General features: G+C 67.2%; 8 protein-coding genes and 1 non-coding gene across 16 annotated transcripts in view; 6 read left to right on the top strand and 3 right to left on the bottom strand.

Annotated features, from left to right (window-relative positions):
- Positions 1 to 647: 647 nt before the first annotated feature.
- KDM5B (lysine demethylase 5B) lies at positions 648 to 48364 on the top strand. The gene is made up of 27 exons (XM_054576511.1): positions 648 to 948; positions 12369 to 12446; positions 13914 to 14036; positions 14745 to 14915; positions 19973 to 20107; positions 21694 to 21790; positions 23029 to 23138; positions 23456 to 23614; positions 24008 to 24127; positions 25585 to 25743; positions 26863 to 27044; positions 28144 to 28306; positions 30285 to 30404; positions 31453 to 31647; positions 33837 to 34018; positions 34123 to 34247; positions 35001 to 35151; positions 35284 to 35398; positions 35732 to 36087; positions 37033 to 37171; positions 39891 to 40070; positions 40605 to 40763; positions 43325 to 43810; positions 44961 to 45072; positions 45746 to 45900; positions 46892 to 47212; positions 47699 to 48364. Exons 1-27 carry the CDS (start codon positions 745 to 747, stop codon positions 47834 to 47836), a joined length of 4635 nt encoding a protein of 1544 aa, XP_054432486.1. The 5' UTR covers positions 648 to 744; the 3' UTR covers positions 47837 to 48364.
- Positions 19340 to 19467, top strand: LOC129073100 (small nucleolar RNA SNORA11). Its single transcript, XR_008529409.1, has one exon. It is a non-coding gene; the product is annotated as a small nucleolar RNA SNORA11 (small nucleolar RNA).
- Positions 48365 to 55332: 6968 nt separating the features above from the next.
- Positions 55333 to 89659, top strand: SYT2 (synaptotagmin 2). 3 transcript variants are annotated; one of them, XM_054576526.1, is made up of 9 exons: positions 55333 to 55372; positions 84380 to 84592; positions 85175 to 85341; positions 86190 to 86309; positions 86538 to 86705; positions 87014 to 87181; positions 87495 to 87612; positions 88318 to 88451; positions 88809 to 89659. In XM_054576526.1, exons 2-9 carry the CDS (start codon positions 84397 to 84399, stop codon positions 89013 to 89015), a joined length of 1278 nt encoding a protein of 425 aa, XP_054432501.1. In that variant the 5' UTR covers positions 55333 to 55372; positions 84380 to 84396; the 3' UTR covers positions 89016 to 89659. The 3 variants fall into 3 exon arrangements, with proteins under 3 accessions (XP_054432501.1, XP_054432499.1, XP_054432500.1); XM_054576524.1 differs by lacking the exon at positions 55333 to 55372 and adding an exon at positions 56315 to 56451; XM_054576525.1 differs by lacking the exon at positions 55333 to 55372 and adding an exon at positions 80921 to 81019.
- A 6870-nt stretch (positions 89660 to 96529) lies between these two features.
- PPP1R12B (protein phosphatase 1 regulatory subunit 12B) lies at positions 96530 to 168202 on the bottom strand. 6 transcript variants are annotated; one of them, XM_054576517.1, is made up of 25 exons: positions 167782 to 168202; positions 150759 to 150889; positions 148927 to 149045; positions 148196 to 148355; positions 147353 to 147497; positions 146186 to 146260; positions 145758 to 145837; positions 145046 to 145182; positions 143689 to 143798; positions 142915 to 143040; positions 142098 to 142180; positions 141193 to 141318; positions 135557 to 135736; positions 127083 to 127173; positions 126465 to 126671; positions 124980 to 125148; positions 124773 to 124885; positions 123821 to 123862; positions 107797 to 107813; positions 105174 to 105318; positions 104737 to 104841; positions 103968 to 104018; positions 103425 to 103478; positions 100174 to 100334; positions 97062 to 97167 (listed from the first exon to the last, which is right to left on the bottom strand). In XM_054576517.1, exons 1-24 carry the CDS (start codon positions 168055 to 168057, stop codon positions 100200 to 100202), a joined length of 2877 nt encoding a protein of 958 aa, XP_054432492.1. In that variant the 5' UTR covers positions 168058 to 168202; the 3' UTR covers positions 97062 to 97167; positions 100174 to 100199. The 6 variants fall into 6 exon arrangements, with proteins under 6 accessions (XP_054432491.1, XP_054432492.1, XP_054432490.1 ...); XM_054576515.1 differs by having other exon boundaries at positions 103425 to 103475; positions 142915 to 143115; XM_054576514.1 differs by having other exon boundaries at positions 142915 to 143115.
- A 5045-nt stretch (positions 168203 to 173247) lies between these two features.
- UBE2T (ubiquitin conjugating enzyme E2 T) lies at positions 173248 to 175532 on the top strand. The gene is made up of 6 exons (XM_054576529.1): positions 173248 to 173353; positions 173847 to 173916; positions 174233 to 174338; positions 174437 to 174535; positions 174642 to 174725; positions 175407 to 175532. The coding sequence occupies exons 1-6, from the start codon at positions 173248 to 173250 to the stop codon at positions 175530 to 175532; spliced, it is 591 nt and encodes a 196-aa protein (XP_054432504.1).
- A 6472-nt stretch (positions 175533 to 182004) lies between these two features.
- On the bottom strand, positions 182005 to 239017 carry LGR6 (leucine rich repeat containing G protein-coupled receptor 6). Its single transcript, XM_054576521.1, has 18 exons — positions 238815 to 239017; positions 221300 to 221371; positions 220199 to 220270; positions 216410 to 216481; positions 206644 to 206859; positions 203430 to 203501; positions 195542 to 195610; positions 194264 to 194335; positions 194027 to 194098; positions 193028 to 193096; positions 192261 to 192332; positions 191203 to 191268; positions 190301 to 190372; positions 189876 to 189947; positions 188976 to 189101; positions 188281 to 188444; positions 185083 to 185163; positions 182005 to 183344 (listed from the first exon to the last, which is right to left on the bottom strand). The coding sequence occupies exons 1-18, from the start codon at positions 239015 to 239017 to the stop codon at positions 182098 to 182100; spliced, it is 2889 nt and encodes a 962-aa protein (XP_054432496.1). The 3' UTR covers positions 182005 to 182097.
- A 7834-nt stretch (positions 239018 to 246851) lies between these two features.
- Positions 246852 to 253006, top strand: PTPN7 (protein tyrosine phosphatase non-receptor type 7). The gene is made up of 9 exons (XM_054576536.1): positions 246852 to 246988; positions 247450 to 247633; positions 247914 to 247998; positions 249052 to 249128; positions 249895 to 250032; positions 250327 to 250437; positions 251002 to 251159; positions 252014 to 252127; positions 252913 to 253006. The coding sequence occupies exons 1-9, from the start codon at positions 246867 to 246869 to the stop codon at positions 253004 to 253006; spliced, it is 1083 nt and encodes a 360-aa protein (XP_054432511.1). The 5' UTR covers positions 246852 to 246866.
- A 2085-nt stretch (positions 253007 to 255091) lies between these two features.
- ARL8A (ADP ribosylation factor like GTPase 8A) lies at positions 255092 to 261971 on the top strand. The gene is made up of 7 exons (XM_054576533.1): positions 255092 to 255409; positions 260081 to 260161; positions 260305 to 260378; positions 260909 to 261002; positions 261117 to 261184; positions 261360 to 261430; positions 261706 to 261971. The coding sequence occupies exons 1-7, from the start codon at positions 255287 to 255289 to the stop codon at positions 261753 to 261755; spliced, it is 561 nt and encodes a 186-aa protein (XP_054432508.1). The 5' UTR covers positions 255092 to 255286; the 3' UTR covers positions 261756 to 261971.
- Positions 261972 to 265958: 3987 nt separating this feature from the next.
- Positions 265959 to 269307, bottom strand: part of GPR37L1 (G protein-coupled receptor 37 like 1) — a 3816-nt gene continuing 467 nt past the window's right edge. The window contains exons 1-2 of the mRNA XM_054576523.1: positions 269083 to 269307; positions 265959 to 266773 (exon numbers count right to left, since the gene is read on the bottom strand). The exon at positions 269083 to 269307 is cut by the window's right edge and continues 467 nt beyond it. Of these exons, the coding sequence (XP_054432498.1) occupies positions 265961 to 266773; positions 269083 to 269307 (1038 nt within the window). The 3' untranslated portion in view covers positions 265959 to 265960. The remainder of the gene's footprint in view (positions 266774 to 269082) is intronic.

Here is a 269307-nt window from a genome sequence, read left to right on the forward strand (position 1 = left end):
CTCCCTTCCCCTAAGGAATGACGGCCCCGCGGCCTTGCTTTAGGGTCTCCCCCTCACGTGGCTGGGGGACCCCCTTGCCCTGCAACGCCCCTGCCTTGCGTCGTAGAGGCTGCATCTCTAGCGCGTTAGTCGGGCCTGTGGTTCCTTCGCCCTGTGCCTGGAGAGCCTTCTCTGTGACATGGTCACAGGGGGACGTGCTTCGCGTGGCCTGCGCAGCAGCCCCAAGATTAACCATGGACGCTTAGGTAGGTGCCCAGGACAGGCCAGTGCTCCGCCGTGGCTGCGCCCGCACGTCCCACGACCGCTTTCTCGCCTCGGTGCTGCAGCCACGGGGAGCCGGTGCCTTCTCGGCCCTGGGGACCCCTGGGGGTGCGCTGCCCCCGCGGGGACGTAGGACTGCGCGCGCGACACCCCGGGCGGAGTGCGACCCGGGTCCCCTCGGACCTGGGGCTGGGAGTAAACGGCCCGGGCTGGCCGGCTCGCGGGGCCGCAGGGTCGAGTCCAGCCCCGCGCAGGCCCGCCCTCCGGTTCGGGGGCGGCGGGTGGGGGCGGGGCGGGACTCCTTTTCCTGCCGCGGCGGCGGAGGCACACGGCGTGGCTGCGCAGACGCCGTCGTCGCCGTCCGCGGAGGAGGAGGAGGAGGAGGAGGAGGAAGGCTGAGGCGCCCGAGGAAGGCTGAGGAGCCCGGGTGCTGTCGCTGCCTGCAGCCCGGAGCGCCGTCCTCGTCCCCGCCCGAGCCCGGCGATGGATCCGGTCGCCGCGCCGCCTCCCGGCCCGCGCCCCGCGCCGCCGCTCGGGGGCCCCGGCCCGCTGGGCGAGTTCCTGCCGCCGCCCGAGTGTCCGGTGTTCGAGCCCAGTTGGGAGGAGTTCGCCGACCCGTTCGCTTTCATCCACAAGATCCGGCCCATCGCCGAGCAGACGGGCATCTGTAAGGTGCGGCCGCCCCCGGTGAGTCAAGCGGGCGCGGGGCCGCGGGGTCGGAACGGGCGGTGGCGGGGTCCGTCCGGCCCGGCGGCGCGGAGGGGCCGGGCCGGCGCGGCGGGGCCGGGCGGGCGGCTGCGGGGCGGTCGCGGCGCGGGTGCGGGACGGCGGCCGGGCGGGCGGCCGGAGTTGTCGTGCGCGCAGCAAAGTTTCAATATGGCGGCGGCGCCGGGTCCTTTGTGTGGCGGGGCCGGGCGGCCTCACCTGGGCGCCGCGCGCTGCGGGCCGGGCCCGGCGGGGCGGCGGGGCGGCCGGGGGCGGCAGCGGGAGCGGGAGGCGCGGGCTGGGCGGCGGTGGGCGGGGGCGACGTCCGGCGGGACGACCTCGGAGGCGGGGGCCCGGGGCCGCGGCGCCGTCGCCCCCCGCGGGCGGCGTGGGGGCGGGGTGGGGGCTCCCGAAACGGTCCCCAACGGCTCCAACGTCCGCGGAGGAAAGCGCCCGCCGGGCCGTGCCCGGCCACCTGCGGGCGGGGGAGACGCGTCGGCCTGACGGCAGTTGGACGGCCGGGACCGTTGGGACGGCGTTTAACTGCCGCTGCGACCGCCGCCGACGCGTCGTCCCCGCCCCCGGCCCCGCGCGGCCCCCCGCGCCCCCCTCTGGGGCGCCTCTGCCGCGACCTTCGTGGCGGCGGGGATTCCCTGAGGCGAGCCTCCGCCTCGGGGGAGCCGTTTTGCGGGGCTTCCTCAGCGAGAGCCCGCGCCCCGCGCCCACAGCGCCGACGCTGGGCTGAGTTTGGCCGGACAAGTTTGACAACGGCCGTGACACGCGCTCAGGAAGTCGGCGGCCGGCAGGATAGGGGCTCGGAAGTGGGCCGCGGAGGCGCGTCGTCTCGGGGACCCGCACGCGCCGGCCGGGCTGTGCCGGTCTCCGGCCGAGGACGGCGCCGTGGGTCGGACGTTCGGTTCGGCCCGGGCGCGCGGTACCGGCTCCCTTGTAGATGTCGGTCTCCGCGGGCGGCGGCGGATTCCTGCGAGGGAGCAGCCCCGCGGCCCGCACGGCCGCTGCCGGGCTCGCCGCCTCCTTTGTCCGCGGACTCCGGGGCCCAGGGGACGGGAAGCGGCCGCTGAAGTCGCAGCTCCGCGGGGAGAAGGGTCTTCTCGGAACAAAGGCGCCGGCGGCGGGTGGGAGCCGCTCCCCCGGGGGCGGTGGCGAACAAGTGGTGCGGGTCCCGTCCGCGGGTCCGGGCGGCGCGGGGCGGAGGGGGCGTGTGCGGGGGCTTCTGCCCTTTTGTTCTTCGCGTCTTTCCGGCGCCCACACAGCAGCCGCTCCTGCGGGACCGGCCGCGCCGCCTGTGCGACCTGCGGGCGAGGTAGGTCCTAGGATGCGGGGCTAGAGCTGGAGCTCGAGGCAGGGGGACCCTTTGTTCGGAGCCGCCCGCCGGGCACGGTGGCCTGGCTGTGTCCCGAGCTGCTCTTTTCCTTCTCCGTCTGCGTTCTCGTTTTGTTGCCTTTAAAATACAAATGTTCGCTTCCTCCTGGAAGTACTTGGGTGTCCCTGTCGCTCTGTGGTACTTGAAGACGGTTAATTTCTCGGACGTAAAATTTTAGGCAGAAGAGAGTTGGCTGCAGAGTTGGTTATGAGCACCTCCCACGTGGACTGGAGGGGACTTCACGGCCTCGACGGCTCCGTGGCCTGCAAAGGCTTCATGTCGCTCCACAGAGCGCGGGGGTGGAGGGGGATGCGCGTGTCTTCCCGGTGCATCTGGGGCCAGGGTCAGGGTGAGACCCCAGCCAGACGGTCCCTTCTCGGGTCTGCAGTTGGACCCTTTGGTCTCTCTTCGGCCAAAGAGCAAACCCCCCGCGGAGGCGGCGCCGGTCGTCGCGGGGGCGGGGGGTGGGGTGGGGGTGGGTGGCCGCTGGTCACGCTCCCTCCTCTGGTCTGGCCCAGCGGGATGCCCGGTGTTTGCCCCACGTTTTTCTCTGGTGGCGATTCTCTGACCAACTTAAATCCTTAGCGTTTGGAGAAAAACTTAGCAGGAACACTCTCGAACGAAGGAAGAGCCTGTCGTTACTTTTTAAGCAGCAGCAGCGTTGAGCTGCGTAACTCTCATGTGCCGTACAGTCGGTCGGCTTTTCAGAGTCGGGCGACCGTTGTCACAGGCAGAGAAGCCCCGCGTCCCCCTGTAAGCGCCTCTGGAAGAGGAGCCAGCGTAGGACGACGCAGCTCAGGAGGAGCTGCACCCCCTCCCCTCCCCGTGCTCTGTGGGCGGCTGGCGTGAGCCCCCGTACCGGCTGGAAGGTGGCCGCCCTCGCTGTGGCCTTCGAGTGGGTGTTCACTTAAACTCGACTTGGTTGGGGTCCGCGGCGGCCGCAGGTGTGTTGCCGGGCTGTGCCCCTGTGGACAACTGGCCAACGGAGCAGGCACACACCCCGGCCGGGAGTCGAACCGCGGCCTTGTGGTCCGTGGGCCGCGCTCGGTCCTCTGAGCCACACCAGCCAGGGCTGGTGTTTTTTTTTTTTCTTTTTTCTTTTTTTTTCTTTTTTTTTTTTTTTTCTCAGAATGAGATGTTCTTTGTAGGTGGTGCTGATACTCCTGTCCTAAGTGGCAAAGGTCGTGGTCAACCTCACAAGGTTGGAACCAATGCTGCCAGTCTGCTCCTTTCAGAAACTCCCGCTGAGTGGTACCACTTGAAGAGGAACCCCCGGAGGCACAGGAGGGAGCCCCTGGGCTGAGCTGCGGACCCCCATTGCCCTTAGGTTCCTGAAACTTTGAGAAACTGGTAACTATTTTAGAACCTTGAGTTGTGAGAAGCTTGTTTTAGACCCAACAGTTGTGGGCGGCCAAACAAAGATTTCTCAAGCATTTTATTAACGGCTGTTTCCTAATACGGGGTTAGAGAGGAAAATGAGGTGCTACCTTTGTGCACTCCTAAAATGTTTCTTTTTCTGTCATTATTAGACGAGTTCTATGGTGAGTTTGCTTTTTTATACTTCCAAGTTTATGCACCAGGCCAATGAGGAAAAGCTGTTTCTGGGGCAGTAAGTCTTTTATGCTCTGTAATTACGTTGGGAACAAAGCAGGGGGACTTGATTTAATGCATTCTTGTAAGTCCTGTTTTCAAAAACATTCAAATCTCTAATTGTAGACCCTTTCTCTTTTTTAAATTTATTTTTATTTTAAGAGAGGGAAAGGGAGGAACACCAATGTGTGAGAGACGTGGTTGCCTCTCGCACACCCCCAAACCGGGACCCTGGGGAACCCCAGGCTGCGGCCCCAGCCAGCGTGGAACCTGGAACGGGCACCCTCCCTGCCTGCAGGCCGGCCCTCAGGCTGCTGACAACCCCGCCAGCAGCGGGCCCCTACCTTCAGGCGTGGCCTGGAATCCTGGAATCCTCCATAGGATCATCGGCTTTGTTTATTTTTTCAACATTTGAGCTGCTTTTGTGGATTGTAAGAGTAGTTAACTTTGTTTTGTCAAAGCCGTCACTTCCAGGGTGTGTAGTAAAACATATTTTATTATGAAAATACTGAAGCAGGCACATAAAGAATACAGTCTCTCGGGCCGTTTTCCTGGACAGGAGAGGAGAGAGCGGAGCAGCAACACTGACGTGGGGAGCGGAGAGGGCAGCCTTGCCGCCGCCTCTCGGGGTGAGGCGCCCATCCTTCAGCAGGGCCCGTCGGAGGAGGCCGGGTTCGCGCCTCCCAGTCTCGCTGAGTGGCCGTGGTGCGCAGCGGGCGGAGCCTGTGGGGGCCGCAGTGTCTTCAGGCTGGGCGCTGCGTGCGGAGCCGGTGGGCAGGCGGAGGGCCTTCTCCATCCTCCGCTATTACTGGTCCCTTTTCCTCTCTGCCAGACTGTCTCAGCGGGGCAGAGCCGGGAGCCAGGGGTAACCAAGAAACAGAATGAGGTCCGTTTCTGGACAAGGCCTTAGACGGGGGTCAGGTCCTTAGGGTCACTTGTCCGTGCAAACCGGTGGTTTGACCTTCAGTCCGGAGGGCGCAGTTTCTGCTTCAGCAGAATTGCCCTTTCACGTATTTGTGGGATCGAATGCTCAAAATGCGCCATTTGAAAGCCAGGTCATTGACAAATATCTTCTGTCAACAACCCCTTAAAAATCTAAGAGCCCTTTCCCCAAAATAACAGCTTTGTTTCTCAGATGGGAGGCCCGTTCTGTGCTGCCAGGCAGAGGCTCACAAACAGACCGCTTTTTAGAACTTGTTGATTACATTTCACTGGGTAATCTGTTATTTTACAACAGATGTAAAATTTCAGGACTATTTTGCAGGGATAAAAAATAAGCTTTATCGAGGAGATAGTGTGTGAATTTTCATGTATTTTTAAAAGTCAGCTTCTCTTATGTAGAAGAAGGAGTTACTGTTTCTAGATGTAAAAAAAAAGTGGGTAGAATCTTGAATCTAATTCCATCATGACCTTGGACAAGTGAGCCTTCTCCTCCGCTATCAGGGCATCTGACACGGGCCTCGGACTGCTGTCCAGAGTAGTTAATTGATGGCTTGCAAGGAGCTTAGACCCCAAAGCTCATTTGTTTGCAGGTCAGAAGAGTCGGGACAGACGGAGTGAGGCAGGGGTTAGTGGCAGGGGTCGGTGTCACGTACGTGTCCCTCACTTTCCCCTTTAGTGAATGGGTTTGTAGAAAGAGGCAGTTGAAAAATCAAAAGGCCACCCAGCATCAAAACTAGAATATACAGAAGGTAATTCTTCACTTCGTTTAGGTGAAGCTTTTCCATAGCTGGGTGTTTTTTAAAACTAGTGGGATAGAACGTGTTTTCCAGGCAGAGCTGCTGTAAATTTCAGGAAACTCGCAGGTCCACATCTGTTGCGCGTGTTCTGCGCAGGGCGTGTGTACAGGCAGGTTCCCGTCGTCCCCATTCTTGCCCGGCAGGCAGGTCAATCGATTGCGCTTTCATTATTTCCCTTGTAAAATGGGAGAAAGTGGAAGAGGCAGTATGGGAGATGTTTACTTTGACCCCCAGGACAGAGCCCGGTTATATTCTTGGCTGACAAACTTTAAAAATAATAGATTTCATTAGAACTCCCATGTGATCGTACACATCTGGATTCTCCGGTGTTTTGTTCAAATATGTCCTCGGTTATTGGAGCTCCTAACATTGCCTCACAGGTGGTGGGCCCTGTGCAGATGTATCTCTAGAGTGTGGTTTTTGCTTTTGTCCTGATCGCGCAGTGCTGCGTTCCAGGTGTATTAAAGCACCCGTCCAGGGGTGTGCTCGCCGAGTTTTAGGTACTGGATGCTGTGCTCTCCGGGCAGGGAGGTGCCCTGATGAGGAAGGCGGTTTTCCCGGGGCGGCGAGGCCCGCGCGCTGTGCTCTGGGGGTGCCGGCCCCTGCGATTTCCCGGAGCGTGGGAGACCTGGCTGCGCGATTTGTGGTCGTGGGGACTGCGTTCACGCTCTTCCCCTAAAAAAGAAAACACACACACACACACACACACACACCCCACCCCCACCCACCCCCCCTTTGAATGTTCAGTATTTTAGTTGGGAATCTGCAGCCAGGTGAAGCTCTTGTCTTCCCAGCCACGTATGCTTTGTGTGTGGCTGCAGGTAGACTTTTGTGTTAACTCTTGCCATTTCACCAGCTTGACCAAACTGTAACATTCAGAGAACTAAAATTTAAAAACCGAGTGTGTTCTGAGCACGGGGTCAGAGGTTTTCTTAAGCACGTGTCCCTGCGAGGCCTGTGGGCTGCAGGCTGCAGGTGCCAGAGCGTTGCCGTTTCACTGTCCTCTCCGGACTCCAGAAGCGGAGAACAGATCCCGGCCGAGGCTGCAGAGCTACAAGGCCTTTCAGTCGGGACCCTCCAGTTTTCTGTGTGGTTGTACCCGCGCATCGTTGGGCAGCCTTTAAACCCAGAGGTACCGTCTGGTCCCTGCCAGTGCCGCCTGGAGGGAAGCGATGGGGAGCAGGGTCTCCTGGGATTGGTGCCGGTGGTCTCTCCTCACGCGTGGTCAAGGGTGAGGGGGTGGGGGAGCTCTGCCGAGAGAGTGTTTGGGATATAACTTTGGTTCCGTGACATTCCGGGAGTTCCAAGCTTTCCTGCCTCCCAGCGCGGCTCTTACCCAGCATCAGGGTGCGTTCTGGACACATGGAGAACAGCCCGCAGACCCCCCGGGGAGGCTGGCATCAGGGATCTGTGCAGGGTGCGGGTTGCGGGCTTTAGGAAATGGGACTTGGTGGCAGCCCAGTCTTCTGGGTTCTGCGTCTGCTTTGTTTCACTGCTAACTCTGTGGCTTTTTCCAGGTTCCATTTGCCAAATACGCCTTTCTGTTATATGATAGGCGATTGCACATCAAGATTCTTTGAGGGGGACAGGGTCTAGGATTTGAGTTAGGATCCAACGTAATTTGGTTTTGGAGGTGGATTGGTATTAGAGAATAGAGACTTCATGGAAAGAACAGAAGGGTAGGAATCAAAACATTTGGCTTCTGGCGCATGTCCTTTTTCCCCACTAAAGCATGACAACCTTGGCGATACGGAAACGGCTGAGAGACGTTCAGTGGCGTCTGAGCTGTCACAGCTTTGAAAGGGCAGGCGGGGAGCTGCCCACCGTGGCGTTTTCCTGCCTCAGGCAGGGGTCTGCGCTGGGGGGCCCCTGCAGGGACCGGCGGTCAGGGCTCTGCGGGGCCCCCGCCTCCTTGGGGCCGCCCAGGCGCAGCGGCAGCGGCGCTCGGGAGTGGGGGCGTGGCCAGGCCCGGCCCGCGCCCGGGTCTTCTGTCTGTCCAGGGTGTTCAGTGCCGCGGCTCGTTCCCTTCATGCGTCAACGTGGAGGAGCTCAGCCGTTCCAGGCACTTGGTCGTTGCCTGATTCCTTTGTATGGAAACTCCTGGCTCATCGATTTCACTGACCACAGTGGGGCCTGAGCGTCTGGATTTTACGTAGCTCCTCTGGTCATTAGGCAGCTGAACTGGAAGGAGCGCCCTACCCGGGGGCTCCGAGTTGGCGGACGTTCTCCGCTGTGCCTCAGGGGACCAGGGGAGCCCTTTTTCGCCAGGCTCTGGCAAATGAAAGGAGCCGAGTCCTTCAGGTTGGTTGTGGTTTCCGTTCAGACATGTATTGAAAGCCTCGTGCTCAGATTCTAGGGTTTTAGAAGTGAATTAAACAGCTTTGACCTACGAGAGCTCCGTGTACTGGTGAGAGATCCGCAACGAGGTGGTCTAGAACGTGTGCAGGCAGCGGGAGGCGTGCGTGGGCGCTGGCGAGGCCTCGGGGGTGGAGCGTGAGGGGGGGCTGCGGGGAGGGTCCGGGCGAGGGAGGAACGGGAGTGCGGGGTGAGGAGGAGGGTCGTGTCGGCCCCCCAGAGGCACGCGTTTTAGGGATGGGAGAGGGTCAGGCGGCTGGCGGCTGCGGGAACAGTGCCGGGAGGCCGTGGAGGAAAAGGCAGGCTGGGCCCTTCCCGGCCGGTGCGGCTCTGTGGCTGAGCGCCGGCCTTCGGGCCAAGGGGTCTCGCCCGTTCGGTTCCCAGTCAGGGCACGTGCCTGGGCTGCGGGCCAGGCCCCCGCTTGGGGGCGCGCGAGAGGCAGCCACACACGGCTGTTCCTCTCCCTTTCTCCCTTCCCCTCTAAAAATAAACAAAATCTTTTTTAAAAAGCAGGTTTGTTGAGAGCCCGCATTTAATACTGTCTGATTTTATGATGCCAATTTTCTTCGTCTCAACTCTAGACACAGCTCCGAAATGCCCTGGGCAAGACCTGCCAGAGCAGGTGACAGACGAGCCTTTCGGGGTTTGTCCCGTGCGCATCCGGCAGCCGTTCAGACGGGACCGGTTGTGTTGGGCTGCGACTTCCCTGTGTGTGAAGTTCGAGTGGCTTCTCTTTTCAGTCAAATTGATCGTTAAATGTGGCAATAAACCTGAAACGAATAAGGCAGTCCATAGTGCTCTCCGTACAACACACAGCACGGTCTGAGGCGTTTCGGGGTGAACGCACTTCAGTGTCTTTGGAGGCAGGACCTGCTTCCCACCACCCTAACCTGGCTGTGCCCGCGGGTGGCTCATCCTTTCCTTTCAGACAGGAGACCCAGCCCCTGGGCGAGGGCAGAGCCCCATCGGCCGGCCTGGCAGGTTGCCCGTGTGCCTGTGGGACAGGCCCCGGCGGGGGCTGGGGGTGGGGGCGGCTTCCTGGCAGCGCCGGTGCCGCTTCACGCTTCCGCCTTTGACTCCACATGTGGCCGTGGAGTCATGCGTGTTCTGAGATCACTTGCGCTTCGTGTGTTAGACGTGACGCTACTGCACCTCAGCTGCAGCAGGATTAAATAGCTGTTATGTGTCTGTATCTAGTAAGATGAGTGGCTTACTGTTTACTTTTTTCTTTTTTCAGTACAGTTGCAAACGTGTCCTTAAATGGAGCGCGAGCAAAACAAAAACTGTTTGGGGTCTCCTCTGAGGCTTCAGGTGGTTCGCAGTGTCCCTCCCGTCCCCTTCCTGGCACTGGTTTGGAACCTCCGGGGGCGACTGGCTTGTGAGTGTTCGGCTCCAGCAGGGCCGTGAGGTCAGGATGGGGCGTTGGACCCCCACCCTCCGTGCCCTGGTCGCTGGGGTGCGGCTGCGGGAAGGTCGAGGGGCAGCATCCACCCTCTCTCCTCGCCTGCCCCTGACAGATGGCTTTTGGAACTTTCCTGAAGTATGTAATCTTTTCGCCACAGCCTCAGTTTTCTAACAGAAGTCGCTTGCCCTGGCCTGCGTGGTTAGTCGGTTGGGTGTCACCCAGCAAACTGCAAGGTCGCTGGTTTGGTCGGGGCACACGCCGGGGTCGGTTGCGGGCCAGGCCCCCAGTGGGGGTGCGCTGGGGGCGCGCGAGGTGCAGCAGAGCAGCGTTCCTCTCTGGCATGGAGGTTCCTCTCCCTCTCTTTCTCTCCCCCCTGCCCCTCTCTCGAATAAGTAAAGTAAATTTTTTTTTAAAGAAAAGAAATTGTCTTTTTGTCCTGGATACTAGGAATGAAAGGAAGCAGCCAGACCTCTTAGGAGATCATTTCTTTGGGGACAGACGGCGGCAGTGCAGCCGTGCGCTTGCGACCGGGCTTGGCGTGGGGGCTGCGGCGGCGGCGGCGGCTGCCCCGGGAGGCGCGGCGAGTGCCTTGAAGGGAGTGGTGTGTTCCTGCTGCCTTTGATCGGGCCCTCGTGCTGTCGCGGGGGTGGGGGGGGGCCCCGACTGCGAGGGACAGGCTGGCGCCCAGAGGCCCGGGGCCCTGCGGGAGCCAGGGGAGCGTGTGGCAAAGGCCTCAGCTTGTCCCTTCCCTGTGGCTTCTAGAGGGCGAACAGTCCTCTTTCCCCGATAGCCAGTGATGCCCCACAAGTGGAGGGAGGCCTTTTGGGCCTCGTTTTGTCATTTTTTTATCAAGTTTTGTTACACTTGATGAACCAGTATTGTCAGCGCAGTCTATATACTTTATCCCCACATTCTTGGTTTTTACTGCCGTCCCTCCTTTCCGGTCAGGATCTCACGCAGGACGCCACGTGGACGCAGGGGCCTTGTGTGTTCTGGCCCTTCTCAGCTGTGACAGCGTCTCAGACTGGTCCCTGTTCTTGATGACCCTGGCAGTTTAGAGGAGTGGGACTGGGGATTTTACGGGATGTCCTCCTGGAATCCGTCTGTCGTTTCTCTCGCGGTGAGACTGGCTGTGTGAGCAGCGGGTCGGTGTCTTTGTGGGGACGACCGGCTGTCCTTGCGCGCCCTCCTGCTGTGTGGCGGGGGGTCTGCACGCGCCCACGGTGGGCGTCTGTGCCCTTGGGGGAGAGGCCCTGTGCCGCGCGGTGTGAGCCTCGGCTGGTACAGCGGCCCCTCCCTCTACCTTGTGACTTCACTGAACAGTTGTTCTCTTTGTTTACAAAGTCCTGTTTGGTGATGGGCAAATTTGTAGGAGCCAGAGCTTTTGATTTTACAGTTTTTACTCTTAGCTTTGTAGAGACATTGGAAATTAACTTGCCTAATTAGAATTTTTACTTGTTCAGTAACAGTCATTGGACACACCAGTAGCGCCGTTTTATGAAGGTAGTTGTAGTTTTAGTTCCTCTTGAAAACCATCCCAGCCCTGGCCGGTGGCTCTGGGCCGGAGCCTTGTCCCTGCACCAAAGGGTCACGGGGCCGCGCTCACCAGGGCGTGTGCGGGGTTGTGCGTTCCCGCGGGAGGCGGCCATCGATGAGTGTCCCTCCCTCCCTCCTTCTTCCTCTCTCTCTGAAACCAGGAAGCACATCCTCCGGTGAGGATTTAAAAACTCCACACATCATTTCACACTTAGGTGTAGCTGGCATCTGTCCCTGGAGCCAGCTGAAGCCACCCCCTTAGGTGGCCCGCAGGCGGCGGCGACCGCGGGGCGAGGGTGACGTCTCCCCTGCGGTGACGAGACGGAAATGCGACCCTTGCGTGAGGCTTCTGTGGCTGGCGCACCGGCGTTTTGTTTAACAAATGAGGGTAGAAAGGGAAATACCGAGGAAGTGTCAATACAGTGGAATACCAGATATTCGCGGCATAGTTAGCAAAAGACAATTTTTTTTTTTTGATTTAAAGACTAAATTTTTTTTGGTTTGGTTTTTTTTGGTTTATTATGAAGATAAACATTTCAGAAAAAATACTAAATTTTTTTGAGCATTTACTTTTGTAAATGCCAGGCACAGGTCTAAAGGCTTTACCTGTGTTACTTGATACAAGCCTCATACCTTTCCCTAAGTTTTAGGTGTCCCTGGGGCAGGGAATGGCCAGGTAACCAAGTCGCAGGGTAGTCAGGCTGGGAGCCTGGCGGGCGTTCTCCACGCGCATCGTGCGCTTCGAAAATGAGCGTCGGAGAGACAACGGGAAACATGGGAGCCCGTTAACCTGTGTTGAAACTGCTGTGATGAAAAGCGCTCGTTGGCAACTAGGGCTCGGCCGGATGGACGATCCTCACAGCTGCGGGCGGGGGCGGGGCAGAGGCCTGGGGGGGGTCGTTGGTCTTTGCAGTTCAGCTGCTAGAACTTAATGTAATAAATTGTTACTTTTGCTTTACCATAAAAGCCCCTGATACTTGTAACTTCCGTTCTTCCCATAGTCCTAAAGGGAGCTGTCGTTTGTTTATACTTCCCAAATCCCGGTCTCCTGCCTCACGGGCGTTGCGCCCTCGTTCTGGGCTGCATGTGGGCTGCTGACTTCGGAGGCGCCCGCGGTTAGGAGAAGGGTCCGCAGCGGTGCGCCTGGGTCTGCCGCCTGGGTCTGGGCAGGTGTCCTCAGGGCATCCGCTGGGGCTGTTACATTGATCAGGAAGTAGCGTTTTAAATTGTATCTTACATTAAATTGTATCTTACATGCGGTTAAACTTTAAATTGTAGTTAAAACTGTGCTCTCTTTTGTGTGACTTCTAGAGATAACAGGGTTGTAACTTGAAACAATTTTTAGAAGGTCAGGCTTCTAAATTCCGCTAATGAAAGCTTTTCTCTTCCCCAGGACTGGCAGCCTCCGTTCGCGTGCGACGTGGACAAGCTTCACTTCACCCCGCGCATCCAGAGGCTCAATGAACTGGAGGTAACGCCTCAGCTGCGGCCCCGGGGCCTGAGTCCCAGGGGGCTTGCCTGGAGATGCTCCGGCCAAACCTAGTGGCTTTAAGGGAGACTGCAGCCCGGCCAGCAGTCGGTTGTCAGGGTAACATGCACGGCAGCGGGGCCTTTGCAGCGACCCGTGTTCCACTACAAAACACGGATTTTTGTCACTCGTCCGCCTGGTCCTTCATTTAAATCCTTCTGCATTTAGGTGACAGGCGCTAGGTTTCAGGTTCTGAGAGGGTGCACCGGGAGAACCGTACAAAGGAAGCGCCTCGGCTCTGACTTGCTTCCGACACCTGCCCTCCGTCCAGGCCCAGTGACACTGTCTTTCCCCAGGGGGGCGAGCGGGGCTCTCCAGAGAGGGGTTGTGTCCGCCCAGGCCCTGGCTGCAGGCCCGGGCGCGGTGGCGTGGGCGGAGACTGGTCACCGCGGTGCTGCGCTGGTCCGGTTCTGCATCGAACCGGACCACGCGTGGGTTTTCTGTACTAAGCAAACCTTCCTAACTTAAAGGGAGCCAGCGTCCACTGGAATTTTGTGGGTGCTGGTGCTGGTGGTGCAGGCCATGTATTTTCAAGTTGAGCTTGAAAGATAGTTGATAGGCACTCACTTTGAGGTCTTTTTCTTTTTTTAAGATTTTATTTATTTAGTGTTAGAGAGAGGAGAAGAGAGGAATAAAGAGAAGAGAAACATTGATCGGTTGCCTCCCGCACGCCCAGCCGGGGGCCTGGTCAGTAACCCAGGCCGGTGCCCTGACTGGGAATCCAGCCGGCGACCTTCGGTCGACGCCCAGCCCGCGGAGCCACCAGCCAGGGCCGCTTGGAGGTCCTGGAAGGTGGTTGGAAACCTCGGAACGTTGCTCTCAGTTCTGGCTTTGTGCGAATTAAAACTTCTAAAACTGACTGACATTTTCCAAGGAAGGGGGGGAATGACACACAAAAATTTTAAACTTGTGAACAACAGTGATAATCTGTTCGAGGGATAACATCTAAGAAAGTGTCCCCGGTTTCCTGTGATCTTCACGGTACCACGAGTTCTTAAAGTCTATATGGAATCAGTATTGTCAGCCTGTTTTCAGTTTTGTGTTCGAGCAGATCAGAAAATTTGTACTTTGAGAGAACAGGCCGAGGGGGCGCATAGACGCTTGCTTGTCACAGCCCGGACCCCAGCCAGTGGCCTAAGGAAGCACCTTTCCGCGCGCCGGTCATGTCCCGGGGGGGGCGGGCGCGGGGCCGGTGGTCAGGCTCTGTGCTAGTGCACGTTAGGGCTGGAATAGAAGCTTCGTTAATATTTAATTCCCTTACCAGCTCTATTTTGTATATTTTTGGCAGTTTATTGAATTCAGAAGTGGTGTTGCACTGACAGTAAATACCGTAAACGTGAAAATAGCACGTGCACAGGTCACAGGCAGGAGGTTTAGAGCAAAGGTGGGACACAGCTCTCTGTCATTTAGGCTCAGACGCGCGTGAAGCTGAACTTCCTGGACCAGATTGCGAAGTACTGGGAGTTGCAGGGCAGCACCCTGAAAATCCCCCACGTGGAGCGGAGGATCTTGGACTTGTTTCAGCTGAACAAGGTGAGGCTGGCGCCCCTCCCCCAACACACAGGGGTCCCCCGGGCCGCAGGGGCGCGGCCGCCTTGGCCTCACACGCACCTGATGGCTTGCAACGTGGAAGGCGGGACTTCTCCACCCAGTGGAGCTCCCGGGGCTCTGCCTTCCCAGGGTGAAAGCCGCATCTTGCGAAATACTTTGCTGCCGCCTGTTTTTTTTAACTTCACAACGGTCCCGCGAGGCCCTCGTTGCTACTGTATTACAGGCAAGGCCGCTGAGGCTCAGGAGGAAGCTGACTACGCGTCAGCCCGGGGCGTAACCCCCCACGTCCAGGTTCACGTCAGCCCAGAGTCCCCGTCCTTCCCCCTGGACGCACTGCCTGCCGCCACTTCTGCTTCGTAGTGTGTGGCGGTTTTTTAAGGTTCCCTGATTCGGCCCCCTTTATAAAGAGATTTAATTGTTAATTTAGTTCTTCCTTCCAGAAAACCTTGACTGCTTTGTTTGGGGGGGCGGGGCACAAAACGTTTATGGACTGTGCTGTCAAAAGCAATGTTTTAATTTTCTCGCCTAAAAATGATAGGTATATGTATTTTCTTTTGGCCTAGAAAAAATGTTTTTAAAAGGTTACCTTAGCCAAGAGCATTTGTTTTTGAAGTTATACCTGAGCCCAGGACGATCAGAAGTGGTTTCCATATAGGTTTCTCCAGTTTCTTTTGCTATTTCATTTAACAGTTAGTTGCAGAAGAAGGTGGATTTGCAGCTGTTTGCAAGGACAGAAAATGGACCAAAATTGCCACCAAGATGGGGTTTGCTCCCGGCAAAGCTGTGGGCTCCCACATCAGAGGGCACTACGAGCGGATCCTCAACCCCTACAACCTGTTCCTGTCGGGAGACAGCCTGAGGGTGAGTGTCGGGCTCGGCCTGCTTCCACGTGCGGGCGGCGGGCGCCTGGCCGCTACGAGATGACGAGGCCGTGGCTGTGCGTGGGCGACGTCGTTTGTGAGGCTTGGTTTTGTGCATTGTCCTTCTATTTATCCTTCCAGTGTTTTTGTTGTTCCATTTTGAGAACATCTGTTCCTAGAGGTTGGTTTTGGGGGTGAGTGAGGTTGTAGAAACAGCCTTGGCTGCCAACGCTGAAGTGTACGTCAGCCTGGCTGCGCACGTCTCTCCCCTGACGGGAGGGGGGCTGGTGCCTCCTGGTCACGCTCGGGCCGTGGCACTCGCCTGCGCCTCGCGTGCGCTCCCGGTTGTCCTGCGGAAGCTCGGCGTGCGCAGGGACAGGGCGGCCTGGCCGCGGGGGGGGTGGGGGGCGGCAGAGCTCTCCAAGGCGGTTCTCAGAGGCAGCGCTGGCAGAGGCAGCGGCAGCGGCAGGGGGAGGGGCGCCGGAACACAGGACTAGCGCTGGGTACTGACTGTCCCTCCGCTGACGGTTCCTGTGTCGCTGACGGTTCCTGTGTAACGGTGATTGTTTCCTTGCAGGGGTGGTGGTGGCCCAGTTATCGAGGTGAAAATTGATGTTCTAATTAAAGTGAAACAGTAGTATCAAAACTCCCACTTCAGGCTCTGGTAGGAAAGAACGACACGCGTGATCCTTTCACGCTCAGCGCAGTGGGCCCTGCGGTGGCCAGGCCACCGCGGCGCTGCAGGGGCCGGGGGCCGCGGCGGCCAGAGCCCTGTCCCGGGACGGGCCTCGGCCTGCCTGACCCCCTGAGCTCGCCTTTCAGCCCAGGAGAGCAGGGCCGCGCTGACGTGCGGAGAGTGGCCGGGGGTGTGCGCACGTGCGTGTGTCAAGGGTGCAGGAGCCCATGGGCGGAACTTGTCAGAACCTCACACGTGGGACCCCTCGCCTCTGTTGCACGGTCAGATCTAGATGGTTGCACACAGCAGGTTTCCCCTTGGTAGCCGTCCTGTCTCGCCGTGGCCGTGACGGTGACGACGGGAAAGGGGAGCCTGTCTGCTTTAAGGGCTCAGTGCTCAGAAACACCCTCCGTGGTGACGGGGCGGCGTGTGGCCGAGGACATGCTGTGCAGACGCCGTGTCTGCAGCGCACACGCGGGTCTGTCACGAGGCCTGCAGGGGCCGAGCACGTTTTAGGCGTCGCTACGTATTCAGTGCAGGAAATTTAAAACCGAAGGGAAGCACGATGACAAGAAAGTTGCTTCTAGTTCTCCCGCCTGTTTTCTCCCAAGGCTGTTGTTAGGCATACGCGCACGAGCGCGTGTTTCTCCCACAGGTGCTGCGTTCTGCTTTTTTCCTACTTAACACGTCATGAGCGTTTTCAATGTCATTGAATGGTTTTGAACTCTAGTTTTAATGACTCTATGGCGTTTTACTTTCATAGCCATATCTTGATTTGGTCTTTTGTATTGTTGAATGTTTAGATTGGCTTCAATAATTTTTTATTATAAAAATACTGTGATGGGTATTCTTTTACATAAATTTTTATGTTTCTTATTTTTGAAAATAATTTTTAGGGGAAATGAGCATTGAAGTATATACATTTTTAAAAAGAACAAAAAATAAGCTCTGGCTGGTGCGGCTCGGTGGATTGAGCGCCGGCCTGTGAACCAGAGGTCGCCGGTTCGATTCCCTGTCAGGGCACACGCCTGGGTTGTGGGCCTGGTGTCCAGCGGGGGGTGCGCGAGAGGAGCTGATGGATGTGGCTCTCACACACCGATGTTTCTCTCCCTCTTCCTCCCTCCCTTCTCTCTAAAAATAAATAAAAAATATTTTTTTCAAAAAGAAAAATAACACTGAGATATCCACTACACACCTATCAGAAAAGGGTCAAGATCCGGAGCGTTGGTAACACAAATGTGCGAGGATGTGGAGGGATGGGGACCCCCCCGCACCCCCTCCCCCGGCCTGGGGTTGGCGGGGGCGCAGCGTTGTGGCGCCTGAGAAAAGGAAACACGCGGCAGCATGTGATCTGGCGCTGTGCTCCCTCGCGTCCGCCCAAAGGGGTCGAACGCTCACGTCCCCGCAGAAACCTGCACGTGGGTGTTCACAGAAGCTTTGTTCTTAGTTGCCGAAACTCGAAAGCCACCAAGGTGCCCTTCAGTTAGTGGGTGGACGCACACACACTGAGGTCCATCCAGTGAAGCAGTAAAAAGGAGTGAGCCCTCGAGCCGGGGAAGGACACGGGGGCCTTGAACGTTTGCAACCAAGTGAAAGAAGACAGTCCCGGGAAGCCTGTCTGCACGGCTGCCGGCCGGGGGGGGGGGGGCAGGGGGGCGGTGCCGGAAGGACTGCCCCGCCCGTGCCTGTCTGTCTGTCGTGCCGCAGGAGCACGCCCTCGGCCCCCAGACCCCGGGCGGCGCGGGTGAGTCACGCAGGCGCTGCGGGCAGGAGGTGCGGGGTGACCGCCGGCCCTTCCTCTCGGCTGTGCCGTGGGCCTACAACTTCAGGAGAAGATGAGCCCCAGCAGGAAGCGAGAAAATGCGGCCGGCGCACGAGGAAGGCGGCGTGGGGGCAGGGGGGCGGCCCTGGCGCGCGGGGACCGTGGGAGGAGGCGCGCGCGGCACCTGGGCGCTGCCGGGGAGGGGTCGCCGTGGCCCTGTGGGGAGGGTGACGTCCTGACTCCGCGCCGTCGCTGCCGTTCAGTCCCAGCCTCTCAAGTAAAGGCGAAGCGCGCGGGAGTCCGTCTGCGGTGAGCTCGGCTCTGCGCCGTCCTCAGGCGTGCGCTGCGGGCACAGTTGCCGCGCTGCGTGTGCGGCCTGAAGAGCCTCCGAGCTGGATCCCACGCCGGGCCTCTGAAGTCCTTGTAAAACGAGGTGGACGGAGGTTACGGAACCTTCCAGGCTAATGGCAGATAGGGTTACGCACATACTCTCTGAATTTCTGACTGTGCATGTAATAAAATCTCTGATCCAGCTCCATGTGTATTTGTGCAAATCACACATGCTTTTGGGTCTCGAATAGTGGACTCATTCACTACGTGGAAGAGGGTGACTTCGATGGTGGATGGCTTTGATCCCCGCCTGGTGCTCGCATCGAACACGCGTGGGCTCGGCAGAGCACGGGCTGCCGCGGGGAGGGTGGCCGTCCGCTCCGCGTGGCTCTGCGCCGCCCGGCCCAGGGCGCAGGTGCCGGGGTGGCCCGCGTGGCACGTCCCAGCCGTGGCCGGGGCCTCCGAGGCCCAGAGTCAGTCGGGTGGTCGGAGTCGGACGAGCCCCGTTCACAGCGCGTCCCCCCTCCTGGGTGGTAGAAGTGGAGGGCGCCTCCCTGGGCGGCCCCTCCCGCCCCCTCACCGGCCGCCCTGCGACGCGTGCCTCTCAAGCTCCCGCCGCCACTCACTCCTTCCACCTCTGTAACTAAGCAAAGAGTGAATAAATACCTGAATAGATAGATAGGTTTTCTTAGATGGCTGCTGGGTGGTGGTTTCGATTTGTTTCCATTTGTTTGTCCTTCCCCGCTGTTCTCAAGGTTCTCTCTGCAAATGTTTTGAGGAAGGAGCCAGTCTTGTCGGTCAGGGCCTGTGGAGCCGACTTCTGGGAGGCTGTTGTTTCGGTGCAGCGCGTCCCCGGTGCAGGCGGCGTATGTAACGCGCCCCCCCCCCCCGCCCCGTCGGTGCGGCTCGGGGCTGAGCGCCCGCCTGCAAACCAGAGGTCGCCGGTCGATTCCCAGTCAGGGCACAGGCCTGGGCTGCGGGCCAGGTCCCAGGAGGCGGCGCACGAGAGGCAAACGCACGTGGATGTTTCTCTCCCTTTCTCCCTCCCTCCCTCTGTAAAAATAAATAAAATCTTTAAAACATACATAAGCCTGTCAGTGGTTACATTTTGGAATCTGCTTTTAAAAATGCTTCCTCGATGCTCGTGGGTTTGCTTGTGGCGGGTGGAAGTTCACACGAGGTTGGATGTCACTGCTGTACCGGCGTTAAACACCCTCTTTCATCTTGTTTAGAATCAAACTGAAAAGAAAAACCAAAGCAAGAAAGCGCGGGGGCCTCCTGTCGGGCTGCGGGGGCCCCGTGCGGGGCCTGGGCCCTGTGAGTCAGGCTTCGCAGGACGCGTGAGCCCGGGGCCGCGTGCTCAGTGTAGGTGGCACCTGTCAGTGGCAGGCAAGAGGACTGTACAATTTAAGACGCCTGTTTGGGTCTATTTTATTAATCTAAACACTTCTAAAAGAAAGAAGAGCTGTTTTCAACATGGAAAGTTTTTACGGGAACCTCTAAGGCACCTCTCTGACGGTTTGGGCCTTTGCTTGACAATCGCAAAGCGGGGACCGTTGCAGCTGATCGGGGAGGCCTGGAGCCTGCCGTGGTCTCTTACAACCCGATGGCATTAGTGAACCAAAGCAACACCGTTCACTCGTTCAGAGAATGGCAGGGGGTGTGCTCAGAGCAGGGAGCCCAAAGAAATGGCCCCCCGTTTACAACACACCCAACAGGAACATGGGGCCATTGTCCCGGGGGCCCAGAGCCCGTGCCCCTCCTACGAACAGGCGCCCTACACGTGTGTCCCCGGCAGCCTCCCCTGCGGCCGCGCAGGGCCAGGGGCACAGGGTCCCCTGCTGGACGAGCAGCCCTGGCTGGGGAGGCCCAGTGGGCTGGGCATCGCCTGCAGCCGAAGGGTCGCCAGTTCAGTACCTACCTGCTCGGGGCCGCGGCCTGGGCTGCGGGCCAGGTCCCCAGCTGGGGCCGGGCGAGAGGCAACCATTGCTATTTCTCTCACATTGGTGCTTCTCTTCCTCCCTCCTTTACCTTCTCTAGATAAAGAAATAAAGTATTTTAAAAACATGGGAAGAAAAGCTGCTGTATTTAGTGGGGGGGGCAGGTGCCACCTAGAACCTGTTGTGCGTGTGTGTATGATGAACAGCTGCAAAGTTGTCTTTGTGTTTAGATTTTAAAAATCGCAGATGTGTTATGTATGAACATGAATGTTGGCTTTTAGAAATGCAGTGAAATTTCCTGTTATTGCAAAGAGGGACGAGTCACCAGAACCCTTCTGTTTTGTTTGTAGTGCCTGCAGAAGCCGCACCTGGCCACCGACACGAAGGACAAGGAGTACAAGCCCCACGACATCCCCCAGCGGCAGTCGGTGCCGCCCTCGGAGACGTGCCCGCCCGCCCGCCGAGCCAAGCGCATGAGAGCCGAGGTGCGCGCCCCCGCCTCGCTCGCCCCGCGGGCCCTCGCGCCTGCACCAGCGCCTGGGTTGGAGGGGGGGGCGTGCCGCTGGCGGCCGAGGGGGCCGAGAACGCGCCCCCGGCTCACGGCCCGGGCCCACGGCCGCCTCGCTGCCGGCAGGGGTCCATGGGGCGCGGCTGGGTTTGCCGCTGCCTGTCGTCCCCTGAGGCTGCTCGCTGAGGAGCGGGGCCGGGAGAGGGGAAGCTGGGGGGTGTTTGCTGAAACGAAATTGTTTTAAACAGAGAAGTTAGAAGATGGTGAAAGCTGTTTTTCTCAGGTTTCTCCAAAGGAGGGCAGCACCTCCGGAAAACGTTGAGGCTGAGACAAAAGAGTTAGGCAGCCCTGGGGGTGGGGCGAACAGAAGAGATGAGGTGGAAGTTGGAGGGAGGCCAGACCGGGGCCTGCGGGGCTGGCGGGGAGGCGGCCTGCTGTGCGTGGGGCTCCTCGGTGCGGGGCGGCCGGGGAGGCGCGCCGTGCGCTGCGCCCCGACCGGTGCCGAGGCGGTGGGACCCCGCCCGGGCGCTGCTGGGGGAGCGGGGGCGCAGCCCGTGGTCGCCGCTGGGGCCGCCTCTGGGTGTTGAGCGATGGCTGGTAAGGGGGAAAACTACGAGCCGCTTCGGGTTCCGAGGAAGGGGATGGATACGAGAAGAGAACTGTTTCTCACTTGGGTGCATTGGCGCTAGGAAAGGACGCAGCGGCTGCGTCTTCTGACTGGAGACGCCTCAGAGTCGGGGACACGGCTGCCGGGAGCCGGTTGGTTAGGGTGCTCAGGTCCCAGTGTGACTGGTCTGGAGCCGCTCTGGGGTGAGCGCATCTTGGCCGTTCGGTGGTTCAGACGCGCCCCGGTCCTGGGTCTGCGCTCGCGCCGCGCGGCGGTGCTGGCCGGGGCCGGGAAGAGCCTGGCGGCCCCGGACGCCCTGAGCGCGCACGCGTGAGCGGCGGAGAGCGACAGGTCTGGTTCCAGAAACACTCCAGCGGCACAGACCACACGTGCTGTTGGGCGTTCCCAACGAGGGTTAGGACTCGAAGAAATGATGTCCACTCGAAGCGGAAAAGAACTCGTGAAGGACGAGGGTGGTGCTGAGGGCGTCCTGCGCAGGGCGGCCGTGCCAGGGGGTCGCTGACCGTGCAGCGAAAGAACTACAAGGACGTGATCGTGGCGGCGCGTTTGACACGCACCGGCCGCCTGCGGCGGGGGCTCGCGGCCCCAACAGGCGTGCCGGGCTGTGGCGTGCGCCCATGGGGACCGAGGCGGGGACTGGGGCAACGGGGCTGCGCCGAGTCTGGGTGGTGAGACCCCCTGTCATCTGTCCCCGATCCTTCCGCTTTTCCCTGTGTTCCGACCCGTCGAAGTGCGGGGCGCTCTGGTAGCTTCTAGGCTTCCTCGCCCGCCCCCTGAACAGTAGTGCTCTGAGGGTAGAGCCGAGAGGAGGATGTTTCGAACGCCCTATGAATCGGGATGGGCATAGGATTACAGTCCCCTTGAGATTCCAGTGGGACTTCAGGAGATTTGTTTTTCAAGAAAATAACTTATGTACGTGACAACTTTTTTTTAAGGCCATGAACATTAAGATAGAACCAGAAGAGACAACGGAAGCCAGGACTCATAACCTCAGACGTCGGATGGGCTGCCCGGCTCCAAAGTATGAAAATGGTAAGAAAGTTTATCTGCACATAGGGAGGTAGCAAAAAGTAAACAAGTAGAAACAATGATTTGTTTGCTAATTAAGAAAAGACTGGAGCACCTGTTATCTTGGGCCTTGAGAAATAAAATCATCAGAGGTCGACCAGCAGGGGAGGGAAGTGGCGCGTAGGCGCGGCGGGCGTGCGCTGGAGCCTCTGAGCCGCCGCTCACTAGCCGCTCGGTTGAAATACGGTTTGGGAGCGTTCGCTGCAAAGCAGTGGTTGCTGAGGAGCAGCGGAGCCCTCGCCTGGCCGTCCGACGGGTCCGTCCGGGGGCGGCCAGCAGACCTGCTTCCGAGAAGGGGGCTGGGCCTGTCTGGCCTCGGCCCAGTGCTGGTCAGAGGGAGGCCGGGGCTCGGAGGGCAAGCCCTGCCTCCTGCGTAGGCAGGACCCCCGGGCGCTGGTTCCTAGTGACTGGTGAGTGGCCGAAGGCGGCCCAGCGTGACGGGAAGTGACTTCAGAAGGCAGGGATCGCGTCCCCGCTCGGCCACGTCCGAGCTGGTTGTGTGCCTTAGATTCCTTGACAACCTTTAATGTCCTTTTCCTTATCTTTGAAATGGGTTTATTGCAAGGGATTAAGTAATGGACGGGAAGCATCCAGCGGAAGGCCGGCCACAGGGTCGTTCGTCCGCTGGCACCCGCAGCCCAGCCCCCGGCCTTGGAGCCGGGCAGCAGGAGGGGAGCGGCCGCGTGCCTGGCCTGGCCTGGCCTGGCCTGGCGTCAGGGTCCCGCCGGGCCTGATGGGGCGCTCCCAGGCGGGGCCGGCGACGGGCGCGCCTCAGTGTACGTTCTGCTTTTTTTAAAAATTTTTCGTGGGACGTTGGTTGATAACATGATACAGGTTTCCAGCGCACGGTTCGTTGGGACATCATCTGTACACTGTGCTGTGTGCCCACCACCCCAGGTCTCTCTCCGTCGCCACTTACCCCCCTTTACCCACTTCCGGCCCCCCCCCCCCCCCCCCGTATATAACGTTGCTCTAAAAGCGTGCAGACCTGAGCGGCACCCTCCGAAGTGCGCGCCTGCGCCCGGCATTTAAATGGGGTGAGAGCTGGCGCTTTATCATGAAGGGACCTGCTGAACATAGTGGCCCTGGGTGCTCCCGCCGCTGAAGTGGGAAGGAGCCTGGAAGCGTGTCCTGTGGCGGGGGGGGTGAGGGGACTAGCCGCAGGCAGCGCGGAAAGAGCTAACTGGGATCCCCTTTTGCAGAGAAAGAGCTGAAGACCTTCGTCAAGCAGGAGCCCGTCGAGAAGAACGAGCGCGTCGCGGAAAGCGAGCGGGAGAAGCCCAGGAGCCGACCGAAGAGAGCCGCCAGCGCCGTGAGTGCGCGTGCGCCGGCCTGCGGCGGGGGGCGCGGGGGGCACGGCCGCGTCTGCGCTCTGGCGGCCGCCGTTGTGGGTCCAGCCGGATACAACTGCTCACGCGCCACCGGCCCACCTCCCGATGAGCGGGAGGCTGGAACAGAAACCACGCTGATGCTCCCGGCTCTGCAGCCGGGACGGGGAAGGGAAGAAGGGGAGGAGTGGGGGGCCGGGCGGGGGGCCGGGCCCTCGCCTCCTCCAGCCCGTGCCGAGCACAGCGCAGGCTCCGCCGGGCGCTCGTGACCCTTTGTTCTCTGCCCGTGTGGGGGCTGCAGGTGGACCTGTACGTCTGCCTCTTGTGTGGCAGCGGCAGCGACGAGGACCGGCTGCTCTTGTGCGACGGGTGTGATGACAGCTACCACACCTTCTGCTTGGTCCCGCCCCTGCACGATGTTCCCAAGGGAGACTGGAGGTGTCCCAAGTGTTTGGCTCAGGTGAGACCCAGCAGCCGGGGCGACGTCGGTACGTGTGGGGCTGCTCGCAGCCTGTGGGTTTGCTCTCGGGGCTTGGTCCCCATGAGGCGAGGCCCTCGGCACGGGGGGGGCGCGGGCCAGGAATTCTCTCTGCGCTGAGGACACCGCGGTGTGCTCTGCAGAAGTTCTGGAACATGAGATGACTTTAAAAATGAAAGGGTTATTTTAGACTCCACAGATAACCGTCGTTGATATTTTGATGTATAGTCATCCAGATTTTTTCCTATTTTAAGTGAATGGAATTGTACTACATAAGCAATTCTAGTCATCTGCTTTTTTTATATGCATGTTTTCCTCTGTGTAGTTTGCGTGTATATATCACACACACACACAAATCCCCCGTTCCTCGCACAGGAGTGCAGCAAGCCTCAGGAGGCATTTGGCTTTGAGCAAGCAGCCCGGGACTACACCCTCCGAACTTTTGGGGAAATGGCAGACGCGTTCAAGTCTGATTACTTCAACATGCCCGTCCACGTATGTACATACGTACTGCTTTGATTGAGGATTTTAATGACTTTGGGAGAAAGGCGGGTCTGGAGAGGAAGTTGAGATGGTGGTCACCTCTGACAGTCACCGCCGTGCACGGCAAAACCTTCCATTTGTTTAGTGCTGTTAAAATCCGCCGACACTTCAAAATGCAGCCTCGTTTTTCATTTGATTTCTCCAGAAACAGGCTTCTCCTCGCAGGCCGCACAGCAGCAGTGTGCGGAGTGCGCGGCAGCCCTTCCAGCTGCGCAGACGCAATTCAAAGGGACCCTCACGGAGACCCTTGAACGGCCCCGGGTGTCCCTGAGCGTGCTGCGCGGCGGGGACACACTCACACTGTTGCACAGTTGTGAATTACTCGCGTTCTCTCTGCTCCCTGAGAAGCTTGGCGTGTTCCGCCGGGCATTTAACCGTCACCCCGTGAGAACGCCCGCGTCTGAACGGTTTTGCCCTTAATCCCGGACCCGTCAGCTGTGTTTTTTCTCCCCCCTACGGAAGTGCTGCCGCAAACACTTCCTGCTCCTTGCACTTTCTGGCTGGGTGAGGTTCTCGGGGGGATTGCTGAGCTCGGGGGGGGAGCGTCCATTTTCTCCCGGCCTGTTTGTTGTATCCCTTTTGGTGCCCCCCGGTGTTTGGGGTGACCTCCTTTTCCCTGACTTCAGTAGCATTGGCTGTCCAGTTACTCCAAATGTATGTTTGTTTAATGGGATCCTAAGTGCAGATTGTACTCTGTTCGACTTTTCCATTCCCTTGACCCTCTGAGCGTCGTGTTATCTCCCCTGTGTTTGCCTGGCGAGTCCTGGTGGCTTGTACGTGACCGTTTCCATCTCTGGTTGGCTGTTTAGTTTACGTGAAAGATGCGGACTTTGTGGGATGGGCATGTGTGTGACTTGCTCCTGGACTCAAGTCAGATGAAACACAGGTCCCATGTGTGCGTCTGGGCGCCTTGTATACCGAACGAGAGACTGTGCTCTCGTTCACGGGCTGCACCGCCTTGTCCTGCGGTTGCCCCTTCGTCCTCAGCCAGGCCTAGTGTCGGATCAGGAGGGGGACTCGGCCACTGTGCTCGGACACGTGTCGAGGGTGGGCGCCCCCCGGACGCAGAAGCCGTACGTTGGCTCTCTGAGCAGAGCGGCATCTGCGGGTCAGAAGTGCCAGCGCGCCGCTCCCCTGACGCCCTCCGGCAGCAGGGCCCGGCTGCGCTGGGGGGCAGGAGTTCTCTGAGGTTCCTCTCCCAGTTGCTGGATGCCTTTTGGAAAGCGGTGTTCACGGGGGAAGCGCCTGGCGTCACGGGGGGGCGTCCCGGTGGGGGGGCGTCCCGGAATGCCGCTCCGCAGGCACTGCCCTGTGGCTCCTGTCCCTCTGCCCCCGCCGTCGCGTGGGGCGCTGGCAGCTGGTGTCCGAGAAGATGCATTTCTCTCTCTTCCTTACTCTTTTCTTTCCAGATGGTTCCCACAGAACTGGTTGAGAAGGAATTTTGGCGGCTGGTGAGCACCATTGAGGAGGACGTCACCGTCGAGTACGGAGCCGACATCGCCTCGAAGGAGTTTGGCAGCGGCTTCCCTGTCCGCGATGGGAAGGCCAAACTCTCCCCGGAGGAAGAGGTGGGCGCACGGGGGAGACACCTGCGTTCTGAGGGGAGCGGGTGGCGGGTGTGTCCTGGCGTCCTGGGCGTGACCGTGACGCGGCGCTCGCAGCGGCCTCCCGGCAGAGGAGAGACGCAGCCTGGAACTCGGGCTACTCACTCAGTTTCCATCTGGTTGTTTGGAAGTGATTTATGATTGCTTTCAGAAAACCCCTAGTCACAGGATTTTTAATTATTTCAAGGAAAAGTACAAAGAGCCCCCAGGGCAATTCTAGTCGCAGCTGTGCCGCTGCATCGTGACAATGTGGGGAATCGCCCCCCTCCCCGGGCGGTCAGAGTGCTCGTTCTCATTTTTAAAAAGATGTTATTTATCTTCAGAAGGAGGGGAAGGGAGGGACAAAGAGGGAGAGAAATATCGATGAGCAAGAGAAACGTCGATTGGTTGCCTCTCTTGTGCATCCCCGACCGTGGGCCTGCAACCCGGGCCTGCGCCCTGGCTGGGAATCGAACCCCCGAGCCTTTGGCTCGCAGGCCGGTGCTCAGGCCACTGAGCCACGCCAGCCCGCGCCAGACCTGCTGATCTTTGAACTGCTAGGGTGCGAGTCCATGGTCTTCCCTCCTAGTTGACTGCTAGGAAGGCTTCTGTTCGTATCCTGGCCAGAAGCCCAGTGAAAACACGAGGAACCTAACATAGAAACACGGAAGTGCCTAGTGGGCTGTGTGCGGCCTGATGAACTGCCGCGGCCTGGCACACCCGTGTCCCGGCTCCGGAGGAAACGGGACGCCACCACGTTCCCCCAGGAGCCCCCCCCTCTGCCCCCTCTTCCTGGTTGTCCCTGCCTCAGGACAGGGCCCCCCAGGCCCCCAGCCGCGCACTTGTGACGCCGCAGACCTCGCATAAACCGGCTCGTGCCGTCCCCGCTCCTGCCCGGCCACGTGAGCAGGAGGCACGACAGGCCCGTGCTGCACGTGCCCGCGCAGCGTGAACTGCGGAAACGGCGTCGGGGGGGCTTCTCCCTCCCTCCCCCCGACCTGACGCTTTTATTTTGAAGGAACCACCTTCACACGTCTTCTTGAAACAGCTCTGTGCAGTGTTCGCGCGCTCGAGCCTTCACGCTTTTTGCCTCTGCGCTCCTAGGAGTACCTCGACAGCGGCTGGAATTTGAACAACATGCCCGTGATGGAGCAGTCGGTGCTGGCCCACATCACCGCTGACATATGCGGCATGAAGCTGCCCTGGCTGTACGTGGGCATGTGCTTCTCTTCGTTCTGCTGGCACATCGAGGACCACTGGAGCTACTCGATCAACTACCTGCACTGGTGAGGCGCCAGCGCGGGGCGCAGGCCCGCTGTCCTCCCCTCGGCCGGTCGCTCACGCTGGAACAGGCGCCCCAACAGGCTGGGGCCGGGGTGCGCCGGTGCTGCTGGGGTCTCCCCGGGCCCCCGACGTCGTGCGCGCTGTGTTGGGGAGCAGCGCGCGTCCGGGCAGGGGAGGCGGCGTCCATGCGGTTGTCAGGGTTGTCTCGGCTCTCGGAACGGTGACAGCGCCTTGGTCTCCCCGCGGGGACCCCGGTGCCGTCCGGGGGAGGGCGCAGAGCCGGCGCCGTGGCGTCCCTCGGTCTGCGGGGCTCCCTGCGGCGGCGTGTTGCGCTGGCCGTCGAGTGGCCTCATCCTGGTGGGGCCGGGGGGTGGGACGCTTGCTTGGACTTTCTGACGTTCAAAGTCTTCGGCCAAAGCCGTTTTCCCACATCTGGCCCCCGCCCTCCGTTTCCCTCCTTTTCCGAGCACAAACACGTTCGAAGACGCGCGGCTCCTGTCCCCACACCAGGACCCGGAGGGCGCGCCCCACAGAGGAGGGGGGTGGTCGCGTGGGCCGTGTGCGGCTCTGCATGCCCGGGCTCCAGGTCCCGGCAGGGAAGCAAGGGCTGTCCTGGGCCCAGCCCCCGGGGACGTTAGAGGCTCATGGGCGGGCAGTGTGAAGTGCTCTGAAGAGCGAGAGCTCTGCGGGAGTGCGTGTCTGTCCCTGTGTGGTTTCCCTGTGGCTGACAGGCCGGCCGCCCCGGGTCTGTGGCGTGGCCACATGTCCCGCAGCTGGCACGGTGCCTGTTGCTCTTGGAAATCGCAGGGGTCTGCATGTCCCGAAGGGCTGGGTGGAAGTGGGAGGAGGACGGGAGCCTCCCTCTGGACGGGAAGTCCCCTCCTAACTTTCTGCCTGAAGGGAAGGCGCCCGCCCCACGTCCAGGTCCCGGTCCTGCGGGGTGGACGGTCCTGCGGGGCTGCTCCCGCGCCCGGTCTGCCGTGCGAGCGGCTTCGCCGTGGCCACGCGGTGGTGACTTTGTGAGCGGGTGTGATGGAAAGAAACGGCTAAAAGTTGACGCTCAAGCTCTGTGGACACTACGTTGTCATTGTGTGTTCCCAGGGGTGAGCCGAAAACCTGGTACGGCGTCCCCGGCTACGCCGCCGAGCAGCTGGAGAGCGTGATGAAGAAGCTGGCCCCGGAGCTCTTCGTGTCCCAGCCGGACCTGCTGCACCAGCTGGTGACCATCATGAACCCCAACACCCTGATGACGCACGAAGTGCCTGTATGTGCCCCCCCGGCCCCCTGCCCCCTCCCGGGGCCCCTCGGAGCGTGGGCTTGGCCGCGTCTCCCGCAGGGCAACGTGGCAGGAGCCGCGCCGTTCGGGGCGCGTCGGTGCCGGGTTGCGCTGGGGACCCTCAGACACCACAGACTGCTCCGCTGCCACTGGTAACGAGGTTGCTACCAGCCTCAGTTCAGGGCCGCGCTCCTTGTGTCCGGTCCTGTGGGTTCTCGTCCACTCGGGCCACGCAGCTGTCACCGCCGCACCCTCCCTGCTCCACAGCTTTTGTGTAAAACCCGCAACTTTAGTGCAACAAAACGAAAGCCTGGAAAAATGCGCGTCATTGTCAGTAAAGATGACTGCGAGAAAGGCCAGGTTCTGTTACGATTAGACCGAAACTCTAACGCTGGAACCCTTCACGCTCTGTCCCTACTTGAAAAAGCAATTTGCTGGACCCTCTCGGCCTGAGTGGGGAACGATGAGCCGGAACGACGCCTGCGGTCGGTCCGGGCGCCGTCACACTCACCGCCGCGTGGGCTTGTTTCAGGAGGGAACCTGTTTCAAGATCTCGAGCTTGGAACTGAGGGCTTCCCCCTCCGGACGGAAAGGTGCCGTTGGCGGCGTTGCCCCGGAGCTTCGGCGCAGTGACGCCAGCTCGAGTGGCGGCTTCCCTGTGGAGGAGACGCTGGCGATGCCACGCGGGCGATGCCACACGGGCGTGGCCGCGGTTGCAGAGCCCGTCCCAGCTGAGTCAGGCTGGACGACGTCTGTCCGGTGCCAACCGAATTCTTGCTCTTGCTGTGCCCTGAATTTTATGCTTTTGGGTCCATAGGCCAGTGGTTGGGGGCAGGTGGAAAGGACTTTGTTTGAGGGACCGTCAGCTTAGGAAATACTGACCAGTCACTACGACAGTACCACCAACTCCTCGTGGTTGGTATTCCCCCCTCATACTGACGGCTCTGTCTGATTTGTTAGGACTCTCTTGCCCTAAATGAGATCTCTGACCCCATCTCTTTATTAATTGAGTTGCCCCATGGGATTCGACTCTGGACTTTCAGATGAGTGGGCTGCTAGGAGCCGTCGGGGACTCACACTGGAAGAGAAAAGACAGGGCTCGGAAGGGCGGTGTGGCTCGTCTGGGTCGAGGGGGAGGCCGACCCAGTAACTCGGGAGAGTCCTGGCTCCACAGCATTTGAACTAGGACTCGGAGCTCTGATGAGGAAGGATTACGTCTGGGGCAGACGTGTGCGAGGAACGTGGAAGCAGATGTGGGGGAGGGGAGAAGCGGTCCCTGTAGAAGGAGCCTCACGCGTGTGCTGGGCGGCGGTCTTCTCCTTTGGCTGGTATCGGCCTCTGAGGGGCATTTACAACACAGGCCGAGCCCACTCGCCCCCGGAGTTTCCTGTGATGTTGGTGTGGGTGGAGCTCCAGAACTTGCATTTCTGACAAGTTCCCCGGGGTGACGCTGCTGTGGGTGACGTTGGAGAACCGCTGACGCGGATACAGAATGGAAACCCCATCCGGCTGATACCGTGGGGCAGTCACAGCCCCGCCTGTGCATCTGTGCGCATCGAACAAGCCGGGGTCTGAGGGGGCGGCGGGAGGCTAAGCCGGGGCCCAGGCCGAGGAGAGGGAGCTGCTTGAAGTAGGGTGGAAGCTCTTTCGTTGTTTGGAGACCCCATTTTGGTTTAATAACGTGGAGTATCCTCAGCCGCTGCTGCATCTCTGATGTGTCCTGGCGCGGGACGCAGCCCAGTTCGGGCAGCACGAGCCGTGTCAGGCCGCCTTGGAGCCCCCTCAGCCCCGGTGGCCAGGGCGCCGCTCCGCTGCGGTCTGCTGGGGCGGGGGGGTTCTCTCCTCTCCTCCCCTGGCTCACTGGTGACTGGTGGAAAGCTGCCCCTTGGGAAGAATGGTCTGATAGCCTGTGTCCACAGGGTCTTCGGGGAGAATGCCACTGAAAACCTCTGGTGTGTCTCCGTAGGTTTACCGGACCAACCAGTGTGCTGGGGAGTTTGTGATCACGTTCCCGCGCGCCTACCACAGCGGCTTCAACCAGGGCTTCAACTTCGCGGAGGCTGTGAACTTCTGCACTGTGGACTGGGTACGGGCCGTGCCCGCGAGAGCCTTGCGCGCCGAGTCCGGGCAGTGCCGGGCACCTGTCACGCGTGCGGTTGCTCAGCCTGCCGCCGCTCCGGGGCCGATGCGCACGTTGGGGGCGCCCCGCGGCCCGGCGCTGCGCCGAGCTGTGCGTCCGGCCTGTCCTAACGCGCACACTGCTGGGTTCGGCTGGCGGCTTTGTTCTTTGTGGCCGGACTCGATGACGGACAGAGTCTGCTGGGGCGCGTTTTGGCTGAGGCTCAGTGCCTGGCTGCAGCCTGGTGGCAGGCGCCCTCTTAAGACCATCGTGCGCGAGCTTCAGTCTAAAACACGGCGGTTTTCAATGACAGCCTTGGTTTTAGATTTTTGGGAAGCAGGACTTTTTGTAATAGTATTAATATTTTCATTTACCTAAAAGGAACTGTCTGGTGTGAGTGTGTGGTGTTGAGGCTAAGGAGCTATGACTTCATTTCGGTGTTTTTCTCAAGAATACCACTAACTGCTCCGTTGCAGCTTCGGAGCGTTACTGTTCGTAGGTTAACCACGCCCAGGTCAGCAGAGCTGCTTCAGAAAATGTGTAAATTCATAATTCCAGTTGGAGTCATTTTTTTCCGAAGCAGATTTTTTTAAATCTTTTTTGTTTGTTTTCTTTATTTTTAGAGAGGGTAAGAGGGAGAGACAGAAGCGTCGATGCGTAGTTGCCTCTCGCACGCCCCCTGCCGGGGACCCGGCCTGCAGCCCAGGCCTGTGCTCTGACTGGGGATCGAACCAGCGGCCCGTTGGTTCCCGGGCCGGGGCTCCGGTTAGATTCCCGTTGTGGACAGCGATGCGTCGTTCGGGCTTGGGAGTTTTTCAGCCACTTTTTAATGAGGGCACCTCATGTGCCAGATCGTGGGGGTGCAAAGGTCTGAAAGGGCCGGGGCCTCAGGGAAGCTGCCCTGAGAGCCGCCGACGATGCCCGAGGCCGGGCGCGATCTTGGCCGCCTCACAGTGAAACAGAAGCCGTGGGAAGTCGGGGCAGGTGGCTCACACGTTTCTCTGTCCGACCGCAGCTGCCGTTAGGCCGACAGTGTGTGGAGCACTACCGCCTGCTTCACCGCTACTGCGTGTTCTCGCACGACGAGATGATCTGCAAGATGGCCTCCAAGGCCCACGTGCTGGACGTCGTCGTGGCCTCGACCGTGCAGAAGGACATGGCCATCATGGTGGAGGACGAGAAGGCGCTGCGGGAGACCGCGCGTCAGCTGGTAGGGCTTCGGGGCCCAGCATCGCGGTGGTCGCGGGGTGTTGCGTAGGAAAGTTCTGAGGCCTTTGATAGCATTTCGAGAGGCCGCTCCTCAGTCTGATGTCCCCCCAGACCATTTGTTTAATGACTAATGACTCATTGAACATCTTACCGTGTTCTCATCTGCTGCCTCTGTGTGTGTGTGTGTGTGTGTGTGTCTTCGGTGAAGCCTCTGTTTAAACGTTTTGCCCACTCCCCTCTTTAATGGGTTGGTGTAAGATCTGTGTGTTCTGCGTGGAGTCTTCCACTACCTTTGGCATCTTGACTTGCCGTTCTCTTAGCAGTGTCTGTCCAGTAGCAGCAGTTTTTCATTTCGATGACGTCCAGTTGATCTGTTTTTCCTTTTATGGATCTTTTGCTGTGCGTTGTCCTTGAGAAATCTGGGCCTGACCCAAAGTCACGAAGATCTCCTCCTGTGTAGTCCTGTAGAATTCCTAGCTTCAGGTCTTCCACTGAAGTTTTCACTTGTTCTCCGGGGATTTTGACTTGCGGCACAGGGTGGGGGTCGAGGGCGCGGCCGCTGCACGTGGATGCGCCGTAGTTTCAGCGCCTTTTCTTGAAGGGGCTCCCGGTTCCGTTGACTCCGTCGCCCCTGCAGCTTCAGTGAAAACCTTCACCACGCACGGGCGGGCCGGTGCCTGGACTCTGTTCTCTCCTCCTGACCGCCCTGGCCCTCTGGCCGGGCCGCGTGGTCTTGGTGACTCTCCCTTTCTAACAGGTCTTGAAATGAGGTGGTGTGAGTCCTTCAACTCTGTTCTTTTTAAAAATTGTTTTATTTTAGGTCCTCTTCCGTATAAATTTTAGAATTGGCTTATTGATTGCTGCCCAAAAGCCTCTTTGTAGTTTGATGGGGATTATATTGAAACGTACGGAAAGTCTGGGGGAGAATCGATACCCTCACACTGTTGAGCCTTCTGACTCGTGAGCATAGTATGCCCATTATACGCAGGTCTGCTAGGTTTCTCTCAGTATTTTGTAGGTTGCAGCATACGGACCTTAAACCCGTTTTCTTGGGTTTATGACAGTGCCCTTCCCGTTTTTAGTACATTTGCTTTGTTGGGTGGAACCCCAGGGCCTGTAGTGGAACAGCAGCTGCTGGCGCTCCTTGCCTGGTGCCGGGCAGCTGGGGACAGCAGCGCCCAGAGGGTGCAGGCGCTTTCCCAAGGTCTCACGGGGACCGTGGCAGCTCCTTGTTTGGAACTGGGAGAGCGAATTGTTTTTTGCAGGAAGGAATTTACAAATTAAAACTGGGTGAACTATAAGTTTCATTCTCAACCAACATCAATAAAATTGGTCCTTAATCTCATTTTAAACAAAAACTTCAAGCATCTCTATTTCAAGGTCCTTTCCAATGATCAAGTTCAGATTAAAACCAAAATTTAATCAGCGTTTTCCTCACCCTCCTCTGTTCTGGCCGGTCTGTCGGTCAGGAAGTGACACGGTCAGAAGGTTTGAAATACGGACGGAGAGCAGCACCGAGGAGCTCGGTGGGTCCTGGCCTGGCCTGACCTGGCCCAGAAGGGGGCAGCGGCTGGGAGGGGCCCCCCCCAACCCCCACCCCCGCCATGGCACTTCCTGGGGCGAGGCTTCCTTTTCCTTCCCCGTCTTCCTTAGGGCGCGCGGTGGTGTGCCTTCCGTTCCCACCGCGCAGGCTGTCTCACCTTTGAGACAGCGGGGCCCCTCCGTCCGACGGCTTGGCCGGGGAGGGCCCCTGGGCCCCGCGGCGCCTTCGCAGTCGCAGCGGCTCCCACACCAGAGCCCGGCTCGCGCCTCCGCTGACCTTTTCCTGGTCTGTCCGCTTCGGGGGCTCCCCAGCAGGTCCACTCTGAAGCCCCTTGGAGCATTTCCTCGAAGGGAGGGAGCGCGTATGTTTCCTGTGCTCTCACCTGTACCCACAGCGCGGACAAGGCCACTTTGGAGCAGGACGAAAATGGCCAGTCTCTAGTTGTATCATCCCCGTCACTCACTGTGTTCGTGCTCAGGTCCGACTGCCCTTCACCGGGGCCTCGCCAGCCGCGCGCGGAGGCCTGAGCCCCGTCCGCCAGGCCCCTGCTGCTTCGCCTCCCACCCGCGTCAGCCCTGCACGCCCCGTTTGGGGGCCGGGGGGGCCGCGCTCGGCCGTGGAGGCCTCTCACGTGCACTGTGCCCTAGGGAGTGATCGACGCAGAGAGAATGGACTTCGAGCTCTTGCCGGACGACGAGCGTCAGTGCATCCGGTGCAAGACGACGTGCTTCATGTCGGCCGTCTCGTGCGCCTGCTCGCCCGGCCTGCTGGTCTGCCTGCACCACGTGCGGGAGCTCTGCGCCTGCCCGCCCCGCAGATACAAGCTGCGGTGAGGGGGCAGGGCGGGCGGTTCCTGCGGGAGAGCCGGCTCCGGGCCGGGGATACTGAGTGGAAAACGTCCGACCTTCTCCAACCCCCCCGTCCTGTTTGCAGATACAGGTACACCCTGGACGACCTCTACCCCATGATGAATGCCCTGAAGCTTCGGGCAGAGTCTTACAACGAGTGGGCCTTGAACGTGAATGACGCTCTGGAGGCGAAAATCAACAAGAAGAAAAGTACGTGGCGCAGGAAACGGGGCTGGTTGTGATGGAGCTGCGTGTTGGCCGCAGGCAGGCGGCTCTGGCCCTGGGCACCCGCGCGGGGGGCGGGGGGGCGGGGGGCGGCCGCGGGCGAGGCCCTGAGGCGGGAGCTGCGTGCGGTCGGCAGGGGCTGGTGGTCGTGCCCTGGACAGAGGCCGTGTCGTCAGGAAGCAGAGGGGCCTGTACGCCTCTGTCCCAGAGATAGACGCGGTTCCTCTTTTCTGTGGAGCCTTAGAACAACTTGGTTCAATGAGGTGCCGTGAGGGAGGCGGCACGGCCTTAAGCCGGGTCTCGGGGGTGCTGGCTCACACCCCTTGTTGTCCGTTCGGCCGCCGCCTCTTGCTGATACTTCGGAAGCTGTGGCTTCCCTCCCTGTCCCTTCCAGTGCCTCACGCTCTCCTTCCCGTAGCCTCCGCGTGTAGGGACAGGCGTGGCCCCGCGGCCTGTGAGCACGCCAGTGGCCTGCCAAGCTTCAGGGCAAGGCGCAGGAGAGGGACTTGAGGCCCAGCGAGAGTTGCGTTTGCTTTGTTTTGACAAGTCAGCTGTTGCCTGTGTAAACATTTCTGATGCAAGGGCGGCTCGTTGAAAACACTCCGCGCCGTAGCCACAGCGTTCATGCATTTCGGGCGCTCACAGGCCAGGGCCGACGCGAGCAGACCCTTCCACGCTGCCCGCCCGGAGCAGGGAGCGGGGCGGTCCCAGTAGAGGTGACCTTTCCTCTGTCCCCAGGCCTTGCCAGCTTCAAGGCTTTGATCGAAGAGTCTGAAATGAAGAAGTTCCCGGACAACGATCTTCTACGCCACCTTCGCCTGGTCACGCAGGACGCGGAGAAGTGCGCCTCCGTCGCACAGCAGCTGCTCAACGGCAAGAGGCAGACCAGGTGGGGGCTCGGGCCGAGCGCCGGCGCCGTGGCGGCGACTTTGGGCTCCTTGTCCTGCCTTGCGCCCGTTACCTGGCACCTGGGCGTGGACAGGGCTGGTTCCCATGGGACTCCCTGGCATTTGTCTTGTAGATACCGATCGGGCGGAGGAAAATCCCCAAACCAGCTCACGGTGAGCGAGCTCCGGCAGTTTGTGACGCAGCTCCACGCTCTCCCGTGCGTCCTCAGCCAGACGCCGCTGCTGAAGGTAACCGGGGGGGGGGGCGGCGCGCCTGGGCGCGGGCTCGGCCGCCCTGCGTCTCGTGAGCCTGCTGGGCTGGCGTGAGGGGCGTGCGTGTGTGCAGAGACCGTAACGGCAGATACGACCCCTCCAAAGGGATTCCTGCCCCGAAAGGGGCCCCCGAAGGGCCTGGCATGTCGCTCGTCGCCGCGTTGGCTCGTGGGTCACCTCGTTCACGCCCGCTGTTGCTGAAACCCCTCGAGGCGGAAATGCGTGCTGTTGAGTGTGCTCTGAGGCTCTGCGTGTGGAAGAGGCCAGCTACTGGGGTCCCTGGTGGATGCAGCAAGGTGTGTGTTTCAGGGTCTTCTGAGCCGCGTGGAAGAGTTCCAGCGGCACAGCCAGAAGCTGCTCGCCGAGGAGACGCCCAGCGCTGCCGAGCTGCAGGACTTGCTGGACGTCAGCTTCGAATTTGACGTGGAGCTCCCGCAGCTGGCTGAGATGCGGGTCCGCCTGGAGCAGGCCCGGTGGCTGGAGGAGGTGCAGCAAGCTTACCTGGAGCCCAGCTCCCTCACGCTGGATGACATGCGGCGGCTCATCGACCTGGGCGTGGGCCTGGCCCCGTGCGCGGCCGTGGAGAAGGCAATGGCGCGGCTGCAGGAGCTGCTCACGGTGTCGGAGCACTGGGACGACCGGGCCAAGAGCCTTCTCCGAGCCAGGTGCGGGTGCGGGGCGGCGGGCGGGGGCGGCGGGGACGCGGAGCCGCCCCTCAGCAGCTGCGCTGGTGCCGTCGGCGCGGCCGTCCTTCGGCGCTGCCGGGGAGCCGGCAGAGGCAGCTTTTTTCCGTGCTTTACTGACTGTGAGATGAATGATTCCCGTGGACGTGCCTTTTCTAGAGTTTTCCCCTGTGATACCCTTTGCGGGCGAAAACAATTCACAAATAAGTGGGGCTGTTGTTTCAACTCAGAGTTAATGACCGAGGCCCCCACGGGGCCCTAAAGAGGAGGCCTGAGCCGCGCGCGCTGCCCTTGGAGCGGAGGCCGCGGCCGCGCGGGGGTGCCGTCGCCCGGGAGCGGAGCCCTGTGTCCGTGTCCATGCTGTGGGCGGTGCGGGCCGCGCCTGGCGCCCGCCCCCCGGCCTCTGGCCGCTCCGTATGGGTCCAGTTGGTAACAGCAGGAAGTACAAAAATAACCTGAGCTGGAGGCGCTGTCTCTGTGACGCGAGAACGGTGGCCGTCGAGGGGGCCGCGACGGGTTGTCCTGCTGTGCGGCTGGCACCTGGAGGCCCGGGGGAACTTCGGTTTCCTTTGTGGGACTGGATGAGTCTCGATGGCACACGGAGGCCCCGCGGGCGAGGCAGAGGCCCGTGCGGGACGTGGGCCGTGTCGTCAGGAGGCGCTGCGGCTGGGGGTGTGGGCTTACGCCGGCGTCAGATGAGGACTCGGGGGAGCTGCAGCGCGTCCTGACTCATTGGCTGGGTCTCAGACGCTCGTAAGGCAGCCACTTGCATCCGAACAGTCGGCTCTCCAGGGGCGGCCGCCCCTTAACGCGGCACGTGCCATCCCGCAGCCCCTTCGAGGCGAAGCGGTGGTTTCTTCGGTAGAGCGGGGGAAGGGGAGCCGTGGGCGCGGCCGGGCGCTGAGGGCTGGCGTTTGCCGTGTGCAGGCCCCGGAGCTCCCTGAGCAGCCTCGCCGCGGCGCTGAAGGAGATGGAGGGGATCCCCGCCTACCTGCCCAGCGGGGCGGCGCTGAAGGACTCGGTGCAGAGGGCCAGGGACTGGCTTCAGGAGGTGGACGCCCTGCAGGTCAGTGTGAAAGAGAAGTCCTGGGGGATGGGGGGGTGGCTGCCGAGGGCGGCGACGGGGAAACGGGGCGGGGGGGGCAGCCAGCCGGTCGGCCTTCGCTGCTCAGACGCAGCATTTGGGTGGCCGCGCCGCCAGCCCTGCTCCCCCGCGTTCAGCGGAGCTCAGACCTGCTGTCCCCGCCCGTCGGCACAGCTGCCAAAAGCCTTCCAAAACAGTGAGGGCTGGGTTGGAGAGCGAAGAAAAAGAGCTAAAAATGAAGTGCGAGAAATGTAGTTTTTTTAATCTTTGGTAAGTATGGTTGTCTCTGATTGGCATCTCAGCCACTTGGAGTTAGGACATTGGGAGGGGCAGGCTCAGCCCTGGCTGGTGGGGCTCAGTGGACTGAGCGCCGGCCTGCGAACCGCGGGGTCGCCGGTTCAGTTCCAGGTCAGGGTCCCGGCCTGGGCAGCGGGCCGGGTCCCCAGTGGGGGCACACGAGAAGCAGCCCATCAGTGTTTCTCTCACACGGTGACATTTCTCTCCCTTTTTCCCTCCCTTCCGTTCTCTCTAAAAGTAAATATACAAAATCTTAAAAAAAAAAAACAAAAACAAAAAAAACAAAAAAAAGTGGCAGATTGAGCCAGTCCAGCTACGTGATCATGTGGCCAAACGAGGTCTCAGGACCCAGACATGTCACCAAGCAGTAGGGTCCTAAACAGAAGTACCTCCTCATCCGTCCCGAAGAAGTGAAACGGAGCACGTTGCGGAGTAGCCACCGGAGCACAGGCAGCGCTCGGTGCTGGCGGCCCCGCGGGCGAAGAGGAGTATGCGCGCCGGCCGGCCGGCTGGGGCGTCGCTGGGAAGGTGGTTGACGGGGGAGTGTCTCCTTATCTTGAAATCGTCAAAAACCAAAAGGTCTCGGGGACTTCTTAAGGAAAAAGACCTTTCAATTATTTAATGGGCTATGTTGTAAAATTTTAATTTACGTTTGAGTCTCAAGTTTGCTTCTTGTCGGTGGTGGGGGTTTTTGGTTTTTCTTGAAGCCATCAGATTTTAGGAATAAAACACTTTGCTTTCTGAACATTGGTGTCATTTAAAGTAGTGCTTATTAACCAGTTGCTAATAATAAATGCCAGAAAGGACAGTTTTGGCCAGGTGTTTGCAACAAAACCTCCGGGCATCGATTCCATCTAGTGGGGACGAGGAGACGTGTTGTGTGGTCACCCAGTTCGGGAGTGAGCCCCGCTGGCCGGGGAACGGCCGGGGGCCCTGTGTGTAGACTGCCGTGCGTGTTTCGGATGCAGGCTTTTGGCGGCGGAGGTTGGTGCTCTAGTGATGAGAGTTCGTCACAGTCCCCTACCGCTCGTGGTTGGCGTCGGCCCGGAAGCCAAGGTCCTCACAGCCAGGAGGGGGCGCCCGTGCGGTCAGGGAGGCCGGCGGGGCTCAGCAGCGCCGGGCCTGGGCGGGTGGGCCCCTGGGCCCTGACTGCGTCGTGTGTGAGGGCTGGGAGCCCCACGTCGAGAAACGTCTTCGTGTTTAGTGGGCTGTTTATTTAAAAACGTTGCCCGGTGCTCTGCCTCACACGTGGGAAGCGCTCCGTGTGTGTCTCGGGTGGGTGTCCCGGGAACAGCTAGCGGTGTGTGTGTGGCATCTCTGAAGCGCCCAGTAGCCCATGCGGGCCCTTCCAGCGGCGGTCCTGCGGGATCGAGCTTGAAAGCAGTGCAACGTCAACCTAGTCTGTGTTGGGTTCTCCCCAAAGGGTCCCTTATGGTTGTTTGTCCAACCTAGGGCTGCATGTTGCCTCTCATTGCCTTAAAGTTTGTTTGCATCCCGGAGAGTCCGCCGCCCCACGCTGCGTCTCGTGTCCTTGTCCAGAACAGCGACCCTGTGGTATGTCCGACCCTCTGGGTTCGTCGGCTTGGTGCCTTGCGGTGCGTCCTGTCTTCTGTGTTTCCTGTACATGGGAAGTCGGCGTCAAAGCCTTGATGGAGCCCAGTGCAGTGTCTTGGACGGGGTGCCCAGAGCGCACTGTGCGGTCCGCCCCGCGTCCTGTCCGGGGCCTCGGCGAGGCGCGCTCCCCTGCTGTTACCCAACGGCAGTGCTGCCTCGCCTCACCGCCCCACCCCCGCCACCGCTCGGCTGTGCCACCCCCAGAACGTGGTCGCAGCACCGGCACCACGTGGCAGCGTGTCAGAAATGCAGATTCCTGGCCCCCGCCCCGGCGGCCTGAGTCAGCGTCCGGGCCCTCGTGGCGAATCTTCCCGAGTTGTGAAGGTAGAGAGCCGGTCAGCTTTCCAGCCACGTCGGTCTCCTGAATTCATCCTTAGTGAGCGGATTGGAGTAAAACGTCGTTCTGTTGCTTTTGTTTTTGTAAGTCAGTATAAAGTCTTTCGCGTTACTACAAATCGACGTTCCTGTTGGATTGTTTGCAAACGCTCCTTGGCCACCAGTGCGGCGAGTGAGTTTCCAAGGGCACAGTCAGAATGAAGGGGCACAGTGCATGTCACGGTCACAGTAGTGTCCTTGTGGCCCAGCACGAAGTAGGTGCCGTCATCATGTGCACGTGAGAGACCGTGTCGCTCCCGTCCCCGCTGCCGTGGCGGGTCAGGCGGCGGGCCTTGTCGCTGGCTGGCTGGCGCTCACTGACGCGGGGGCTATGCTGGATCTCAGCAGGCTTTTCCCGCTGCTCGTGGGAGCGTCCTGTTTTCTAAGTCGCTCCTATTTCCCTTGGTCTCACCAGGCTGGCGGCCGGGTGCCAGTGCTAGACACGCTGGTGGAGCTCGTCGCGCGAGGCCGCTCCATCCCGGTGCATCTGAGCTCCCTCCCGAGGCTGGAGTCGCTCGTAGCCGAAGTCCAAGCTTGGAAAGAATGTGCCGCTAACACGTTCTTGATGGAGAATTCCCCCTACTCGCTCTTGGAGGTAAGTGTGCAGCCGTGGGCCCCTGGCGCGCTGACCCCGCAGCCCCTCACGTCCCACGGAGCCCCGGGATCCTTCTGCGCTTCTAGTGAAATAACCTTCCAGTGTATTTTTGGACACACTGAGTATTTGGTGTCTAAGGAAGGACTTTGTTTTCATTGAAGTTTCTTAGTCTGTGTCAGGGTTGGACTCTCACCACTTGCATTTAGTAAGCTGGACAGGGTGTCGTGTCCCCCCCCCCCCCCCCCCGCCCCAAAAAAGCACCATCACTGCGCCTTATGTATTCCCGTCGGCTGACACCGGTCACGTGTAACGGCTGGAATCAAAGTCAGTGTGTTGTGCGAGTTCCTTCTTTCTCCCTTCTTTGCTTTCCTCCTCCCTTTGCGGAGCAGAGTTGTCCGCCTCAGGGTGGCACGTCACAAGTAAACGTTAGACAGTAAGAACTTCCCCTTCCTCGCACTGCCCAGCGCTTCCTCTGGGACGTCCTCGTGCGTGTCCGGAACCTGCGTGCCAGCGGTTGCACTGTGTCCCCTCCAGGTGCTGTGCCCTCGCTGCGATGTCGGCCCGTGGGGATCGAAGCGGAAGCCGAGGAAGGTGAAGGAGGCCTTGCCCGCTGGGAAGAAGCGAAGCGGCAGGCCGGGGAGCCTGAGCGACCTGGAGCGGGCCCTGGCAGAGAGCAGGGAGACGGCCGCGGCGGTGCGTACGGGCTGCGGGCCCCCGGGTACAGGGACACTGGGAAGGCCAGCAGGAGGCGGAGGTGGAAAGTTCTCAGCTTTAAAAAGGGTTACCGAAACGGAAGAGGTCAAAGTCTTCCGTGGAAGAGGCACGCAGGGGTGCCGCCGAGCCGGGGCGGCCTCCCAGCCTTGGGGGCTGGGGCCCTGGGGGCTGGCCCTGCCCTTGGGCGGAGCGTCGGGGCTGAGGGAGGCGGCCCCGTCACCTGGAGGCCTTTAAGGGGGTCCTCTTTCTCTCGCTCGTTTTGCCTCACGGACGCCCCCAGCTCCCTGCACGTTGTTGCAAAGGGCAGGGTTTCCTCCTCTTGCGGCTGAGCTGCGCTCCAGGGTATAACCGTGCCACGTTGTCTTTATTCTCTCACCTGCCGGTGGGCACCCGGGTTGCTGCCGGTCTGGGCTGTTGTAAGCAGTGCTCTGTGAACGTGGGGACCCGGAGGCTTGTTAGGGTACAGTCCTCTCTGTCGGCGTTGGGAGGACTTCCGCGCTGTTTTACCCAGCGGCCGCCCCGGTCCGCGTCCCCACCCGCAGTGCTCGCGGGCCCCCTTCCCCCGCGTCCACGCCAGCGCGCGTCGTCTGCCGGCTCACCGATGCCGCCCCCGCACGGGGGCGGGGGGGCCGCTCGCGCTGGTCCTGGTGTGTTTCCCCGATGCTGAGCGACGCGCGGCGCCTTCCCATACACCTGTGGGCCGTCCGCACGTCCTCTGGGAACACGTGTGCTGGGGTCCTCTGCCCGTTTGTAATTGGATTGTTGGGTTTTTTGCTGTTACATTATATGAGGTCTTGGTGTAAGTTGAACATTAAGCCCCGTCAGACATGATTCGGCAGTATTTCCCCCCGTCTGGTAGGTGCCGTTTCACTTTGTCGCTGGTTTTCTCTGCTGTGCAGAAAGCAGCTTTTCGGTTGGTCGTAGTCCCACTGGATGCTCCGGTGACACAGGGCACTGCCCGCTCCAGAGCGCGAGGCCCCTCCCTTGGGCCGCACGCCTTCCCCCTCGCCGCCGTGTAGCGGCCCGGCCTCTCCGTGTCTGACCGGGCCTGCCCTGACGGGCTGCCGTGTTCTGACACCATCTTCTCTGGGCCCGTCCGTGCGTTCGGTCAGGTTCTGTTCAGGTTCTGCAGCCCGAGGCTCACGCGGCTGTTTTTCAGGGGCTGCCTTCCCCTGCAGTGTCCGCGGTTCGTTTCTGCGAAGGAAGGCCCCATCTGTTCTGAACCTGGCGTGTGCCGCGTGTTGTAGCGACAGAACCCTGCCGGTTTCACAGGCGAGCTCGGGGAGAGCTGTCCTCGGTACCGCTAACCCATCCGCCCCGCGTGTGGCTTCTGTTTACAGGAGCGACCCCAGAGGTCTGTTACCTTGGGCACTTCGAGGTCTTCGCGTGTCTTCCCTGCCCCACCTTCAGACCTTCCCTTCTCCAATCCAGAGAAGGTGACGGGGAGTTGATTCTGGCCTGAGGACACGGGCCTCCCCCGGTGGCTCGGGACGGAGCGGGCAGGGGGCAGGCGTGGTGGGTAGGGCGGCTCCAGCTGCGGCAGACGCACGCTGCGAGGTCGTGGGGGCAGACCTGGGCAGGGACGCGGCTCCTGCAGCCGTGGCTTTTGTGTGTGGAGGGGACGGCTCGGCCATGGAAGGCTGCGCCCCTGCTTGTCTGTGAAGTGGTCGTGGAGCTCGGCCCGGTATCCGGTCAGGAAACCGCGCTGAGCTGAGGGTGGCGGCGGCTGACGCAGGCTTAGCCTGGGCTTTGAACTCGTCGCCTTTAGACGCAGCCTGGACTGGCTGAGGTGTTGGGCGCCGGCCTGTGGTGCGCAGGGCCCGGCAGACGGCTAGTAGATTGGTTCAGGGACACGTCTGGCCTCCCCCGGCTGCTGGGTGAGAGGCAGGGTCTGTTTGTGTTTCCAAGTCACTCCTGCGGGCCCCCTGCAGCCGACCCTTGGCTGGGCCGCGGCGCCTGTGTTACTGGAGAGACGTCCCCGCGTGAGCACGCTGGCCGCTCCTGTGGAAGAGCAGCTCGTCTCTGTCTTTGCCCCGGTGCCTTCCCTTTCCTCTGCCCTGCCCACGTGCGCAGACGTGAGGGAGGTCTGGCCACGTGGTCCCTGTTGCCTTTTTCCACAAGGGACCCAGGGTCACTATCTGCTGTCACTGTTTCCAGCACACGTGCACCACCTTAACGCCACAGATGGTGAGAGCCGTGGCCGACGTGGTGCGTGGCGGCTGCTCCAGGGCACCTTTCCGTTGCCGCCAAGGAGCTGAGGACAGAGGGGACGGGAGTATGGGAAACCTGTGCCCGTCAGGAAAGGGAATTTTCTAGGAGGTAAACGGGGGAGGAAGTAGGCCCTTTAGAAGTGGCGCAGGCAAAGGAACCGTTCGCAGCAGGTGCCGGGCCGTGTGTTCAGTCGCAGGTCTCTCGCCTTTGCGGCCGGGGGGGGCGCGTACTGCCCTCCCCACCGGCCACCCCCTGCGTGCGGGGTGCATGCCCTGGGCCCGGGAGGACCTGCCACGTGGGTGACGCGTCCCGGGGCGGTGCTCTTGCAGATGGCAGCCCTCGGGGCGGCGCGCCGGCGCGAGATGGAGGCCCTGCAGTCCCTGAGGCTGGCCAACGAGGGGAAGCTGCTGTCGCCGGCCCCCGCCGCGGGCACCACGGTCTGCCTGTGCCAGCAGGCCCCCGCCGCCCCGATGATCCAGTGCGAGCTCTGCAGGGACGCTTTCCACGCGGGCTGCGTGGCCGCGCCCAGCGCTCCGCAAGGCCCCCGCGTCTGGCTCTGTCCGCACTGTCAGCGGTCGGAGAAGCCGCCCCTGGAGAAGGTCCTGCCGCTGCTGGCCTCGCTGCAGCGTCTCCGTGTGCGCCTCCCCGAGGGGGACGCCCTGCGCTACGTGATCGAGCGGACCGTGAGCTGGCAGCGCCGGGCCCAGCACCTGCTGTCGTCGGGGAGCCTCGCGGCCGCGCACGGCCGCCCAGGCTCCGGGCCGCCACACGGCCGCTGGCAGGCCTCGGCCGGACGGGCGACGGAGACCAGCAAGGTGAGCCGTCCTGGCCCGTGCGGCCCCGTGTCCCCGCCGTGCGGCTGTGGCTTGCGTGGCTCCCCGGGGTCAGGAGCGCCTCTTGCGCTTTTCCTTGGGGGCAGGCTTCCCCTTTTCGTGTGCGCGTAGGCTTTTTTGTAGGTTCCGTGTGTGGGCCCAGTACATACGGAATGTACATGTGCTTTTATAAATTTTTTGCTTGACCCCTTTTTCTTTGTCCTCTGTCCTCTCGTGTAAGTCGCTGAGCAGAAAAGGAACCTGCCTTCTGCCTGCTGTTGCCCTGGCAGGGAGGGGGCCGTGAAGGTCCCGGCTCCGCAGTGCTTCAGAGGGGAGGCGGCAGGTTTCAGGCCGCCTGTGAGCTCTCGGCCAAAAGCCAGGCTCCCCCCGCATCCCCGGGTGGGTGGCCTTCTGTGCCCTGCGGAAACGCCTGCACGCCTGCACGGGCGGGAGCCTGCCTTGCGGCCGGCTTTGCCCCGGCGGCCCTCTAGCAGCGAGCTCGGCGGGGACGCGGAGGCACGGGTTCCGGGACTTTGGCCCTCGGCAGGTCTGAGAGGACAGAGAGTCGGTGTCTGCTATGGGGCTCTTTTTAAAACGTTTCTGTCCCGGCTTTTGAAATGCAGTTCCCGACACTTGGCAAACGATGAGCCCAGTTTTCATCGCTGGGGGGTGCAGCCCCCAGTGGAGACGTCTGCTTGCTTATACTAGGCGCACTGGAGTCGTGTGCTTGTTAATAAAGGGAGAGGGCACGCCTGCCACTTACTAGTTTGGGGACAGAGGAGTGTTGCCCGCAGCCCCTCCCGTCGAGGCAGGAAGGCAGGAAGGCGGGTGTGAGGGGCGTCCGGCCCGTTCCCGGCGCCTCGTCTCCGCCGGGGGGGCTGCAGACTCTGCTCATGGGCCCTGAGACCTTCCCTCCCTCCCGGCGGCACGCTCGCCCCTGGAGTCGGTCCACGGGGAGCCAGGAGGGCTGAGGGCTTGGGGGCCTGCGCGGGCCCTGCTAGAGCTGAGTCCAGGTGATGCTCTCTGTGGGGGAAGCCGTGCCTCTCCCCTGGACCTCCCCCCCACCCCACCCCGCTCCTTCCTTCAGACTCTCGGGGCGCGCGGCCCTGGAGCAGCTGTCTCCACGCGGGTCTGTCTCCCCGCCACCCCGCAGGTGTGTCAGCCTCCGGGCACAGCGCCCCCTTCCTCGCCTGGCGACTGGGACGACAGAGCCTCGCACTTCCACGCTCCCTTCTCGACAGGATGGAGCTGCGTTCCCCTCCATGGTTCGTATTTTTGTGTTCTGAGGGCCGGGTCGCAGCCGGGGACCCCGCGGCAGGGCTTGAGACAGACGACCAGCACCGGGACAGGACTTGACTCTGAAACGTTGCAAGTGGTTTCCATGCGCTTGCAAGGCAGCGAGATACCCTGTTTGGAGGTGGGCGGGTGCACAGGACGCAGAGGCAGCCTGTGTGTCCGCTGCCGTCGGGGTGGAAGGGTTCAGCCCGTGCCCGCTGAGAAGCAGACGCAGCGCTTCCATCACAGACAAAGTCGTAGGCGCCCTCGTTACTTCATTGCTCAGGAGATTTCGGGGGGGTCCTAGAGATGAGCCCCACCTGGCACCGGCCTTGCTTGAAGCTCCCTCCTCAGGCCATCACGGGGGCCCACGCCTGGGTCTCCTGGGCGCCTGCTGGCGGCCGGCCATCTGTGCGTGAGCGAGCGAGCGAGCGAGGGGGCTCGGCACGGGGGGCCCTTCCTGGCCGCGGGCGGTGGGAATGCTCGTGTGGGCCCTGCTGCCCCGCTCTGCTCTGGGCATGTGACGTGGACCTAAACCTCACCTGCGTGCAACTTAGAAGGACAGACTGGCCGCCGCCTGCGGGTCCCCCTCCGGGGTCGCGGTCTGAACGTGGGCGCAGCAGGCGGGTGGCCAGCGCTGTGACCGCGTCCGGTCTGTGGCAGGTGTGAGTCCAGAAGTGAACGAGCTGCTGATGGAGGCGCAGCTGCTCCAGGTAACCCTCCCTGAGATTCAGGACCTGTACCGGACGTTACGTGCAAAGCCAAGCCCCGCCGCGCAGACTGACCGAAGCTCGCCAGCAAGGCCCGGCAGCGAGAAGGTGAGTGTCCGGGAGGTGCTGGGAGGGCGGGGCGGGTGGGGCCCGTGCGCCCCTCAAGTCAAGGCGTCTCCCGCTCAGGAAAGAGGGCGCGCCGCCCGCCCCCCCGCAGCCCCCCAGGCCACCGGAGAGCAGGCAGGGCTGGGCGCCGCCGTGGGCTCGCGGCCGGGACACTGGCCCCGCTTCCCGAGTCGCTCTGGGAACTTGGTTCTTTTCAGCAACATGCTTCTCAGTGTCCCGGGTTATTTTTCTTATGGACGGGAAACAGGAGAGATGAAAACGCAATTTACAGTGGGAAGGCCTTTTTGGATGAAACGTTCAAAAGTCAAAGATAATCAGGGAGTTAACGTTTACCAAACGCTCAAACCCCTCTAACAAACGAGGCGGCCAGCGGGAGGGCGGGGTGGGACTGAGGACGTCCGTGCGGAGCGCCAGCGGGCGTGACGGGGACCCTGGAGAGGGCCTGGCCGCCGCTGCTGCCCCTCCGTGCTCGCGACCTGACTGGCTTGGGGGCGAGGCCCCCCGAGGCCACAGTCGGGAGGGGAGAGACTCACCCACAGGTCCTGCGGGCGGGTGTTGCACGCACGGCCGCGTCGGTCGTGACGGTGCCAGTTTCTCCTAACGGTCACTGCTCGTGGTCAGTCTGTAGGCTGAGGGACACGCAGGAACGCCCAGCGCAAGCTCTGTAGGCAGTCACTTGCTCGTGGGTCCGACTAGAAGGCAGAGGCATCTCCCAGCCTCCCGGTGTGGGTTGGACGATTGGGAGGCTGGTTGCGTCTGAAACGTCTTTTTCCAGAATTCCGTTGCCAGCCTGACGGCGGGTGGGCGGCCCTGCGGGGCCTGAGGGGGAGGAGGTGGCCGTGGGCACGAGGACGCAGGGGCCTTCCGCGTTGACGGGGCTCCTCCGAGTTCCCTCCCGGCTGGTCCTCGGCCTCGCGCGCCTCCGTCGTGGGCAGGCGGGGGCTGACGCGGAGCTTGCTCCTCCCCCACCCAGAACGAGTGCTGCCGCGGGAAGCGAGAGGGAGTCAGCAGCCTGGAGCGGACGCCGAAGCGACGCCTGGACAGAGAAGGCCTCGCCCGTGAGCGGTGGGACCGAGCGCGAGAAGCGCGGACCCCCAGGAGGAAGAAAGTGAGACTGAGCCACCCCCCGGACACGGACGCTCTCCGGTTAGAGAGGGCGCGCAGCTGCGAGTGCGCCCGCCCCGCGGACGCACGTTCCCTGCCGTCAGACACGTCCCATTCTGAGCAGGAGGACTCTGAGGACGAAGACGCCATCTGCCCGGCGGGGAGCTGCCTGCAGCCGGAAGGAGACGAGGTCAGTGAGGTCTGGGCCTAGAGGACCGGCGGCGCCCTCTGCGCGGAACCCTGCGAGCTAGCCCGCGCCGCGCCGCACGCTCCTGCTGCCTGCGCTGAGCCGGTCCGAGTGGTTGGCCTGCCCCCACCGATCTCTCTGCTCTTGCCGTCGCTCCTGGGTCGTCTTCCTTTCCTTGAAGACACTCCTCCTCTTCCCTTTTTCCTCTTCCTGCTCCTCCGGCTCTCGCCGTCCCAGCGCCACGGAGGTGGGAGGGGTGCGGACGTGACGCCCTTTATTTGCGTGTCACAGGGCAGCGCTGCCTCGACCCCAAAGCCGTCACGGCCTGAAGAGCGGCTCCGACTCGCTGGCTTTGCTGTTGTGCCAGAGGTCCCAGCGGTGGGACGGTGGCCGCTGGTGGCAAACGGCCTGACCGGCCTGCGGCTGGCCCGCCCGGCCGTGAACCCCACTGTCCTCTGAACACCCCGTCTCCCCGCTCTCTGTAACCAGGTGGACTGGGTCCAGTGTGATGGCAGCTGCAACCGGTGGTTCCACCAGGTCTGTGTTGGTGTCTCTCCCGAGATGGCAGAGAAGGAAGACTACGTCTGTGTGCGCTGTACCGGGAAGGACGCACCAAGCCGAAAATAAACCCAAACACACCCCTCACTGTCGTTCAGGACTCCAACCGAGACGGCTTCAGGCTCTCAGCAAAGCTACAGGACTGGGCTCTAGACCAGCCTGGAAACGGTGCTATTTCTATTCCTTACGGATCATTTTTCCAGAACTCTTTGAAAAAAAAGAAAAAACAACTAAAAATTTTTTTGACACCTTTTGTATTTTTTTCCTTGAGAGAGGTTTGTGATGGTTGAGGTTTGAAGTGCTGACTGTTGGCAGGGGTCCCACCCGCTTGGAGCGCAGCGGGCACCCGCCGCGTCCTGCACAGCACACCGGTGGGGCCCGGGCGGGCGGGGCCGGCCAGGGGTCTGGCTCGGTGTCCGTGCCCAGAGGGCCCCGGGGGCTCCCGTAGACCCTCACGGGAGGCATTTCCCTCCTGCTTCCTGCTACCGTATCGGGGAACTTGAATTTTTCACTCTTGGGGTTTTGTTTCTTTATCCACTTTTCTTTTTCCTCGTAGACTAGGTTTATTTATCTAAGCAATAACTTCTATGTTGGTTTCAGTGGCTGGAATTAAAACAGAACAAACTTCCACACAGTGTGTCGGTGCTTCCGCCTCGGGTTGGTGTGTGGACCCGGGTAGGGGTCCAGGGCCACGGGGGAGCCGCCCGCGAGGGCCCCGGGAGGGCTCGTTCAGCCGTCGGGGGCCCGCGCCCCGCCCCTGCTTTCCCTCCTGGGTTTTGTTTTGCTTTCTTTTGTTTGTTTTGTTGGGTAGCCTGTATAAAATGTTGCCATTTACATTGTGAATAAATCCTTGGTCCCGCTGGAGCGCTAACTCTGGTTACTCGGCGCTGTCAGAGCGGGAGGCTCCCCCCGGCCTCTGCCCGGCCAGGCAGCTGCACCGCCGGCCGCGCCTGTTGTTCTGGACCCTGCTCCGCTGCCTCCCGTCCCCGCTGACGAGGGCCGCCCCCCGAGGCTCCACGGAGGACCCGTCTTTGCGGCCACGCGTCCTCAGACTGTGGGCCAACCGTCCGCAGCTTCGGATCGGCCCCTCGTGCAGATCACACCTTCGCTGCGTCTGAGCTGACAGACGCGCTAGGCTGAGGGCGACGCATTGGACGGAAATCTAAGAGCTTGGGAAGAGGGGGCCTGGGGAGCCCCCAGGCCCTGCCTCCCCCACTGCCTTCTGCCCTCCTTGGCCGCGGCCGCCGTTGTTGCCGTGGGCGCCTCCCTACAGCGGCCGGTTGTGCCGCGGGGGGGGGCCTGCCCGGCGCACAGAGCAGACCCCAGCAGGCGGGGGCTCCTCCGTTGCCAGTACCTGCCCGTCCTGTAGCCATAAACCAGCAGAGCGCGCCTGACGCAGCAGACGCCTCAGCGTGCCGCCCCGCCTGCAGCCGACACGACTGCCCCCGCAAGAACGGCTCCGGGCGCAGTGTCCGAGGTTGGGGTGGGGCCCCTCCCTCGGCTGACGGGCCTTCTGGGGCCCACAGAAGCGCCTCGAGGACAACCCGGAACAATTGTGGCTCGGCCTTTGTAAACGTCCGAATCCTGGAACCCCCGACACTGGGACGGGGGCGCCGCTGGGCTCGCCCATGGGGCGGGCACCTCCCTGGCCCCCTGACGGCAGCGTCTCGGGGGGCGGCGGCAGGCACGTGTGCGTTGCGTCCACCCCCGCCCAGGTGAGCCGACCTGTTGGTGCCGCTGCCAGAGGGGACAGCGGCTGGGCGGTGGCCAGGCTCGGCGGGGTGTCCGGTTGCTGTTTGTACGCTGACACCACCGGTGAGCTCGGAGTGCGTCTGCCTGCCAGGCGGTGCCTTGTGTTTTGTACCCAAAGTGACTGCAGAGTGATGTTATCTGGAGGCCGCGTATTGAGTGGGACCTGGGAAGCCAAGCTGTGTCCCGGAGAAGCACCTGGACCTGGGGAGCAAAGACGGAGCAGCCCCACGCAGTTCCCGTCCTGCGGCTCCATGAGGGACGGGCAGGGACCGTGGGGCGGACCCTGAGCCCCGGGCTCAGTGGGCGAACACAGACGCCGGCCGGTGGGCACGTGCCCCCGCTCGCCAGCAGGGCTGACGCCGGTGATCTCTCGGGCGGACCCCGGCCTCAGGCGAGCTGGGACAGAGGCGGGCGGGCGGGCTGGCTGGCGGCTGCATCCCAGCTTCCCAGGACCGGGGTTCCCATCTCGGGGGGGTAACCGGAAGCCAGAGCCACCACCTGCGGTGACAGAGGCAGGAGAAAACCTGGATGTCCTCGCTTCCACCGTGCAGGGCTCCGCAGAACAAGGCGTGGAGGTGCTGTGGTTTTGGACCTCGTGTTTGGCAGCCGCACCTGAGGTGCCCCCGCAGGGAGCTACCAGCCCCTCGGGGCCTGAGCGTGGAGGCGTCGGCTTGGCGTCCCCCCGACCCCCGACCTTCGCTGCGCTCCGAAGGCCCTTTGGGGGCAGGTTGCTGCCTCTCACCGAGACCCTTGGTGGGTGCTTGCCCTCTGCTTGGGTCGGGCGGCTGTTGGTAGTTGGTGCCCAGCCTCGTTTTTCTGGGCTCCACCCTGCCAGGGGCCCCGCCACGGCGCCAGCAAGTGGATCGTAGGTGCGGCGTCTCTGTAGCAGGGGACGGATGACAACTTCTGGAGTCACTGCCCAACTGTGCTCAGCACCCGCCCGTGGGACGGTGGCCTTCCCTCCCCCGCCCCCCGTGATGAGAGGGACACGGCCCTCCCAAGAAGCTGCCATTGCGAAGAGGAACAGCGGGCAGGGCGGAGCCACCAGTGTCCGGTGGCTCCACGAGGGGCCCTGGGGTGCCCCACGGAACTCGGAGCAGACATGTTTGCCAAAAGCTGCCTACCCAAAACGTTGCATTAAGAAGGAACTTCCACGAAGTAAAAACTGTTGTAAATCCATTTTCAGAGCTTAAGAATCAATTTGCAAGGTGTGTATCTCGCTTCTCCCAACCTGACGTAGCAGATTTTGGTGTTTCAAGAGCGGTTCCGGAGGAGGAGCACGTCTTCACATTGTTGCCAGTTCACATGGAGCTTGGAAGCCAGCCAGCAGCAGAAGGCTCCCCCTGCTCCTGTCTGTCCTGGCTCTTCCTGGGGGGACGGTGGGCGGGGACGCGCCTTTTACCTTGGGGGTCGCCTGCTGCATTGCGATGGGATGGATCGAGGTCGTTTGACCGGTCCAGGCGAGGGGAGGCCACAGGCCCCTTCTTTCCCGTTCCTTTGGATGGGAAAACAGAAATGAAAAAAATGCCTGTCCGTGGAAACAGAAGTGCTGCGGTGAGTGCCAAGGACACCCTCGGCCCCCGAGAAGACGGGGCGCCTGGCCAGCGTCCCTCGTGGCAAGCCTGGCCCGCCTGCCCTTGCCAGTACTTTTCCATAATTCCAGTGGGAACGCAGGCGAAAGGAGGCCCCTCTGCTTAGGGTCGGGACGGGCAGGGCGACGAAGGACGGGAAGGCACACGGAGTTCACCCCAGCGGTTGCGTGGGTGCGTTAGTGAGCTGCACAATCGCGAGGTGTGGTGGCTGCGGGCCAGGGCGGCCGCCCCGCTGCGCGGACGGGTCCTGTCGCCGGCCATGTTCCCGGGGGTCTCCTTGGAAGGGGTAGGACTCAGATGCTGTGAGGGAGGGAGCTTAGTGACTTCACTACTTAAACTATTTTCTTCAATTCTTTTTATAAGAGTTTCACTTGTATCTAATTTAATAGCAAATTTCATAAGCAACTCAGTCTTGTTTTTACGAAGTCTTTGTGTTCATTTCATTTGTTTATGTGGCAACTGAAACCATCCCTGGGAGAGACTGGCTGTTACACAGGAAGGGAAGAAGGGAGAGGAGGCTGGGGGGCTCGGCAGGCCCGGGGGGCGGGCAGGCGGGCGGACAGGCTGGCGTCCGCAGCGGAAAAGGCCCCGGGTGGCGCCGCAGGCAGACGGGCACAGAGCGCCTGCGGCTTCCTGACGGCCCGCGGCCCAGTCCCGGGACACGGAGGCGCCTGCTCTTCCGGGGCCAGGCCGCGACCTGCCGCTGCCGCCCCCTGAGGGCGACCCTGCTGGGGGCATAGGTGGGCCGGGTCCCTGCCTCGCTGGAGAGGCGGCCTGGGACCGGGCGCGGTGGGCCTGGCCGGGCCCTGCAGGGAGAGCCGCCCTGGCCGGCGTGGCCGGCTCCTGCTCAGGGCGCTGCAGGCCCGGGACGGATTGTGCGGCCCGGCGCCGGTGAGCCTGCTCCGTGCCGGTGCCCTGCCGCCACCTTGCTCCCGACTCCGGGGGGCAGATGGGGCCTGGGCCACAGCCACCGGCAGCAGGTCGTTTGCTTTTCTGGGGCCCAGCCTGGGAGGCGCTTTGTTTTCAGAGGCGTCTTGAAACGCAGCAGCCGTCTTTAGCCTGGAGGCGAGCAAGCGCCTAAGTACCCTTGTCCCTCCAGGTGCCGAACGGGCGGGCAGTGCCCTGCGCTGCGTGGGGGCACCGGCCTATTCGGGCGCCGCGGCGCCCTCCCCGCCCCCAGGCCCCGTCGCGGCCTCATGCCGGGACGGCTGCGGTGGGCGTGAGTGCCCAGCCTCGCTTCCTCTCGTTCCCATCCCGCTCCACCGCCCCCGCCCCACGCGTGGAGGGTGGCCCCGAGGCCCAAGGGTGGACAACCTGCAGCGACGCCGTGTCCAGAAAGTGGCGGGCAATTTGTCGTGCCCGGGCGTTCGTTCCCACGGACGCCCCGGCCGAGCCGGGAGGCGGCCCTGGCCGCCACTCCAGGCTCGGCCACCAGAGGGGGCCCGAGAGCACCCTGGGCCTCCCTGCCACTTTCTAACAGGGCTGCCCGGTTGTGACGGGCCCTTTCCAGGCCACAGCTGGGGGCGTGGGCTGAGGCGGCCTCCGGCGTCCCTGGGGCCGCAGGGCACCGTCCGGCTCCTGTGCACCCCGCCCCCCGGCGACCGCTGAGCACGGTTCCGTACGGGACCGGGAGGGACGGAGGCCAGAGGTCCTGGGTGCAGGGAGGCCCCCGGGAGAGGCTGGCCCCGGTCAGAGGACCGGTGTGCGGCCCGCACACCCACGAGCTGCTGCCCCCCAGCCTCCCCCTCGGAGAAGGGCCAGGCCAGGGCTTGCTGCGTCCCTGGGGAAGCCGGCGCGGGCGCTGGCGCCCACAGGCTGCGCAGGGGCGGGCGGGCGGGCCGTACGCGCGGGGCACTGGGGGCTTGTTGCTGCCGCGGAGCCGGCCCGCGGGCCCGTGTCCTGTGAGACCTGGGCCCAGCGCTGCCCAGGCTCCTTTTCAGGTGCTTCCGTGTACTGCGCGGGTGGGCGGGGCTGGGGCTTGGAGGCAAACCCCTTGCCCTGCCTCCAGCATGCGTCTAGGGTGGCCGGGCTGGGCCGGGGTCGCAGGAGAAGGGGGGGTTTCGCCCCACCCTCCAGGGCAGGCCAACAGGGACGGGGGCTCACATCGGAAGGGGGCAGCCGAGGGCTGGAGCGCTGGAAGGGCCTGCTGGCGGCACACCCGGGCCGGTCCCCGTCCTGGTGCAGCGGGAAACCCCTTCGGAAAGGCTGCCCTCCTCAAACAGGCCGTTGAGGAGGAGACTGAGCCGCAGGCGGGACACGAGCGCGGCCGGGGGCCCCGTCCTGCCCGCAGCCCACGCGGCCTCCGATAGATCCAGGGACGACGGGTGTGCGGGGCACGGCACCGTCTCCAGGGAGCATGCACGAGGGGCACAGCGCAGGGCCCGGGGGCAGCACCTGGCTGAGGCGGCCCACCCCTTGGGCTGCTCCGTGCTGGCCCTCGGCCCGGTCCACCCGCGTGAGCAGCTTGTCCCTCCCTCACACCTGCACTTCCTGCGCGTGTGCCGAGTGTCGGGCTTGGTGCTGGCACGCGCCACCTCGGTGGCCCTCACCACGTTCCGGTGAGGCGTCCCAGCCCGTGGGAGGCGGCCAGGCTCCAGGAGCCGAGCTGGTCGGCTCTGCACAGACGGCCTCGGGCGGCCAGCGGGGAAGGCACCTCCCGGGCCCCCGGCCCAACCCCGGAGCCAGTCCGTTTTCCGAAACAAAATCGGCAAGCTCCTCCTAGGTTCAGCGCCCCCTCCGGGCTCCCATCGCTTCTGAAGAAGCTGCAGCCTGGCCTGCAGAGCCCACCAGGGTCTTGCCCCTGCCTCTGACTGCCCACCAGAGCCCCGGGGATGCGCATCAGCCCGCCCTCCCTGAGGACGTGCCCGGGCGCAGGCCTGACCCTTCTGGCCTCAGCAGGGGGTGGGGCGCCAGGAGCAAGCTTGGCGGCCCCCTTGCCCGGAGACCCTGCCGGGGTCACAAACGCCCTGCCACTGAACTCCCGCGAGACCCGAGGTGTCGCTTCGGCCAACAGGTGATGCAGCAGGGGCTTTGGAGGGGGGAGAGACGCGCCCCTCCGACAGCAGCCCCCGCCCTTCCCGGCGCGGGCCAGGGCGTACCCCGATTCTGAAGTGGCCTTCACTTTGGGTTCCTTGCGTGGGGCGGGTTACAGTCCTCTTCACTTAAAATTCGTCTTCTCTGTTGAAAGCATTTTTGAACGACGTCTCAAAGTTAAGTGGACTTTAGAATAAAATAAGTAAAATTTAAAATACACGTAGTTGGTGTGCCCACAACGTCAGACTAGAAGAAAGAGGAGGAAGCCAAGACCTTCCGTGACAGAGCTGCACGTGCGCTTTTAAACCGCTGACCCAGCATCACAGAGCAGCGCCTCCGGCCGTGGCAGGGCTGCTGGGGTGGGGGGCTGGGGCAGAGGCCAAGAGGGCGCGGAGCTGCCGGTGCCTGAAGAGGGGCAGCCGAGCGTCGGGAAGCCTCCAGAGGACAGGGCGCTCGCCGGAGCCGCAAGTGCACATGCGAGGCGGCATGGCGGCTGCGAGACCGCGGCCGAGGTGGGGCTGTTTCTGCGGGAGGCCCCCGGGGCGGGGTGCAGGGGCCTTGGTCCCCAGGGAGAGCCCGGGGGCAGCGGGGTGAGACGCTGCAGCCCCCCACTGTCCCTCCCCGAGCTAGGACACCCAGCAGAAGGTCGCAGACCCCGTGTCCCCAGACAGCCCTCCCCCGCCCTCCTGGTGCGGAGCGAAGGTGCCCGTGCGTGGAGGCAGTGCCGCGAGGCCGCACCCTCGGAGAAGGGCAGAGTTTGGGAGGCTGGGCGCGGCTGTCTTTTCCATCCTTCCTTTCTCCACCTGCGAGGCTGGGGGGTAGGCGTGAGAGGCGCTGAGCTCCCGGCGGCTTGCGACCCAGACGCCCCGGGTCCGGAACTCGGAGGCCGTAGCCAGGGACGCCACGTTTTAGCCACATGGAGGGCAGCACTGACTCTGGGAAGGCGGCTGCAGTTCTCCGCCCTCAGGATCCCGGGCACGTGGGGGAGGTGGGCGGGGGTGGGGGGGACCTGGGAGGCTGGGCAGCAGGTTGACACCAGGCTTCGTTCGATTGGAACGGGGTGGAGGGGGGTGGCCGCGAGTCAGCCAGTCAGCTCGCTGGGCACGGCGCCAGCAGGCTGCAGCCCTCTCTCTGGCCTGCGTCCTGCAGGCTCCCGGCAGAGTGCGAGCGGGAAGCACTGCGGGGCGGCCGCTGGTCACGCCGCAGCCCTGGGACACACCTGGCCGAGGTGGGGCCCCGCGTCCTGCTTGAGTCATGAGGACGGAGCGCACCCCCCACCCCGCCGCCGACCTCCGGGCCTCAGGGCTGTGGGCACAGCCTGTCTCCGTTAGGGCTCCCCAGGGCTCTTCCGGCGCCCTCTCCCGAGGGCCGGGGAGGTGCAGCGCGCCCCGAGCTCCAGGCGAGCCTGCTGGGACGGCCTCCAGGTTCTAGCCCGTGTGACTGGCCAAGCGGTGGGAAGAGCACCCTCCGCGGCCTCTTTCCCCAGGACGGGGGCGCCCGTGGGGGGCGGGCGGGGGCCGTGTGCTACAGCAGAGGTTGGCTCCCGGGGCCGAGGTGGGCACTCCAACCGCGCCGCGGGGCGGGGAGCAGCCCCGGCCCTCCCCCGTGGCCGCTGGCTCCTCGCTGCTCGCGGCCCGCAGGGCCCCCCTTAAGGGACACAGTCAGCGTTAGGGAACTGGCGCGCGCGCGCCCGCGGGGAGACCCCGCGCTCTGACCAACGGTAGCTCCCTCTCCGTCCCTCCTGTCGCCCCACCCGCCCTGTCCCACGCCCGTGCGCCTTTAACTTCTCCCAAGGGCCCCTCTTTCCCACCAGCCCCTGGAGCCCCGCAGCCCCTGCCCTGCAGGTGACGGCGGCAGGCGGAGGTGCCCGTGGGGGCGCGGGGCGGGGCGGGGCGGGGCGGGCGGGGCGCACAGAGCGCCCGTGGCCACGGGCCGGGGGCTCCTGCTGGTGGAGCGGGAGCGGGACTCGGGGGCCTGCCTCTCCCTGGCCTGCGGCAGGAGGCGGGGCGGCTGGGAGCCGGGGCTGCGCGAAGGGGACCCAACGCTGCGCCCTCCGCCCGCGCCACCCTCGCTCCCTCCTCCTCCGCCCCGCCCCGCCCCGCGCCGCAGCGCGCACCGCGGCCCCGCCTCCCTCCCTCCCCGGCCCCGCGGGCGCACAGCCGCTCGGCGGGTCTGCGGCAGAGCCTCTCGCCGAGTTGGGGCCGGGCCGGCGCGGGGACTGGGCCGGGGGCTGAACTAGCGCGTCCCCGCCGGCACCACTCCGCCTTCGCGCGGGGCCCGAGTCTCTCTGCTGCTTCGGCCGCTCCGGTGAGTCCGCACCCCGCCCGGGGGGCACCCCTGCCCCCCAAAGTTTCTCCTACCAGTCGGCTTTTGTGCCCCAACTGAGGGGCGCGGGACGGGGCCCCGCTCGGGGCTGGGTGGTCGGGAAGTTGGGGCCGAGGGGACTTTGGACGCGTCTGGACAGAAGGCACCTTCGGGGGCCCGGTCCCCTGCGCCTTCACGGGAGGGGGCGCAGACTCCGCCGGTCCCAGGATGAGCCGCAGCGCAGCGGGCCCCCGGGACCGCCCGCCCCGGCCTCCGACTCGGACCCTGGCCCGGCCCCGCGGCGCGCAAGGGCCAGGAGGGGCGCGGAGCCGCCCGGAGAGGGCGGGGGCCCAGGGCCGTGCGGGGCGGCGCGGGCGGCGGTGCTGCGTCCCCCCGCAAATCTCATGACTCAGCAGGGCCCGGACGTCCCGGGCAGCAGGCGCCCCCCGCCGGCCCGGTCACCCGCCCCGCCCCCCCCCCGCCCCGTTGCGGGTCCCCCTCTCTCAGGGCACAGGGTTTTAACTGAATAGACACGGCTTACACTCCAAGCCCTTTAACCCAGGTCCCCCCATTTTTCCTGCCCCCTTTCCACCCCCACATCCTTCAGGTGCCCAGGACACCACGGCCCCTCCGCCCTGGCAGGGCGAGAAGGAGAGCTCCCCAGGCCCGCGGGGGGGGGGGGGGGGGGCGGGCGGGGGCGTGAGGAGCAGCGTCCTTGGGATCCAGGCCCAGGACGAAAGGACGGGGCCAGGGTCCGACCGGCAGGCGGGGGCACCCTCCTCTCCCCCCGCGGCTGCCCTGGCAGGGAGTCTCCGTGTGCGGGCAGGTGGCCCTGAACCCGGCCCCACCAGGGCTGGGCACCTGGTCAGTTCCTCAGGGGGACCCCCACCCTGAGCCCTTCCAGCCGTCTCCCTGGCAGGTCCAAGTCCAGCCGTCTGGGTGCCAGCGGCGTCTCGGCCACAGGCCGGAGGGGCAGGCAAGGGCCGAGGCAGCTCGGGCGCAGTGGGACGTGCCGGCCCGGCCCACGTCCGGTCCCGGGGACTGAGTCAGCGTCGGGGTCCCACCGCCCGGCACCCTGGCCAGGCCTCCTTCTCCGTGTGCCCAGGGGGACGGCCAGCGCTCGCCGGCCCCTCATGCCTGGCCTCTGCCGCCCGCCTGCCTCTGGGTGAGATCGTTGGCCTCGTCCCCTGGGAAGCCCCTGGGGCTTGGCTCTTTCTGGGGGCCTCTCAGGCTTGGTCCTTACCCCCTTTCCTGTCGTGCCCAGGGAGGGGCTGGGGGCGTCCGGAGAGCGGAGGGCGGGGCACCAGGGGGGCTCCACCCTGGGCTCCTGTCACCCGGCCCTCTGCCCCCGGAGGGGGCGCCGCGGCAACTCTGGGCTCGAGGCCCAGGGGTTCCTTCCGGGCAAGGCTGTCTTTTCGAGGGCGGGGACCTGCAAACGCCATTCGCACCGTTTCAGGCTTGCGGCCGACAGGCCTGGCCCCCACGGAGCCGGACGCAGGGACGGGAAGGGCCCCTGCAGCCCCCCTCCGGACTGTGACCGGCCAGCCGGCCCCCGGGCAAAGCCTGTGCGAGATGGAGCCGGGTGGGGGCAGGGAGGCCCCTCCCGGTGCAGGTCTGGGCTCCTTTGACGTCCCCCTCAGGCGGCCCACGGCCGGCGTGACGGGGCTGTCCTGGCTGTGAAGATGGGGCGCTGACCGAGTGGAGTGGCCCTTCTTGCTTCCCCTGGATCTTGTCCGCTGGCCGGGTCTGCTCGCACAGCCTCCGGCCTGCGCAGCCCTGGGACAGCAGATGGGGGGCGGGGGCCGTGGGGAGCCTGGGAGCGGACGTGGGAGGGGCGGTGAGCCAGGGCCGAGACGAGGGCTCCGCGGGCGGGAGGAGTGCGGGCCCCCCGGACCCCCCTCCCCGGGCAGAGAGAAGGTCCTCAGGTCGTCAAGGCTGTGGATGGGCAGAAACGGTGTTTCGGTCGCTTCCCGAGGCGGCGTTTAGACTTTCTTGATGCAGCCAAGGCCTCGTTTGCTCTTCTTGAGCCAGTCACCGGGGGTGACGGGGACACTCTAAGAACCAGGACGACAAGCCAGAGGGGACAGCGGAGGGGTCTGCCCTGCACGGGCAGCAGAGAGACCTCCAGGCCACCAGGTACGAAGTGCGTGGCGGCGTTCATTCACCGGCATTCCTGTGCCGGGCTGGTCCTGGCCGTGCCCGGTGGTGGACCCTCCGCCGGGAACCAACGCGCGGTTCCTGCCCTCATGGCACCGACGCGCGAGTGTGCCGTGCGGAATCGAACAAACAAGGGTGCGAGGACGCCCTGCGCCTGCGGCAGGTGGCGGGTGGGCGGCGGCCCGAGAGCTGGGGGCCGTCGGAGAGTTCCGCCTGCGAGACGGGGGAACGGCCGCCCGCCCGCACGGCGGCTGTGACCGCGGCCCCCGCAGGCGCACCCTGCCCCCGGATCGGTCAGCTCTGCGCTGGCGGGGAGCCGGCCGAGCGGGGTCCGCGGGGCGGGGACAAGCCACGACCTGCTTCCGAGGGTGGGAGAGGCCAGCGCCCGTGCCCGGCACTCTGGCCCTGCCGCCCCCGGCTTCGGGCAGCCGCCCGGTCTCAGCCGTCCCGCCTCCCGAGCAGAGACGCGATTCCCACCCACGACGCCGGCTGTTCTCGGCGAGGACGAGGCGAATGGGGTCCTGTGCAGAGCGTCGGCCAGCACACCCCGCGGCGGCCACTGGCACCACGAGGGCCCCTCCCCCGCCCACAGGCAGGGTGCTCCCGGGCCCCCCGCGGGGCGACCCCCGTCCACCTCTTTCTCGTGGACTCAGGGCAAGCGCCGCTCTGACTCCTTGGTGGCTCTCGGCGTCTCAGGCTGTCCCTTGTGCCTCACGAGCCGCCTCTTGCCGAAGCTTAACTCCTGGGGTGGGTCTGTCCCCGCACACCCTTCCTTTCACCCCTGGAACAGACAGTTCAGGGCAACAGCCCGAGCGATGAGTCCACGGGGCTCCAGGCCGAGAAAGACCCGGCCAGCGCCTGTGCGCCCGGACCGCGGGGACCGCTGGCTGCCAGCCTCCCCCGAACTCCCGCAAGGGCCCGCGGGTCAATGGCAGGACGCCCCGAATACAGGGGACACAGAGGCGACGTGCCGACTTCCTCCCCAGGGGCTTTCCTGAACACGGGCCGCCCGCCCGGGCCACGCCCGGAGGGACGGAGTCCCTGTCTCCCGTCTGTGGCGCGCGCTCACCCTCCCGTTTCTCGGCAGAGGCCCAGAGCGGTGACGTCCGTGAGTTGCTCAAAATCTCACGCCATCCCCAGCCCCCAGGCGCTGTGGGGGCCTTCCAGGCCCCTGTGGCTGGTGGGCCAGGACTTTCTCTCTGCGGCCAGCCCCTCCCGGGCCCTGCCCACCTCCCGCCTGCAGCCGGGAGCCCGCGGTTGGGGTCCTCGGAGGAGGGCACCTCGCTTCGAGCGCGAGCCGGAGGCAGCGGACTTCCCCAGGGCCGGACGGCGGCCCTGCAGACAGGGGTCAGCCCCCGGGGCTGGGTGTCCTGGGAGTGTCTGCTCTGAAGGGGCCGCAGGAGCCAGGGGCTGGGCCCGAGAAGACCGTGGCCCCGGGTGGGCCCTGCGCCGCTCAGCAGCCTGCGCCCGGGGCGCTGCCGGTGCCTGGCTCCCTCCGAAGCGGGTCCTGGGGCAGGACAGAGAGGCGCCTGACAGGCAGGGAGACGGGGTGCCGCTGCCCGGCTGCTTCTCCGCTTTGCAGAGTCCAGGTTCGAGACGCCTGGACCCGCCGAGGCCGGCCAGGATCCCCTCCGCTCCCCTCCCTCCTCTCCCTCTTCTGGTTCGGATGGGCCGGGCCCCAGGGCCCAAAGGGAGCGCAGAGCGTCTCCCCCATCGGCCTGGGTGCCCCCCGAGGGCAGGGTCCCCGCCCCCAGGCGCAGGAGCCTTCACGGCGGCCGGCGCAGGGCGGCCGGGCTCCCTGGGAGGGAAGCCGGGGGGCTCGAGGCCGCGTCGTGGGACAGGCTGGGCCCCGCGTAGGACAGCGGCTGGGTGGGGAGGCGCGCCTGAGGCGCCCTGGGGGTCCATGGGGGCCCAGGCCTTGCAGAAGCCTCGCTGGGTTTACCCACAAGGCTTCTGGGCTGGTTGGACCGCGGCCCTGGAATGGGAACGTCGCTGACGTTCGGGGCGGAGCTCGCCCTTCGCCGTCCGGGCTGCGCCTCGGGGTCGCGGGTGTGGGGCTGAGGGGGGCACTGGGCCCAGGGAAAGGGACGTGGGTGGGGGCGGGGCAGGAGGCCCCGGGCCGGGTGGGTGGGCGGGCGGAACGTACCCCTTCCGCTGCCAAGTGGGCTGAGCCCCCGACCTGGCGCGAGGCCCCGTCGCCCCAGCAGAGGCCCCTGAGGCGCGACCCTGGCCGTCCCGGCGGGGGAAGTGGCCACGAGGACCGGAGGCAGAGGCCCCGGGGCGGGGGCTGTTCTCCCCGGTGCCGCCCCGAGGGGGTTTCTCCGTGAGCGGGCACACGTGTGCGCGCGGGAGGGAGAGGAGAGGCTTGTACCTTGTGCTTCCTCCTCTCACTCCTTCCTTCCCTCTGCACCCCTCCTCCCTCCCGCTCGTCTCCCCTGAGGCAGGGCAGGCCCCTGAGTGTGGCCTGGGCCCCCAGCCGCTGCCGCCTGTCCCCCCGCAGCAGAACCAACTCCCCAGACCCGTGGAGTCTGGTCTGAACGAAAGGTCTGTTCCGTGGCGGGCACATCCCTCTTCTTCTGAAAAGTGCCGTGTGCAGAGAGGAACCCGTCCCGAGGCCTCGGCGGAGCCGCACGCCTGGCTCCTGCCTGCGAGGAGGGGCCCGTGGCCTCCGTGCTGGGGGGTCTCCCCGGACCCGCCGTGCCTTTCCCCTCTTGTGTTTATTTGTAGAAAAGCGTATTTAGCAAGCGTGCGCGCGGTGGTTTGTCTCCTCCCCGGGGCTGCCTGGCCCTGTTCTCACTGTGTCCACGGATCCCTCGCTGCGCCAGCGGACAAGGACCAAGGGCACAGGCCCGCGGGTGGGGTCTGAGGTGAGAGGCCCGAACCCTGGGTTCTCCACCTGGGGAGAGGGGTCGGCGCTGCCGGGCGAGGGGCGTGCGGAGGGCAGGCGGGCGCCGGGGGACGCGCCCCGGGGTCCGGGGGGAGCCCGGGGCGGGCGCCACTCTCCACTCCAGGCCCCCAGGAAGCTGGGGGGCAAGGCTGCGCCCGGCGTCAGCAGGACGTGCAGAGCTAATGCCGGGGTGCGGGGGGAGGCGCTCCCTCTCCCAGTTTGACTCTCCCACGAGGAGGAAAAGGCGTCACGTTAACAAGCTGCCCTGGTTCCAAATCAATCCTGGCTTTGCAGGAGGCGAAGGGGAAGCGCAGCGGAGAAATTGGATTAGCTCTCTGATGCTGGAGCTGCTGGCTGCGGCAGCGGCGGCGGAGCAGGGAGCAGCGTGGGCTGAGCCTGCAGCCGCAGCCCAGCCCAGCCTGGGGCTTCTCGGGTCTCCTGCCGCCCCCGTCCAGGCAGCGGTGGAGCCGCCTCATGCCGCAGAGCAGGGGGCACCCGCAGGCTGCCCCGGGGGTGTGGACCGTGCGCTCAGGGGCCTGGGGCACGGAGGCGGGGCTGGGGTACGCAGGCGGTGCCTGACACCCCGTAGCTGCAGCTGCGTGTCCTGCGGGGTCAGCTGGGACGGTGCGGGGGCGGGGGCCTGGGAGCCCGAGGCCTGGGTCGAACCAGGGCTGCCTCTTCCTGCCTGGTGCCCGCTGTCGAGGACCAGGTCCTCGAGCTGTCTGAGCTCCAGGGCCCTCATCTGGAAGCGGAGACAGCGACCTCCGTCGCTGGGCCCTGTGACAACGGCGTGGGGCGCCCCAGGGCCGTGGTTCCCCAAGGGTGGTCCGTGGGCCTCCGGGAGTCCCCAGGAGCTTTTCCGGTGGTCCCTACGGTGTGGGGCGGTTTGCCACTCTCCCAGTGTTGGCAGCGACGCGGAGCGGCCGGCGCCCCGTGGGGGCCAGGGCGGGGCCCGGCACCTGCCCAGGAGCAGACGGGCCAGCAGGTTGCGCCGCGGCGCCTGAGCGTCTCTTTGAGGAAAGAGCAGAGACTGCGAACTTTACTAAATCACGACTCCTGAGAGCCCGGTCCTGTCACCCGCTGTGGTGACAGGCGAAGTCCGCGCAGCACCCCTGGCTTTAGGGACCCCTGTTGACGTGTCTTGGGAGGCGCAGCTCTCGTCCCCACGGCCACCTGCGCGCGAGCTCCGCGCCGCAGACCAGGCCACAGCCGAGGAGGCGGCCGGCGGGCCCCGCCTGGGGCTGGGCTGGCCCGCCCTCGCGGCAGGCGCTGCAGGGCGCTGTCTGCCAGGGGCGGGCCCCGGCCTGCACAGCGGGGACCTCACAGGAGGGGCTGCGGTGCCCCTTGCCTGCGAGGACGGCCCTCAGCTCTCCCCTGTGCAGGCAGCTGCTGGCGGTGAGTTCGCCGCCGCTCGCGGGCAGCCACGCTCGCCGGCTGCGCCCGCGCCCACGTCCCTTCCCGCCTCTTGTCCCGTGTGCTTGGGGGTCAGTGCGCCCAGGCCAGGGGCCGCCGAGAAGCCGAGGGCTGGGGCAGAACCGTGGGCTCTGTCCGCCCGGACAGCGGCCTGCTGTGGTTGCGATTTAGCACCCTGGCCTCCGAGGCCGGGAAGCTCAGGCAGTCCTCACGCCCCTTCCGTGGCTTCCGTGGCTCCCGTGGCTCCCGTGGCTCTGGCGCCGAGAGAAGGCGGTCAGTTCCTCCCGGGAGGACGAGTGGAGGGCAGGGCGGGGGGCTGTGCAGGGGCCGCCCTCAGACGAGGTCAGGTGCCTGCGCCCGCCCAGCTGGGCCACCAGGGGGCACCGCTCCTCTGCGGCCACGGCGCAGGGTCGCTGGCTCCTCTGGGGCCCCTCGCTCTGCCGCGCCGGCCAGTCCCCCTCATCCCCTCACCTGCTTACTCAGGCAGCAGAGCTCCTGCGTGAGTGCTGTCGGCCGCGTGCCAGACCGGCCGACGCTGTCCCGCCCTCGCGGCCCTTCCAGTGTGAGCGAAGCAAGACAGCAAACAGGTCACACAGCTGATTATTGAACCCCAGTTATGATCGTTGGTGTGAAGTGAAAGATGCTCGGCGCTCGAGGGGTTTGCGAGACAGGGGGCGCCTGGCCGGGCGAGGGATGGGTGTGCGGCCGCTGTGGCTCATGGTCCGCGCGGGGCCACGGGCAGCCTGGGCTTGCGCGGGGGGGTGTCAGGATGCACTGACACCGGCAGGCGTGTGGGGGGCACAGCTATGTGACCCAACGCCTGGGATGAGCTCAGACCTGGGAGGCAGGGTCTGCCTCTGGCTCCCCCAGGTGACCTGGAGCTTGTCACCTCCCCTCCTTGTGTCTGTTCTTTCCTCCTTGACCAGAAAGTTCCAGCAGTTCCTTCTCAGGGTCCCAGACACGTCTTGGCAGTTTTCAAAGACCAAACTGTAGCTCTTGCCCGGGACAAGGGAGGGAATCGGGAGCGGAGCTGAGAGGCCGCGCTCCTGGGCTGCTCCCAAGAGCAGGGGCTGTGGAGAGGCAGAGCCCGGGCGCTGCGAGGTGACGACCCGCGGGGTGGCCCGGCAGGCAAGGCGGCTGCCGCCGCCGCGCCGGGGGCGTCACCGGGCAGGGCAGGGAGCGGACGCCAGCGCGGCCGGATGGACGTCGGCGGATCGCCCCCGCTGCGGCGCCGGGACGCGGGGCTGGCGATCGAAGGGATGGGCGAGGGTGAAACGCACGGCCCAGGGCGGCCGAGCAGCCTCCGGAGGGCGTGTTGGGGGTGGCGGGGCGGGCGGGCGGCCTCAGGCCCCCTTCCGAGGAGCCCGTGTGTCTCTCTCCGCAGCGCTGCTGGCGCCTGTGCCGGCTGGGGATGTCAGGTCCTCGGGGGAGTGGGTTTCTGAGCATAAACCGTCCCCGGCTCACGTCTCCTGCTGACACACGGGGCTCACTGTGCAGCCGCCGCACTCGCTCAAGTGGGGCTCAGCCGCTGCCTTGGCCGCTGTGCTGCTCTGGGGCCACCGTGGCCCCTGGGAGGTGTTCCAGTCGCTGGCAAGCGTTGTGGGGAGGCTGGGTCTGGGGCCTAAGGGAACACAGGCGGGGGCCGGGCTCTCGGAGGGCGAGGGAGGGGACAGCGCGCGAGGCCGTCTTCCCGCGGACCCCCCAGCAGGCAGGTGGCTATCGCCCCACAGAACAGGAGTGGGGGCCGGACCAGATACGCCCTCTGGGTTCTTCCCCACAAGGGCCCGCAGCCGGTGGACACGGACGTGCTGCCGGGAGTCGGGAGCCAGCCGGGGCGCGGTTGCCGCAGGCGACCTGTTCTCGGCAAGTGCCTCCGAGGCAGGGGTGGGGAGCGATGCCTCTCGGGGGGCCTTCCAAACCCACCCCACGTTTTCTGGAGCGTCCGCTGTGGTCCGCACAGCCCCCAGGTGTGTCCTCGCCGTCCCTTCTGACGGTCGCCTTCTGAGTTTCCCCTTGGAATCGGGGGGCCGCGCTCAGCTCCCGGGGATGGAAAGGGGCGAGGGGCAGGCACGGCGCCCTGTCTCCTCCCTGCGCTGCCAGGCACTGGCCTGTGTGCCCTCTTGGAACCGGCCTGTACCGCCTTCGTCTGAGCCCCTCGCGGCACCCGAGATGCTGGAGGCCCTACGGAGGCTCAGAAACACAAACCCTGCGGTGCAGCCCCCGGGGTTCAGCACCGCGGACGGCGCCGGCCGGAGGGCGCACGGGGGTGAAGCCTGCTCTCAGCACCGCGCACAGAGGCGCGTCCCCACCGACCGCGATGAAGCTGAACCCAGGGTTTCGGCGCAGCAGGCGGAGCGCCTGGAGGACCCCAAGAGTTGGGCCCCGCCCTCCGGACCACGGACGGAGCGTCGCCCGAAGACTGGCGGCCGAGCCCGGACTTTCAGCACCGTGGACAGAGTCCCAGGGCCCGGAGGCCGCGACTTTCAGCACCGCGGACAGAGCCCTCTCGGATGGGGGGCCCCCCCCCGGCCCCGCTGCGGGGGCGCGGTCTCTGTCCATGGTGCCGAGGCGCTGTCTACTGGGCGGGATCACTTGGAATCTTCCAGAACTCACCTCGCACCGAAGGGAGAGTCCCGATGATATTCTGGCGACCTCCGGTCTGCCCTGTCAGCTCGTCTCTGTCCTTGGTCCCGGGTCCCCCACACCCCCAGATCTGCTGCCCCAGCCCTGAGGATGCCTCCGTTTGCAGCCCCAGGGACAGAGTCAAGCGACCCCTCCCCCGAGGAAGGGGACCCGCAGGGCAGGCAGGTGACTGCGCCCACCCAGGAGAGGTGCCACGGTGGGCGCTGTGGGGATGCATTTCAGGCGGCGCCCTCCTGCGGCATCCGTAAGGCCGGTTGCTCACGGCCTGCCTGGCAGCCGGCAAAGGCAGTTCTCAGGGGCGGGCCGGGGGCGGGGCGAGCGGGGCGCAGGGAAGCCTGCTGTGTGCCCGTGTGGGGGCCGTGCCGTTGTGTGTGTGCGGGGGGGGGGGACCGGGGGCCTCTACCTCCAGCACCAGGAGCCCCCAGCGGTCAGGTCCGGCCCAAAGCCATCGCTGGGCAGGGCGGCAGCCCGGGCACACGGCCAGCCTGGGGGAGCAAGCCAGGTGCCACGGGTCGACCACAGGGAGCCCAGGGCTGTGGTCTCCGAGAGACTGGCCGCTGCATCTGCTTTCTGACTAGGCCCGGGGAGCGCAGGGCCCGCGGAGATGAACTTCGGCCCACTTTCAGGAAGGTGGCTCTAGCAGAGGAAGGACCTGTCCTGTCTGCGGTGTAAACGTGGGTCTCCTCCGGTGCCCGGCCCTTGGACGGCAGTCGGGAAATATTTGCTGAATGAACATGGAAGCGTTAGAACTGTCCAGACTCCTCACCGCCTCCCGCAGGAGACCTGAGCGCCTTGGACTTGGGCATGTCCCCAGAGGCCAGACGGCCACTCACCTGTGCGGGCACCTGTGTTGCGGCTGGCCTGGCCCCGAGGCCTCCCTCTTCAGCTCTGGGAGCCCGCGATTCTTGGCGCCTCTTCTGAAGGAAGGTGACCTTCATCCGGGGCTGGGGCTGGGCTGGCCCTGGGCATCTCTCTCAGGGACATGTGGTCCAGTGTCTCTTGCCATGTCTGCACCATCAACCTGCCACCAAATATGCTTGTTGGATTGATAAAGAGGGCAGGCCTGTCTCCCGTTCTTGGAAATCTGCAGGGCGCGGCTCCCGCCTTCCCGGTGTAGCCTGGCCTGTGACTCCCCGGCCCTCTGTTCTGTGGGGCGATAGCCACCTGCCTGTCGTGGGCAGTTCCCGGAGGTGGGCGCTCGGAGGCCCCGCGGGGGTGGGGGCAGGGGCGCGGGAGCAGGTCGGTCGCCTTTGGGGCAGTGGCGGTAGAGAGGGCGTGGGTCCCGGCCGCGGCTGCCCCCAGGCTGCGTCCCGTCCCCGGCTCTGGCCGCGAGGGGTGAAAAATTGATGGTGACCAACGGATCGTCGCTCCTGGATGGAATATTCGGCGGGGACTGTGGCGGGTTAGTGTAATCAGATGTCCGTGCTGCCCTCCTGGCAAGCGTGGGACTCCTGGGTTCCCCTGACCCTCAGCGCCACGGAGGGGTCAGCTATCAAAGAAGGGGCCCTCCCCCCGCCCCGGGACGGCACGGAGGGACCTGGAGAGCAGGGGGCGAAGTGAAGGGAGCCGACGGGGAAAGACAAGCGTCGTATTTCTCACTCGGGCGCGGACCCTGATGGGCACACCGGTGGGCACACGGGAGGCAGGGTCCCACGCAGACAGCGGGGTGGCAGCTCTCAGGGTTGAAGCCGGCGAAGGGGTTAAGGGACAAAGGGTGGGCGCAGGCCTCGGGGTGGCGGTGCCGGGGAGGGGGCGGGCGGGAGGGGAGTAAGTGCTGCTGGAGGGAGGCTCGACTTGGGGGTGAGCACATTGTACTGATGATTAACAATAGTGACGAAGAACCGCGCAGAGGGCGTCACGGCAGAGAGAGGCGGGCATCGCGCGGGGGCCTGCGGCGCAGCCGCCCCGGGGGTGCCTTGCGGGGGAGGGGCAGGGGCCCATAGCTCTCATCTCCGGGGACCGCGTTTGCCCGCTTCTTGGGGCGTTTACACTGCCTGCCCTTCAAGACATGGTGGGTTCCCAGGAGGGGTCGCTGGGGTAAGTAGAGGCACAGCGTGCAGCCCTGGGTGTCTGAGAGGAGCCCGCGGGTGAGGTTGGTCACGGGGGAGGACCCTCTTCTCCTGGGATGCTCCCTGCCCCCGGCTGCCGCCAGCCCAGGCGTGGCCTCAGGGCGCAAGGAGCAGGGGTCCTCCGAGGGGTCGCCGGCTCGCAGAGGCCGCAGCCAGCGAGTCGTGGAGCTGGGCTCTGCCGGAGCCCGGCCTGCGGCCCCAGGGTCGCGCCTCTCCCGCCGCATCACGCCCAGCGTGCCTCCTCCTCCCCTTCCCCGCGACCCCGGGGGATGACGCCACTGGGACCCCAGGATAGAGGTGCAGCCCAAGCAGCGGGTGCCCTGTGCGTTGAGGAGGCTGGCTGGTCCTGGTGGGGCCTGGGGACCACGCGCACGCGTGTGGCTGGGGGCCCAGGGCGTCCTTGCCGAGGGCTGAATGGAGCTGTCCCTGCGTCCCCGCGTGTGCCGGCTGCGGCCCGCTCTGCAGGTGGGGCCCGGGGAGCCTGGCACAGTGGCTCTCGGGCCTGTTGGGGTGGCTCTCTGCCCGCCCGGGCCCCGCAGAGAGCAGGGAATGGGTTTCGGGGCAACTTGTTCTTGGTCCCTTGGGGAGCAGGGAGTGGGAGTCCCACGCCCGGGCCGTGTGGCCTCCTTCGCAAGTGGGGGGTCGGGCCGCGGGGCCCCGCCCTCAGGCAGGAGCCAGAGGTGCGGTGGCCGTGCTGTGTCCTTTGAGGCCCGGCCTGTCTGTCTGTCGGTCTGTCTGTCTGAGGTGCGGGTGGCGAGGAGCAGACAGGCCAAGACGGGGCGGCAGGGAGGACCGGGGGGCTATAGGGCCATGTCCCAGGGCGGGTCCTCTTTGGCGGGTCCCACCGCAGGGCCCCCGGCCGTCCCCCGAGACCTCTGCGTACCAGCGCCCTCTGTGCCCGGGACCCTGGGAGGCCGTTTCCCCGGACCTCGCGCCCCCGCCCACAGAAGTACAGAGAACGCGCCCGCAGCAGCCTGACCTGTGTCTGGGGAGTGGGGCGGGAGCCGCTTGCTCATTCTTCCCAAGGGGTGACGTGCGTCAGGAAATTTGCCCTGAAAGATGCTTCCGTGTGGCTCAAAATAAAGCGCCCGCAGTGTTTTGCCTCAGGCCTTTACAGGGCGTGAGCGCACCTCTCACCTGGCCGCCGGCCTCCAGGGGCGCGCGCGCCGAGCTTCCTTCTCCGCGCCCCCCCCGCCCCCGTCTCTGCGCGGTCCGGCTCTCGGCTGCCCCTCGTGCCTCATTCCCGGAGGCTGAGGCGCGGGGGTCGTTTTGGAAACAAGGACCCAGTGGTTAACTGAATAGCCCTGGTTCCCGTCAGCCCTCCCTGCTGGGAGCCAGCTGTGTCCGTGGCTGGGGAGGGGGCGGCAACGGGAGGTGCCTGTGCTCCCTGGGTCCGGTCTCTTCAGGGGGACAGACGGGGACCCAGGGAGCCACGGGCATGGTGGTAGAGCAAGCGTGCGCTGGGGAGGCCAGACCGAGAGGCGGGGTCCAGGGCCGGCTGCGGCTCCACCCCGCCGAGGGTGCTGCCACCCGAGGGCCCCACGGTCGGCTGGCGGAGGGGACAGCTGGCGAGCTCCACACCCCCCACTTCCCGCCTGGGGGAGCAGGACTGGGAGACGGGGCCCCGCACCCCTCGCTGGCGCCCAGCTCTGCCCGCCCCGCCGCGCCCCCTCCCCGGCCCCCAGGGCGGCCCGAACGCGGACGCCTGGGGCGATGGCCTCTCAGCGGGGCTTCCTGGGGACTTCGCCCGGCTAGCCGCTGTCTGCCGGGTGCCTGGAGGCGTTAAGGACCCTGCTCTGGGGACTCCCGCTGTTAAATAAGGCGAGACGCCAGAGGGGAGGCAGGGGACTCGCAGCTGCCGGCTGGCGCTTGTCATTTTCTGGGCTCCCACAGGGACCCCCCTCCCGGAGCCTGGGCCCGAGGGGCAGCCCAGGGAAGCCTTGGAGGCAGGCTGGTGGGAGGGGCGGGCCTGGAGGGCTGGGGCGGCCCGGGACCAGGGACAGTGGGGGCCGGGGGCGTGCGCCCGGGGCGGGGCACTCGCGGGGCCTCACGCCCCGCAGCTCCCGGACAGGCTGCCTGCGCCGTGGCCGCGCCAGCTCCCTGGGGGCTTCTCAGGCGGGGGAGGGCGGGAGGGGCTGTGAACAGGGGGCGCGCAGGCTCAGAGGCCGCAGGCCTTGGGGGGCCCCCTTCCTGGGCACCCCCTCCCCTCCCCCCGGCCCTGTCAGTTATAACTGGGTGGACGGCAGCACCAACGGGCCTGTGGGCGAGGAAGGGCCGCCTCGCGGGGGCCTCGCGGGCCCCTCGAGCGTCTCGGGGAGGAGGCTGCCGTGTTCTGGTTTCCTGTCTCAGCGACAGTTGCGTAATGGCCCATATTAATGAGACTCCTCAGGATTTTCATGTTCGACTTCATGAAGCTCTATATTTAGCCAAAATGTCTAGAGCCCCAACTCGGTGGCAGCGTCGCACTGGTTCTGGGACAGAGCTGAGCGGCCAGGCCCCGCCCCCTGGGGCCCAGGCCCCGGGGCGCTGACGGGGACCCGAGACTCCAGGGCGGCGAGGAGGCCGGACGCTGGCCGGCCCTGCGGGGGGACCTGGCGGCCTCCCAGAGGCGACATTTAATAGACGTTTCCAGGGCGGGGGCGGGGCCCTCCTGGACCCCAGGCGTCCCCGAGGGGCGGCGCGGCCGCTCCGAGGCCCGGGCTGGGCCGCGGGCGTGCGGGCTGGTGGGAGCTGACCAGGCAGGGAGCGGCCGGCCGGGCCTGGGCGCTGGGCGGGCTGGGACGGGAGCGGCCGCGGGTGTGGAGGTCCAGCGCGGCCGGGCGTGGCTCTGGCTGCAGGGAGGGGCGGGGAGATGATTGTGGAATGTAGGTGAGCAAGGAGGAGGCCGCCCCCGGGAGAGGGAGTCTGCGCGGGAGCTAATGAGGAGCCGTCTCGCGCAGGCCAGATCCCCGGGTACCGGTGGGGGGCGGTGCCGGGCGGTGCCCGAGCCTCGCGGATGGATAGGTGGGGTGAATTCGAGTTTATCAACAGGCGGAAGATTGGGGGTGGGGGTGGGGGGCACTGGCCTCCCCCCGCTGCGTCCCCAGGGAGCCGGGCTCCCCCGGCGGGACGGTTCCCATCCCGGCTCCCATCCCCAGCACCCCCGCGGGGCACGCAGCTCCACAGACGTGCGCTGCGTGCAGGACGCGGACCTGAGCGGCTCGGAGCCACGTGGGGCAGGGCGCAGGTGGGCGTCCAGGGTGGGGAGGCACGGCCGCGGCCTTCGGGAGACGGGCCTCGGCAGCGAGCCGGGCCGGCGCAGCCCGCCTGTGGGGACAGGGCCAGGAGACAGGCGCCCTGCCTCCCGGGCCCTGAACCTGGATGCTGGGCATCCAGCCCCCGGGCGGCAGGGCCGGACTGTCTGCTGCGTGCGAGCTGCCGTCTCTGTTCTTCCATGACGGCCGCTGCCGGACCAGCCCAACGTGTGGCGGAGGGGCAGAGCGTGCGGCGGGGCCAGAGGCGGTCGGCGGGGGGTGGGGGGGTTTGCGGGGCAGAGCACAGGAGGGGCGGAGCCAGGTCCGCGCGGCTGCGGCGAGGGGCCCCCAGGCCCAGGCCCCGGGACGTGCGCTGGGGGCTCTCGGAGAGCCTGGCGAGGACCGGTGAGCCGCCGTCAGCCACCAGACGTGAACGCGCGCCGCCCTGGGGCACTCGCGTCTCTACTGAAGCCCACGCGCCCTGTGCAGTGTGAGCGCACGCCGCCCTGCACGCGTGCTCACATGCTCACACGGACACAGGCAGACCCGCTGCCGCTCCTGCCCAGAGCCGCCCCGGCTGCTGCCGCCGCTTCTCGCCGGCTCCTGCCGGCAAACGAGAGCGGACTCGGTGCAGAGGCGGCCTCTCCGCTGAGCACGGACGTGCTGCAGAAATCTCGCCGCCTCGGTAAATCTAGCACAGACGTAGGCAACGCAGTGAGGGCTGCGGGCGGCGTCAGGGACGGGGGAGTAAATTCCTGTGGGGGGCGGTGGCCGGAGCGGGGAGGGACCGGGACACAGGTGCGCTCATTGGAGGTCACCCCACGGTGCTGGGGACCGCGGCCCCCCCGCAGGTGGTGCATCCTGTGGAGGGAGCCTCTTGGGATCTCCCCACCCTGGACGTGGGTGAATGGGATCCAGACACGAAGGAGCCGCGGGGGAGGAGGCCCCAGTGGGGTCAACGCAGGGCCCCCACGTGACAGGCGGGCAGACCGAGCGCAGGCGCCTGAGGGGGACGCAGAGGCCGAGGCTGTGTCCCCGGCGTCCACGTCCGGCACGGAGGCAGCCCCGCGCCAGTCCCGGGATCGGCTGCTTTTATCCTACAACTTCCTCGTCTCCATCTTTTAAAGAGTTTTTCTAGAGCTGTTCTATCACAGTCGCCCCAGGGAGCAAATCTCAAAAGAAGCCGTGGCTCGGCTGGGGGGGCGGGAAGGACAGGGGTTCTGGGCCCACCGTCCGGGGGTGGGGGCCGGGCCGGACGCTCATCTGCCATTTCCTTTCGTTCCCACCCCTACGATGTTCTGAGCTCGACACCCCCTCCACGGGCCCAGGTGTCGGGGGCAGGCGGGGGTGAGGGTCCGCGCTCACATCCACCCTGGTGGGCGCCTGTCTAAGGGGCTCCGGGTGCCTGCCCTGCCCTTGGGGCTGGGCTCTGGGGTTTAAGCTTTTTTCATCGGTTTTCTGTGGTTTCTCTGCGCCATGTCTGAATGTGGGTCTCTCTCTAGTTTTCTGCTTGGGACTCGCTGGGGCTTGAGCCTGTGGGGTGGTGTCTTTGAGCAGCACGTCCCCTCCACCTTCGTCCCTTCAGATGAAACCTCTGTCCCTCCCTGTCGCCTCCTCGCCGTGGCCGTGGGCCCTCACGCTTCCGTCTCATCTCGGCCGCTTCTCCCGCCCTTGCCCGCCCGGCCGCTGCGCGGGCCGTTTGCTCTGGACGACCGGCGGGCGCTCTCCGTGGACGTGCCTCGCTCGGCACCGGCTGTGTGGCCAGCCAGGCTGCACTCGCCCCGGTCACGGGGCCACGTCTGTGCCGGGAAGAGCCAGGCAAATCGGCGTCCCCACTGGGGCTGCCACACACGCTGTCCCTTTTGTTTTCTGCGGCGCGTGACTGCTCGCCTTGCTCAGGGCTGGACTTGATCACAACGGGGAAGAGTGGGAACAGAGGAGGGTCTCGGGGCTGTCCATCCTCCTGGCCGCGCTGCGCCCTCAGCAGCCCCCTTCAGGCGCTCAGTGCAGCGGGACCCGGCCACCCGCCACGTCGCACGCCTGCTGGTCAGGAGCAGCCGTGGCGGTCGCGCTGGGCGCGCGGCCTCCAGGCAGAGCAGCCGTCCATTCAGTCTCGGTTTCCTGCCCAGCCTCCTCGCACCCCCTCCTTCCTTTGCATGCGAGGCGACTCCAGGAGGCGCGCGCGTTCCCCGGGGGGCGGGGGTTCTGCCGCCCCTGGAGCCTTCGGCCGCTGGCTCCCTGCTGCCGAGGGAATGGGGCGACGTGGGGGTCAGAGTTCAGCACCTGGTGCCCCCGTTCCTGCTTCCTGCAGCCTTCTCCCTGTCGGGGGTCGGCCCCGAGTCCCTCTGCGCTCCTGCGAGGCGGGGCCGCATCCCCACCGCCCACCGCGCCGCCCACGGCAGCGGGAGGGGCCCAGCCTCCCCGCGGTGGCCCGAGGGACGGGCGGAGTGGCTGCGCGTCCGGCTTCTCTCTGGTTACTGGCCCCAGAGCCTGTGAACCTGTGAATTTTAAAGAAATTCCACCTGTGACCCCCACTCACAGAAGACGAAACACAGAGTCACGTCGGGGTCGGGCGCTGCTCCCGCGCGGGTCCGGGCGCCGTGGGCTGGGCTGTGGGCAGGCGACGCGGGGGGCGGGGCAGGCGCACGGGTTCAGCCCGCGGTCGACCCCGGGCCTCTGAGTCCGTGGAGAGTGAAGCTGCAGAAGCCGGCGGGGCGTGGGGGGCGGGCGGGGAACTGCCGTGCAGCGTCTGCCACGGGCCCGGCAGGCGCCGGCGTGTCCGGGCGGCCAAGGACGTGAGCGGCGTCCGGGCTCCGTCCACCGTGGAGGAGCCGTGGCCCCACGGCCACTCTAACTGAGAGGCTCCCTCGCGGCCGCGGCCCCGAGCATCACCACCGACCGCAGCGTTAAGGGTCTGGCCCGCGCGCTCCGGCCCCGGCAGGCCCGGGCCCGCTGGGGGCTCGGGAGGGGCGCGTCCAGCATCTCTAGGCAGCGGCGCAGCAGCCCAGGCGGGGAAGCCTGGCCACCTGAAGCCTGGGGCCACGTCCCACGTCCGCTGCCAACCTCGCGCACGCCACGCCTCTGGCCACGTCCCGGGCTTTGCCCTGTGTCCCGTCTGCCCTTCCCACGCGTGAGCTTGCGTGATCCCGTGTGATCCCGCTCTCCCTCTAACACAGGAACCCCGCTCCTCTCGGGTCGCACGCGGAGCGGTGCGCTTGCTGCGTCGTGTTGTGGGAGGGGCCTCTCCTGCGTGGGCTTTCAAGGCCAGGACCCCCCTCTGGCCGCCCTCGCGTGTCCAGACGCCACCGCGGCCGCGGCACCAGTAGAGGCTCCAGGTGTTTGGCGGGCCCATTAAGGAGAGGGCGCGGGGCCGAGCGGAGCGCACGCTCTGGCGTCAGTGCCTGGGGACGTCAGGGGCCCGCTCTGGGCCTCAAGCGCCCCATCTGCGCAACGAGGGGACCGGCTGGCGGAGCTGCTTGGGGCCGGGCCAGCGCCCGCTGAGCGTCCTCTCTGAACACCTGCCCTTGGAGCAGAGACGGGCGCCGGCAGCCGGTGACGGAGGCCGGGCTGGCTGGGAAAATTGAGGCCACGGGCAGAGCGGCCAGTGCCAGGCGGCTCGGGCCCTGAGGGCGCAGTGCAGCCACGGGGGGCGGGCGGCTGTCGATGGCCTGGCGCTGTTCGGGGTTAGCCCGTCCTCACATGCAGCAGCGAAGCGCAGGGCAGTGCGCGGGGCAGGCCTGGGTCCGAGGAAAGCAGCGCCTGGGCCGGCAGCGCCGCCGAGGGGGCTGGGGAGGAGGGCGCCGCGGGCCGACACGTCCAGACCTGCCCCAGCCCCGCTGCCCGCTGGGTGGCCCGTGGCAGCAGCTGGTCCCCTCTGGCTGCCTCTGTGGGGGGGGGGGTGCAGCAGCCACCTGACAGGGTTCTCTGCCTTGGGGTCCGGAGCTGAGGCTCCCCGAGGGCGTGTGGCCCCTAAGGGCCATCCCTTCCGTGGCGTCTTCCTGATGAGCCGCCGTCTCAGGGGTCGGCCTGGGCACCGAGCACAGTGCCTGGCAGAGCGAGGGGATGCGTGAGGAGGTCAGGAGGTCAGGGAGTCAGTGCACGCACGTGCCCTGTGGCCGCTGGGGGCCGGGGGCTGTCCCGCCGTTGCTGGACCCCGGCGCCGGAGTCCGGCCCCGAAGCTGCTCGTGGCGTCTGCTGGCTGATGAACTGGCCTGAGGACGCGGACGTGAGCGGGGGGGCCGAGGCAGGGACACACGGAGCGCCGGGCGCCCTGCGTCCGGGGAGACGGCCGCCCGGCCCTGGGCTCGGCCCTGCCCTGCTGTCCTGCGCACAGTGGGGCCCCCGGAACCCGTGCCGCGTACGCAGGGCCCCTGCGCGGAGCCTGCGGGGCCGGGCCTGGAGGTCCAGGACCTTCCGGGGGCTCGAGACGCGCATCAAATACGGAGGCAGTGGTCCGGCTGCGGGGCGGGCTCCCCGCCTGTCCGCCCCCCAAGCACGGTGGCAGCGAGACAGGCAGCCGCCTTCCCATGGGAGGGCCCGTGTCCACGTGTCCTGTGAGCCGCCCTGCGGTCCGCGAGGCGTGGCTGCTGCCACCCCCCGCCGATGAGCGAACAGCCTCCGAGAAGTTGGCGCGCTTGCCCTGGGACACCCAGAGTCTGGGCCGGGGAACACCGCGCCCCCTCCCGCAGCCCCCCGGCCCCCGTGCGGTCCCTGAGCCAGCCCCGCCCCGGCCCCGGGGAGGAGAGCTGTCCTTGCGCCGCAGCCGAGCTTCGGTGGAAGCCGACAGCGTCTCCGGGCGGACGGTCAGTTTGCTGTCACTTAAAAACCGACTTGCCGCCTGGCGCCGGAGGCACCTGCTGTCCCAGTCCCGGGAGCCCCCAAGCCGGGCTCCTGCCCCTCCCCCGAGTTACCTGCCAGTGGCTGTCACCTGCTCGGCAGATGGTGGGCCGGTGGCACCTCTCCCTGGGCTGTACCCAGATTGGCTCAGCCGCGTCCTGCTTGCCCCCGAGCTGAAGCCATCTGTGCCCCGGAGAGACGGCCCGTCAGGAAAGGGCAGGCGGCCCCGCCCGGCCGGTCGTGGGGAGAGGGCTTGGGGCACGAGACCCACGCGGCCCCGCCTGACTCCCGGGGTCCCTCCCGAGGCCCTGTGCCACCGCCTGGCAGCTCGCTCCTGCCAGCCCGCGCCCCTGCTCTCTGTCAGCAGGGGCCCTGCCCCCGCTCCCTGCAGCCCTGGAGACCCGGGGACTTGGGGGTCACGGGTGGGGACGGGCCTCACCCCCTCGGGGCTCCTCCTCAGAGCTGCCTGAGGGAGCACATTGCCTTTTTAATTGGGAAGCAGAACTGGACTGAACGTTCTTTGAAAATGAAGCCCAAGAACACACAGTGGAATTGGCTGGAAACGGGGTCCCTCTTGCCCAATGAGGAGGGTGGTTCTCCTTCGGGCCTTTCCGAGACCCTCAGCAGACTTGGCATTCAATACGCCAGAGGGGGTGTTGATGCCCACCGCGCCGAAAAAAACTCATTCAGAGAGAGAGGGGGCGGGGGAGGCTGATTCTTGAATCTCAAGGCGTCCCAGCCTCTGCGATGGAGCGGAGCCCCCGGGGGCCGGGCGCGGAGAGGCGCTCCAGTTCCGCAGACTTCGAGGTGCCGCCAGCCTGTGTTCCTGGCCCGCGGCCCGGCCTTGGAAGGAGGCCCACCCCTCGCGCCTCCAGGGTCGGAGGGCGGGCTGTACTGTGAGGGGTGCCGGGTGGTCCAGGCCCCCGGAAGGAGGGCGACCAGCAGCTCCGGGCCACATCTCGTGGAGGCAGCGGGCTGCCCACTTCCCTGGGAAATGAGGACTTTCAGGGTAAAAAACCTAACAATAACAAAAAAAAAAAAGAGAGAGAGAGAGAGAGAGAGAAGCCCGAGGACTGCATTGCAGAGCCTCCACGGTGCGGGCGGCGCGGCGCGTGGCTCCGCCCGGCCCAGCTGCCCCGGGCGGGAAGTGGGTCACCGGCCCGGCCCAGGGCATCGGCGGAGCCGCGGTGGGCCTGGCGCGGGGGCCGGGCTGGGAGGGGCGCCGCGCCCTGGCCTTTGTCACGCGCCCTGGCTCTCCATCACCAGGGCGCGTCGAGCTGGAAGCTGTACGTCCCCTTCCCAGCACCGACCAGGGCGAGGGGCCGCCTCGTTTCCCCCTCTCTCTCCGAAAGGGGGCCCGCCCGCATTGCCAGCTTAGCTTTGCACCTGCCCCGCCCCCCGTTCCCCAGCTCACAGACCCCGCGCTGAAAGGGACCTCGGGAGCCTTCCAGTCCCACCCGTCTGTTAGATTAGCAAGGAACCCGAGGCCCCGAGGAGTGACTCGCCCAAGGCCACACGGCGGCCAGGGCTGGTGGCATCTGGGGGACTGGGGCGTGCTGAGTAAGACCTATGGAGAGGCCCCAGGAGGGGACGGTCACTTCCTGTGGAGGGACCGGTGGACACAGACTAGGCAGCCACGGAGGACAGAGGCAGCCTCAGCGGCGCCACAGCGTGGGCTTCTGCGGACCCCCGAGCCCCCCACCCTCACGGCGCTGGCTGCAGCGCAGCTCCCCGACCTTGCCAGGGTGACAGGGGACTCCCAGGGCCCCAGCCGGGTTGCTGCTTCCCGCTCCGGACCAGGGAGCTGCCGCCACCAGGGCGAGGGAGGCCCGGCCGGGGGCCCAGACCCTGAAGCCCGCTCGCGGCGGCTCCCGCGAACACGGGGAACCGCCAGCACTTCCAGGTCACAGAGCTGGCTGACTGCCGCCCCCAGGCCTGTCCCCAGGGCCACCCGGCAGCCCCCAGTCTCCCAGCAGAGCCGCCCAAGCGGAGCACCGCTGCCCAGGGTCCTGGCCCCCCCCAGGGGCGGGGCGCAGGCCGCCTGGCTGGGGACAGAGGCCCCCGGGTGCCGGGCCCCGTCCGGGGGCCTGCCTGGGCGCGTGGGGACGCGCTCTGCTCCGCGCTGGTCCTGCCTCAGGCCCTGGAATTGGGGCTGACTGGTTCCCAGGAGGGGCGTGTGGCCCCTCTCTGGACGTCCCGTTTCAGGGGCGCAGGCGCCCTGAGCCTCGTCTGGGAGTTTGGCCAGGGCGGTGGAGGCAATGGGAAGCCCTGGACCAGGAGCGAGCGGAGCCGGGGGCCGGGCGGGCCGTGCTGGCCAGGTGGAGGCCCCAGGGCAACGGGCCGTGGGAGGCCGGCTCCGACTCAGGTGGGCCGTGCACCGGGGGTGGGGGGGTGCTCGTCGTGGGGCTGGGCTGCGAGCACAGGGGCTTTCTTGGGAGAACGCGCCCTCTTGGGTCACGTGACCGAAACATCATTCCTTGAGACCAGTTAGTTAATGAGCTTGTCCGGTTAAACAGCAGGGAAGGCACTGGGGCCTGAAGACTGTTTGGGGAAAGATGCTCAATTACTGGCCCCGGCGTCACCCTGGCAACCAGGAAGCTCGGCTGTGGCCGGGCAGGGGCAGACGGACACTCCACCAGGTGCCCTGCGCGGGGTCTCAGGCGGGAGGCAAAGAGGGGCCCCGGGCCCCCCACGGCCACCGGCACATGCTGCATCGTGACCTCGGCCTGCTGTTAAAGACACAGGGCCTTTGAGCTCTGAGACGTCACCCCAGAGAGTGACTCAGCCAAGGTCACACAGCAAGTTAGTCCGGGGACAGACAATTTTCCTCCTCGCTCCTTGAGTAGACTGCACACCCAGAACCAGGCTCCCAGCCTCCCCGATGGGGACCCCTCCTCTGGAGGAGACGTGTGGCGACCACCGTGGCCGACCCAGACGCCTGGGGGGCGGGGCACAGGGGCTTGGCCCGGCTCACCTGAGCGGCCTGCCTCCGTCCCCATCGGCCAGCGGCCGGCCGGCCGGCCGTCACTCCACTGTCAGCTCATGTGGCTTATTTGAAAATGTACCTCAACTTTGTAATTCTGTAAAATGGGTGCAATAACATCCAGAGGACTGAACACTGCAGGAAAAACGAGAGGATGCTCAGGAGCCTTTTGGAGCTTCTTGGGCTTGAGATAACAATTAGGGACACGTGGGGATCTGTTGGGTGGAAAGAGTGAACCAGCATCAGAGCCCAAGAGCCTGGGGTCAGACGGGGTCACGGCCACCTACCAGGTCGCTGGCATCCCCAGAGCTGGATCCCCTGCGGTTTACAGGTCGCTGACCCCAAGGCGCCTCCCCTGCCACAGCCTCCTTCCCGAGCCCCAGGCCCGCGCTTCCAAGCGCCGCCCAGCCCTTGGTCCTTGATCAGGCCCCGGGCCCCCAGATTGACTTTAGAGCCCACCGCCCAGCACCCTGTGCCTCTTAATGAGGGACGTCACTGTCCTTACCGACACGCGAGCCAGAGACCGAAGCCTCTGACCCCTCTGTCCCTGAGCGACATGTTCAGTCACCCAGGCGAGGGGCTCCCTTCGGACAGGTCCCCCCCCCCCGCCCCTGCTCCTCCTCAGCCCAGGCCGGCGAGTCTGCCCGGAGCCCTGCGATGGGCCGGAGCACGGCTCCGGCGCCGTGTCCTGGAGGCCCCCCGGCCCTCACCAGGCGGGTCAGGGCAGCCTCGGCCGGGCCTGCCGGCCCCGTGCGTCCAGGGCTGACGCCCCTGCGCCCACTCGCCCTGGCCTGGAACCCCCTCCCTTTCCTCGGGCTCTGGCTCTGGCTCGGCGGTGTGGGGTGCGAGGCCGTGCGTGTGAAGGCTCTGCGGCAGGAAAGCACAGCCTTTCAGCCTGGAGGGCGGGCACGGCCACCCCGGCGGTGCAGATGCGGCCGCAGGCCTGGCCCGGGGCAGGGGGAGGGCATGGGGTCCGTGCCGGGGTCTCGGCCTCTGCATCAAACCTGCCCTGAGATCTCAAGGGGGGCTTTGGGGGCTCCCTGTGCCGCAGCAGGGACAGCTTGTCCCTTTCCGCCTTGTGGCTGCCTGGGATTGTTGACAAGGATTGAGCAGCGTCAAGCCGGTAAACCGCCGTTACCACCCCTGGGCGGGGGCGGGGGCCAAGGCCTCGCGTGCCCCTCCCCCAGGGACCAGGCGCGGGCGCCTCCCGCAGGCCCGGCTCCCTGCCCCCAGGGCCCCCGGGGCACGTGCAGCTGACGTGGGGAGCAGCTTATTGTCGGAAAGAGTGGACCCAGTTCTGCATCGGTGCTTTATTTTCTGTGATTAGACCCCATCTCACTGGGCGCAGCTTTGAGCAGGCGAGGCCCAGGCATCTCTGGGTCCACTTCGGGGCGGGGGCTGCGGGGGTCGCTTCACCCGCCCCGGCGTCCAGGCGGCGCGCGTTGCGGTTACTGGGCAGAGGCCCCTGCAGCCTGGCCTGTCCCGGGACCCTCCGCGCGGCAGCAGCGCCTCTGCGGGCCTCTCACAACGGCCTGCCCCTCCGGCCTCGGCGGGGGAGGCAGCCGCGCGCGCGAGGCGGGGCCGGGGAACCCCCGCTCCTTCCCACCGGCCCCTGACCTTGAGCTCTGGGCCCTAGGCCCCTTTCCCCTCGGAAGGGCTGCGGGCTCGCAGGCGGGAGTCCCGGCCCCCCGCGCGGACGCGGACGCGCTCGCAGCCTGGAAACCCCCGAGTCAGCGTTTTCCGCCGCCGGCCCGGCGGCTGGGGGACGGACTGCGGCCCAGGACGGGACCGCGTTGCCGCAGCGCTGCAGTGGCCGCGGGAGCGCGAGGCGGGCGGGGCGCGGGGCAGCGGCAGGAGCAGAGCCGCCGAGCGAGCGGGAAATCCCGGGGCTTCTCCGCCAGGCCCTCCCCGGAGCTCGCGCACGGGGGCTCCTTCCTGGGTCGAACCCCAAACTTGGTCCGGCTCCTGCGGGTGCAAAGCAGGAGCAGCCCGGAGGGTCTCCGTGGGGCGGGGGCGAGGGGCGCAGGCCCGACACCGGCGGAAACTCCGCGCCGAGCGGGGTCCGGGGGGCGGGGCGGGGGCGGAGGAGGGACACCCAGGCTCGCGGCGCCCGCCCTCCAGCCTGGCGCGCGCGGGAATGCGCCTGGGGCTGCGCGGGCCGCGGCCAGGCCGGGCCCGTGCGGCGGACTCCCCCGTCCCCTCTCCGCAGCTGCCGGCGGTGCTAGCTCTGGGGGCACCGGAGCCGCGCTCTCCGCCCCTCTGGTCCCGCCCTTTGTCTGCAGCGCCCCGCTCCTCGCTGCCCCTCCTTCCTTCCCGGCTCGGGAAACCTCCTCCGCGTCCCCTGAAGCAGGTCGGCTCCCTCGCCCCGCGGCTGCCCCGCCCGCACCCGGTCCCCGCACCCGGGGGCGCCTGAGGCTGGTGGGAGGCGGGCGCGCCGCAGGGGCGCGCGGAGTGGGCGGGGCCCCTCCGTGTTGCCCCACGGGCCCTGGGGACGCGAAGCCGTCCCAAACTTCTCTGGGGGCGCCCGGCGGCACCCTGACCCCTCCCCGCGCTCCCCCCTGCGCCCCCGCCCCGCCCTCCCAGGCCGCCCGTCCCCGGCGGAGAGGGGCTCAGGGCGCGCAGGCTGCTGTGAGGAGCATGTCAATTGGCGGCGGGGCAGCGGCGCGGGCTGCCAGCACCGCAGAGCGAGCGCGCGCGGCGAGCCGCCGGAGGAGCCGCAGCGCCCGGCGCGCGAAGGGGCAGCGGGGCCCCGGCCGTCCCGCCTCCGGCGTTCCCCGCGAGCTCGGGCCGCAGTGCGGCCGGGCGTCCCGGTAAGAGGAGCCGGCGGGGCGCCTGCGAGGGCAGCCCCAGGTCCCGAGCGAAGCCGCGACCCGCGGGCCACTCCGAGGGCCTCGACGCGGGGTCGGGGGCTCAGGCAGGGTCGCCAGGCTGGGACACTCGTAATTCCTGGGCTTGGCGCTCGCGGCCGGATAAACTAAGCGCAGCGCGGAGCAGGTGGTGGCGACCGGGCTCCGGAAACCCATTCGCGTCGGAGCAGCCCAGTTAGTCCCGCAGGACGCGTCCGGAAGGTCCTGGGGACCCCTCGCCGCAGGCCTGGCTCTCCTCGCGGGAGCCCGGCATGGTCGCGGCATGGCGGGAGCGGCCCCGGGGAGGTCAGCCCGCAGGGCTGAGAACTTGGGGAGGCGGGGGAAGGGGGCGCGGGGGCCTGGGACCTCCTCGCCCGCGCCGCAGCGGGGAGGGGCCGGAGGGCCCGCGCGCGGAGCTCGCGGAGCTCGCGGGTCCCCTTGCGCAGAGCGGGGCGCGCCAGGGAGTCTGCGGCTTGGATGCGGGGCAGCCTCTCCCGTCCCTTCCTCTCTGAGAAACTTTCTCCGCCTCCAGCGAGCGCGGCGGCTGGGGAACTGGGGGGAGAAGGGCCCGAGGGCGCCGGAGGCTGCGGGGCTCGGAGGGACCGGCGTGGGGGGTGGGGAAGGGGCCACAGGGCGGCGAGCGCGCATGCTCCACTCGGTGCTGTGTGACCTTGGACTCGCTGCTGCACCCCCTGAACCCGGGATGGTGGGGGGCTTAGCGACAGGCGTTGGGAGGAGGTGGGGAGAGGGCGGTCTGGAGAACCAGCCTTGGGGCGCGGGGGAGTCTGTGGCCGGCGACCACCTCCCTGCGGCAGCTCAGCGCCGCCCGCCCCCGCCCCGCCCCGGGCCGGGTGGCGGGAGTCCCAGTGCGTCCGGGGGAGGCCGGCGCTCCGTTCTGACTGGCCTGTGACCTTGGACAAACGCCTCCACCCCGGCGCCTCAGTGTCTTCATCGGGAAATTGGGGGTCTGGACCCTCTGGGGCCGGGAGCCTGCCCCGAAGGCACTGGCCCCGCCTGCCCAGGGGCCACTGAGGGGCCCGGCGGTGCGGACCCCCCGCAGAAGTCCTCCTGGGCCCTGGCCTCTGGGAGACCCCGCTCCTCTGCCCCGTGGAGACAGGGCTGCGAGCCCCTCGGCTGGCCCGCCCGGGCGCGTCCCGCTCAGATCTCAGCCCTGGGGCCGCCTGCCTCCCTGCACCCTGCGGGGCTCGGCCGTCCCCGGGGAGGCTCTCCCGGGACGGACAGGAGTCTGGGGGGTTAGAGGGGCTTGTCGCGGACCTGCCACGGTCCTGCGGCCCGGCCCCCGGCCCCCGGCCCCCGGCCCCCGGCGGGGCTGCTCTGAGGGCGGTGTTGGAGGGGTGCCCACCGTGCCCCCTCTGTGCCACCCCTCAGCTCTTCTGTCCCCTGACGGGGAGGCGGCTGCGGTTTCAGCTGGGAGGCAGCCACAACTTCTCCCTGCGCCTCAGGGTGCCGCGGGAAGAGTCGGGGTGAAGGCAGGAAGCCTGAGTTGAGTCCGAGGCTCTGCCTCCAGGGAGTGTGCCCTTGTGTGACCTTGGGCAGGCCCCTGTTTCCCTCCTCGCACCTGGGCGTGAGAGGGTCGGACCAGGTGCCCTCCCGGGGCTTGCTCACCCGGCCACTCGGCATGAGGCTCCGGGCCGGGGTCCCAGGAGCAGGAAGGGGGCTTGGCTGGAGGGGCCGGGGCCCCCCAGGAATTCCTGTGTGCATCCCGCTTCTGTCCTCCAACCCCAGATCTGCTGGGTATTTGCCATGTGACCTTGAGCAAGTTACTTGACATTTTTTGAGCTTCAGCTAATTGTCAGAACGCAAAGGCAACAGCAGGGTGTTTGGGGTTAGGGTGACTGCGTGATGCTCGGCGAGCGGGGAGCCGCGCTGACGACAGCAGAGGCAGGTGGCGGCAGCCGGGGCCTCCGGACCGTGGGACAGTGGCCGTGGCTGCGGGGGGAGATTCCCGGACGTGCAGGGCGGCCTCCCCGGAGGCCCACAACGCTGCCCCGCCAGGTGGGAGCAGCCGCTCTGCCCCTCTCGGCCTCTGTCTGTCTGTCCGTCCCTGCCTCTCTCGGTCGGTCGGTCGGTCTCGTTCTGCAGCAGTGACCTCATGGGAAAGAAGCGGCTTCCTCTGCTCCGCCTCGGCCCCCCACTCTGCCACGCTGCCTCTCCCGTGATGCGGACAAGGGGCGCCTTGGGCCCAGGCTGGCACCTCCCGGGAGTGAGCCGACGGAGGCGGGGGGCTGGGTCCCGGCCCGGCAGCCCGGCGGGCGCCCTGGTGGGGGGCGGAGGACGGCCGAGCGCCATGCGACCTTGGGCCGCGGCCTCGCCGTCTGCAAAGTGGAAGGCTGATTCAGATGAACCGCGTTGTGGCCGCGTTGGTTCTGCCTTTGAGGGCAGTGCAGTGCGGGGTCGGGGTGGGGTGGGCTGGGACGTCGGGCGGGGCCAGGGGAGGGCCTGGCGTTCTCAGGGACAGAGCTGGCGGTCGAGGGCGAGGGCCTCGCGAGCAGGCAGACCCAGGCTCTCTCCGCATCAGCCATGGGACTGGGGACAAGTGTCCGAACCTCTCAGGGCCTCAGCCCGGCCATCGCGAAGTGAAAGTGACATTGCCCGCCTCTGAGGGCAGCTCATGGGCGGGGACGGAGCCGCGGTCCTGTGGTCGTCGCTGCACACAGGCGTCCAGGAAGGTGCCCTGTGTCCCGCCGTCCCCGGGCATCGGCTTCGGGAGTTCACACACGCTGGCCCCTGTCCCGGGGCCTGAACACAGGCACTTTGGGGACAGGCCCCTCTGCCAGCCGGGCTGGGAGCGGACTGGAGGGGACCCTTGGGACATCACCCGGCCCCTTCCCTCTCCCCTGCAGCTGTCCCCGCTGCCGCCATGAGGAACATCTTCAAGAGGAACCAGGAGCCCGTGGTGGCTCCTGCCGCCACCACGGCCACCATGCCTGTTGCGCCCGTGGGGCCCGTGGGGCCCGTGGACAACTCCACGGAGAGCGGGGGAGCCGGTGAGAGCAAGGAAGACATGTTCGCGAAGCTGAAGGAGAAGTTCTTCAACGAGATGAACAAGATCCCCCGTGAGTGTCCCCGAGGCTGGGAGGGGGGCGGGGAGCACGGGCAAGGTTGGCTGGGCTTTGGGGTGAGGCAGGACTATCGGGGAGCCCCTCAGGAATCCGGCCTACGGACCAGCTCACAGAAGGGGGGATAAGTGGGGCCCGGGCTCCCCAGGGAAAACGATCTTACACGATTTAGGAAAGTGTCAAAAGATGAAGCCAAAACAAGAGGAAAAGGTATGAGACAGAAATAGCTGTTCACGCCCTCCGCTCACACTTAGAAACGACTCGGTTGTGGAAGATAAACAGTAAAAGCCCCGCTGTGTCGGGGTGCGTGTGTTTTATTTAAGCGCGGCTGCTGGGCCGCCTCGTGTCCGTTCCGTCGGCTCCAGGTGGACACGGACCGGCGGCGTTTTCGTGCCTGGCGGCGCCCCGGCTTCGGAGCCCTGGGCCACGTCCGGGGGCCTCGGGACAGCAGCCTCAGCGGCTGCGACGGCGGCTCGGGGCCGTCTCCCCGAGAGCGGCGTGTCCCCGGGCGCGCGGTGGGGCGCGTGGGGCAGGGCGGGGCGGGCCCCACTGACCACCCCGCCCCCTCCCCGTGCGCAGTGCCGCCCTGGGCGCTGATCGCCATCGCTGTGGTGGCCGGCCTGCTGCTGCTCACCTGCTGCTTCTGCATCTGCAAGAAGTGCTGCTGCCGGAAGAAGAAGAACAAGAAGGAGAAGGGCAAGGGCGCCAAGAACGCCATGAGCATGAAGGACATGAAGGGCGGGCAGGTAGGGCCGCGGGGGGTGCGCGGGGCTCCCCGGCCGGGCCCGTGGGAGGGGCGGGGAGGGACCGACCCGGGGGCCGGAGCCCCCGCAAGGGCCCCGGAAGAGCCTGCAGAGGGAAGTGCCACACAGACACCCCGGCTTCCGGGGGTCCGCTGGGCGCGAGCGGTGGCTTCTGCCAGGAGGACACAGGACAAGCCCATGGCGGGGGCGGGGCGTGGCCCAGGGTCACGGTCACAGTGCCCCGTCCCGTGGGGCGGTCACCGTGGAGGGGCCCTGCTTCTGAGTTGGCAGAGGCCCCGCCGGGCGACAGCAGACGGGACCTGTCCTGGGGGTCAGCCGGTGTGGGCGGGGGGAGACGGTGGGGGAAGGGCCTGACCTCAGAGCTCAGCGCGGGGAGCAAATCGCCCCCGTGTGTGCGCGCGCACGCATGCCTGATGGGAGTGCACGCGTGTGTGGGGGGCACGGGGGCTCAAGAGCCCCCTGGCCAAGTCCAGCCTGGGGCCTGAGCTGCCGGGCTGCCTGCCGACTGCACCCTTCCTTCTCCGCCACCCGGGACTCGCCTGCTCCTCACGCTCGGACCACGCTCGGACCGCACGCCCGGTATGTCCTGCCCGGGGGGTGGGGGGGGGGTTGGGGGGGGGGTTGGGGGGCCTGCGCTGGGGGAAGGTGGGGAGCTGACGAGGGCGCAGGGCCGGGCTCTGGGGGACTGTCCCCCCGACAGCCCCCATCCCTCCCTGACCCACCCCAGGCCCTGGGCCGGGATCTGCCTGAGGGCTGACCCCACGGCCCCTGTGCCAAGCCGCCTGCTCGGTTCTGTCCTAACTCTGTCCCTCTCTCCGCAGCCCCCGCAGGACGATGACGACGCAGAGACCGGCCTGACGGAGGGGGAGGGGGAGGGCGAGGAGGAGAAGGAGCCCGAGAACCTGGGCAAACTGCAGTTCTCCCTGGACTACGACTTCCAGGCGAACCAGGTGCGGGGCGGCGGGAACCGCCCCCTCCTCCCCCCGGAGGGGCGGGCCCGGCCGGGCGGGCCCCCACGGACCTGCCGGACCTTGGGCCGGCCGGTGCCCCTCGGCCTCGGTGGCCCCTGTGTCACCCCGCGTTCCCGGAGGTGGGGGGGGGCCAGGCTCCCCGCGGCGGGTGGGGCGGCGGCCGGGGCGGCGGCCGGGGGGCTCAGGCCGGCCTCGCTGTCTCCGCAGCTCACGGTCGGCGTCCTGCAGGCGGCCGAGCTGCCGGCCCTGGACATGGGAGGCACCTCGGACCCTTATGTCAAAGTCTTCCTCCTGCCAGACAAGAAGAAGAAATACGAGACCAAAGTCCATCGGAAGACGCTGAACCCGGCCTTCAACGAAACCTTCACCTTCAAGGTGACAAGGGCTGGGGGTCCCCACGGCTGCGTCCTGGCCCCGGTCCCAGCGGCCGCCTGCCCGCCGCCCTTGCTCCGCGAGGCCCTGGAGCCGGCTCAGTCTGGAAGGAGGGCCGCCTGGGCCATGCCCTCGGGGGGCACGAGGACCCCCGGCCCCGCTCTGGTGGCCCCGCCTCGGGGCAGCTCCCCTCTCTGTCTCCACAGCTTGCCCGGACCCTGGGGACCGCGGGGAGCGCCGGCCCTGCCCCTGCCCTCAGCAGCCCCGGTGCACGGGCTGCCCTGACCCTGGGACCCCGCCTGTGCCCGCAGGTCCCGTACCAGGAGCTGGGCGGCAAGACCCTGGTGATGGCCATCTACGACTTCGACCGCTTCTCCAAGCACGACATCATCGGGGAGGTGAAGGTGCCCATGAACACGGTGGACCTCGGCCAGCCCATCGAGGAGTGGAGGGACCTGCAGGGCGGGGAGAAGGAGGAGGTGAGGCCCCGCGGGCGAGGGCGACGCCCCGGCTCCGCGCGGACCTTGGGGTGGCTCCTGGGCAGCACGTGGGCCTCTGCTGCCGTCGCTGAGGGCCGGCGGTCCCGGGCTCCGTGCCTCGGTGTACCCACGGGGCGAGCCCGCGTTTGCTCGGATGGATCCTCCGCCTGCCGGCCGCCTGTCCGCTCCCGGGGCCGTGGGAGGCCCGGGGTTGACGCTGAGACAGCCGCTTGGTCGTCGGGGGCGCGGAGGGACGCGCCCGCGGCGGGGCGGCGGGGCGGCTGCGGTGACCCGGCCCGCGTCCCCCCGACAGCCAGAGAAGCTGGGCGACATCTGCACCTCCCTGCGCTACGTGCCCACGGCCGGGAAGCTCACCGTCTGCATCCTGGAGGCCAAGAACCTGAAGAAGATGGACGTGGGCGGCCTTTCAGGTGCGTGCAGGCTCCTGGGCTGCCACTCGGGGGCACCAGCGAGCCGGGACCTGCCGCAGCCCCCGAGGCTTCCGGCCGGGCCGGTCTGGCTTCCCAGCGCCTCCCTGCCTCTGAGGCCCCCACCCGCCCCGCTCGGAGCGGCCCCCGCCCCCCGGTTCTCCTGCTGGGCCCTGGGCCGAGAGATCTCCCCCCAAGAAGGGCCAGCGAAGCAGGATCCTCCTCCCAGGGAGCGTCGGCGGCGCCACCGCAGGCTCAGGGGCTCCACCCTGGGGGTGCCGGGGGCGGGGGTGCTCTGGGGGCCTGGCCCCCGGCCAGGTGGCGCATGCAGCCGCATCCTCCTGAGAAGCAGCCAGGGCTCCAACGACAGGCCTGCTGCCAGCTCAGCCCAGCCACTGACCCGGTGGGTGACCTCGGACGGGACGTCCCTCCCGTGGGCCTCGGCCTCTCACCTGCCGGGTCAGGAGGAGGGGGCTGGGTCCCCGGGCAGCCTCCCGCCGGCCCGGCGGCCGCCACCGAGCAGCCTCACACGTTCTTGCCGCCACGGCTGAGCACGGGTGGTGCGCGGGGGCGGCCCCCGGACCCGCGTGGGCGCTCGCTCCGTGTCTGCGGGTGCAGCGGCCGCCTCGGGCGGGAGGAGCGGGGGCGCCCAGGGGCGGGGCTCCCCCGAGGAGGGGCTGACGGCACCCGGGGGCTCTCCCCGCGCAGACCCCTACGTGAAGATCCACCTGATGCAGAACGGCAAGAGGCTGAAGAAGAAGAAAACGACGGTGAAGAAGAAGACGCTGAACCCCTACTTCAACGAGTCCTTCAGCTTCGAGATCCCCTTTGAGCAGATCCAGGTGCCCGGGGCTGTCGTGGGGCGGGCAGCCCACAGGCTGGGCTTGAGCAGAGGGGGCCGGACCCCTGGCCCGGGGGCCGCGAGCACGACTGGTCAGAACCGGTGCAGCGCCGCTCTCTCGGGGCCCAGCAGGAGCGTCCCCTCCCCTGAGGTCCCTGTGCCCTGAGCCGCCTGCCTCGCCTCGCCCCCCTGCTGGGCGGCGTACGTGTCGAGCACGTTCGGGCGCGGGGCCTCGGGGCGCAAGCGGGGAGCCCGGGGCCATGTCCTCACCCCCCGGCCGTGGGAGGCGGCGGTGGCATGGGGCGGACGCCTGGCCGTGGGGACCCTTCGCCGGCCGACGCCCACCTTGCCTCTGCAGAAAGTCCAGGTGGTGATCACGGTGCTGGACTACGACAAGCTGGGCAAGAACGAGGCCATCGGCAAGATCTTCGTGGGCAGCAACGCCACGGGCACGGAGCTGCGGCACTGGTCCGACATGCTGGCCAACCCGCGCCGGCCCATCGCCCAGTGGCACTCGCTGAAGCCCGAGGAGGAGGTGGACGCCCTGCTAGGCAAGAACAAGTAGCGGCGGCGGCGGCCGCGACTCGCGCCGCCGGCTCGGACTCCGACGAGACCCAGAGCTACCGATACCTCAGTCACGCACCTTAGAAGCCCCCCCCTCCATCGTCCGCGGCCGTGTCCTCGTCCCCCCCGTCCACCGCCGTGAGACTGGCTTCCCTCCGGTGGCCCCGCGACGGGGAGAGAAGCCTGGCTCTCGTCGCTGCCCAGGAGCTGCCCCCTGCATGCCCTGCTGCGGCCCCCCCGGCCACAGCTCCGCTCACGCCGCAGGAGCGGGCCCTCTCGTGGCCGACGGTCGCCGCGTGGCCCCCGCCGTTGCGTGTTCGGGACCAGGGAACGGCAGCACTTCCTGTTTCCTGTTGGGGGAGGTGCCTAGTGGCCAGCGATCCCCGTGCATGCGTGTGCGTGTGGGTGCGTGTGCGTGTGAGCGTCTTTCCGCGCCCCGGGAAGGAGCCACGGATGGTGGATTTCTGTGGGAGCAGGAGGCTCTTCGGGGACCCCGACTGGAAGGGGGTCCTTGGCCTAAGCGGGAGGTCGGCTGCAGACGGGGCTCAGGCCGCTAGGCTACCCGCAGGGCCTCCCTCCCTGTGGGCGGCCGCTTGGGGCGGAGCCTGGACTTGTGCCGAGCGAGGACCACCCCTGACATCGCTGCCGCCCTGCTCCCGGCCGTGGCTGCCGCCCAGGTGTTTCTGGGATGCCCGTGGACCTGAACTCTTTGCTGGATCGGTCGGACTCTGGGAGGGGCTGGCAGCCTGGGACCTCACGGTTGTTGACCGTTCATACACAACTCAGAAGGAGCGGGAGGCCCATCTCCTTGAAACCCCAGCCGCACCCCCGGACCCTCGCCCTCCGGGGGGCACCCAGCACCCGCAGGCCCTCCCCCCATCGTGCTTTGGCTTGTTTTGTTTTCCTCCGAGCGGAGCAGCCTGCCCGAAGACGGTCAGCTGTGCGGAGCCAGGGAGCTTTACGAGAGGTCGCGCTGGTCTTAGTAGCCCCGAGGCCCAGGTGAGGAGGGGAGGGTGGTGGACAGAGCACAGAGGCTTCCCGGACGCGGGAGCCGGCCAACGCTGTGGGGGCCCGGCTGCCGCTCGCGGGGTGGCGTCCCTGAGCCCCCGCGGGCAGGCAGGGCCTCCGTTCCGACGCCGGGGCTCTGCCTGCGCTCCGTGTCCCGCTTCCTGTCCGCCCTCTGTCCCCAGCATTGATAAAAAGCCATATACCTGCCACTCAAGTTTGCACTGAGTCCCCTTCCACACCTGCCGCTGGGCAGGAGAGGCGGCCCCAGGCCCTCACGGCGCCCCGTCCGTGGACCGCTCTCCTCCCCGGGAAGCTGCCTGCCTGCGCCCAGCTTCCTGGGCGCCTGGGGCAGAGGGGCCGGCCGTGAGGGGCCACGGGGCCCGGGGGGTGCGGCCCCACAGAGCGACTTTTGATTTCACTGAAAGGGAGGCAACGGTGCTTGGTCTTTGGCGCCTTTCGGCTGGGGCGGCGGGGGCTGCTGCTCCCCAGTGGCCATGGCGTGTGTGCACACGTGTGCGTGTTTACGGGTGCGTTGCCGGCAACGAGACAGGCAGATGAGGACGAGGAGCCAGCCGTGTGGGCCAGCGGGTGCCTGCAGAGTCCGCCGTCCCAGGTCCCTGGGCTCGGCCCCCCCTCCCCGGGGCAGGGGGAGTTTGGTGCTTCCTCAGGGTGTCCCGTGCTCCTTCCCTACCTGCGTCCTGCAGCCCTGGACCTGGCCCTGGCCCTGGCCCACCCACCTCCCTTCCCTGCACTGGCTTCTGCCAGGGAGGCTCCCGGTGGCCCTTCCAGAGCCCTGGGTAGGCCGCCGTCCTCACAGGAGGACAGCAGGTGGCAGGATCCTCTGGCGGCTCCAGTGTCCCTGGGCCTGGGGACGCAGGCTGGATCTTATCGCTCCGGACCCACCGCTAGGGGGCAGCCTTGAGGCGTGGGGCGGGCGGCTGAGAGGTGTTGGGCCTGGGGCAGCAGGGATGCCGGCTCTGGGGCTCCGGCCCAGACCAGCTGTCCCAGCAGAAGGCACCTGCTGGGCGTGTGTGCGCATGTTCTCCACCCCGGAGAGAAGGGCCGTTCGGACCCTTGCTGCTCTGCAGGTTTCTTCCTGGGGCCCTGGGGTGCAGGCCCCATGCAGGGCACAGGGCGGGCCTGGGGCTGCTGGTCCTTGTGCCCTGAGCCCCGCGGCCTGGTCGCCAGATGCGGCAAATGTAAAAACACACAACGCCCCGTTAGATTTGAATTTCAGATAAACGACAAATAATTTTAAAGCGTAAGCATGTCCGAGGGCCGGCCCGGGACACGGGCCTTTGCCATGTCCCCGGGTGCCGGTCCTGCCCTCGTCCCAGGGGCTCCAACGGGTCTGGGCGCCGCTTCACCTGTCCTTTGAGCTGCAATACTGAGAAGGGGACACCGACTTGACGGCACACGAACGTGCTTTATTTTTTAAGCCACGACAAAACGGGAGCCTCCCGAAGCCATTGCCCGGCCCCCCGTGCGTCGGTTGTGCAGACGACAGCCGCCGCCTGCAGCCATGCGAGCAGGGCCCCCCCGCGCCCCGCCCCCCCCGTGCATGTCTGACCTGTGCACAGCGCATGGCAGGGCCCAGCGCCCACCCCCGCCTCCGCGTCTGCGTCCTGACGTCTGCCCCTGTCCCCACCGCGCCCCCAGGGAGCCTCGGGGTCCTCGGTCTGCAGGGCGGCCCCCGGTGCCCCGAGCTCCGTGTCCGGACCGCTGTCTGGTCTCCCCGTGTGTGAGGTGCCCCTTCACCCACTGTGTGAACTCACTGAGAAGCCATAACGGGGCTCCTGCGGGGCCGGGGGCCGGGCCCCCCCACCAGGAGCTCCGTCCCCGACTGGCGCCCACAGACGCCTCCGAAGGGCTTGCCTGCTCCCCCGCCCCCCGCGTCAGCCTGCGCCGCGAGGGCGAAGGCGTCCAGGGCTCCTGGCGGGGCCTCAGGGGCTGTGGCTGCTCCCGGGCGGGCTGGCGCCCGCCGCCACCTGCACCGGTGGGGTGCACGGGGCCCTGCCAGGCGCTCCCGAGTTTTGGTGCCTTTCCAGGGGCTGCTGAGGCGCCCAGGACGCTCGGGGGCAGCCGCTCGGCCCGCGGCCGGGCCCCGTCGCCACCTGGGTGGACGGTGCTCACTTCCCACGGAGGGGCCGGGTCCCTGGATGGCCCAGGGGGCTGCAGGGCCCCTCTGAGCAGGGCTAGGCCTGGCAGGGGCCCACGTGGCTGCCCGCCCAGCCCGGCAGGTCGCAGGCAGGGTGGCTGAGGTGTGCGCAGGACGGGGAGGGCTGGGCGGCAGGCGGCCGTGTCCGACGGGCCAAGGCGGCCGGGCGGGCTGGTGTCGGGGGCCCCGCCGTGCACGGGGGTGGTGATGGGGCCGCGTCCGAGCGGGCGGGGCCGGTGCTTGGAAGAGTGGAGGGCCCCCCGCAGACAGGAGGCCAGAGTGAGGGCATGCGTGTGTGACCGGTGACAGGGGCACGTCCCCCGCAGCCCAGGACTGGGCCCCTCACCCTGACCCCCCATCTAAGGATGGGGTTTGCTTTCTGGAAGCTTGACACCAGGGGGCGCCGCGAGCCTGCCTGGCCCCCGTTGCGCGGCCCCACCAGGAGCCTCCCCCACCCCGGCCCCTGCCCCCCCGCCCCCCCACCCGTCTCCACTGGAAGGATGCGCGTGCAGCCCCCTGCCCTGCTTGGCAGTGCCTCCCCCTCATGTGGACCCGTGTCTGGTCTCTTGTCAAATTGTCATTTTGTAACGAGCTGCGTTTCCTTATTAAAGAAATGAGCTCAGAGAAACCTGGGGGCGGGGGGGCGTCTCCTGTTGTTTGCTGGGCGGGGGGGGGGGGGGGCAGCCGGGCAGGGGGCGTGGGTCCCAAGCCCGGCATCTTCCTGAGGCAGGCAGGGAGCCTGGGCCGGCGGGCCACACGGCGGCCTTTCCGGGGGTGCGGGGCGGTGCTGGGGGTGTGCCGGGCCCTCGGGGGCTCCCAGCAGAGCCGGGCTTGGGGGTCAGCCGCTGTACGAGCCCGGGCGGGAGGCCAACCTGGGAGGGGCCGCTGGGGCGCGGGGCCTCGGGGAGGCAGTGGGCGGCGGGGTCCCTGCCACAGTGCTCGGTGGGGTTGCCTGGCACCCGAGTTTGGATTGAACCTCCAGGGATGCCAGGCGAGCCGCTGCTCCAGGCGGGGGTGGGGCGGGGCGGGGCGGGGGCGTCAGCAGCTCCGGCTCCGGCAGCCGCCCCATGGATGGGTGGGCGCAGCACCCTCGCCGCCCCAGCTCTGTGCTCCCAGGCAGGACCCCGCTCCGTGCCGGCACGGGGGCCCAGCCCTCGCGGTCCCGCTGGCTCTGGGACCCACGTGTCCCCGTCCTGGGCGAGGCGGGAGGGCGGCCTGGCGGCCGCCACGGTGGCACCCAGTGGCGCCTGGGGCCACGGACCGCGGAGACAGGGCCACACGGTTGCAACACAGTTTTATTTCCTCTTTTATAAATACTGTTGTGTTCACAGGCATCACACAGGCGTGAGTGCCGCTATCCCCAAACTCTGACACACAGAACACAATGTTATATAACCACCACCAGAAAAAATTCATTCATCTCAGGTCGAAAGGCCACTCGAAATTGCATAAAAATACATTCAGTTCACAAAGCGACCTGCCCCACCCTCCCAGGTATTTACAAAGGGCTGAGGCCCAGCCGCGCTCACCTCGGTGCTGCGGGTGGGGGCACCCACAGCGGGAGGCACGGGGACCCCGCTGACCGAGCGGGAGGTGCAGGGAGGCCGTCAGGGCGCAGGCTCCTCTCGGAGACGGTGACAGTGACGGCGGCCGCCGTTCCCCCAGGGACGCCTCCCAGACCCTCCCCGGCCCCGGTTGGTGGGGGGGGGCCGGGGGCCGGGTGGCACGGGTCTCAGGTCACACGAGGGCCCCGCCACCCACAGGCCTGTGCTGCTCCGCAGGCTCCGCCACGTTTCCAGTGGGGAGTGGCCACACCTCTCAGGACGCGCTGGCCCACGCACCCCGCCCGCCGGGCCGGCAGCCTGCCCTCAGGCCCCAGGCAGGACGGGCAGTGGCGGCTGGTTCACGGGAGACATTCCCTGGGGCACCATCGTCTGGGGCGGGGGGGCCGGGTGACGCACACAGAGCACCCTGAAATCGCCTCCAGGGTCCCCCAGGGACGTTCACGGGGGCACTGGGGAGAAGGGACAGAACGTGTCTGCAGATTCACGGTCCACGTTGGGGGTGTGGGGGGCGGGGCGGGGGGCTGTCCAGGCACAGCCCAGACCCCCGAAACACCCCGCAGCCATGATGGATCGGCTGACGCCGTCCTGAGCTTGCCCCCGACTGGGACACATCTTCCCGAGGGCCCCCCAGGAGTGGCTTTGACCCCGGACACGCCAGACAGGGGGCCCGAGCCCTCTCCTCTCCCGCGCCCTTGCCGGCCAAGACGCTCTGCTGCCCCTCGGCCCCCGTGTCCCCAGCAGCTGACAGCAGCCCCGGGGCCGCCCCCAAGTCCACCCACCCACGGCCTCACCCGGACTCAGGCGGCAGCCGCCGACCTGGGGGGGCTGCCGCTCCCGGGCAGGTGGATGCCTGGGACAGGGCGCCACGGGGGAGCCCCCCACCCCGCCAGCAGCCAGCACCCGCTCCGGCCCCAGGGCAGGCCTTCTGCCTCTTCCCAGCTCGGGCCCTGCCCCTGGGGTCTCCTTGCGGACCCACTCAGGGAAGGACCCCCCGACGCGGCCCGGCCCCCCCAGCCTGCTCTGTCCTCAGCTGCTCGGTGCCCCAGCCCCGCCCTGCGCCCTGCGCGGCGGCCTGGGGACCTCGGCCTGCGGCTGTCGTCGGCCCAGGCGGGGGCAGGGACGGCGGCGGGGGCCGCGGGAGGATGAGGGCCCTGCGGGGGCCCCTCGCTGACAGGTGCCTCCCGGACAAAGAGCAGGAGCCCCTTCCCGCAGGCCTGGCTGAGGGCCCAGGCGGCGCCCGCAACGCCACGAGGCCCTGTGCTCCCGCCCTCTCGATGGCCCCCATCCCCCTCACGAGGGGCGCGTGCCTGTCTGGGTGGACACGCCGCCTGCCTGGGAGAGCGGGACCCGGGCAGAGCAGGGACCCAGCCCGGCGCGTGGCCCTGCTGCCCGCTCCTCTCAACCCCTCCGGCCATGGGCCTCTGTGGCGCCGGGGCGGTCAGAGGGGCGGCCCCGGAGGCACCGCCTGGTTTAGGGCGGGGACCGCGGGCGAAGTGGACCCGATGCCGCCCTCCCAGGGGCCTCCGGCACACCTTGGTCGCAAAGGCGGGCGCGGCTGGGCGGGGGCCCCAGAGAAGCACCCCCACCCGGTCGGGGTCAGCCACGGAACCCAGGATTCCTGAGGTTGAAAAGTTAGTGACTTCGTCACAAGGAAAACTTTCTGGCAAGAAAAGGCATCTTTGACACAGAGGAGCAGCCACCCGAGCCTGAGTGCCGCCCACGCGTGAAGGCACAGCAGGTCGGACAGCGCTCGGGGCCTCCCCGTCCCTGCGGGGTCCCCGGGGACGGGGGCGGAGCCGTCTCCCCAACAACTCAGTCGTCTTTTCCTGAGAAAGCAGCAGCTGCCCTGTCCCTCCCCAGCACCCAGGACGTGCCAGGGAGCCGGCCAGGCGACACCTCGCCAGAGCTCGCTGTCCCCGGGGGAGGCGCCCGCGGGGTGGCTGATGTCCCGCCATCATCCCCGAGGTCCGCGCTCGGGACACCCGTCCCTCACCACAGGGGCTGCTGGGGAAGAGGGCGGCGCAGCGGCCCATGCGCTGACAGCGGGGCCCCCGGGCGGCCGAGCACACACAACACGCCCCCGTCCTGGGAGGACGGGCCGGAGCAGCCGCCGCAGCCCTGCAGGGAGGGGCCGCGGGCAGAGGAAGGCGGCCGAGGTCTGGACGCCCGCGCTGGCACCGGCTCGGGGGTTAGTGTCGGGTCCGCGTGCAGGACTCGGGTCTAACTCCAGCCGGGCCGGTGGCCCAGCCGTCTGGGGCACCCGCGCCCCCACCAGGGGGTTTTTGTCTGGGGACCAGGACGTCTCTGGGGACTGCGGACGCACGTGCTGGGAGAGGAGGGGAGGCCGCCCGGCACGGGGCAAGGGCTGGCGGGCACAGGGACCCTGGGGTGCCCACGGGCCTCACCTCATGTCAGGAAACCGCTCTGGCTACCAGCCGCCCAGCTCTGAGCGGCGGCAACACCCACAGCGGCCCCGAGGGTGCAAAGCGGGACCAAAGGACCTCATGTTCCGCGCCTCCCACCCTCCCACCCTCGGTGACGAAGCCACTCCTGCTGGCGTCTCAGGGCACCAGCGCCTCTGCCCTACACGTGGCCGCCAGAAACCCGCAGGCCGCACGCACAGGCTGCTGTCCTCCGGGCCCCCACCGACGCTGCGCGCCTGCCCCCCGCCCCCCTGCCGAGCACCCCTCAGCCTCCCTGCATCGCCCCACCTTGGACCAGGGGCCGGAGCGAGCAGAACGAGGCGCAGGGCGACAGGCCTTTCTGACAGCCGCCGTCGGGGGCGGGGCGCCCTTCGGGGAGGGGCCTGGGCGGCGCTGGCAGGTGGTTGGAGAGGCCTCGGCAGCAGGGCCGCTCCAGCCCCGGGGAGGGCGCGAGGGCTGGTCAGGGACGCAGCCGGTTGTCGATCGAGAGCTGCCGGCACGAGGGGCAGGGAAGGCCAGGTCCTGAGAGGTGACGGCCAGCAGGGGCCCCCGTGCGCCCCGCCCCCGGGGCCGAGCAGAAACGGGCCCACAGGCGGCGCGACGGCCGGTCTCCCAGCCCGCGGCCTCGCACGTCCCGCACAGGGTCCGGCAGGAGCTGCCAGGAGGCTCTGGCCGGGGTGGGACCCGGGGAGGGACCGGGGGAGGACTGGCAGCCGGGCCCCTTCGTGGGGCGCGGGCGGTCACGCCAGGCGTCCGTGAGAACCGTGGCAAAACCCAGCGTGCGTGGAGCAGAGTGCAGAGGGAAGCAGAGCAGGCGACTGCAGGCGGCGGGGACAAGTGACCGGCCGCGCACGCCCTCCCTCAGCGGGAGGGGCAGTGGACTGGCCCGGCCCCCCCGGCCGGCGGCCGCAGCTACTTGGACAGTTTGCTGATGACGCGGATGAGGGCGCCGTTCTCATCCTTCAGCCTCTGGTTGTCGGACTTCAGCTCTGTCAACACCTGCGGTGACAGAGGGAAGGGGTGTCACCGCCCGAGGTGACCGGGCGGCGGGCAGGGTCGCTGGGACCCCGCTCTGCAGGCACAAGGGCCTCACGCCCCCGCAGCCCCCGCCCAGTCTGCTCAGCCAGGCGGCCCCCCTCGCGGCCGCCCTCCGTCGCCTGGGGTCTGGAGGAGCTGGGAACCGTGCCCAGGGGCGCGGGGCGGGGGGTCAACCAGGAGCACAGGCTGGTTCACAGCCACTGGAAAGGCGGATCCAGCCACCAGGGCGCAGGCTCAACTGCCCCCGAGCCCCGCTCGCGGTCCCTGGGGGGCTGCTGGGGCCGCCGCGGCCGGGCTGGGCGGCCATCGCAGGGGCCCCTTCTGCCGGCTCTGCCGTCCCTGGGGCGTTGGGGTCGCCCGACCTGGGAGGCGGGGGAGCCGCAGCCCGGAGCCCCCCCAGGCCCAGGCCCTCGGACGGCTGCGGGGGCACGTGGAAACCCCCAGGTCTGGGCGGCGGGTGCCATGGGGTGGGGCCGCTGCGTCCGCGGCCCCCGCACCCGCCCGCGAGGCGTCCTTGCACCCAGGCCTGCAGGGGCCACGTGGGGCCGTGAGGCCTGGAGCTGAGGCCCCAACAGGACGGCTGCCCTGCGCCCCCTGCACCTCCTGCGCACGGCGCAGGGGCCACATGAGCTGCGTCCTGGGAGGGAAAAGCCACCGTCACCGAGGACGCCGTGAGCCCGTAACTTCCCCGAGGGGCCCGGCGGCTCACAGCCGATGCAGAACCCGCGTGTGCGTGGCCCCAAAGGTCACGCCATCCTGACAGAGGACGCCCAGGGGGACAAGGCACTGAGGTGCAGAGGCTGCAGTTTCCAGCCTGGAGGTCCTCACCCTGCGCCACCCCTGTTCAGGGGCCCCCCGAAACAGCGGCCCGAGCCCACGCCCCACATCCAGCCCGCAGGCCGTGGGGCCCACGGCTCCTGGCCCAACCCCCGTGAGCTCAGGATGCTCGCCCTCGGTCCCTGCCCCCCGCCCCCACCGCGCCCTGCAGGGCCCTGCCGGCAGCGCCCCGGAGCTGCCCCGCCCCCTTCCACGGCACACACGCCCCCTGGGGCCCGGGCCCCATCTGCACACAGAACTCAATTCTCTGAAGAAACTGGATGAGGCCACTTCTCTGCGGCGCTGACGCTTGGGCGGCTAGGGGGTCGGGGGGCCCGGGGTCGGTGGGGGGAGGGGGGGCGCTGCTCGCCAGTCGGTCGGCTTCCTTCACTTCCGCGCCCCGTACCAGGGCCGCATGCTGAGGTATCGCGGACAAGCAAAGCCGAGGACGTTTCTCATTTCTCCTTTCGGCCGTGGAGGAGGAGAGTGCTCTCGAGGAGGAGGGTCCCGGAGCCGGGGGGCCAGGGATGCGGGGGGCCCCGCCTCGCTCCCGCTGCCCGGTGGGCAGGGAGGGTCCTGCTTGTGCACGGTGACAACCGACGGCACCGCACACCGAGACCAGCGTGTCCCAGGGGACCACTGAGGACAGCCCCAGGAAGGCAGGTGCCTCGGGACCAGGCTGCCGCCGCCCTCCCCCTCCCAGCCTGCCTCCGGGGCGCAGGCCTCCTCCGTGCAGGGCGCCCCTCGGCCACAGCAATGAGGCAGCGGCCTCAGGTCCAGCAAAGCTTCAGGCTGGAAACTGAACTTTGATTCCACACAATTCCCATGTGGCTCGGGAGACTCCATGTCTCTGCGCCCGGGAGGCCACGCGCCAGGCACAGCTGTCGGGGAGCAGCCGCCCGCGTGGAGGAGGCAGCGCTGTCCCGGCCACTGCCAGGCAGAGCTGTGCGGCCGGCTCACACGCCCGCGGTCAGGCCTGGGCTCTGCAGCCTGATGCTCATGGTTTGAATTTTGATTTTCAATTTTGTTTGCGTGACCTGAGGCCAGTGGCCTGGAGCCCGATTTTTTCATTTATAAAACTGCTGTTCTGGGGGATAAACAGAAACAGCGGGTAGAGCACTAGGCATCGGCCTTTATAAACGAGTGTTATCATGGCCACTGACCACTGAAAGGTCCGCACCTCCTACCCCAGACAGCGAAAGAGGGACACTGAGAACAACAGGGTCCCCGGTCGCCCGACCCAAGTTCCCGGGCGTCTCGAGGGGGCCGATCTGAAAGGGTGGCCTCGGCAGGTCACTCAGCGCCTTCCCTCTGTGCTGGGGCCGCTAGCCCAGCGGGCAGAGATGACCACGGCCGACCCAAAGGCCCAGCGAGGGGGCGGGGAAGGGCCGGCCCGCGGGGACCAGCCCAGCTGTCCCTGGAGATGGAAAGGGGTCTCGGAGGCTGAAGCTGCTCAGCAGCCCCGCCCAGGACCCTCTGGGGGGGCGGGGGGCGGGACAACACACGTCATCTGTGGTCTGTGAGCATCTCTCAGACCCGCATCCAAGAAGAGGCTCTGTTTACCAAACACCTCAGTTCTCGGTGGAACGTGAGCCCCACCTCCACCTCTGCCAAAGCGGAGGCCTCGCAGCCCACCAGCCCACCAGCCCACGCGCAGCAGGCCGGGGACACACCACTGGGGGCCGAGATCTACGAGGGGGTGGGACACGCCCCCCGGGAAGAGAACGAAGGCCCTGAGGGGGTGCCAAGCAGGTCCCCCTGGTCCCCCTGCCCCCACACGTCTGGGCCCCGGTGGCCCAAGCCTTCCGTCGGCCCCCACCCAGCACACGGCCAGTCCCCCCATGGCCCAGGCTCCCAGAAGCAGTGAGAGGAAGCTTCGGTTCTCAACCCAGGACCCTGCTTTTCAGGGGAGCCCAGGCATGTCCGTGCTGAGCCTGCACCCCCAGTTCCCCCCAACCCCAGCTGCCCGGGGACGGGCTGTGCCTGGGTGGCCGGAGGAAGCGCGGCCTCAGTGTGGCGCTCGCAGCCGCAGCCCCCGCCCCCGCCCCCGCCGCGCCCCGGCTCCTCCCACGCCCAGGACCAGCCCCCACCGCCTCCACACAGCCCCGGGGCGGTGCGCCCAGCTCCTGGGAGCACGAGACGGGCACCTGCCTGCGGAGGTGGAGGAGGGGCCGCAGCTACAGCTCCGGGGACTGCGCGGCCTCCGCGGCGGCCGAGAGCCGGGCCACCACGCGGGCCAGCGCCCTGTTCTCAGCCTGCAGCTGCGCGTTCATCTGCTTCAGGGTTTGGATCTGTTTTAGCTGGTGGAGGTTCTGCAGTGGGACACGGAGGGACGGACAGACAGACCACGGACAGACACACCACGGACAGACAGACAGACCAGGAGGTGAGGGCGTGTGGCTATGGTGGGCGACCAGCCTGCATGCAGAAGAGGAGCAGAGCGGCGGAGCACGGGGAGGGGGCCATGCGCTCGGCAAGCACCGGCTGCGAAGCTGCCTGCCGGCCCTCCAGGGGCTCTGCGCTGGGCTGGCTTGGCCCAGCCACCGCCCGGGGGACCCTCCTCCGTCACTGGGACTGGAGCGGAGGGTGTGGCAAGTCGCGGATGCGGCCCGGCCACCTCTCCCCGGGGGGGCCCCGCCCTGCATTTTCTTTCTGGGTCCTTCTCTTACTTCCTCCTCGTGTTTCCTTCTTTACAAGTTAGAAGAGGTGGCTGCTGCCTAAGTGTCTTCTGCCTGAGGCTGTTCGGAAGGGGGAGCGACACACTCGAGGGTGGAAGGTCCCTGCTCCAGGACCCGGACCCGTTAGGGCCTGGCCTGCGCTGGGGCCGCCAGCACCGCGGAGCCCGCGGCGCCACGGCCTCGGTCCAGCTCTCGGGCCCCATCACTGGCTCTGCCGTGGGCTGGGTGACAATCGTGGCAGAGGTGCTGACAGCACAGAAGAACCGGCCCACAGACCCGGCTCCTGGCGCCTGGGCCCTCACGGGACCCGCTGGGGCCGTGCTCGCCGGCCTGCTCCCTGCTGCCTGTCCCTCCCGCGGGGCCTCAGCGCAAGGCGGGGCCGAGGGGCTCAGGCGGGGGGACAGGGTCCGTGTGGGGGCCGCAGGGGCCAAGGGAAGATGTGCAGGACCAGACCCGCGTGCCCGCCGCCCACATGGATGGGGACAGAAACAGAGACACAGGATCAGCAGTGAAGAGCAAGAAGGTGAAGGTGGTGTGAGGGTCCAAGAAACAGGCAGAGACAGGACACTGAGGATCTGTCCCCAGAGCAGAGCCACCGGCTTGGGAAAGGCTGGGCCCCGAGTGCTTCCCAGTCGCCGCCACAGGGCAGGCACCAGGCCACCCTCCCCCGGCCCCCGAGAGCCGTCCGTCCGGGCGCTGCGCCTGGAGAGAGGGAGGGCGGGTGGGCGGGGCCCGCTGCCGTGGCCAACGGGAGCCCCTGGCTCTCGCCCCTCCAGGGTCGACGCTGGACTGCACCCTGGGTGGGACCCTGCCTCCCGCGCACACAGGCAGGTCAGGGTGGGCGGCTGGGGCGTCTCGGCACCAGGAGCCAGGCAAGAGCCGTCCGCCGGAACGTTCCAGAGGGAACAGCACCGAACAGGCTAGGGAATGAGGTGCGCAAGCTCCGGGGCGGCACCCGCCGGTGTCTCCAGGGGCAGCAAAGGAAACGCAAGACCCGTGCAGCGCGGGCCCTCGTGCAAGGACCTGGGGGGGCCGGCGCCCCTCGATGAGTGCGCTCCGCAGCCCGCGCCCGCCAGGGCGCCACGTGCGACCTGCCCGGGCCGCTCCCACCAGTGCTCTCCACCCCCTCCGCCCCCGGCCTTTCACCCGCTTCACCAAAGCCAGGTAAACAGGCCCAGAGGCGCCTCCTGCAGCCGAGCACCCAGTGCCTCGCAGCTCCTGGGAGGTCAGCCCTCCACCCGCCCCAGCCCACGTGCCCAGAGGCGCGGATGTCTGCGCAGCTGATCTGCGACATGCACGGCGCCACCGTCCCTGAGCACGACGGGGTCCCAGGCCGGACGGGACCGGGACTTCCGCCACGCGCCACCCCATGCTGCAGGCTGGCTGAGGACCCTGAGCGCTAACCACGCGCCTCAGATCCCTTCAGGGCTGGCTGTGCCCGTTTTGCGACGTGTGCACAGGCAGAACTGAGCGCAGCCCCCAGGGAAGGCAGGCACAGGGAGGTGCGGCCAGGCACGGGCTGCGCAGGGCCGCCCGGGCGGGGGGGTCTGTTACGGCCTCGTAATTGGTCAAGGGAATAATGGCATCTGACCGGGTGGGTGAATTCTAACTAAGAGACGTCATTTTCCGACGAGCATCCCTCCTGGTCTGGGGCCTGAACAGCCACGGTCTGGCTCCACTTCCTAATCTAAACCACCAAGCCCGAGGTTCGTGGTGCGCGGCATAGGACAGCGGAGAGCGAACGCTGTCCTGTGTCACAGCACCCACGGGGAGGAGCCAGGAAGCCAGGACCCGGTTGAGGAGCCCCCAGCCCGACGGGCGGCAGCCAGAGACGCCACCTCCCTGTGTTGGGGCTGCCACGCGCGCCCCGAGGACGGCTGAACGGAGCGGGGGGCCCCTCCGCGGCCCCGTGGCGTGGCCCAGCACCCCGTGGCCAGTGCCCGGTGGCCGGGGTTCCCTCCAGGGCACTGCTGCACAGGGACCGTCGCTGGCAGCGGCCCCCAAGGGGAGTCCCCCCGCAGCCGGGAGCCCTACGCACTCCCTCCAGATGCGGGGGCACCAGCGGGTGGGAGACACCAATGGCGAGAACGTCTATCACGTCGGCACAGCCGGCCACCGGTCACCTCTGCCCCGCTGCCCCGAGTCGGCTTCGAAGGTGCCGCGTGTCCAAGGTACCGGGAGGCCTCATGGGGCTCCTGGGACGGGGGGCCTGCAGCGCGTCCCCTTCACCCCCTTCACCCCCGAGAGCGCGCACCGGTCTGTGCGAAGCCTGGGCCCCACCAGGTCCCGAGGCCCAGCGGTCAGCACCCGTCTCTCCCCAGGCAGCTGGGGGCGCCTGCCCCCGCCCCCGCCCCGAGTCGGGCACCCGGCATCTTGCGTCCGGTACAAGACGACCCCGGAAGGAGGACAGCGGGGCCGTGCTCAGCGACCGCAGGCTGGGTGTCGCGCGCGGCAGGCGAGGGAGCCCCTGCCCAGCGGCCCCGCGGCGGCGCGGCCCCCTCCCCGGCAGGGACGGGCTGCAGGCAGCTGCCCTGAGGCGGCGGCGAGGAGGCCGAGCAAGTCAGGCAGGCGTGCAGGCGGCACCCGCCTGCCCCTGGGGGCCCGTGTCTGGGCGGCTGTGCCAGCTCGGCCTCCAGCGTCCCCCAAGCCAACAGCAGCGCTGCTCCCGGGGAAGGGGAAGGAAATGGGGGAACCAAGCTCGGGGCTCAGCCACGGGAGACGCACCTTCATCTCCTCCTCCATCTCCGACATCTTCCGCTCCAGGGCACGCCGCTCCTGCTGAGAGAGCGGCGGCGGCTGAGCCGGGCGGCCCCTTGCTGCCGCCCACCGCCCGGGGACCAGCAGGGCCCATGGGAGCCGCCCGAGCCCGCTTCACCCACAGAACCCCCTCTCTGCACCGCCCCCTCACCCCGACAACGGGCAGCTCTGCTGGAAGTCTCCAGTGGCTCCCGGGGACAGGACCCCTGCTCCCCCGGCGCCTGGGTCCTCGGGGGCTGCTGTCACGCTGGCGGCAGAGGCTGAGCGGACGCTGCCAGCCGGGGCCCCACCCCCAGCAAGGACGTCACCTGAGCCCTGGGCAGCTCGGGAGCAGAGGGGACACGGGGCTGTGTTCCGGGCCGGGAAAGAGCACCATGAAACACAGCTGCTTTCAGAGCGAGACCGGAGGGGCGGGGGCAGCTGCCCTCAGGGGCGGCCAAAGCCAGGCCTCTGCCCAGAGCCGGGCAGCGGGGTCCACGGCCACCCAGGGACGGCACGGGAGACGCTCACCCGCTTCTCTGCCTCCAGCACCGAGGACCTGTCGGGCGTCTTCTCCTGTCTCTGCCGGAGCAAAGGGGGGCCAGCGTCACCGAGGGCCTGGCTGGGCCGTCACCACGCCGTGGAGGCTGCGCCAGGGCCCGGGCGCCGCGGGTCCCCCACCCCCGCAGGCACCTGATAAACGCGGAAGCCAAGGGGCCACTGCCCGAGGCCGCTCCCCTTCGAGTGCTGAGGCGCGGCCAGAGCAGCAGCCGCCCTGGCCTCTGGCTCCGCCCCGGCCCCCAGCCCCAAAGGCCACGGCCGCTGGTCTCCCCCGCGCCCCCTGGAGCCGGCCCATGGCCGTCTCCAAGCCTGCCAGGCGGCTGCGCTGGGCGCTCTGCTTTTTCCACCTCGGCCCCCTTAGAGCCAGGCGGACCTTCCAGGCACAAACATCACGTGTCCCTGGGGCACTGTCTCCATGCGAGTGTGAGCCCCGACCCCCGCCGAACACTCCGTTTTTGGTCAACAGCAGAGACTTGCTCTGCAGCACCGTTTCTTGTGAACGTCAGTGACTGGCGCATGGCAGGACGGGGGCTGGGCTTTGCTTCTAGCGCCCTCTGCCTGGCAGGGTCGGCAGCTGCTCGGCCTGGGCGGGGTGGGGTGGGGGGGCGGCGAGGACCACGCATTCCGGCCCAACGCGGGAGGAGCCTGCGGTCAGCCAGCGCCTGGCGGGCAGCGGCCTGTCCCCGGGACCCTGTCTCCGCGGCGCCGTGTCCGCCCCGCCCCCGCCCCGCCCGCTCACCTGGGCCGTCTTCTCCAGCCGGGACTTGACGCCTGCCAGCTCCAGCTGGGCCTCCTGCAGCTTGGCCTTCAGCTTCTGGTTTTCGGTTAGCGCATTCTCATAGAGCTGGGGGAGACACGTGGGGTCACCTCCGTGGGGGCCCCCCACGCGCACCGCCCCCGCCGGTGTCCAGGCACGGCCCGCACCCGGCCAACCGGTCTTCTGTTTCCCAGCTCCTGGCCGCCCGGCCACCACTCCTCACACACTGCGCGGGGGGCCGCCCCTCCCAGCGCTGGGCTCCGGACACCGGACACGGCGTGGAGACGACGCGGGGAGGGAGCAGCCAGGGGGCCTGAGGAGTCGCCGGAGCAGCCTCTGCTCTGCCAGGCCTGGGCTCCCCGACCTGCCCAGGGGAGACGACGACCGGGGACGGGGACGGGGACGAGGCGCCGGCCTACCTTCCTGTAGTCCCTGCCGCTGTCCTCCTCCCCGCGGCCGGTCAGTGAGGCCAGGCGGGCCTCCCGGGCCTCCCGACGTGCGCGCGCCGAGGCCCGGTCACTGTAGGGGTCGCTGGCTGCAGGGTTACTGCCCCCCGACTCCAACCTGCGGGACACACGCGGGGGACACACGGAGGCCGGTCAGGGCGGCCTCGAGCGCAGAGCAGGTGCGGAGGGGCAGGGGGCCTGCTGGGAAGCACGCGGGAGCTCGGCCGGGAACACGCACGCACCCCTTCCTCGGACCCCGCGCCACCCGCCGGCCCGGCGGCCGCCCGGGTGAAGCCGCCACGTGGGTCCTGCGCGTGGACAACCAGCACCCTGATCCTCAGCACCGGTTTGCGGTTTCACGGGACTTGGCTCTTGCCAAACTGAAATGTGGCGGATGAGACGGCTGCGCGCAAACCAGCCCTGCAGGGCTCTGTGTCCTTGCACTGGGCGTTTGAAGGGCCACAGCCGGGGGACGAAGACCTCGGGCCTCGGGCCCGCGGCAGCTGCAGGGGGTGGGAGCCGAGCGAGCACGAGGGGCCACGAGGTTCCTGCAACACCAGGCGCTGCTTCTGTCTTACTAAGTCCTACGTCAGTCTCCTCCTCCTCACCTTCCAAAGAAATTTCCACCAACAGAAATCTCGTCAGTGACCTTCCTGATGTCAAAAGCAACACATGCTGGTGGAAAGGAAGTGCCAACGCGTCCGAAGCAGGGAGCCAGAGCCACCCTGTCACCCTGCCCCAGTGGCCACGGAGAACGCTTCAGCTCGGACTCTCGCCGGGCACGCTGCGCGAGGGGTCGGAACTCTCCTGTGGCTTCAGACAAGGCACACGGCTTCCCAACGCTCCCTCCGCCCTACGCGCGTCGCTGTGACGGTCCGCGTCCCGTCACGCGAGTGAAAGCAGGTCCAGCGATTTCCGACGGCTGAGGTCCTCCACTGAGGTCCTCCACTGCGCGGCCGCAGGCGCGTTAACCCTCTGTTGGTAACCGGGCTTTTTGGTTTGAGTGTTTTAGCTGATGTGACTCACGTCACAATGAGAAGACCCCTGTAAGCCTTGGGGCCTTCGTCCAATTGTTGTGTTAGGGGGAAACCCCAGAAGTGGAGCTGCTGGGTCAAGGGGTGGACACGTCTTGAACGCTGACGTGGACGCTGCTGCCGGCGCACAGAGCACGGCTCTCCCTCGCCCAGCAGGAGGGCGTCTCCCCACAGGGCACCGTGCGGGTTTCGAACCACCAGGGTCAGTGCCTTTGGGTTTTGCCTTTGCTTCCGAGCCGCTCGCCCACCCACGGCCTCTCCCTGCTCCACGCTCTCCTTAGACCCCGGGAGCCGGGCGGGCGGGCGGGCGGGCGGGCGGCGCCGCCAGCGCCCGGCAGCGGCTCTCCCACTTCGCTGTCTGTCTGTCTACGGTGGCTTTCGCTAGCAGTTTTCAATTTTGTATACATTTGACAACTTTCGCCTTTCTGGTATCACGCTTGGGAGGATCTCTCCTATATAAACGTTCTCTTCTACGACTTTTGCAGTGAAATCTTTTTCTCTACAAATTGTAATCCATCTGAAGTGGGTGCATTTTGTTTCATTGTTTTGGTTTGCACTGGGAGGAAGGAGCTGTTTTCCCAGATGGACGGCTGACTGTCTACATGATCCCGGGGTTTGAGTCACCTCACGCTCGTGGCTCCTGGGGCCGCCTGCTGAGTCCCACTGACCCGCCGGGTCTTGAACGAGGGCCTCGCTGTTTTAAGCCCTGCAGTTTCAGGGCATGTATCAAAGTCTGCAGGGAAAGCCTCTTTCCACAACTGGCTGTTACGAAATAAATAGATCTCACAAGAAACCACCTGGGGAAAAGAACATGCTTCCCCAACTCGGCAAAGCCCATCTTCTGCCGGGCAGGAGCTGTTTGTCCTCAGCGGGTGCTGGCGAGCGACGAGCAGAGGGCGCGTCGTGCACGTTTGCAGGTGTCAAGATACGTCAATAAAGAAGGACCAGTTCAAGTGCCCAGCAAGCAGGGGGCTCGCTCGCCCCGTGGGGTCCCATGGCCCCACTGCCGGCAGGTGTTCTGAGCCCCCGCTGAGCGACGGTGGGCAGGGGCAGCTTCAGAGCCGCCGCTGCTTTTCTCTGGTTCTCCAGGGAGGTGGCTCCGAGCCCCCGGGGAGCAGGAGGACAGGGACAGAGGCACAGTCCCCGGGCTCTGGAGGGCCCCAGGGGTCTCGGCCCCTGCAGGCCAGGTCTCGGTTCACACTGACAGACCACTGAGCACCCCCGAGGGTGGGGACTGTGCAGGGCCCTGTCCCACGCGGCCACCGCTGGCCCTTCTGTGGGAACCCAGGCCGCTCTGGGCGCTGGCTCTTTCTGAGGCCGAGGCCAGCATCCCGGGCGGGTGAAGTGCACAGCGCGCTGGGGGGAGGGGCGGGAGGCAGGAGGGGAGGCGCGTCGGACCGGCTGCGGCGGCCGCGGAAGCGGAGAGGACGCGAGGGACACCCGACTCCGCGGGCCGCGCTCGCTCAGGCGTGCGCTCCCACACAGGGGCTCGGCATGCGTGTAAGCTCGCTCAGGCGTGCACACTCACGGGTTCCGCATGCGTGTGAGGCGGGCGTTCTTACCTGGAGAGCCTGTCGTGCTAGACACAGGAAGAGACAAAAACAAAACGAAACAAAGATTAAAGACCAGCATCAACAAGGGACAGACATTCGTGTTTCTATTCACAAACGCGCTTTTCAAGTCGGATGCCTCAGCTGCGCGGTGCGGGACGGGGCAGGAGTCAAGGGGAGCCGCGGGCCACCGCGCGCCTCTTTGCACCCAGGGCTCCGCCCGGGGCCTGGGGCTGCAGATGGCACGCCTGCCCCGCCCTCCAGAGTGAGAGGGTGCGGCCTGGCACCCGTCCAGGGTCTCCCTCGGGGTCTCAACCCCCGGCCCTGCCCCGTGCAAACATCAGCGCACGTGGAACCTCTGGCCGGCGCCGGCCTTCTCCCAGGCCTGCGGTGACCGCTGAGGAGGGGGTGGCCCTCGCTCGCCCGGCCGTCCCGGACGGCGTGAAGAGCCCTGGGGTCTCAGAGGAAAGGACTCCGGGTGCAGGCGCAGCCAGGGGCACGGCAGGAAACCATGGCCATGCCCGCGCCTCACGCGTCTGTTTCGTCGTGGGTGCCATTCATCCTCCTACCTCAACCGTTTCCACAGAACTCAGGCAGAAACTGTTCTGAACGTGTTTACTTAGTTCCTCGTTTGAGGTGTTAACAATGAAATCCCCAAGAGCAGAAAAAAGAAGAAAGAAACCCAAGGGCCCAACAGTCCGTCCCCTCGACGAGCCGCCCGGCCAAGGCGTTGGTCCCTGACCTGGGACGCGCACCGGCCCGGCCCCAGCGCCCAGGGGGCGGACTGAGCAGGTGACCATTCTCCGGGGAGCCCCCCCTTTGAACGGGCCGTGTCTCCTCCAGGCCTCCCGTGCACACGCGGCGGCACAGGCCAGCCCAGCTGCCCACCCCGCGCGGAAGGGTCAGCGGTTTTGGACCAGAAACGGCGGGACCCTGGTGCCCTGCCCGCCCTATTCACCTGCTCCTGCCGTGAGCGACTTTTTTTTTTTGGTTTCCCCACATGAAAAAAGTTCTCAAAGAGGATCTTTTTCCTGATGTGGAAGAGGTGGAGCAAAAAATGGCAGGCACACTAACCAGCACCAACATCAGCAAGTTCACACAGTTTTGAGCCGTGGGAAAAAGTCTCGACGGGGGTATTGCGTCCATCAGAGCCCTTTGAAGGTGGATGAAGTTTAAACGTGTAGAATAAATGCACAATTTTTAATTAAGAAGCTGTGGTTTCTTGGGGGGCCCCCCGTAGGTGGGCCCCCCGAGCAGCAACGAGAAAAGCCACGGTTCCTGGACACGAAAAGGCAGGTTCCTCGGGGTTTTCAAGAGGCCCGAGTTCATCTTCCTGCGAGGACAGGGCACGGGGGGGGGCAGCCCCCCGACTCCCGCGTGGCAGGCAGGCATGTGGCTGAGGACCCCCCGACGCCGCGGTGCGAGCCGGGCAGGGCCCGGAGCAGGACTGCAGCCCCCCGGCGTCCCCAGCCGGCCGGGGTCCGTGCCGTCCCCGTCCCCAGGCGGGCCCTGGGAACACACCGGCGACGGAGAAGAGAGGGCCTCTGCGTGGCCCCGGGCCCCCCGCCGTGGACTCCAGCCTTCACCCGACGCCGCGGGGCTCTGCCCCCGCCCCCCGCTCCCAGGTTGCCCGGCGCATCCTGGGAAGGCCACAGACCCCACAGGACGTGGACGCTGAGGAGGGAGCCATGCTGCCACAGTGTGAAGGCTGTGACTTCAGAGGAGGAAGCCGACAGGCACGGCCAGCGAGCCGGTGTCCCCACCAGGCAGACGCGACCCGGGAGGGCCTGTGACCCCTGGAGCTGGGGCTCCAAGCCCAGCGTCTCGGACACCGGGTGGCCCCAGCGCCGGGGCCTCCTGGCCGCCCCTGGTGCAGCAGCTCCAGACCCGGGGCGACCCGGGGCGACCCGGGGCCCCCCCGCCGCCCCCGCCCCCGCCCCCATCTTCCTGCCACACCTCCCGCCCAGCTCTGCTCCCACCCGGCCGCTGGGGCGCCTCTCGGCCCGCGGGTCGCGCGGGGACCACCAGCGGGGGCGTCCGTGCTGGGGAGGACGTTGCTCTGGCCCCCACGGAAGCCCCGGCCGCTGCCGCCGTGGTGAGATGCTGGAGTGTCCGACGAGCCAGGAGCCTCAAGGGAGGAGTCGCTTTTGCGGCTTTTAGGCCCGACTGGGCGGGGGGGGGGGGGTGGGCAACAGACACCGTGAGCGGAGCCGTGGGGCAGGTGAGAGGACAGCCGCCCCGACTCCAGGGCGGACGCAGAAAACAGAGGCAGAGGGGAGGGCGAGCTGCAGGCCGGCCCTCAGGCGCCCCGCTGTGGGAGACGCCCGGAGGCCCTCCCACAGCCTCCGCCTTGGAGGGACCTGCTTCCAGGGAGAGAACAGGGCGCAGGTCACCGTCCGGTCAGACGGCAGCCCCGGGAAGGGGCAGCACCAGGCTGGCTTTCGCCTGTGAAATGTGTGTGGTTCACAAAACCCCAGAGGCTGGCTTAGAAAAATCCCACAAAAGCTCTTAACTGGAAAGTTACTGGGAGCTCAGGAAGGCACATAATTGAAACCAAATCCCTCTGACCAAGTTTAAAATAAAACTGTGGTTCTGGAAAACTGGACCCGAGGGAACAGAAGGGAACCTGGTCACGTGTCCGCTGCCAAGACCCTGTGGAGCCGGGCCTGACCCCACAGCCATGGGAAAAGCCTGCTGACTCTCCCCTGCAGAGGGACCGAGGCGGAGTACAGCTCATGCCGCGTCCCTATGCACCGGCGGGGCCAGAGGCCAGGGGCCAGGCCGAGCTATTCCGGGCGGCCCCAGGGAACCGGCCCTTCCCGTGGGGCCACCGCGAGCGAGCCTGCGGGCCCAGCAGAGCAGGGCCGCCCAGATCTCTGGGGCCCCATGGACCCGCTCTCTGCCCGAGCTGGCAGGCAGAGGACAGCACTGTGACTGGCAGGCGAGGGCCCCTGGTCTCTCAGGCCTGACTCGGCGGCCTTGTGCCCCGTGGGCCCCCTTCACGACCCCGGCAGCCGGGGTTCTCGGGAGACAGGCCGCCCGGGCTGCCGCGCTGCCTGGGAACGCACACAGGCGGAACGAACACTCCTGAGGCCTGCGGGGGGCGTGGCTGCGGTGCACGGGGGCCGCGGCCCAGCCCGGTGCTCCCCCCGCACGCCCACAACGAGCGTCTCCTGAGGCTGAGTCTCCGCGGCTGTGCGCACACCACCTGCGAGCTCGGTGGCTCGAGCCATCGTCGCTCGGTTCTGGCGCCAGAAGTCGCCCGGCTCTGCTGGACACCCTGCGGGGTGCCTGGCCTCCCCGGGGACCCAGGACAGAACCTGCTTCTCCGCTCCCTTGGGCTGTTGGCAGAGCCCAGGCCTGCAGCTGGAGGCCTTGGGTTCCCTCGGAGCCGGGTGGCGGCGCCCACTTGCCTCTCCCTGCGCTGCCGGCCTCCCCTCCTGCCCCCCTGTTGGGAGAACCTCCCCGACAGCCCGCTGTGCCCAGTGGTACTTGTGGGACAACCACCGCGTCCTATTCGTGGGCTCCGGGGACAAGGTCAGGGCACGGCTGGGGAGCCAACTCAGAAATCCCCACAACCACAAGGATCCCCTTAGAAAAGAAGCGCCGTTTATCTGTAACTTCCTCAAAGCGACACTATCCGCGCGCACGTCCAACCGGCTGCAGCTGGGCGAGCACACAGCCGGCGGCGCCGGGCTGGGCACGGGCCCTGCGGGGAGCAGGTGTGTGCGGCGCGTCCACACGCTGCCAGCAGGCGGGCGCCTGACCGCACCGAGTCCCATCGACCTCATCCCGCGTCGTCCGGATCTGTCCTCACCGGGTGCGGACCCGCGGGATGCAGACAGAGGCGCCGGGAAACGCGCGCACGGGCCGCTCCTGGGGCGCTCGGGGCCGCCCTCTCGCCGCCGCCGTCACTCGCACGTCCGTGCACGGTCACCGATGTTGGGGGGGCAGGCGCCCGTGGCTGCGTCTGCCGGCCGAGCCGCCGACAGTGCCGGCCCTGGCGTCCCTGTCCTGTGCCCGCTGTCCCTCGGGCTGCCCCTTCCTGTTCTCTGTCCCCTTGGTCCTGCCTGGGGGAAGGGCTTGATTATCTGCAAGGTTCTGAGCGTCCAGGCTCATCCCTCCTCCCCCTCTCTGACCCGCGGTCCCCGCCCAGCCGCACTCAGGAGACGGACTCGAAGCTCTGATGGCGGTTTCCACGAGAGCCTGACGCGCCTCCGGCCTCCACCCCCGCCCACACACACACACTGGGGCACCTCGCGTGCCTGCAACCGAGGTGCTGAGCTTGGGGCTGTGGGCGCACGGCGCCCCCCCGCAGAGCAGACGGGGTATGAGCAGAAGCCCGAGGGGCCGAGGCAGAAGCGCAGGCTGGTAAAAACCGCCGTGCTGTTTGGTTTCCCTTGGTTTGGTCTTCAGACTGCCACGGCTGGTCAGTCACCCAAGTGCTATGAGACCAAGAAAAGGAAGTAAGAAGGAAAAGCAGCAATGCTGAATAATTTGGGAACTTCTTCAGATTTGAAGAACTGTCCCTGGTCACAAGGCTTGTTACACACTGGAAATAAAAATAAAACTGGGAACGTCGACCTGTCCGCTGACCCTGCACCGACCCCTAAATTTCTGCGTTCTCTGAGAGCGGTGGCTCATCACCGCGACCCGAGGCCACCCACCAGCCCCGCGCCGGGCCCATGCCCTGCGTGTGGCCGGCGGTCCCGCCCGGGAGCACTGTCCACGTCTGTCTGCCCCCGCACCCCAGTTTGTCCCGGCTGTCCCGGCTCCCCCCGCTCCCTGGATGAGCCCGCCGCTCCCAGGCTGTAATTTTAAATACCAGCGTTGCAGTCCGTAATTTTCTCCTGCGCTGCAGACTGACTGCTTTCTGGACCCCACCCTCTGAGCGTCCCCAAGGGCCTCTAACTCAGCACCCAACCGTGAGGCCACTTCCCACTCGGCACCCCCTGCCCCCCGTTTGAGGCTTTCGCTGAGTCACCTGGCCAGAGGCTGAAGAATGACCGCTCACTGACTTTTCTGAGGGGAACTGAGAAGACCAAAACACTAGTGCTGGTGATTAGAGAGAGAACAGTGAGCAGACTGCGCCTGTAATTAGCATCGTTCACCCACACGCTCCTCATTCCCCGACAGCGGACTGCGGAGTGGAGCCGACGTGCATTCCAGAGCGCGGGGGGCGGGGGGGGGGAGGCGCCGCCGCCCGGGGGCACAGGCCCAGGGCCGACCCTGCGGGCTGCACCACCGGGCACAGGGGTTAACCGCTGGCTTTCTTCACACCGATGGCTGGAGTGAGAGGCAGGCGAGATCTTGGTGTTTCTGAAGGAGCAGCCACGCCGATTAAGTGCGAAAACGCTACCCCTTGCTTTCTAGACACAGGTCAGTCCTACCACCATAAACGCCAGCCACGTGGCCGAAAACCCGTCTCATCAAAGGTCCCCCGGGCTTGGAGGACGGCGCCTCGTCCTCAACATTCTCCAACAGGACGAACGCCAGCGGAGCGAGCCCTTGCGTTTGGACAGCCTTCAGTGCTTTATGTTTGGATGTGCCCTGAATTGAAAAGTATGTTCTTAAATTAGCAAATAATAACTTGAGGCTATTGACCCATGAGTTTCTGGCTCTTGCTTTCAGATGATTTAAAAATGCTGAACCATTTAGGCTGACGAGGTGCTATGTTAACAGGCTTTATAAACTTGAGGCCCAGTATTACACACAGCGATTAAAACGCAGGAGCTAACGGTGCCTACGGCGCCGGGGTTCCAAGCTGCGAGGGCTTTGAATGTTGGAAGAGCACTCGGAGGCGCTGGTGCCGACAGAGGGCCGGCCCGGCCCGGGGGTGCGGACAGAGGGCAGAGGCCAGCCTCCAGCTCCTCACAGACAGACACCCGCCGGATGCGGAGGCCATGCTGCTCCTGAGCCGGGGATCGAGGTGCTCAGCACTGGAATTCGGGGGGCCCCGAGCTTCAGAGACAGCAGAGGCGCGGGTGCCGCGGGGTTGCTTTAAGAAACTGCCTCCCTGCGCGGGGTCGTAGGGGCACACGCCGGGCGGGCGTGGGGGGCCGGGCCCCTGCTGGACGGACGAGCACAGCGCCTCCCTGGCGGAAAGGGGCCTTTTCAGTAGCATGACTTCGTGTTCGGAGAACGAAAAGTACTTTCACAAACACAAACTGGAGAGAGTAAACAAGACACACAGGCTCCTGCGTGGAAGGGACTTTTCACGAGGGAGCCCCGGTCGCACGATCGTGGGCAAACATCGGCTCTTCGTCCTGAAGAGCATCTGGGGCGGCCGAGGCCAGGCCAAGGCCACACGGCTGCCCCGTCCCCCGGGCCCCGCCGCACCGTCCCGCCGCGCGCTTTCCAAGTTGAAACGGCGCCTGTGTGGTCCCAGCTCGCCGCCGCCGCCTGTCCGCTCCTGGCGCCTCAGACAGGTGTCCAAAGCCGGCCCCTGCGCGGACCCCTCCCCCCACAGGCACCCCCGCCCTGCCGACGACGCTTCCCTTATATGGACGCGGGGACTTTAACAACAAGGAGAAAACATCAGAACTTTCTCCTTGGCCCCAAGTCAGAGCCTCCGGGAGGAACGTGCCCAAGGCCACACCCCTTTAACTCCCGCGTCCCCGGGGCCCAGGCCGCTGGCCTGCTGCGAGCTTCCCAACGGGAACTCTGAGACGCCAGACCCCCGCCCCTTCGCAGCTGAGCCCCCAGGGCTTCTGCCCCCAAGGACGTGGGGGCCCTGCGCCCGCCTGCGGCCCCTCCTGCCCCCGCTCAGAGCGCCCTCCTCCGGCTGCAGCGTCGGCCCTGGGCCCCGTCCGGACCGGCCACCTGGGCTCGCCCCCGCCTGGGCCGCCCTCACGTGTCCCTCGCCTGCCCCTCGCCTTGGCGCACAGCAGGCCAGAACCCGGTGCTGCTGACCGCTGCCCCCCAGCGAGTGATGCTGGGGGCAGTGGCTCTTCTGCGCCGCGCGGCTTCCCCAGCTGTGAGCCAGAGGCCACGGCCCCATCGCTGCAGGAGCCAGCGTGAAGGGCCGGCGCAGGCCAGGCCTCCGGGGGCGCCTTCCTGCTCCCCTTGCATCGGACCCTTCGCTGCCCTGCCCCGGCCCGGCCAGCCCGGCGATGTCAGGCCGCAGAGCTTCACACAGCGGTGCAGGCCTTGTCAGGGAATGCCCAGCCACGAGGGGCCTGTGAGCATCCGCCGCCTGCGGCGCAGCCTCGGCCCCTGCACACGGAGCCAGGCCGCTGTGAGCTGAGATCCCCGTGGTGCGGCTCCCTGTAACCCAAACCCTCGCATTTGCGCCCACGGCGGCCTCTGCCTTGAAGGGTCAGGGGGCGCGGCAGGGGGCGTGCAGCCCGACTGCACAGGAGACACGGGGGCGCGGACCGGACGTCACTGCGTGGACGCGGCTGCGCTCACCAGGCCCCACAGGGCTCCGGGACAGCAAGGGACATGGGAACCAATGTCAGCGGGGACTGCGGGTTTGCAGGAAGACAGCGGATGAGGCCGCCACCGAGGCAGGCTGGGCTCCGGAGGGGACCGTGAGCGGCAGCCGCCAGTAAACAGCCACAGCCGCAGGAGGCGTTCGGTGGCTCCTCGGACAGAGGCGCCTGCCCCGGGGTGGCCGCCGCAGGGACGGGACGCACCCAGGCACCTATGCCTCGGCAGCTCCACGGCAGAGGCTTTGGTGTCTGGGGACTAATGCCCCGGCCGATGGCCGAGCCCAACGTGCCCCACCGAGCTCTGCCCCAGAGGCTGACGCCCACAGTGGACCCGGGTCGCGCCGATGCGCAGGCTGCGCGGGGTCCTGCGGGCTTTCTCTGCACAGCTGCGCAAATGAGGAGCAGTGGCCGGCCGCTCCACTGCACGCGGCAGGCTCGTCCCCTGAGGGGGGGCCGCTGACCGACGGCCGCAGGCGCCCCTGGGATCCAGAGCAGAGGCTGCGAGGGACATCTGCCCGGGACGCGCTGCCAGCCGGCAGGAAGCAGGGGCTTCTCCGGCTCACAGGGCGGGTGTCCTGGTGGCCCAGGAGGAGGGCGGCAGCTGCGGGGCTCCGGGACACGCTGTCCCTGTGTGTCACCCCTGTGGGCTCAGAACTGCGTACAGCTGCACGGGCGTCCGGAAGCCTTTCCTCTTAAAAACGTGCTGCAGACCCAGGAAGCCCGGGCCAAGGAAGCACACACAGCCGTGAAGCCAAGAAAGGGCCCCGGAACACAGTGACAAGGACGCAGACGTCTCTGCCCCAAGCAGCCAACGCCCAGAGCCACGGGCTCACACCCAGGCCCGGTGGCACGAATGCCTCTGTTGTCCCCAGCCACGTGCACGAGGGACTGTTCCCTGGCAGAGCAGCCCCCAGAGCCTCGCGCGCTCTCTGTGCCCCACTTCTGACTCGCTTCGCCCGAACCGCCCGTGCCCTCGGCCGGCGTCCCAGCCCTGAGGCAGCCCCGGCCGGCCGAGCGTGCAGACGAGCCCCACTTACTCGGAGCGTCTTGGCGGTCGGGGAGGGCGATGCGGGGGGCGAGTCGGACGCAGACTTCCTGTTCCGCGGGAACTCCTTGCTCCGGGTGTACAGGGAGGACATGGCTCCTGTGTCCCCGGCGGCTCTGGGGCGGGCAGAGCGGTGGCGAGGAGAAGCCGCTTCACCGGGGGCGGCCCAGCCCCGGGCCGCGGCGGCCCGGCCACTGGAGGGAGGGCCGGCCGGGGCGGAGGGAGCCTGGCCGCTGCGCCCAGACCCGCCGCGGTTCTCCCGCAAGCCCAGCTCTCACTCGCACGGAGCCTGAGTCAAGGTCCCTGAGGGCGGCAGGTTCAATCCGGAGGAAAGGCAGCCTCGGGTCCCTCCGGGGTCAGGCCAGGCGGCAGCGTCACTCACCAGGGGGAGGAAACCCACGCACCCTCCCTGACCCCGCGGGCCGGACGGGGCTGGCAGCGGCTATGATAAACTCAAGTTAAGCAAATCAAAAGACAAAAACACTGAAGTTGGGACCGCGCCTGCGAGGAGGAAGCCGCTGGAGGCGGTGAGGCCCGGGTCCTGGTCCTGCCCGAGGAGCGGCTCTGACACACGCGCACTCAGCGCTCGGCTCCCCGCCTCTTCTGCTTTCTGCCGTTCCCAACCCCACTCGCTCAGCCAGGAATGCTGGAGCCCCGCCAAGGGCAAAGATCCACTTTCCACCCACAAGTCGCTGCCACTTGCAGGGGAGACGGCGCAGCCGCCCAGGCCACGGGGCTCGGGGAGGCTCGGGCACACCCCGCCCTCGTAAGTAGGACCTTCCCTTTCCCTGCAGTGGCGACGAGCCTCCTAAGTGACAAAGCCCAGACGGACGCGCCAGGCAGAGCCCTCCGAGCCTTTAGGCTCCATCCTGACAGCTTGTCTCCAGGCCGCAGGGGGGCCCAGCAAACCGAAACCAGGGCCGTGCACGGGGAGGGGGGCATGCGTGTGGGTGAGGGGCAGGGCTGAGGACACACACGGGGACAGCAGGACCCAGGACTGAGTCCTCCACAGCGAACGTTAGGGTTAAAAAGAAAGGAATTTATTTGCTTGGCGTGGAGGGCTTTGGAATTTGACCTTGAAAGCGTGGCCCACACTGCCCCCACCCCGACTTCTGGCCAAATACTCCCCACGCCTGCGGTCCCCCCCAAGCACCAGCTGGCCTCTCGGCTCTCCTGGTGACACTGCACCTTGGCGTCCAACCCGCCAGCAGGCCGCCCTGTCTCGATCTCTCCTTCACTCGTCCGACCGTCTTGTGAACTCCAGCCAGGGAAGAGACGGACAACGTGGAGCTGGTCTGAGGGACGCAGGGGAGGGGTTTGTTTATCGGGGTCCTGACTCAGGCCGCCCGCGCTTCCGAGGAGGCCGCCCGCCCCGCCCCGCCGTCTCGGTCGTGCCCGCCAGGGCAGGTGCCGCTGTGCGGCGCCCACGCAGCGAGGGGCGCGCCTCTCCTGCAGAGCTCTGCGAGTGGAAAGACGCCCCCACAGGATCCTGGACAAGACCCCATGCCAGGCAACCTCTCTCCTCCCGGTCCGTCACGTCCATGCAGAGCGGCCAGCGGCGACTCTCCAGTACACCCACCCCCACTCTCAGCCGAGGAAACCGAGGCCCTGAGGCCACCTGACTCAGCAAAGACACACCGCCCAGGAAGCAGCTCCAACAGACTGAGGTCAAGGGGCCGAGAGGATCTGACGTTCGCCAACTGCAACCCTGCAGGCGTGTTCCGCGGAGGCCCCGAAACACAGGACCAGCTAAGGGCTCCAGAAAGTGATGCCGGGGCTCCTGCTCTTGCTCGCGGTCCTTCCACACAGCTCCTCCTCCAACCTGGCTGGTGACGCTTCTGCTCCTCTGCCCCTGAGCGTGGGATATCCTTCCTGCCTGAGTGGAAACGGCGCCTCGGTCGCCGTCCTGCGCCTCTAGGGCGGGACCCGGCCCAGGCAGGGCCCAGAGGCTCAAGCACCATCGGCCCCATCGGCCCCACCGGCCCCTGGGCTGCCCCATGGACGGGCTTCTGCCCCGCGATGACCGGCGCGGGCCGGAGGCAGGGAGGGTCCCCTGTGTGAGGGTCCAGTCTAATCACTCTCAGATTAAGGGTCAATCCCCAGACAGCTGGCAGAGGGCTGCCTCGGGGACGGCCCCGTGGGCTGAGCCTCGCACACCACCGCGCGCTCAGGGGTGGTCCCGACTCACTGGCAAAGGCTCCCGCCCGCTCACGCATGCTCGACGCCCCAGTGCCACGTACGGGAGCTCGCAGTCAGGAGCTCACACAGGGGAAGGCACTACCAAGGCCCTTTAAGAAAGAGGCTCCTTCTGCTGATCTGTCCCAGAATTGGTTCACGGGTTTAGTATTTTGCAATTAAATTTAAATTTAGCAACAGCTGAAAAAAGCAAACAGAAGTGGGAGGCTACCTCCTTTCACGTAAAAACGTGCGCGGTGGCCGCGGCCCGGTGCAGGCACAGCAGGCCGGATGGCAGAGCTGCCCACAGGGCAGGTGGGAGGTGCTCGGGGGCCCTGGCTCCCACGGCCGCCGGCATCCCGCGGGGCTCCAGGCAGACCCGTGGCGCAAGGCGCTCCTCTGCCCAAGAGCTCCCGGCGCCCGAGCAGACGCCCCCACGGATGGGGGCAGGAGCGGCCCAATTGAATCTTTCTATCAACTCACACAGGCCCCCCTTCTCCAGGGCCTACGGCTGGTTAAAGCAGCTTTTTAAAAAGCAGACTCACCTAACACTTCCGTTAGAAAGACCAGCACTGAGTAAGGTTGAGAGTTGTCTTACAAAGTTCATCTCAGGGCACTTGTTTTAAAAAGCGTAAAAGGGAGATGCGAATGGCACCGCCACCTGATGACACGCGCACTGCCCGTTCTGGAGCCCGGACACGCGGGCGCGCCCGTCGGAGCAGCCCCGCGGCACCGAGCCCCAACACCAGGCCCGGCACTGCTGGCGAAGGGCCCCGGGGGCTGCTGCCGCAGGCCGCAAATCGAGAGCCTTCAGAGCTACGCGCGCGGACGCTTACGGAAGGAACTGTAAACACAGGGCCAGGCTCGCTATGCTCACGCTTGTCACTACCATTAACCTGGTGTCTCTCCGAAACAGGCCGGCGATTTCCTCTGCGGCCTGTGACCGCTGGGAGCCCCGCAGGCCAGGCAGGAAGAAGGGACGCCACCCCCGTGGCCTGTGGCTCCACTGGGGCGGGCGCTGCAGCTCCCGCTCGGTCTTCTTCCTGCTCTGGGGGCCACCCTCCCATTTCTAGCACATCCGCCTCCGAGGGGAATGGGCATCTTCTCTACTTAGAGCGAAGGCCACGTCATGACTGTCAGAGTTCAGATTCCCTTTGTAAACATGAAAGCCCCGGGACCCCGTCCGAACACCGCGTTCCCCGCCTCCCTCGCCCGCCTCTCCCCGCGGCAGGGCGGCCGTGGCTGGAAGCCGTTCCTGCGCGTGCGGCGGCGCGTCCGCCCGGCGCCTCCGAGACACCTCCGTGCGGCCGTGTCCTGGCGGCTCGTCCACGGCAGCTGGAAGACGCCCGTCCTCGGGTCCCGTCCGTCCAGGGGCCTGCTGCCGGCCCGGCCCCACCACCGTGGGGGCGGCGGGCCTTTCGGGGCCCCCCGTCTCTCCGATCGCCCGCCCGGGGACGCGCCCTGCAGCCCCTCACCGGCCGCCCCGGCCTCCTCCGCTCCCCGGGTCGCCGCGTCGCCCTCCGCTTCTGTGTCCCTGCCCCACATCCCACAGGCCCCTCCTTCCGCTCCCCGCCCACCCACCTTCTCTTCAGCTATAAAACGTGCGCCGCGGCGTCAACAAACAGCCGGCACGACAGACAGGCGGGCAAGTCGACATTCTCAGAGCCACACGCGCCACAGACGCTGTGAGGGGCGTCCCTGTCCATAAAGCGCTCGCTGCTGCTGCATGTGTTGGGCTGTTTCCCAGAGAGATGACCTTAAGCGAACATTGTGGACCAGTCTGGGGCTTCTGACAGTTTGACAATGTGATGTCCAAAAAGGAAGTCTTAATTAAGGCTGTTTCGCTACGCTCTTGCCGAAATAAACCTGGACACCATCTTTTCTGGCTGGTGAGAGAAACACTCCCTGACTCCGAGTCTGACTTAACTGGTGGGCTCCCGCACTGGTCTGCCTCGAACCACACAATCCTTCCTCACCGCCGCCCTCTAATCAGCTCTGCTACCGGCTCCGCTGCGGGCTGCAGGTAAAACACTCGTCAGGAAGCAAACTCGGATTAAATCCCTGCTGCCATGACAGCGGTGAAGCCTCCCCGACCTGCCGGGGCGCCCCCCAGGCTGCCCCAGGCCCCCTCGGGCCCCCAGGGACGGCGTCTGCTACGCAGGTCTGGAAGCAGCACGTGGGAAGCTTCCGCCACCCAGAGCCCTGGGCCTGCACCCCCCCCCCCCCCCCCCGTCCCTCTCCCCTACTCAGCGTCCGAGGGACCTCCAGGCCTGTCCCACGAACACCGACCCGGGGACACCTCCGGACGCGCCTGAGGGACAGCAGCGCAGAGGCTGCACCTGCTGGGAAAGCAGCCCTGGGAGCGGCCGCTGCCGACCCAGAGCGGAGGGCGGTGCGGCCGTCAGGCCGGGGCCCAGCGTCGGGAGGAGCAAACCGGGGCTCGGCTTTCCTCGGGTTACGTGGTGGCGGGACTTTCGGAACTGCCCTCTGCCAAGAAACCAGAATTTACACATAAACCGAGTTTGGTTTCGAACTCCGAAAGTAGACCTGTTCCGCCAGAACTGTCCAGGGATGGGCCTCCCACAGGACACTTGGGTCACGGGGACCCGCGGTCCCCACAGGTGTGATGGCCTCCACCAGAAGCGTCCTGGCCACAGGGAGCCAGGCGTTGCGCTCCCTGACACGCCAGTTTCCTGAACAACCGGAAGTTCCAGCAGGGGAAAGGGGTCCCAGTCAGCAGCACAACCGCAGCTGGAGGCTATGAGGCAGGAGGAGGACCGGCGGGCAACGGCACCAACCTTGGTGGCCGATAAACCCTCACGGCCTCGGACGAGACGTCTGAGCAGAGCCCCAAAAGGCAACGTGCCAGTCAACTGTCCCGTGGCACCAAGGTCCCCGACCGGAGCAGCGTGCGCCAGCCTGGCGGGCAGGGGGGCCGCAGCCCACGGGGCCCCGCGGGAACGAGGCGAGCTCTGGTGACCGCATCTCCCGGGTGACAGCAAGACCTAAATTTAATCGCGTCCTTAAAAGGAAGATGCCGAGAGGCAGCTCTGAGCAGCCGGCTGCGGAGTGGAAGGCGCAGGTCGCCCTTGCACGGGGGCGGGGGTCCCCCCGTCGACAGCTTCCTCCCTCCCGTCAGCCTCTCCGCGAGCCCAGCCTGCTGGCAAGGGGGTCCCGAGGGGGCGGCCCCCGTGAGCATCAGGGTGTCATCACCCGCCCCGGACTTCTCCGACCGCTCCCTTCTTATCGGGGCAAAGGGGAAGAGGCCGCGGGAGGAGCACCTATGTCCTGCCGGGTGCTCGCTCTGCCGGAGGGGAGAGGCCGGCTTCCGAGAAGGCAGCAGCTGCTGCAGGGGCCACAGTCACGGCCTGCAGGACAGCCCGCCGCCTGGTCTTCACAGGCGGCCCCGCGGTGGCCGCGGGGGCAGCTCGCCGGGACATTCCTTACCATATTAGGCAGCCGGGCCGAGCGGGAGGCTTGCAGCCTGGGGTTTTACCTAAAAGGACGAGGGCTGTGAGGGGGCGGGAGATCACTGGGCGCCTCCCGCAGAAACAGGGGCTTCGCAAGGTTACGTAACAAGGGTGCAGCCCTGCGGGAGAGCAAGCCCAGCCCAGGACACGGCCAGGAGCGAAGTCGTGGAAAACTGCAGCCGAGAGGGATGGGCTGCTTGGGGCTGCGGGGAACCGGGGAACAGCAGGGCGGGCCCCTGAGGCGGCAGGGCAGGGCGAGGGGAGGGGGGCCCTGGTGGGAGGCCCGCCCGCCTGCCACAGGTGCCCCCAGGCTCCGGGCATTCCCGCCCCGCCCCTGCCCCAGGGCCCCTCGGAAAGTTCCTTCTCCCCTACTTCCGGGGTGCAGAGGGCCCAAGCCCCGCCCCCGCCCAGCCCCTACCCCGCCCCCTGAGGGCAAGTCAGTGAGTGACATCAAAGCACAAGACTAAGGTCAGCAGAAACCTCATGCTCAGTGGGCTAAACCTTATGCTTAGGACGCACACTATATATTGGGTGACCTTAAACAGACTCATTCACATTCGGGGTGCAACTCTCCGGGGTCGGATCGAACAGCAGCCCTTGACGCAGCAGGGAGCAGGGGCCCGGGTCCCAGGCGGGGGTTGCGGGCGGCTCCAGGCTGCAGCTCCGCGCACCTGCCGCCTGCCTGTCCTGGCAGCAGGTCCCCCGAGACACAGGACAGCCCGAAGCCCACCCGACAGCCGTGCGACAGCCACGGGGAGGAACGCGCTGCGGCCTGGAAGTGCCTCGCCTCCCAGGCCCCGGGCTCAGGCGGAGCATCGTCTGTGCAAGGTTGCGGCCCAGCGGCACGGGGCGGGGGTGCCCCGGGGCCCGTGGCTCACCAGAGCTCCGTCTCCTTGACGGTCAAGTGACATTCCCAGCCTGAGTCACATCTACGTCCCCCGGCCCTGGGGGGCGAGCAGCTCTGCCACTTTGACTGGGTTCGCAACAGGCCCTGGGGCACAAAGCCAGCTGCCTGACCTGCGAGGTGACCCGTGTCTCCTGCTGGCCACCTGGGCCCTCTCGTGACGACCCAGCGCTGCTGGGAGCGACAGTGGGGCCGCCGGAGCACAGGGGTGCGGCGCATCGCTAAGTGGTGAACACCAGGGACGCGGAGAGTGGAGGCAGCGCCCACCAGCCGCCGGGAGGCCTGCTGTGCAGGCGGAGGGCGTGGAAACCAGGATGCTCCTGCGCAGGCAGGCGGCCTCCCCACGTTAGGGTGCAGTCTCTTCATCGCCGCCAAGGGGAAGGCCGTTACACACCTGGTGTGGGTAACCAACCGGCTTGGCTGGAAATTCACCGGCAAAGGAGCCGGGACGTCACGTTGCAGACGCACCGTGGCCCCGCCGGCTCACGACTTGGCCAAAGGGCGGGCACTGACGATACCCCGCACACCGCCGGCCTGAGCAAAGCCCCGCCTCCCAGGCACGGCTCCGTGGCGTCCCCGCCCGGGGAAGCCAGGACGGGTCTGCCCTCTGTGGCAGACCTGGGGCAGACAGTGGACCCGCTCCAGCGTGTGCCCACCTGCACGGGAGCACTGGCCACAGGCTCCCCGTGGGAGCACAGAGACATGAAGTGAACCTCCATGGTGCCAACAACCGTGCCGGTCCTCACCTCCCGCCCAAGGCTGAGTGGTTTACACAACCCGGTGACGTTCCCATGAGAGGGAAAGAGACGGCTGGTCCTCCCACCGCACTGGGGGTTGGGGGAGGGGCGCTGGAAACGCAGGAAGCCACTTGAGGGCGTCAACAGCACCACAGGCCACGTGGCTGCGAAGAAGCCCCCGCCCCGCCCTGCACGGGGCGCCTTCCCCCATTAACACTGCGCGTGCACGCGAGCCGGCCGCCAGGGACGCACCGCGCTGGCTCGTCACTTACCCACGCCTCTTTCACCTCCTCAGAGCCACCGGCTTCATCTTCCTGGGCGGGAAGGAGGAAGAACAGAGGGGCCCGGTCACAGGTGCTGGATGGCAGCAGGGCTCGCCGCCAGCGCCACGCCGCGTCCCGGCCCCTCGCCCGGCCCGGGCGCCGATGGCCTCGACGGCCGCAGGACGGCCAGCTCAGGCCTGTCCCTGCCTCACGGCACCGATGGCACCGGGCAGGAGGGGACGTCAAGACTGACGGCACTTATCCCGCCTCTGCCAACAGCCTCCCCCGGTCCTGCGCCGCGACCCGGTCCTGCGCCGCGACCTGCTGACGTGCAGCCCCGGTGGGCGGCCAACAGCGGCCGCCACGTCTCGTCTCCCTAAGTAGCTCATTTGAGGTCACCGGGGTTCGGGGAGCCAGGCGTCCGACGTTTAAAACGCCAGCAGCCGGGTGGGGTGAGAGGGCAGAGCCCGGGGGCGGGGGGACGGCTTCGGCACCAGGCACGTGTGCAGCCCGTGGGCACAGGGCGCCCGCCTCTGCTGCGCGGCCGGGCCACGCGGGGCTGGTCTGTCCTTCCCTCCGGCTTTCTCCAGGGAGCAGAGCCGCGGGGGGCGGTGGTGGGGGGCCAGGCACGCGCACGGGTCACCCCTCCTGCGGACCCCGGAGCTCGCTTTCGTCTCGGCTCACGCAGGCCCCAGGCCGCGCAGCTCCCCTCGGGGGCCGCGAGGACGGCGGCCGCAACAGGAGGCTGTAACGGCGCCTTTTCCCTCGTCCCCCATCGGTCACCGGGCCCCTGCCGTGTGCCCAGGCCCACTCCCGGCCTCGAGCATCCAAGGACGTCCAGACGCGGCCACGCCAGCGCCTCCTCCTCTGCCCCCCACGGCTGTTTCCTGCCCCTTTGCCCCTCGTGCCGCGTGTGGGACTGGGCTCAGCAGGGGGGCGGCACGCGGGCGTGTCCACTCACGTCCTTGGTCCAGAGGCTGATGCCCGTGCCCCTCCGCCGCTCCCTGAGCCGCCGCCGCTCCCGGACGGACAGCCCGCCGGGGGATGGGTCCTCCGCACCTGCTTCTTCGCCCTCTGGTCAGAGAGAAGGCGGGGCGTGAACACCACCAGGTGGGGGCACGCGCCCGGGGCGGGGGCGGGGGGCTGCGTCTCTGGAGGCTCTACCCACCGTCCCTGTCTGTCGCCGCCGTCTCCGGAGGCTCCGAGGCGGGGGCCGGCAGCCTGCCCGCCCGCAGCAGGCAGGAGCTGGTGTAGAGCGGGGGCCCTGAGGCAGACAGGGGCGCAGCCGAGGCGGGCTGGTCTGGCTGCGCTGAGCCCCTCAGGCGGCGATACGTGGGCTGGAGACAACCCAGAGCAGGAGAGGTTAGAGGTCACGTCCAACTGAAGGAGGTACAGGGCACGTTTGCTGAAAACGGGCTTTTTCTGCACCGAGAGGGTTGCTGGCAGCAGATGCTCGCGGCACAGCCACTGGGCCGAGCTGGAGGTGGTGGGCCAGCCCGAAACAGCCTCTGGGCACCCATCTGGTGACACCTGGGAGCTGCTCCTGCATCGGCCAGAGGGCGCCAGGCGGCACTTGGCTTCGACAGAAACCCCTTGATTTTGGAATAAAGAAAGGAAGGATGGTGGCTTTTTAGGACGAAGCACTGCCCAAGAGCTCCGTGGGAACGTCGCCAGCGTGGTTGCCGTCTGAGCCCCAACCTGCCCCGCCGGGGCCTGCGGGCTCCCCTGGACATTGGGACCAGGCCCGGCGAGGAGCGCTACCTGGGTGTGCGGAGATGCCGAGAGGGAGGGATCCCTCCTGCTCCCGGCGACTGTGTACCTTCTTGTTTACAAATTACCAAGACAGAAGCATCGAAACACAGCATGCTTCGGGGGCAGAGCGAGCGTGGCTCAAATGCCCGCTGCACCCGCTGCTGGCTGCGTGGCCGTGAACAAGCCACCTCACTGCCCTGGGCCGCAGCTCCTCGTGGGCAGCGCGGGGACCCTGCCTCTCAGCGGCTGGGCGGGTCCCTGGAGACCACCACCCCGCCCAGGACGTGCGCCGCCGCGCGCCCCTGGGCGACACCGTGCGCACGCACGGCTGAGGCCGCTCCGGGCTCCAAGGCCCGCCCGTGGGCAGACCCGCGCTGAGCGCGCTGAGGCGCCTGAAATGCTGGGCGAGCCGCCTCGCCTCCTTCCAACCCAACTTCCTCACAGTTAAAGCAGGAACCTCCACGGGCTGCTCCAAGAATTAAACCAACTAATAGATGTGCAACAGTTACGGAATGTCTGGTATCAAGTTATAGTAAACGCTTCTGTTTCCATAACATCTTATTACACTGTAACTTCTCTTCTTAGGAGAAACACTCACTCAGTTACAGAACAAATTTCGTTCGGTTGAGCTGAACTGACTAAACTTGCTGGGGCAATCACGCCACAGTATGTCCACACATCAAGGTACCAGGCCGTGCACCTGCAACCCTCAGTGCGCCTGAACGCTGGTCCACTCCAGGGGACAGGGTGGCCAGCTCCCGGCTCCCCGGACCCTCCAGGCACTCAGGTCACAGGGCAGAAGGGCGCACGGTGTCCCTGCGAGCCACGCGCTGAGCGGCAGCCCCGCCCCCGAGAGCCCGGGCAGGCCCCCACCCGCCCACGCGCTCCCCGCTCCCCTCACCTCCTCCCGCAGGGCCCGGCCGGCGGGCTGGCGGCCCTCCCCGGCGTCCGCTGCGGGGACGGCGGTGGCAGGCTCCGGCCCCTCGGTGCGGGCCCCCGGCCCCTCGGCACTCGCGGGCTTCTGGCCAGGCTGGTCCTGAGCCTGCCGCTCGGCCCGCGACCGGCTGAAGGTCCTCTCTGCCTCCTGTAGGTCTGTGAGCGTCACGCCCTGCGGGGAGACTGTGGTCAGGGGGCACCAGCCCAGCCCGCCCCCCAGACCTGAGCCTCTGGCTCCGCGTGGAGCCCTCTGAGGCCGCCTCGCAGACTGCTCCCCCCCGCCGCCAGCGCCCTCGTTTATGCCTGGGCACGACCCACGTGGCTCAGCCCCGACAAGAGCACGACGCAGCGGTTTCGGTTCCAGGCTGCTCCTTGCGGCGACCTAACGCCAGGGTGGGGTCAGGCCCCAGGAGGAGCCCCACACCCGTCCGTCCGTCAGTAGCCCCTGCCCGCCCCCCAGCCCCCAGGCCCCGCCGCTGCCAGTGCCCCGGGACCGGCCTGCACGCGGGGTCACCGTGAGTGGGAACCGGGGCCATCAAAGGGCACAGAGGGGTGAGAAGATGCAGGAGGCAGCCACACTCACCTGCGTTGACCTGCGGGTCTGCCGAGCCTGCCTGGAGCGCGCTTTCCGCAGAGACTCGGCCTCCTCGTCGCGGACGGGCGTCAGGTAGGACCTGCAGAGTGGGCGGCGTGAGGCCTCTGCCTGCCGCCCCCACCCCCGGCGGCGCCCACTGCAGATGGCGCAGGAGGCGAACCGGGATTCCTGGGGTGCGCGCGGCCTGGCCATGTTTTTACGCAGGTTCAGTGTTTTTTTAGGTTAAGGGTTCTCCAGCCCCGTTCACGCAGGAAACTGGCCTGCAGCAACTTCTTACAGCAGCAGGCCAGGTCCAGAAGCTCAGGTTATGCACGTTTAAGGAAGTTTTCTGCTTGTCTGTTTTCTGTAGGTATTAGTTAAGACCGTGGTTTTAATTCCTTAACAACTGAAAGTTCACCAGCAAAGCCACTTGAGTTTAGGGTGCTCTTTCTGGGAAGGTTTGAAATAAGAGGCTGTTTCTTTAATATGTTCAGGCCTGTATTTCCTGTTTTGGTGACTGGGTCAGAAAACGGGCAGAGGACCCCAGCACACGTGTTCCCAGAGGACGTACGGACGGCCCACAGGTGTATGGGAAGGCGCCGCGCGTCACTCAGCATCGGGGAAACACACCAGGACCAGCACGAGCGGCCCCCCCGCCCCCGTGCAGGGGCGGCATCGGTGAGCCGGCAGACGACGCGCGCTGGCGTGGACGCGGGGGAAGGGGGCCCGCGAGCACTGCGGGTGGGGACGCGGACCGGGGCGGCCGCTGGGTAAAACAGCGCGGAAGCCCTCCCAACGCAGACAGAGAGGACTGTACCCTAACAAGCCTCCGGGTCCCCACGTTCACAGAGCACTGCTTACAACAGCCCAGACCGGCAGCAACCCGGGTGCCCACCGGCAGGTGAGAGAATAAAGACAACGTGGCACGGTTATACCCTGGAGCGCAGCTCAGCCGCAAGAGGAGGAAACCCTGCCCTTTGCAACAACGTGCAAGGAGCTGGGGGCGTCCGTGAGGCAAAACGACCGAGACAGAGAACCTCACTCACAGACGGAATCTAAAAACGCCCCGGACTCCCAGGCACAGAGAGCAGGCGGTGGCTGCCAGAGGCGAGCGGCGGGCGGGGCAGTGTGGGTGCAGGAGTCAAGATGTCCAGCTGTGGAAGGAACCAGCCCCGGGCGCAGGGCCTAGGGCGGAGGCTGGGCTGACAACGCCACGCCAAGTGCTCGACAGTTGCCAGGAGGGCAAGCAGACCGTCCGAGCCCCCGACACCGGGCGGAGCGGTGGCCGCGTGCGGGAGGGCGCTAACCGGGCAGCCTGCGCCCGGGCGCAGCGTGGCCATCCGCCCGTTGCCCTGCGCACCTTCAACGGCGCGATGCTGCGCGGGACGAGACCCCGAGGGTCACGAGAGAGGCGAACAGAAAGCTGCGCTTTGGCGTCACTGTGCTCTCAGGACGGTCCTCGCACGTCGGGCCGCAGGCAGCCGAGCCCCCACTTGTGGGGACAAGTTTCCCAAAATCCTCATTTCTGCTTGAAATTTCAAACTTTATCATTGGCAACAAACACCTGAAGTGACAGCTCACTTCGTCCAAGAAAACACCTGTCTGACCCCCAGGTGCCAGTGGCCATGACAGCCGGTCTCGGGGGACGGCGGGCGTGTGCCGGACAGCACTGAACATGGCCCACGGCACCCGCGCGTGTCTCCCCCGTGAGCCCCTCCCCGGCTCCCGCTGTGGCTCTCCCTGTGCAGGGGGTGCTCGCAGACCCCTGGCGCCCGGCCCACCCGACGTCAGCGCCTCTAGGCCGCGGAGCTGCGGGGCGGGGAGGCGGTGCCGTCCCAGGCCCAGCAGAGCGAGGGCTGGAGGCCCGTGGGCTCGGGGCCGGCGCCGTGATCACCGTCCAGCCGCCTCTCTTGTCCCGTGGGGCGGGCGGCGAACCCGGCCTCCCCGGCCGAGGAACCCACCGCCGGTGGGGATGGGACGGACAGAACAGACACGTCACCCCACCCCCGGGGCGCCAGGCCGGGCACAGAAGCGGTGACTGAGGCAGAGGAGGTAAGGGCCTGCCCGAGGCCGCCTCCTTTCTGCGTGGCGCGGCTGCTCCCCGGTGGACCCCTCCCGAGGGCGGTGGACCCCTCCCGAGGGCGGAACGGCCAGTGAGGGAAGCCCCAAGGGCGTCCCTGTGCTGCCACCTGCTGGACACGTGGGCGCCGCACACAAGAAACCCACGCCTGCCCCGCGCTACGTTCTGCGGTACAAGGAACCCCCGGGAGCCCCCCGTGTCACACAGGTTAACTGGCCACGCCGTCCGGGACCCAACCTGCAGAGGAACCGGGCAAGGGTGTCCCGGCCGGCTGGCGCGGGGGCCGGAGCCACGTTCAGCTGAGCAGGAGACGGCCCTCGGGAGGGGTGCCCGCTGCAGACACGAAGGACCGCGCCGCTGCCCCCGGAGGCTCGAGTTTTGTCTGGAAACCCACCGCCCGTGCGTCCTGGCCATCAGGGAGCGTGTCCCCCGCACACACGGGCGCGGCGCTTCCACCGAGACGCCGCCTGAGGAGCAGCTGCGGCAGCGGCCGCCTCGTTCCCGGCGAGGTCCCGTCCGCTGGGCGGGCCGGGCCCCTCCCCACCGAGCCCCGTCACCGTCAGGGGCTGCTCGGGGGCTGCTCGGGGGCCGCCCCCGCGCCCACACTGCTCTGCCGCCCGACCGGGCGCGCGCACGGCGCGGAGTAGGAGCGACGACAGCCGCGCCGTGCGCAGCCCCGCAGCCCGGTCTCCCCCTTGGAGGGGCCGCTCCACCTGTCCTCGTCCTGTCACCGTGACCGCCTGGGTGGGGGCCTGGGCCCGGGCACAGGCTCCGACTCACCGGGAGCAGGAAGAGGCGCCGAGAGGCTCCCGGCTGCCGTGCTGGCCTGCGGCCTCGCTGCCACCCCGCACTCTCCATGACCGCACGCGTGCAGCCCGCCCACTGCCCGAACGGCCGCAGGGACGGGGCCCCGCAGGGACGGGGCCCCACAGGGACGGCCCCTCGGCCTGGAGGCTTGAGCCCTGCCACGGCCGCTCGTGCGCGGCCCCAGGAGCCGTGCCAGCTCCTCCCCGGGGCACGGAGACCAGCCTCCTGGGCCTCAGGTGCCCAAACCACTGGGGAGGGCAGGGGAGGCCACTCATGGCCACAGCGAGCCACTCCAGCTGGCGGTCATGCTAGGCCAGACACACGAGGCGGCAGCCTGCCCAGAAGCCCGGTGTCCAGCAACCGGGCGGCCACCTGCCTGCCCTTCCCCAGCAGCGCGAGAGCTCGCTTCGTGGGACGGTGGCACGCAGCCGTCTCGTCCCAGCGTCGGAAACGCAGCTGGGAGAAGAGGGAGCAGGGCCGAACGAGGTCACAGGGTTTCCGCGTCACTGACACTCCCAGCTCTGAAGAAAGGGCCTCACCAGGAGGGGAGTGACCGTGAACAGCAGCCGATAAAGGCCCTGGGTAGCAAGTGGGGCAGGTGCCAGGGGACTGCTGGTTCGCTCTGAGGTGCTGGGAGCAGGACGGAGCCTCAGGCTCCACGGCCTGTGTTGTATGGGGAGGGGACATCTCCAGGCCCACACTCCTGAGTGGGAGCTGGTGTGTGAGGATCACATGACAGAGGAGACGGAGTGAGCTGGTGCCAAGGCAGCCGGGCTCAGCGCGGGGAGCCCGAGGTCAGGCGCTCACTTGAGACCGACGCCTGGCTGCTCGGGCCTCGCCCTGGCCTCCCTGCCGCCCCTCGCGCGACCGAACTCGCGGGCACGTGAGCGTGCCGTTCAGCGGCCCCCTGGGGTGTGCGCAGTCCCACGATTGCCCGCGCAACCAAGGTGAAGGCGTGCCACGCCCTGGGGGAGCCCCAGGGGCAGCGCGTCCGCCCCCCTCTTCAGACCCGGCCGGCAGCGGCGCCGTCGCCGGCTCCCGCCGCAGCCCCGCCCACGGGCCTCTTGCCTCCCTTCACCACTAACGCTGCGGCAGCGGGCGGGACCTCTCAGGCTCAGGGGAGTGGGGTGGCCACGCTTTGTTCCGGCAGCGGCAGCGGCAGCGGCAGCGCGACCACACTCGCGCAGGTGCAGAAAGGGCTGGCGGCTCGCTGCCTCGCGGACTTGGCGTGTGGGGAACGTCCCCGAGACCCAGCACCAGGGCGGGCGGTGCGACCTCACTGACCAGCAGGGACCCCACGGACCGTCCATCCTCGCCCCACGCGCAGCCAGAGCCTGGCAGGCTGGGACGCAGCACGGTGCTCCTGCTCGGTCTCTGTGGCCGGCAGGAGCCTGGTGGGCAAGCCCAGCGGGGCTGCAGCCTTTTGGGGCGGGGTGGGGCGGGGGGGTGCTCGCTGCACAACAAACACCGGCAGAGGCAGGGGCTGCCTCTCCTCTGGAGTCCTCCGTGAACCGGCAACTCCTGTCTTTAGCTCACAGACAGATGAGTCAAGTGACTTTTAAAACCCATGACTCAGGGTTTAATTGCTCGGTTTAAATTTCCAACCTTCCAAGGACGAGGCCAAGGTAACTTGTGGACAGCGTCACCCGGGCAGGAATAGCCCCCGGCTCATGGGGACCCCCGGGACTCAGCCAGGACGGACCGAATCCCGGCCCAGCAAAGCGGAGGCGCACGCGGGCGGTCGGGGAAGAAGAGCCACTGGCAGCAACTTGTGCTGAGACGCTGTGGTGGCCGCCTCCGCAGAGGAAGGAAGGGCGCCCGTGAGAAGGACCACGTGGCTCCAGGGCCGGGTGGGCCAGCGGGGGCCGCCCGCAGAGGGAGGGCCAGGCCCCCTCAGGCGCTGACGTTAGCCGCGGGGGCTGCGGACACTGGCTGCCAAGGTCAACTCCGCGCTCTGGAGGCCTGGTCTCCCCGCCCCCCCCCCCCCCGGCCCCTCCGTCAGCCGAGCCTGCCCGTCCCGGGTGCCACACGGCGGCACCGTGCTGATCTGGGGGCCTGGAGCCCGGACCACCACAGTCTGGGCTGCCCCACACAAGCCTGCGTTCTCCCTCTCCAGGAAGCGGGTGTGTGAGCGCCCCCCGCCCCGCGCCCACATGCCTCCGGCCACGGGCAGGGCGGCCGGCGGCCAAACACGCAGCGCTCACAGGCCTCGCATCCCGTCCCCACCCCGCACGGGCCTGGCTCCTGTCCCCGCCCGTGCCACGAGGACGCAATGCACACACTCGAGCTTTTCAGGGTAAAGAAGGGGAACGTGGAAAACCCAAGGCGGTGCCCTCCACAGAGAGGGGGCTGTCTCGGAAGCCCCGCCCCGGCCGACGGGGCGAAACCGCGGCTCACCCACAGCGCTGCAGCCCCCGCTCTCCCCTCTGTCCTCCCTGCAGGGCTGGGGGCAGCCTCCCAGAGGCCCTCACGGGAGTCGTCCAAGGAGCTGCCGCTTCCTGACCTCTTCTGCCCCTGCCCCCGGCCCCCAGGACAATGGTAACACGTGATCATTCTGGAACTCAGGAAGGTGCAGGAAAGCAAACCGCCCGCAACCCGCAGAACGGTCCCGCCCACAGCCCCAGCCTGCAGCTGGGGGTCCTGAGCGTCCTCTCGCACCTGCTCCGCCCCTGCCACCGCACGGCCGCAGGCGACACCCGAGTGAAGATCGGGGCGTGGGGTGCAGGCCGGGTGCTGGCCGCTGGGTGTGTGCGCGTCCCGGCGGGGGAAGGCGGCCGCGCGGGGCCCCCAGTCCCGTGCTCCCGTTGCACTGGCAGAGCGGGCCGCTGGGCGGCAGGTCCTCGTGCTGGGGCCCCACGGACCCCGATGGTCACCAACAGCCTCCAGCGACGGGGACGCTGCCCCCAGCCCCTTCACGGAGGCCCCATGGAGAGCGGCTTCTCCCCGAAGACAATTTGCACCCAGCAGGCTCTTTTAGCTGGGGCTCATTTAGCTGTTTTCAAAGCCTGTGATTTTTTTCTTTCAGCCTATGTTTGTCTGGAGAAAGAATCTAAATGGCTTTAATTGTAAATGATAGGCTTTATCTGATGCTTTATCTGATGAACTCGGTCCCAGCGACTTGCCCCGGGGCTGGGAGAACAGAGCTCAAGTTCCCGGGCAGAGCACCAAGTCCACCAAGTCCACGGTCAGCTTCCTGCCTACCCCCAGGCTCCGAGCCTCAGTGTCTCCCCCGGAACCCCGGTCCTCGTGTCTGCGAAAAAGGCACCAGGCTGCTCCGTGGACACAGGAACATGGACAACGCTGTGGAGCCCGCCCTCCTGCACCCCCACGTTCCGCCCCGCAAGGAACCCCCCCGGCGGCTCCCCGCATCCCATCCACCTTCACTTCACCGACTCGCACGGGTTCCCGCGGCCACGGACGCCGTTTCCTTCATCGAGGCCGGCGTCACACGGGCTCGGGGACACGGGTCTCGCCCCTTGAGTTTCCTGTGTTCCCTCCACAGCACCAGCCTCTGGAGCCACGTTGGAGAGACATGTGGCCGCCGCCCCTCTGCCCTGCATGGCCCGGGCCGGTAGGGGGCGCGGTGACAGCCCAGGCCTGGGGTTTCTCCCGAGAACAGACACGGGCCAGGACGGCCCATGGGGGTGGCCGCGCAGCTGAGCACACTGAGCACGCTGGCCCGTGCACTCAGATGGCAGGTGACACGCCAAGGGTCACGTCTCCGTGCGCTGCCACAGGCAACTCCCCCGACCGTTCCGAGGACCTCGGCTGACAGGCGGCCCGGCTCCTCTGCCTTCTGCCCTCCGCCCCCGCCCCAGCCCTCTACGCTCCCGGCGGTAACTTCCGTCCGCCCCCTCCCCCCGCCGTGTCTTTTCTAGCACTCTCTGCCCGGGTGCTTGTCCTGTCCCCTCCTTGGTGCCAATTTCAGCATCATGATCTCGGGACTCTGTGCCCTGGTTCCCAGGAGGGGCCGGTTCTCCCCACCACCACGGTGTCCCTGGGCGTGCCCGAGCTCGGCCGCAGCGGGTGGGGCCCGCGCAGCCCGGCGACCCCGTCGCACGTCCCCCGTTTGCTAGCCTTGTGCCGTCTCCTACTTGTGACCTAATCAATACTGGTTATCATCTCGTAAAATCTAAAGCCTCCCAGTCGCCCTGCAGTGCCTCTGCCCCAGAAACCACGTTGGCATCACGACACGCCCGCCCTCCAGGGGCTGCTCCTCTGAGAAGCGGTCAGGTGGGGGGCGCGGGGGGAGGGCGCGGCAGGTGCTCAGCCGGCACCTGTGGCCTGAGGAAAACGTGCACAGCACCGGCCACCTCCTGGGACACAGGTTACAAAATGCCCAAGAGACAATAACCGTCTTGTGAGGTTTCTCTAAAGAGCGGTGCAGGCAACGAAGCACCCGTAACGCCGCGGGGCACAGCCCGAGCCGCGCGCTTTCAGGGATCCTGATCGGAGGGGGCGGCTCAGCTCGCGTCACCTGTTCCCTCAGGAGAACTTTTTCAAGGGGATTTTTTCAGCTGATGAAAGCCTGCTCTTAGTTTCCAGATGAAATCAAAGTGACGCCGGCGCGGGTGCCTCCGTAAGCTCCGAACGCCTGAGACGGGCTTAGTGAGGCTTCCCAGCTGGACGCCACATGGAAGGTCACAGCTGCTGGCCCTACAGGCCGCTAGCCCGGAAGTGGAATTTCTTCAATTTTTATGTAAAGAAATGAAAAAAAGGAAAAAAGGAAAAGAAGGAGAAAACATTGTTTTCAACTCAACACCTCCCTCCCATTTCTTCTCACAAGGGAGTTTTAGAGACGTCTTTATAATAAACATCTAAAAGCATCAGCTCGTGCCCTGTAGGTACGGTTCTCTGACTTGCTACGCGTAAACACACACAGAGTAAGCCCTTCCTCTGCGCATCCTCAGTTGAATGACACCCAGCCGCGCGCTCTGCGGAGGCAAGAGTGCGCTTCCTCCCCCAGGAGGGGGCACGGCCGAGGGGGCGCCCACCGGCTCCGCCCGGGCGAGTCCGGCCCCTTCGCCGCCGCCGCCGCTCCCAAGGCCTCGGAGCCCCACACCGAGGAGCCCCCCTCCGCTTCCCCCGGTGACCTCTCCCGTGCCCACGTCCCTCCAAGTCAGAGGCGTCACGGGTCTCGCCACCACGACGTGCGCGCCGCCACTGTCCTGCCCCCAGGCCACCACAGCCGTCACCCCCTCTCCTGGGACCCTTCTCGCGTTGCCGAGAACTTCAGACCCTGCTGGCCTCTCTGGTCCTTCCGTGTTTCACTGCGGCCGCTCCTCGCGGCTGTCACCGCGGACGGCCCTTCTCTGCGTCCGGGCCCCCACCCCGCAGTGGGGGCATGCGCGACGATGCCCGCGTCGGACGCCCAGACAGAAGACAGCCTGTCTCCACGACAGAGCAGGCGCCCCCCGTCAATAACAAGAGGTCCCGGAGACCTCCGCCGGAGCCTCCCCGAGGCAAAACCCACAGCCCGCACTGTGAGAGACAGACCCGCGCTCCCATCACAAACGCCTCTGAGGCGGGGAAAGGCCTCCCGCTGCCCCCACCCCCACCTCGCGGCTCCCCACCAGCGAAAGCAGCAGTCACACACCTCCGTCTGTCCCTGGCTCCCACAGAGGAGTCCGTGCCGGGCGCGGCCAGCAGAGTGGCAGCTGGGACCCCGTTGGCAGCGCTGGGCAGGGGGCGGTTGGTGATCACGCACAGAGGGGTGCTCGGCGAGACGGCGTCCGTCCTCTCCGCGGGGGCGTCGCCCGGGGCCTTGTGAGGGACCCTGCGATCAGAAAGGACACAGCGGGGGGAGGGCGGTCAGGCCCGGCCCCGCCAAGCACAGACGGGGCCGACGCAGGCCCGCGAGGGCGTCTCCTCGCGCAGGCTTTCTAACTTCTGAGCTCCTGAGTCTCGACGCCGCAGCGCGGTCACATGTCCCGCCCGCCGTCCTCTGCCCGAGGAGCGACGTTTCACGGAAACTTTTCTGCTTGAGCGTAAAATTAAAAAAAAAAACCCCAAAGATTAGCTAAGGCACCAGGCCAGCGAGAGGCACCTGCTGGACAGCTTTCAGGCTCCCGCGCGCCACCTGGCTGCACACGCGCCCGTGGGGCCAGGCGCCCCACGGCGAGAACGAGCCGAGTCGCCCGCACGTCCCCGCGCCCCCCAGAGCCTTGGCAGGGAGGCTGTGGCCGTGCTGGGCCGGGTGGTGACCGGCCCCTTGGACTGTGCGGAGGCGCCTGCCAAGCCGCGAGCCTGGGACGGGGGCCCCCGCGCCCCCAGCAGCGGCCTCCTCCCTCTTAGCACCTGGCTGTCCTGCAGACTTGGAACAAAACTAACAGGGCTGCACGCACAGCCTCGGCAGGGGCTCCCCAGCCGCAGGGCCTGTGACAATTCGTAGCCACTCGCACAGAAGACAAACCCTGGTTCCTCAGCAAAGGGCGGGGCTGGCCGCCGGCCCGCCCCCCAGAAGTGCTCACAGCCGAGGCCGCAGCTTGTTGCTGGGATGCCACATCCACCACGGACCTCCACCAAGTGGGACAAGCGTGGCCGTCACGATGCTTAAAAGGCAGGTTTTTCCCTCCTCCTCACAAGGACCAAAAATGCTTCTAAGTAACTGTAGGCTCGCTTTCAAAGAACTACATCATCAGGTAACGAGCTCGAAACCAACCGTCAGCTCCCGAAAGTCTGAATGCGGCGCCCGACACAAACACAGGGACGGAGCAGCTGTGAAGTGGGATCAAAAGACCACAAGGCCAAACTCGCGTTCACTTTCTAATTAAAAAAAGGAGGCAATAATTCCTCAGACTTCAGGACGTCTGCAGGAGGCGCCAATAAAAGCAGCCGGACACAGAGCCGCAGGAAATCACGCCGCCCCGCACGGTCCCCGAGGCCCTGCTCGGGCTGGCGCGGTGCGATCTGCCGGCGGCCGGGCTCTCCCCGGGCTACGCGGCGGGACGTGGCGCGTCGACCAGGAGTGTGAGGCGGCGCTCCGGAGCGAGGGTCGGAGGCTTTGGGCGACTGGGTGCTGACTGTCGGCCGACTTTGCCTCTGACCGTCATCCGTGCTGTGGGGACAAAGGGCCCTGGCGGGGGTATCGTCCCGTGGACTGAAAGGCTGTAGGTCTGGTTCCCATCGGGGCGCATACGAGAAGGCCACTGGTCCCTGTTTCTCTCCCTCCTTCCTTCTCTCTCTCACTAAAAGCGATGGAGAAAACGTCCTCAGGTGCAGATAAAAAGTATGTATAAAAATAAGTAAAACGGCAGTAACGGCGCCCTAAAATGCAGGAGTCTTGTGACGATGCCATAAAACGACAGGTGCAAAACACTCACTGCACGGCCCACAGTAAAAACCCAGGGGGGGCAAAAGGGGGCGCTGGCCAGGGGCTCCAAAACGGACGACCTCGGCCCCGTCCTGCCTTGGCGCCCACGACCGCGTGACCCCGGCCCCCACCGCCCCCGTGAAACGCGAGCAGCACCCCACACGCTGAGGAGCCTGTGCTGGCGTGGGTGCCGCAGGCGGCTGGCTGCCCGACCCGCGCTCAGTCCCTTTCCTTCCTCACTAACAGAACCCATGTGTCATTGAGGGCAGCAGGGTGCCTGGCAGGAAACCCACGTTCTCCAGTCCCCGCGGCGGACAGAGGTCACCAGTGACACGCAAGCAAACGCCGAGTGTCCGGGGGAAAACCCTCAGGGCCCTCCTTGGTTGCACGTGCCCCCATTTCTTTCTCCTTCCTGTCTAGAAACCAGCCATGATGGCTGGAGAGCTGGCAGCTACTTTGGATCACGAGGCCACCAACGGCCACGGAAGCCGTGACCTAAGGGTCACAAAGTGAAGAGGAGGGACCTCGATCTCTCAGTGACTCCAGGGCCGCGCGCCAGCCCCCTTGTTTCTGGGCTTCTCTAGGGAAAACACCGCCGCCGCACGCCAGCCACTGTCGCCTGGATTTCCTATTCTGGGAGCGCAGCGGGTGCCCACGTGGCCCGTGCGGCGCCCGACCCAACGCCTGCGCACAGCACGCTTGGCGGAGGCGGCGGACCGAGCGGCCGCTTGGAGGCCCGGCGTCTCCTCAGCGGGAAGGACGTGCACGCGCCCGCGCTGCGTTGTTACACAGGCTGCTGCAGGTCGTCCGTCGAAAGCCTCCCCCCGCCGGCCACACCGACGGCCCCACTCGCTGCCGTGGGGGAAGCTGGTGAGAGCCACCCATCGAGAGCTGCCACCAGCGTGTCCCTGCGATGGCAGCACTGTCACCAGTGTTCCCGTTTCCCTCGTGTCCAAACAAAACCCCAGGAAGGAGCCCCGTGGCCCACACCCGAAAGGAAAGAGGTGTCTGGCCACACGCAGGGCCCTGAGCCCGTTAAAGGCACAGCCAAGCCCTCTGTGCGTTCGCAGCGACACTGTCCGCCCCTGCCCCCGGCCCCCAACGACCCAGAGTCCAGGCAGGCACGGCGCAGGCCCAGGGATCCGACCAACACATCTGACACATCTCGTCCTTCCTGCGCGGTTCCAGCAAAATGCTCCTCGGCCGGGGCCCTTCGAGAGGCGGGGGGGACTCTCAGGACAAGAGTCGGCTTTCCTTCTGGTCTGGCTCACGTGCCACCTTCCAAAGCGCAAGGGCAGCTCTGCTGTGTGGTTCACCACAGCGGCCACGACCGGCAGGGGGACGGAGGGGCGGGTGCCGGTCCACGGGGCCGGCCCCCAAGCACAGAGCACACAGCGAGGACAGTCCCACAGGCAGCGGCCGCGGCAGCGGCCGGCGGGCGACGTCACGGAGCGGCGGGCGCGCGCAGGGCTTGTGCGCCCACAGCGCCGCAGCTGCTCCAGCCCACGCCAGGAGCGTCGAGGCGTCAGCCGCGGCGGCTCTGAGAGGCCTTACCTGCCGTGCGGCGCAGGGCAAGCAGAGGCAGGCTGCCACCTGCTGCCCGGCAGGTGGAGGAGCCATGGCAGCGGGCGAGGCAGCCGACGAACTGCGATTGGCTGAAATGGAGGGACGCGTGGGGCCACTACTGCTACCAAAGGAAGCACTGAAAGACACACACATCGCGTTCCTCCGGACAGGCTGCCCGCCCTCCACGGCCCGGCACCTCCTGCCCCCTGCGCGGCACCGCAAGGAATGCAGGACAGGAGGCGGGCACCGGAAGAGGAGGGGCCCGCTGGAGCTGGCCGCTGGCAGCAAGCAGGTGCCTGCCCGTCCCCTGAGGAGGGAGGCAGCAGGAAGACAGGTCACAGGCAACCAGAGGGAGCACATGGTGGGTGCGGCCAAGAAAGGGAAACAACAGGAAATTTGTTAGAAAAACCAATTCCCAACCCACTGAGGCAAAAGGTCATGCACCCCCCTCCCCCCGCCACGTGTCCGCCGCTACAGAGCAGCTCCGCGAGGCCGCGTCAGAGCTGCAGAGGCGGCAGCCGAGAGTCAAGACGGAGGAGCGGGCGAGAGTCAGGAAGCTCTGCAGACAGAGGGCCTTCGGGGGGACTTAGACTTTCTGAGCCCAGAAAGCCACCCATGTGGGGGATGCAGCACAGCTTCCCTGTGTCAGCTGAGTACGGATGGTCTCAGTGCAGACCGTTCTGTGGGTTCAGGTCTCTCAGCAACTATTCCTGACTACGACAGCAGTGAGACACCTGGAGGGGTGACCAGAAAAACCTCCTTTGGAAAAGACGCTTCTTGGGCCGTAAACCAGGACTTTCTGTCCAAAGAGCAGAGCTGACCGGAACCCAAAGGGTGTGCCTGGTGCGCTCGGCGGGGCGGCCGGCGCCTGCTCCCACACGCTCTTCGCCCAGTGACGGCACGAGAGCCTGTGCTGCTGGAAAGGTCCTAAGATTTTGTAAAACCAAAAAAGGCTTCAGGGTTGCAAAGAGCTGCAGTAAGCCCACAGAGGACGCATGTTCTCTCTTTTTTCCTTAAAAAGCGCCCACGTCAAGAGCCCGCCTCATGGCCCCGAGGCGGCCCTTGCTCCTGCTCCACGCACCAGGGCCGCTACGCCCAGGGGCTCGGACCAAACCGCAGGGACCGGAGCCCGCGCGGCTCCCACGGCCAGAGCCCAGCACCCCACAGAGGACCGGCCTGCGAGGCTCTTCGCGGCCGCTGCCTCCCTTTCTGTACCTACAGCACCGCTTTCTCAGAAAAGGCTCAGGCCCTGCTGTGGGCAGCAAGGCCAAACCTAGCTAGACAGAAGCCGCAGCCTCAGAGGCCGCAGGGGTCGGTCTCAGGAAGCCGAACGCGCGGAGCCTGTGCGAAAGCTGCCGGGAGCCCGGGAGCCCAGAGCCTGGGCGCGGGCCAGCCCCTCCCACGGGGTCTCCACCGGACGGAGGCCGCTGCCCAGCAGCGGCAGCTGTTGGTCTCACAGCTCCCATGTTCCGACATCGACTAGCAGACAAGGCTCTTCCTGACAAGTGGAACGAGTTTGATCCCAGGCACAGCCTAAGGTCAACGCTGCTTCTGCTTCTAGGGGCCGCCCCTCCCCCGGAACCCCTCCCGCCGAGGGCCACAGTGCCAAGAGGCAGCCGGAGGGGGGGTGGGGAGAGGCGCGAATTCAGAGTGAGCGGAGAGGGTCAGGCCCCGACCCGCCCCCCGCCCCCCCTGCAGCAGAGGTCGCAGTAAAGAGCTAACTAAGAACGTCGCAGAGCTGAGCGGCTCTGGCAGAGGCGCCGTGCTTGCTGGCTGGCACGCGGCAGAGAGAGAAACTGCGGAAGAGGGTACAGGTGAGGAAAGGAAGGGAGACCCATGTACCTTCTCTGCACCACACTTGCGAGTTTCACATCTTGATGGATCTGAGGGCCGTTAAAGTCATAAAAAAAAACAAGCAAACTGAAGTCCCTAAATTAACAGGCTTCACCATGGAACTTCTTCAGTGAGACCCAAACCGCCCCCTTCCCACCCCTGGCCACCCTGCAGGGCCCCTCCCTCCCTCCACACAGCCTGAGACGACAGCGGGGCCATCTCAGCCACGAGCTGCGGGGCTGCTCAGAGTCCCCGGGGGCACGTCCGTGGGGCCGCTCAACGGGACTGCGGGCGTGAGTGCAGGCCTGTCCGCGGTGCGATTGTGCAACCAGCTGACTTTAACTCAGTTAAGAGAACTGACTCATTTCAACAACAGATTCGTCAACTGCTACGCCCCCCAAGTCTGAAAGCACTTCGTGTCCTGACTCCCGTTTGTGGTGCTCGCTGGCTGCGCAGGGCGTGCTGTCAGGGCCGGCGCCGGGGGCCGGAGGGGCGATCGCTCCCGCCCGCGGAGCCCGTACCTCTTTAGGTAGGTCGACACGTAGGTGGAAGGTGCGGTCGTCTGCGGCAGCTCGGCGCCCTTCGCCTCCTCCCTCCGCAGCTGCCGGGTGTAGGAGCCGCTCCTCACCAGGTTGGCAGCCGATTCTCTGAAGCAGGAAGGAAAGCCAAGCTGCACACTGACCCCGACCAGAAGCTGGTGCCCACGACACACGCAGAGTGCGGGGGGCGCCGGGGAGGCCGGCCCGTGGGGCTGGGCGGGGCGGGCGGGCTCCGCGCCCACGGCTGGGCGCCCCTGTTCGCCCTGCGGGTGGAGGCTGGGCAGAGGCCTGCGCCCGCCTCCCTGCATCCACCTCAGAGCCGACTCATCGCAACAGGCACCACGTCCCCGTGCAAGATCTCAGACCCTTCGTAACAAGAAGTCCCTCCTGCTCCTCGGTCAAAGCTCTGCAAACCCGACCCCAGCAGGGGGCAGAAGAGGGACGGTGGGCACAGCAGAAAGAGGTCGCAGGGGGGAGGAACCAGAAGGACCTTCTGTGGCCTCGTTCGCCTCGCAAACCAGAGGAGCCCAGGAAAGGGCTGGGGGGGGGGGGGGGGGCGTTTCTGAGGCCTTCGCTACTAGATGGCGCCTCCAGGGAGGTCCTCTTCAGACTCACAGGGGTGCCTGGTCACCGCGGGTGTTTCTGGAGGGCTACCACAGTCCAGCAGGTCTGGGTGGGGCCCGAGAGCCCCCCCCCCCGACCCCCGTGCCGGCAGAGCCCCAGGTGCCCAGCAGGGCTGCTCCAAAAGCCGGGGCACAGCTGGGCTCCGCTGTGAGGGGCAGGGGTGCCTCCCCTGAAAGGGGGGGGACTGAAATTTTATCTACTGACCAATCAGAAGCCCAGCAGCCTCCCAGGACACGCCCACCGGGAGGGGCCTCGCCGGTTACCTGTTCTCCTTCTCCTCAGCGTCACTGGTGCTGCTGAGCTTCCGGGGCCCCAGGGAGCTGAGGCCGCTTCTGCCTTCTTTTGCCTGCAAAACGCAGAGAGCTGAGGCCCGGGCCGTACCCACACACTCGGGGCGAGCAGCAGCCTCGGCGCAGCCGCCTGACCTCCTCTCCAGCCCAACCCCGATCGCAGCGGGAGGGCGCGGAGCGAAGGCTTGGCCCTCCGGGGCTCACTCCTGAGTTTCCTCCACGAGACGCTAACACGCAGGACGACGACTCCCCTGGGAAAAGCCGGGAGGGCCCACAGGTGCAGCCGCCGAGACAGACAGGGCCGCCTGCCACTCCCCAGCCTGAGCGGCACCGGGTGGGCCCGCGGGAGACCTCCGATCTGGGCAGCGAGCCAGCGGGGCTCGTGGAGCCGGCCCCCGCCCCCTCCCCCACCCAGAAACGAGGCGGGGGGGCTGCAGCTCTTGCTCAGGGCGGCCCTGCCTGCGTCTCGGCCACGTGGCGAGCCCAGCTGGGGGCTCGGCTTCCCGACGCCGGAAGGATAAACGCCTGGCGTAGGTTCAGGAGCCTCTGGGGCTGCAACCAAGCGGTCGCGCTTCTGACCCCCTTCTTGCGCTTGGTAAAGGGGGCAGGGAATGAACAAGGGCTCAGAGAAAAGGCAAAGGGGCTCCTTGGGCCAAGCAAACGGGAGCACGCAGATGCCTCCCTGACCAAACTGCCCGCGTGCTCGCCCCTCGGAGGCCCCTCGGCCCAGGCAACGCCTGCGCTCCGGCGCTGGGGAGCTTCCCAGGAGGATGCCGCCAGGGCCCCGTACCTGGTCTCTGCCGTCCAGGAGAGCGGAGATGCGCGGGCTGGACGCCGAGCGGGAGAGGGCGGCGCCCCGGGCCCTCGCGGCCTCCCTGGTGTCGGCCGCCATGCTCAGCGTGTTGTGGCTGCCAGTCTTCCTGAGCCCCAGGCGCCACGAGGAAGGAGACTCGTCCCTGGGCTCCTCCAGCTTGTTAAGAAGGCTGGAGAGCTACGGGGAGCAGGCGACAGAAGGAAAGGAAAGGGAAGGGAAGGGGAGGGGAGGGGAGGGGAGGGGAGGGGAGGGGAGCAAAGGGAAGGGAAGGAGAGGGAAGGGAAGGGGCGCGATGCCTCCGTGTAGCCCGCCCGCCTCTGCACACGGCAGCCCAGCGAGGCCACGCGCCCAAGGCGCCTTTGCCCGCCAGCCTCAGACTCTCGGCACGGCTGCCCTGACACCGTGTCATCCAAACCGTGTTATCACGGATGCACTGTTTAGGCCCCTCCCACTCCCAAATCTGTGTGTTGCAGCCCTAAGCCCCAATGTGACTATGTTTGGAGACGAGGGTCGTCTTTGAGCCAGAAATGGAGCCCTTGCCAGGAACTGAACCTGCGGGCCCTCTGAACTTGGACTTCCTGCCTCCTGAACTGAGAAATCACTTCCACTGCTTAAAGGCACCTGTCAGTGATGTTTTGTTAGGACGGCCTGCGCAGACTAAAACAGGCAGAAATGTATCCTTAAGGCCTTCCTAAGGCCTGTTGCTGCAGCCAAGGAAACACAACGTCCAAATGAATCCCACACGCTCACCTTCAGGGCTGAGGGGGCAGAGGTGTCCTGCGCTGGTGCTGGGACGGGGTCCGTGGCGCTGCCCTTCCCTTCCGAGCTGGGGTGGTTGGCCACGGCCTCTGGCCTTCGATCTGTTGTTATCGAGACACGGGGGCCCAGGAGCAGAGGTGAGACGCCTGCTCCGCGCGCGCACACCCTCCGCGGACATGGCGGTCTGCCCCTCCCCAGACAGTGGGGCTGTGCGCTGGACCGCCAGCGGGTGGAGCCTCTGGCGAGCGCGGCCAGCAGCAGCTCAGAGCTGCGCCCTCTCGGTGGGCTCCGGCGCCCGCTCCCACCCGTCACCGACAGCGTCCTCCACGTTACGCATTGGGTAGCAGCTCTTCAGTGCCCCTTGTCCTGCGGCACGCGGGGATTCCCTCCGGTGGCCGCAGCCAGTCCTTACGGTGGACAGCGCCGGGCCGGGAGGGCCCGCCGGAGGAGGCCGAAGGTCTGCGCTGCAGGCGGGCGAAGTGGGGACGGAGGTCCCAGGGCTCGGCACAGGGCCGCGGCATAACCAGAGGCGGCAGGGGCGGGGCACAAGGGACGTCAGGCTGCAGCGCCCATCGCGGCTATTACAGTAGCGTAGGCGGCCCCTCTGCCGCCGCTCTGCTCCTGTGGCAGCTACAGAGTAGCCTGGACGCTCACTCCAGACAGTCCCCAAAGCCTGAGCCTCACACCCACTCAACACGCAGGTAAACACTGAACCAGGCAGACGCCCGTGAGCAGAGAGGCGCTGCACTAGCATCTTCACAGCGAGCTGTGCCTGCCGAGCAGGAGCTCAAGTGAACGGGGGGTGGGCCGGGGGGGGGGGGGGTTGGCCACCCACGCCCCTGCTGGAGCCGCGGGCCCCTCGCCTCCGCAGGCGAGGCCGTGGGCCCACCTGTGGGGAAGCGGGGGAGGGCGGTATGCGCTCTCCATGCAGAGAGGCCGGGCAGCAAAGTCGGGCCTCGGAGGAGCTGGGCCCAAATAACAGAGGGGCTGACGCCTCCCTCTCAGGCCCCCCCAAGACCAGGCCCAGAGGACAGACGCCACCGCGAATGCACGCCCCGCGCCCCTCTGCCGGTCCGCCAGCTGGGGGCCACCGCAGGCGCCGCCCAAGGGCGCCCTGGCGAGACCTGTGGACCCGAGGCCGGAATGGGCGCCCCTCACACAGGACCTCTGTGTGCCCGTTGTCCTGCGGCTACAGGACAACTGCTCTAACCCAGTTCAGAGCTCTAGCACCGAGTTCTCTGGAGACGGAACCCAGTGTGTGCTCTGGCCCACGGTGGCCTCTGGCTGCCCGGCGGACGGGGCACCAAGCGCCAGGAAACACAGGGCCCGTGCGGGAGGCCCGCATTACCTGCCTCCTTCTCGGCCTCGGACTCGGACGCTTCGTCTTCGCCCTCCTCCTCTGAGCTGGAGCTGCTGGATTCCTTGTTCTCCTCCTCCAGGTCACAGGACTTGGGCGTCTCCTCCTCGTAAAGCATCTTCTCCTTGCTAAATTAAAGGGCACAGTGTGAGTGTAACTGGGAACTGACCGATGCTTCTCCAGTGCAGGGAGAACACATCTGTACCCCTGGGCCGCAGTGACAGCAGAAATGTATTCAAACCCTGCCCCACATCTGCGACCCCTCACGTCTCTGCTTCCACAGACTAAGCGTTGCTGTCCGAGTGCAGAGTGTGACTCCAGTAGCTCCAGCCTGTTCACTACCGGCCGAAGGGGGCCGTGACTCTTGGTGCTGACGGAGCAGGTAAACACAAATCACTCAACGTTTACTGAGTGCTTTGACCCGCTGGGGTCCTGCTGGCCTGGGGGCAGTGGTCTGCTGGGGGGGGCAGCTGGGACTCAGGACCCCTAAAGCCAGGGAATGAAAGAGCGGCAAAATGTCGATTCATCCCTAAACTCCAAACCCACCCACCCACCCACACTCCGAGTCCCCCGCCCCGTATCAACGCCCCTCCCTGCCCTCAAAGGTTCCAACACATCTAAAGATCATTTGGCTAAAACAAGTTTTTTTATCACATAAAGCCTCGTGCTAAGTGGGTCACATGCACGCGCCCCGGCGTCTTACTTCTCAAAGAGTCCACTCTGCAACCTGCTGCTCAGGTCCGACTCAATGAGCTTATTCCGCGTCTCCTTTTCACTTCGAAGCTGGAGAACAAGACGGTCGGCAGCAATCAGCAGACAGGAGACCTGCCAAGGGCCCCGGCCTCCCGAGGAGCCCCCGGCCGACACCAGGCGGGGAGGACGCTGGTCTGGACAGCCACCTCCACCTTCTAGAGCCAAGGGCACTGCTTCTTGGTTGTTTTTAACATTCAGCTGCTCGAAAGCTGGCGCACAACGAGCTGTCACAACCACGGCTCCTGGGACTCCCCTGCCCTCCTCCGGCCGCTGACCGTCCCCGAAGGGGGTCACCGCTCCGCCCGAGGAGGACGCAGCTGCAGCCCAAGGCCGAGCGGCCCTGGGGGCTGAGACGGCAGGACAGCCCCATGGACTCACCGCGCTCTGCTTCTTCTGCAGCATCTCCAGGTGTCCCACAAGGCCCTCGTCGGCCACGTCGAACGGGGTCTGGCCCTGGGGGAGAGAGGGGCCGCCGTGGCCATGTGGCTCTGTCAGGGCACAGGCCGGCACTCGCCCTGCCCCCGACTCCAGCCACAGCAGCTCCCCTAGCGCCGCCGGCTCTACGCTACGTCACCGAAAGACCGCGGATCCGCACGGGGAACTCAGTGTTTTGTAAGACAGCGCTGAGGAAACGACCACGCCGTTCGCTTGCTTATTGCCTCGTGGCCAAGATCACGTGACATCTCCCCTGGGCCTGCCCTGAAACGGCCTCATCGCTACGATAAATGCACCGGAGGCCTCAGAAGCCTCCAAAGGAACACACATGCATAACATCACGTCACGAAGCCGACCCCTGGAAGGAGAGGGAAGGGCCGGCTCCGCTGGGGAGCACCCGCACGGGCCAGCAGCCCACTCGGCAGCGGCGGGAGGCAGACACCAACACCTCTAATCAAAGGGCCATGTCTCTGGACTCCTAGAAAATCCCTAGAGATTCTGCAGACTTAGGGAAGTAAGCACAGTAACATGATTCCAAACCAACTCAAGGATCTTTGTCATTTCTACGTTTAAATGACTGGATATGGAGGGAGCTCAATTAACGTCTTTACAAATAAAGCAAAGCCCTGGCCAGTATGGCACAGCTGGTTGGAGCGTCATCCCGTAAACTGAAAGGTCACGGGTTTGTTTCCGGGTCAGGGCACACGCCTAGGTTTTGGGCTTGGTCCCAGGTCAGAGTGCATAGGAGAGAGCTGCTCGATGTTTCTGTCCCTCTCTCTCTCCCTCCCTTCCCTCCTAAAACTAATAAGCAGTCGCGGGTGGGGGTTAGAAAACAACAGAACTGAAGGAGAAAGAAACCTTCCGTGCCTCAGCGCAGCCTGTGCATCAGGCCTCCCCAGCGCACACCTGGCCGGGGCAAACGCCACGGCCCCGCTCGGTGGTTCAGGGGCTTCAGCGCCAGGGGATCCGAGGCTGGGGCGGGGGCACTGTGTCCCACAGCAAACCCTTGGTGTGGCGGACAGGGCCCAGGGACAGCCGCGCGGCGGCAGTGCGGTGTGTCCAGGGGGCCCGGGCAGCGAGCCCCCGGGGCAGAGGTCCCGGCGCGCTCACCAGCTTGTTCCTGGCGTCCATGTTGCAGAGGGCCTCGGCCAGGATGGAACACGCCTCCTTCACGCCCCAGTGCGCTGCGGCGTGGAGGGGCGTCCAGCCGTCGTGGTCCTGCACGTCCAGGTCGTAGCCGGCCTGGATCAGCAGCCTGAGAGGAGAGCCCCCCAGGGCCTTTACGTCCTGCCCGCTTCCTGCTGAAGACGCCGCCGTCCTCTCTCAAAGCCATGGGGGTCGAGGCGCCCCGCCCCTGAGGCCCCGTTCACCGGCGCAAGGACCTGCCCCCCGAAGGCCCCATGGGGCCCCCCAGGCACAGCTGAAGGCCTGCAGAGGTGCCAGGCCAGGTGTGCCCGAGGGCGGGCCCTGCGGGACTGGGTGCTGTGCGCTGCTGCTGGGGCAGGCGGGACGGGCGCCTCATGTGAGCGCCACGCCCTGGCCGGCTCCCGGCGGCCCTTCTGGGCGGCCCACGCTCACCGCAGGCCCCCATGCCTCCCGCTGCGCCTGCGCGTCTGCGGGGCTGACTCCCGAGGAACTGCCGCCAACCCGGGGGCCCGCGCTGCAGGCCCCCCCGCAGGCCCGGGGCGAGTGAGCACGGCCGCCGCGCGGTAGGAGACCCTCGCAGCAGAGCCCAACGCCCGGGAGCCTGGCGAGGCCGAGCGCCGCGTGCAGCCGTGTGGCCTCAGAGAAGAGGGCCGCCCCCGGCAACACTAGCAAACGCAAGAACAGGCTGCGTGGTCCGAGGACGCCGCGCGGAGGATCACAGCCCGGCTGGGCACCTCGCCCACCCCGCTCCCGAGGCCTGTCTCCCCCGTCCCTGTCTCCCGCCCACCAGCCATGTGGCTGCCGCACCTGAGGACCTCGGAGTAGCCCTTGGCAGCAGCCACGTGCAAGGCGGTGGCCCCCGAGCGGGCCTGCCGGGCGTCCTCGATCCTCCCGCTGTTGAGCCACTGCCGCGAGTCCTGCAGCATCTGCTGCTCCTCCTCCTTCCGCGCCTGCTCGAGGTCGACCCCTGCGGGAGCCAGGCAGGGGCGCTCAGGGACCAGGCGAAGCCGGGCAGCACCGGGCAGTGGCAGGCCCGCTGGGGTCCCGCCCGCCCGTTGTCGGCTCTCGGAGCCCAGAGCCCCGGGGCTGCTGCTGCGTCTGTGCCGCGCTCTTCGTACGAAGCCGCCGTCCCCAAGTCCCCTTCCGTTTCAACCCTCGGAGGGGAAGGGAACAGACACCCCCCCCCCCCCCCCCGTCCCCGCACACAGGAGGGCCACAGACGCATCCCGCCGCCACCCGCACCAAGGGCCCAGGGCTGCGGGGGCAGGAGAAGCCCCGGCACAGAGGGCGGCACGTTTTCCCCAAGGGCCAGGGACGGTAATCGGCAGACACGTGGGTGCGGCCAGAGCCGCCCTCTCCCATCAGGCCGCCCCTGGGACGGCCGCTGCAGCCAACCCCACGGGCAGGTGCGACCGTTGGAGGGGTGGGCGGACAGGAGACCGAAGGTCACTACGGGTCGCGTCCAGAGTCTCCTGCCCGCCCAGCAGGCTTCCCTGCCGTCTGTGCAGGGCCCCCCCGGGGCTGACCCTCGGGGTTACCTTGCTTCTTCACTTGCTCCAGAAGAAGGTCCTTCATGGCAGGCTCTTCCGCGAGGTCGGAGGGCACCTCGCCCTCGCTGTTGACGACGCCCACGCTGGCTCCATGGTTAAGGAAGTACCTGCGCGGACGTGATCAGAACGGCACCGCCGTCACTCCGACGCATCTGCACGCGAGCGCCTGAGACTCCACGCAGAGCAGGGCCAGGTCACGAAACGGAGGCTCGTGTGTGCGGAGCAGCTTCCTTAAAGGCCCAGGGGTGCCCTGGCCCCGGTCTCTCGACTTCGCGTCCAGTTCACCTTTTCACGAGCTCAAGTTACTTTGGAGCCAGTGAGAATCCCAGTGACGCTGGGAGCTCTATCCAACACTTAGAAGTATTTAAAGTGGAAAAACTACAGAAGTAGAGTTCAGGCCGTCAGCACCTCAGTCAACGTGTGCTGGTTCCCTACAGTCTCAGGTGCTACGTTTTGGATACTGTAGGAGGTTTTAAAGACAAGATACGGCCCTGCCCCCGAGGAGCCGGTGGCAGCGGAGAAGCAACGGGCAGAGGCGCGACAGAGACGGTGCCTCGCTCTCAGGGCCGCGCCAGAGCCTCTGGTGCAGACCGGCGGCACCGGCGGCCTCGCTCCTCACGCCCGGCCTCCCCGGTCCCAGCCGGCCGGCCGCCCGCACCCCTCCTGCGGTGCCCAGCGGCCTTGCGCTGGCCCCACGCTCCCACACCCCGCAGCCCCTCTCCGATTCACCCCCAGGAACCCTCCACCACCCCTCCTGCTCCCCAGAAAATAAACGTGCTGCTGATGTGCCCAGCAGGTGCTCAGTAAACGCTTCCGATGGAACCGCTTGCTGCTCCCGATGCGCCTGTGCCCACACTGACTTCGCCGCTCGCGCAGCACCCACCACGGGCTGGGACGCCCTCCCGCCTCCTCTCCCTTCCAGAGACTCCCTACCTCCCGAGCCCATTCACAGGGCTTCGCCTTCCTGGGGCCCCCAGCCGTCCCCACCAAGTGCCTCCTCCCTCCTTCCTCTGCCCCCTGCCCCGCCAGTGACTCTGGACCTGCCAGGACAGACACCAAAAGCCACCCGTGGCAGCCGTGGCGTCTACCCCCCCCCCCCACGGCCACCTCATGGTCCCGCTGGTTCACGCTGGCCCTGCTCTCTGGGAAGAACCAGGAACATGACCACATCGAAGTTCTCATTACAGCCGTGTACCTGACGCTTCTCCAGCTTCTCGGCCCCCGGGGCGTGGCCTCAACAACACACCTGTCCTCTGCGTGCCTCTCCCACCCACGGGGTGTCAGGCTCATGCCGCCGGGGCACCCAGACTCCCTTTGCCTCCCTTGACCTGTTTTGAGGCCCGTGATCTAGAAGACTCATTTCTAGAAAGTGCTCTGGATTGGCTGCTGCCAGGCACGGCTGCCTTCCTGACCCATTCTTGGGAAAAAGTGAAAACCTCTTCGGTGTCACACTTTCCCTGAACACGAATAACATTCGACTCATGAAATAGCACTTGCTTCGCCTGAGAATCCAAACAGCTGCCCAGAGGCTTGGAAACCCAGGAGCTCAGGGGCCACTGCCCTCCGAGACCACGGCCTCCCGTCCCCGCAGACTCGCCTGATGGGGGAGGGCCCTCTGCTGCTCCGGGGCGGGGGGCGGCGGCGAGTGAAAGGTGTTATGAAAGGGACATCGGCACCCCCACAACAAACCCCGTGGACTTAGCAGCAGGAGCACAGTGTCGATAACTCCTTAGAAAGAAGCCGACGTCCTGCTTTCGCCACTTTCCCTGGAGAGACGCAGCTGCTCAGCAAACTCGGGCCTCCGCGCAGAGGGCACTCACTCTGCGATGTTGAGGTAGCCGCAGGAGGCCGCTGCATGCAGGGGCGTCCAGCCCTCGTTGTCCTGCTGGTTCACGCTGGCCCTGTTCTCCACCAGGAACTTGACCATGTCCAAGTTCTCGTCGATGCAGGCCTGCGGAGGGAGAGAGGCCGCCATCACTGGCCGGCCCGGGGCGCGGCGCACGGCGGGCCCGACTTCCCGGCTACGAGGCCTGGAGCGCGCCCCATGCCTCACGTCACCGGCTGTGAAATGGGGACAAGGGTGCCCCGCCTCACTTACAACTTGCAGGGCAGGCTGGGCAAGCAGTCTCGGCCGCCGCAGCGCCACCCTACAAGAAGAGCGCGCGAGGGCCCGTGAGCCTGCTTCTGCCCGCAGGGATGCCCAGCAGGCCTGGCCGTGCGAGCGGGGACGAGGCCAGCCCTCAGACCCCGGAAACGAGCGTTTTTCATGGGTTTTCTGACCGGCTTCACGCAGCACAGCAAAGCTTGTTTGCAGCTTTGGGCTCCAGGGGGCCCGTAGCTGCCCGTCCCCAGCGGCACGAGGACGACGCACAGCTTCCGGGCCAGGCCTCGGCACCCAGGCTGTCTGCGCACGTCTGCCAACGGGCGGCGGGGGGGGGTGGCCGCGCTGATGAAGGCCGTCCGTCCTCAGCCAGCCTCAGTCAGACAGGGCCACCCAGGACCCAGACACACAGGAGACCCCTTTCTTTTCAACTTGTCATTTAATCCCCGCCTTTAAAAAAAGGGAGTGCTTAGCTGAGAAACAAGCATCCCGATCACACTGACCTTTATAGCGGCAGCGAGTCCGCGAGCCCTTCCCCTGACTGCGGGCACTCCGGCCCAAAGAGCCGCCTTCGCCGGGCGAGCAGTGGAAGCCACGAGCTCTGTCAGGCCTCAGCCCTCCGCTGGACCACGCGGGGCGGATGCGCACGCCCGGGACGCAGGGCATGCGGCCGCGTGAAGCCGTGGCCGAGGAAAAGCAGGAGCACCTCCGCGCACAAGATGAGACAGCCGCCCCCCTGGGCACCCCCATTTCACTCCGGCGGCCGACAGACAAATGGTGACTGAGCCTTGAAGGTGAACAGAGCGAGCCTGTCAGCTCAGAGAAAACAGCCGGTGTTTTCTGCCACCAGCGTTTGGGGGCGCAGCCACCACCTCAGCCTGGTGGCTCCACAGCACACTGCAGGGGTGCCCGGGGCCCCGCAACGCGGGGCGCAGCCGGGAGGCCCGCGCGGCTCGAGGAGCCGGCGCTTCCGCACCCCCAAGCGCTAGTGTCAGGAGACCGCGCACGGGTCAGGGTCACCCGGGGTGCAAGCCAGGCCTCTGGGCTTCAATGCCAGGACGGGGGAAACGCCCGCTGACGTGGTCTCCGGTCCCACCTGGCCGCCGACGGGGAGGGGGCCACGGCTCCAGGCCTTGCAGCCCAGCCGCGTGCCCAAGGGGGGCGCCCACCGGCCCCGAGACGGCCACTTGCTGTACCGCCCTTTTCTCAACGTGAGCCCCGACTGCCGTCCTGTGCTTCCATCGACACAACGTATCAAACAAACTGAGTCCAGACATGATAAGGGATTTGCAAAAACGTAAAACAACACAACTGTTCTCATTTCTTTTTGTTTTGGAAAGTACTGGGTTGGCCAAAAAGCCTGTTACATTTTTTCCACACGATGGCTCCAGTGGTGCGCATGTGAAACAACTTTGTTCAACTGTCCTGTGACAGCTGTTGTATCAGGATGCATTAAAAAATACTCATCAGCCCCGGCTGGTGCGGCTCATTGGATTGAGCACTGGACTGTGAACCAGAGAGTGGCTGGTTCAATTCCCAGTCAGGGCACAGGCCAGGGTGGCGGGCCAGGTCCCCGGTAGAGGGTGCGTGAGAGGCAACCACACATGGGTGTTTCTCTCCCTCTCTTTCTCCCTTCCCCCTCTAAAAATAAATAAATAAATAAGTAAAAAAAAAAAAATCCATCAGATTTCGTGAATTTTTGTGCAGCCATTTTAATATTGAGGATGGAAAAAAACATGCAACATTTTTGGTGTATTATGCATATTTCAAAAACGGTAAAAATGCAACTGAAACACAAAAAAAGAATTTGTGCAGTGTGTGGAGAAGGTGCTGTGACTGACTGAACATGTCAAGGTGGTTTGTGAAGTTTCTCGGCTCTACTGACATTTCGACCAAATTCCCCCCCCCCGCCAGGGCACTGCCTTGTGCACGGGAAGGTGTTGAGCAGCTCCCTTGGCCTCTCCCCACTGGAAGCCAAGAGCGGGAGGCAGCCAACATGCTCAAAACATCCAAATCAATGAAGTTACTGGTAAAAATGAAAAATGTGTCTTTTATTTTAGGGAAAAAAGTATGGACTTTCTGGCCAACACAATATGTAGGTATTTCAATTAAAACAGGTGATTTACATTAAGATGTAATAGCTTATCACTTTTTTAAATGAATTAGCAAGTACATATTTTTTAAATGTCCAGTAACATATAATAACCCACACGAACAAAAGCCCTCTGAGGCTCTGATCGGTCAGAGCGTGGCCACCCTGCGAGCGGCCTGAGCACCGCGGCCCTCGCCAAGCCCACCGCAGGCACTTCCTGGTGGGGCCACGCGGCTGGTGACCCCTCGGCGGGGGAAGGCATCCGCGACTGGAGCTTCCCCAGGAGAACGGGCAAGCGCCCCCAGACAAACCTCAGGCCCAGCCACCCGCCCAGCGTCCGGGGACGGCAGCTGACTCGACGTAGACGAACACTTGGCCAGGTAACCCTGGGCACACAAGGCATCCTTCTCGTTTTCCCAAACCAGCGGATGAGCTCTGGACAAGCAGCACGGCTCCTGCTGCAGCGGCTGAGGCTGGGGTCACGGCCGCACTCTCCCCCCACCGGCCCTGGGAGGCCAGTGCTCCCGAGCGCCCCTCCCGACAGCAGCGCCCAAACCCCGTCTCCGTGGAGCGTCTTCCTCGGTCTGCCAACTCCGACACGCACTCCCCATCTACTCGTTCCTTCTTTACCAGGGGAAACGTTCCAGCACGACGCTCATCACTAAATGCCTCGCAAACTGCCCGTCTGCCACTGGGGGGGAGCAAGACAAGTCGCTGCCGGGCGCCCGGCTGAGAGCTGCCGGGGCGGTTTTCACGCGGAGCGGTAAGGGGGTGCTCCTCCAAAAGGTGCTGAAGTTCGAGGAGGAGAGAATGCCCGGAGGGCAAGAGCCCTCTGCCCAGGTCACGATAACCCCCCATCAAGGTGGCCACCGTGCCGCCTGGGCCTGTGCTGGGCAGCTGGGCAGCGGCTTCTCGCCAGGCGGCTCAGTTTCTTTGGCTCTGGAAGGAGAACAGTCTCAAGACTCAGCAGCAATGGCCGCGCCAGCACCAGGCGGGCTTTTTGGAAGCCGCTGTTTCCAAGATCGTTCTCTGCCCTTCGAAGATGACGGCAGCCAAGTGACAGGGGCCTAAAATAGGCCGGCCAGTGTGGCCTCACATGGGAAGAACTCCTCTCCTCCCTGGCACCTCCCAACCCCCGGGCCAGGACGTGCCCTCTCCCCCTCTTCACTTTCAGGGCCTTGGGCCCACGGACATCAAGCCCTCGACACAGGATGTTTGCAGGCGTTTCAGGGACCACGAGCTGGCCTGGTCGGCAGGGCGGCTGGGCAGGTGTCCACCTGCAGCATTGCCTCAGCAACGGCAAGACAGCCCAACTGTGAACTGTTCCCAGGCGCTCCAGAGGGCCGGGCCTGCACCCCGCCCTGCCGCCCCCCCCGCCCCCGCGCCTCTGGGCGGGCTGGGGAACACGAGGGCCGCGCACACGCCTCCAGCACAGGGGCACCACCTGCCTCCTGGGACCGGGACCGGGACCGGGACCGGGACCGTGTGGGGCAAAAGGGGCCAGCAGTGGAGTGGTGGCCAGAACTGCAGTTGTTCTTAGGCCAGTGGCCGAGCGAACAGCGACTCCCAGGAAGAGGTGCCCGTGGTGCTCACGCTCTGCGCCCACGGCGGGAGGCAGTCGGTCGGAAGTGCCCTTGACCTGGCGAGACCACGGGGCGAGTGGAGCCTGACCTCCGACTCCCCCTGCTGCCGGCGTCCTGCGGGGCCTGAGTGCAGGAGCGCTGAGGACGGACCCGCGCGGTGGCTTGGCCGAAAGCCGGCCGCCCGGAGAGGCCCCTCGGCAGGACTGGCCTGTGCTCCCTCCAGAGGGGAGGGGCTCGCCCCGAACACCTCCTCAGCGAACAGCAGCTACACACAGGCGCCCGGGCGACTCGGCGACAGCAGCGTGGCAGGCACCCGGGCTTGTCCAGGCAACCGCCGCCAGGGTTCCAGGCCCCGGGCCTCGCCCCCACGCGAGCTGCACTGACCGCCCCGGCTGATGGGCCCTCCCTGCCCTGAGCAGGCGCCGGAGGCCGAGCAAGTCTCCGAGACGCGGGACAGCAGCGGAGAGCGCTCTCGACGTTTAACGCACTCCCTCTGCTGAGGCTCGTGCCCGTTCCCCGCAGACACGCAGGACACTCCCGAAGGACAGCTTGCTCGAGCGCCTTAAGAAAAAGAGGTGGTGTTTCATTACTTTTTAATTAGTTATTAGTACTCAGAGCGATCGGAAACATTGCCAGGCAACAGTTCAAGGCTTCCTAACGCGGGCATGTGACATTTCCCTGGCAACGAAAAGCGATCTCCGAGGAAACCACTTGATTTTCCCAAACACGAGGGGGCAGAGCGCTGGGCACTGCTCGCGGTACCAACGCTGCTCCCTCCGCACCGGAGGCAGAAGTGGCTGCCGCTGACGGTGCCAGAGCCCCATCCGGGACCGTGGAGGGGGCCTGACAGCCCAAAGCCGCCTCCGGTCCCTAAATAGCCGCCGCCGCCCCCGCCCCCGAGCGCCCCCGGCTCCAGGGGCCGACCTTGCTGCCGCGTCTCGGAGCCCCGTGGCGCCTCCCTCCCCCACAGCCCACGCCCGGCGCCAGGGCAGGCGACACGCCTGCCTGCCCGGGGGGCCCGCCCCACCGCCTGGACTCCGACAATCCACGCCGCCACGAGGGCGGGCGGCGACGAGCCCCCAGCGCACCCCCATTCCATACGTCCCGCTGTTCGGCCCCGGTTCCTCCCCAGAAGCGTGCAGCTCACTAACCACCACCCGCAGAGAACTTCCGTGACTTCAGATCTGTGTCGTCCCCCCAGTTAGGTGATTCCCGCCACGACAGCGTCACGGCCGCCTGTCCCCATGCCGCCATGATACAGTGTGACGCCTGCCTGGCGGAGCGTCGCAGCGGCAGTCTGCTCCAACGTGACCGGTGACGCCGGCACTGTCAGCCCGCGGGGAAGACTTACAGCTCCCCGGCACCGACGGCTTGGCTCCCTGAGGGTGAGAACCATATATCTGACTATGTGCTCAGTGGTCAGGCAGGCTCTGGACACAGATCTGTGGCCTTTAAGGAATGACAGCCAAGAGAGACAACAGAAGTAAAGAATTTTCCATGAAGCGTCACGCTAAAATTTGTGTTCTTAGTAAAGTGGCACATCCCCCCCACCCCCGCCCCAAGTGCAAACGTTCAGGATGTGGGACCAGAGAGCTCCTCCCGGCAGTGACGAGCAGCCGACAGCACTTAGATTCCGAAAAGAAGTTCGTTCTGGATCCTACCAGACCCTCCTCTAAGTGGCCCCAGCCCTTGCCCTTCAGCCGCGTCCCTCCCCCGCCCCAGTGCCCCGCTCCCAGAGGAGACCATCCCGCGGTCCCAGGCAGGGCGGCAGGCATCCAGCCTCACACTTGTCCTCAGGCAGGGTGAAAGGTCAAGGCGGGGCAGGCAGGTGGAGAAAGGGCCCAGGAAACAAGGCCAGATCTGCTCAGAAAGCAGGAGTCTCCCGGCCCAACCCCCAAACCTCTGCTTCTGCCCCGTGGATAACCCTAACTCTGAGGAGTAACAACTGCGGGGACGACCCCCAGCCTGCGTTTCTCTCGGGTGGAAGGGCACACCCAGCTCAGCCCCCAGCACCTGTCCGGGGCGAAGAGGGCCGGGCTGGCATTATCTGCTCACAGACTGCGCACGTGAGCTGAGGCGCGTTAAGTGGCAGATGACTCACCCCGGCCGACTTAGTCAAAAGTGATTTGCTATATAACTAAAAAAAAAACAACATTTTTTTTTTTAGTACAGCAAATACAGAGATAATTTTTTTTTTTTTGTACAAAGCTATAAAAAGAAAGGAAAATGTGGCCGCTGCAGCAATAAGCATTAGGACTTCTCATTTTACAGATGGAGAGGCCAGGAGAAACCAGGCCCAGAACGTTAATTGACTTATTTAAGGTCAGGCGTTCCATGGCTAAACTACCCGCATGTTCTCGACCTGCCAATTTACAGGCACCCACAACCGAGTTCAGGCTCAAGACGCCACTCGGCTCACGGAACATTGCTCATACCTGACACGATCTTCCTAAAAATAGCCGTGTGCCAGCGCCCGCAGGCCGCAGGGCTCTCAGCCCACTCGCCGACAGCTCCGGGAGAGACACCCCTCCCGGCCAGCTCGCGTGGGTCACGGCCGGCTGGAAGAGGCGCCGGCACAGAGGCCCCGTCGGCGCTCCGGCTGCTGCTGCTGAGCACCGCAAGGCCACGCAGGGACCCTCCCGCAGAGCCGGCCGCCTGTCCCACCGCCGGCCCCGAGGGCCACTCCGCCCCCATGGGGCGCGCAGCGTGGAGAGAGGGCTGCTCTGCTGAGCCCCGCGTCATCCTGTGCCCACGGATGAGCGCGTCGCGGGCCGCGTGAGCACGGCCAGAACGCCGCCGCCCGGGCAGTGGGCCAGGGCTGGCCTGCGGGCCTTGCGGGGAGATGACAGGCAACTCTGCAATCTGAGCTGGGTGAGGGGGGAAAGCCACAATGAAGTGACAATAAGACTAAATTCTCAGAAAGTTTAAATCAGCTCTGGTTGGTGTGGATCAGTGGACTGAGTACCGGCCTGCGAACCCAAGGGCCGCCAGTTCGATTCCCGGTCAGGACACAGGCCTGGGCTGTGGGCCAGGTCCCGACCAGGGGGCGTGCGAGATGCGGCCACACATGGATGTTTCCCTCTCTCTTTCTCCCTCTCTTCCCCCCCTCTAAAAATAAATAAGTAAATAATATTTTTTAAAAACAGTATAGATCAGTCTCGCAAATGCCGCCCCTGAAGGGAGAGACCGGACGAGAGGCCCCCACCTCCCCGGCGTGTCTCCGTCCGGGGCCCCATTGGGCACAGCAGGCCTGCCGCGTGGGTCCGCCACTCTCATGCCGCGTCCCCGGATGGCAGACAACGCTAACAAGGTGGCCACGTGACCCGTCCCTGAATGGTGTGCGGGCGACGCGCGCAGACTGCACCAGGCTCCCTGGCTCGAAACCCAGGCCTACCAATGAGTCATTCTGTGTTTCTGAAACAAGTTATCCCTGCATTTGCTGCTCTGCGGAATGACGGCGCCGATCACAGCACCTCCTTCATGGTGTCACCACGCGCCAACGGCTAGGAGCCGCGCCCCGCGTAGAGGTGAGTGCTCTGAGCCCATCGGCGGCAGGTATTACTGCTACGACTGTTTCGGTTGCTGCCGCTGCCGCCGCCACCGCCCCAGTTCAGTCCCCAGAGTTGGAAGGAACGCTCCTTTCCACACGAGTAAGCTTCTCCAGTTAAAATAACTCGAAGCAGATTTCAGTAGATGCCAACCGACCACAGCCAGGTTCCCCCGGTTCTATTAGCGAGAGGAGAGAGGCATCGGGGTGGGAAAGCGACGGCAGAGGAGACGCGTGTCCCGGGCGGGTGGGTGCCCCCGTCACAGCGGCCGGCTGCCGGGCCCTCACGTCTATTGTTAGCCCGGGCGGAGAACCTGAGAGGGGAGGCTTCGGTTCCGGATCTGACACGGGCTCATGTTACCAAAAAAAGGGTGAGCGTTCATGAGTAATGTGTTCCTTGACTGTGAAGCGCTTTTCCATTCACTCACGTAACAAACATGTACTGAGGCCCACGCTCTGCCCGACACTGTCCTTCCCATCGCAGCGGGAAGAGACGTGTAACCGACACACGCGACAGGAATCCCGCGGCCGTACAAAGCGAGAAGCACAAAGTGTCATCGTCCGAGTGAGGAGTCACTACCTCTGTCCGGGGTGGCGGGACACTTCCCAGAAAGGATTACCCTCTCGGGTCACACAGCAGCAGGGGTTAGCTGAAACAGTGGGGACGGAGAGAATCAGAAGTGAAGGGACAGCACGTGAAGGGAGGGGACGGAGTTGTGGAGACAGTGCTGGGGACACACACGGAGACTGGCCAGGGCTCCCCTGGGCGCCCCGAGGGTCTGTGCGGGGAGGACGGGAGGCCGGCAGGGAGCAGCCAGGAAGGTCCCTGCGTCCCCTGATAAAGAGCGGCCTTCTCCCGAGCCTTCAAACCCGAGTGACACTATCAGAGCCGTTGCTCAGAATGACAACTGCACTGGGAACATGAGGCTGGCTGCTTGCAGAGGTCGTCGCAGGGACACCACTCAGGAGGCAGCCGGAGGCCAGGCGCTGGCCGTGGGGACGTGAGGGGGCGGGGGCGGCGTGGAGGCAGCCTGGGCAGAAGGGCCGGGCAGCTCCTCAGGATGCCGGGGCCGGGAAGGGCAGCGAGGGCACACTCGAGGGCTTTGGGCCCTCGTGGCCGGGGCACCACCGGGCACCCCAGGCCGCACGGAAGCCTCCGGGGCCATTCCTGGTCCCGGCCCAGACCTCCAGCCTCGGCGCCTCCCGGCCGAGGGCCACGCTGGAGCCGCTGGCTGGCTGCGCTGCGGGACACCCTCTCCACCCTCCAGACCCAAAGTGAGCCCCAGGCCAGCGGCGCCCACCGGCCCCGCCCCACAGCGGCCCCGCCGCCAGCGAAGCCCGGGCGGTCCAGGGCCACGGGTGCTGCGGCGTGGTCCTGGCCTAGCACCGCGCATAGCAAGTGGCCCGCAGGGCGGGGACCAAGCTGAAGGTGCCAGGCCTCAGACACAGCTGCGGGCTCTGCGAAGCCCCAGCTCGGTGGCAACAGCGGCGACTTCACGACTCAAGAGTGTGTCTCCAGTTTTTTCTGTCAAACCGAAACCTTCGGGATAGAAAAACAGCTGCTAAATTAAAAGCATTCTGTTTTGCCTTTGTGTCATTTTAAAAACAAAGATTTTTTTCACATTAAAAATTTCATATGTGAGATTTAAAATTTTTCCTTTTATTGACTCTAGACAGAGGGCCAGGGAGGGAGAAGGAAGGGAGAGAAACATGGATCGGTTGCCCTTCGTACACACCCCCACTGGAGACCACACCCACAACCCGGGCACACGCCCTGACTGGGACCCGAACCCGCGACTTCCGTTTGCAGGACGACGCCAACCCACTGAGCCGCATTCATCAGGGCCCCTGCTTGAGACGTTGAAACAAACGCCACGCTCTCTGGCAGGGGTGGGGCCGGAGCCCCACAAGGTCACGGGGCGGGCGTCGAGCAGAGCTCGCCAGGCAATCCTGGGTTGCAGCTGCTTTATTAGTTTGCGCTTCCTGCCCACCCCTTGGGGCATCTCCCCCAAATATTTCATGTGGAAAACGTCCTAACATACAGAGAGCCGGAAAGTGTCACAGAGATGCCCACACGCCTACCACTGACACCGCGCCACGCCGGCCTTCCCGTGCACCCGCCCCGACGCCCGCAGCTCGGTTTCCTTGTGAAGTGAAACACGCACACAGTGACGTGCACCGCAGCTGAGTCCTCGCCCGCGTCCGCCCGCGTTCCCCTTTGAGTGGCCCCAGCCCCGGGCACAGTGCTGCCACCTCTGCGCGGCTCTGGCCTCAGTACGGCCAGCGGCCAAGGGAGCTGTGAGAGGGAACCGGCTGGCCTCTCAAGGTGGCACCTTGTCCCTGCTGTGCTGTGCTGACCGCATCGGGATAGACGTGGCCCCGCCGGTGATGCGGGTCCCCAAGTGGGGCCGTAAGAGGGGGTGCTGGTGCTTGGGGCTCAGACCTTAAACCGCCGTCTTTTCCTGATGGCATCAAGCTCGGGATCTAAGAAACGTGGCCGGAGTCAGGGAAGGGGAACCGCTGACCACAGGCCGGGGCTGGCCGGGGAGGGGGCAGGGGGCTACACTCTGCCCACGGGCCTGGTGGTGCTGCCGGGTCGTGAGGGAGCTTCCAGGGTTTCCTGGTTGGAAGGAGGCATTCCACACCCAGGAAAAGCTCAGGCACCACGGAAGTAGCCACCCCACGTCCCGAAGATAGAGTAATGGACAAGTGAACCTGGAAAACAGTTCACAATCTACCGCTGGGCCCGAGCCACCGCCCGCCGCCGCCGCCGCCGCCGGGAGGGCAGGCGCGTGCTGTCAGGCGGCCCAGGGACAGCAGCTTGACGCTGCTGCGGGGGCGGGGGCGGGGGCGAGGGCAGGGGCAGCGTGCCTGCCGCCTGTTCTCCGGTCATCTCAGCGTCCCCCTTGAACGGACACCGAAACCTGAGTTTCCTGCAAGTGCCACATGTCAGAACTATGGTTCTCCTGCTTTTTGCAACTAAAAACGCAAACACCATTTTGGGCCCACAGGCTGTATGAGACCTGGGGGCGGCCGCACTGGGCCTGGGGCCACAGACTGCTGGCGCCATCCTAGAGCGCTGGCCGGGCCCCGCTGCCGGGGAGCTGAAGGCCAGCGGACCCCCGGAGAGTCCTGTGGCTCCTCTGCCTCGGGGCCTCGCCTTCCGTGGGGCCAAGAGCCTGTGTCCCCACGCTGTCATGACGAGGGCTCCGCGGCCTAACGTGGACCCCGCACTGTGACCCCTCATGTGCTGCCAGCAGCGAGGACACGCCCTCCCCTGACCGCCCTCCAGACGTGCCTCTACGCGTGACACACACTGTGCCCCCTCACTGGAGCTGCCCCGGCTCTCAAAGGCGCTGTCTGCGCACCTCCTCCTCCATGGAGCCTGCCCAGACTGCGGCTCCCATGCCAGCTGCCGCCATCACCACCACCTGCGCCCCTGCGCCGACAGCAGTGTCCGCACCGGACTGCGGCGACCGCGACGTCAGCTTCCCACCCGGACCGGGCACAGCTTCTCCGCAGGGACGGGGGCACCCCGGCGCCGCCCCCGAGGGGCGCTCCGCACAGACAGCACCCAGCACGCAGCTCTTACTGACGGACCACGCTACACATGACCAGGACAGGAGTCTCCTGGTTGCATGAAAAACGTGGGCCTTATCTGGCCGTGAAAGGAATTCCCAGTAGCACCGCCCGTCAGGCCGCTGCACGGCACCGGGCTTGTCCGGGGGGCGGCTGGTGCTCATCCTGGCGCCGTGGGCTGCGGGCCGGCGTCTCAGAGCACACACGGCGACAACCACAACACAGAAGTCCGTCTCCCGCCTCCACTTATGCCGAATGCTCTGGGTTCGGTGGTCAGGGAAAGAGGGGATTCGACTGGAAACCTGAACCCCCACCAACGCGGCACCGCAGACGGCGAAGGCCGCAGGTCCACAGAACGGGGGCCCTTTGCTGACCCTGCTGCGGACTCCGAGCCGGCAGCGGGCAGACGGCCCCCCAGGCCAGGGGCCGGGGTGGGGTGCCTCTCAGCGGTTAGGGTCCCCCCCGCCGGGCAGCCCACGGGGTGTCCGCCCCATGCGGAGGCCCCTGCCGAGACCTGGGAGGCAGTGCCAGACAGCACACGGCCCGGGGACGCGGGGCTCGTCGACCAGTGTGCCTGGCTTACTGTCCCCTAAACACCAAAGTGGCTGTGGAGGCACCATTCTCAGGGAAGGGACCTCAGTGCAGCCGAAGAGCAAACGCTTCCTGAAAGGCAACTTCACGCCGTCAGCATCCGTCACATGCCCGGAAAACCAGGAGGGCCCAGCGAGGAGGCCGCGCACCCCGGCCCGCCAGGCGACAGGCCCGGGAGCCCTCCGTCGCCTGGGCTGGCGCGTCCCCGGGTTTCCCGTTTGCTTCGGGGGTGGGAGCGCGTGGGAGACGTGTGGGCTGGGAACGGCAGGTCTCTCCGGGGGTCCGGTTCCCCCTTCCAAGCCGCACGGCTGGACGCCAGAAAGCTGCGGAATCCGGGGACAGAGAGCCCGGCCTGCGGAGAGCCTCCCACCGGGACCGCGCTCCCACCTCCCCTTCGTCGGCGCCGACCACGCCGTCACCGCGTCCGAGCTCTTCTCGGCATCGGGAGCGGCTTCTCGCAGCCCTCAGACATCGCTGGGTCTGGGCGCGGTCAGGACTGTCCATTCCCACCAGCAAGGCAGACACAGCAGCCACTGTTATTCCAATTACATACTACCTAATAAAGTCATAAAGTTATTCAACACGACTGGGTCTTATCGTACGTTAGAGCCAGATTAATTTCAATGAGATAATAAAAGGTTAGTAAATTATAATACCATTCTTTCTTCCAAAATACTTAGGTTTTAAATATATTCCCACGGCGGCAGCCACGGGCTAAACGGAACCTCATAAAGGCACCTTAAGATGCACCAACAGAGACAAAATAGGAATTTTCTGGAAGCGTTACCAGAAATTCATTAAAAGCAGAGGTCATAGGGGAGACATGGGAGCACCCCGCCCTTGTCCAACAAGTGACCACACAGACGTAACGGCCAGTCAGGGCTTCCAAAGCTGCGGCACAACGGGACTGTCAGGGGCTGCGATGTCCGAGTGCGCTGAGCACAGACCCTTCTAAATTCTTACACCAGCCCGTCCTGTAACTGCAATGTCGTTCCACATTGTGCTAGAAACCTCGTACAGGTCAGTTCTCAACAGGGAGAACTCAGGCTTCAGCTTTCCAGTTAAACAGACTCACGAGACAAATACACACCTGATAAAACTTCAGGCCTCAAATTCACTCATGCTGTTTACCATCTAAAATCTAAGATTTAAGAAACAATTTTTTAAATCACACATCAAAAAAGCAGGGGAGGGAAAACAACACAGCCGTAGCCCCACCCCCCTGCCCCAATCAACAAATTGAGCAAACTTCAATTAGCCGCCCAATTGAGGTTTCAGTTCCTTGCCCTATATAAAATCCTGGGTTAGATCTTTAATTTGAAGTTATTATGACTATGTTAAACCACTAGGGATCTATTAAAGATCCCAAATTCCCATCTTTTACCCTCTTTAGGTAGAGAGATAAAGGTGATCATTTTCATTCATAAACATAGATAAAAAGACAGGAAGGAAAGAGGAGCCGGAATGCCAGAATAGAAAGTCACTATATAGCCAACTCCCCACTAAATGATACTAGGAACCAGCCATTCTGAAGAGCATTTCCAAAACTGTTTCCTAAAATGTATCAGCCGATAAGCAACAAGTAAGCAAAAGCCCAGGGTCAGGCACAGAGCTGACTTTCAATAAATGAATGCGGAAGAAGGAAGAGCAGACAAAGCTCTGTGGGTACCGGCCTCCCCAGGGTCCCCTACAGCCGCCTCCCCGCGCAGAGCTGGGGAGTGGGAAACGGGCCGCCCGGGACTGGGGACAGAACAACCAGAACCGGCTAACCGGCCCTGCAGTCCCCAACGGCAGGCCTAGGAGCCTGAAACACCCTTCACTGTAAAGAAGGAAACTCCGGAACGAGCCAGAGACCACCTACTCAGCTGTCACCTGTTCGGGGCCTAATTCACAGTTAGAATCATACTGACGGCAGATCTGTGTTTTCTTCCAAGACTCAACAGAAGGACTGACTTAACTTACACTTAATGGGGAAGAAATCATACAATTGCCACAGAAGTCGTCAAAAACACGCTCCGACGGACACTGCTCTTTCAAAGGCTACGCAGGTCCCACGAGGTCTGATGCCTCCTGCGAAGCAGCCTGACAAGGTCAACGGCCAAAATAATCAAGCTGACTGTTCCCATCGACAACAACGGAGAAGCCACGGGGTTCTCTTCATCCTGCGCTGCCCTGGGTCCTGACACCGAGCAGAGCTCCCCAAGTGAGGCAGAGGCCACTGTGCAGGCCGCACTGGGACGAAGATGCGGTGAACCCAGAAGGAAGGCGAAGGGCCCCGCACGGCAGTGCCGCCTTCCCGTGCCCGTGCACGCGCCGGCACAGGCGGGGCTCCTGCGCGCTGCCGGCTCGTCCTCTCGGGCGCCTCCTGCTCACGCTGCGCTACTCCGCATGCAAACAGCTGCCTCCCCACCCGTCCGTCCCTTCCCTGTCGCTCTTCCCGAGAAGGAGGCAACCGCGATCTCTCCGAGGGCCGGGGCGGCTCTAGGGTGACAGGCAACTAGGAGTTGAGTTCCAGTCCCGGTGACCCTGAGTCAAACTGGGACTCTGAGGCCGTTCCAAAGCCAGCCCGAATCCCCCGTCCTCGAGTCAAGCGGAGGGGCTTCTGGTCTCCGAGGTGCCCCTCCCAGTGAAGACGGATCGGGCCGGTGTGGAGGCAAGATCTACAGGGACAGTCCGAGATAGATACCAAAACGGCCTGATCTGCAGGAATAAGCTGGCACCCGTTTTAACCAATCCCAGATCTCCTTTCCAAATACAAGCCCTCGTCGCTCAGAGCAGCCCAACAGCTTGGTAGGTACAGTTTTAAGAGCCTGTATCCAGACCTAAAGCACCTGAGGTCACACTGCCAAGGAGACCAAGATGAGTGGTAATAACCAACCTTGCAAAATACAAAAAAAGATTTCCGCAAGTACCAGCCGACCCAGGCGTTAGCTCACACTGTGTGCCCTGCGCTGTATGTACGTAAACAAAACGGGACTCCTCAGCACGCAAACAGCTGCTTTCGACTGTCACGCCAGCGGTGAACGCCTTTTCCACGGAAGACCCCAGGAAGCTGGGGCACACACACCAAATCCCGAGCTGCTCGCCCGCGCGCAGCCTGTACCGGCCGGCTCCCAGGCACTCCTCGGAGCAGGTGTGACCTTTGAGATACGTCCACCCCAGCTGTTTCAAGTCTTATTAATAGGCCCCCAGAGCTCGCTATCGGTGACTCCAGCACCTCGTGTCCTGCGCAGAAGCTGCCAGCAGGAAGGTCTCCACGTCGAAAGCACCGAGCTGGCCACCAGGCCCCTTACGTTCTTCCCGTATGATGGCCAGTGGCACTTAGTTGTCTTTAACTTCATTCAAAACTGCATTAGACCGCATTGCGACAGCTGTCATACAAGCGTGCACGTAAGAAAAAATTCATCAAAACGGGTGAATTTTTGTGCAGCCATTTTCATATTGAAGGGAGAATAATATACACATACAACACTTTTGGCGTATTATGCTTTATCATTTCAAAAAAGGCAAAAACCAACTGAAATGCAAAAAAAAAAAAATACTTGTGCAGTTACGGACAAGGGGCTGTGACGGACTGAACGTGTCAGGGCGGCTGGCGACGTTCCTTGGTGCTGGTGATATTTTGGGCAGATAACTCTTTGCCGCGGGGCCATCTTAGGCGCCGGCAGACGTTCCGCCCCACCCCGACCTCTGCCCACTGGAAGCCCATAGCGGGCGTCGGCGCATCCTCAACACATCTGATTCAATGCAGCTATTGGGGGGAAAGCCATACGGGCTTTCTGGCCACCCCAATAGCATCAAGGCACCCCCACCTAAGGTGCAAATCATCCACTGTCACCCGCGGGCAAGGGAGAAAGGCCATCCCCCAATGTCACTTGGCGGTTTCTCCCCACATGCCAAGATGATAACCCACAGCTGGTCAAGAGGCCGCACGGAGGGAAAAGCGAGAAAGGAAGCCGCTCTCCTGATCATGCCTCTCGCGCCCGCATGACAGACGGACACCTGAACTGAGTGACTCAGGTCGCCGTGCCACTGTCCACCGCGCAGGCGGAGGGTGGGCGATGCGGCCGGCTGTCCAGCGGCCGCAGCTCCAGCCCGCCCTGAGAAGAGCCCGTAGGCACCCGGGTCCTCCAGGCCTGGGGCACGGGCAGGGAGTGTGCGGGGCCTGGCTTGTCAAGAGTCCCGTGGCCAATACAGGCCGCTTTCTCGGGTCAGACAAGGAGACGGTTTCTCCGCAGAGGCTGGTTGGAGCCACAGTTTCCCAGCAGCGTCATCCTCAGCCGCGTTCGCCTCCTCAAAGGGCTCAAATCCCAAATACTGAGCGCAGACCTCTTGGCGTCTATCGTATAATGTTTATATTCGGCGCGATGGAAAGCTCTGGAATTCAAATCTGCACAGTTCGGACCACATCCTCCCCTTTCTGATCTCGCCCAGGTAACAGTTTCCAGAGTCTCAGGTTCCTCACCTGGGAAACGAGAGCGACAGCCCTGCCCGTGGCACCGGCGTCCCGGGATCCTGCTGAGACTCACCTGCGCGGGCCCTAAGAAGTGACGTCAGACGGCAAAGGACTAGACCAGCGCGGGCCGCTGCCCGGGGGCGCCGGTGGGAGCGGGGAGGAAGGGCTCCGAGCTGGAAGCGGCGCTGGAAGGGAAGCTGCGAGCAGGGGAGCAGCGATTACGAGCTGTAGGCTGTACGTCGAGGGGCGCGGACGGCAACGGGCTGGACGATTCCTCAGGAGCCGGCGCCCTGCCTCGCCTTCACCGCGCACTGACGGCGGAAGGGGGACAGTCAGAAACGGCGAGCGGGTGCTCGGCGTCCCGCCTACGGGCGGGGAGCGCGCGGTCGGCCCGGACACCGCGTCTGCAGAGCGCGGTCGCCGAAGACGGCGGCGGCACAGGCCTCGCTGCCGCGCCCGCGCGCCGCGCGTCTCTCCGGGCGAGAGGTGGGCACAGGGCGCTTCGCAGGGAAAGGAAAGAAAGAAGGGCCAGCCGTTCCACAGCATCGGGCAAACCCCAGCGACTCGGTGGGCGGGCGCCCCCCCGGAGGCCCTGGCGCCGAAGACAGCGACACCCGCGGCCGCGGGGCAGGCTGGGTCTCGCCCGCCGCAGAGCGGCCGCACAGGCGGCGCGCGGGGCGAGACCTGCCTCCCGAGCCCGGTACGGAGACCTCAGCGGCCGCGGGCGCCGCGCGCCCCGCACGGGACCGACAGGCGACACCCGCTGCCCAAGTGCCCCGGCGCGCCGGCGGCCGCGCGACAGCGACGACGCCCGGGGCCCGGGAACCGTGACGACCCGAGGAGGGGAGGGAAACCGAGACCCCGGCCCGAGGGCAGGCGGCCGCGCGCGGGTACCTGGTGCAGGGCTGTCAGGCCGTCCACGTTGGCCGTGTTGATGTCGGCCCCTCTGGCCAGGAGCCTCTTCACCTCGTCGATGTCCCCGCTCGAGCAGGCAGCCAGGAAGACCGCGCCGTCCTCGAAGCGGACGCGGGGGGCCCCGCGGCGGGCACGCGTCTGCCGCTCGGCGGACTCCTGCTCGGTCTGCGAGCCCCGCCAGCGCCGCAGCTGCTCCGCCCGCCGCGCGCGCGCCGACTCGGCCCGCTTCCCGCCCAGGTGCTCCAGCTCGGCCATCGCTCGGGCCGGCGGCCGCGGCCGCCCTGCCGCCGCTAGGTCGCTGCTGCCCCGGGGCCGCCGCCGCCTCCCTCAGAGCGCGTCAGCCAGGAGCAGAAGGCGGAGACCCGCGCGCGACCATCTTTACTGCTCCGCCGCCGGCACCGCCCTCGCGCTCCCTCGGCTTCAGCACGCAGGCGCGCCGCGCCCCGGGGCATCACGGGACTTGTAGTCGGAGGCCGGCGCCGAGGGCGCCCCCTGGCCCTCGGGGAACTACAATCCCTGGATGCATCAGGAAAGGGGCGAGCACCCGCTGCTCCCTACCTCTCTTGGGACCCGCGGGGTCACCTTTGCCCCAAAGCTGGAGCCGAGTCCCGCGCCGGCGGCAGCTTCTGGTGGCATTTTGGGAGTCGTAGTTTATTCTCGTTACGACCACCAACTAACCTCGGCTTCCTAACGATCACCTCGGGCCTTCGAAGTGCAAAGGGCGCAGGAATTGCCCCTATTTCCTGTTGGGGAAAATAGACGCGAAGTGCCTGGTTCTAAATCTAGACTTTAACGTGATAACACGGAATGCGTTACCACGTGTTCATCACAGTAGGTGCCAACGCGCGTGCGAAGGAGGACCCCGCGCGCGCGCGCGCGCGCGCGCGCAACCCACCGCCCCCCCCTCCACCGCATCGCATATTACACACAGTTCCGAGGACCATGACACGTGCTCCGGGGAGAGGTGCTGGAGAGGACGCCTCCAGTCACGGTCCCCGACAAGTCAGTCGTCTTCTCCGGGCCTCCTTCCCGGCTTGGAGAAGGGGTATAATAAAGTCTCTGGCATCCATGCGGATATAATAAGGTAACACACGGAGGGACACCAGTGGTGTCCCTGGCATGTGCCAGCGCATGAGAAAATTAAGGTTCTTTCGCTCTCCCTTCTCCTTTACCCTTTGCATGAACCTTAAACTCCCAGGAGACAGAATGGATGTCTGTCTTCCACGATTCACACCCCCCCACCCCGCCCCAGCTACAAAAAGACCCGATGGAGCACAGTACTCACCTCCTAAGGCAGCGAGTGGGACATTGTCACACTCGCAGAGAATTTGGTTACAGAACCTGTCACACTGGTTTAATAACTATACCCCCAGGTCCCTAGCCCTGGACACAATTAATTAGACGTGTTATCCATAATGGAGAATATATACAATTACGAGGTGCTTTACACTTTTCAGTGTGTTTGAAATTTTTCATCTAAAAATGCTGCAAAAATTATTAGGTCATCGTAAAGGGAAACTTGATTACATCCCATCATGCGAACACCCGCCTGCGCCACACCTCCCCCTGCGATGAACTGAGACACCAATGAAAAGCTACATGGAATTGTAAAGCCGTACATTTAATAATACTATATTAATCTACAATATGCTTTAATTAGGTGTTCTTAAATAATTTATAAACTCATTAAGCCTCCCAGCATCTTTGTGAACCAGGAACAATATATCGTTCCTCGTTTTCCTTGCTCTGCGTGTCAGTTTACAGCCACCCTAGAGTCTGCCTCTTCATCTATCGCCACAAAAACTCTGAGCGACACAGACGTTGCACAACGACTTGCCAACGTTCCAACTCGGCGTCTCGCTGGCAATTAAACTACCCAGAAGCCCTCGCAAAGCTCTCCTTCCGGTATGAAAGGACCGCGGATACCAACCCCAACGGGGAAGACGACGCAGGAAAAAGCCGGGCGGGCCAGGAGACCACCCTCCCCGGAACCGCGCCTCCGGCCGGGCGCCCTGCGTGGGCGGAGCCCGGGGCCCACGTGACGCCTGTCGTCGAAATCCCAGGACGCGCCTCCGACGGCCGCCCACGTGCAGCGTCTAAACTTTACGTTCCTGCTACACAACGGCCCGCTCCAGGACAGTATGTATCATTGAAATGTCTATTTTACTGACATCCTGGTTTCTTTCATAAAGTCTTTTTAATTGGGGTAACATTTTCAAGGGTCAATAATGTTACATTTCTTTTGGCTCTATTGTTTTCACATTCAGAGTCAGGAAAAGAAAGAGACGTCTGTTGCCAGTTGTATAAATAAGCGAAAACTGACCAAGTCCAGGTTAAACCCCTACTTTCCCAAAAGGCATGGACTTAAATCTCAACAGGGCGAATTCAGTCTCAATACTAGGACGTTCCAGGAAGTACTCTCTTACCTATCTATTTTATTTGCTTTCCCCCCAATCCCCCGAGTACTGGGTTGGCCAAAAAGTCCGTTAGTTTTTTCCGTACCATGGCTCTAGTATAGCTTGGTTGTCTTTAACTTCATTCGAAAAAATCTTATTAGATTGTAGTGTGACAGCTGTCATACCAGCGTGTTTAAAAAAAAACTTATCAAAATTGAATTTTTGTGCAGCCATTTTAATAGGGAAGGTTGAAGGTACACAACATTTTTGGTGTATTATGCTTTATTATTTCAAGAAAGGTAGAAATGCTAATGGAACGCCAAAAAAGATTTGTGCAGTGTATGGAGAAGGAGCTGTGATTGACTGAATGTGTCGAGTGGTTTGTTAAGTTTCTTGGTACTTTTGACACTTTACACAAATCACTCTTTGCTGTGGGCTGTCTTGTGCATTGGAAGATGCTTAGCAGCACCGCTAGCCTCTCCCCACTGGAAGCCAATAGCGGGAGATACCTGACATACTCAAAATATCCAAATCAATCAAGTTATTAGTGAAAATGAAAAATGTCTTTTTTTTTAGGGATAAAAAGTACAGACTTTTTGTCCAACAAACAGTGAAAGTAGAAAACCTTCTTTGGGTATTTTATATAAAATATGTAGCTAAATTCCTTGGGTAATTTACATACACACTTCCCTGGAGAGGAATGTGTCTTTCAGCTGTGTGATTATGGAAAGCAGTACTATTTTTAGTCTAATTAATTTAACTGGCTCAGCCAAAAAGATGTTATGCTACCAAAATAAAACAATTCATTTATATAGAATGTAATTCTGAAATTACAAGCTTTTCAGAATTAATATCATTCAAGTTTTTTCTGCAACATCTTCCCCCAGCCAGGACTCTCTGAGAGTAAACTTATGCACTCAGCTAACTAAACAAACATGGTAAAGGTACTAAATAAACTACTCTAAAGATAATATATTTCATATGCAAGTGATTAAATGCTGACAAATGCTAATTCTGTGCATACATAAAATATAAGTTTTGTGCATTTAAACGTACTGAGCTGGCTATGATGCATATACATAGAGGTATAAAGAACCCTATTAAGTAATGTCCCACATACACAAAGCACAAATTGCACTGTTAGAAGGCTCCGTGTTTGAAAGCAGCGACACCTGCACAGCTGGTGAACTCTTTCAGCCCAGCCTCCATTCCCCCGTTCCCACGCCTCCCTCTGGTGGACAAACGGGAACTGTACGTTCAACCCCTTGGGGTGTTTTCCTTGTTGGATCCAACCCTTTGCGTTCGGTTGCCAAACCTACAGGTATTTGTTCGTTTTCTCAGGCCATGCCTCCTCTCCACCGTACTCAGCACAGTTCCTGCTTTTTCTAGGCGGCATTTTTAAGACACGTTTCCGAGAGAACCACCCAGGAAGAAATCGGCTTCGGTTTTGAAGACGAAACTGCCCCTGAGATCCAACTTCAGTTAGGGGAGGAAGGGAGTAACTGATCGCTCACAAGCCTCGTTAGCCGGTTCATTTCTGCGACCAGCGGCAGGGTCCTCGGGACCCCAAGGCTGATCAAGTGCAGAATCAACGCGGGGGTCACAGTATGGGCGGGCCGGCCGGCCGGCCACCTCTCCCGTGGCACCGCTCTCCCAAAGCCGGTGGGGGCGGAGCGCAGTGAGACGCGGGTTTGGGGCGGAGGTGTCCCCGGTGGCCCGTCCTCTGGCGCCCGCCGGGTGTGAGCCTGCGTCTGGGCGGCTCGGCAGCCCGCAGGAGCTCCCGGGAAGGGGCCGCGCAGCGGAGGCGGAATGAGGCTCGGCGTCCAGTCCTGACTTCCGCCCGGCCAGCAGCCTCCGCAGCCCGCCGCTCGGTTCCGAGTTCTAACGGCCGGCACGATCGCCGGGCTCAGGCCGCACCCTTGACGTCCATCCGCGGCCTTAGGCGCGTCCTCCGTGTCCCGAGAAGTGCCGCACCACGAATCTTCCTGCTCTCTCCACTCGCCCTCCGGGGCTGGTTTCCAGCGCCTTCTCCGCTCGGACCACACAGCCAATCTGGCCGCCCGCCGGAAACCAGGCTCGGAGCAGCCCGCTCACAACTGAACCAGCCTTCCGTGTCGCGCGCTCGGTGTTGAACTCGAGCGGGCCAATGAGCGGCTGCGTTCGTTTCCCCGCCCCGCACTGAGGACCAATGGCGACCCGCGCCGGCAGGAGGCGGGGCGACGCCCCTACGGTTCGTACAGGCGTAAGTGGAGGCCGGCTCGCCAGCTGGCGTGCTGTGAGGTGGTCGCAGCGCGTAAGCAGGGGAGTTCTGTCGGGTCCTGGCGGGGGTCCCTGTGGACTTGGGGGGCCGTCCTGCTCCCGCGTGCTGTGGGGGAGCCTCCAGGGCGGGGCCCTCGGGGTCCGACGGTCAGCTGGTGGGGAGGCGGGCGGAGGAAAGCGCTGGCTCGGGCCCCGCCCACCCCGGGACTGCACAGCGGCCGAGAAGCCACAGCGGCGGAGGGGGCCCCCGTGATAGTCTGTGGGAACTCTACGGCCGCGCGGGGCGCGGAGCGAGGTGGGGAGGGGGCGAGGCGCATTCCTGCCGGGGAGGCGCTCCCCTCGATGCGCGGGACCGCAGTGCGCGGGAACGGGTAGCGGCGCCTGAGCTGGTGCAGGGGGCGTGGCGTCGCTGCGTCCGGGCTGGCGCGGGGGGCGTGGCAGCGGCAGCGGCAGCGGCAGGGCTCGGTTGCCGTACTCCAGTCCGCGCGAGCACAGGCGGGGTCGGGGCCTCCTTTAGCGCGCGGCCGGCGCTCCCACCCGTGTGCCCGCCGGGGCACCGCGCCCCCGCATTAGGCACACGTGCACTTGAAGCCGTATGACCTGTATATAGAAGGTGGAGAAGGGGTTCACAGGAAGCATGTATTTGTCCTTCCCTAAACGGAGACCCCGTGCTAGAACTCCAGTCACTACTCTGTTTCAGAGCTGCTCTTGTCCCCTACTCCCCGCCGTGCGCCCCAGCGAGCCCTGAGTGTGGCGGAGCCGGTCAACCGCGGCCCCGTTAGGAGGCACCATGCAGAGGGCCTCGCGTCTGCGGAGAGAGCTGAGCCTGTTGGCCACCGAGCCCCCGCCCGGCATCACCTGCTGGCAAGACACAGACGAGACCGGCCTGCGAGCGCGTAGGTGCCCGGTGGGAGGGGACCGATGGCCCCGCTGGAGGCTGTGCAGAAATGCGAACGTTTGCCTCTTCGCAAGTGGGGAACCATCCGGCGTCTAAGTGCCCACCTTCTTTCTACCCCAGTCCGTTTCCATTTGTAAAAGGTTAACTTGACGTCTCTTCGTGGCCCTTTATCGCACCTTCACTGATGCATAGCCAAGGGGTGAGCGTCAATAGCTCAAGTATCTGAGGCCATACAGGCAACAGAAATGATGAGGACGCTACGGTCCAAACGAAGCAAGTCTGTACCCAGCGTCGTCCAGCTCGTGTGGACCTGTGTGTCCTCAGCCTGACGCCCTCGCTGAGCGCGATGGTACAGTTTGAGGACAGGCTGAAGCCCCGAAAGAATTCCTGTCCCCTGCCCAGCTTCTCTAAGACTGGAGACGTCCCTGGGTCTGCGAGGCGGTCGTTCAGATCATCCCATCGTCTCTTCACTGTCTGTTTTTCCTTTTAAGAAATAATAGGTGGGGCCAACACGCCTTATGAGAAAGGTGTATTCACGCTGGCAGTGATCGTTCCCGAGAGGTTAGTGTGGGTTCGAGTCTAAACCTGCAGGTAAAGCAGCCATTGGAAGGCAGAGCAACGGGGGGGCTCAGGGGCCTGGGTATCAGTCTGCCGGCCGTGACGTAAGGCCCAGTGTCTGACCTGTGAAGGGCCCGGCCCAGGCTGTGGGGCGATGGGTGTTTCAGTGTCATCATTTCTAGTCTGCTGGTGTGCGTGAATGTCCATCATGAGGAGGTGGGGGGCTGGCCTCTCAAAGGCTGTCTTCCTGAGCCTTCACGGGAGGGAGCCAAGCAGCAGCATTGTAACAAAGTTTCTGTGTTGTCCTGTGCTTTCAAAGGTACCCGTTTGAACCTCCTCAGATCCGATTTCTGACTCCAATTTACCACCCCAACATCGATTCTGCTGGAAGGATCTGTCTAGATATTCTCAAGCTGCCGCCCAAGGTGAGCCGGGTGGAGGGCGGGCTGCAGCGCGGTGGGGTGTCAGGCGGGCGCTGGGGCCCCGCGGCCCTGCTCACACGGGCGCTGCTGTCTGCGCCCAGGGAGCCTGGAGACCGTCCCTCAGCATCGCCACCGTGCTGGCTTCCGTCCAGCTGCTCATGGCAGAGCCCAACCCCGACGACCCGCTCATGGCTGACATCGTAAGTGCCCCGTGCTCCGTGCCGCCGCCGGCGAGGCAGCCGAGCCCTGGGACTTGCCGCCGCAGGTCCTCCTCCTTGCCCCTGACTGTCTTTGGTTTTTCCTCAGTCCTCGGAGTTTAAATACAACAAGCCCGTCTTCCTCGAGAACGCCCGGCAGTGGACAGAGAAGCACGCGCGGCAGAGACGGGAGGTGTGTGACGTCCGTGCAGCTCTGTCAGCTGCTGTCGGCCGGCGGATGGGCCACGGGTGCAGATACGTAAATGCGGGGACCAGACTTGGGCCGTGCGTGCTCCGGAACGCTGCTCTTGCGGCCTTGGCAACAGTTACTGAGCAAAGCAGCCTCGTGGCTCAGCCCGCAGTGGGTTTTTCCTGACAGTTGTCACCTGTTGGTGGCAGTAGAGAGCAGACAGCCATGATCTAGATTCTCGGGGGCAACGTGACCAGACGAGGGGTGACTCGGGTGCTCGGAGCCTTTTTCTAAGATTTCTTTTAAACACTGTTTGCAGGAGTCGGGCAGGGGTGAGGGTGCGGGAGGGAGGGGGAATGGACTGTTCCCTGGGACCGTTTGCGGGCGAAGGAAGACCCCCCAGTTTGGGTGGCGCGTTTCCTCATTTCACAAAGTGCGCAGTGCGGGAACTCAGGAACGAGGACACCCTGCTTCCTGCTGAGGTGCGAGGTCCTTGGGATTGAGCCGAGGAGCAGTTAGTGTCACCTGTGGAAAGAAAGAAAGTTGAAACATGCAGACCCTGGGCACAATGCCTTGGGTGGGAGCAGCAGGTCCCAAAGGCAGCAGAGAAGGCCCCGGAGGCACCGCCCCGGGCTTACTGTTCCCGGCCTGGCGCTGGCCTGAACCGCAGGTTTTCCTCCGCAGGCTGACGAGGAAGAGACACCTGGACACCCGCCAGCGGCCGGCGACTCGGAAGCGCCCAGCACAGCACAGAAAAGGAAGGCCGGGCCGCTGGGAGGCGGGGCCAAGAAGTTCTGCCCTGACGTTTAGGGGCCGGGCCTGGTCCATCAGAGTTAACATGTCCTTTACCAGGATGGCTTGATGGCTCGCCTTTCTTAACTGGTTTCTTTGTGTTTGACGACGTTGTCGTGTTGTGTTATCCTATAAAACAGACCTTGCATTGTTTATATACTCTGCTCTTCGCTGGCTCTCTAAGTGGAGCTCATTTTATTTAGCTTGTACATGTGTATTTTGAAACGTTTTAAACCTGAGAAATAAATGAACGTGTAATGTTGAGTGTGTTTTCTCTGAACGTGTGTCTGGGAGCCAACGGCAGAGCGCCACGCGGTGAGAGCGAGAAAACAGCTGGCGTCGGCGTCCCTTACTCTGCCAGCTCACCGACCTTGCCGGGGCCCCGGTGGCTGACATGCAGGCCCAGCGCACGCCACCACCAGGCCCCCCGGCTCGGTGGCCTCCGCGCGGCGTGGGCCTGCGGCCGCACGGCTCCCACTCGCCTCTGAGCCCTCTCGCTGGGCGCGCTGCCGCGCAGTCAGGATTGCTGTGGTGGGACTGCGTTGGTTCCGCCACATTCCTCGGAGCCCTGCCGCGTGCCCCGTTTTATGCTGGCGTTTTAGGGTGCATCGGTGGGGAAGTCAGACATGGATTAACCAAATAATCGCAGACCTTTAGGCAGGGGTTCTTACAGTCCCTCTCTGCCCCTAGCTCCCATCCAAGGCACGCCCTGCTCCGGACAGCGGGGTGCCAGCCTGTGCCCCTGCTCAGGCTCGTAGGGTACACGTGGCTTGGCCTTGTCGTTCTGTGTGGTGGCAGAAAGCAAAGGGAACAGAAACCAGGTGGAGGAGGAAGAGGTTGCCCTCTGAGTGGGAGACGAGGATGGCAGGTGTCAGGACCGGCGTGTCCCGGTGCGGCGACTGCACGTGGCGGTGCCGTCACGGAAAATGCATCTCTGAGAGGGCAGCTCCCAGTGGCCCGCCCTCCGCCTGCCGCTGCGCTTTGACTCCAGGGCAAGAACGTGGCTTTACAACAGGACCGTGCACACCGAAAACATCGACCCTCTGCGCCCCCGCTTCCGAGGGTCCCAACTTCCGCACAGTCAGGTCGCGTTCTCTTTTTAAAGCCCAGGAAGTAATAAGAGTACATGTGGCCTCTGCTCACATGCAGCGAAGTCCGATTTTGGGTCCCTAGACGTGAGTGCGTCCTGGGGAGCACTCCGCTGTGAGCGACTTCCAGCGCTGCCGGAGCTCCCGGGGGCTGGGGGTGCTCTGCCTTCCTCGCCATGGGGCTGGGGCAGCACTAGCACCTGGAAGGGGCGGGAGGTGGGGGGGGGCGTGCGTTCTTCCACCTGCCGTCCGTAGTGACGACTTTCTCAGGCCATTTGCTCCTCCTGTGACCGCCAGCACCAAAGACTTAGGAACTGTCTCCATCCAGCCGGCCGCGGACCAAGCGCCCGCGACCGGACCACCCGGAAAGCCACCGCGGCAGCCAGGAAAGCTGGGCCAGCAGGGAGCGAGGGACTCCGAGGCAGGGGAGGAAACCAGGACCCCCTGCAGGGCAGAGCTACCCGGCTACATCCACCCAGTGGCCCTAGGCCGCTGTCCCTGCCTCCGCCTCAGCACCAGCCCAGCTGCCGGCTTCTCGCCATGCCCAGTCTCAGCCGCCAGCTTGTTCCCTTGTCCCCAGCCTTGAGCCTCTGCCCTCCATACCTCCCACAGCCGCAAGAACGATCTTCTGATGATGCAAAAGCCAGAATTTACCTCCCTCCTTAAACTCCTCCAAGTGGCTTCCTGCCCGGGTCCGCAGGACCCTGCCCCTGCCCCTTTCTCCGTCCACCCTCACGGCAGCTGCCACGCCTCGCACCCTGCTCCGGCCACGCGGCCAGCACCCAGCCTGAGCTCGCCCGCCCGGTCATCCCGCCCAGGCCCCGCCCCTGCACGCGTGCGTCCCCCCCCCACCCCCGCCTTTGTGGCCACGGTGGTCTCAGCTCCCAGGCAGCCGTCCCCGAGTTCTCGCCTGTCGCTCCTGAAGGAGCGCCCTCAGCCACCACCGGCTCACGCACCTTGCCCGAGGCCGCGCCCAAGGGATGGGGATGTTGGCTTCAGGGACTTCCCTGAGTGCCAGCGGCACCAGAGCTGCCCCCGGGCGGCCACCCTCCCCCACCCCCTGCCTTGCAGGAGCAAGGACTCTGGCTGCAGAGCAGCAGGGAGGAAGCGAGAGAGAAAAGCCCAGGAAAGGGTGGAGTGGGCTCAGCCGGCGCATGGGGGCGGCCGCCTTCCTGTGCCCCTTTCCTCCTGCAAAAGGTGGGCCGCGCGAGGCCGGCTCTCGGGGGCTGTCGGGAGGCCTGGCGGGCGGAGGGGAAGCGCCCGTGCAGGCCCAGGACAGTGTGTGCTGAGTGAGTGCCTAGCAGGGGACGGCCTGGGGACCCGTGGGAACCGCGGCCAGCCCCAGGGGGCCCCCAGAGCCACCCGCCCCCGTCAGCTGTTTCTAGGACAGGCGAGCCGTGCGCCCCCAACCCCTAATTAGAAGGGGGAACAACATCGTGACCAATCACATAAACACTGCAGGCTCCAAGCTCCCTCTCCTGTGCCCCGGCCCCGCTCCCCACTCTCTGCAGAAGCATCTAAACCAGAACAGACTGTACCACCCACCTCGTGGGCAGCCTCTGAGCAAGGCTGGGCCCGCTGTTTATCCTTCCGCCGCCGCGGGAGCTCAGCGCGTGCAAATAAAGCTCCTTTCCAGCCAAGTGTGTGTCTTTCCATCAGTGTGTACCCACCCCCCGACACCCGCTGCCCACCCGCCCGCCTTGTTTATAGGCCGGGAGGCCTGGGGGAAGGGAGGAGGGGAGGAGCGGGGCTGTGGTTTCAGAACCTGCTCCCCAGGCAGGCAGGCGGCTGCAGCCACGCGTGGAGTCCCGCCCGGGGCCGCCCGTGAGCCGGGCCAGCCTGAGGAGACGCGTGCAGGCCTGCTGCACCCAGAAGCAGCGCGCTCCACTGGGTCCTCGCTTCTTGGGACGTCTCCTCCGGCCCGACCCCCGGCTCCTGCCAGACCTACCCGCTCAGCACAGGCTGTGAGCAAACAGTCTGTGTCGACAGAAGCCGGGGCCCAGGAACGGCAGCACTGCTCCAGCGGGCGCCATGTGCATCAGGCGGCCGCGCACCCCGGCTGCAGCCCCCGGACACAGGGCCGCCAGGGCGGGAGCCGGGGCGCAGGCTGCCCTGGTCTCAGCTCCGACGCCCCCGCCAGGCCTCGGCGCACCTCCTTCTGGGAGACCCACCCGCCTGCGCCCGGCGCGCCTGCCCGCCGACGTGCCCGGAACGGCTGCAGGTGGGCAGGGCCGGCCTCGACCTCCCCTCACAGCTCCCACCTGGGCCCCAGCGCCCTCCCACCCCCACGGAGCATCCTCCCCTGGGAATTTATCTTACGCATATTCTTTTAATTAAAAAAAAAGATTTTATTTATTTGTTTTGAGAGAGAGGGGAAGGGAGGGAAAGAGAGAGGGAGAGAAACATTGATGTGTGAGAGAAACATTGATTGGTTGCCTCCCACATGCCCCCAACTGGGGACCTGGCCTGCAACCCAGGCAGGTACCCTGACTGGGAGTCAAACTTATGACCTTTTGGTTTGCGGGATGGTGCCCAACCCACTGAGACACCCAGCCAGGGCGATCCTACAGTCTTACTGCGGGTTCTTAACCTGTCAAAGGGCCCCCTGGTTGTCTTGGAACGTCACCCCCTGTCTGAAGCAATGCTTGGGGGAGTAGGCTTCCCAAGCAGAGAGTGGAGAGGAAGGTGGCCCAGGAGGAGGAAGGCAGGCTGATCTTCGGGGCCAGGAGGCCCGGAACAGGCTCGGGCTTGAGTCGCTGGAGGCCCATCGCTCCTGCTTTCTTCACACGACTCTCCGTCTGACCCAGTGCAGGCAGGAAGGGCGCGGAGTTGACGCCGGTCCCCCTGAGCTTCCCCCTGAGCCTCCTTGGCGGGGCCCCCGGTGCCCGAGCTCAGGCGCCAGGCTGAGGAGTGACCTCGACACCCGACTGCTCCCTGAAGGCTGCCCCTCGGCGGCCGCACCCCAGGCCCACGGGAGACAGAAGCCCAGGGACACACACGATACTGCACTGTGCTTTATTGTACAGAGGAATCCAAATATTTACACCTTGACGATTCTCACACTTCACACAGCCACAGCAGGGTGGCGCTGGAACCGGGGTGGCAGGGTGGGGTGGGGGCAGCGGCCGCCCCGGAGCAGAGGTAGTTAGAGGGGGAGCCGGGAAGGGTGGCGCTCCGGCAGCCTCCGGGCTCCTCAGTGTCGTTGGTACCCTGCCCCCCAATCCTTGAACCTTCTGTCCGTCCCGGGAAGGACGGCTGGGAAGATGCCGGGAAGCTGGCGGTGGGAGGGGAAGGCAGAGAGAAGTCCCAGCCAGAGTCCCTGCTTGTCCCCCGTCCTCAAACCTCAGCACCACGTTCAGGGGCTGTTTCCTCCCGGTGAGTCTGGGGTGCTTCAGAAATCCTGGTTTTCCCACCACAGGCAGGTCTCTGCCGGCAGCTCTGGGGCGACGCCGTGCCCAGAGCCTCGGTGGCACCCGCCACCCCAGCCCTTTGGCAGGTTCTTCCCGCCGGGTGCCGTTGGGGGAGATTTTGACAACCGAACCAAATGTGCTCACACACGTTGAATTATTTGGTTTCTGGTTCTGTGTTTCATCCAAGTCGCACAAAACCGCCCTCGTCTCCTGACCACGATGCTGGACTGAAGGGGAGGCCCACACGCTTTCCCCAGAGTCAAAGACAAAGCTCGTCCCTTGGCAAATGCACGACCTCTGCTGGGCTTTCTGACAAAGGAAATGGCTTCGGGGAAGACGCCTCCCCTCCGCCCTGCATCTTCCGACCAGAAGGGCCGGCCTGGACCCCTGCTTGGGTCCTCGCAGCGACGTGATGCTGGTGTCGCCCGAGAGATGGCAGCCAAGATGCCCCGGCCCCTGTCACGGGAGAAGCTGCCTACGGGAACAGTCCGTGACTCCGGGACCTCCGGCCCGGGGCCTGCACGCCCTACCCCACTCCCCATGGCTTCCTGGCCCCAAGGCTGCCAGCGCCGCACCAAGTTTGTTGCCCCGGGGCACCTCGGACGGCGCCTCTCTGCCCAGGAGGCAGCTGTTGGCGGCGTCCAAACCAGAGCACAGCCCTTCCCTCACAGGCCGTCACCAGCCCCGGGAGTGGGGCGCCAGGCGTCCCCAGATAACCCGCCGACGCAGGGGCGCACCAGCACGTGGGGAGGCCTGTCCCGAGGCCGACCTGCGGCCCGAGCTTCGCCTGTGGTCACAAGGCCGGCACGCTCATTCCAGAGCCCGTGAGAGTCCAGGCGGCCCAGCGGGTCGGAGGAGCCCGAGGAAAGGGCCCGTTCCACTCCCGGTCTCGGCCTCGGGTCTCCGGCGCGGCCCACGCGGCCTGTGGGCTCGGGTCAGCGTCTGCGGGGTCCAGGGGCATCGGGGGAGAGCGGAGGAGCTGGGCTGCGAAGCTGAAGGGCTGTCTCAGGGTCGTCTTACAGTGGAGCCCTGGGGGGGGACGGGGGCGGGCCGAGGGCCGGGATTCAGGAAGGCGGCCATGATCCCTTCAGCCTCGATTCCAGATTCCTGTCCCGATGGGACTGCGGTTGGGGTGCCCCGGACACGTCTCACCCCCCGATTGTTTTCCTCTCTGTGCAGAGTGGTCCTGCAGGACCCAGGATGTGAAGGGGGCCCCGGCTTTGGCAAGAGGTGGCATGAGAGCCTCAAGACAGCAACCCCGGGCCAAAGGGGAGCCGGCGCGCCACAGGCCGGCCGTGGGCACCCGCTGGGCCCGGGAACCCGCCCTCTCTGGAAGCTGGGTTTGGGGAGGAGGCGGGGGGGGGGGGGCGGCGCGGGGAACCACGCTCCCTGCCCAAGCGCCAGTGGGCCGCGGCCGGGACCACAGGGCAGCCTCCTGCCCCCGCTTCTCAGGTGGGGTCTCCGCCGGCTGATGTCCCCACTGCATGCCCAGTCAAGGCCCTGGGAGCGGGGCCTCCCTCCAAGGATGGGCAGCATCTTGCCGGGCCCCTGGGAAAAGCCGTGCTGCACCCTGTGAGACTCTGAGAGCTCACAAAATCCACACGGGCAGGCGCAACCTGCGGTCGAACAGTCTGAGCAACCGGGTTAAACAGCGTCGGCAGCTTCCTTGCTGCGGGGACGGTTGGAGCCTGTGCGGCTCAGACACGCCCGGCGGCCCCCAGGGAGGGCCTGGCCCGTGCACCCGGCTGTGTCTCTGCACAGCACCGGTCAGGTTAATGAGACATGGGACACGTGCTGTGCCTGACCCATGAGCCTTGGGGGCGATGCCCACATGCCTTCGGCCATCCTTTGCGGGTCTTTCTCCACGAGAGCCCCTTCCCTTAGGCAGACAGGACAGGGAGAGGCCCAAGGACGGCCCAAGGACACCGGGTCACGCAGCGCACGCCAGCAACGGCCCTGGGACCCAGGAGCCAGGCCTGGGCCCTCCTCCCGTAGACGACGTGGCCGATGCGTCTTGTGTTTTACAAGCGGCCGCCGCCCACGGAGGGGAGGGTGGAGGAGACGGGAGCCGAGGGTGAGGGACATTTACGCGTGGGAGGCAAAGGCTGGGCCAGAGCGCTGGGCGCCCCTGCCCTCAGACAGACGCCCGCCGCCTGGCGCGGCCCCCTCAGCCCTCAGCGGCAGCTCTCCGTCCACGGAGGCTTGCTGGTTCCCAAAGAGGGTTCCCTCCGGCTCGACAAAGCGGCCGCCCTCCAACGCGGGGCCCTCCTGGGAGATGCGGGCCACTGCAGGGAAGCCGTAGGCCTCCGGCCCGGGGGAGCGCCCGGTCTCGGAAGCTTCCAGAATGAGGTCCACGTCAGAAAAGGCCACCAGGGCCTGAGTGGAGTCGCAGGAGCCCTTCTCCAGGTGGCCGGCTGCGGCCGAGGCCAGGGGCCCCGCAGCGCCCGCCCAGGGCCAGAGCCGCCACAGGTCCTCGCGGGAGCGCGGGTGGAAGAGCAGGTAGAGCAGGGGGTTGAGGCAGGCGGGCAGCGGCAGCACCAGCAGCAGCACGGCCTTGATGGCCTCGGGGGTGACGGGCACGAGCCCGAGCATGGAGGCCACGCCGAGGAAGGCCACAGGGCAATGCAGCAGCCCGTCCGCGAAGGTGAGCCCGGCCACGTGCCGTGCCGTGGCGCCGTCCCAGGCCGCCCGCGGCTCGCCCCGCGGCAGGTCGCAATAGAGCCGGATGCAGGCGCCGGCTGCCACCAGGAAGCAGAAGGAGTGTAGCATCACCAGGGCCACGGCGAAGCCCAGGGCGGCCGGCCGGCCCTCGGGCAGGGGGTAGGGCAGGCAAAGCGGGGAGGCCCCATAGTCTCCCACCGAGGCCAGTGGCAGGGCGGCGGCCAGCCCCGCCAGCACCAGGCAGCCCAGCACCCCCGCGCGCACGCCGCCCCGGGCGGGCGCCTTCCCGTGGGCCCGGGCGCAGGACACCGAGGCGCCGCACTGCACGGCGGCCAGGGTCAGCAGCAGCACCGAGGCCTCGGACCCGAGCACAGCCAGGAAGCCCGTGGCCCGGCAGCCCGGCCCTGACTCCCAGCGCGGCCCGTACTCGGCGAACCGGCCGAAGGTCAGGGCGTCCACAGAGGCCAGGAGGCCGCAGGAGACGCCGGTCACAGTGTTGGCCCCGGCGATGGCTCCGACCACGAGCTTGACGGGGGGCAGGGGGCCGGGCCCCCCCGCGAAGACGCTCAGCAGCACCAGCGCGTTGCCGAGCAGCGACAGCACCGTGACGGCCCACACGGCCAGGCGGACGCCCCAGCTCTCAAACAGGTGCTCACAGGGCTTGAAGGGGCCTGCGGGGAGAGGGCAGGCCAGGTCACGCGCCGAAGAGACGCCCAGTGACCACACACAGAGCACTGACGGGCGGGCACCCGCCCTGGTGCTGGGCGCAGGTTGAGCGAAGCTGTCCTTCGCAAGGAGCAGCTCTGGGGGGAAAGGAAGGGACAGGCAGGTCCGGAGCAGCAAACAGCCGTCAGAATTGGGCTGTGGCTGGAGGAGAGACCCCCAGGCGTGAGGGTCGCCCCGGGAGCCGCTCACAGCAGCCGAGGCTCTGCTCGCCCGGCCAGGGCTCGGGGGCCCCGAGGACCCCGCTGTGGACGGGCCTGGCCTCCCTGGCCTGGGGCCAGGGACGCAGGCCATACTTAGTGTTCGTAGCGTCTGTCCGTATCTGGGAGGCGCAGCTCCCTAACTCAAACCAGAGGTGACTTCTGGGGTTTCCCGTCCGGTTCTCCATGAGCTGGTCACATCCTGCTCTGTCCCCTCTGGGCCCCCAGGTTCTGGCCTCAAATCGCCTGGTCACCCTGGCATATCATTTCTTCATTGCTCTTTGCTCCAGACCCCTTTCCCACAATGCATTGCTAGTAACTTGGGGATTTGGGGAAAAAAATGTAGGAGCCATTTTTTAAACAGACTTTTTCTGATTACCAAACGATAGATGGTAATTATTGGACATTGTAAAATATAACATGGAAAAATGAAAACTAGTTATGATCCTACCTCTCAGAGAGAAGTCATCGTTTTGGTGTGTTTCCCCCCATTTAATGAGACACGTACGCATGGTGGGTTTTGCACTACATTGCGGACTTGCTGTTATCGCTTCCACTTTCTCTTTTCAAGCTTAAATTTTGTGAGGCACTCACCCTATGCCCTGATACGCCCCCAAATCCCCCACCACAGGGAGGCACCGGGGTTTACTTGGCCATTTGTATGAGCCATGTTAAAGCAAGTCCAAGTCGGACTCTGTCTTTGAAACACCCTCTTTCGCCTGCTGACTGTTGGTTTCCGCAGGGGAACCTTCTGTCCAGGAGGGAAAAGAGCGCTCGCTGCCTCCTCTGTGTCGGCGCGCCAGCGCGGGCAGCCACTAGAGGGCGCGCGGCAGTCGCCGGGCGCTGAGGGCAGGTGTGGGCTGATCGGGCCAGAGACGGCAGCTCCTTGGGTCGAGGCCGGGGGAGGGGCGCGAGCGGCAGAGGGACGTCGGGAACGGGGAGCACAGCAGCGGGGGATGGCACCGGAGGAGCCCACCGCCGCTTGCTCCCAGCCCGCTCTGCGCAGCTGCTGCCCTGGCCTGGGCAAACGGTGCTGATGGGAGAGGGTTTTCCTTCTCTCTTTACGGACGTCAGATTCAGGTTAAACTTGGAGGAGCGTCCTCGGGGGGAAGGGTTGGTCTTGCTCTAAGTAGCTTCCGGGGGCGCTGGCAGGCAGAGACCCCCGGGGGGGAGCGGAGGGGCAGGACAAGCAGCCCTGCAGGGTCCCGCCCGCCCACTGAGGGCCTGCCCGGTGGGTCTTGGGCCGGGGAGCGGTCAGCGGCCGCCCACACTCTGCCCGAGCAATGCTTCTCCTTCAGCAAGGGCATTGCCTCCGGACGCGAGGCCTCTGATGGGCGGATTCGGGAAGATTTCTTTGACTCTCCCCTCCTGTCCGCCCCTCCTGCCCCAGGGGTCACCGAAGAAGAGGCTGCCTCCCCAGGACATGGGTCTTGGACAAAGGCCACACCCGTGTCCCCGGCCACCCGCCCCCGAGGCCCCACCTCACCTGGAACCGGGCTACACTGGACACTGGGCTGCGGCTTTCTCTCCTCCGTCTCCAGCGGGAGCTCGTCCACGTCCAGGTCATCTGACAGGGGAGACCAGAAAGTGGCTCCAAACGCCCGGCCCCTTGGCGCCGCCGCCGTGTCACTGCCCAGCGTGGTCCCTCCGGGGCCCCGAGCAGAGGTCCCGCCCCGGGTGTGGACGCGGGCTCCCTGGGGCCCGCGTGTGGGTTGCCCGCAGCGTGGGCTCTTCACAGAGACCTGGTATTCTGTGACCCGGCTGCACGGGGGCCGCCTGGAGGGCAGGAGCTGGTGACCCCAGGGCCAGCCCCGCACCGTCACGCCCTGCCCCTCTGGAGACACTGTGCAGAGAAGGACACCTTCTGACGGCTGCGCGGGGGGGTTCGGGGGCGAAGGGATTAGGTAGGAACGAGAAAGGGCTCAGGGACACAGCTGCGTGGGGGCTGCCGGGAGGAGGGGGGACAAGGGGACAGAGTGGAAATGGGAAATAAATACAATTTAAAAAAGAACATCTTAAGATGGAGAAGTGAGCCTGAGCGGGTTCAGCAGCGGCGACCCAGGACAGGGAGCGGAAGCCACGTGTGTGAGACGGTGCCGCAGCCTGGACAGGGACCGGGGACGCAGCAGCCGTCCTAAACTGCCACAGGAGCCCTGGCCGGTGTGGCTCAGCAGGCCGGGCATCATCTTGCAAACTGTAAAGTCACCAGTTCGATCCCCAGGCAAGGCACAGGCCTGGGTTGCCGGCCAGGTCCCCAGGTGGCGGCGTGCGAGGAGCGACCCCACGTCGATGTTTCTCTCCTCCCTTCCCCTCCCTCTAAAAATAAATAAAATCTTTTTTTTTAAGAAGACGCCAACAGCCTGTTGGGCACAATGGAGCCTCTCTCCTCTGCTTTGGGTCCTCGAAGGGGGCAGAACCAGGAGACACGGCGGCTCGTCGGAGGCGGCCGTTGGGATTCAGGTGGAGGGGTTGCAGTGCTTAGCGACACGGACGAGTCCCGCACTTCGGTCCCGCGAGGAGACCCGCGTGCTGAGCCAGTGTCGGCCGCGCCAGGCGAGGGCAGGGGCCCGGGCCAGGTGGACCCGCCACGCCCCGACCCCAAGCGGCGCATGGGCACAAACGAGGGTGGCCGTCACGCTCCGGGCGCTGGGGCCTGGGGTGGCACTGGACAGAGAGGAAACGGGCTCGTGAAGGGAGGCGCCCAGGCCGCAGCCAGTGAGCGAGCGGGAGGCAGGGCCAGCTCCGCAGCCAGGCGTGTCCGACCACCGAGCCAGGGCTGGACACGATGCTCTCTTTCCCGGGGAGCACTGGACGCGAGGGACGCGGGACGTGGGGAATGCGGGAGCTTTGCAGGAGCAGGCGCAGGCACGCGTCCACGGGAGACCCCGAAGCCGACGGTCCCTGACGTGAGAAAGGGGCACATCTACACGGACTCAGGGGCGGGGTGGGGCCGTCCTAATCCTTCCAATCCAGTCCTAAGCTGTCAGTCGGGGAAAATGGGACGGGAAACGCGAAGCGTTGCTGAAGTTCTGTCGCGGGTTTGAACCCCATGGATCTTTTTTCTCATTCGCTGTCCCAGTGTTTCTTGACCGGGGGCCGGCTCGTTCCAGGGGAGGAGGGTGGCGGGGGGAGGCGAGGGACCAGCGTCGCAGGGTCCGCAGAGTCTATAAGAATTTTGAAATGATCCAAACGCTTTATAACGTAGGCAGATGAGACTGCTGCACACGGTGCAGGTTTGAGACCCGCACCCGGGGGCTCTTCCTCCGTCTCCAGGGAACGCCATTCCCTGTGCAGCGCCCTCCTCCCTGCCCGAGGGCTCATGTCTTCACTGGGAGCCTCCTGGGAGGCCGGCGGCCGCGGCGCTCCAGCGCTCCGGGCCCACACTCCGCGGGGCAGAGGCCGCCTCGCGCCCCGTCCCTGCATCTCCTTCCCTCCCCGCCTTTCCTCCCCGGCCCTGCTTCCCCAGATGGAGGCAGCCACACGGTGAGACCCAAATGCACGAAGGAAGCACGAGGGCTGAGGCTGCACAAGGCCCAGCCGAGTGGCCCAGGGCTCCCCCCACCAGCCCCCCTGGCTCTCCGGACCAGAGCCAGGCTCCGCCAGTTTCCATTCCTCCTTCCAGCCCCCGAGGCATGTGCTGCGGATGTCGGGAGCCCTTCCGACTGCCGGCCTGGCCGCCCTCTGGGCACACCCTCCGCGGGCCGGCCCGCAGCGCCTGGCGGGCGCTCCTGGGACCCCAAGCGCCTGCCCAACACGGGCCTCCGCACGCCGTGCCCCCCTCCCCCTCCCCAGGCAGCAGCAGGTGCAGGTCTCAGCGGAGCAGTGGCAGCAGCAGTGGCAGCGGCTGGAGTGGGGTCAGTGGTCGCGTCCCCGGCCTTTGATCCGCCCAGAGGTGGGGTGATACGTTCCAGGTCAGGAAGCTGAGGCTCAGGAACGTGTGGCCCCGGGTCCACGACGCCTGGGTCTGTCCGCGTCGCGGGGAGACGTCGTCCTTACACGCTCAGATTTCATCTTTGTGTTCCCCTCTCCGTTGACAGTTGTGGAGAAGGCGTCGGGGAGCGACCAGGAGGGCCGAGCTCGCCGTCGCGGGGGCGCGGGCCGGACGCCGGCCCTGACCTCACGGGAGGCCCCTTCCGGAGGCGGTCCCGCGGGAGGCCTTCGGCCGCCGGCCCCCACCTTTGTGCCTTTGGCCCAAATCTTCCAGAATCGGGGACCCATCCGGCCGAGATGGCCTTAGCTGGGGTCGCCCTCCCAGCAAGACCCTGGGCACCTGGCAGCCTCGGGCCTGTCCCGTTGAGACCCGGGGGCCGGCTGGCGGGGCAGACGACCTGCACGCAGGCTGCAGGCTCCCTAGGCTGTTCCTTTGGACCCCAGGACGGAAGTGGGGACTTCCTCTGGAAGCAGGTTTAACTTATTCGCCTTAATTCGATCCTCCTCCGCTGGGGGAATGGGCGTGGTCCCACGCACGCCCCGTGATTGACGGGGCCCGGCCAGGAGGCAGCCGTGGGGGTAGAGGTGCGCACCGGGGTGGGGGGCCTCCTGAAGGTAACGGGCTCACGCCATCGCTACGCGGGTGCCTTGGAGAGACGGCCCCTCGCTGGGTCCTCTCGCAGGGCCCCAGGCCTCCGGTCGCCGGCCCTTCCCCGCTGACCCCGCCTGGGCCTCCCCGGCCTTGGTTACTCACAGTGGCTCTCGGCTTGTCCCGCGAGGAGGCCCAGGGGACTCTTGGGAGCCTCCTCTTCCTCCGGGTGGAAGTCGTCCTCCTCCCAAGGCCCAGAGGCCTTGAAGAAGCTGGAGCAGAGGCCACCGTAGGCGCAGCACTGGTAGGCGTGGGGCACCTCCAGGGTCCTGGGGGCAGGAGGCGCACGGGGGCGTTGGGCGCGTCGGGTCTCAGCCCGGGCGCCTGGCACCCAGCGCCTGCCCTTTGACCCCACAGGCTCCTGCCTCGGACGGGCTGCGCACACTCCAGTCCGGAGAACGAGCCAGGGCATGGACGCGCTGCCCTCAGCTGGCTGGCAGGGGCGGGGGGGAGTCACAGAGCCCTCGGCGGGCGCTCTGTGCCCTCCGGGCCCGCAGCACCCCCATTGTGCTTAAGGAGGCAGGCCTCTCCCCAGCAGCCTCTCCGCTCGACCTCAGGAGGCCCCCGCCCCGCCCCCAGGGCAGGTGCCCCAGGCGTGCCACCAGCTCGAGGCCGCCGGGCCTCAGGCCACCCAGCCTGGGCCGCTGCGCGCGGGACGGGCTGCCCCGCTGGAGCCCCGCTTGGCGGTCGGCTGCCCAAGTGCACGAGCGGGCGGCTGGCCACCGGCTCTCTGCCCGCCCCTCCCGGCCCCTCAGCTGCCCTGAGGCAAACCTGTGGGGGGCGGGGAGCCCAGCTCTCACCTCAGCTTTGGGAAACTGTCCTTGGGGAAGGCCTGCGACAGGGCGGGGTTCCCTTTGAGCTTGAGGTGCGCCAGGCCCCCTAGCCCGGCCAGCGGCAGCGTGGTCAGCTGGTTGTCGGTCAGGTCCCTAGGGCAGTGGACGGTCAGGGTTACTGGCAGCCGGGGGAGTGCGGGGCCGGGGCCGAGCTGAGGGTGCAGCCAGAGGAGAGGAGCAAAGGACGGAGGGTCTCAGGGCAGGGAGGCAGCGCTAGGGGCTGAGGGGTGGGGGGAAGGGCGGGGGCGGGTGGCCAGCAGGGGCCCCAGGCCTCACACACTCAGTTGTTCAGACACTCGCTCACTCATTCACTCGTCAAACATCAGGCGCCGACGGGCTACCAGGGACCCCGGTTTGGGGGTGACAGAGCCCCTGGCCACAGCTCCTGAGCCGAGTGGGAGTCCCGTCCAGGAGGCCCTGTCGCCCCACCCCCCACTTCTCCAGGACACAGGAGCTCAGAGCTGGGATTGGACAGAGCTCGCGCGCTCTCTCTCTCTCTCTCTCTCTCTCTCTCTCTCTCTCTCACGTGTACATCTCGCCCCAGCATCACACAGGGAAGGAGGAGGAGGGGCAGCCCCGTGAAACCGCGGCGCGCGCACACTGCGGGGGCCGCGGGCGCGGGCGTGGGGCCGGCGCTGGCCCGTGAGGGCCTCAGAACCAGAGGGCCCCGCCGGGTGTGCAGCAGGCCGCCGGCTCTCTGGCAGCGGGTCCTGTGGCCGGTCAAATGGCCTGTCCCCGCGACCAATGATGCTGGAGCCCGGGTCCTGGGACGTGCGGTCAGACAACCATGCCGGCGCCCGCTCTGGGGTGGGTCCTGCTGGCCCCACGGGTGCGCAGCACCCAGGAGGTGGACTCAGTGGCACTTACAGCTTGACCAGGGAGCGCAGGGTCGCGAAGGCCTCTGGGTGGATGGACCGGATGGCGTTCCAGCTCAGGTCCCTGAGGGCAGAGCGGGCGTGAGAGGAGGGGACGGGGACGGGGACTCGGGGAGGACACCCTGTCCCCCTCCTGCTTCTCCTGCGCTTACCCCGTCTGAGCCGCCCCCAGAGGGGAAGGTGCCCTTAGCCCGGCTCCCGACTGGCCGTGGCCCCCAAAAAAGGGGCGAGACGGCCTGGCTTCAGAGCCTCACGGCCCCTGGGGACTCGCTGGGGATGCGGCTTGAGAAGCCGCCGGGGCGGGGGGCCCTTCCCCGCCGAGTGTGAGCTGGGGCGGGGCGGGGAGCACATGGCTGTGCCAGCGTCGCAGGGCAGCGGCTCGGAGCCCCCGGGCCGCCCCGCGCTGCGGGTACTCACAGGGCCCGCAGGGCGCTCAGCTGGCGGAAGGTGTCGGCTCTGACTTCCCAGATGCGGTTGTGCTGGAGGCCGCTGGGGCAGCAAGATGGGCTGGGTGACCGCTGGGCTCAGACCCCGGCTGCCCCCACGCGAACCCCCTCCCCACACACAGGGCAGAGAAAGGGGAGCCCCTCTTCTCCTGGCGCGGAGAGAGAGGGCCGAGCCCATGGAAGTCACTGGTATTAAAGGGACCGGTTGTTTTGGGTAAGTGGGTCAGGAGACAAAGCCACAACGCTGTCCCTGTGGCTCCAAGGAGAGTCGGTTTCTAGGCTTCCCTTCGGGCCTGGCTCCCCGCCCGGCCGACCTCGCCCGAGGCCCTCTAGATGCAGGTCCGGCACCAGGCACCACCTACCCTTGCTCAACCTGCGGCCTGGCCCTCAGTGGACTGCGGGCCTCCAGCTCAGCACGGTTTCTGGGCACCTAGACCGGCCCTGACACCCCCACCCCCAGGCCCCAGAGGCACCATCACGCCGCGGAGACTGGGGAGAGACCCCGGAGGCCCTGCAGGCTGGGGAGAGCCGGGGCTGGCGGTGCCCGCTGAGAGAGTCTCACGTGGCTCTGCTCCTCGCCAGGCTGGGACCTCAGGCCTCCCTGTGTGCGGGCATGCGCAAAGGTGTGCGTACCCACACGTGGTGCGTGTGGGGCGGGGGAACGGTGGGGCCGGCCCCTCCTCGCTGCCACTCTGTCGTGGGGCCCTCGACCCCCGGGGGCCACCTCGAGACTCTTTGGGCACCGGCCCCCGGCCCGGCGTCTGCTCCCAGCTCCCAGCCCCCGCCTCGGGGTTCCCCACCCTCAGGGCGGGTCAGCGTGCGAAACCCTCCCCGCAGACCCCCCAGAATCTGCCCCCGCCCGGCCCCACTCACATCTCCTCCAGCTTCTGGCACCTGTGCAGGCTCGGCAGCTCCTCGATGCGGTTGTGCGACAGTTCCCTGGGGAGAGAGCGGCCGGCGCCTGCGTGAGGTCGGGCCGGGAAGCAGCCCGGACTGGGCCGCGTGGCCCCGCTGGCAGCCGAGGCTGGGAGAGCCCTGCGGGGACGCGGCTGCTGGCACTGTCCCCCATCAGACCTGTCTGCACCCCCCGCGGAGCCCCGCTTCCCCCAGCGCAGCCTGGACAGGCGGGGGTTCATGGTCCTGGGAGGGCCATCTTGTCCGTCAAGGGCCTGGCGGAGCCAGGAGGGTCAGGGGACAGGGCAGGGCGCTGCGACCGAGCCACCGGTCAGTGCCAGCCCCAGGGAGCAGTGCCTATGGTCACCGCGGATGGGGCCGACAGGGATGCCAGTGCCCGTGTCCATACGGACCATCTGACCCAGCCTCTTACCTAATGCAGGGGGAAACTGAGGCACAGACAGGGAGGAACACGCCCCTCGACTTCCTAGGCCACTGAAGTGCCTCGCCGGTCCAGGAGGGCTGCCTTGCTTGTGTGAACTAGAGTCACCAAGCCTTGTGTTGAGCTCCTACTAGGTGCCTCATATTGAGCACCTACTATGTGCCCCACATGATCTCCTACTATGTGCCCCGTGTTGAGCACCTACTATGTGCCCCATATGATCTCCTACTATGTGCCCTGTATTGAGCACCTGCTATGTGCCCTATATGATCTCCTACATGCCCCGTGTTGAGTCCCTACTATGTGCTAGGCGCTATACACACATTTTCCCAACCCTCACAGCATGATCCATGTTCTGTGGCTGAGGAACTCAAAGCTCTGAGATGCTGCCGGTGGCAGGGCTGGGGTTCCGCCCCGGCCTGGCTCCCACGACCCCCGTCTGCCACCTCAAACGGGAGGGGAGGGCCCAGGCCTCCTCAGGCCCCTTCCTGGCAGCAGGGAGAGCGGTGACCGGGGGGACAGGGCAGGAGGGCCCTTGCCGCCTATGGGCACCAAGGGCGGCTGCGGGGCTGCAGGGAGCGTGGGCAGCACTCACAGGACGCGGAGCCTGGGCAGCTGCTGGCACATGCCGGGCGGGAGCAGCCGGATGCCGGCGCGGGTCAGGGTCCTGCGGGGACAGAGACAGGACGGAGAGAACGGAGGGCGGGCCGGAGCCGAGCACCAGTGCCCTGCCCTCGCCCGGGGGGGGGGCGCACGATGGGAAGGCCGGGGAGGGCGGGGCTGCCTGGGCGGGGGCGGGGCAGGTCTAGAGCAGCTGGGCTCAGGGTCAGGGTGTCCCAGGAAAGACTCAAGGCCCAGGTCATCCTTGGGGAAGGTTTTCCAGATGGCAGCGGGTCTCGGGGGACAGCAGAGGCTCGGGGGAGGCCGCCCCCCGCCATGCCGCGAGCGCGTGGGCGACGTGGGCGGGACGGGGGTGCCTGACTCGTTCCACTCATCCTCTTCAAACACCGCGGGCCGGCTGTGCGTCGGCCCCCCGCCCCCTCACCAGGTGGGAGAAGAGCAGCCACGAGGGAGTCCGGGTTGAGGCCTGGCTTCGGAAGGCCAGGGAGGCGGCCTCTCAACCCCGCCCCGTGGCAGGGCCTCAGGCGCCCACGGCGGGGCCTGGGGCAGGAGCACGGAGGTCGCGCACCCCAAACCACCTGCCGCCCCCTTCCCTGCAGGGTGCCACCTCCAGAGACGGCCATGGCCCGGGGAGGGGGCAGCCAGGGGACCTCGGAGCCCCCAGCAGCAGGCGCACAGACGGGCCCCCAGGCAGGCGGAGTCCCAGGTCGGGGAGGGGGCGGCGGCGAGAGAGCCACTCACAAGGCCTCCAGACTTGTCGTGCCTTTGAGGTCTGGGAACTCCTGGATGTCGGTGGCTCCGTTCAGGGACCTGGAAACAGCGCCACGGCTGAGAGGGCGCGGTCCAAGCGCGTCCACGCCGGCACCCGGCCCTCAGGGGCTCTCCCCAGGGAGACCGCCGCTCTGGGAACGGCCAGCCTCGGCCCACGCCCGCAGTCAGCCAAGCTCCCGGCCCTGGAGGCGGCTGGGCCGAGCTGAGCAGGGGCCGGCGCCCGGGGCGGCCAGGGGTCCTCTCTGCTTCACCGGTGACAGCGGGGGGGCTCCGAGGAAGCCCTGGCACCTGGGTTTGCTCAGAGCCTGAGACAGGGGCTCCCTAAAACTCGTCTTCTGGGGTTTCCTCAGCACCAGCGGGCAGCTTCCCCCCTCCGGCCCCCGCTTCGAGAGGACACGACCGCAGGGGCCTGCAGGGGAGCGGGGGCTTCAGACCGGCCAGGCCCGCGGGGCCAGGGACCAGGGGCCGTCTGTCTGGATACCGACCTGGCAGCCTGGCCCGGGGCTGGGGGAAGGGCAACCGAGGATGCCCACGGGGAACGTGTGCTTTAAAGACGTTGCACCGTCCCCGCGAGGCTGAGGGGAACCGCGGGGGCTTTTCTGAAGGAGCGGGGCTTGGGGGCGGGCGGGAGGCGCCAGAGAAACGCCTTCGGGCCCAAAGCCGCATGGCCCAGGTGTCTGGAGAACCGAAACCGGCGCCCCGGCATGTTCCGCCGCTGTTCACGGAACGGCTGAGGCCAGTCACGGGCCTGGCTGGGGAGGAGCCCGGTCGGCCTCCCGGGACCCGGCAAAAGCCACAGGGGCAGGGCGGTTGTTGCGTCACCAGACCTGGGAAGGGGCCCCGGCGAGAGGGGGCCTGAAGCCGGGGTTCACGCCGCTGGGGGGCTGTGCCTGGCGGGGCTGGGGGCTGGGGGCTGCAGGGACCGAGGGCGGGGGTCCCGGCGGGGGCGGCCCCTTGGAGCCGACGTACAGCGTGTGCAGCCTCGGCAGGTGCTGGAACGCGGACCTTCCCACAGACTGGATCGGGTTGTCATAAAAGTGTCTGAAAAGGCCCCAAACCCTGAAGTCAGCAGTTGGGCACTTTCCTCTGGGACCACGGAGCCCTCCGCCCCTTCTCCCCGTGGGCCCCAAGGGAGGGCCCCCCACCCCGCCTTGTCCTGCCCCCCAGCCCGGCCCTGCGGACGCTGTGCGGGAGGTGGGGGCTCACATCGCCTGCAGCAGAGGGTTCCCCGTGAAGGCCTTTTCTGGGATGGCCCTGATGTTGTTGTTATGGAACCCCCTGCAAGGCAAGTGGGGGGCAGTGAGGGCCGGGGGCTGGTGTGCTCCCCCGGAGCCCTCGGGCCGCCGGCCAGAAGGCCAGAGACCAAAGGGACGCCTGCCAGGAGCCCCAGGTTCCACCCCGCCTGTGACGTTTCGCCGTGTCACGTCACACGCCCTCCGTTTCCCTGGCACGTGTGACGGGCACGGGGGCGGGGCCTGAGCAACACCATTGACACTCGTGCGGGAGCTCTGGAGGGTCCCCAGGAAGGAGGCGGAGGGTGTGTGGGAGGCGGAAGAAACGGGGCCGTAGGGCGTGCGGGGGCCCCAGGTGGACGTTGACGTGGCCTCAAGGCCCCAAACCCACGGACGGAGAAGGGGCGGGGCCGCAGGAGCAGACCCAGGGCCGACAGTGGCCGACTGGACTCGGGGAAGGGAAGACCGGGGCGAACGCCGGGGCCCTGAGGCAGGAGTTGTGTTTGATGAGCTGGGGAGGACCTTTCAAAATAAACGCTTGGGAAAAAATGAAATGAAATAAAGCCACTGCCGGGCTACCCCGCACAGAGCCCCCCGGAGCAGCCCCGACAGCCGCCTCGTCACGGGGCGATTCGGCCTCTCGGGACCCCAGGGCCGTCTCCCCTCGCTCCGGCCCCCCGCTCCGCCGGGCGCTGCCACTGGCCGAGACGCCCCGACCCAGGCCGCCACCCAGGCCGGCCGTGCAGGCAGTTGCCCCTCGGTTGCTTCAGGGGTCCCGCTCCTGCTGCGGGGCCGCGCCCCGTCTCCGCGGCGCTGCGCTCCGGGGGTTCACAGGCGTCGCAGACGGAGGCCCTGTCCCCGGGCAGCTTTCCCTCGGGAGTTGGAGAGACACAGGCAGACGTCTGGACAGACACGCCTGTCCCCGAATCCTCTGGCTTCTGCTCCCCGAACGCGGCAGCCTTTCCTGTCCCTCCACACCTACGCTCGCAGACCTGGGCCTCCGGCCGGCCTGGCCTCTGCGCCTGCCGACCCCCGGACCGGGTGGCGGGGTGGCGTGAAGGTGCCACTGCAGGCGAGGCGGGGTCTGCGTGGGGACGCTGCCTGAGCGTCGGGGCTCTGGGGGCCGCCCTCGGCCTCCCTCAGGCTGGTCACACCGCTGCACCCCTTCGTGCCCGTCTGTCCTTCTGTCCGAAGGCCCTCCCGCCCCTCCCGCACGGCCGCGGAGAGCAGGGCGCGCGGCGGAGGTACTCACAGCTCCTGCAGCCTGCCCAGCGTGCGGATGGCGACCGGGAACTCGTGCAGCTCGTTGTGGTTCAGGTCCCTGGAAGGAACGCAGAGCCCTCGTCGGGGGCGGCCGGGGGGGGGGCTCCCCGGGGTCCCGCCGTCCGTGCCGAGAGATGCGGGTGGGCACGTGCACGTTTCATCGCTACTCCACAACCCCCGGGGCGAGCAGCGCCCCCAACAGGGCAATGGTTCGGGGTGGGGAGCCGGTGGGGGGGCCGACTGCCTCCGGACAGCCCCCGCAGGCCAAGGAAGCCCCTCAAGCCTCCGGGGACATCGGTGGGGGGGAGGCACCGAGGGGCGGGGGGCAATCTTTCACATCCTCGCTGGCTCTTGGGATTCTAGAAGGTTCCCGGTGACTCCCTGGGCTCCCGGCGGCCTCTGCGCTCGCCTTCTGTTAACCTGAGCAGGGCCTCTTCGTGCTGGGCGGTGGCGAGAGGCTCATCTTTATTTTCATTTTACTTTTTCTGCGTTTCCCAACTTTTTCACACTGAGCACACAGATCGCACGGATAATCAGAAAACACGGGGGTAACTTTGAAAGCGGCGGCAGCCCAGGCTGGAGGGGCCGTGGGAGCCGCCTTCTGGGCAGCGGCAGGCGGGCATTTAAGTGGGCGCCGCCTCGGAGGCGTCGCCTGACACATATGTTCAAACAGGCCAGTGCCTGCATGTCCAGGGATGGGCCCTGCGGAGACGTCCGCGCGCGGCGTGAAGACGCTTGGAGGAGCGCGCACCAGACGGGGCGCCATGGGAGGCGGTGGGGGGGCCGATCGCTGGCGTTCGGTCAACCGCAGGCCGCGGAAGCCGCCAAGAGGGCGGGCCGGGCGCAGCCACAGGGCGAGCGCCGGGCTCTCTGTGGCCCCACCGTCGCCGGTCACCGTCTCCGAGGGGAGCGCCCTCGGACCTTGGCTCAGCCCCCGCGGGAGCTCTCTGCTGCGGCCCCGCGCAGCTGCAGGTCCACTCAGCAGCCTGGACACCGTGTTATTACCTTAAACGCACGGGCGCGCGTGGGTCGGGCCTCGGAGCTCCGCTCACGGCCCTCCCCGCCCCCGCCGGCTCCGCGCGAAGCGGCGGCCGGCCACCCTGCCCCGGCCCTGTGCCGCAGATTCGAGGCGCCCACACCTGGCCCCCCAGCACTGCAGCACATCGACAGCCACACGTCAGCGTCCACAGCCTGCCAGTGACAGCGCAATAAATCCAGGGAAACGGCCCGCAGTCCCTCGCCGCTTCTCCTGACACCGGGGAACCCGAGCGCCCGCTTCTGAGGCAGCGCTGGCCTTGGGGCTGCCAGTGGCCCCCAGAACGCGGCGGGAGCGGCCGGGTGGGAGCTGGGTCTCCGCCCCTCCCCCGGGAGTGCCCCTGCCGCCGGGGAGGGACCTGGGTGGCCCGGAGAAAGGGGCCCGGCCAGCCGGACACCAAGGCGCAGACGTGAGCGGGCCCTGCAGGACCCTCGGGTGCCAGACAAGCCCCCGCTGACCGCCCAGGGAGGTTCCCGTGGAGGGAAGCCATTCGCATCACCCAGGGAGTCCTGGGGCCGCTCGTCCTACAGGACGGGAGCCGAGCTGGGACGCAGATGGCCCCGGACTGAGGAGACGCCGGCCCGTCTCCTCCACCAGCTCGAGGCCAACGACCGCGAGGCCTGCGGTGGCCAGGGCCCAAGAAGCCGGGTCCCCGAGCCACCACGTGGAGGCGGCCGCCTGCCAGGGAGACGTACCCTCTTCGGACCGTCACACGGTCCAGAGGTGACCCTTTGCTGCTGGAGCCGCCGCCCACGGCGCAGCCTGTTTGCGCTGTCCACTCAGGCTGTGGGAGCCCCGAGCCCACACTCTTAGCTCTTGGCTGGGAAGATCTTTTTAAAGTGCCCCGGCGACCCCACGGCTCTCCTACTGAGAATGGGGGGCGGTTCCTCGTCGCGTGGGGACCGCGCCCCAGTGGCCTGAGTGGTCTGTCGGCCTGTCTGCCGGCTCCCCCGCCCCTGCCCCTTCCCGCCCTCGCACGTTTACCTCTGCAGCTCTCGCCCAGGCCGGAGCGCCTTTCCCCACGTTCTCGGAGGCGGAAATCCTTCCCGTCCTTTGCCGCCCTGCTCCAGCAAACCTCTCCCCGCGCGGCCCCGGCCCCGCAGCCGGGACGGCCCCCGACCCCCAGCACCAGTTTCTGTCCAGAGCAGGCTCAGCACCAGCGCTCATGGCGATGGTGGTGATGACCCATAGTAACGGCGATCACGAGGTGACCTGCATATAGTAATTCATGCCGTTTCCACGCCGACCCTCTGAGGCGGGCGCTGTTGCTGCTCCGCTGCGCCCACGAGGCGCTGAGCGCGGGGAGAGGCCGGCACTTGGCCCCTTGGCTGAGAACGGAAGAGCAGGGATGGCAGGCCGGGCCGCGGGAGCCCACGGCGGGGCCTCGGTGCGCGCCCTGTCCCCCGACCAGACAGGGGGCTGCCACCGCGGGAAGTCCCCTTTCGGGTCTCCCGAGGCCCTGGCACAGGGCTGCGCACGTGGGTGTCACGGTCTCGGGCGGCTTCCCGAGCGCACGGGCCGCGGCCTGCGGGGGGCGCCGCGCGGGCGCCTGGGCGAGACGCTGACACGCAGAGCCCTCCCCACGTCCCCGCAACAAGGCTCCTTCGGGCTGGCCCTTCTGTACCAGGGGGTTCTGACGCCTCACCCTCAGCCGGAAAACCGCCCGCGGCTTTGTAGCCTAGTGTTGTTAACAGTCCAGAATCAGCCAGAAGCCCAGGAAGCGTCCGCTGCCCCGCCTGCTGCTCTGGGGAGCTGGGAGCAGATGGGGTAGGCCCCCCGCTGCCGGACCCCCGGCCGGAAGCTGCAGCTGCCACGGCTAATCCTCCCCTCCGTCTGCTCAGCCGTTTCCAGCCAAATGCAACCGAAACGGGTGGCAGGCCCGGGCCCCTGGGCAAGCTGCCGAGGGCCAGCGCTCCCTCCTTCCCCCGGCCGTGCAGAGGCGGCCGCCTCCCGAGCTGCCGGGAGCCTCACTGTGGGTTCAGAACTCAGAGCCGCCAGGATTTCGCCGTCACGCTGGCCGCCCCGCGTCTGACTGGTAAGGAGACGGGGCTCGGGGAGAGAGGGGGCCTCGCAGGCCTCGGAGCCCCGGCCCAGTGAGGCCCGTTGGGCCCGATCGACACGCTTTCCACACAGCAGCAAGGGACGCCGGCGGCTCCCGATCGGAGAGGGAAGTTTCCGGGCGGGCGAGGAGGCCAGCGCAGGGAAGACGCTCCTGTCACGGGACCAGCCCCCAACTCTGCGGGCGCACTCCCTCCCCGCAAAGCGGGACCCGCTGCACGGGGCTCTGCCGCCCACCTGGCCTGGGCAGAGGCTCCCCGGGTGCTGCCTCCTTGCCCTGCTCCTGCTGGACACTAGACACCTGCACGGACACCCCGGGTACTACACGCCGCACCCGCGGACACCGAGTGGGTCTCTCTCACGGCCTTGAAGGGGCATTAACGTCGTGTGCCGGGCGGGCCTCACCCTGACTCTCGGGGTCCGTCTGTGCTTATTCCCAGGCCTCAGGCGCGGGCACGCGGAGCAGTACGGGCGCGCGACGGCGCCGTGACCGCGTGTCCTGCCCTCCCCCGGGCACCCCGAGCCTCTGGCTCGCGCGCGGCTCCGCCTGCTGGGGGCAGACAGCCTGGGGAGCCAGGAGCCCACAAAGACATTATGACTAACAGCCTCTTCTCACCTTTTACACACAACTGGCCACCCACGACTAAGTGGGGCAATTAGCGCAATTGCCGTCGACTTCCCCTGCGAGACACAGATGCGCCTTCCTGTCAGCCTCCCTCCACCCACACGCCCCTCCCCGCCGGAAGACTTGGAAAACACCTGCGGCTGAGCGGCGGGTTCCGGTGGACGCCGCTGACCCCTGAAGCGCCCGAGACCCAGGAAGCCGGGACTTCTGGTAACGTCGGGACCACGGTTCTGGACCTGGAGCGCGTGGGGGAGCCCTGCCCGCACACACGCGCCTCCCCCCATGGTGGCCACGCACACCCCGAGGCTCAGTGCTGTTTGTGGAACAAGTGGCCGGAGAGCCGGCAGAGAGTGGGGATCGCCGCTTCTCCAGGCTGCTCCCCTGCGACGCTGAGGGCAGGCCCACCGGGCGGCCTGTGGCCAGCAGCTCCAAACGGCGCTCACTGACTCCCAAGCCCCCGCCTCCCACCCTCCAGCCCAGCAGGCGGGGTCCCTGGGGGCAAAAGCTTCGGCCCTGTTGCCAGCAGGGGAGGAAGGGGCAGCAGGGATGAGAAGGGCGACCTCAGCTGGCCACAGCGCCGGGGCCGCGGGGCCGCGAGCGCCGTGCCGGGAAGAACTATTAATACCTCATCGCGGTCACGGAGCCCAGGACAAACTCACGGGGCCGCTCAGTTTCCCGCCTGCCAGAGTCATTAGTGCGTCCACGGGGAAAGCCAGGAGAAGAACGCTCTGCATGGAACCGTAAATTCCTCCATAAGCCACAAGGCCCCACACGTCTGTAGCTAATAAACCCACAAATGTAAGACGGCAACGGACTGGCGAGGACAGGTCTCCTCGACGCCCCCGGGGTGCGCGGTCTGGCTGTGGGCGCTGGGGTGGAGGCCGAGGCCCGGCTCTGGTCCCGGCCGCTGGTCCGCGGGGTGAGCGCGGCGAGCCGGGCCCGCGCCCCCGCACTGCGACGGGAAGGGTCACGACTCCTGCCCGGACAGGTGGCTGGGAGGGGGACGCATGCGATGAGCGATGTGCCGGCCTTTGAGAAAAAAGCGTCTTTAATTCCCATCCCACAGCAAACGACTGGTAGGAGGGCCGGCGCGGCCTGAGTCACGGGGACCCTGCTTCCTTTCGGACCCTGCCAACGCCTGCCCTGCCCCCCAGGCCTCTCCCTGGATCCGGCCGGGGGCAGGCGTCCGCCCCACCGTGGCCCTAGGCACCCCTCCAGGGAGAGAGTCCGGCAGCCCCGCGGCCCCCGTCGGCCTCACTGGCTCCACGAGACGAGGGCGAGACCCTGAGACCGTTGTCCAGGCCCGGCGGGCGGGGGGGCGGCCCCCCTGAGTTCCCGCTGAGGGCAGACATCGAACGCCCACATCTGCGGTGATGGGCAGGCCCCTCCGGTGGCAACACATTTGCTTGGCCTTTTTTGGGGGGGCGGCCACAGGTTTGATTGGCAAATATCGCCAGGGATTCGAGGAGCATTAGCTGGCAGCGCAGAACAGCAACCCGGTCTCCGAGCCGCGCGTCGTGTGCAGAGCCTCAGCAGAACCGCTCTTGCCTGAGAACGCTCCTATTTCTCAGCGGCGGAGGCGTGTGACCGATCGGGCCCACGGGAGCCAGCTCTACGCGGAGCTGCACCTAGAGCATCACTATCACCTGCGAACCCCAGAAACGGCCCACGCGCCCCCACTCCCTGGACTCGGCCTGATCTGGAAAGCGGAGGAAACAAGCCCTCAGAGGCCGGCTGCCTCTGCTTCTGGGTCTCACGGCCAGGGATGCGCACTCACGGCGGGGGGGAGGCGGGGGGGTGCCGGCGGCCTGGCCGGGCCTCCGGCCGCCGGCTAGGGCAGGCGGAGCCACGACCCCAGCCTCTCCCGGCGCTCCAGGCTTCCTCGGAGTGCAGGGAGCTTGTCGGTGTGGCTGCACAGGAGGGCACGGCAGCCCCCGGGCCCTGCCTGCACCCCTTGGATTTGCCGGGCCTTTCAGAGCAAAAGAGAGCAGGGTGCACATCCCAGCAGGCCCCTCCGAGGGAGAGGAGTCGGCCGACAAGCGGTGGAACCCAGGGCACCTGGCCCCAGAGCCTCACACGTCACAGGCCACGCTGCCCGGGGGTGGGGGCGTGTGGCAGGGGTCTATGCTGTGCATGGGGGGAGGGGGCGGCATGTCCACGTCGGGTGAAAAACACGGCAGGCTTAGCTACGTGGCGTGTGCACTGCGTGCGTGCATGACCAGGAGTGTGCCTGCCCGCACCGGCCCCTCCTGCACAGGTGGAAGAGCCGGAGCCAAACCACAGTGGGGGCGGGGCAGGCGGGGGGGTTTGATCTTCCCTCTGCCGCGGAGATGAGAGGGGCCTGAGAGGCAGAGATTTAAGGCCGGAGGGAGCAACGGGCTGCCAGCGGGGAGCACACATGAAAAGCTCCACAGTAATAACTGCGGCTGCAAAGCCCAGCAATTATACAACAATTAAAAGCTTTGACTCCCTGCTTTCAATCTGCCGGCCCCACCCCTCCCACAGCTGGCTGCCCCTGCAGGCTCCCGGCAAACGCTGGGGGGGCCGGGGGGGACAGAGGATAAAGAACACACTTTCCCCTTTTTAATTGGAGATCAAAAGTTGGAAGTGGAGCTGATCCCTGGAGGGTGGGAAGGAAGGGGTGTTGCCCAGCCCGCCAGCCAGCCAAGGAGGGTCTGGGAGGCGGCGGGGGGGGGGGGGGGGGACGAAGGGGGGGCAGGGCGAGACCCCCAGCAGCCCTCAAGGGGTCCAGGCGGCCACCCTGAGACCGGCGCTATTCCTGTAACCTCTGGGATTAGAAGCCGGACTCGGAGAGCACAGGACGCGGCCAAGGTCGCAGGCAGGGAGGCCCGCCTCCACGCCCCAGCGGTCTGCCCCAGCCCTGCACCCCGCAGTGTCGCCTGGGGGGACCTCTCCGTCCCTCACCTTGGCTCCCCTGCCTGTCGAGCGGGCGCAGGCTCTTGGCGGCCCCGCCCCGGCACATCAAAGGCACGGTGGGCGCTGGGCGGCAGGCCGCTCTGTAGTGGGGCCAGCACCCGCCGCACCCTACGCGGCGCGCCAGCGGCTCGTTGGGGAGGAGCGGGCAGCGTGCCCTGCAGTGAGGAAATCGCTGCCGGTCGGCTTTCCAGAGGAGCCGACGACCCTCACCCGGCACGCGCGCCCCCACCGGCTTCCCAGCAGCAGGAGCCCACGCCCGGAGGGTGGGCAGGCAGCCCGGCTCCGCCCAAAGCTCTGGTGTCTCCAAGAGGCGGCTGTGGCGGCGGCGGGGACACAGGTCCCCACACCCAGCGGGAGGACCGAGCTGCACACTCAGGCCGCACGCCAGTGGCGGAGCACAGGCGGTGCGAGCTGGGGCCGGGTGTCTGTTTGGCCAGTGAACACACGCCCTGGGCCCGGTCGGTCCCCGACAGGCAGCTACATCCCAGGGCGTCAGAGCTCGGGCGGTGACTGTCCCCCGCCCAGGACAGCTGCAGAGGGGAGCACATGGTCCCGCCTCACGCGGTGCTGGGGACAGGTTCCCAGTTTCCTGAGGGCAGGCTGGGCACCCCTGCACCCGCCCCCGGGCACGAGGTCGGCAGCGGGGCCAGCTGGGCGGCTCTGACATTCTCCCAGCATGCTCCTGGGCCTCCTGGCACCGGAGGAGGAGGGGACCGTGGTCCCGTCCCCAGGGCCCTGCAGCCGCAAACACAGACGGCCCAGCCTCCAGGGACACACGCGCCCTGCGTCTCCTCCGGCCTCCACCTGCCTCCCAGCAGCCCCCCTGCTGCCTCGGCCTCGTGGGGCCCCGTCCCTCTGCGGGGGTGCTCGGGTGTGTGCCGCGGTGCGAGTGGGCGTGGGTGGAGGGTGAGAAAGCGGGCCGCAGCCCCCGCACCGCAAGCCCTCGCCAGCCCCCATGGCCGGCGGACGGCTGGTGCCGGGGCCTCCTCTCCGGGCTCCCGGAGGCCACGTCCCACCCCCGAGGGGGAGGCACTTGCTGGCCCGCTCGCCCGCTTGCCCGCTCGCCCATTCATTCGTCCCTCCATCCGGGCGGTGCTAGAGGGGGAGCCGGGGAGGCCGTGCGTGCGGGGAGCAGGCGGGCAGCCAACGCCAGCCTCCCCGCCCCCTGGAGCAGGGCTGCCCAGTGGGCAGGACCCGGCGCGGCCACAGCCCCACACTCACAGCGTCTCCAGACTGCGCAGCCCCTCGAAGCTGTGGGTCCCCAGACGCTGGATCCGGTTGTTATGAAGATGCCTGTGTGGGAGGAAAGACAGGTCAGGCCGGGCGCCCACAGCACCGAGCCCGGGGAGGAGTGGGCGTGGGGGAGGGGCAGACGGCGGCCTGAGGGGGAAGGTGGAGGCTGACGCAGGACAGGATGGCCCCAAGGTCCCGCCCTGGACTCCAGAGGCAAAACGATGGGCCAAGACCCACTTCAGGAGTCACAGGCTCCGAGGCCGGGCTGACCACAGGCTACCCCTGTTGACTTCCGATTAGAGGGAAGCGGGCAGAGTGCCCTGGCCACAGCAGACACGGCTCCCGCTGCATTCTCGGAGCGGCCTGGTTCGGGGGGGCCCTGGCCTGCGGCTTCCTCTGTGGCCTTGCTCCCCAGGACCAGCCTGCCTGACTCAGTGGCCAGACGCACGGCAGGAGCCAGCAGCCAGCCGCTCAGACAGCGTGCACTCACGGCCCAGCGTTCTGTTAGAGCTGCAGCCGAGGCAAGCACGGTGCAGTCAGTGAGAGCTTCCTGGAGGCGGTGACCCAGAGCGGGGCCCTGGCGGGAAGGAGATCTGGACAGGCGGAGGGAGGGGCCCCCTAGGGACACAGTGCAGGCTGGGGAGGGGCCTGGCCGGGGCACACACAGGCTGGGAGAGGATTTTGAGGTAAGCAGCTCTTTGAAAATAAGTGACAGAGTGTTCTTCTCCCAGTTTCTAAGGAAATGAGTGAAAGAGCAAAACCCCACCATCGGCCCAGATATTACAAGTGGCACGAAGCAAGGACAGACGTAACCTCACGCAAGCACACGCAAAACCTGGCGGCAGAGCGGTCGCACAGGCGCGGAAACCAAGTCCCGAGAATTCTCCCGAAAACCCCCGCCCCTGAAGAGAGGCGGCTCGGTGCACGTCCTTCCGCTCCGCGCTGGCTTCCCAGCCCGCGGCTCCGGAACGGCCGGCAGCCCGAGGGGGCGCCTGGGCGGAGGGCGTGGCCCGGGCGGTTCACGGGGCCAGCGGAGCCGGTGGCCTGACGAGACCGGGCGCCTGCTCCGAGCCTCAGCTCCCTCTGTGGGGGCTCGGACATGCGGGGGACCCAGCGTGGCTGCAAGACCAGCCCACACGCTGTAGCTTGCGGGGGGGACCCCGCAGGCCAAGGGTGACGCACTTGGGGCGAGCAGACGGCTATCCGAGTGACCGTCCCAAAAGGGAGTCCCACGGCAATTTACGAAAGAGACGGGAAGGAGACGCAGGGATGCAAAAGGCGGCCGAGGGCCAGCCTAGGGGAAGGCGCCGCCCGCGCGGGGCCGGAGGGAACCGCAGTGGCCTCCCGCTGCCGACCGTCCGCCGCAGCACTGGGTCGGGGGCAGACTTTTAACAATGAGGGAGAGAGTGATGACGCGCACACTAGGGAAGCACGTCGAGGGCCAGAACCGCATCCCCCACAACTAGTCGCCGAGTTTGTGACAGCTACGCAGCCGCCGCGGAAAACCAAGCCGCACAAAGCGGAGACGCCTCGGCGCGCAGGGCTGAGGAGACGCAGGTGAGGACGGCCGCGAAGGGGGGCGGAGGGACGGGGCGGCTCAGGCAGAGTCACTGGTGTCCCCGAGGGAGGGCCCCACAAGGAGACAGAAGCAGCACTCAGAGGCCAGACACAAAGGACAAGCCTCCAAGACGAGGAAGGACTGGAATCCGCAGCTGAGAAGCGTCCATTGTTCTAGGGGAGCTGGGTGCGGGGCATCCCACCACGGCCTGGGATCCAGGATTAAAGGCAGAAAGGAAATCGCCCGCACAGGGAGGCGGGCGGACCCCCAGGGGGCCTGCAGGTCCTCAGCCTCGTCACCCGCTGCCCCGGGTCCCAGCCGGGACAGCCCCGCCCACAGGGAGCATCTGATTCACTGGAAACACACAGGCCGCCTTCTGGGCGGGAACTGTCCCCCGCCCCCACCAAGGGGTGGGCTTTCCCCTGGCTGCTCCCCAGTGTCACCCAACTGTCATTTCTCCCTGCCTCCTGCTGACATCCCTCCCCGCTCCGCAGCACCTCTGGTCTCAGTCTCAGCTTTGCAAACACACCCCCTGCACCCAGCCCCCTCCTCTGCACCGTTCACTCAGCCTGGGGTGCTGGGCGCCTCGGGCAGCCGCCGGGGACAGGGTGCTGGGGCGCACGGTCCAGGCGGCAGACGCCAGACGTGCAGCGGTGACCCAGCTCCCTGATGCCCCCTGGGGCTCTCCTTCCCTGCACTGCACAGCCTCCTCGCCTGTCCCCGCCAGTCCCGGCCAGGCCCTGCCCTCGGACCCCCTGGGCTCCGACGAACCTGACCACCGGACTGTCCTTCCCGCCTGTCTTCCCCCTGGGCCGTCACCCGGGAGGGCAGCAGGGGCCGCGCCCCACGCTCCAGTGCCTCTGCCACCATCCCCGACGCAGACGCTGCTCTGGGCCCGTCCCGAGGCCCTCGCTTCCCCGTCGCCCTGACCCCACTCCCTCGGGGCGCTGCCGGGGTATCCCCGAAGCTGGAGCCAAACGCCGGCTCTGCTCCTGCGCCGCAGGTATGGCTGCCGCCCCCAGGAGGGACGCGTGGCCACGCGGCGGCCGGGTGCGGCCCATGAGGATGCCCGCCGGGGTCTCCAGGCCCCCCCGGCCAGAGGATTAGACAGAGCAGTGCTGGCCTGCCCAGGAGCAGAGCCCCTAACATGAGCTCCTGTGGCAAGCGGCGCGGGACCGCAGCAGTCACCGCGAGCTCTGTAACTGCCCCCGAACGCGCCCATCGCTCACAGCAATTAGCTGGGCGCTAATTTGCGCGGCAGTCGCCCCCCGGGGAGGCAGGCTCGCCCAGCGCCCAGGGCTGCCGGGGCCACTGTCTCCTGGGTAATCGCCCCGCAGGCCGCGCAGGCTAATCACCGGCGGCGGCTCCTCTCCGCTCCCTGGGCCTGGGAGCCGCGGACGCGTCCTGTCTCCGTGCCACACGCGGGCGGCCCTGCCCGGTCGCCAGGCGGGGCGGGAACCTCGCCAGGAAGCCTCGGTCCGCGTCGTAAGCCTCGCCCGGTCTCTGCCCTCCGAGCGCTGCCCTCCCGCTCCGACGACGCTGGGCCTCGTGCCGGCCCCACGGGGCAGCGGGGCCCCCAGGGGCCCCCAGGCTGGGGGGGCGGCCTCCCCGCGGGGCCGGGACGCGGGGCGCGGGGGCACTCACAGCACCACGAGGCTGCTGAGGTTCTGGAAGGCGTAGTCGGGGACGCGGCGGATGCGGTTGAGGGCCAGCGTCATGGCCTGCAGGGCGGGCAGGCGGCCGAGGGCCCGGACGGGGACCTCGCTGAGGGCGTTGTCGTCCAGCCAGAGGTGGCGGAGGCGGGGCAGCCCCTCGAAGCTCCGCTCCGGGACCCGGGAGATGCGGTTGGCGTCCAGGCGCCTGGGGGGAGAGAGGAGGGAGGGGCCAGTGGGGCAAGACGCGGGCCGAGGCTGGGGCTGGGCGGGCGGGCGGGCGGCTGGGACCCCCCGGCTCCGAGGGGGCGCCCGGGGGCGAAGCTGGGACCCGGCCCCCGCGCGCCCCCTCGGCCCGGTCCCAGATTCCGCCCCCCTCGTGGCCCGCGGCTCCGGATCCCTGGGCCGTGGGGTCCTGCTTCCTCTCAGACCCCCGCGTGGGTAACCAGTGATTCCCCCGCACCCCGGCTTCCACTGCGCCCCTGCTCCAGAGGGCCTCGCTCCTCCCCTGCCCCCGCCAGGCGTCACTCCAGGCGCCCCGCCCCCCGCGGCCGCCTCCCCTGGATGCTGGGGCGGAGGCCGGGTCGCCTGGGGCTTTGTGCCAACACGGACCCCAGCCCCTCCCCGGGAGAGTCTGGCTCCGAAGGGGGTGCTGTGGGTGAAGACGGCCCTCGAGGCGCCCGCCCACGGGCGGTTTGGTCGGGTAGAACAAGAATGTGACAAGAGCGCCCCCGGCCCTCCCCGCAGTCACGGCCCGGTGAGGGGGTGGGGAGCAGGGAGGGCCCCCGGGAGCAGGCGATGCGGGTCTGGGGACCCAGGGGGAATTCGCCAGCGGCGCGGGGGACGGTGCCCAGTGGAGGGGAGCGGGGGGTCGGACGGGAGCAGGGGAGAGGAGGGCCGGTGGGCGAGCCGGCGGGGGGTGCGCTCTGGAGAAGGCTCCGGACCCGCCACGTGGGACCAAAAAAGCCTTTCGGGCCGCTCCCGTCCCCAGGTGGGTGAGCAGCCCGGACGGACCCGGTTTGGCAGGAAGGAGAGAGCGGTTACAGCAACGAAGCCCGGAGTCCAGCCCGCGGCCCCAGCGGCCCCCCGACGCGTGCGCCCGCGCATCCCGAGTGGCTGTGGGTGACCCGCGTCACCTGTGCTAACACGGCAGGCGCGCGGGGTTGCGCAGGCCAGCCGGGGCTCCGGGGACCGCGCAGCCCCCGAGAGCCAAGCCGCTTGCCACACCCCCAGGGCCGGGGCTGAGGCGGGGGTCCCCGGGGGCAGGGGGTCGGAAGACCTGGCCACAGACGCCCCAGCAAGCTGGGGAGACGGGTCCCACGTGGCAAACGGGGCGATTTAGGTGGAACAGCTCACTGACAGCAACCGCAGAACCGGGTGAGGGGAAACGCAGAGTCACGGGCTCTCTCAGGCCCCCAAGGGCCAAAGCCTCGCTCACAGACAACTGAGGGGGAAGGGGTGCCCGGAGCGAGGGGGCTGGGGCGCCAGCGGGCTTCTCCCGGCTTCTCCCTGCCAGCCGGCTCCCCGCCCAAGGGGGCAGGACGGAGACGCCCCCTCGGAAAGCACATTTCCACTGGGAACCCCGGCCCCCAGCTGCAGACACTTCCTGGGACTTTCGGTTCTCACCCACCAACGTCCGCCAGGGCTTAGCTGAACACAAGACGGGCAGATGCAGGGCTCCTCGGGGACCCCAGCTGCCCCTGGGAGGTGCCGGGCACTCACGTAAAAGGGCTCGTGCACGCGACCACGGCAGAGGCCTCGCCCCCTCAGGAGCCCCCAAGCCTCGGGCCGGCCTCCCTCCGCCGGCCGGCACTGACGGACAGACAGGCCAGGGCCCACAGGCCGACAGAGCCCTTCCTTTCTGCACATGGGGGGGCACCTGAGCGCCCCTCTAACCTGACTGGTGTTTCAATCGGCAGCCACGTGTGAAAATCACGACCCTCCCCGCTGCAGGCCGCACGGGACGGGCTCCGCGGGGACCACCACGAGCTTCCCCTGGAAACACTGGCCGACGGCTCCGGGCGGAAGGCCAGCTCCGTGGGTGACCGTCCCGGAACCTGGGGGGGGGGCCACCAGCAGCCGTTTCCCAGTGCCGCCGGGCTGCTCACGCCCAGCTGGTTTCTGAGGTCCTTCCCGGCCTGCCTGAGCGGGGCTCTGCGGCTCCCGGCCCTGCCCTGGCCAAGGGCAGCCGTGGCTGGTGGAGGGAGAGGCAGACGGGGTCTCCCGATCCGCCTCCCCGGGGAGGGCGGCGATGTCGGAGGGTTAGGACACGTAAGTGACACCCCGGTGTTCTAACGGTACTAAGAGCCCCCGCGGCAGCCTCTGGGGTAAGAGGGGAACCGGGCTCACGCTGACACTTTTAAAGGCACCCGAGGGGAGGGGGCGGGGGAGGAGGAAAAGCCCCCCCGGGTTCTGGCTCCCTAACACGGTGCCGGTCCCTCCCTCAGTCTGTCTTCTCCCTTCCCGTCCCCGCGCCTCGCAGTTTCCCTGGGGATCAGCGTGGGAACGGGGCGGTGAGGGCTGCGAGGTGCTGGTCCTCTGCTCCCCCGCCTCCCGCCCTCCCACCCATTCATCCACCCACTATCCATCTACCCATGCATCTATTCGTGCATCTCTCTGTCCATCGGTCCATCCGTCCATCCGCCCCTCCCTCCGTCCGTCCATCCGTCTGCCCACCCATCCTTCCATCCGCCCATCTGTCTAACCCTCCGCCTGTCCATCCGCCCTTCCCTCCGCTCACACAGATGTGGGACGCCAGCCCCCGCCCCGGGCTGCGATCTTGTATGCCTTGCTCGGTCATGCGGGCTTCCAGTCCACTCCACACCTGTTAGCTCGGGTTAAGATCCCCCCGGAGTGACTCTCTCACCAGCCCCGTTTGTCAGACAGTCCCCCGTTCCCCACTTCACCTGGGAACTGTGCCTTTGCCTGCTCTCCATCCCGGAGTTCACGGTTTTTCATCTGCCCTGTTTGAAATATGCCTCTGCCTCCACTTCTCAAAGGCCCACTCACAATTCCTCTCCTCCAGGAGCCTCGTGACCGAACCCCGCGCGCAGAGCTCTCCTCCTGCCCACCCCGACCTGCAGCCTCCAGTCTAGGAGGGAACCAAGGAAACAGGTAAACACTCGGGGCAACGTCACCGCAAGAGCTCACAGCAGCACATCCGCAATAACCAAGCAGAGGAAGCCACTCTGTGTCCACCAGCCAAAGCTGGACAGACCAGATGCGGTCCGCCCACGCCGCGGAATATTACTCGGCCACGAACAGGAAAAGGCCGGACGTGTGCGTGGACGGAGCTTGAAAACGCTTCACTTGGCGAGAGAAGCCGACGGAGAAAGCAGCGTGTGCTGTGGTTCCATTCAAGGGACGCGTGCAGAGCAGAGAATCCGGAGGTGGAACGCCACCAGAGCCTGTCAGGGGCTGTGGGAAGGGGACCGGCCCCCAGCGAGTACCGGTTTTCTTGTGGGGGAGACGAAAATGATCTGGAATTAGACCGTCGCGATGGCTGCACGTTTGTAAATTGGCCGAAAACAACGCACTGTCTGCTAAAAGGCTGCGTTTTGTGCTCCTAGTTTTTTAAATGCCCGAGGCTGAGATGAATATGCTGGTCCGGAGAGAAGGGACACGCAGCCAGGCCCCGGGAGGCTGCGGCTGCACATGGGGCGGGGGCGGGGCGCGTGCGCCGTGGGACACGGCCGCTCACGGAGAGGCAGCAACGCTCTCCAGCCCTGTCTCTGGGTGGTACAACTGCGGGTGATTTTCAGTTTCCTCTTTTTAGTTTTTGTATTTTCTAAATTTTCTACAATGAGTCAGAACAGAAATAAACATGTTGTTTTAAAAACAAATGGCGTCAGGGTGTAATTAAGGCCCAGACGCTGGAGCTGAGAGGAAGGAGCCGGCGGGGATGGGAGGGGGGCGCTGGGAGGGAGGGCAGCGGGCGCAGCCCCCGGGTGGCACGGACGCCACGCCCCACTTCAGGCACCGTCTCTGTGCCCCGCGCTTCCCTGGCTCTCCTGTCTGCGGGTCCCCGGGCCCTGGCCACAGAGGTGCCCAGCCCTCGCTGTGGCCCAGGCTCTCCCTGGCAGGCGTCTCTTGACCGACCCCACTCAGCGAGGGTCCCCAAGCAACACTGGACCCATGTCAGGGCTGGGGGCTGGACACCGTCAGACTCAGAAGCCCAGCGGGCCGCACGAGGCTGACAGACGGCAGGCGGGGGTGGCCCACAGCCCCGGGCCAGGCACAGCGACTTTCTCAGACCTTACGGACCCCAAAGGTCACCGCCCGGGGTCCCCGCCCTGCCTGCTGAAGCCGGATCTCTAGACAGCACCTAAAGGGACCGGTTTCCTGTGCCCACGGCCTGTCCCTCATGCCAACCTGCATTCCAACCAGGTGGTCCTCCACGCCCTGGCAACGGGTAGGTCGGGCGGCTACAGGCCCAGCACAGACGAGAGCTTTGCCTGGGCATCCCTGGGGCTCTCGCCGGGCCTCCCCCCGCCGCCCCGGGGAGGACCAAGGGCACCTGGTTCTGGTACTTGGTGCTCCCAGTGCGCCCAGCGGGCTCAGAGGTAGATGGAATCAGCCTAGGAGGACTTCCTGGAGGAGGCGCGTGTTGCACTGATATAGGCAGAGGAGAGGCAGGACTTGGAGGCAGAAGAGGGCAGGCTTGGGGAGCGGGGGTGGGGAGTCGGGGGAAGCGACTTCCCAGGAGTTCGAGGGGAGCAGGGACGCCAACGGAGAGCCGGGGCGACCCAAGGCGATGTGCCCCAGCCGGGCCCTGGCGGCCGCGTGGTTTCTGGGCAGAGGAGCAGGATTGCTGACCAGGGGCGGCCGAGCTCCGGGGTCTCTGGGCCACATGGGAAGAAGAGTTGTCTTGGGCCACCCATGAAATGCCGTGTGACACGTAATCACAAAAACATCTCGTCACGTGTCAAGTGAATTGAGGATTTTGCGTTGGGCCGCATTCGCAGTCATCCTGGGCCCCCCGGCTTAGGCCGTGGCTCAGCGGTGCTGTCTGATGACCCGGGGGCGCCCCGGGGCCCCTTCACCAGAACCCCAGACCCGTTCACCCCCCCACCCCAGAACTAAGCACCAGGGGCCCAGCCTCCCTCCACCGCCCCCTCTCCCCCCCGCCCCGCCCCCTCCCTCCCACGGGCCCCGCCCCTCCCTCCCACGGGCCCCGCCCCCACCCAGGTGTGTGTTCGGAGGGGTTTGCACTGCAGGGCCCTTCAGGCCCAGGTTAGCAGGTGTGCTGCAGAGAGGCGGTCAGTGCGGGCTGGGGAGCGGGCGGGCCCGGCAGCTGCACCCCGGGCCGGGGGCTCCCCGAGGGGGCCGGCAGCAGCTCCGCTCCCGCTGCCGCGGCGTCCCAGCTGGGTTAGGGCCTCTGGCTGGCTCTTCACCCCGCACGCCAGCCCCGGCCTGGGGCTCCAGAAACTACGGACACCCCAGAGTCAGCACCGGCCTCCCCTTCAGGGGCACCTCGGTTCCCCACGAGGGCGGAGGGGCCGCTGGACGGACCCTCCGCAGGGGCCGGTGATTCTAAGCGGTGTCAGTCTTGGCCTGGGAAGGCGCCGCGTGGCTCGTTAGAAGAATAGCGTTTGCTTCCCACGCGCTGTGTTGCAGCGGCTGCACATACCAACATGCAGGCCCTGACCGCACAGCCGGCCGCCCGCGGCCCGCGGCCTGGCCCCCGCCCCCTGCGCCCTGCGCCCAGGTCTGAGTGCTTCCCGCCTTCCACCCCGAGTTCCTGCCAGCCCTCGGTCCCGTCCCAGCTCTGCCTGCGGCCCCAGCCCCCGAAGGGACAGTGGAGGCAGGAAGGGCCTTCTCCCCCTTTCTCAGAACTTCCAGGAGTTAATTTCTTAAAGGAGATGCAGGGAGAGCACGGAGATGGGAGGCGAAGAGACAGCTTTGCGAGGGGACAGTGGTGGCCTCCGGCCCGTGGGCGGCCAGGGCCCCTCTAGGCCTGACACCCCGTCGACCGCACACCCAGAGCAGCTCGCCCCCGGGCCTGTGGGCCTGTCCCGCCTCGTCCCCCGGGCCCCGGCCCCGTCCACGGAGCCCACACCAGGCCTGGGCTTGTTTACGGGAGGGCGAGGGCAGGAATTGGCTCCAAGTCCAAACGCAAGTGTCGGGGCCGCTGGGAGCCACTGGGACGGGTCGCCTTCCAGAACAAGCGACCTCAGAGCCTCCTGGCTGAAGAGGCCACAGAAACTCCTGAAGGGGTCACCCGCTTTCGGAGGGAAGGCGTCTAGACGTCTGCAGGCCTGGCCTGGGCTGCGCTCGCCGGGAGCCCCGGGCGGTCACTGCCGCTCTGCTGCCGGTTTCCTGCCCTGCAGGCCGGGCAGCCGGGCAGGGCGACCACCCACGCCCTGCAGCTCCTGAGGCAGGGCCCTGCGGTTGGGGCAGGCCGCCTCCCCCTCCGCGGCCTCGCAGGCGGCCGGAGCGGGAGCCACACGCGGGCCGCCCTTGCTGGCCGCCGAGTGAGTTTCCGTGCTCCAGCCAGCGGCTGGCAGACACCTGGGCCTCCCGGGCTCGTAAACGGGTGGAAAATTACTCATGGACTCGAAAGAGATCACACTTTCCCAGCCCCTGACCAGTCTTCTCCCCCTAGGGTGGCGGCGGCCGGCGGAAGGGGCCGCAGGCCCGCGGGCGCTGTCCCCACCCTCCCGGGCTGCAATCCCAGGCTTCGCTCCCCTCCGCGCTGAGGCGGCAGAGCGGCAGAGTCCTGAGAAGACGCTATGGCCCCCGGAAGACGCCCGGTGGGTCTGAGGGGGCGGTCAAGCCCCTGCTCCTCTGGCCCTCCCTCCCTGTGGGCACAGACTCTGTGGGAGGTCCTTCCCAGAGTCTAACCTTGGTGTCTCCAGCTGCACCCCCAAGAGGTCATGGGCATCTCCCAGCCCTTAGGCGGGTGCACCACCAAACCAACCCAGGCCCTACCTCCGGTCCGTGGGCACAGGTGACGGGGGGAGAGGGGAAGCGGCCTGAGGCCTTTGCCTCTGTCCTCTCCCACGGGGGAGGGCTGTCCCATTTCGGGGCTCTGCCTGGGACCTTAAACCGCACCTGGGTTGCCGGCTCCCACAGCCCCTCCCATGCGGGTGCCCCGGCCCCCCGAGGTCCCTCAGGCCCGGGCCTGTGGGAGCTCCAGAGGCCCGGGGGGCCGGGTGGCTGGGGGACCCGCATGTTGCTGGACCGAGGCGCTCCCGGCGGGCAGGGCACCATGCCGCTCCTGGGTGGCCGCCTCTGGCCAACGCCATCCCGCACCGGCCTCCACGGCTGAAGGGCCCGCCCAGCACCCCAGGGCCCGGCCCAGGCAGACACGCCGTCAGCAGCGCCAGCAGCCAAACGCCCGTGTTCAGACCGTCCTACGCAGGGGGCTGCGCGCCCACCCACCTCAGGGTGGCCTCTGCCCCAGACATGTAGCAATCAACGCCCGGAACCTCGGGGATCCAAATACAGCAGCCTGTAATCACGGAGCCCGAAATAGCCATGCCAGGGAGCCATCCGCCACCTCGCGTGTCCCCGGGGACCCCGCGGCCAGGCCCCACCGCGTGGCTGGGCCTCGTGGTCCTCGCCGGCCGGCGGGCGGGCAGGCGGCACTGACAGCAGTCACCGGACCCCGGGGGCAGCTTGGGGGGCTTCTCCACAGCAGACGGGGCCTCGCCAGGACGGGGGCCTGCACCAGAGCTGCCCAGACCCGGGCCCTGGCTGCTCCGGGCACGTTCCTCGCCCCCCCACAGCCCCTTCCTCGCCCCGGTGCCCGGGAGGTCTGAGAAGCGTCTCCTTGGGGTCCCCAGGCCCACAGGCCTCTGGAGACGGTTTCCGCCCAGGAGGCTGTGAGCAGCGAGGGACCCCGGCTGGGCTCCCCTGCCCTCGGCACCAGCGGCCCTCTCGGCTCGGCCCCCGGCTCTGCCTCCGACCCACTGGGGGTCCTGGGCAGGGTCCTGCGCCCCAGGTCTGCACGTGGAGGAGGGGGCTGTCCCGCAGGCGCTGTCCTCACAGTGGGAAGACAGAAGAGCCGCTTCTGGTGAGACGCTCCCGACTGCCCTTCACTAATTAGGCACAACCAGCCTGATGCCGTCTGCCAGGGGGGCTTGGGGGCACCGATAAAAGCCAGGGGGTGCTAGGGATCAATGCGGATGCCCCTGCTCCCCAGGCGACCCACGCCGTGCCCTCGCGTGGCCTGCACACTGCGCCCCTCCAAAAACTCACGTTCACTGTCTGCCCCCGTGTGACGGAATTAGGGTCCGATGAGGTCGCAAAGGGGGCGCCCCCTGGGGGTCAGGGCCCTTGTAAGTCGGGGGGGGCTTGCTTCCCGGCTCTGCTCCCCTCCACACGAGGGCCAGTGAGGAGCGGCCGCCTGCGCCCCGCAACGGGGCCTCCCCAGAACTCCAGCCTCCGGGCGGTCGGAAATGAGCTTCTGCTGTTCACACCCTTTCCTTGCGGAGAACGAGCGCCCCGGACCCCCGAGCGACTCGGGGATGTGCCTGTGCCCCACCGGGAAGCCCTCGTGTCCCTCCACGCGATGCACCCCCAGGACCCTGGCTTGTGCCAGGTGCGGGAGGAGCCGGCAGCCTCGTGTCCCCACCAGCGGAGCAGCCGCCTGCGGAGCCGCAGGATCCCACCGAAGCCGAAGCCGAAGCCGCAGCCGCCGCCGCGCTGCGCGACCCGAAGCACCAGGCCTCACTGGCTGCCGAAGCCCCGTGAACACGGCCCTCTCCCTGTGGAGACTCGGGCACTTGGGACGAAGCGGCCAATTCTGCCCCCGCCCCTGTCCTGGCTGCCCCCCTGCTCTGCCGGTGGTGCCCTGAGCAAACGCGGGGCCTTCCCTTGGGAGGGCAGGAGGGGGAGCCAGCACCCGCTCTCCTGGCCGCGGGCCTTCTGACCCTCCGCCACGTGGTCCAGCGTGTCCTGATGGGGGAGGCGGGGGAGACTGGGGGCAGCGGCCTTGCCCTTGTTGCGGGGGGGGGCCTCGGGGAGGGGCGCGACTGGCCCTGTGTCTGTGGGTCCTGGGTCTGTGGGTCCTGGCGAGAAGCCTCCTCCCGCCCAAGGAGGGTCAGGACAGGCTGATTCCACACCCACGGGCCAAACCCTGGGCTGAGAGGCCTTTGTCCTGACACATGACGCGCTAACTGTGCCTCGGTTTCCCCCATGGATAAACCTATGCCCAGTCTCCAACTTTGGTTTCTCCCCAAACATCTACACGCTGGTCCATCAGCTGGAGTCGGGCCTACGGTTGCCTTGGAGACACACATCAGGCCCCAGAGTGGGGCTGCACCTGCCCGGCCGACCCCGGCTCCATCCTGCATCCACGACGCCCCTACTGGGCAGGAGAGGAACTGCATGGTCTCTGGAGAGAGGCGGGGCCATGGGCAGCCAGTGCGTCCCCAGCACCGTGCCACCCAAGCGGGGGAAACGGGTGTCTGGGCCACCCCGCCCCAAAGCCCTGGAGCCTGGAGCAGCCCACGCGGAGGAGGCAGCCTCTTCCTGACACTTCTGGGGGGCGGCAGACTCCACCCGCCCCGGGCTCCAGGGCAGAGCGCCAGACGCCCCAGGACGGCTGCCCTGGTGGCCCCACCTAGGGAGGTCCCATTCCCACAGTGCTCGCGGGGCCCGAGCCTCCCTTCCCCGGCACGCCCTCGGGTCAGCACACAAGCCTCCGATGACAGCACAGCCCGACCCAGCGAAGCCCGGAGCGCGGGCTGTCTGGTCTTGGGGGACCAAGGCGGGGCAGAGGAGGGGGCGTGGGGGCGCCCGGCCAGACTCACAGAGACTGCAGGCTTGGCAGCGGCCGCAGCGCCTCGGCGGGGACGCCTCCCAGCTGGTTGTTCTGCAGCATCCTGCGGGGAGAGCAGGCGCTTGGAGGACGCACGGCCCGCGGAGCCGGGGCGCCCCCGACACCCCACCCCGACCAGACCCCCAGCTCTGGGCCCGAGGGAGTCCTGGCCCAGCCCTGCCCGTCGTGGGGTTGCAGGGGCTGTGCAGGGGTCAGGCGGGGTCACGGGAGGGTGAGGCAGAGCCAAAGAGGAGGAAGCAGAAGCAGCAGAGAGATGTGCAGGCGGCAGCGAGGCCAGAGGTCGGAAGACGCGCCTGCCCCGGCGGGAGCGGCTCAGCGGACTGAGCGCCGGCCTGTGGACCGGAGGGTGGCTGGTTCGATCCCCAGTCGGGGCCCAGGCCTGGGCTGCGGGCCCGGTCCCCAGTGGGGGGCGTGCGAGAGGCAACCACACATGGATGTACACGCCCTCCCTTCCCCTCTCTCTAAAAATAAATAAATGAAACTAAAAAGAGAAGAAGAAGAAGCGGTGCCTCTGGCCCGAGGTCGCTCAGCTCACAGCTGCGGGAAGAGCGGCGCGTTTCCTAACCCTCACGTTTGGTAGCAGGAACAGCGGGTGCGCTGGACGCTGGTCTTAGACCTTGACGTGGATTAGCGCACACTTACCCAGCGGGCACAGCCCACGGCCTGGGTTATGCCAGCAGCCAGGGTGAGGACCGGGGGCTCCCGCGTCCCTGCCCTCCCATCGCCTTGAACTCCCAGCGCGGCAGAACGAGGGCAAGCTGGGCTCCCCGCGGGCAGGGGCGAGAGGAGCTCCTTGGGGGACGGGGAGGGGACAGGCCAGGGATGGGTCCCCCGGCCCCTGCCCAGCGAGGGAGGGGTGGCTGCGTCCCCCAGGGGCCTGCCGCCGAGCCAGGCTCTGGGCCGCCCGGTGGGTCCTTCCCAAGGACAATTGCGCTTCATGGGAGGAAGTTAAACCTGTGCCTCTGGGGCGTCCTGAGCGTGGGGACACCCTGCGCAGGCCCGGGAGTCGGACAGCTGCGGAGCCCCAGCTGCGTGACCGTGTGCAAGCCCCCGACGCTCCTCGTCCGTGACCTGGGACGAGGACGACGACCTCGCCCAGCAGTGGCCGGTAGCAGCGGAAAGGCCACAACTTAGGAGCTGACGTGGCGAGTTATTACCGGTATCCGGTCACCCGCTCGCTCGGCCTCGGGTCCCTCAGCTTCCCAGGAATAAACCTCCTGCGTTGTCACGTTCGGCGACCCAGGGCGTCTCCTGCCCTGTGTGCATCTGTCCGGCCTGGGCAGAGGGCGCCCCCGCGTGGCATCTCAGGGGCTGCCTGGGCCGCCCCGAGGCCTGAGGACGCTTGGGGCCAGGGACAGGCATGATGGCGGAGTGGGCAGGGAGGGGACAGCTGCCCACATCCCCCCGGGTCCCTCCGCAGGCCCCAGGGGGAGTCACGCACAGCAGAGCCCCCTTCCTCAGACCCCCGCCCTTCCCTGAACCAAAGCCCCTCAGCCAGCGGTTCCCGGCCGGCGCACCCAAGAATTTTAAAACACGTGACACCTGACTAGTTAGCCGGGGGCACCGACCTCTTTTCCTGCAGCTTCTCAAGCGAAAAACCGACAACAGCCAACACACTAGCTGTCAGGTGTGAATAAATCAAAATTATATGCATTTTTTGTCAGATAGGCAAAAAAGATACTTTTGGGTCTGCCGTAACATTTTAGCGGTGACTTTCTGTGCCGTGAGGGGACAGAGGCCGCCCGTCGCTGCCCCGGGCGAGGGGCCGGCCTGGCCGTTGGCCCCGACTAGGGCCCTGCGCCCGGCCGGCCCTCCTTGCCCCTGACTCCAGGTTTAAAGGCTGGAAGGACTTCGCCGCAGCCCTGCCGTCCCCACGCGGGGCGGGGACTCCGCCCTGGCCACAGAGCAATCGGCAGAACCCGGCCGGGCCCAGCCCCGCCGCCCGGGCCTGCGCTGTGGTGCCCCCTGGTCCTGCTGGGGGGAGGCGCCCGCACCCGCGGCCTCAGCTCTGTGGCTGCGTGTTGCTGTCACCCGGGCGGGTTTCAAATCCCAGGGTCCCGGCCTCGCCCTGGCGATCGCGTGCCAGGCACAGGGGCGTGAGGGCAGCGAGGGAACGCCCTCTAGGGCTGGGAGATCGTTGTGCCGAGGAGCGGCTTCGCCACTCGGTTCTCCTTGCGGGTCTGAAAAAGGGGAATGGCCCGGACTGCGGCCCTGATGGCGGGGTGTCAGCCCCCAGACCCCCCGGCTCACCTCCGAGGCGGCGAGGGGCTGACCTGGGGCCGGGGACCGGGCGGCCTCCCAGGACAGGGCTCCACAGGGGTCAAGGGCCCAGCGGGCGGTGCGCCACCGGCCGGCTGTCCTGGGCTCCGACCTGCCGCCTCTCCGGCCTCCCAACTGGGCTAAGCGGCGGGGGCGGGGGCCCCGGCTTTGACTCGCTGCCTCATGCAGGCAAAGAAGAAAGCGGGGCCCGGCGCTGGGCCGGAGCCTCGGAGAGCCCGGCACGCCGCCCGCTCTCATCCGGCGGCGGCAGGCCTGAGCCTGCACCGAGCGCAGACGTGCCACCACGCGGGCCTCCGCCCCCCACCCCAGCCTGCGAGGTGATGGGGGCAGGACAGGCCAGGGCAGGGAGGCAGGGGGCCGGCTCGCGAGGGGACAGGTGAACGGAGGCCGGGCAGAGGCGGCCCCCAGGGCAGGGCAGAGGGTCAGGGGAGGTGAGAGGACGGGGAGCCCCGGGGGCGGGCCCAGAGCCAGGTGGAACGGGCGGCTTCCTCTGCCCTCGGCCTCAGAAAAGGAGGACGAGGACGCGCGGGGCTGGGCACGGGGACCGCTGACAGGCTAGAGGCAGGGAGCTGGCGGCCAAGGGCCACCACCAGCCCAGGAACAACTCTGAGCGAATTAGAAACCATTCTTTCCAGGTGGGCGAAGCCCACGCCGACACAGGGCTGGGTCTCAGCACCTGTCACCTCGCGGCCGCAGGGCCTCGTGCCGCCCGGGCGGGGCGCAGGGGGCAGGGGCCTGGGGAACCGCCCGCCGCACGTGGAAGCTCCGAGGGCTCATTCCAAAGCGCCAGGGTCAGCCCCCACGGCCCTCGTCCCCCTCACCAGCGGCTGTGGGACGCGCCCTGCCCAGGAGACCCTCCCGCCCCCCAGACGCTGGGCACCCCGCCCCACGCGCTGCCCCACACGCGCCATCGGCACCTCAGCGGGGCTGTGGGAGGACACTCGGCTGGGGCCCCCGCCTTCCCTTCTCTGACGGCCACCAGCTCTGCGGCAACGGGGGACTTAGTGACAGAGCGCTGGCCCTCTCCGGCTGTCACCTTCCTTCTGCTTCAAGGGCAAGGGACCGGAGCAGAGATGAAGGAGCGTGACGTCCGAGGGAGGCGTCAGGATCGCACTGAGAGGGGACACGGCGCGGCAGCCGCAGAGACCGGGGTGGGGCTCGCGAGGCCGGGGGCGGAGGGCGTCTCCCCGCGGACGGCCGCCCCGTCCCGGCCGAGTCTCGGGGACAGCGCTTGGGTCGGCCACAGCCTGGTCCCACAGAGCCCTGACCGGGGCCATCCGTCAGGTCCCGGGACAGGACGGTGGGCTCCCTGGGGGCCGCCCACGGGCGGCCACACACCACAGCGCTCGCCACGGACAAAGCCACGCAGGGTGGAAGCGCGCGTCAGAGAGGAAGTGCCGAGAGGGGGTGACGGGCAGGGTGACAGGCAGAGCCGGCTCGGGGACCCCACTCGCGCCGCGGTCGGCTTGCTCACACTCACAGGATCTTCAGGCTGTGGAGGCCGGAGAACGCTCCTCCTGGGATGTGGGCGAGGCGGTTCCCCGAGAGGCGCCTGCGGACAGAGCAGAGGGGGCAGGGACGGGGCCGCGGAGGCCACAGTCAGCCTGCGGGGCCGCAGGGGCGCGCGGCGCTGGCTCCCACGTTCCCAGGCGACAGTGGCGGTGCCACCCTGGCGGCCTCCCCGCAGGGCGCCTGCCCTCGCCCGCGGCTCCCAGAGGCCCGGCCCTGCCCTCGGGTCACGGGGCCGGCAGGGCTGGGGCAAGGTCCGCTCCACGGCCACCTCCTTCGGGACGGGGCCTCCCCGGCACCCCGGGGGCGGCAGGCGGCGCCCTCTGCTGTCAGCCCAGGACACCGCCCGCCGCACAGAGGCGCCTCGCCCCCGCCGGTGCCCAGGGTGAGGGGGATGCGACCCCCAGCGGGGCTGGCCGCGCACTCTCAGAAAGAGCGGGGCAGGGGGGGCAGGCGTGAAGCTGGGGAGGCTTCAGGGCCAGGAGCAACCGACCGTTCGCACAGTGGACACAAACCCCATGGCACCCCAAGGACCTCTGCTGGGGCAGAGACAACACGGAGCAGGACGGGGACCGGGGGGGCAGGGCGGCAGGCCAGGCGCTGCCCGGGCAGGTCACTGGTTCACGATGCCCGGTGGGGAGAAAGACGGACCCTCCAGGTCGGGGGAGAACCCTGCTCGGACGCAGGAGGGACCCAAGGGTGGCGCCCAGGACAGGCCTTGCGGAGCCGAGCCGGCCGGGTAGGCTCGATGCAATGCCCCAAGTGAGGGGCCGTCTGAGGCAACAGCAGTGGGAACGGAGGGAAGGGAAAAAGCCACCAGGACTTGGGACCGGCGGGGTGACCTCCAGGGTGAGGGGCGGGTGCTCACAGAAAGAGGGGGAGCCACCGCGAGGAGCTGCGTTCAGGGAGGAAAGGGAGCCGGAGCGCGGGGTTCCTGCTCCTCAGGGCCCCTCGCGGCCACCCTCGGGCCCCGCCCGGGCCACCCTGCCGTCCCCACAGCGGGCCGGCTGGCCGAGGCGGCCCCAGCCCTGCCCCTGCCCCTGCCCCTGCCCCTGCCCCCGCGGCTACTCACAGCTCCTCCAGGAAGCGCAGGTGGTGGAAGCGACCTGGCGGCAGCTCCGTGAGGTTGTTCATGCTCAGGTCTCTGCGCAGGGGGAGAACAGGGAGCTGTGAGCAGCCGGCAGTGCCGGCCACAGAGCGCCCGGTGGGCCCCAAGCCCCCGCCACCTGCCCCCGACCCCGGAGCCGGCCTGCGGCGGCAGCTGCCCCGAGAAGCCACCGGCCGAGCCAGGCCTTCCGGGCACAGGAGGGGGCTGCTCCCTGGTCTCTGCCGCCCTCGGCCTCCCGCCCGCCTGCGTGGGCTCCAGACACCGGCTCTGACTAGGGCTCTCAGGGAAGCGGGCCTCCCTGCAAGGGAGGGACCCGGAGAGGGACCCACGGGGCTCCAGAGCGGGAGCGCAGGGGCAGTGGGGGAAACTGAGGCGCGGCGCTCCCCAACATCCCAAGCTCCTGCAGCATCCGTGCACGGCGTGGAGGTCCCCCTCGTCGGCCCAGCCCGGGGGGCCGGCGCCGCCCCCAAGGCCCGCCAGTCACGTTCCTGCCGGCCTCCCTCCCGCAGGCGCCGCCCGCAGGCTGCGGCCTCGGCACGGCCCCTCCCAGGTTACCTGAGGGCCCAGGCTGGTGTCCGCGGCGCACCTGCAAGGTGCCCAGCGCGCGGAATCCTCACACTGATAGCAGCCGCCACCGACCACTCTGCCGAGCGGCGTCGCGGGTACTCCTCCCAACGCCACCCCCCAGGCAGATTCCACTGCAGCCGCCATTCTACATCCGAGGCAACAGCGGAGAGAGCCGTGAGCTTTGCGGTCTGAAGGCCCTGAGCTGACGCCCCTCCTGCCCCTGCCTACCCAGCCTCGGGCCGTGAACCCCCAGGACCCTCGGTCTCTTCATCCGTGAAAGCGCGCGGGTCCTTGGAAGGACTCGATGGGCCGACGCTCACAGACGGCCTAACAAACCCGGTTTCAGGTCTTCCTTCGGCCTGTCCCTCAGGGACCGTGGACGGCGTCCCAGCCCAGCCGGCCCGAGAGGGCGGGGAGGGCCCGGAGCCCGGCTGGTCGGCGGTGCCGCCGGCGTCCGCATTTTCTCCGCTTGTGTCTGGCGAGCGCCGGGGGCTCAGGCTGCGCGTGTGTGCCTGGCGCGGGCCCTCAGCGTGTCTCCCCCAGCAGGGGTTTCTCGCCCTGCCAGCGCCCCCCCCCGGGGCCCCAGACAGGGTAGGCGGGCCGAGGCCCCTTCACCCTCCAACCTGGGGGCCTCCACCCCCCTGAGAGAGAGACGCGTGAGCCTGACGTGTCCGCTCAGAACGGCGGGCGGGAGAGGGCGGGGTGCGCGGGAGCCCAGTTCCAACCCCAGCAAAGACTGGTTGGTCCCGCGCGTCTCATCGCCGACACGGCCGGACTCGGGCCACGGCCCCGGGACTGGCACGTGGAGCCCGGGCCGGTCCTGGACCCTCGAGGGAGGGGCCGCGGGGGCCCTGGGGGCCCCCTCCAGCAGCAGCGGCGCCGCCGAGGTCGCTGCGGGTGCCAAGCCAGGGTTTGACCCTCAGGGCGCTCTCGGCCCCACCGGCCTGGGTCCTGGCGGCACGTGGCCAGGCGGCGACCCCGGGCCGCGCGGGCTGCGGGGGCCCAGGGAAGCCCGGGCCGCGGCCCCTGGGTGCGCCGGGCCCTGCCCCGCGTGCCAGCCCGGCTGCCCCTGCGGCAGGCAGGGCGCTGCACGCTGATTACCTCTGAGTGTTTACCCCGAGCGTTTCTGAACGTGCCTCCACAGGCGTCCGGGGACAGCGCGGGGCCTGTGACTCAGGACTCATCACTCAGCCGTCCCCCCAGGGGCCGCGCGCAGAGGCTCTGATGTGGCTCCAAGCCCCCCACCCCCGCCGCCCCCCACTAGCGGCCTCATTGTTCTCCCCTGGGGGGTGGGGGCTGTACCCCGCCCGCCCCCACATCCTGCCCCAAGACAACGCGGCCCAGCTGCAGGGCTCGAGCAAGGGGGTGGATTTCGGAGGGTCGGGGTGGGGGGAGCCCCACTTGGGCCTGGCCCTGTCACAGAAGGAAGAGAGGGGTGAGGCTGGTGCCAAGCGGGGGAGGGGCGGAGAGCCGGCGGAGGGAGGTCGGAGGCTTCCAGCCGAGAGCTTCCAAGCTGACGCCGGGGGCCCCAGGAGAGGCTGAGGGCCCCGCTGGCCCTGCTGGGGGGGCCTGCTCGGGGGGCCGTGCTGGGGCGGATGTCGGGGGCGTCCCGTGGAGGTGGGGGTCCTGAGACAGGGCTTCGCTGGAAGGCAGGCTGTCCCTGTGGAACCAACCCTGGGGGGCGCAGCGCAGACCTGCACCCGGGCCCGAGGCCTGGGGCGGGAGGGCGCCTGACCCCCGCGGGCTCGGGCTCGGCCGCGGCCGCGCTGGCGTGTCTGCGTGGCAGGGCAGGTGTTTATAAGGGGCCCCGTGTCGGGTGCAGGGGCTCCTGGATGCGCTGGTCTCGTGGGTTTGGGGCGCGTGTGCGTCATGTCACATCACGTGGAGGCCACAGTCTCCCGCGCGCCTGCAAGTCACAGAGGCGCGGGCGGGCCCCGCCAGGCCCACCCTGAGCTGGGGCGCCTGCCCGGTGGCTGTGGCCGCTCCCAGCCTCGGCTCGCCTGTCTGCGTCCCGGAGGGGCCCGGCAGCTCGCGGACGCCGCGCACACGTCCCGCCCGGGGGCTGCGGCCATCTGACTTCTCGCTGCCTCTCGGACCAGAGGCACATTCCTGCTGCGCTGGGCCCTGCCCATGGCCTCTCGGCCGCCCAGCAGGGCCTGGCGGGGGTGGGAGGAGGCATCCCCGGGTCCTCGGCCTGGACAGGGCCGTGGGGGAGGGCCGGGCCGGGCCGGCGGGAGGCAGCGAGGAGCGCCGCGGCCCTGGGCACGGGAAGTGGAAATTTCTGGCTGCACGTCAGGAAAATGTTCTCAGAGCTTCACCCTGTGGGGCGACCAGACCACCCAGGCTGCCAGGCGAGGCAGCATCACCATGGAGACCAGGAGCAGGTGTGATAAGAGGGGGCTGCCGGGGGACCGAGCAGAAACCAAAGGGCGGGGGACGGGAGACCGTTCCCCACAGCGACCGGGCGGGTCACTGGGGCCGCAGGGGGCCCTGCGCACGACTCCCGGGGTTTCTGTGGGGACTGTCCCCGCCCGGCCCCAGCAGAGGCCCAGGACACAGGCCCCGCCTGCGCGTGGGCCCCGGGGCCATCCCTGCAGCCCGGCAAAGGGCAGTCGCGTGACCAGAGATGAGCCCCGGCCCCGGGCGGAGCTGTGCGGCGCCCGCGTGCCCACAGCGCGGCGCGCGCTCCCTCGGCGCTGGCCACGGGGCTCCGGCCACATGCCACGCGGCCGCGTCACCCGCCGCCTCCTCGCCGCCGTGTCCCACAGCAGCGCTGGTCGAACCACAACGATGCGCGTCGAATGACCCCCGGGCCACGACCTTCCTCCAGGCGAGGGCTCCATCGGCCCCAGGCCCGCCCGGCCCCGCCGCCGGACCCGGATTCTGCCGCTGCTGCTGCCCGGGCCCGGCGTCCCCAGGGGCCTGCTGGCGCCCAGCTCCAAGCCGGCGCTCGGTCCGGGCAGCTGCTGGCGGTGCCCGCCCCCCCCCCAGCCGGGTGCCCTCCGCGGGGTCCTCCTCGGGACGCCTCACGTTCCTCCCTGGCCTCCCGCGCCAACAGCCGGCGGGAGCCCTGCCGTCCAGCCACGGCCGGAGCGTCTCCGGGTCCCCGGGGCGGCCTGCCCTGCGGTTCCAAACACTCCGCTGGCACGAGACGCTCTTGGGCTTCCGCCCTTTGTGCGCATTTCCAAGGGCGAGTGTGCACTTCACTCAGGAGAACCCGCCCCCTCCCCACACACACAGCCGCCCGGCGCGCTCGCTGGGGCTTAGCACGAAGTCCGGCGGGAGAACGGTGCTGTTTTCAATTTCTAGTGCACGCAAGTGTTTACCGATTCCAGAGAAGGGGAGAGGAAGACAGAGAATGCCGGTCGGCCGCCTCCCGCACGCTCTGCCACCAGGGATCGAACCCGCAGCCCCGGCGAGTGCCCTGACCGGGAGTCAGACGCACAGGCCCTTGGTTCACGGGACGATGCTCCCACCAGTCGAGCCAAAGGGTGAAGCCAGTGCCATGTTTTAAACCAGAGAGCTGTGGCTTACCCCGGTCGCGGCTCGGCCCGTCTGTCACGGTGTCTCCAGCCCGGGGCCGGGGCGGGGGGCAGTGGCAGGTCAGAGGGCATAGCAAGCGAGACACTGCGGGGCAGGCGGGCTGGGGTGGGGGGAGGATCAGGTGAGCCAAGAATTCGGGGGGCAGGAGGGAGGGACACTCCTCCAAGTCGGGCGAGAGAAAAGAAAAGAGAGGGTCCTTTTTAGCCCTGGTTTGAAGGCCACCGAAGCCGGGGACCGTCACTCATGGCGCGACGTTTGCCTGCGTGACGCGGGCCCCTCTCTGCGTGCGGGTGGGGTTCCAGCGGCCCCTCACGGGAGGGCTGTGAGCTCCCCTCGGGCCGGGACGCCCGCGCTCCCCGGGGAGCCAGCGAGGGCTGGGCAGGGTGGGGAGGGGACGGGCGCACAGGTCGGAGGTGGGGCCCCCTTTGTGAGAGACCACAGCCCCGAGCTCTGTGTGTTTAGCTGGAGCTCCTGGTCCTGTGGCCTTTATTCTGCCAGATATAAAGGGCCAGGGCGGGTCTGGGGCGAAGGCGGACAAAGGCCTCTACCAGGCCCCCGCCCCCGCCCCCGCGGGAGCTTTGCCCTCGCAGCCGGAGCCCCCCCCGCCCGCCCGCACCTGCACTCGCAGGGCGCCCACCGAGGAGCCCCCCGTGCCCCCGCCCCCCGCCCCAGGCAGCACACAGACGCCCAGCCAGACGGTTCTCTGAGCGGGACTGGGAGGCGGCAGGCGGGGGAGGCTCAGGACGTCCCCAAGCGCTGCCTCTGCGGGGCAGACACGGAGCTGGAGGCCGCACCGGCCCGTTTCACAGCCGGGGCTCAGCAAAAGCGAGGTCCCCCTGACACCCGAGCACCAGGCGCCCCCCGCACTCTGCCTCTCCCGTCCGCTCCACTTGGCTGTGTTTTGCAGGGACAGAGCCCTGGGACCTCCTTGGTCTTGGTTTACCCCGTTTCAGGCTGGGGAGTGGGGCCCCAGTCACGACCACTTTAAACAGAGACATGGCGACGTGGAGACACGGGTACTTCGCGTCCTCCCGCGGTGAGAGGCCGAGTTCGCTGGCCCTGCGGCACCTCGAGCTCACTAGCCACCGGACGCCTGGTCCCCGCGGTGCCACTGGGGCACCCAGCGAGGAGGCTGCCACAGCCGGAAACAGTGCGGAGGGCAGAGGGCCCCGCCGGTCGGGTGCCTCGGCCCCGTGTCCCGCTGCAGGCGCTTTCCCGAGCCCTCACGCTGCTCCAGGCCCACCCGAGAGCACTGCCCGTGCGCGGGGGTCGGGGGGCGCCTGCTGCGTAGCACCTCTGCTCCCCCCAGCACCGCAGCCCAGCCCCCTGCCTCCTCCCCGGATCGCCCTGGGGACCCTCTCTTGTCCTGCCGCCTCCACCGCACCCTCTGGGCGGCGCCCCCACAGCCGGCCTCCGCCCCAACTCCCCGCCTGTTTGCCTGCGCGGCTGCGGACAGACGAGGTCCGAGGCCCGGAAGGACAGGAGTCCTTGCTGCCCCTGGTCTCGGCCTGCCGTTGGTCTGGGCGCCGCCGCGGTCCCGGCCGAGCGTCGGACGGCCCGACCACCCCTGCAGCGGCCTCCTCCGCGCCGGGCTTCAGTGTCTGCGTCTAGGAAACGACTGATAACATTCCCGGGGCGGGGGGCGGCCGGGAGGGCCCGCAGGGCGGCCCCCACACCCCCCACACTCAGCCCCCGGAGCCCGCGCGTTGGCGTCGAGCACCACAGGGTCACGCGGGGTGGAGGGTCGGGGGAGGGCGTCCAGGGTCAGCCCTGCCCTCGCAGGCGCAGGCGCAGCTGCTGCTGGGATGCCACCTGCCCAGCCCTGATTTTCTCATCCTTTGATCTTCTGACGCCTGGCCCGTCCCTCAGCCGCAGGCATTCGGTCTCCCGGCTCCTCCAAGGAAAGGCAAAGGTCTGGGCTCCCCGCCCCCAGCTCCGCCCTCCCTGTGCGTGTGCCCAGGTCGGCCACAGAGCAGGTCCCTCCCGGCTGAGGTGGCAGCGTCTGGGGCACGGGGCCCACGGGGCAGGGCTGCACGCAGCTGGGGCGGTGCCTTCCGCTGAGGCTCCTTGTCCCCAGGACCGGGGTGCAGTGGGTGGCTGAGCCCCGGGGCAGGGAGGGCAAAGCCGCCCTCTGAGGACTGACTCGGACCCGCAGACCCAGTGGGACAGAGCCTCGAACGTCAGGCTGAATAGTCCTCAAGGGCCTGAGGACACAGAGGCGGTCAGGGACGGCTTCCGGGGCGGCCTGGGGCGGCCGAGAGGGGCGGGCGGGCCGCCGGAAAGGGGCCCGGGGGCCTTGCAAAGGGCGCGATGGAACCGGGGCGCGCAGCGTGGCAGGAGCGGGGTGCCGTCGGCTGAACGGTGCCCCCCAGAGAGACACGCGCGTCCTAAACCCTGGCGCCTGGGACGGTGGCCTTGCTGGGAGGAGGGGTCTTCGCAGGGGGAGCAAGCGCAGGCCCCGAAACGAGGGAGGCGTCTCGGTGACTTGGACGGACCTTGAGCCCGGTGACAAGGGCCCTGAGAGGAAACGGGGAGGAGCCTCCGCAGGCGGCGACGTGCGGGGGGTCGGTCGGGGCGCCGGGGCCGCCCGCGGAGGGGGAGGCGGCCGCTGCAGGCCCCCGTCCCACGAGTCCCCGGGGCTGGGTCCCGGCCAGCAAGCGGCCCGCGGGTCCCCTTCCGGGCTCGAAGCCCCGGTTTTGCTGCGGGAGCCGTGGGAAGCGACGCAGTGACCGGCGGAGGTCGCAGGGCAGCGCTGGTCCCGGGCGCCGCCCCGGGCTCCCCGGCTGCGCCCCCTCCTCCCCTCCAGACCTGCGGCCTCCCGCGGCCTCGGACCAAGCCAGGGGCCTGGCCACATGTCACTACTCAAGTCATCTCACACTGAGACACTCCTGGGCCGAACGAGACCCAGAAATTCCACTCCAGGGTCCCACAGACGTGCATCCCGATGGTCACCAGAGGGTGGTCCAAACTGTGTACAGCAGCACCCCCGCCGGTGGGAGTCCGGTGGCCGTCCGCAGCACGGGGGACACATCGCGTGGTGTCCCCATGGCGACCGCTGAGCTTCCTGAGTGGATGAGGCGCGGCCAGAAGCCGCAGTACAGATACCCCTTCAAGCTCGGTGAGGGAGGAGCAAAGAGCGCCCCGTGGAGGAAGCCCAGAGCACAGGCGCGGCCACCCTGGCGGGCGGGCGGGCGGGCACGGGAGAGCCAGACAGTCCGCTTCGTGGCCCGGGTGCCAGTTGCGCAAGCGTGTTCAGCTTGTGCGACGGAAGCGCACTCTGCACCTGTGCTGGGCGCCCTTTCTTGGGACGCGTGCGACACGTCCATGAGGGTTCACCTGGAGAGGGGGGGCCCCTGCGGGGTCCCCCGTGGGCCCTGCAGTCTCTCGCCGCACGGAATTGAAACGGCCTGTTCAATGCCACGCCCCGTCCCCACTTCGCTGTGAGAGCCGCCAGCCCAGCCTTGGGTCCATAGTAGGTACCTAATAAGTGCTGCGGTCTGCTGGCCTGTCCAAGGGTCCTGGCGTCCTCGGCCTTCCCTGCACCGGGGAGGTCACAGGATTCCAGAGGGGCCCGCCCCCACCCACGGCGCCCCCCATGGCGCCTCCCAGCCAGGCTGTGCATGTCTCCCCCCCCCCCGCCGTGCCCTTTCCGGGGGGTCCCTTTCTCGCCCACCAGCCTGGAGTTCTCTTAACACAGATGGCCGGCCGTCATCGCCTCGGACCATCGGAGCCGCGGCAAGTGCCAGGCACAGGGCTCCCCACGAGCCAGCCGCCCCCAGCTCTCCCGCCCAAGCCCGGACGGGCACCTACCTCCGAGCATCTTAGCTTATGGGAAGCTGGATGGAAATTTTCAAAGGAGTTTTCTTTTTGAAAAAATAAATAAAGAGCATGAACAGGGAAAGCAGAGCTCCTAAGTGGAAGGGTTTATAAACAGACGTCTCACTTTAAGGAAACCCGGCCGGGCCACGGCAGGCAGGCTGGCAGCTCCGAGGCTCCCCAGCCCGGCTCCTTCCCCACCACAGCGTCTGCGGCTAGTGCCGCACCTCGGCCTGCCCGGGGCCAGGTGAGCACCAGCCGGGGCTGCAGGGCGCGGCCCTCCCTCCCTCCCGGTGCCCCCTCAGGGGGCCCCGCGCCCCAGCCTGGGTGGTCAGTCGTGTCTTCACTCTGCCACCGCTCCTGCCAGCGCCCCCGCGCCGGGCACTTGGGCCAGTGCTGAGCGCACGGGGAGGCCTGGCCTGGGGCCCTGCTTTCCCGGGGCTCCCAGCCTGGGCTGGGAAACAGGCAGGCAAACGAGCCGGAACCCAGCAGGGGAGCTCAGCGCAGAGCGGCACACAGGGGGTTAACCTTTCCCAGGACTGAGGCATCAGGGAAAGCTTCCTGGAGGAGGAGGCATCTCAGTCAGCTCTTGTGTTCTAAATCAAGCTGGGGATCCTGGCTTCCTCTGAAGATGCCCCCAAGGGGGTGCCTTTTTCTAGTTCACAAAAGCCTTGTTTGGGGGCAAGGAGGCCCCCGTGATGTGGGGGGTTCCCGTGGAGACGTTCGGCCCCCACAGCAGGCAGGCCCTCCAAGACCCCTTCGGACCAGGCCCGGGTGGAAAGGGAAGTAGGGGGGACCTTGGGGCTACCACAGCAGGACAGACAGACCCGGAAGGACAGACACAGAGGGGCTGCCCAGTGGTCCCACTGCTGAAGGGCCGGACGCACAAGCACGTGGTGGGGCGCTGGGGGACCTGGTCTGTGTGCGGGGGGCCGGGGGTCGGGGCAAGGCCGCCGGCAGCTTCAGGGGGCCCCCACACGCAGCTCCTGGGCTCTCTCCGCCCTCGCCCCCTACCCCGGACGGCCCGGGGGCTGTCCCCTGGAGCTGGGCACGCCAGGGGGCTCAGGGTGGCCCGGGGTGTGCCCTGACCCCCAGCCACACCTCGGCAGGTCCCCAGGCCCCATGGCAGGGCGCCTTGGCACCCGCATGCCGTCTGCACAGGACAGGCAGCCCAGCACCGCCCAGCAGGTGGAGGCAGGGCTGGCAGGGGGTGGGGGGGCCCAGGCTTCCGCATTCGGAGCGGGACCGCCAGCGGCCAGGCTGGCCAGGGTTGGCGCGGCGGCGGCTGGCGGGGGCGGGGGGCATTCCTCTTTCCGCTGGCTGCACACAGTTAATGGGGCCTTGTTCTGGCTGGGCACAGGGCCCTGGCGGTGCTGGCCACGGCTCGGCCTGGCCCGGCCCTGGGACCTCAAGTCTCGCCGAGCGAAACTGCAAGCCTCAGGGGACCCTGGCACTTCCCTCGCCGACATCTCACCACAGCCTCCCTCAGGCTCCTTCTCCCCGATGTGCCCTCTGCGTCTTTATTTATACACAGTCATTCGTCTCGAAAATATCCTGGGATCAGGGACGATCAACCCAAAGGACACAGTGCCAAGAAGGTCAGCGGACGCGTCCAAAGACACTCAGCAACTGGTGGCTGAGACAGAATTCTGGCCTCGGCCTGCTGGTCCCCACCCCACTGAGTGAACCGAAAACGCCACCGTGCGCAGGCAGGTGTTTCGGACGAGATTCTGTGGACACCGCCCCCCGCCCCTCCCAGGACGCTGCAGCGCCCGCCCCACCCGGCCAGCTGCTCTGCGGCGTGGGGGGGACTCGGGGGGGGGGCTCCCTCAGCTTGTTATGAACCTGTGCCACCTCCCCCCACCAGGGCCGTGTTTGCTGTTTCATGGAGCCACCTCAGCGAAATACCAGCACTCAGCACAGCTGGGCCTCTCCCAAGGATACACTCAGGGAACCAACAGATACTTGGTCCGGGCTCACACTGCCACGCGGTTACTATGTATCAGACACCCCTCTAAGCCATTCCTGCGCTGCCTCCTCAGCCCTCATGCGGTTACCGCCCCATTTCACAGCTGAGAAAACTAAGGCACCAAAAGAGAAAGTCCGCTTAGGCTGACACCTGACTCTAATAAATACTGTATGTAATATAACTGGAAAACATTAAAAAGGTAAGTCTTTCCCCAAGATGAGAAGGCACAGCCAGGACCTGACCCGGACGGGCGGCCCGGAGCTCTTTCGCTCCCTGTGCGAGGAGCCCCCCAAAAGCAGGGTACGGACGCACCCCCCGCCCAGCCCCGGCCACGCACGGAGCCCCCTGGAGCCTTGACCTCTCACAGGCCACGCTCAGGCCAAGGGGTGCCCGGCCTGGAGCTACCCCGCCCCCGCCCCGTCCCGCTGCGCGGCCGCTTGGGCGCCTCAGGGCAGAGGCTGCCTCTTCTGTCCAGCGGGTCCCTCGGGTGGCGACCCCTCCTCCCACCGACCCGCATCCGTCGGGACTGCGAGGCGGAGGGACCACAGGGTGACCCCAAAGACGTGGCCTCGTTTGACTCTATGACCGCCAGACGGGAGGCCGGGAAGAGCCGCTGTTCTTGTGGAAACGTGCGCGGCTCCGGCGGGGCGGGGGCTGACTGGAACGGGGGTCCTGGTGCAAGCCTTCCCGAGGGTCTCGCGATGACGACGGCGGAGCAGTGACCCAGGGGGGCCCCTCTAAGCGCGGGACCCCGTGGGCGGCCCGGCTCCCGAGGGCGCGCGGACACCGCGAGGCCGAGCTGGGGCGCGGGCCAGCCGCGGGGAGCGGGGCCCTGTTCACTCCAGCCGGGCCCTGGCCCAGTTCTTTCTCTGGGCCTTTGTCGAGACAGCGGCCCCTTCCTCTCTTGTCTCCTCTGGCCTCTGGATAGGCCCTGCGGCCACAAAGGCAGGGATTGGGTTACGGCCCCTTCCCCCTGACGCCCGCATCCCGGGACACCCGATGCCCGCCCCACCCGGCGCCCCAGGCCTCCAGTCTGGGGAGGGGGGACAGACGCAGCTCCCGGGCCTGGCGGGGCCCTGCCAGGGCGCCGCCGGCGGAGACGGGTCCTGGGGGCGCGAGCGCGTGCCCGGGCCACGCCGGTGTGACGGGGCCGCGAAGCCCCGGGGGCACAGGCCCCGCCTCCGGGAGCCCGCAGTCCGCAGGGCCCGGCGAGGAGCCCTGAGCCCGGGCGGCAGAGCGTGTCAGACGGACAGCGGGGGACACCCCCACAGACGCAGGGCGCGCCCCGCGGGCCGGCAGGCCGCCCCCTGTGCGAAGGCCGGGATTCAGGCGCCCCCTTCAGGGGGGGAGACGGTGATCCCGCGGAGCCCACGGCTGTCAGCCCAGGGGTCCGCCCCCCGGGCCGGCGGCTGCCCCGCCACCGCGCGGTCCCGGGGTGCTGCGTCAGCTCCGCGGTGGCTCCTGCCTCCTGCCCTGACCTCCTCGCTCCGGCTTCCCTCTGAGCAGCCCCCACACGGGGTCCCAGAGGCCAGAGCGGGCAGACGGGAGGGGAGCAGGGGAACCGCTGGTTCTTGCCCACAGAGACGTGCAACGCGCGACTGGCTTTCGGGGGCTGTTCGGCGGGGGCGTCACAGCCCGAGGGCTGCCGCCTCCTTGGAGCTGAGAGCCCCCTGCTCTGAGCCCCGGAGAGGCTGCGCTGGGACGGCTGGTGGCCTGGGGCCGGCACTTCGCGCCTTCAGGCCTCGGTGTCCTCCAGCCCCACCCTCGTGGGCCGGTGCGGGGCGAAGCCGGCCCCCTGCCTACGGAAATGCAGCGAGTGCCATCTCCTGCTGGGGCCGCTGCCCCAGGAGTGACGGTCCCTGGATACGGCCGTCAGGGCCCCCACGAGTCCCTGACCAACCAGCGTCTCCCTGGAGGAGAGGTCGCAGTGCAGAGCACAACACTGCCACCAGGACGGTGTTCCCACGGCGCTGGGGCGGCGGCGGCCAGAGCCCGGCCCAGCCTCCGACCCCGCGTCTCACGATTCGTCAGACGAGGCCTGGCAGCCAGGCCTGGGGACCCTTCAGGGGACAGGCCCTCCTTGTCGCTCTGAAGGCAGCGGCAGGAGGAGAAGGCCGGGCCGGACACACGGGGAGAGGCCTCGGGCTGGAGGAGGCCCAGCCCCCACCTGCCCGCGGCCGCCAGCCGCCCGTGCCTGCTCTGGCACGGCTCCGGGGGGCGCGGTGCCAGCCCCTGAGCTGCCCCACCACGTCCTTCTTCTGCTTCCAAAATAACTCTCCGCTCGCTGCCCACGTTTGGCAGCCCGGGTGTTTTTCCCCTCTGGAGACCTGTTCCCACGTCTGAAGGGCAGCAGGAGGGACTGGGGTTGCCGTTCGAAACTGGGGAGGCCCCCCTTTTTTTTTACCAAGAAAGCAGTCAGTACAGAGGGGTCCCACCATTCTGACAGCCCCCGAGTCAGTAGGTCAATGGCAGTTTGGCTAAAAGAAGTGGTCCCTCCCCACGCAGGCGGAGGGCGGGAAATTCCCCCCACCCTGTCTCCTGTGCCTTCCAAGGTGCCCAAGGACCCCGCAGGACGCCTGGCCCGTGGCCCGGTCCCCAGGGGAGTGAGTTGCTAGCCCGGGGTCACAGCCCCGGGGATGGGCTCCGAGGGGACCCTCGCTGGCCCCTCAGGGCCCACCCCAGGGCCGCCGTGGACCCCAAGTACAAGCGCCCAGCTGTGTGGCCTGTCCTGGGGCCGCCGGAGACGGCTCGGACGCCACAGAACCCGGGGAGCCGGCCTCTGGGGACGCGCCAGGCAGCAGGGACCCAGAGGCCCAGACCCGTCCTCTGCGAAGGGCGTCCCATCGGGCGGGTGCCAGGCCGGCCCGCGAGCCCGCGAGAAGGGCCCGTCCTCCGCCGCAGGCCCGGGGCCCGGGCAGCGCCTCCCGGGAGGGGCTCCCATCCCGGGAGGCCAGGGGGGTGGGCTCGGGAGTGACAGGGAGGGGCGGTGGGCGGGCGCTCTGAGGGCGTCTGGGTTGGACCCCAGCAGCCGCGCCCCCCCCCCCGTCATGGCGGGGCCTCGCTGCTCCTGTGTGGTCGAGGGGCGCAGGACGAACACTGGCCGTCGGCGCCTGAAGACGGGGGTGATGGGGAAGGCACCCGCTCCGCTGTCCGGGTGGCACTGGCCCCTCCCCACCGCCCCTCCAGGTCCCCATTTCAGGACAAGGACAAAAGGCTTGGGTGGGGGTGGGGGTGGGGGGTGGGCTGACTCTCCCACGTCGCCCAGCACGTAACCCGGCGTAGCCTCCCCGCCGGCACCTCCGCGTGGCCGCCTTCCGTCCGTGCCTGGTGGGCAGGGGTCAGGGAGGGCAGGCGCTCAGCGCGTGGGGGGCCACCGGGGATGCGCGCCCACGGACCGGGCAGGCGGGTGGGGTGCGGGCCGGGGCCCACTCTGCTCCGAGCCAGGCCTTCTGCTCCCCGCCCGCCGCCCGCCCGGCCGCACCCCGAGCCGTCCCTGCCAGAGCCCAGACATTTCCTTTTTCTCTTGCCTACGGCTGTTTCCTGCCTTTCCTTTGAACTAGGGTGCTGGCGCGCCCCCCACTCCCCCCCTCCAGCCACCCCCCAGGGCTGCCCTCCATGGCGGGCACACAGGCCCCCAGAGGACGCGCTCTCGGGCGCGGCCCCTCCCTGCCTTCCTCGCCCTGCCCTGGTCTGGGCGCTGCCCCAGCGGCTCCCTCCCTGGGGGCTTCCTGTCTCCTGCCCCGCCAGCTCGGAGGTGGCCTCTCCCGCCCCTCCCGCCTCTCCCACGCTCTCGGTTCCCGACAAAACGCGTGCACGCTGAGGTCCAGAAAAGTCTGGGAGCCCTGCGACGGCGGGACGGAGGGTTCGACGCCCGGGTCCCCAGGCTGGGGGGCGGGGGCGGGGGCGGGGGGCTGCAGCTCAGGCCGTCGAAGGAGTCAGGAAGGGAAGGCAGCCGCGGAGCACTTCAACCCCCTGGACACACCCTCCTCCCCGAGCTCCTCTGCCTCTTCACGGGGGCGCGGGCGCAGGCTGGGGTCCTTGCCCTCGGCTTCCCTCCCCCCAGCAGCCGGGAGGAAGCCATAGCCGCCTGCGGCCCCACAGTAGGCCCTCTGTCGCCCAGGCCCCCCCCCACCCCAGCTCCACGCCCTTCACAGACCAGGGCTCCCCCAGGGCCTCCCCTCCCGGACGAGCTCCAGGATGGACGTCCCCGGGCCGGGCCCTCTGCCAGGCTCTTCACACGCGACGACACCACAGCCTCGGCGCCTTTACAGATGAGGAGCCTGGGGCACGGGGGCCCTACCTGGCCAGGTGAGCCCGCCCTGCCGCGGCCGGGGCCTGCATTCCCGGCCTGCGGTCCCGGCCCCTGCCTCCGCCTCGCTGGGCACCAGGCAGCGACGAGAGAGCGAAACTGCCCAGAATCTGCACACAGACTCCATCCCACCTTCCACGCCAGGCGCGTTGACACACTGACCTGAGGGGCCTGGAGCCCCAGCAGGCGGTGAGCTGGGCGCGTGCAGGGGTGCCCGCCCACCTCGGCCCCGCACCTGAAGGCCGGGGGCCCGGCAGGCGGGTGCGCTCCGGTCCTCCCCAAGCAGCGCCTTGGACGGCTCGTCTGCCCCCCCGGGGCCGAAGGAGGGGCTCAGACGCTCCTGCCCAAGCTCAGCCCGCAGCCCTGCCCGTGCGGCCATCCCTCCACCGCGTGTGGACATGGGACAGGCTGCAGCGAGGGGCCTCGTCACCGTCAGACGGGCACGTCCCGGAGCTGGGGCTCCCTCTCCCCCAGACGGGCTCCAGGCAGGTGCCCCCCAGGGAGGGTGTCCCCAGGAGCGGACAGCTCTTTGTCCCTGAAGCCTGGCCCCCCCAGCTTTGCTTGGGCGGGGACCCCTGCAGCCCCCTCCTTGGACTGGGGGTCGGGGCAAAGGGTGGCGGCTGGAGGTAGAGAGACGGCCTGGTCCTCCCTGGAGCCAAGGTGGGCGAGGTCGAGGTCGAGGTCGGCGCCCCTGAAAGGTGCTGGCAACAAGGAGGGGCGCTCAGCTGGGGTGCAGAGGCGGGCGTGAGGCACTGGGGGTCAGGACCCGCAGGGATCTCCTGGGGCCCCCAGTTCCTCCGTGCCCCATGGCGTCGTCCGTGGCCCCGCAGGATCTCCCAGTGCCCCCTCGCCTGCCCCCTCCCACAATCCAGGGCTTCAGCCTTACCTTCCACCTTCCTGACCCCAGTGCCCACGCCCCCGCCCCATCCCCAGCACTCACAGCTGGTTGGACCCCAGCCCCCAGGACGGCCAGGCCTTGACCCAGACCGGTGCCCGGCAGCCCAGGCCCCGCCTCCTCCGGCCGGAGTCCTTTCCCTGGCGAGCTGCGCCCACCCCGGGCTCCATGTCCCTCCCGCGGGGAGGACCCCAGGAGCCCCTTCTGCACTGAACACCCAGCAGGAGGCGTGACGGGAACAGCCACTACGCGTGAGCCGCCCGCAAGACAGGCCCCGGGCTGCACGCCGACCTGTGACCTCATTTAACGCTCCAAGCACCCCCTTCTCTCCGTGGACAAAGGGACAGCCGGAGGCCCCCGGGGTTCAGTGACTCGCAGCAGGCGGCAGCGCCGGGAAGGAACCAGGGTGTGGGTGGCCCAGACAGAGGGGCCCCGTGGCCGCACCATCAGATGCAAAGCTGCACTGTCCTCGGCAAGAGCGAGCCGCAGGGTGCTGGGCCGGGGCGGGCACGTCCACCGCCCGGCCCCGCTGAGGGCGGAAGGGGCCCAGGACCTCCCTGCCGGGCTCCTCTCGGCGGCTCGCCCCGCCGCCCCGTCCTCCGGCAGAACCGCTTCGTCCGCCACGCGGTGGGGACCACGCCACAGCCTGAGGCGGGGCACAGGCCGCTCTCTCGCCTCCTTGCCACGTTCCGGAGCCCACCACGGAATTCCCCACGTGGTCTCGGCCTCTCCCTCCCCCGCTCGCAGAAGCACAAGCTGTGTTGGGGCAGAGGGACCCTCCTCCAGCCCCAGGGAGACACGAGACCCACTCAGAGCGCCCGCCTCCACTGAACCTGGGTGCGGCCTTCACAACCGGGGGGGCGGAGACGAGAACAGGGAAAACCTTTCCTCGGCCAGAGCAGGGGCCACGGCCCACTTGGAAGCCCAAAGCGGCTCCGTGCCTCCCTCCCCAAGCTCTTCCTGAAAACAGGTGGCCCAGGAAGGCAGGTGCTGGAAAGGGGGCTGGACCCTTCCGCCTGGAAGGCGGTCCCCCAGCCCCGCAGCACGGGAGCTGCCTCCACACCCGTTTCTAAACTCCTTTTAGCCACAGGACCCTGTCACGTACCCAGCACCCAGCGTTGAGAACGGGAGCAGGCGGGGCGCCCGGCAGCAGGCGTGGGGCAGAGCCCGCCCCCTCCGCCGGCCGCGTGGGCCCCTCAGCCCTGGGGCTGGCTCGCCAGGGCGCCCCTGCCTCCAGCCCCGGGACCGGGAAGGGCTCGCCTCCCACTCCCTCCCCGGCCCCACCCTGTGCCTCGGCCTCGGGATGGACCATCCCCACTCAGGGCAGAGAGGCTGGGAGGAGAGTCCGGGAAGGTCTGCCGTTCCGGGCCCTCCACACCCACCTAGGACACGCCAGCACCGAGCGCCCTGGTCCCGTTTGGTTCAGCAAACACGTCGGGCTCTTGTGCAAACCACCCCGGCTCTGCCTCCCTCAGGGGGTCCAGGCCCCGCAGCCCCAAGGCCAGAAAGCCACAGGGGGATGTGCCCCGGGTCCGGTGGCCCCCGCTCCCACCTGCTCTGTCTGCTGAGGAAGGTGAAGGAGCCCCGGCAGGGCTGAGCTGGACACCTTTCCTGTCCTCAGAGCGGGGCAGGGGGTCCGGCACAAGCTGTGCACCCTCCCCTGCCTGGGACTCGGGAGCCTGAGCCCCCAGCCCGCAGCCTCTGCGGGGAAGCCGTGAGCCCGTCCTCGGCACAGCTGCCCCCGGTAGGGTCCCCTTCACGCGTCCTCTCACCTCAACTCAGGCTCTAAAAGTGGTTCTCTAGTTTTCAGCCCACAACAAAGTAGCGTCTCCAGCAGGGCCTCACGGGACAGGGCTTCGGGGGGGGCCCTGGGGGAGCCAGGAGGCCCCGGCGAAGGGACGTGCAGCCGGCAGGGCCCCTTCTGGAGGAGGCGGGAGCGCACAAGGCCCCTTCCCAGCTCCTGGGACTCCCCACCAAGACCTCCCAGCCCGGTGCCAGCCCCGCTGTCCTTGCCGCTCCGAGGACAGACCCTCAGCCGCCCTTGGGGCGCTCTCCGAGGAGAGGGCCCGCCAAGCCCGGTCCTTCCCGCCCAGGGGCCAGCGGCCCACCTCTGACCAAGCCTGAGCTCCCTCAGTGAACTCTCACGTGGGGGGTGGGGGGCAGGGTTGGGGGAGACTGGCGGCGAACCAGGCAGGGAAGCCCAGCGCGCCGCCTGTCTGAGGTCCAGTCTGCTTCTGCTCTCGCGCTGGCCTGACGGTCTGTGCGCGGGACGGGGAGAGCCCCCGCCACTGCCTGCGCGCGGGGCGCCCGCCCGGCAGGTGCCCCAGACGAGGCCAGGCGGGCACAGGCGGAGCAGCAGGGGCGCGCGGCCGATACTCACAGGTAAGCCGTCAGCGGGGCCAGGTCGCGGGGCACGGCGGAGAGCCCGAGCTCCGAGCAGTCGGCCGACAGCATGACGCCGTCCTCCCGGCAGTGGCAGGGGGCCGGGCAGGGGCCGGGCGCCGGGCCGGGCTGGGGGGCGCACGGGCAGGCGCAGAGCGCGGCGCACAGCCACAGCGCGCGCAGCCCGGGCGCGCAGGGCATCGCGGCGGCGGCGGCGGCAGCGGGCCGGGCACCTGGCGGCGGGCGGCTGCGGGCGCACGGGGCGTGCGGCCGGGCGGGCGCGGGCTGTGCTCCGGGCGCGGGGTCGGCGGCGGCGCGGGACCGTGCAGTCAGCGCTGCGCGGGCATGGCGAGTGCGTTGCTCTTTTCACAGGCTGGGCTTGGCGAGGGAGGGAGACACGCGGAGGAGGAGTCAAGGAAACTTGCTGCGCCCGGCTCGCCCCGTCCCTCCTGCCTCTGAGCTGGCAGCGCTTCCACTCGGGGAGGAAACGCAGCGGAGGAACCGCGGGACCCGCGCCGAGCGGCCCGTCCAGACGCGCACATGTCCGCACCGGGTCCCGGGACCTGGGTGCAGACCCTGCCCCCCGCAGGGGCAGCCACGGCCCCCAGGGGACGGGGTCGGGGGTCCCCTTGGGAAGAAGCTCCGAGCCCCCGCGGGCGCCGGAGCCCTGTGCCGCCACGGGAGGAAGCTGAGGCCCTGGGGAAGTGATTTGGTCAAGGTCGCACCAACGATGGGGAACAGCCCCCCACCTGGAACTCGGGGTCAGGCCTCGTCACTCTGCCGCCTGGGGGAGGGGAAAGAGGGGGTGTCCTCCCCCAGGGATCCCCTGCTGGCTGGGGTGGGGTGGCGGGCAAGGGCCCAGGAAACGGGCGCGCACGTCCACCCGCTGAGCGGGCTTTGCAGGCGGCGCGCCCGGGACCCCTGATCCCACGGCCGACCGCGCGGAGGGCCGGGCGGAGCCCGAGAGGCGGCGCGCTGGCGCCACCTGCCGGCCGGAGCTGCAGCCGGAGTCGCGGACGGGCCTGGGCTTGGGCCTGGGCCTCGTCCCTGCTCTAAAGGCCTTGGGCCGCCTCTGGCCTCTCCGGGCTGAGCCGAGGCCCCGTGCGGGGCCGGTCCGGCTCGTGCCTCCCACGTTGTGACCTGAAGCCGGGGACGTCCTCTATCCCGGCCCTGTGCACCCTGAGACCCTCTTGTCGAGCCCCCCGGGCCTTCCTGGGCGCCCGCACCCCCAGCTCTGGCGCCGTCCTCACCTGGCTCAGCTCCCGCGGTCCTGGCCAGCCGGCCCGGGTGCCCTCCTGGGCAGGCGGCGCTCGGAGCCTGCCCCCCGGGAGCCCTGCGGGGCCACCCCGGCTCCTGCAAACACAGGGCAGGAGGGGGACTTGCAGTCAGGGTGCTGGGGCTCCGTGCACCCCGGGGTGGCTGGCAGGCGGAGGGGGAGCCCGGGACGGCCGGGGGGCCGGTGTCACGGTGCGTGGCCGGGGGGCGGCCGTGAGGAGCTGGGCCCTGGACCCAGGCGCCCCCGACACGGGGGACTGGAGCCTGGAGCCCCCAGGGAAGGCCCAGCACGCGGGCTGCAGGTCAGCCTGTTCGGGGGCTCCCGCCCCGCCGGGCCCTGCTCGCCGCTGCCACCAGGCCCGCGTCCTGCGGCCTCCGAGGCTGTCCCTCCCCCGGGAGATGAGCAGGCAGGACACGCTCAGCCCAGGCCGACCATGCTCTTCATTCCTGGCTCTGCGCCTTCACAGCCTGCAGCCTGTGGGCAGGCGGCCGCCCCGGAGTCCGGCCGCCGGCCTCTTCCGCTTCTGCCCCCCCAGTGACTGCTCGGGCAGCCTGGCCACCCGCGCGCTGTTCAGAGAGGAGCGGAGGCGGGCGGCTGCTCCTGGGGCCCGACCGGGGTGTCCGCTAAGAGAGGGGCCTGTGTCCCGGGTCGTGGGCTGCTCTCAACGCACCGCGGTCCGCAGCGCCACCTGGTGGCTGCCCTGGGCACCGCACAGAGGCCACCTGCAGCTCGCAGAACCTTCCCGGGGCCCCTGTCCCTCCCTGCAGCTGGGCCACGCCCTGGCTGCCAAAGGTGGACAGGGTCCCTGGGGCAGGGGCGGGGGGGCTGGGCACCCCCTGTGTGTGGAGAAACCGACCCGGGGCGGGAGAGGGATTCTGGGCACTGGCAAACCAGCCAGCCTGGGCCCAACCACAGGGACCATTCCTAAGAGGTGTCACATCCCTGGGAGACGTCAGGGTCCAGTGAAGAGCAGACGGGAGACCCTGTCCTTTGGACCCATGACCCAAGCAGGGCTCCTGAGGTGGGAAGCTCGCCAGGGGGTCACCGGGGAGCCCAGGGTCCACCCTGCCCCCGCTCCCAGGGTCCGAGCAGGATGCCCCGCGTCGCCGCCCCAGGCCCGGGCTCCCCCAGGCTGTGGGAGGGGCTTCGGAAGCAGAGCGCCCGGCCTCGGGGCCCACACCAGCAGCCCTCGCCCTCTCTGACTCTGGACCCCATCTCTGCCTACAGCAAGACCAAGTGGACACGGCGAGAAACAGCAGCGGCCAGCTGGGCGCTGGAGGGCCTGGCGCCCCTGCTTCCTCAGCCTGGGGGGCCCCGAGGAACCCCCGCTCCCCCAACCCCCCCCCCCCCCCCCCCCGCCTCCAGGCCTGATTGGCCTCACCCCTGTGACCCCGACCCAGGGTCAGTCCTGCAAGGAGAACGTGTGCCACCTGGTGGCCACACTGGGGCACTGCCGGTGTGGTCAGCCTCCGTTCTGCACGCCCGGGATCAGCAAGACCCGCAAGGCAGCCCCCAGGAGCCCTGCAGGGTTTTCTTGAGAGATCCCGGGGGGCAGTGGCTTCCTGCGGTGGGTTTAGCCCCGTGGGGGCGGAGGGCAGGGCCATGTGACCTGCGGACGCCTGGGCCCCCCAGGCCCCGCTGAGCACACAGCCGTGGACGCCCGTGTCTGACCTCTGGCGTGAGGGCACCGAGGGTGCCCCTGCACGTGCACAGACACACGCACACGCGTGTGCCCCGGGAACTCGAGCCAGGAGGGGGCTCCAGAGACGCCGCTGCCGCCACTCAGCCCACCCGGGGGGCAGCCTCCGGATCTCAGCTGCCCTTCAGCCCAGCCTAGAGCCTCAAGCTGCTGCCCCGCCCCGGGACCGCGGGACGCGGAGGGACGCGGAGTGCGGGTGGGGGCGGGGCCGGGACTCAGGGGCTCACTCCGGAAGTGGGGAGGGCACCGTGAGCGAGCAGGCAGGTGCAGGCAGCCTGAAGGCCAGGGCCGCCGGGAGGAGGAGCCCAGCCCGCGCCTTCCAGCTGCGCCCCGGCCGGCCGCCAGCCCCTCTCGCCCAACCTCAGAGCCGCCCACCGGCCCCGGGGTGCAGACGGGGGCCTGGAAACAGCCCACAGACGGGTCGCATGTTCCAGGCTGCGTGCGCTCTTTCAGACAAGGTCAGGGAAGGGCCACTAGGGAAGCCGCTGTGACGGGGAGGAGGTCCCAGTCTGGACGGCCGCCCTGCCCCCGGGCGCCCCCCAACCTCGGGCACCTCCAGCTGGGCCTCCACCAGCAGCTGCAGAACAACGCGGTGGTGGGGGTGCTGGGTGGAAACGCCCTGGAGCGGACATGGCGTGGGGAGCATCTCAGACCCCCCACAAGCGTCCCCGCGGGAGGGGCCTGCGGAGGACAGCGCAGCCCGCGGCGAGTCCTGTGGGGCACCTGGCCGCAGAAGGCACACCTGGCAGCCCCCGCCGGCCTGGGGCAGCTGCCGAGGGGGCGGAGGGCTCCGGAGAGGCAGCAGAAAGACAACTAGCACCCTCCCGGCCCCAGCTTCTCCATTCAGCAGAAAAAGTCCCACAAGAGCTGTGTCTCGTCCCCACAGACAAACCCACATCCTCCCCTGAGAGAGCCCGGGGGTCCTCCCGAGGTCTCAGAGCACCTCACCGCCTCCTTGTGGAGAGGCCCAGCCCGGAGGCCGAGGGCCTGGGGATGGTCCCGGCGTCCGGGTCCCGCGCGCGAGCCAGGCCTCCCCCGACCGCTCCCTCCTGGCCCAGGCTTCCTACCCGGAGCCAGGCCTTGGCCACCCCCACGCTGGGGGGGCCTCTGTTCCCGGCCAGGCCGTGGGAAGGCGGCGGGGGCGGGGGCGCGCGCCTGCGTGTGTGAGCCCCAGGGTACGAGGGGTGCCCTGGGCACCCGGTGACGTCGGGGACGGGGGGCCCAGGAGGGCCCTGGCACGAAAGGGCCCCATTGCGGGACGGATGACCGTCGACCTTTCCACAGGGTCTGGGCTTGGGAGAGAGGGCGGCCGCTGGCCCTGGGTCCCGGTGCGGAGCTGGCCTGATTTGCGGGTCCTCCAGCCTGGGGGTGGGGTGCACAGGAAAGCCCTCCCCAGAGAAGGCACTGGGGTCAGGGAACTGGGTCGGGAGGGGGATGGGCGCCCCGTTGGCCCACAGGACTTGGGGGCGGAGCAGGGGGGTTCCCGACTTCGCACCAGCGGCCCAGACCTTGTCCCGCCCCCTCACCGCCCCCCTGCCTCGAGCCTCCCCGCCTCCTCCGGACAGGACCCCCGGTCCCGGCCCTGGGCGTTGGCCTCCCCCCGCCCTGTGGCCAGGAACAGGCTGGGACCCTGAAGCTGGTCCAGGACTTGGAAGGGGCGAGAGAGCCTAGGGTCCCAGGGCTTCTCCAGGAGGAGGCGCCGAGGGCTGGGGAGGGGCCTGTGGAGTGTGTGGAATGTGACAGGGTGTCAGCCCGTGACTCCGGGGCTGGCAGCCGCCCGGCCTGCTCCCGAGGTGCTGCCGGGAAACAAGAACTTCTGGGACCTCGGGATGACGTCCCGAGAACGCCTGCGCCTCGGGGGTTGTGGCTGGCGGCCCAGGGATCAGGGGTGACAGGGCGGGGGCGCTGTATGTCCCGGGCGGCCCTCTCCCACAGTCGGGCTGGGAGATGAGAGTCGGGGACCAGGGCTGACCCAGACGCTGCCCCCGCCCCCGGCCCCCCCGGGCCGCCTTCTCCCTGCCGAGCGCTCAGCTCCGCTCGGGGCGCGCCCGCTGAGTTAAGCGGGAGGCGCTGTTACCATCCCGCTGGGGCGGGAGCCTGAGGGGAACCCAGAGCCCCGGGAGGCCACTGGGCGCACACAGGCCTCTCTGGTTCAGCTGTGGGTCTACGTGCTCTGGAGTCAGGGCGGCTGGAAGCTCAGCCCCAACACGGGGAGGCGGCGGCCGTGGGAGGGGGGTGGAGGTTGGGAGGCCTCGGAGGCAGGGAAGGGGGTTGGGAGGGGCCTCCAGCACCCACAGCCGCCAACGAGGGCGGGTGGGGCGTCCCGGGCCCCCAGACAGGGCTTGTGGGCAGTGTGCGCGCCCCACACCCGCACGATGCCCCGGCCTTTCTAAGCAGACAGGGAAAAGGGTGTGCAGGACGCAGAAGTGACCGTGTCCCCCAAACACACCCAGAGGGAACGGAGGGACCACCTGTGCATCGCCCAGGAGCTCAGCTCCCAGCCACTCCCGCCGCCGTGGACGTAGCCTGGCGAGGTCAGGGGCGCTCGCAGCCAGCGGGGCTCGGGCCGCGGAAACTGGGGGCACCGGCCGCCCCGCGGGGGCGGCTCTGCCCACTTCCTCCTCCCCCTGCTCTCCCCTGGCTTCCTGCTCGCGATAACCATCTCCGGCGTGGCCCTCCTTCCAATCCCCTCCTGCCCCTCCTCGGGCGCAGGGCCGTACTGCTGGCTCCAGCGCGGGGGGGCGGCTGGGGCAGGGGCCGGTCTTGGGTCAGTCCCCACAGGGGCCCAGGGACTCCCGCCCCTCCCCCGTCTCGGGTACCAAGCGCTACCCAGCTCTGAGCAGCCCCCTCCCGGGAAAGCCGCCCCCAGGAGCACGGAGCGGGAGGAAGGGGCCAGGACCCGTGGGCCTCGGGGGGGGCCTGTCCCATCCCCGCGCCCGGAGCCGGGGCCACGCTGGGAGGCCGCCGGCTCCACGGGGCTGCCAGGTTCGCCTCGGGCCCCCGGGCCGGCGGGGGCCGGCCCTCCCCACCGCCCCCCGTGCCTATTGCACCTCGACTCTTTCTGGCTGCCACCGTTGGACAGCTGAATTGGAGAGGTAGGAGGGAGAGGAAGGACAGGCTGTGCGTGTCGGGGGCCGGGGAGGGCAGGGTGCTCGGAGCGTCACCAGTAAACGGAGGCAGGAGCACTGTGGGCATGAACCCCGCGGGGCCCGCTGAGGCGAGGCGGGGGCGGGGAGCAGTGGAGGCTTGGGCCGGGGGGCCACTCCCGAGGCCCCCGGCGCCTCCGGGGCGAAGACGGCACAGGAGACCCTGCAGTGAGGGCGAAGACTGTCCGCTGCCCTTACGTCTGAGTCGATGTCCGCGTTCCGGGGGGCGGCCTGGAGGGGGCTGCAGGCCGGGGGCGACCCCGGCCCCTGCTATAAGCTGGCTCTGCTGCTGCTCCCCGGCGGCTGGCCCGTCTCCGACCAGGGGCGGCCAGGAGCTGCGGTGGGGCTCAGGCCCGGGACGACCCCGTGGTCTTCTCCCCGCCCACCCTGTCTGCCCGCCTCAGCCCTGAGCGCAGCCTGGCCATGACCGGGACCCCCTCACTCCGGAGGGCACCGTGCGGCCGGCGCCAGGCTCTGAGGCAGAAGCAGAGACGCGGGCACCCGTCTCCGGCCAAAGCCGGCTTGCCGCCTGGGGGTCTGCCCGGCAAGTCAGCAGCAGCAGGATGTGACTGGCCCAGCGGAGAGACAGCCCAGAGGCAGGGCTGGAGGGGCCCCGGGCGGTCAGGAGTGTCCCGCTTGGCCGGCCCGGGACGGGCCTTGGGCCCGGGCAGAGGTTCGGGGACACTGCCGGGCCGTCCCCGGAGGGGCACAGCCGGAGGCACCGACCCCTGGCGGCGGCAGGAGGGCAGCGTGCAGCTGGGTGTGCGTGGGCGGCAGCCAGGAGGGGCAGGCGGAGGAAGCTGGCTTCCTGAAGCTTCCTTGGCCTCAAAGACAGACCGACAGACAGGCAGACAGCTGGCAAGAGGCAGGCCGGAGCACAGCTGCTTTGGTGAGTCCAGACAGGGGGCAGGAGGGGCTCCGCGGCCCTGGGGTCAGGGAGCCCCGGGGGACGGCGGGCATCCCCGAGGGGCGCGTTGGGTGCCCTAGGGTCTGTCTGGGAAAGGGGCGCCCCGGGGCGCGGGGCCGCGGAGACGAGAGCGGGGAAGCCCCGCCGGCTGCGGAAGCCCCTCGGCGCGGCCCGCGTCCGTGCGGCCCCCTCCGTCCCCCACGCCGCGACCCCGCGGCCTTAGGGACTCTCATACACACACACCCCGGAAGCGAGGCCCTGGCTCTGGGAGACAGGGACCGTCCCCCAAGAGGGGCTGCCCCCGGCCTGCGTGCCCCCTCCTGCCCCCAGCCGTGGCCTCCCCATGCGTGTCGCTCGAGGGCTTGGTGAGGCCATTTCCTGTGACGGTTAGGGAGGCAGGAGATGGGGGGATGGGCAGAGGAGGAAGGAACACCCCCAGTCGACCTCCCTGGACGGAGACCCCCGAAGCCGGGGCGAACGGGGGCGGGGCCTGCCGGCCCTCAGGAGAGGGTCCCGCGAGGGGCCGGCGCCGGGGTCCCCGCCGGCGGCTGGGGGCCTGAGGCTTCCCTCCCGGAGAAGGCCGGGGGGCTGGGCTGGCAGGTGGTGCCTGTGAGCTGCGCCCTCCCTTCTCCACGGAGCACCCCCTGCGAATTTCCTCCCCCGCCTTCTCTCCGGGCCGCCAGCCTGCAGCCCGGCGCACGCCTGGGCCCCGGGCACCCCCCGCCCCTCTCTGCACCTTTTGAATCCTTTTCGACCTTCACCCGCAGTTGTTGCTCTCACCGTGCCCTTCCTCTCGCCGCAGACCGCCAGCCACCCTGGGCGCCGGCGCAGAGCCTGGCCTGGCCTGGCCCGGGTGACAAGGACCCAGGCCGCCCTGTGAACGCAGGAGGAGGAGGCCAGAGGGCGGCCTGGGACGGGGCCCCTCTCCGGCCGCGCAGCCCGGCGCTCCGCAGCCCCGGCCGTCGTCTTTCCGGCGACCCTCATGGCTGGGTGAGCCTCCCCCGGGCCCGGCAGCCCCCAGCATGGTCCAGGCCCGTGGCGGGCGCTCCGGAGCACAGCTGTGGGCCTGGTCTCGGGGGGTCGCCATGACCCAGCCACCGCCCGCCAAAGCGCCCGCCAAGAAGCACGTGCGGCTGCAGGAGAGGTGAGCCCCCCCCCCCGTGGGCTGTGCCCTCCATTCGCTCCCCTGCCCGCCGCCCCCCGCCCCCAGCCCAGAAAGAACCGTCCGGGAGGGGGCCCTCAGTTGTTGTCTGCAGCCGGCAAAGGAAACCCCGGGCTCATTTGCGTGTAATTTGCATCCCTTAACATGCTGGGACACAGGGTTTCATGTCGCCCTTGTTCCTGCTCCCAACTTTGTCCCCAGGCCCCCGGAGAAGGGCTGTCTTGGGTCTGGACGTCGGTCCAAGCTCTGGGGGCCGGGCCGGGGCGGGCCGCTGGGCCCACGGCCGCCCTGTCCGGGCTGAGGAGGGAGGAGAACCCGAGGAGGGGTCTGAACCCCGACCTCCCGGGGCCGCGGGGCCTCGGAGGGGCCTGGGGTTGCGGGGGCCGGAAGCAGGGCCCCGGTCCCAGGTGCCCACTCACCAGGCCCCGCTGCCCTGCCCACAGGCGGGGCTCCAGTGTAGCCCTGGTGCTGGACGTGCGGTCCCTGGGGGCCGTGGAGCCCATCTGCGCGGTGAGCACGCCCCGCGAGGTCACCCTGCACTTCCTGCGCACCGCCGGGCACCCCCTCACCCGCTGGGCCCTGCAGCACCAGCCCCCCAGCCCCCAGCAGCTGGAGGAGGAGTTCTTGGTAAGAACACGGTCCCCCTGCCCTTCTGAGTCAGGGGCTCCGCCCGCCCGGCGCTGTGGGGGCCTCCTCTGCAGGTGCCCAGGGGAGAGAACCCCAGGCTGGGGGCCGGCGGGGGGCAGGCGCCCCAGGCTTCGCCTCTGCCCTGTCCACCCAGACCTTTGAGCGGCTGCGGGGGGCGGGGGTGCCGGACGGCCAGGGCCCAGCTCCAGCAGAAAAGGGAGGAGGGGACCAGGGGCTGGACCAGGGTGTCAGCTGTTCACACGTGTCTTCCCCCCACCAGAAGATCCCCCCAAACTTTGTCAGCCCTGAGGACCTGGATATCCCGGGCCACGCCTGCAAGGACCGGTACAAGACCATCCTGCCAAGTAAGGACAACGGCGGGAGTGACGGGCGCGCCGTCCCGGGGGTGCACGGGGTTTGGGGAGCACGCCCTCCGCCAGGGAAGGGCCAGGGAGGGCGCCCAGGGCTGTACGCTCAGCAGATGCCCCCACGTCACACGGCGGGAGCCGCAGGCACCCCAGCCCCCGGCGTCAGCCTCCCGCCCATGGGGGAGCCCCTGGGCGCCCGGCTCTGCCCAGAGCCCCTCGGGATGACCCCTGATGTCAGCGCTATGGTGTCACTATGGTGCCCCCATTTTACAAACGGCAACACTGAGTCGCTGAGCCGTCGCACAAGGTGTGAGAGCTGGGGGCACCCAGCCTTCTTCCTCTTCCTTGGGGGTGTTGTGGGGAGCACCCAGCGAGGCTCTGCAGGGGCGGCGCCCAGAGAAGGCGTCGGGGAGTCTGAGACGGAGGCCAGGGGGCTGTGAGCTCGACGGGCCAGGGACTAGCGCCTGCTGCTTTCTAGAGGGGCCCGAGGCGGGGACTGTGGGGCCGGGGAGACGCTCCCGCCCCGCACCCCGAGGCCGTACGTGGGCAGCACGCAGCCCTGAGGGCTCAGTGCAGGGTCCGGCCCAGCCGCTGACCGCAGGCCCTGGGCCTGACGCCGCCCGGCTCCTCAGCCCCAGAGCGGGAGCCCCCTCTGCCTGAGGTTCCGCCTGCCCAGAGCCGGGCGGCAGGGAGCACGCGGCCGCCCTCAGCGCCCTGCGGGCCCGGGGCTGGGGCAGCCCTTTCCCTGCCCCCAGAGGAGAGGCTGACGTCCGCCCTCCGAAGACTTCCGCCTCGGCGGCTCTCTTCCACCCTCCGCTACAATCCTGTTCCCCCCGTCCAGCCCCAGGACGCAGCCCCTTAGCCCCGCTCGCCGCTCCTCCCCCCGAGCCCCCCAACCGTGGGGTCACCCACAGCCCCGCCCGCCCACACAGACAGCGGTCACAGCCCCACAGAGGTGCTGTGGTCGCCACGGGGCCCCCCCTCCGCCCTGTGCCCTCGGCCTTTGCGGGTCCCCTCGTGACCTCTGACCTCCGCTGATTGACCGCCTAGATCCCCAGAGCCGGGTGTGCCTTGGCCAGGCCCGGAGCCGAGAGGACGGAGGCTACATCAACGCCAACTACATCCGCGTGAGTGCCGCGTGGGGCTGGCGGCTGGGGGCCCCAGGAGCATCTCTCGCCCCCGGCTCACAGCTGTCCTGCCAGGCTGGCCCGACGCCGGGCCCCCCTGCACTCCAAGAAAACAGAGAGGATGCAAAACAAGCTGAAAGAGGGGACCCCGCATCTCCCGCCCCCGCCCCTCACATCCCTGCCAACTCTGACCCGGCGGGAGGAGGCCGGTTGAGCCCGGGGTCTCTGCACCAATGGGCGACCCACTGCCTCTCTCACTCCCTTACCTGCCCCCGAGCGGCCCCTCCTGGGTGGACATGGTCCCCGTCAAGCCGCACGGGAACCGACAGGAACCGGGAGGCCAGGCCTAGGGGGCTCCGGGCCCCAAATACTGCAGTGGAAGAGCACCACCTAGGGCCCCGCAGCGGTAGGACAGGCGCCGGAGCCGAAGGGCTGTTAGGCTGGGAGCCTGGGGAGCAGGATCCCCACCTGCGGCCGCCAGCAGGTGCGCAGAGGCCTGGGCCTCACCGCCGCCCTGAGCCGCCGGCGGCAGGAGGACAGGATCCGAGCCCAGGCGGGCCGCTCCGGGGCCCGGGTCCTTCCCGGCGCGCGCTTCCCATGTGTGCGCGCGTGCCTGCATGGTGTCTATGGGCACACGCGTGTCTGCATGCGTGCCGTGGCGTGGGCGTGCGTGTCTCAGCTCAGGGCTGTGGCCTCGTCCGGCACCTGCAGGGCCCGGGGGCCCGAGCGCCCCTCTCACTGCTGCCCCCGGCCTGTGCCCCCCCAGGGCCACAACGGGCAGGAGAAGGCCTACATCGCCACCCAGGGCCCGATGCCCAACACGGTGCCGGACTTCTGGGAGATGGTGTGGCAGGAGGGCGTGTCACTGATCGTCATGCTCACTCAGCTCCGCGAGGGCAAGGAGGTGCGAGGCGGAGCCGCGGCCCCGGGGGAACCCAGGGAGGGCTGCACCCCCGCCCGCCGCGCACACACAGAAGCCCGGGGGGCTGCGAGCGCCTGTAGGCAGGCCTGCTCGCCCACGTGGCAAGGCTCCGGAGACACACGCCCCCTGCGGAGGCTTTCCGGCCAGAGTGTGGGTGTTCCATCTGCAGCCGGTGGGGGGTGGGGTGCGGGGTGCGGAGGGGACCTTCCTGCTGTCCTGGCCCGGCCCCAGCTCATAGGCCCCTCCCCCTCTGACTCCCGGCTCCCTCTCTCCTAGAAATGTGTCCACTACTGGCCCACAGACGAGGGCACTTACGGGCCTTTCCGGCTCCGCGTCCAGGAGGAGAGAGAGCTCCCGGAATACACCGTGCGGCGGCTCACCATCCAGGTACCCCCGGGCCCGCAGGGCGGCCGGGCCACCCCGCTCCCCCGGGGCCGGGGCTGACGTCGCTGACCTTCCTCGAACCAGCATCGACCAGAAGCATCGGGGGCGCAGAAGACGGAGGGATGTGGGTTCGGGTCTCAGGGCAGAGCGGAGGGTAGGAAGCAGCAGGGAGACCCGCCACCCGGCAGCCTGGCGAGGAGGACGGGGCGTGGGGACCTGCCGGGGGCCGCCTGTTTTCAGACGGCGGCGTTGTTCGCTCGTCCGACCTTCCTCTCTCGGTTCGTTATCCTCCCACCTCCCGGGGTGTGACCCCGCCAGATAGCGGTGTCCCCATTTTCTGGGTGAAGAAAATGGGCTGATGGGACTTTCCTGAAGTCACGTGCTGGCTGGAGGCAGAAGGGGACAGTCCCCTCTCCTGGCCCGAGCGCCTTCCTGGCACGCTGGGGTGGGGGCGGGGCACGACAGGCAGGAGACAGCCAGCCCCGCCCGCCCCGGCCTCGCCCTCCCCGGCACCGGTGCCGCGGAGGAGGGCGGTGCCCCCTGACCCCGGCCTCCTGCCCCTGCCAGCACCAGGAGGAGCGCCGGTCCCTGAGGCACATCCTCTTCTCAGCCTGGCCTGACCACCAGACCCCAGAGTCGGCCGGGCCGCTGCTGCGCCTGGTGGCCGAGGTCGGGGACAGTCCGGAGACGGCGGCCGGCGCGGGGCCCATCCTGGTCCACTGCAGGTGCGCGGCCCAGCTCGGGGCGCTTCCCGGGGCACGGGGTGTCTCGCTGAGCCGAGACCTGAGGGCGGCGAGGGGAGGGCGTGCAAAGCCCCGGAGGGGAGGCCTTCACACCGGCCCGGAGCCCGGAGCCGTGAGAGGCGGGGCCGGGGGTCACCCGGGCGGGAGAGCGATGAGGCCCGAGGATGGGGGGCCCTCACAGGCCCAGCTAAGACGCTTGGATCTGCCATTTAAAGGAGCACTTGCGCGACGACGTCAAGAGCGGGTTGGGGAGGAGGGGGAGCCGTGCAGGGACACCCTGAAGATAAGGACGCCTCCCGGGAGTGCGTTTCCCTGGCAAAGCAGAACGCAGAGGCCAAGGGGCGGCCCCCCCCACCCACGGGTGGTCCCTGGAGGGGAGGGGAGGCGGCAGGTGGCGTCTCTCAGGGGTTCCTGAGAAGGAGACCCAAGAAGATTTCAAAGTCAAGGGCGAGGGAGAGAACGGAGGGAGGCCTGAAGTGGGGACGGGCGGCCTTGGCCACGGCGAGGAGCCTCGCTGGGGGGAAGCCCCAGCCAGATAAGGAGGCTCAGGGTCGCCGCCCCAGCACGGGCTCTGTCCGTTGGAAACCGCTGTCACGCGCTTATCAGACGCCCACAGGGACCGAGGGTGACCTGGCCGAGGCTCAGAGCGAGGTCGGTAAGGAACGCAGCTCATCCGGGGCCGGCTGTGACCTGCTGAGGCCTTGTCACCTCCCTGCCCCCGCGCCCGCAGCCGCCAGCCAGAGCGCGCTACTTCCTGCCGCTTTCTCGGCGGTGCAGAGCCTGGCCCCTCGCTCTGGCCCCCCGTGACCCTCCGTCCCCTCCCCGGCCACACCCAGTGCAGGGATCGGGCGGACCGGCTGCTTCATCGCCACCCGGATAGGCTGCCAACAGCTGAAGGCCCGAGGGGAAGTGGACATCCTGGGCATCGTGTGCCAACTGCGGCTGGACAGGTGGGCCCATGGGTGTGAGTGGACCAAGGACACCGAGTGGCCTCCGCGCCTCCCGGGTCAGAGCGCTTGCAGGCACATGACCCACGAGCACTGCCTGTGAGAGAGGAAGGGCCCTCTGCTCACAGAGCTGTTTCTTGGGCTCCCACGAAAAAAATCTCTATCCAGAACCTCTGCTTGGGGAGCTAGAGTTAGCTGCGCCACCCTGTGGACCGACCCCAGCCTTCAGTGATTTTTTTTGTTTGTTTTTGTCTTTGTTTTTCCAAACTGCTCCTCGGGGGGAAAGGCCAGGGGGTGGGGTCTGGTTGGTCCTAGGTGCTGGGCAGTGACGGGGGGCGGGGGGGAGGCAGGACAGGCCTCTGGGCTGGAGACAGGGGACCGGCCGCCGGCTGCAGTGCACACCCCTCTGAGCTCTTGCTGTTCTGCTGGGCCCCTTCCGCAGAGACATGCCGCGGGGTAGAGTTAGCCGGGGCCGGAGCGGCTGGGGAACGTGAGAGCCGACCACGCGCGGCTGTGGGGTCATTCCTTTACTTCTGAGATCAGGGGGAAGCGGGAGCCTTGGCGCCCAGGGATGCTCCTGGCCCGGCAGCTGACGATCAGACAAGACCACGCCCCACTGGGGGCTCCTCTGGGCACAGCCCCCAGGCTCAGCCCTGCGTGAGGGGCAGGGGGCTCCGGGGGGCAGGTCTGAGGGGCAGCAGGAAGCAGAGAGGACGCGCGGGGTTGGCCGGCTCCCCGGGGACACGAGGGCGGCCGAGGGACTCACGCCCGTGTGCTTGTCCCCACAGGGGGGGCATGATCCAGACGGCTGAGCAGTACCAGTTCCTGCACCACACCTTGGCCCTGTATGCCGCCCAGCTGCCGGGGGAGCCCAGCCCCTGACCCCTGCGCCCGCCCCCGGCCCAGCTGCCCCTCCCCCGGGCCGGGGAAGCTGGGCCTTCCGACCTGCAGCCCCCCTGGGCGGCCCGGGGAAGAGGCGCCCCCTCGGCACATGGGGCTCACAGGGCGCCAATCAGCTAGGACCACGGTCAGACGCCAGGTCTCCCCACTGGCCGCCCCCTGCTCCCTCTGGTGGCCCCACGTGGACACCAGGGGAACCTCCTTTGTCTGCCTGGACGCGAGGACGGGGCTGGCCTTTCTGCAGACCCGAGAGTGCTGCCCACCCGGGTGCCCAGCGCATGTGGCCTCTGCGCAACTTGCTGCCATTGAAGAGAAACAGTGGGAAGCCGCTTGCGGTGCCACCTGCCGGGGCTAGGGAAGCCTCCCGCGCCCGAGCCCAGCCCAAGACGGGCCAGAAGCTGCAGCCAGAAGGCCTGTCTGGACCTCGGTGGGGTTCTCCGCGCCCCAGTGGGGACGCATCTCCTCACGCCCATCGGTGAGGGCATCCAGCCGCCCAGACCGCCCCAGGCCCACGGGTGTCCCAGGGGGACGGATGTGCCTAGGGACAGGCCAGGCAGTTGGTGTCTCTGGAAGAGGGAAAGTGTGGGGGTCTCCCCCAGGCCCAGAGGGGCTGCCCTGCCTCCGGAACCACCGGGCACTCCCCCCAGCGCCTCCCGGGGAGGCCCGGCACCCTCCGCGAGGCCTCCCTTCTGAAGAGCACCCAGCGGCGCTGGGATGGGGTTGTTTACTTCATGCTTCTGCCGGGCCGGGGAAGCCCTCCTTCCCTGCAGCCCTGGAGGGGGCTTGTCCGCACCCGAGTCCCCGGGCAGCTGGGCTCTGCACCCTCCGGAGCCCCGCCCTGCCTGGAGCACAGGGGCGCCAGTGTGGAGGCCGGCTCCCCAACGCCAGCCTGCAGGCTCCCTCCCGGGGCGCACAGCCCCACCGCGCTCCCCAACACAGACGGCGCAGCCGCTCTGGAAAAGCAACCGAGTGAGGAAATAAAGTCTTAGGTGGCTGATTCTTTCCATCCTTCCCTGGTCTCCCCGGGACCCTGGAGCCTCTTTACAGCCACGAAGAGAGGAGGAAGCCACACACCGGGGCAGGCTGCGCGGTCCAGGGACTTTCCTGGCCCTTCCGGGGACACGCACGCAAAGCGAAACTGCGTCCGTGTAGGAACCCGGGCAGCGGGCGCCTGGGGGGCAACACAGGGACCCGGGAAGGGCGGGGCCTGCGGAGATGATGTTCACCCACCCAGAATGCCGTGCGGGGCCAGGCCTGGGATTCCTGCGGGCCGCGGCCGTCGCTGGGGGTCGCCTTCGTGGAGTGACAGCCAAGGCCGACACTGCCGGCTCCGCACCTTTGACTGAATGGCCTACAAGCCTGTGGCACCCAAGCACCAGAGCGCCCCCGGCGGGGGCGGGGCAGCCCGGAGCCTGGGCCGCTTGGCCAGGGAGCCCGGGGTCCCGCAGGCCTGGTGGTCCTCAGAGGGGGCGCCCGAGCGGCCTCTGGAAGAAACCCTTGGCTCTTCCCCGAACCGGCCGACTTTCCTGTTTGCTGCCCCTCTCTCTCGCTGCACCCGCCCCTCCCGTCCCGTGTGATTTTTTCCTAAGTATCATGGTGATCGCAGTAAAAAATCAACATCAACCTCAAATATCTACTTCACCCTGGGCCAGAAGGTGCTAAGCAAGTGGTTCGAGTAAATTGTGAACAAAACAAGAGGGGTCAGAAAACACCCAAACCATGCAGGGGATGTGCCAGAGGGGCCTGTGGCCGAGCTCCCGGGCAGGGGTGTAGGGGACAAAGCCTCCACGTCCCCCCGCCACCCGCACCCCTGCCCCCCGGCACCGAGCCTGGTCTTCGGGTCCTGGGTAGCGGGGGGACCCACCCTCTCCGCCCTGCACACGTGTTCCCGCTTTCCGGGGGCCTCGCCCGCGCCGGCCCACCGCCCTTGAGGAAGGAAGGAGGTGCCAGTCGGGCGCGGCAGCGCGGGAAGGGGACAAATAAGCCGAGTCTTCGCTCCCCAGGCGGCCCGGACGCCGCAGCCCGCGGGCCCCGCGCACCCCGCCCCGGCCCCGCTCCGGCGGGAGGCGCGCGCGCTCGGGCGCGAGCAGGACGCGGCCCCGGCTCGGCTCCGGGCGCGCGGGGGGCGGCGGCGGAGGAGGCGCCGAGGCCACACCCAGCAGAGAGCGGATCCGGCCGCGAGTCGTCCCGCGCCCGAGCCCCGCGCACCCCCGCGGACCCGGCGCACCGAGGCCGCTCCGGCCGAGCGCGAGCGCAGCGACCATGATCGCTTTGTTCAACAAGCTGCTGGACTGGTTCAAGGCCCTGTTCTGGAAGGAGGAGATGGAGCTCACGCTGGTCGGGCTGCAGTACTCGGGCAAGACCACCTTCGTCAACGTGATCGCGGTACGGGGCGCGGCCGCGGGCCGGGGGTCGGCCTGTCCCCGCCCGCCGGCCGTGGGGGGGAGCCGGGTCGCCGCCCGGCCGGGCCGACGCCGCGGGGAGGAGCCGCCGGGCGCCTGGGGCCTAGCGCGGCCCGTGGGGACCGGGAACGCGCGGCCCGCGCTCCCGCCCGGCCAGGGTAGCACGGCAGGGGCTGGGAACCAGGGACGGGGCTGGCGCCCGGGACCGGCCGCCCCGAGGGGTCACGAGGCCGGCGGGACCCTCCGCCCCGCGCGACGGCCCTCCCGCCCCCGCGCCACGGGGCATGACGGGGCGAAAGTCCCGGGCCTGCCCACCCCGCGCGTGGAGGGCGGCCGCAGGGCCGAGGAGGGGGCCGGGGCCCGCGGGCCGCGCCCTGACGCTTTAACCCCTTCTTGCCGGAAGAGGAAGCCCCAGCGCCCGTGAGGGGGAGGGGCGGTGTCGCCCGGGGTTAGCGGCAGCGGGGGAGGCCCTGGGCTCGCGCAGGAGCCCGTCCCCGAGGGGCGCATCTTGGGGCTCCGGGGAGGAGGGCCTCGCGAAGGGAGCGTGGAGGCCCCGCCTGGCTCCGAAGTTGCAGCAGGAGGAGGCGCAGGGGACCGGAGAGGACTTGGAGGGGCACTGCCCACTCGGGGGCCTGGGGGACGGCAGCCCCACGCGCTTTCCGTAGTCAGGCCGGAGGCGGGTGCCCTGGTGCCTCCGTGCCCCGGGAGGGGTGGGGAAGGAGTTAAAGTCTCTGTCTCAGGGAAAAGGGGAAGATGAGCCTTGCGGTGTGCCAGCGGAGGCTGCAGGGACGGCGGCCGCCAGGCCTGTGCGACCCGGCCCCGCTGCACGAGCTGGGCGCTCAGGACGCTGGGCCAGCGCTGCGGTTGTCCGGGGACCTGTTCCCGGGCCCCACACCGAGGATTCTCGGAATGGTGGGTGGGCCAGAGGCTGCCCCAAAATGCCCACGAGGAAGGTCAGCAACGCACTGTGGCCGGCTGGCCGGCCTGGGTCCGCGCCCTGCCTGACAGGTCCCAAGAAAAGGCACCGCCTGAGACAGGAGGGCGGAGGCGAGGCCGGAGGGCAGGCACCCCAGGGCCCGTGTGGGGTGCCGGCGGCCCTCCTCCGACAGCTCTGCAAACGGCCTCGGCCCGACAGGGGTTGAGCGTGACGGCCCCCGGGCTCCGGCCCTGGAGTTGGACCCTGCCGGTTGGGCTTGGCGTTGAGCCGGGCCCCGGGCTCCTGGCCGGGCTCCCGTGCCTGACCCTGACCCCCAGGCCCTGGGGGCTTGGCTTCCAGGCATCTGTATCCAGGAGCCGTCCCTGGGGTGCAGCCAAGAGCAGAAATAAGTCGTCGCCGCCCTAATGGCTGAGGCTGCCGTCCCCGGGGAAGCTCTCCCAGAGCATCGAGGAAGCCGGGCTCCCGGGCAGGGCCCCACCGCGACCCCGGTGGGTTCCGTTTCCTGGTCAGGAGCGGCTCCTCCAGGCCAGCACCCCCTCCGGAGACGGGGCCGCTGGGGCAGCGCGGGTCCTGGCTGCTGCAGGTCCCTCTGACAGGGTCAGGAGTGTCTGGGATGTACAGGGACAGTCCCCTCCCCAGCACACGCACCGCCCTTTTGACATGAGATCTGTCCTTTGATGCACCGTCCTAAGTGCGAGCAAATGTTGCTTTAGGAATGTCGCAAAATAGCGCGGCCTTGGAGCTGCGGGCCGGGGCTGCCACTCGGGGGCCTAGACCCTCCGGGGCTCCCCGCCCCCGCTCACGCTGTGCCCACCTTCCCACGCTCCCCCCCCCCACGCACTGTGCCCACCCCGTGTGCACGCCCTGCCCACCCCAGGCATGACCGCCGGAGAGCGTCTCTCCGAGGGAACGGAAGGCTCGGGCGGACCCGAGCGGGCCAGCGACTTCCCCAGCCTCTCTCCTGCGTGTTGGGCCTGTTGGCCTCCGCTTTTTCTCCGTTCGGTTTCCCTCCCTCGGTGAGATCTCACCATCAGTGCAGACTGGGTTGAGGTGTCCAGCTTCTCAGCGGCCGACGTGACCTGGAAAAAAATTAGAGACCATGTTTCTAGGAGCCTAAGACGCACCTTCGGAGTCCTGAAAAATGTGGCACGAGGAAGCGGGGGACGCGCTGCCGGAGGGGGAGAGGGCTGTTCTCTGATGGTTAAAAGCCTGCCTTGGGGTGTCCGCGGGCCGCAGGCCACAGGGCAGCGGCACTTGGGCAGAGTCGGGGCTGACCCGGGAGGAAGGGCCTGAGGGGCTCCCGGGTGCAGACCGGAGGTCGGACGGGCTGCCCTGGGCGCACGGCGGCCTTCCCTCAGCGGGGCAGACGAGCCACCGTCCCGGGACACCTGGCGCCGCGGGTGGCGCCGAACCCCGAGCTTCCTTCTGCCCGTGCACCCCTGTGGCGACGTTCACCTGTCGCCTCGGCACAGGAAGAGGGGAGCGACGACGACCAATCACATCGAACGATTATAAGACCATATACCACAATCAGAGCTACAGGAACGTGGTCTCTTGGTCCCAGGCTGCCTTATTGTCCTGCACGGGCAGCATGGACACTGGACAAAGCAGCGATTCAGGCCCCAGGCGGGCGGGACAGAGGGGGCGGCGCGACGTCTCGTCACGCCGCTCCGAGCGGTGCACCCTTCAAACTTACGAACTACGTGTTCCTGGAATTTTCCAGTTAGTATTTTTGGACTGTGGTTGACCGACGGCACGTAACTTCTTTAAAAAAAAAAAAAAAGATTTTATTTATTTATTTTTAGAGAGGAAGAGAGGGAGGGAGAAAGAGAGGCAGGGAAACATCCGTGTGTGAGGGAAACATGGGTCGGTTGCCTTTCACACGCCGCCCCGACCGGGGACCTGGCCAGCAACCCGGGCCTGTGCCCTTTGGCCTCGCAGGCCGGCGCTCAGTCCACTGGGGCCGCACCAGCTGGGGCTGCTCCCGACCTTCGGGGAGGGGCTCGTGAGGATGGGAGGCATGAGCAGCGACAGGAAGCCCTCACGGGGTCCCGGTCAGCGCAGCTCACAGGTGCACCCGGCACCCTGTTTGCCCAGGGTCGCCGCTCCCAGGGTGGGCTTCTCGGGGCCCGAGGGTCCTCCGGCGCCTGAGGAGCGGCGATGGGTCCTCCTGCCCCCAACGCCTTTGTGACCCTTGCCCACCAACCTCGAGACAAACCCTGCTCCCGCGCATCATAGGAGACCCTGAGGCCCGCGGGCTCGGGCGCCCCTTCCCAGCCCCCGCGGGCCGGGAGGTAAGTGCACCTGGGCTCAGCGTCCTTGCCGGCCAGGATGGGGACTGAGCGGACGTTGGTCCCGCAGGCGCCCGCCTGGGACTTGGGGGCTACGGGAGGCGTGGCTGCCCCCCCTACAGCCAGAAGAGGAGCGGCTTCTTCAGGGCGCCCCCTCTCAGTGACTCCTGACCACAAGGGGCCCTTGGACCCCTTTGGTATCGGATAGAACGTGGAGGCCCTTCCCCAGAGAATCCCACACCAACCGAAGCGGAACCCGCGGCTCGTGCAGGGCCAGGGTGGGGTGGGGGGCCGGAGCCCCCAAGCCCTTGGGCTCGCCTGTGACGGGAGTCCTGGGCTCGGTCCGCACATCCGGGGGCCTGGGCGAGGCGGGGATTCCCGCAGACCAGTGGGGACCCGGGGCCTCTCGGTCAGGGGGCCCTGGGGGGCAGGCGCACGGGCTCTGAAGAAGACGCATCACCTCCTACCAGGGGTGCCCAGCCTTTTGGCGTCTGGGCCACGCAGGAAGAAGTAGAGTTGTCTTGGGTCACACATGGAATACATTGTGACACGTAACCACAAAAACATCTCATCATGTGTTACATAAACCTACGATTTGTGTGGGGCCGCATGGGCCGCCGTCCTGGGCGGCCTGTGGCCCGCAGGCCGCGGCTGGGACAGCCCCGCACGCCTCGCTGGTGGTCAGAGCCCCGACCTGCCCGTGGGGCCCGAGGCGCGCTATTCCTGCCACCCGGCAGGAGAGGGTGGGGTGCCACCCTCGGGGACCAGGCCGCGTGGGCGCCAGCCGGCGTCCTCCGTGTGGCGCGGCCGTGACCCTGAGGGGGGTCGGTCCGTCCTTAGGCGGGGCCTCTGGCAACCTTGGAACAGCCTAGAGATCTCAGGGGCGATTTCAAGGGGAGATGGAAATGGCTAGACTTGGAAATGGGTTCTGCGGAGGAGAGTCGCAGTCAAGGCCTCGCCGTCCAGCAGCGTTTACTGACGTCGTGAACGCGGGCGCGGCCGCGTCCTGAAGGGGCTGGGGGGTCGCACGCCGTGAACAGGTCGCACAGAGCGCGGGTGGCCCGCACTCACAGGCGCGGCGCAGGTGCCAAGACCAGGGAGAACCCACGAAGTGCTGGGTGTGCGTCGCACCTCGGGGGGCTGCCCTGCAGACCCCGACTGCTCAGGGCAGGTGCCTGTCCCCACAGGGAGCCGGCCCAGCCTCTGCAGGAGCCTGGCCTTTGTCTGCGTAGAGAGGCTCAGGGGCCTCGGCGCCACGGGCAACCTCCGGGGGGGGGGTGCCTGCGGATGCCCCCGAGCTGGTCCCTGTGACCGCGGGGGGCTCTGTGTCACCCCCCCACCCCTCAGGCAGCCCGGTGGCCACCTGCTAGGAGCTCGCGGGTCTGGTTGACTTGCCCCTTTTTCCAACTGCCCCGTCTCCCTCCAGTCAGGACAGTTCAACGAGGACATGATCCCCACGGTGGGGTTCAACATGCGCAAGATCACAAAGGGGAACGTGACCATCAAGGTAGCGTGAGGGAGGGGCGAGCGGGGGATGGGAGTGGAGCCCGCAGGGGGGAGCGGGCATGGGGCGGGGGGGGGGGGGCGCCCCGGAGGGAGCGGTCCGGGTGCCTGCCTGCCGCTGAGACCGCTGCGCCTCTTCTCGCCCAGCTCTGGGACATCGGGGGGCAGCCCCGTTTCCGCAGCATGTGGGAGCGCTACTGCCGCGGCGTGAGCGCCATCGTGTGAGTGCCCGAGGCTCGCGGCTGCGCCTCCCGGTCCTGATTCGTGGTAACCTGTGCACGGCCGGCCGCCCGCGCCCTGCCAGCTGCCTCCCCGCGCCCCCCCGCCCCGCAGTCACCTCCGGCCTGAGTTTTGTGTCATTTAAGGGGTTCACCCCTGGCTTTTTAAAAACAACCTCCCCCTGCGTGGAGACGCCCAAACCGAAGTCCAGCCCCCACTGTTTGTGGCCTGGCTTTTTAGAGTTCTCTCCGCAGGAGGCCCTGGGCCTGCCTCCGCCTCGCTCCCCACCTGACGCGGTCTCCCCGTGAAGGCCTCAAAGGGTTGCTTTTCGGGGGGGCGGGGGGCTCCCGGCTGGTCCCGAAGGCCCAAGCCCTGCCCTAGTGGGGACGTAGGAAGACGGACCCCGAGGCCCAGAGCTCCTGCAGGCTCCCCCGCCACCGCCCCCCAGGAAACCCTCCTGCTCCACCAGACGCAGCCCCTGTACCTCCCGCTCCCTGGGGCGTCACTCGCTGTCCCGCCCTGTCTGCTCCAGGTACATGGTGGACGCCGCTGACCAGGAGAAGATCGAGGCCTCCAAGAACGAGCTGCACAACCTGCTGGAAAAGCCGCAGCTGCAGGGGATCCCGGTCAGCGCCCGCGGGGTGGGGGGCGGGGCGCCCCGGCAGCGTGCGCGGGCCGCGCCGCCGGCACAGGCAGGGGCGGGCAGACGCCCTGAACCGGGCCCTGCTCCTTCTCTGCAGGTCTTAGTCTTGGGAAACAAGCGAGACCTCCCGGGAGCGCTGGATGAGAAGGAGCTGATTGAGAAAATGTGAGTCTGGGGACTTCTCGCTGCCTCCCTGACCCCAAGCCCCGGGCGCCGGCGGCGCGGCGGCGCGCTGCCGCTCCCAGCGCCGGCCACACGGGGGCGGCAGAGCCCACCTGCCCGGACCTCGCCCCGCTGGGCCCCGCCCGGCCCGGCAGACTCCTCTCTGGTTCCCCTGCAGGAATCTATCTGCCATCCAGGACCGCGAGATCTGCTGCTATTCCATCTCGTGCAAAGAAAAGGACAACATTGGTGCGTGGGTTTGGGGGCGGCGCGCGTCCCGGGCCATAGGGCGGGGGAGGCGGGGAGAGGCCCTCGTGGGCCGTTTGGTCTGTGGCCCCCAAAGTCCCCCCTTCCCCTCCCAGCCCCAGGGCGGTGGTTCTTGGGGGAGGCCCCATCCCCCTGTGTGGCCCCGCCCTGGGCCTGGCCGCCCCGCCTCGATCGCCTGGGTCTGAGGACGCCCGCCGCCCGCCCGCCCAGGAGCCCCGCACTGGAAGCCCGGTCACCGTTCCCTTGTCCCCACCCAGACATCACCCTACAGTGGCTTATTCAACACTCGAAGTCGCGGAGAAGCTGAGAACGCGGCCCCGCGCCTCGGACCAGCAGCCCACCCTCCGGACCTGAAGCCGAGCTCCCGCCTACCTGCCCCGTCCCCCGAGACCCCCCTCGTCACTGGTGTGGGGAGGGGCCCTCTGGGCATCCTAGAACCCTGTTCTGCTGAGGTTTGAACTCCTGTTTTTATTGTAAAATAAGTCGCTCCCCTCCGGTCCCCTAACATCCCGCCTGCCCGTCCCCTGCCCTGGGCCCCTCCCCTGCCGGGGGTCCTCCCCTCTCAGCAGCCCCCGCCCCGCCCCCCGCCCCCCGCCCCCCGCCCCGGCCCCGTCCCACTCCTGGCCTGCCCTTTTCAACACTTCTGTTATTGTCCTGTGTGTACAGTATATATATGTATATATATTTTAATTTTTTAATTTAAGCAAAGACTAAAATCCACCATTCGACACTGCAGGGGCCAGTCGGGGTCTGGGAGGGCGGCCTGGCGGGGGGCGGGGGACTGCGGGCGGGCCCGCGCGGGGGCGCGGCCCGGGCACCGGTGGCCGCCCCGTGGCCTGTGCGGCCCACGTCCCGGGCTGGCTGTCCCTCCTGCGTGTCTCAGGCTGCCCGAGTCCTGGGAGGTGCCTGTCCCTGCGCCCAGCCCTCTGGGGCCCAGCGCAGCCAGCCGCCCGGACCAGCGGGCCCGGGGGCAGGAGCCCGGCCCCACCCGCGGCGCCTCCGTCTCTGTTTCCACTTCGCAGAGTCGCACAAGGACAGAACCCAGCCTGGGGGTTGGCTCTTTGGGTTTTGTTTGTTTGTTTATTTAATTTAATGATTTGTAAAGTGATGGTCCTCTTTCTTTTTTTATACTTTTCAGCTCATATTTAACCTCTGTTTGGAAAACGATTCTTGTAACTGTACATTTTTTTGCCTCCTAACAACAACATGAATAAATTAGCAATTTTGTGCTGGGGGTGTGTGGTGCGAGCTCTCCCTGCGTAGACGGCAGGACGGGTCCGGGGGCCGGCCGCCCCCCCGCCCCACCCACGGGCGCCGTCGGCCGCGGAGAAGGGGCCACACGCTCGCGGGGCTCACAGTGGCACCTCACAGGGCCCCTGGGCGCGGGCCAGGCCCTCTTTCGCCTCCGCTGCCTCCCATGGGGCATCGTGGTCCCAGCTGGGAGTTTATAGCCGCCAGGAGCCGCTGGTGGGAGGACCTCGTGGCTGGAGGCGGGGCCCGGCCCCTTACAGCCAGACCAGGACCTAGTTGGGCCAGAGCCGGTGCTCTGTCCCCACGGCCCACCTGGAGCCAGCTCACCGTCCTCAGGGCACAGCCCGGGGCCCTCCCTTCTCGGCCGCTGGTTTCCAGGGAGGGGCTGTGCCCTCGCCCTCTGCCTGCTTCCAGCCGCCTTCCCGCCCGCCAACACCCCTGTACCCCTGCTCGCTGCTCACAGCTCTGGGCCCTGCTCTCCCAAATCCGGGGCCATCTTGACCCAGTTTCACAGGAAGCCCCGCCTCCCCAGCTCCACCCCCCGCACCAGCCTCCCCTTCACCCTGGAAATGGAGCCGGTGCATCTGCAGAACACCGGTCCCTGCACCTGCCCCGGCAGGGAGACCCTGCACCTGCCCCCCGCCCCCCGCAGGGAGGCTGAGCCGAGCTTCCCTCCAGGTGGGGCCGGGCCTGGGCGGCCCTGGTGGCTCCCAGCACCGTCCCCAGCGCGCGCCCTCCCTGGCGCCCAGGGCTTCCTCGGGGACACAGAGCACATTCCCTGCCAGGGGAGCTCGGGGAAGATGTGGGTAGAATTTGGTGCACAGCTCAGTGACTTCAGGAAGCCCCCGACCCGGTGAGGAGGTTGAAGTGGGGGTCAGGCGGCCCCCTGCCCTCCCCCGCAACAGGCCTGGCCAGGGAGGGAGGGGGTGAGGGGAGACGTGGACAAGACACGCGGCGGAGGGGGCCACGTACAGCGCTCGAAGCCGGACAGGAAGGGACACGCAGCGTCAGCGGCCGCTTCGGGGTGTTCCTGTGTCACCGCCCCGACCCGGGGGAGCGGCCTGGGCCAGGCCAGGTCTGTGCGGCAGAACGGGATCCTCCAAGGGGAGGGAGGCACCGGTGTCCCCCCAGCTTCGCCTGCTCTTGCCCCCTCGGCGCCCAGTCCTGGGGAGGGAGGCCTCCTTTCCCCTTGGACGGCAGGGCCGTGCCGGGACTTTCAGTGGCCGTGCCCGGCAGGCTGAAGCGAGGCGATCGTCACCGCGAAGCGCACGGTCCCCCACGGTGAGCTGTGGGGGCTCCCCCGCCCGACACCAGGTCGGAGGCGGCCCTCACGGAGCCCGCCCTGCGGAGAGTGAGGGTCAGCGCCCGGCTCAAGTCTGCCGCCCACCCCTGCCAGGCCCTGGACCCCTGAGCAACAAACGCCACATTGTTCCCGGCGGGTCCAGGCGGGAGGGACGGTGGCTCTTTCCCAAGGCCCAGCTGGCCTGCTGGCTGATTCTGCAGGCGCCCGCACTGGCAGGGGCAGCGCCGGTGGCGGCCGGGCCTCCGAGCCCCCCACCCCCTCCCCACACTGAGCTGGCCAGCCAGCACGAGGGAGAGGCTGGGGTGCCTTTTGTGGAAGAACCCCCCAAACAGGATGCTGAGGGGTCCCCCCCGCTCGGCCCCCGCCTTTCACCCTCCGCCCTGTCCAGCCCCCAGACTTCACCTCGGGTCACCCCGGCCCCCCTCCCCTGTCATTGGGCAGCAAGGACAGGATGGGGGAGGGGATGTGGAGGAAACGCAGGCCTGGCTTTGCCCCTTGTCCAACCTGCCCCCCCATCCTGAGTTTCGACAGACACAGCTGGGGCTTCGGTCACTGTGGCAACAGGTCCGCCAAGCGATGGGTGGGTGTCCTCCCAACACAGCGTGTGTGCCAGGCAGCCATCACCTAGCAACAGCCTCCCTCCCCCCGGCCGCGTCACTGGCCGGGGGTGGGTGCCAGGGAGCGAGAACAAGGCCGCTAAGATCCGGGAGGGCAGGGAGGAGGCTTGGGTCCAGGGCAGGCCGAGGCCAAGGGCTGTGGGAGGGGCAGGCCCCGAGGAAGGGGCCCAGGGTCCCCTGGGGACCCTCTGAGACCCCAACAGACGTTCTCGGTGAGCCTCGCGGGCAGACTCGCCAGGGGGCCCCGGCACTGTGCTCGGAGCCCGCCGGTGGCCCCGAAGGCAGCCCGGCGTCTGGGGCCGGCGGCAGTTGGGGGCCCGGGCGGAGCGTCCCTTCTGGAGTCCCTCGTGCCAGTTCTCTGGGCCCAAACAGGGCCAAGGTCCACGAGGAGGTGGGACGCCCGGGGCAACAGCGGCCGGAGGAGCTGCGGGGCCTGGGATGGAGGCGGCAGGGGCGGGGGGGCCGGCAGCTGCAGCACAGTCGTCCTCAGCGACAACAAGGGGGCTCTCAGAGGCAAGGCTGGAAGCCGGGGCTCCCGGGGGCCAGCTGCGGGTGCCCCCCGAGTGGAGCCGTGTGGGGCGGGGAGCGAGGGCAGAAGCTGGCGGCCCTCTGACTTGCCGGCGACAGCCGCCCTCGGATGAGGAGGACTGAGTGCCCTGTACCCATGCGGCCCCCCTGAAGCCGCCGGGCCCCAGGGCCGGCGGGGCCTCAGCCACAGGCTGGGAAGGGCCAAAGTCGGCAGGAGCGCCCTGCACGGGCCGCCCTGGGCAGGCCCAGGTGTGAGCGGGCACGCCAGGGCGTGGCACAAGGAAGCCCAGCAGGCACGCGGCTGGTCCTACCTAGTTTATTGTTTTCCATGGAAAGCCGCTACGGGGTGCACCTAACCGGGGGTGCGGGGACGGGGCGACCCGGGGTCCGGGTCCCAGGAGGAGGACGGGAAGAGAAGCTCCTGGAAGAAGAGGCGGTGCCAGGAGGAGGAAGGTCCAGGCTGGGGCGGAGCAGGTCCAGGGTGGAGCCGCGTGCGGCTGGTCCCCGTCCCCGACGGGGCGGGCGAGGGGCTGCGAGGGGGCGGGGGGAGCATGACACGCCAAGACCGAGGGGAGCGGCAGGGACCGGCCGAACGGGCCTGGCGGGGGCCGGCGCTTCCGGGAGGGCAGTCCGAAGGGCCCACCAGCGTCGCCGCGCGTGCGCCCGTGGGGAGGGCAGGAAGCCCCGCTGGGGGCCGGCGGGGGGCGCACCTGAACCTCAGCAGGACGGGCTGAAAGGCGGGCCCCGCGGGGATGGAGACCCAGGCCCCCGACAGCGGCCCTCCTACCCCCCGCCCCGCCCGGGGGCCGGGCCTCAGCAGGGTGTGCCCAGGGGCAGGAGCGGGGGCGACTCCCTGGGCTTGTGGAAGTGGACGGAAGCGGACATCTCCGTCCTGGGCCTGCCGTCCGGGCCGGGGGCGGCCGCGGCCTCCGAGGCCCCGCCGCAGGCCTCGCAGCAGCAGCAGCAGCAGTCCAGGAAGGCCCGGCCCAGCGGCCGGGAGACGCACAGCAGCAGCACCGGCGTGGCGGCGCCCTTGAAGAAGGCAGAGAACTGGGCGACGAGGCCCAGCAGGCCCAGGGCGTGGCGGGTCAGCTGGGCGGACAGGTAGGCCAGCACGACGTTGCAGACGTTCTCCGGCAGCGTGCACAGGGCGTAGACGGCGGTCAGGCCCACCACCGTGCCGTTCAGCTGCCGCTCGCACGGCTCGTGCCGGCCCGCCCGGTGCTCCGGCTTCCTCCCCGGCGGGCCCCGCACGCGCCACGTCACCAGCTGGCAGGTGACCGTGAAGAGCACGGGCAGGCAGAAGTAGCAGCCGAAGTACCACCACATGCGGGCGTTCTGGTAGGTCATGACCAGCGAGTAGAGGGACTCGGGCAGGCTGGCCGAGGGCTTCATGACGCACGAGTCCACGGTGCCCGCGGCGGGTGCCGGCTCTTGCACCAGCTGCCACAGCAGCAGCTCGGGCGCGGCCAGTGTCACCGAGCCCACCCAGATGACGGCCAGCTTGGCCAGGATGGACCGGCACCGCTCCGTGGGCCGCAGCTTGGGCAGCGTGCTGGTGGCCACGTGGAAGCGGTCGATGCCCAGGGCGCAGAGGCTGAAGGTGGTGACGCCCAGAGAGCAGACCTGGGCAGAGACGGAAGAGAGCGGAGGGGCCGCGGTCAGGCGGGGGCTGCGTGTGGAGCGGCAGCCGTGTGGGCCACGGGCGTGGGGCGTTTTGCCCACGCCAGGCGCCTTCCCCACGTCGTCAGACCTCACCCGCCACCATCAGAAGAGACTGCGCTCACTCAGGCAGGAAAGGCGACCGGCGGGTGCAGAGCTGAGGTCCAAGCACAGGCGGCCTGGCGCCTCCGGCGGGGGTGGGGGGCGGGACGTGGGGGCCTCTCGGACCCTCGTGCGCCCGAGACTTGGAAAGCGTCATCAAGGGCGAGTTCACACCACGGCTCAGAAGCTCTGGTCCCTGCAGGCCCTGCGATCCCCGCCCCCTGTGGTGTGCAGGGGCGTGGTCTGGGGGGCACGGCTTGCACACTCACGCCCCCGCACACATACGTGCTCACTCACGCACACTCGCACTCACATGCTCACGCTCTCACCCACGAACACGCACCCACGCACACTCACTCCCACGCTTGCTCTCGCCGTGTCCGGGGAAGCCCGGGCTCGGCCGTGTGGGGCCGAGAGCTCATGTCCGCGCCCCCCCCGTGGGCGGCCCACTGAGCCCACAGGAACTTCGCCCCCTGAGCCAAGAGGAAGACACCAGGGCGGCCGGGGAGAAGGTGCCAGAGGGAAGAAAGGGGCGGATGCGGACCACACAGGGGCTGCGCTCGCTCCCGGCCTGGGAACACGCCCCCCGCTAGTCTCGTGGCCCGGGCTCCAGGGAGGCAGCCGCCCCAGCCTCCGCAGGAGCGGCCTCGGGCAGGAGCCGCGCCACCGGCCTTCGCCCGCGCCCCCTGTGTCTCGTGGAGACCCCCCTCCCACAGGAGGGTTCAGCCGCCTTGGGGGTGGTCCCTGTCACCCAGCCCAGCAGGAGGGCTCTGCCCGCTCCTGCATGACCTGTCCTGGGGGGGGAGGGGGCCGAGGAGGACCGGCGGCTGGCCCGGTGCGCACCTCCCCGCCCCCGTCGACCCCTCCGGGGAACAGCCTCGTCTCCGGAGTCCTGTTCATGCCACTCAGTCCTTCAGGAAGGCGTTCAGGGCGTTGCTCTCAGTACCGCCCCCACTGTACAGACCAGGACGCTGAGGCTGGAGCGGGATAAGTAACTCACAGGCCACTCAGTGCGGGAGGGGCCGGGCCTGCTCTCTAACCGCGTCTGCTCGGTTCCGAAGTTCCATCGGGCCCCTCCCTGCTGGGCCGTGCTGGCCCGGGCGCTGAGCTTGCCCGTCACTGGGGTTTGGAGGCCCCCAGTGCAGGGTCTCCTTTCCGGCTGGCGCCCGCAGGGCCCACCTGGGGTCTCCCTGGGCCAGGAAGGACCGGGAAGGGCCCGGCCGGCAGCTCAGCCGCAGGAAATGTCTCCAACCACGAGGCCGTGGCTGAGGTGCAGGGACTAGGGACGGAGCTGGGAACAGCCGCTGCGCTTGATGCCAGGCCCCGGCCTCCACACACCTGGGCAGGACACTGCGTCACACGCGGCCCTCGGCCTCCGCGGTGCCTGTTCACGCCTGTCCTCGGCGACGCCCCACAAACCCACAATCTGAAAGCCTGCTTGCGCATTTCTGATCCTGTGCAGACCGGGATCCTCGCTGGGTCCCGCCTAAATGCCGGTGCGGAACAGTTTTGCAATGTTCCGATGAACCCCACAGCACCCGTGGGCTCACGTTAACGTGGAGGTCCCGCGGGGAGGACGGAGGGAGGCTTAAGGACCCGGCCAGCCTGCGGGAAGAGCCGTCGGGGCCACGCCCCGGGCGGGAGTCGGGGATGCGGGAGCATGCGACTGTGATGTGCCCACGCCTGTGTCGGTGGCAGAGCTGGCGCGGGTTGCGATGCAGAGCCCAGCCTCCCCTCCCAGAAAGGACTGAGGAGGCTGCCGGCGCTGGGGCGAGGTGGCAGTGGGACGGGTCCTCCCCTCCGGTGTTTGCACTCATGGGAGGAGGGGCGTGGCTGGCTCTGGGGGGTCGGCAGGACGTGGGGGGTCTCCCTTCCGACACCGCGTCTGGAGGCAGGGTGTCGGGGCAAAGCTGGGGCGGCGGGAGTGGGCACAAGGGAGAGGAGGGCATCCGAAGGACGGGGTGTCCCGGGGGGTGGGGGGAAGGACACCGGCTGGAGCGGCCCCGCAGCGGACACCGGGCGGGGCCGGAGCGGGCCCCGCGCCCCCGGGCTCCCTTCCCTGTGGGTCCGCGTGCCCAGTTTGCAGGGGCAGCTGCAAGGCCGAGCCCCAGGGCCGGTGCCCACGCCGCCCACCTCCGGCGCCGGCAGCCGCGACCCCGGGGGCCACTCACCTCCAGGAAGGGCACCGCCCGGCACGAGACGTCCCCCAACAGCCGCTGCTTGGTGAGCTCGTTGAAGACGACGATGGGCAGGCAGAAGAAGAGCACCAGGAAGTCCCAGAGGGCCAGGCTGGCCAGGATGGCGTTCCAGGCGCTCTTCAGGTGGTAGCTGTGCCACACGACACACATGACAGCCAGGTTGCCCACGATGCCCACGGCAAACACCGCCAGCGCCAG

This window comes from Pteronotus mesoamericanus, unplaced genomic scaffold (genome assembly GCF_021234165.1).
Source record: "Pteronotus mesoamericanus isolate MK-2021 breed Mesoamerican mustached bat unplaced genomic scaffold, CSHL_Meso_final contig_347, whole genome shotgun sequence".
Classification (NCBI taxonomy): domain Eukaryota; kingdom Metazoa; phylum Chordata; class Mammalia; order Chiroptera; family Mormoopidae; genus Pteronotus; species Pteronotus mesoamericanus.

Excerpts from the sequence above, each read along its gene's own strand:
- KDM5B (XM_054576511.1), top strand. The coding sequence starts at position 745 with ATGGATCCGGTCGCCGCGCCGCCTCCCGGCCCGCGCCCCGCGCCGCCG. Across the intron at positions 14,037-14,744 it reads ACTTGTTTCAGCTGAACAAG|TTAGTTGCAGAAGAAGGTGG; the intron begins GTGAGGCTGGCG and ends TTCATTTAACAG. Across the intron at positions 23,139-23,455 it reads CGAAGAGAGCCGCCAGCGCC|GTGGACCTGTACGTCTGCCT; the intron begins GTGAGTGCGCGT and ends TGGGGGCTGCAG.
- SYT2 (XM_054576526.1), top strand. The coding sequence starts at position 84,397 with ATGAGGAACATCTTCAAGAGGAACCAGGAGCCCGTGGTGGCTCCTGCC. Across the intron at positions 86,310-86,537 it reads ACGACTTCCAGGCGAACCAG|CTCACGGTCGGCGTCCTGCA; the intron begins GTGCGGGGCGGC and ends CTGTCTCCGCAG. Across the intron at positions 86,706-87,013 it reads ACGAAACCTTCACCTTCAAG|GTCCCGTACCAGGAGCTGGG; the intron begins GTGACAAGGGCT and ends CTGTGCCCGCAG.
- PPP1R12B (XM_054576514.1), bottom strand. The coding sequence starts at position 168,057 with ATGGCCGAGCTGGAGCACCTGGGCGGGAAGCGGGCCGAGTCGGCGCGC. Across the intron at positions 127,174-135,556 it reads GGAGCCAGGGACAGACGGAG|GTCCTACCTGACGCCCGTCC; the intron begins GTGTGTGACTGC and ends CCCACTCTGCAG. Across the intron at positions 125,149-126,464 it reads GCCGGGCCCTGCGGGAGGAG|CCCACGTATCGCCGCCTGAG; the intron begins GTGAGGGGAGCG and ends GGTTGTCTCCAG.
- UBE2T (XM_054576529.1), top strand. The coding sequence starts at position 173,248 with ATGCAGAGGGCCTCGCGTCTGCGGAGAGAGCTGAGCCTGTTGGCCACC. Across the intron at positions 173,354-173,846 it reads CGAGACCGGCCTGCGAGCGC|AAATAATAGGTGGGGCCAAC; the intron begins GTAGGTGCCCGG and ends TTTCCTTTTAAG. Across the intron at positions 174,536-174,641 it reads ACCCGCTCATGGCTGACATC|TCCTCGGAGTTTAAATACAA; the intron begins GTAAGTGCCCCG and ends GTTTTTCCTCAG.
- LGR6 (XM_054576521.1), bottom strand. The coding sequence starts at position 239,017 with ATGCCCTGCGCGCCCGGGCTGCGCGCGCTGTGGCTGTGCGCCGCGCTC. Across the intron at positions 220,271-221,299 it reads CTGCGCTTCCTGGAGGAGCT|GCGCCTCTCGGGGAACCGCC; the intron begins GTGAGTAGCCGC and ends CTCTGTCCGCAG. Across the intron at positions 190,373-191,202 it reads TGCCAGAAGCTGGAGGAGAT|CGGCCTCCAGCACAACCGCA; the intron begins GTGAGTGGGGCC and ends TTGCTGCCCCAG.
- PTPN7 (XM_054576536.1), top strand. The coding sequence starts at position 246,867 with ATGGTCCAGGCCCGTGGCGGGCGCTCCGGAGCACAGCTGTGGGCCTGG. Across the intron at positions 247,634-247,913 it reads AGCTGGAGGAGGAGTTCTTG|AAGATCCCCCCAAACTTTGT; the intron begins GTAAGAACACGG and ends TCCCCCCACCAG. Across the intron at positions 252,128-252,912 it reads TGCCAACTGCGGCTGGACAG|GGGGGGCATGATCCAGACGG; the intron begins GTGGGCCCATGG and ends TTGTCCCCACAG.
- ARL8A (XM_054576533.1), top strand. The coding sequence starts at position 255,287 with ATGATCGCTTTGTTCAACAAGCTGCTGGACTGGTTCAAGGCCCTGTTC. Across the intron at positions 260,379-260,908 it reads CGCGGCGTGAGCGCCATCGT|GTACATGGTGGACGCCGCTG; the intron begins GTGAGTGCCCGA and ends TGTCTGCTCCAG. Across the intron at positions 261,431-261,705 it reads CAAAGAAAAGGACAACATTG|ACATCACCCTACAGTGGCTT; the intron begins GTGCGTGGGTTT and ends GTCCCCACCCAG.